Genomic DNA, 288,358 nt, shown 5'->3' with positions numbered 1-288,358 from the left:
TTCATCTAATACCTGTCAGAATGGCTCAAATCAATAAATCAAGTGACTGCTTCTGCTGGCAACGGTTTGGAATCAGGGGAACAGTTGTCCATTGTTGGTAGGAGTGCATGAAAATCAGTGTGGCAGCCAGGCTGAGGTGGTGCCCACTAGAAAGATGGGAATCAATCTGCCTCAAGATTCAGCTACAGCACTCAAGCATATAAAGGATGCTTCATCCTACCACAAAGATACCTGATGAACATGTTGAGTAAAAATTGAAAACAACCTAGATGTCCCTCAATGGAAAAAAAAGGATAAGGAAAGGTACATTAATAGAATGGAGTATCACATAAACATTTTAATAGGTGATATAAATCTTTCATGCAAATGGAAAACTTATCTCCAAGGAGGTGTCTCAGATCTGGAAATACGGTATATATTAAGTGATATGCAGAGAGCCTGGCTGTTAAATCAATGATAACTAAGCTGTAATCTATAGAACACAGAGGTTAGGTATAAAGGGTCTAGATGGAAAAAGTAGATCTTGTTAGGACAATTAATAGAACAGATAATAATGGTTGAAAGGCATAGGGCTAGAAATGGATGATCAGTGGGGGAGGGCAGAGTGAGTGAAGGAAGTCAGGGGAAAAAAGGCAAAAATCAAGAGGCATCTGAGGGGTGGTATGAAAACCTAAAATATGCACATATATGAAGGCAATCTAAATTAAATCACTAAATAATGGGAGATATAGAGTCCCAACTGGCCATCTCTGTCACCAAATAAAGTCTCTAGTACTTGAATTGGATTGGACACCACAGGGGACCCATGAGAATCTCCAAACAACAAAGTTTGTTGCTAAGACTGGGGGTTGCTCTCCACAACTGAGGACAAGATCCATTACTGAAAACAGCCTCTACACAGCTCACTGAACATGAAGAAGTCAAGCAGGTACCGATGTAGAGCCTTCACCCCTATGTTCCAGAGCCTTGGTACAAGACTGAACTCTGCATATTTCAAAAAGAGAAACATAAACATCAGTCAGGCCACACACCGTTTAATGTACTGCTTACAAGATATGCTAGGGCAAAGGTAGCACAAAATTTATGTGAGCCACCAACCAATAACTGATTTGACTTAAGGCCCTCTGGCCAAGATAAAGACAGTATTCAGTACTGCTTGGGTGGTCACAAAGCAGAGATTAGATACCCCAGGGACCTAGGATAAAAGCAAACATATCTGGTCTTTTTAAAAAAACATAGTTGTAATAAAATAAATCCTAGTGTGATTCTGCTATGCTCATAGAGCAGTGCCTTTTTCAGCCATCACGAGACAAGCCTCGTCCGGCAGCAGAGGTAAGCTAATGCACTAACCCACAGGCAATGTTCAGGGGGTGAGACTTTGGAACACTCAGCTCTGCATGAGAAGTCCCAACAAATCCTTCCCCTCACAATGCAAGAATCCCCAAGGATGATGAAGTAGAAAGAGGTCAAATGTAAATTATAAATTATAGGCAGTATAAAAAACTATTTTTCCCATCATATTTGTGAGGAGTTGATAGTTTTATTCATATTATTGGCTAATTTTTTTCTTATTTATTTCTGAATGGCCAGTGCACAAAACAAGTCAATATATGTTCAATCTAGAAATATATACACTGGAAAAACAAAAAATAACATTTATAACACAAGTTGTCTGTAGAAAGACACCTAATAAAATATGAATAGGACCCTTTCTGTAGACATTAAGGCAGCAGAATTAGATATGGAAGTGTTACTACCCATTACTTATCTAAATATATTGAAAGGTGTGAGCAGGTGGTAATAAATGCCATTGTCAGTCATGTAAGTGTATTTTCAGACCACAGTCATCATAATTTAACACCTCCAAGACATCTTTCCCTTACCATAAAGCTAAATATTTCTTTATAGTAGTTTAATATTTTTCTTCAGTAAAAAGAAAATTAAACTGTGTGGTTAGATATGAAATTATAGTCAACCAGATACTTACATTGAAAACGTTTTTCATTCTTGTAACATTTTAGTAAATTTGTAAATGATGTTAACTACATAGGTAGATATGAGCAATTATAATTAATTCATTCTGCAAACATTTTCTAACGTATTTCTTATTGAAAGAATGTTATTAACTAAATGTAAATATTCTCAACGTACTTCCTTATGTTAAAAATATAAAATATGATCTAAATAAAGATGACTAGATAATTTCAGTGATATACTCTCTTATATTTATATATTTCTCTAACATATTTGTATATAACTATCAAATAATTGTTATTCTGGGTATGCTTAAATATATAATTTTACTTGTCTTTCAGATAATTCACAATTATTTCTTAAACAATTCTTTGAGTATTTATCCTACCTGAAAAGTAGAAATTTCTGGTTTCTCCGGAGACTCAGTTGTGTCATGTGAGGTTTTCTGGAAACTATATTCTGAGTGGATATTCTTGCTGAAGCAGACGTGTGGGAGGATGTTTTTCTGAGAACAGACACATGGTGTTTTTCTGGAAGCTGCCTAGAAAACAGGCTTGTGACGTTTTACTAGAGTGGATGCTTAAAAGAACACATGATTATTGGAAAGGGTTAAAGTATATACAAAAGATACTATAACATACAACAAAAACACATATTCTACTATGTTCATAGCAGCCTTACTTATAATAGCCAGAAGCTGGAAAGAACCCAGATGCCCTTCAACAGAGGAATGGATACAGAAAATGTGGTACATCTACACAATGGAATATTACTCAGCTATCAAAAACAATGACTTTATGAAATTCGTAGGCAAATGGTCGGAACTGGAAAATATCATCCTGAGTGAGGTAACCCAATCACAGAAAAACACACATGGTATTCACTCACTGATAAGTGGCTATTAGCCCAAATGCTTGAATTACCCTAAATGCCTAGAACAAATGAAACTCAAGATGGATGATCAAAATGTGAATGCTTCACTCCTTCTTTAAAAGGGAACAAGAATACCCTTGGCAGGGAATAGAGAGGCAAAGATTAAAGCAGACACAGAAGGAACACCCATTCAGAGCCTGCCCCACATGTGGCCCATGCATATACAGCCATCCAATTAGACAAGATGGATGAAGCAAAGAAGTGCAGGCCGACAGGAGCCGGATGTAGATCTCTCCTGAGAGACACAGCCAGAATACAGCAAACACAGAGGCGTATGCCAGCAGCAAACCACTGAATTGAGAATAGGACCCCCGTTGAAGGAATCAAAGAAAGAACTGGAAGAGCTTGAAGGGGCTCGAGACCCCATATGAACAACAATGCCAAGCAACCAGAGCTTCCAGGGACTAAGCCACTACCTAAAGACTATACATGGACTGACCCTGGACTCTGACCTCATAGGTAGCAATGAATATCCTAGTAAGAGCACCAGTGGAAGGGGAAGCCCTGGGTCCTGCTAAAACTGAACCCCCAGTGAACGTGATTGTTGGGGGGAGGGCAGCAAGGGGGGAAGGATGGGGAGGGGAACACCCATAAAGAAGGGGACGGGGGAGGGGGATGTTTGCCCGGAAACCGGGAAAGGGAATAACACTCGAAATGTATATAAGAAATACTCAAGTTAATAAAAAAAATTATAGTTCAAAAAAAAAGTATAACCCAATGGACAATGGACGATGCTGTGTGGCATTGCTTCACCTATGCTGGTCTTAATTGGGCTTTGCTCTCCCTAGTCTTTAATAATGACGCTGTGGCATTGGTTTACCTTGACTTCTTTGCTGATCATTATTTTGATGTGTTTGTCATGATTTTCTGGAGAGAAACGTACTAAAGAGCTTCTGGTGGTGCTCTGGCAGCTTCATGTTGCTTCTGCAGACTCTGGCTGGCTGGCAGAGCCTCTCAGTTCTTTTGTATTAAGCTGTCACTGCTGATTTGTGACTAGAGTTTGCCAATGGATGGGGCTACTGCTGCTGATCCATGTGAACTGAATTGCTGCTATCCTGACAACAAAGACTGGAATTGCCCCCAATGAACTGTTTTTAAACAGTTCCACATCTTTTTGCCCACTTCTGATGGGCGGTAGACTAGGAGGTACTTAAGGACAGGAGCCTAGAAGCAGGAACAGTTGAAGAAGCCATGGAGGGGTGCTGTTGACTGGCTTGCTCCCCACGGCTTGCTCAGCTGGCTTTCGAATAGAGCCCAGGACCACTATGCCAGAGATATCTCCATCCACAACGGGCTGCTCCCTTTATCCCATCAATCGCTAATTAAGAAAATACCTAGATTCCTGTCTAAAACTCTATCTCATGGAGGAATTCCTCAGTTGAGATTCCCTCCCCTCAGATGACTTCAGCTCGTGTGAAGTTGACGTAAAACAGTCTAGTACACTGATTACACAGAGATGACCGACATTTGATGAATACTGTTGTACTTTTAAGGAAAAGGGACTGATTCTTGCTCATTCTAGGTAATACGATTCTATGTGCACCACCGTTAGTAATTCACCTACCTCCTGATTTAAAGTCGATGGCTGCTCACATTGATAAAAAACAGCTCCACCTGACTCTCCAAAAGCCTATACGTCTGCCTTTCTGGATTTCTGACCTGCCAACAAACACCTAAGAAGTAGTTCATACTGAAATTTCAGACAGCCAAGACAGACTTGGAGGTTATTTGCCCCCATGGGAACTGCAGGAAAGGTAGAACATCTTCATGTCTTCAGGAAGACCACCAATTTCCCTTGAATGGGCACTGCCCTCTCATTGATCACAGCATAGGAAAATCTCTAAGTTCCTGCATATATCTAAGTCCTCAGCACAGAATGCCATGGAGGCAGGCTTTGATGATCCAATATTGCCTATGGTGAAGAGATTAAAGAATCAGCTTACTTCTTTGTCTGTAAAGAATGAGTGTCTGTTTTTATCAGCTACAGTTCCTTTTAAAATTAAGATCAAAATGCAGAATATAAGACATCTTGTGGTGCCAAGTTCCAACTAATACATCTACAAAGTAGTTTCTGCACTTAAGGTTTTAGGATTACCAGGCAAAGGTAGTGGAAAGTAGGATCATGAAATTTGCTGTGAGGCTATGTCTCCTAAAAATTTCAGAGGACACACCCATGAAGTCTCAACAACATGGCTACCTAAACATGACCTGAACAACTAAGGCCCCTGTTGACACGCTAATGTGGAAAGGGGAAATCTCTGGGTGTAATCTCCAGTGGCAACTGGAGAATTCAAAGGTAAGAGAAATGATCTTCTCCAGTGAAGAATTGGTCATCTAATATCAAGTGGTCAGTCCTAGGGTTATATTCATAAAACTAATGTTATATGGGCTGAACAGGTTTTATATATGTCAACAATTTAAAAAGAGAGAGAGAGAGGGAGTTGGAGAGAATAGGGAAATTATATAATTATAATTTCACAAAATTAAAACTGTATTATAAAATTAAAACAAAAATTCTGTGAAAATTTTATGGACCAAAACTTCACTGTAAGTGGGTTTAAATTTGATAAAATGTCTGCATTAGCCTCTGAGCAAACCACTTGTCAACATCCAAACATAAACTCATCATGAGCACTATTGTTTAACTGGCTAATAATAATCTGTCCCTTTGATATTGTCAGAAATAGACAAATAAGTCAAGTCCTAGTAACATAATTTTCTCACTCTGTTTTAAAAATTCAAGCCAGGCATGGGGGTACACACTGTTAATTCCATCACTCAGAAGTCAAAGATAGGTAAAGGGCCAGAACAATAGTGATATATCCTATTTCAAACAAATAATACTTGAGTTGATTTTTTTAGATATAAAGATTATTGGATGTCCTCCCTATATTAATTAAGCAATTAACATAGATTATCAACATTTTATTGTGCTGATACTGTAAAAATTATTGGTTTCCCTATATTAATCAAGCAATTAAGATACAAGATCTTACTGTGCCAAGGTTCATAATAATTGAAGAGTCACGTTTTCCAGATATTTTTCATTTTGGCCAAAATGACTTGTAGAAAGAATTATTTACCTGCATGTTTTATTTCTGAAATCGGACTGTAAAAACCAACTCATGTGAGTGGGTTTTTGTTTCTACATTTTAGATGCACACTGTTCATATAGTTGAAACTCTCTAGTAAAGGACATGCGATTCTTCCCTTGTGCACTTCCTCTGCCTTAGTATCCTTAGCAGGAAATCTTTCCTCTGTGCAGACTGCATGTTGTTGATGTTATCTCTCTTAATGAGCTTGTCCTACATGCCTAGATTAAAGCAATCCCCATTGAAATGTTCTGAGTCATTGGCAGGGAATCAGGCTCAGTGTGCATCAATGGCCTTGTGAATTTATTGGCTTTTATCAAATGGATTTATCACATACATGTAGGCATCAAAAGCATCAGAAGCCAAGGATTCTTTGTGAGACAGTACCAGTACCCTCTGGCTGAGGAAAACTGTCCAGGATAGTTTTGCCTGCTAGTGCCCTGAGGCAGCAGTTTGCCCTGGGATTCATGCTGTGGAGAATGCTGTGCTAAAGGACTAAAGACATCTCATTTGTGATGGGAGCTGTAACAGACCCCAGACTGCCCTGTCTAGCTCTTCTTCATCTCAGACAACTGTTCATCATGCTGGAACTACTGTCAAGAAAATGTGGATGTCTTCAAGTTAATGGAATATAAACTTTCATTACTGTATTAGTGAGGCAAAGAGGACTTAATTCTTTTATAAGAAAATAAAGTCTTCAATCCCAACATCCTCTGCTAATGGCTGTAGTAATTTAATGGGCTTCATTATTGCTCATTATTGCTGCCATTGTTGCATGCAGTATGCCAGTAACAGACCAAGGAAATACTGTCATATGAGATCACAATCTTCAGCATAAATCAATCCAGTTGACAAAGATTGGGAAGGAATGCAAAGAGTACTTTTGGAAGCTGTTCAAAATCCAGTCAGATCTGTAACATTCTGGCTCACTGTGTCCCCTGTCTGCTACTCTCATTTAAATGACCTGTGCTTCATTTCGAAAGCCAATGCTGGAAATATTTCAACATCAGATGACATTGAACAGGAAGGAAGACATAAACAAAACCCAAATGGGTATTTGACATCCTTAATGCCCAAGTACTGGGGTCAAAGTTCACAGAGTTATTTAATCCAGCCTTGCAAATTAAATTATGTTATGTCTGACATAAATCAGACTGAGCCTAGTAAGAACTGGACAGTACCTCTTAAGAAAACCTCTTTGAATGTTCTCTCTCTCTCTCTCTCTCTCTCTCTCTCTCTCTCTCTCTCTCTCTCTCCCTCTCTCTCTCTCTCTCCCCTCTCTCTCTATCTCCCTCTGTCTCTCCCCCTTTCTCTCCCTCTCTCTTTCTTCTCCATGAAACATTTATTTGCTAATGTTAGAGACAGTTTAAATACAAATGTTAACTTTCATTCTAAATCATGTATACAACCTGAAACTAGAAACAGAAGGGAATTATGTGATAGCTAATTGGTTGGTTGAATACCATGAATGAGATCCATCAGAAAATGTCCAGGAGAAAGGAGAGCCCACCCCAAGAACAGCAGATAACACTGCTGCTTTCGCAGACAGAAGTAAATTAGAAAACAAACCTAAGGAGAAAATCATATTAGCATAGGTAGGTTCTGATGTCAAAACTTCAGCTAGACATTCAAACATGAGGAGTTCTAAGTCATGTTTCAAAAATAGATCGATGCCTTTAGGGGCTTTTGAACTTCAGTCACTGGAAAGGGAGAATAGGCTTGACTCAAGGTTCTCTCCATTGGAAAGAACTCAAGACAGGTCATAATAAGTCTCATTTGCATTCCATTAAAAGGGCAGGAGTTCTTCCAAATGACAGGCTTTCCTCACAGTTCTGGTGCCTTGGAACTAGTGACCAAGGATTTGTATGAGAGGTTTTCACCATGTGAGAATTTAGCTCTACAATTCTTCTCTATCTTTGTCATAGTTAATTACAAACCCTAAGATAAATTACAGGCCACAAGGTTTGACCCAAAGTCCAACCTTCTGGGGCCACTCAACTTTTCCGTCTATCACTGAACAGTCAGTAGCCCAATAAAAGCTGAATTCAGATACAAGTCCACCATAGAGTTTTACATAATATCATTTCATAAACCTTCAAGCTCTCTAAAAATAAACCAAGCTGTAGTTTGTAGGAGACATTTAACAAAGTTTTGTGTAAACAAGGTTTTGTTTTTCACCTCTTCATTTTCATATTCATAGTCAGTTCACTCTTTCTACATTAAATCCCTTTTATTTTCACAAAATAAAATGCATGAAAAGAAAACTTCACTAATGAAAGGTACCACACACTCAGAAAAGACAGACAAACCTTTAAGCATTCTGTTATAACATGATGTGAATGAACACTAGTGACCAACTTCCCACAGCAAAAGCACAGCACAAAACAACAGGAGCAAACAGGAGCAATTCTAGGTATTGATATGCTCAAAAAATGTAGGAATTGGGGTTGGAAGAAATGGGTAAAGCACCCAGTGAAAGAGATTGAAAACCTGAGTTCAGATCCTCAGCACCCTTTTAAAACCTGCACAACACTACAAATTAATGCAAAGCATTGTTAGACAGAAACAGGCAATCTAACTGAGACTGTGAGCTCCAAATTCAGGGAGAGATCCTGTCTCAAAGAATAAAGTGAAGAGTCATCAGGTTTAATTTTCATTTTCATGATAATAACTGATTCCCAGAATGTCCTCACGAACTTGGAGGCAGTGATGTAATATATTTCAAGAAATGGCTGTTCAGAACATTTGCCCGGTTTGCCATCAGAATGTTTGGATTTTTCTATCCAGTCATCCGGGTTCCTTCTATATCCGGAATATTAATACTATGTCAGCTATATGGTTTGTAAATATATTATTTCACTCCACAGCTTTCTCCACCTTGGAGATTGTTTCTTTTTCCATGTAGAAACTTTGTAGCTTGATGCTATACCATTTTTCTGGTTATTCATATTGTTCACAGTGCTTTGCAGATCACTCCCCAAAATTATCACCCTGCCCAATATCAGGAAACTTCTTGTCTCATGTTTCCTCTGTCTTTACATTTTCAAGAGCTTGGCTGCTTAAACAATTTTAGTTTATTTTTATTCATGGTGCAGGATAAAAGTCCATTTTATATAAAATATTTCTTCTTTGTGTATTCATTTTTGAGGGTTGAGAATAGACGCATTCACATATTTAGCCACCTTTCTTCTATTCTATTCCCATGTGCCTGTCCTTATGCTGAGACCTTGCTGGTGTGTTCACTAGAGTTCTGTACTGTAGTAGGTATACACCGAAGTCAGATTACAGTGCTTGTAATTTGACTCCTTTTCCTGCTTAATATTGTTTTAATACTCTCCAGAAATTTGTGATTCCTTCTGAATTGTCAGTTTATTTTCCTCTTTCTGTTGGGAGCATCATTCATACTGAAGGGATTGCATTGAACCTGCAGATGACTTTGAGGAACATGGGCTTTTTTCAACACTATTCACCCACTCAGTTCATGAACATGGGATGTTGTTTAAATCCCATTGTCTTTAGTTGTACATTCTGTTTCTTTCATCAACATTTTATAGTTCTTCATGCTAGACCTTCTACCTCCTTAATTAAATTCATTCCTATTTTTCTATGTTGTGGTAAAATTTTCTTGATTTCATATCCACTCTGTTGCTCATGTAGGGGAAATGATATTGTTTTTTATATGCTGGTAAGTATGGAATTTACTTTAGCAGAGTGGAAGGATGGCTGAATTTACAGTGCAGGCCTAGAGTGTGGGCCAGAAAAGCTAGCCTGACACCAAAGGTTACTGGGCGCATTTGTCCTGGCATCTTTGGCAAAGAGCAGGTTCCTTTCTTCCCACAAGAAGCAGAGGGCATCGCCCTTTCTGCTGCTGGGGTTGGGTCAGGATGACAGTTAACACCTAACTGTCCTTCTTAGCCTTCTAGTTCACCTTTGACTTTCTGTGCTCCATGAAATATCTATTAAGATTGTACCGTGAATTTTATAAACGTTATTATTTAAAAATCTTACACAAAAAAATAATCATATACTAAAATTAACCAGACCACAAGGCAAGAAATGCTTTGGAAAGGGGAGGTAATTAATGGTTACAGTGTAATAATTGTTCTAGTTGATGTTTTTGTCCCAGAATAAAAACTGGACACACTTATCTAATCATCTTGCAGTCACACTCTTTTGCTACCTTCTTAAAATTATTGTGCTCATTCATTGAGAATGCTAGACTCAGTAAAATACTAAGAAGCTGCATATCCTGAATTCCAAGATTAGGCTAAACATAATAACAGCTATATTGAAGCTTATTCAATTACCCACAGGAAGCTTGATATTTCATCTAAGTCTTCTCTCTTGCCTAAGGCAGTATAGTATAGTGGTTAGTTATATGAACACTGTAGGCAATAATGAGTTTGTCTTTGCTGCTAAAATTGCATAGTGCTTACTTTATGATTGGGCATGGTGTATATTGTTATGGAATAAAATTTTTGAAGTGTTTAGGACATTTTGGACATATTAAAACCACACTATGATATTAATGCCTATTACTAAAATGTAGAGAAAACGTATTTTACATAGGAACCACAGAGAATTTTTAAAATAATATGTGGATAAAATTCAGATTTTATATGTGTACAAATCAGCAAAATAATGCTGAATCTATGTCTTTACTCCACTTAAAATTCAGATGGTTATATATTACTGAAAAGGGAGTTGACCGCTTTACATTTCTCAGATGAGGACGAGTCGTGGAATGTGGACTACCTCCTGCTCTAAGGCCATGCAAAGGCTGTGCCATGATAAATGGCAAAACCCAGCTCACACTGGAATTGTTTTGTTTAAATACCTGGCAGTTCAATGGACTAAAATGAGCTTTTTATTTATTTATTTTTCAAATTTCTAATTCTTCTTTTTCTTTTTTTTATTCTTTCCATTATTGGATATTTTATTTACATTTTAAATGTTATCCCCTTTCCTGGTTTTCCCTTCAGAAACCCCTTATCCTATCTCCCATCCCCGTGCTTCTCTGAGGGTGCTCCCCCACCCACCCACCTACCCCTTCCCTCCTCCACACCATGAATTCCCTAACACTGGGGCATCCAGCCTTCAGAGGACCAAGGACCTCACCTTCTACTGATTACCAACAATGCCACCCTGTGCTACCTATGTGACTGGAGCCATGGGTCCATCCATGTGTATTCTTTGGTTGGTAGTTTAGTCCACAGGAGCTCTGGGGCATCTGATTGATTGATATTGTTGTTCTTCCTATAGAGTTGCAAACCCCTTCAGTTCTTTCAGTTCTTTCTCTAATTCCACAATTGCTGTCCTTGTGTTAGTCCAATGGTTAGCTGCAAGCATCCTCATCTATATTAGTAAGGCTCTGGCACAGCCTCTCAGGAGAAATTTATATCAGGCTCCTGTCAGCTAGCACTTCTTGTCATCAGCAATAGTTTTGGTTTTGGTGGCTGCATATGGGATGGATCCGCAGGTGGGGCAGTCTCTGGATGACCTTTCCTTCAGTCCTTGCTCCATTCTTTGTGACTGTATTTCCTCCTGTGAACATTTTGTTCTCCCTTTTAAGGACTGAAGCATCCACATTCTGATCTTCCTTCCCCCACCCCCACAGTGACACAATTCCTCCAATAAGGCCATACCTTCTAACAGTGCCATTCCCTAGGCCAAGCACATGCAAGCCATAATACACCCAGTACAAAGCTCAAGTCCAAGTGGATCAAGGACTTCCACATAAAACCAGACACACTCAAACTAATAGAAGGAAAAAATGGAGAAGAGCCTCAAACACATGGGCATGGGGAAATTTTCTGAATGCTCTAAGATCAAGAATAGACAAATGTCATGTAATAAAATTGCAAGGCTTCTATAAAGCAAAGGACACTGTCCACAGAACAAAATGGCAACCAACAGATTGGGAAAAGGTATTCCCCAATCTAATGACCGATAGAGGGTTAATATCCAATATATACAAATAACTCAAGAAGTTAGCCTCCAGAGAATCTAATAAGCCTATTAAAGAATGGTGTACAGAGCTAAACAAAGAATTCTTAGCTAAGGAATATCAAATGGCTTAGAAGCACCTAAAGATATCTTCAGCATCCTTAGTCATCAGGGAAATGCAAATCAAAATAACCTTGAGATTCCACCTCATACCAGTCAGAATGGCTAAAATCAAAAACTCAGGTGACAACAGATGTCAAGTTTGTGGAGAAAGAGGAACCCTCCTCCACTGGGATTCCAAGCTGGTATAACCACTCTGGAAATCAGTCTGGAGTTTCCTCAGAAATTTAGACATAGTACTACCTCAGGACCCAGCTATACCACTCCTGGCCATATACCCAAAAATGTTCCAACATATAACAGGGACACATGCTCCACTATGTTCATTTCAGCCTTATTTATAATAGCCAGAATCTGGAAAGAACCCAGATGCCCTTCAACAGAGGAATAGATTCCGAAAATGTGTTATATCTACACAATTAGATTTTAAAAACTCAGCTATTAAAAACAATGACTTCATGAAAATCATAGGCAAATGGATGGAACTAGAAAATATTATCCTGAGTTAGGTAACCCAATCACAAAAACATCACAGAAAGTATGCACTCACTGATAAGTGGACATTAGTCCAAAAGCTCAAATTCCTCAAGATACACAAAGTGTGGATGCTCCAGTCCTTCTTAAAAGGGGGAACAAAAATATTCATAGGATGAAATATGGAGACAAAGTTTGGAACAGAGATGGAACAAATGGCCATTCAGAGCCTGCTCCACCTGGGGATCCAGCCCATATACATAAACCAAACCCAGACAATATTGCTCATTCCAAGAAGTGCATGCTGACAGGAACCTGATATAGCTGTCTCCTGAGAGGCTCTGCCAAAGCCTGTAAAATACAGAGGTGGATGCTCGCAGCCAACCATTGAAATGAGATCAGGGTCCCCATTGGTGGAGTTAGAGAAAGGATTGCAGGAGCTGAAGGGACTTATAACCACATAAGAACAACAATACTACCCAACCAGAGCTCCCAGGCATTAAACCATCCTCCAAAGAGTACACATGGACAGACCACTGGTTCCAGCTGCATATGTAGCAGAGGATTGCCTTGTTGGGCACCAATGTGAGGAGAAGCCTTTGGTCCTGCCAAGGTTGGACCCCCTAGTGTTGGGGAATATCAGGGCGGGAGGCTGAAAGGGAAGGTTGGTGAGTGAAACACCCTCATTGAAGGGGGAAGGGAGATGGAGTAGATGGTTTATGGATAAGAAAACAGGAAAGGGGATAACATTTGAGATGTAAATTTAAAAAATCCAATTAAAAAAAGAAAACAGGATAATCCTGAGGAAACCCCAAGCATAGCCAGTGACAATTGAGGCTGATGACACCCTACGGTCACAAACAAACATTATTTCATCTCCCACAGCTCAGATCCCCAGGACTAACTTCAAATAACATGGAAATATTTTTAAAAGATGTAACAATGGTATAAATACACAGAAATAGTAATGAGCTCAACTTTTCATATATCTATTTGACTTTCATATCAGAAAGGAACGTATGAATGGGTGTCTGTGCCCTGTGTGTGTCTGATGCCTGCAGAGATCAGGGAAGGTGGTCGGATCCCTTAGAATTGGAATTAGAAATGGTTGTAAACTTCCACTTTGATGGTGGGAACTGAGCCCTGGTTCTCTGGAAAAGTAACAAGTGCTCTTAACCACTGAAACATCCCCAACAAAAAATAATTTACATGAGGCTCCAAGTAAATTAGTTTCTTCCTTATAATGCTTTGTTTATAATGCTTTCCTAAGTAAACATGCACATTTTATGATAAAAGTCATTCTCACTAATGTTAAGGTTTTTACATCAACTTTACAAGTAAACAAAGGCAGTGTTTATTTAAAATTTTTCTTATGTTTGGAAAGTTGTGCTCTCAGATGTGACTTCCTTTCTTCCCTTGATATTCATACCTACATCTTATACTTTATGATAGGTAATTTTGTGCCAGCTTCACCAGGCCATGAGATAACCAGAGTTTTAGCTAAGCATTAATGTGGATGTCTCTGTGTGGCTGTGTCTGGGTAAATTAACATTTTTAATCTATATACAAAGTTTGTCCTTTTGTAGGTGAGCATTAAACCATTTATTGAAGAAACCAAACATAATGAATAGATAGGTGATAGATAGATAGATAGATAGATAGATAGATAGATAGATAGATAGATAATAAATAGATGATAGATAGAGATAACCTGTCCATGGAAGAATGTGCTTCCTTAGCTTGTCTCCTGTCTGCCACCAAAAACTGACATGGTCAGCTCTCTGTAGTGCCAGGAGAAGAGCTCTGGTCTTTTAAGTTCTCTCCATTGTTTGAGATGAGGTGGAGAAGAGACAAGAATGAGAAAAGAGAGGAAAAGGAACAAGAGAATGTCAACACTTTTGAAATAAGAAAAATTCCAAAACAAGAAAAACAAAGATTCATTCTTCTGTAATTTGTGTGAATGTTCCTTGATACCTGACTGGGGATTCTGCTGTCAGAAAAAAATATGAAGCAGGAAATAGCAGTTCTCCAGGAAGGCCGGCAAAGTGGGCAGTAAGGTGAGCAACTAGAAAACACAAGTGAGCACAGAACATCACACAGATAGAAGTAGGTCTAGAAAAGAAAGAAGCAGAAAGGAGAACAAGAAATCTCAGAGGTATCTGGAGGTTCCTCAGGTGAACTAAGTAGTGGGGAAGTGTGTGTGGGTTAGAAAGTCTGTCCCTGCAGAGAACAGGTGCAATGGTTATCTTTCTTTTACTACTGGTTCTAGTAATAAGATCTGTTTGCCAAAGGACTAGAAGTAAAATTATAGAAATGTTTGATGAGCACGTAACTAAGAATTTACATCATCACTGATGAGTAAAAGAAGATCAGTTGGGCAGTGAATGAAAGTTTATTCAATCAGGAGCCATGTAAGTGTGTGTTGTGCATGTGCATATGTGTGTGTGTCTGTGAACAGAGGGAACGTGGGTAAAAATGGTCAGTGCAAGTCATTAAAAAATAAAATTGAGGCAAAAGATAGTGGCAATCAGCAAAGAAAACCAGCAGTACAGAGGATCAATGTGCAGGAAGGGGAATGTGAACCTCAGTAGGATGGAGGAGAGGCAAGTAAATTTACAGGAGTTTAAGAGACAAAAAGAGTGAGCAGTACTAATGCAAATGAAGCAGAGAGGCTAAAATGGAGCCAGCATCCCCAATTCAAGCTCAGCAGCTGCTGCTGACTTCAAGATACTGGGCTGAATCCTCCGAGCTCTGCTTTCCTGTTCAGAGAGTGGAAACTACAGGGGTTATTAAAATCCACAGATGTAGAAATTGCAAAAAACATATTTTTGGATTTTCAACATGTGAAAATATTCTGAAAGAAAGGATGTTATATTTAAACATCTGACAACATAATGTCAAGTTCAAACTCAAAGGTGTTATTTTCCAATCCTGGCTGCTCATTTTTCAACTGTATGTCATTTCCAAAGCTCTCTTCTTTCAGCTTTCCCTTTTTAGAGTAGCAACAGTAAGATCTTTTAATGTAACAACTGTGTCCACTGCAGTAGCACAATGTCCTACATTTTAAGGTGAAAAAAAGTAGAATAATTGTTTTCATGACCCACCCACAACAAGAAATGTTAAATGTTAGGGCACTATTATGGTAGTCATGCCAGCCATTGTGTTACACATAGGAATTAATTTCATGGGCCCAAGGAACGATACAGACCTCTGCTCCTTTGAGTTCCCTGTTGAGCTTACAAATCTTTAGTCATACTAAGCTTCAGCATAATATCCGCTGACCCTGTTAGTAACAACTACCACTGGAGTCTGTGAGTTAAATGCAAATGTATTGTGCTGAACTTGAGATCCCCCTGCTTCCTCCTAGCCCTTCCATTTTAGAGCCAAAAGTTGCTCTCTGGCATTACGTGATGCTCTGAGGCTTCATGACCTCACAATAAGATCTCCTTCCCTCCTCTTTAAAGATCATACTCATGGAGGATAAATTATTTCTGAGGAAATATGAAGCTGTTTCAGTGAATTCTCAGAACACCTTAAAGGCCATGCATCTGTTGATGGACCTCAAGGATGGCTCTATTTCTAAGCAGTTGCAGAACAGTGCAGCAGTAAACCTTTATATGGAATTATGTAGTCTCAGAGTTCTTTCGATGGGTACAGTTGGGAAAGGTGGTCATTTAGCTCTTGGATTTTAAGGACTATTCCTACTGATTTTCATAGTGGCGTCAGCAGTTTACACTCCCATCATGAGCCATTCTAGCAAAATGGAATCTCAAAACAGTTTAAATGTATATTTCCCTAATGGATAAGGATGTTGAAAACTTTTTGAGATTTATTGGCCAGTGTGTTTCTCCTTTCTTTTGAGAAACATACATTCAGAGCACTAACCACTTTTTGATTAAATTTTATTTTTGATGTTTCATCTCTTCAGTTCTTTATATGTGACTGATTTTAAGCCACCTGATTTATACTTTGCAAAGATTATTTTCCTGTTCTCTTTACTCTCTCTTCAAACTAGCACAGAAATTTTTAACTTCATGTGGCCCCATCTGTGAATTCTTGGGACCAATTCCAGAACCTTTGGAGTCCTTTGCAGGAAGTTCCTGCCTGTTGTCTTGAAGTGTTTTTCAATAGCTCACTGCTTTTTTTAAATTGTAAATTCATTCAGTGTTGTGATTTGGCCACCTCTGGTATAGGATTTAGTTAGAAATCTTAGTTGTGTGACTAAAGGAATAAAGATTACATTAAATGGCTTCTAAAATCTTGAGCAAAAAGGAATATAGATTACAAATAACCAATCTGATGAGTTTTCACAAAATAAACACACTTTCCTTATGAAAAACTCAGGTCAAGAAAGAACACACTTTGTTATGGTTTGAATAGAGATGGCCCCCATAGATTCACGAGTTTGTGCTTGGCCCTAGGGAGTAGCATTGTTAGGAGGTCTGGCCCCGTTGGAATAGATGTGGCCTTGTTGGAGGAAGTATGTGACTTTGGAGACAGGCTTTGAGATATTATATTCTCAAACTAACCCCAGTTTGCCACATAGTCCCCTTCTGTTGCTTATAGATCAAGATGTAGAGCTCCTAGCTCCCCTCCAGCACCATGCCTACCTGCATGCTCCCTTGTCTCCCGTCATGGCAAATGGGAAACCTGTGAAACCTTAAGCCAGTCTGAATTAAATGTATTCTTTATAAGAGTTGCCGTGGTTGTGGTGTCTCTTTACAGCACTAAAACCCCAAACTAAGACTCATTTTCTCACTAGAAATGACTAGAAGTCATTGATTATCTATTTTAGTCAAGAAAACCCCCAAGAATGAAAACTGCCCTGATTTTAAATTCTAAACTTTGTTTGCCTATTGTAGTTATGTATAAAGTAGGTGAATTCTAAAATGATGATTATATTTATAGAACAAGGCCTACTTTTGTCAATCAGTTTTTTCTCTTTTATTTATTGGATATTTTATGTATTTACATTTCAAATCTTATCTCTTTCCCCCCCTCCCATACCCTCTCCCCCCCCCGTTTCTATGAGGATACTCCCACTCCCACCTCAACACCCTGGCATTACCCTACACTGGGAAAATGAGCCTTCACGGGACCAAGGGTTTCTCCTCCTATTGATGCTAGACAATTCCATCCTGTGCTATATATGCGGCTGGAGCCGTAGGTCTCTTGATGTGTGCTCATTTGTTGGTGATTTAGTTCCTGGGAGCTCTGGGGTGTCTGGTTGGTTGATATTGTTGTTCTTCCTATGGGGTTCAAACCCTTTCAGCTCCTTCAGTCCTTTCTCTAACTCCTCCATTGGGGTCCCCTTGTTCAGTCCAATGGTTAGCTACAAGCATCCTCATCTGTATCAGTAGGGCTCTGGCAGAGCCTCTCAGGAGACATCCATATCTGGCTCGTGTCAGCAAGTATTTCTTGGCATCAGCAATAGTGACTGGGTTTGGTGTCTGCATATGGGATGGATCCCCAGGTGGCACAATATCTGGATGACCTTTTCTTCAGTCCCTGCTACATTCTTTGTCCCTGTATTTCCTCCCATGAGTATTTTGTTCTACCTTCTAAGAAGGACTGAAGCATCCACATTTTGGTTTTCCTTCTTCTTGAGCTTCATAAGATCTGTGAATTTTTTCTTCGGTATTCCAAGCTTTTAGGTTAACATCCACTTGCCAGTGAGTGCATGCGCTAACTGATAAACCCACTGCTTTATTCAGACCACAGGATCCAGCAGAGCACAGTTTACATGGCCACTCTTTAAGGCGCCCTGTCTTTGAGACTAGACAAGAACAGGAAGAGCAATTCAGTCCATGGATAAAAAGCAGTTTCCCTAGGTCCTGTGCTGAGGGCTCCACACTGAAGCATTCTGAGGGAGGGATACCTGGTGGGAAAGGAAAATCCTTTACCTTGAAGACAAAAGAAGTAAGCATATGGGATACTTTCCTATAGTTACTAATCATAATATACCAGTTAAACTCCCAATATTGAAAGGGACTGTCATGAAACAACATATAAAATATGGAAAGATGTGTCAGGACTAATAATCAGCATGGTATTCCATCAACATTTCTATCAGAGAAAGGTCTATATCTTTTCAATCTAATATCCATCTATGTCAACAGGTATTATAGAAACTCTTTTCACATAAGGTCAAGGACAAAGCTTTCACTGCAGCATTGTGACCCTGAACTAAGAAGTGAGTTATTTTTATTAGAATAAAAGTTATATAAGCAAAGAATATTGATAATCTAGGACAATTAAAATAATAACTAAAATACTTTCAGTATAATAATATGGTTTGACAATAGTAAAATCATAATTATTAAAATTGTGTTGTTAATCATGACGTAAAAAAATACATAAGTAGATACACATGTGGGCATACGCATACAAACAAATTTTTATATATACTACAGTATGATCTCAGCTACAGAAATTCATTGTAGAAGAGAATTAAATGTAACATATATTAGTCACATTGTATATCTTACTTCTGATGGAGAAGATACTGGTCTTTTTTTTTTCAAACTTATTTTGCTAAATCTCTTTTTCGTGGGTACAAAGTCTTAGGGTAATGATAATGATCGAGGGGCATTCTCCAGGCAAAGTCACCAGGACTGTTCAGCTCCTAGACCAACTATGAAGGTACCAAGAAAGTACATATCTGCAATTTTCTTTTCTCTGGTTTTTCTACAAATGTACTTGAGTCAAGGCAACTCTTTCTCCTCCAGGCAGGAAAAGCAGTAATGAACCATTGATGCCTAGAAACTCCCTAACAGTATGAATAAATACTGATTAGCTAGTTCTTGGTTAGTATCACAAAGTCCTTCCAACATCTTCCCCAACCATTTCTTCATAGTAGGGCTAATGGACTATTGTAACTCCAAGACTGTTTGCACTTTATATAAACTAACATGGGGAGAAATAGCTTACTACTGAGATGAGCTGGGGCATGCCCAGTTTCTGCTAAAGAGTTATTCGTAGAAACAGCACTCACTAAACATACCAGGCTACGTTCCTTACTTCGTATCCCCTAAGGTCTGGAAGACCTAGGAGATATTCCTGGATATTTTTCCCCAATCCTTTTTATTTCTAGTCACTGCATTTTATGCCTTCACCACCTCCCATGATTTATTTTTAATTAAATATCTAAAGCCTTGTTCATTCTGACTGAAAAGTTTTGGATACACATAGAGTAGAGGAATGAAACTGAGGTGTACACACTTGGATGATGACAGAATAAACAGAAACAAAAAATTGTCTTGATTTGTTCATTTTACCTACATGTCTACTAAGTGTGTGAGTGTGTGTGTGTGCGTGTGCATGTGCATGTGTCTGCACATGTGTGTGCATACATTCATGCGTATGCATGTATGTGTATATGTATAGTGCATGTATGTATCTGTGATTATACAGTTGCAAGTGTGTGGGTACATTATGTGTATTTAAACATTTATATGTATACATGTGTTTAATGCCAGAAGTTGATGCCATGTGTCTTCCTCAATCCCTCTTCCACCTTACATATTTTGCTTTTTTATGATAAATTTATTCATTCGCATCATTTCTATATAGAATTTTAGGTAGATGAATGCTGGAGAGATGGCCTAGTAGTTAAGAGTGTATAGTACTCTTGCAGATGACTGGAGTTCAGTTTCCAGAACTCACAATTAGGTGGTTCCCAACTGCCTGCAAATTCAGCTACATGAGAGCGCCAGAACCTTCTCTGGCCCCCTTGAGCACATGTGCATATGTTCACACATCCCCCGGTCCCAAAGTTCACATAATTAAAAATAAAATAAACCTTTTAAAAATTAATTTAAATAGATGATTCAAAAGTAGTCCATCTAAGCTTTGGGTGGTCTGCAATTCTTTCCCTGGCTGTATTGGTCAATATGTTCAATACCCACATACATGTGCCTACAGGAGCTTCCCAAGAATCATAGACAGGACTCATAAACTTTGAATCTTCAGTCAGTCTGAATCCTCTGGAGATTTTACAGTGAGGTAGATGTACGCTCTAGTTGCTTTGCAGGAGTTTAAAAGCATATCACTCACTAAACTAAACAACTCTTGAAATTCTTACATGTTTATCAGGAAATAAATTCACTGTACTGAGACAAATATCAGGTAACACCTTCTATTTAGCATTCTAAAAATGCTCAGAGACATAAAGTTCTATAGAACAGCTATAGTATACTGCCTATTATAGAAGAGTTTGAAAACTAATTACATTTTTATGCATGCTTAGTTATTGAGCCATAGAAACACCTAAATAAGCAATTTGTAGCTATCCAGTGTGAAATAGTTGTTCTATTACCATGTAATTTGAAACATAGGGACATCTTTCTTTGAATCAAATGCAAAATAAAGCCAATACTTGTCTTGATAGCTAAAGGAACTGAGTGCAGTTAAGCTATTACTGCATGTTCTCAGCTGGCTCGTTTACTTGCTCACTTAAAGATTATGTATAAAATTACCTAAATAACTGTCAGCAATTAAAGAGCCACCTACTTTTATTTCAAATATTTTTCCTTCCATTTTCATATTTTCCATCATTATATTGAAACATACATGTTTTTATTATACCATTCAGAAACTTAGAATCAACACACTTATGGATTTTAATTTTATACTTCTTATTCTATTGGATGATGGTTGGGGATTTTCATGCACCTAAAAATATCTGTAATAGAATACTGCTATACTGCTGTTGATATTGTTCATATCAACCATAGAGGTCTCTTCCCTTGGTATCTTATGAAACATTTTAAAATAATATGTCATAGTCTAAAACCAAAGAACATGTCTTAGGGGTTAAATCTTGGCCCAAGCTTGGACAGAACACACCCAGATAAAATGGTTGGTTCCACGGAAAGGACAGTCATGGGCACTTGGAGGGGGGACGGGGAAGGGGACAAGAGCAGAGAAAAACAAAGAGCAAGTGGGGGTAAGAGTGGAGGAAGAGAGGAGTAAGAGAGGAGAAGGGGACAAGCAGCCCCTTTTATAGTTAGCACAGCTGGCTGTTGTTAGGCATCTGTGGGCAGAGCATACCTGGCTCTTGTCAGGTAGCTGTGCAGGTGGAGCTCAGACAGAACACCAACATTCCCCCATTTTGGTTTAATTGAAAAGAAAAGTTAGAGGCGATGGTGAAACAGGAATAGGGTGATCGTGATCTCTGACTACTTTCTGCTTGTTCTCAAAGGAACCTAGAAAAGTGGGTGTGGGATGTTTGTCCAGTGTTAGGAGTTGGCTATTTCCTTCTTGTTCAGGGTCTGCGGAACCATCTGAGGACAGGTCAGAAGGAACAGGTCAGAAGCATCTGTGTCTGTGAGAAGAGACTGAAACATCTGGAGGTGGCTTCTCTGGAGCTGTCCTGGGTGTAGTAAGTGCCTGGACTTGACAAGATGCTGGAACACACACATGTATTTATTATAGGCAGAGAATAAGATTAAGTGCATTTGGAAGAAAAGACAATTTTTTTCTTAATTGTACATTTGAAACCCAGAGGAATCCCACCCTTTGGAATAGGTAGTTAAGTGTGAACTTTAGGCAGATGTACTTATCTGGGTGGTGTCTATTTGGTCCATGAGAGGTAGGTCTAAGTGGGTTTCCTGTAGCTTATACGTTTACAAAAGAGATAACAACATGAGTCAAGAACATGAATATTTTTCATGTTCTGCAGAGCAAGGGAGAGGCTCAAGCACTGAGAGCTCACTTGTGCAAGGCTCTTAGATGTCGCACGTGTGTGGGAAAGCAGGCCTCACAGACAGGGTTCCTGCTGAATGGGGTCACACCTGCTTTTCACTGGCACAAGCCAGGAGCTACAACAACCAGGAAGGGAGAAGGGCGAGGCCTGGGGATGGGGCCAGACAGAGATATTCTTTTCTGCTTAGTGAAAATTAGACCAAAACATCCCAGGAAATGGGAACAGGTGGCGAAGATCAATAGACTCGTGGGTGAGAATAGGGATTATTAATTGCCCCTACCACTGCTGGGGCTACATTTAGAGCCGGTGCTCCTGAGCCAGAGAGCAGCTTATCCAGGCCTGGCCTGACATTTTAAACTGTCTTAAAAAGAGAGGGAGGAAAAGTCTCACCCAAGGGAAAAGGTCCTAGAACAAGGGTCAGTGAAAGGATCTATCCCCAGAGGCAGCACAGGCAGCTCCAAGCTCAAGAATGCACTACTGAGAACCACGTGTATACCATGGAAAGTCAATCTCTGAGGTAAAGAAAGCACACAGAGGTCGAGTAGGTCATCGACCACCAGCACATGCTTGAAGAGGGTGCTCTCCTTGGCAGGCAGCTGTAACCAGGGCATCATGGCAATGGGGAAGCCTGCTGCAGTGGTGGAAGTCGTGGATCCTACAGCAGTCAGCAGGTGGTGGTGGTCAGATGGTGTAGATGGTGATGAATCCCTGAGATGGGCGCAGAAGCAGCAGCAGATGTAATGGCAGGGCTCAACAGCAGGACTCGCGGGGAGGCTATCTTGGGTCATGTGTGCAGAAGTAGCATGCATCTGTAGTCTTCCTCGCCACAGCCAGCAAAAGTGTGCAGTCCGTGGCGAGCTGCTGCAACTGTGCCCCAGGCCAGGGTGGGTGGAGTGTGAGCGATGCTGCAGGAGTGCGCGGCTCCTCCATCCCTCCTCACCACTGTTCCATGAGAGTATGAAGAGCCACTGTAACCCCACTGGCCCAACGCCAGTGGACGATGCTGGGCACCAGGAGATGATGCTGGACACGTGGAGGGGGAGGATGGGGAAGGGGACAAGAGCAGCAAAGAACAAAGCAAGAGGGAGTAAAAGAGGAGTAAGAGGAGAGTAAGAAAGGGAGAAGGGGTCAAGCAGCCCTTTTTATAGTCAGGCACAGCTAGCTGTTACTAGACATCTGTAGGGTAGAGCATACCTGGCTGTTCCCAGGGAGCTGTGGGGGTGTGGAACTTAGAATACCAACAACACGCCCATCATTACCAATTGCTAGATGGAATATGTTACTTTAATTATTGTTTAGTATCTAGGTATTGATGCTGGTTCAAATGTTTCACCCCTCAAACATTTCTGCTTTCCTAAGACTACAAGAAATATCAACAGTGCCTTTGATACTGTGGCTATGGAAAAAAGAGGGGAAATGCAGGCAATACAGACAAATCATTTGAGTTTATGCCCCAGTATCATCATTTGCCAACCTCACTGCACATGCCCGTGATTGTGATCCTCAAACAAGGACCTTCTTTAGCCTTGGGGACACATTTATATTTTAAGTACTGATGTTCCTTTAGAAAACAATGAAAGGTCAGCTGTTACTATTTCCAGACCACAGTTGCATTTTCTCCATCATGGCTTCTTTGAGGCACCTGGTTGTGTTCAGTCGACTGAGTACCTAGCAGTGGTGAGCAGCTAATGTCTAGCACATGGAAAAAATAGGAACACACTTTCCTAGTAGAAATCCTGTGGCTCTCAGTTCCCTAAAGAGAAAAGTGATGGTAGTGGGGAATTTGTTGAAGGAAAAGAGTTCCATCTATATTCTTTACACAGTCTTCACTATTGTCTGCTTCATCCTCACCTCATGCTGACCACTAAATGGAGAGAAAGAGGAGTAGTCGGCAAAACGCATCAAGGTTGGAAACAGATTTACATTGTCATGCACCAACAGCTATCCTTCAATTTGTGAGACCACTGTTATCTTTGTCAAGTGTATCCAAACCTGGGATAGTAGAAAAATGGCTAATTTAATCTTTCTAAACATCTCAGCATATGTATGAGATGTAGACTTCAGGCCCACCAACATGCACAAATCCAGGAAGGCTCAAGTGCCTCGCTTATGATGATAGACTACTTACATGGAACCTCTGCCGACTCCTCCACACTGCAAAGCACATCTTGATTGCTTATGATACCAGCACAACATAAATGCTATGTGTCATCATGCTGTGTTATGGGAGATAATGACAAGAACAAGTCTAACGTGTTCAGCTCAGGTACCCTTTTCACATATTCCCATCTGTAATTGGTTGAATTCATGAAGGCAGAGCCCATATATATGAAGACGCAATTACATTGGCCTGATAAAATAGTTTAAATAGGACTTTTACAGAAAATATTCAAGTTCCCTGATTTTATTTTTCCTTTTATCTTATGAAGGTCTGTAGTTACTGTAACCTCATGGCAAAAATGAAATAAATAAATAAAAATGAAATAAATCTTGAAACCAAGTATTGTCCTCTAAGAGTCTGGTTTCCATAGTGATGTTCATTGTTCTCCAGGTTGCAGCTCAACCTGCTGGAATAATTCTGCCAGCCTGCATGCTTCTTTCCCCATGTTTTCTTGTCTTCATTAGAATCTAATAGTTTCACCCAACTAGATTTCACCCATCTGCACTGCAAACCCCAGGTTTTATTTTAATCCCCATGTATCTTGTTTCTCAGCAAGTCTGAATAAATCAACATTTTTTACATTTATAAGTGTTATCTAGTCTTAGGCTACTTTGAGAATTCCAACATGTATAAAAAATACTTATATTCTGATGAACATATCTTTGTGTTAACAAAGTACATATTTTCTTCATGTATAAATGGCTTTTAAGTCTATTACAATTTAGGTTTTTAATGCTTTTCATAACCAGGTTTGGTAACACAGGGCTGTATCTCAGCATTGGACAATTTGAAGGAGGAAAACATCAAGTCCAAAGCAAGCCTGTATGTACAGCTAGACCTGGTTCATAAAATCAAAGGCTGGAGAAATAGCCTAGTGGTTGTGTACTTGCCAATCATGGAGAAAGTTCTTGACTCCATTGATACAAGAAGAAAACAAAAACTGTTTAAAATTTATTTTAATAATGTATTCCAGTCGTATGCCCACCTTGTCCCATTAAACAATGGGTATTATCCGCAAACTGTGGAAAATGTGAAGATAAGGATAAAAGAAATTCTTTTATTTAAAATATAAAATAGATTGAATATCTAAAATCAATGCAATCTAGTTCACTGAGTAGCTCACTGAGGAGAGTGAAGAATGAATACAGGGAGCTGTACAATCCCCTGACACTAAATGAATGAGACAAAGCAACTTCTGGAGGTAGGCACTGCCACATGGTCTCATCAAACCAGAGAGGAGAGTCTTGAAGCCATACAATGTCTTGTTTATTATAAAATATACACAAGCCTTACTACATTCCTAATTTTTCTAATTACTATATTTCCTAATATTTGTGAACTCATTATCTCTGAATCAGAAAAACATGCTTTACATCAAGCAGCCAACCTGAGCTGTGTAAGTGTTCACAGTGATCAGAATGAAAACTGCTTTCCCGTGTCTCCAATTTGAATGCACCTGCAGCTGAATCTTTCTTCCCTTCAGGTTCTTTCCCTTTAGTAGTTGAAGAGATTGCAAGTTGAACACTTGAGACTCCTAGTAGCTACGAATATAGTCTGAAATGACCACCTCCTGTAGCCAGGCAGGACTTTCAGTGGAGGAAGGAGGACACCAAGCTATCAACAAAACCTTCAGTCCCAAATTGGGCCTGCCTACAAGATGTGCAGTGAAAGAAAAGAAGAAGAAGAAGAAAAAGAAGAAGAAGAAGAAGAAGAAGAAGAAGAAGAAGAAGAAGAAGAAGAAGAAGAAGAAGAAGAAGAAGAGGAAGAGGAAGAGGAAGAGGAAGAGGAAGAAGAGGAAGAAGAGGAAGAAGAGGAAGAAGAGGAAGAAGAGGAAGAAGAGGAAGAAGAGGAAGAAGAGGAAGAAGAGGAAGAAGAGGAAGAAGAAGGAGGAGGAGGAAGAGGAAGAGGAGGAGGAGGAAGAGGAGGAGGAGGAAGAGGAGGAGGAGGAAGAGGAGAAGAAGGAGAAGAACGGAGATTGAGGAAATGGCCAACTAATGATTGGCCCAGCTTGAAACCCATCACATGGGAGAGAGCCAAACCCTGACACTATTAATGATATTCTGCTACACTTGCAGACAGGAGCCTAGTATAACTCTCTTCTGTGAGCCTTCATCCAGCAGCTGATGACAACAGGTGCAGAGACCCACAAACAAACATTAGGCAGAGCTCAGAGAGTCTTGTGGAAGAGTGGATGATAGGATTGAGAGAGCTGGAGGATTTGAGGACACCACATGAAGATCTACAGGTCAACTAGCCTGGGCCCATGAGGGAATCACAGCAACTGAACCACTAGCCAAAGAGCATGCCTGGGCTGGACCCTACACATCTGTAGCAGATATGCGGCTTGGTCTTGATATGGGTCCCCTAATAATTGGACTGGGAGCTGTCTCTGACACTGTTTCCTGCCTTTGGATCCCCTTCCCCTTGCTGAGCTGCCTCAGTGGTACAGAATTTGCCTAGTTTTGCAGTGACTTAATGTGCCAGGGTAGTTTGGTACCAATGGGAGCTTCCCTTTCTCTGAGGAGATGAGGGGCTTGTGAGGGTGGAACTGGGAAAAGAGGGAGGGGACTACAATCAGAATGTAAAGTGAAGAAAGAAAGAAAGAAAGAAAGGAAGGAAGGAAGGAAGGAAAGAAGAAAGAAAGAAAGAAAGAAAGAAAGAAAGAAAGAAAGAAAGAAAGAAAGGAGGAAAGAGAGAAAGGAGAAAAGAAAGAACAAAGAAAGAAGAAAGAAAGAAGATAGAAAAGAAGGAAGAATATAGACTTTGTTTCTCATAAAATATATCCTGATTACAGCTTCCCTTCTGTTCTTCCCAGTTCCTGCCACCTCCCATCACATCGGGTCCACTGTAGGTCTATCTGTAGGTCTCTGAACTTGTTCCTAACTCCTGAAGAAAGAAATCTCTCTGATGATGGCTGAGTAAGGCACTGACCTATGAGTATAGCAGAATGTAATTACAAGTCATTTTATTGTTTTGTGGGTTTTTTGTTGTTGCTGCTGCTGTTGTTGTTGTTGTTGTTGTAACTGTTGCTGTTTTGTCTTGTTTTTTGTTTGTTTGTTTGTTTGCTTTTTTAGATGACTAGATCTGGTTTTACTCTAGGTCCCTGGATTTTGGTCATCTAAGAAGTTTTGTATATAGGTTCCTTCTTATGTAGTGGACATTATGTCCAATCAGATAATAGTTTGGAATTCCCACTAGTTTGTGCCAACATTGCCCTAGGTTTTGTGGCTGGCTTGTTGTATTTCTAATTCTTCTTTGGTAACTGCAGAATACTTTCCTGGACCGAAGACAATATAGGTGTGAAAGTTTTATGTAGGCACCAGAAGATACCTGGTGATATCTTAGGTGATACCTTTAGCAATGGGTATTGAGATCAGTTTGTGAAGAGCAACCTATAGTCTTGGGAATAGTCAGGTGTTTAGTGGTTTCTGTGAGGACCCTTTGGCCAAAAATCCATATAGATCTAACCCAATCCCAGTTCTGGAACCTATATTTGATGATGAGAGACAACCAGTTGTCTCAGTCTCTCCCATCATTTGTCCTTTTCATTTAGATCGCCTTCCTGAACATATACATTTTAAGAAGCATCTATTGAATTAGATTTCCATACTACTCCTCAATGCCAGTTAATTTTAATTATCTCTCTCTGTCTTCCCTATGTGATCCCCCTTGCCCTCCCAGTCTCCACTTGATTCTCCCATTCCACTCTTCTCGAATCCTTCCATAACTATGGATCCTATTTCTATTTCCTAGGGAGATCCATCTCCCACACACACCCTATGCTTATTCTATACCTAACCTCTTTGGTTCTTCAAATTTTTAGTTTTGTTACTAGAGACATAAAAGCTAATATCCACCTACAAACAAATACATGTCTTTCTGGGTTACCTCACTTAGGATAATATTTTTCCTAGTTCCATCCATTTACCCTAAATTTCAAGATTTTATTTCTTTAATGGTTGAGTAATACTCCAGTATGTAAATATACCATTTTAGTGTATAACTCCCTTCATTTTTCATACTATGCCTTCTCTGTTTTATAATGTATTCTCTTTATTCATATTACATTCTAGTTGCAGCCACTCTCCCTCGACTGCCCCAAGTCCCACCTTCAGAAACCCCTCCTTGCACTGCCCTTCCCCTTCTCAGAGAAATGGAAGCCCCTGGTGGGTAGCACCCTACCCTGGGTCATCTAGTCCCAACAGGACTAAGAATCTTCTCTCAACTGAGTCCCAACTAAGCAGTTCAGGCAGGGGAAGGGGATCCAATGCCAGTCAACAGCCAAAGACGGTCCCTGCTCCAATTTTGAGGGGACCCACATGAAGATTAAGCATCTGCTACAAAGTGTGTAGGGCCTACATCCAGCCTCTGAATGTTCTTTGGTTGGTGGTTCTTTAAGAAAATCAACAAAATAGACAAACCCTTAGACAAACTAACTAAAAGACAGAGACAGTATCCAAATTAACAAAATCAGAAATGAAAAAGGAGGCATAACAACATAAACTGAGGATATCCATAGAATTGGGTTTATTTTATTGATGTATAGTTTCTCAAGTTCTTTATATATTTGGGAAATTAGACCTCTGTCAGATATGAAGTTGGTGAAAGTCTTTTCCCATTCGGTAGACTGTCATTTTGTCCTAATGACTATTTGGGGTTTCAAGAGATCTCATTTATTATTGTTCTTGAGGCCTGTACTCTCAGTACACTGTTCAGGAAGTCGCCTCCTGTGCTAATGAGATCAAGGCTGTTCCCCATTTTATCTTCTATTAGGTTCAATTATCTGGTTTTATGTTGTGATCTCTTATTCATTTACATTTGCATTTGGTACAGGGTAATAGATACGGATCAACTTGCATTCTTCTTTACGCAGACATCCAGTTAGACCTATACCATTTGTAGAAGATGCTTTCTTTATTCATAGGCTCTCTTGTTTTAGTTGTTGTTGAAGACAAGTTTTAAGTTGTGATGTTCTGATAAGATGCAGAGGTTTATTTCAATTTTTAGGCATCCATTGAGACTTGCTTTGTGATCAACTAGGTAGCAAATTTTGGAGAATGTTCTGTAAGATGCTGAGAAGAAGGCATATTCTTTTGTGTTTGGGTAAAATATACATTTGCTATAGATATTTACTATTTACTATATATTTACAATGATTTATATATTATAAATATATATTATAAATGTATTATATATTATACAGTTATATATTATATTTATATTTGACTATAGATATGTCAGGTCCATTTCATTCAGCTTTTATCTGTTTAGCTTTTGGTTGGATGAACTGCCTATTGGTGAGAGTGAAATTTTGAAGTCTCTCACTACCAGTGTGTGAGGGTCAATGTATGATTTAAGCTTTAATAGTCTTGCCTTTACATCTTGATGAATCTTTACATTGATAAAGTGTCCTTCCCTGTCTTTTATGATTAATTTTGTTTGAAGTTCTTTTGTTAGATATTATCATGGCTACTGCAGCTTGCTTTTTTTAAATTTTTTCCATCTTGATTAAATTGGGTATTTCTTATTTACTTTTCAAATGTTATTCCCTTTCCCGGTTTCCAGTTTCCATGCCAACATTCCCTTAACCCCTCCCCTCCCATTCTACATGGGTGATCCCTTCCCAATCCTCCTCCCATTACCGTCCTGCCCCCAAGAATTCCATTCACTGGGGATTCAGTCTTGGCAGGACCAAGGGCTTCCCCTTCCGCTGGTGCCCTTACTAGGCTACTCATTGCTGCAGCTTGTTTCTTATGTTAATTTGCTTAGAAAATCTTTCCAAAGCCCTTTACTCTGAGATAATGTCTATCTTTGATATTGATGTATGTTTCTTATATGCAGCAGAAGAGTGGATCCTGTTTTCACATACAATCTGTTAGTATGTTAGTATGTGTCTTCTTATTGGGGAATTTAGTCCTTTGATATTGAGAGATATCAATGACTAATAATTTCTATTGCATTACTTTTTTGGTGGTGGTAGTGGTGGGTTTGTGTGTATGTGTGTGTTTGTGTTTGTGAGTGCATGTGTGTATTTATGTGTTTCCCTTCTTTGGGTTTTGCTGGAGAGATTATGTATTTCCTTTGTTTTCGTGGATTTTTTTCCAGTACCTTCTGTAGGGCTGGGTAAATATGGTTTAAATTTGATTTTATAAATTTGATTTATGGTTTTCTCTATCCATGGTGATTAAAACCTTTTCTGGGTATAGTAGTCTTTTGTGATATCTGTGGTCTATAAGAGTCTTCAGAACACCAGTACAGGTCCTTCTGGTTTTTAGGGTCCCCATCAAGTAGTCAGGTGTAATTTCAATAGGTCTGCTTTTATGTTACTTGGTCTTCTCCCCTTGCAACTTTTCTTCGAACTGTATGTCTTGCATTTTGATTATTATGTGTCTAATCTAATCTGTTTGGTGTTCTGTGTACTTCCAGCATATTTATAGGCATTTCTTTCTTCAGATTAAAAAATTTCTGTTGTGTGTATGTATTTTTTATTCACTCTGTTGTTGAACATCTGGACTGATTCTACCACCTAGCTATGAAGAGAATAACGGCAAAGCTGTTACGTGGATATACAAGTATACTATAGTAGGATATAAAGTGCCTTCAGTATAAGCCAAGACCTGGTATAACTGGGTCATACAGCAGTTTTATTTCTAGCTCTTTGTGAAATTTCCTAATTAATGTCAAGAATGGTTACACTAAATTACACTTATACCAAGAGGGTACCATCCAAATCAGAATTGGTCATTTGAATTCCTGATAATGACCATTCTGACTGAAGCAAAATAGAACTTAAAGTATTTTAATCTGAGATTCTTTTCTTTCTTCCTTCCTTCCTTCCTTCCTTCCTTCCTCCCTTCCTTCCTTCTTTCTTTCTTTACTTATTTATTTTATTTTGGTTTTCTTACACTCCAGATAGTATTCCCTTCCCATTCCACCCTCCTACTGTTCCACATTCCACACCTCCTCCAAGCTGCCCACCCTGTCTCCACGAAGTTGTCCCCACTATACCCACCCCACCAGACCTCTAAACACCCTAAGGCCTCCAGTCTCTTGAAGGTTAGGTGCATATTCTCTCACTGAACCCAGACCAGGAGTCCTCTGCTGTATATGTATTGGGGGCCTCATATCAGCTGGTGTGTGCTGCCTCATTGGTGATCCAGTATCTAAGAGATCTCAGTTAATTGAGACTGCTGGTCCTCCCACAGGGTCACCCTCCTCCTCAGCTTCTTCCAGCTTTTCCCTAATTCAACCACATTGGTCCGCAACCTCTGTCCATTGTTTGGGTGCAAATATCAGCATCTGACCCTTTCAGCTGCTTTTTGGGTTTTTGAAGGGCAGTCATGATAGTTCTCTTTTTGTGAGCATTCCATAGCCTCAGTAATAGTGTCAGGCCTGTGTCTTTCCCTTAAGCTAGAAACCGTTTTGGGCCTGTTGCTGGACCTTCTTTTCCTCAGGTTCTTCTTCATTTCTGCCCCCACAGTTCTTTCAGACAAGAAGTATTATGAGTCAGAGTTTTGACTGTAAGATAGCAACCCCATTCCTCACTTGATGCCCTATCTTATTGGTGAAGGTGGGCTCTACAAGTTCACTCTCCCCACTGTAGGGTATTTTGTCTAGGGTCTCTCTCTTTGAGTCCTGAAAGGCTTTCTCTTCCCGAGTCTCTGGTACATTTTGGAGGATCCTCCTAAACTTTTTCTCTGCGAAGTTGCTGGTTTCCATTCTTTCTGCTGGCTCTCAGGACTTCAGTTCCCCACCCAATACCAAATCATGTTCCCCTCTCCCCTACCCCAACCTCTTTCCCTCCCAGCTCCCACCCCTCTCTGTCTGTCTCTCTCTCTCTCTCTTCTGTTATGGTTGCTTTCTTCTCCCTCCCAAGTGCGGCAGCATCACTTGGGCCCTTCAGCTTGTTAACCTTTTTGAGTTCTGTGAACTGCATCTTAGGTATTCTGCACTTTTTTTGGAGGGGGGTTAATGTCCATTTATTAGAGAGTACATACTATGCATGTCCTTTTGGGTCTGAGTTACCTTGTGTCTCGAGATGATATTTTCTACTTTTATCCATTTGCCTGAAAGCTTCAGGATGTCCTCATCCTTAAAAGCTGAGTAGTATTCCATTGTGTAAATGAACCACAATTTCTGAATCCATTTTTCTGTCTTGGAACATGTGAGTGGTTTCCAGTTTCTGGCTATCACAAACAAGGCTACTGTGAACATAATGAAACACATGCCCCTTGGGTCTATACCCAAGATTGGTATAGCTGGGTTATTTGTTTTTGTAGGTGGTTTTATGTGCTTATGGTTCTCCCCATTTTGCTTTGTTGTGATATGCTTAATATCTTGTCTTTTCTTTGGTGTAGGTACCTTCCTTGTGTTGGCATATTCTTTCTAGGAACCTCTGTAGGGCTGGATTGGTAGATACTGTTTAAATGTGGTTTTGTCCTGGAATATTTTGGTTTCTCTATCTATGTTGATTGAGAGTTTTTCTTGGTATAGTAGTTTGGGATGGCATTTGTGTTCTCTTAGAGTCTGTATGACCTCTCAGCAGGCTCTTCTGGGTTTTACACTCTCTGTTGAGAAGTCTGGTATAATTCTGATAGGTCTACATTTGTATGTTAGCCGTTTTCCCTTGTAGCTTTTAATTTTCTTTCTTTGTTCTGTGCATTTAGTGTTTTGATTATTATTATTTGATTATTATTTGATGAAAGGGTTTTCTTTTTCTGGTCCTATTTGTTTGGTGTCCCATAGGCTTCTTGTACCATCTTGTACTTAAGCCACCTCTTTCTTTAGGTTAGGAAAGTTTTCTTTTATGATTTTTGTTGAAGATATTTTCTGATCCTTTGAGCTGGGAATCTTCATTCTTCTCTATTCCAATTATTCGTAGCTTTGGTCTTTTCATTGTGTCCTGAATTTCCTGGATGTTTTGGATAGGAGTGTTTTATATTTTGAATTTCCTTTGACAGTTGTATCAATGTCTTCTATGGTATCTTCTACACCTGTGATTCTCTCTTCTATCTCTTCTATTCTGTGGGTGATACATCTGTAATTTCTTACCTCTTTTTTCCATTTCCTGGTTTGCCTCCCTTTGTGTTTTCTTTATTGTTTCTACTTTCACTTTAGGTCTTGGACTGCTTTATGCAACTCCTTCACCTGCTCGATTGTGTTTTCCTGTATTTCTTTAAGGGATTTATTAGTTTCCTCTTTAAGGGCTTCTACCTGTTTACCTGTATTTTCCTGTATTTCTTTCAGTGAGTTATTTTATCCTCCTTAAAGGACTCTATTACCTTCATGAGGTAGGATTTTACATCAGCTTCCTGATTTTCAGGTGTGTTGGTGTATTTGGGGCTTGCTGTTTTGGTAGAACTGGGTTCTGATGATGCCCATGTATATTGGCTTATGTTGCTTATGGTCTTGCTATTGCCTCTCATCATCTGGTTATCTCTGGTGTTTGTTGGTCTGGGTGACTCTGTAGTCTACCTCTTTTGTCCCTGGGTTGCTTCAGGTCTCCTGGTAGGCCTGCAGCACTGGCTATAGCAGACCTCCTATAGGGGTGTTCCAATTGGAAGATCTTCAGAGGGGCAAAGAAGCTCTGGCTGCAGTAGATATCTTAGGAAGTCTTCAGACTGTTGGGTCTTCAGAGGAGCAGTCAAGCTGTTGTCCTGTGTGAAGCTGTTTTCTGTGGGGAGCAGGATACTATGGACTGTGGTTTCTGTTTCCCTGTGTGCAGCAGAACTCCAGGAAGGTTTTCAGTCTTTTGAGTCAGTTGCCCTACATGCCACAGAGCCCTTTGGTGGTCTTCAGACTGCAGTGTCTGCTCCCCAGTTGCCCTGTGTAGAGAGAAACTTCTGGGATGCCTTCAAGTTGTGGTGTCCTGGGCACAGTGGATCTCCTGGGATGTCTCTGGCTGTGGTGCCAGAAACCCTGAGTGCAGCAGAGCTCCTAGGTTGCCTCAGGGTGTGGTATCGAATGCTCTGAGTGCAGTGGTTCTTCAGGTATGCCTCAAGATATGGGGTCTTCTAGGGAGCAGACTAGCTGATAAGTGTCCCAGAAGAAAGGACCAGGCAGAAGGGGAGTGGTATTCGGCGGGTGGGAGTTTTGGGTGGTGATGGGTCCCTGAGTCCACTGGGCTCCCAGAGGCAGCTTTGGGACTTCAGAAGGGTTTATACCAAATGCTCTGAGTGCACCAGACCTTCTGGTATGGCTCAGGATATGAATCTTCCAGGGAGCAGACTAGCTAGCAGTCTGAGCCAGCAGAAAGGCTCTGCGATTCTTTAATGACTAAAGGTATTAACTACTTTTGAGAGTTTCCTAGCAATTTATATTTCTTCTTTTGAAAATTTTCTGTTCAGTTCCACGTCCTTTAAAAAAAATTGAGCTATTTAACTTTTTAGTGTTAATTTTAAAAGCTCCTTGTATAGTCTAAACACTAATCCTCTGTTTGGTAAGGTGCAAGTAAAGATTTTTCTCCCAATCTATGCACTGCCAATTCATTCATTTCACTCCTTCCATTGATGGACTTTATAAAAACGTTTTAAGTTTCATGACACCCTGATTGTTGATAGTTTGGCTTACTTTTTGTTTTACTGGATTTTTGTCCAGAAAATCCTTACCTGTAGCTATAAAATGAAACATACTCCTTATTTTATTTTTTACCTATGTTGGTATTAAGTCTTTTGAGAACCTTGATTTACTTGCAGCTCATGAACGTACAAAGTAAGAGATAAAACTCTAGTTCCATTTTACTTACATGCTGAATTCCAGTTTCTGTAGTATCATTTGTTGAAGAGTCTGTCTTTCTCTAATTTTATTTTTTACCTCTATAGAAGTATCAGGTAACTGTGATTGCATGGACTTATATCTATCTGGGTTATCAATTCTATTCCATTGGTCTATGTTGTTTTTGTACCAGTACTATGCTTTTCTTATGACTATGACTCTGCATTTTCTTTTAAATGTATGTGTCGATCCCGCCCAAGATATTCTTTTCGTTCAGACTGGATTTGGCTATCATTAGTACTTTGAACAGCCAAAATAAATTTTGGGATTTTTCTATATCTGTGGAGAAAAATGGCTAAGTTATTTTTGATTGTCGTGATAAGGCACTATGATCAAGACAACGTATCAAAAAAGAGTTGTTTAATTTGAGGCCTTATAGTTTTAGAGATTTAGAGCCCATGATCAACAAGACCATAGCATCAGGCAGGCAATAATGGCTCTCGACTGACAACTGAACTCTCCTATCCTAATCTACAAGCATGAAGCACAGAAAGCAAACAAGGAACAGCATAGGCTTTGAAACCTCAAAGCCTGATCCCAGTGACACACTTCCTCTAACAAACCACACCCCCTAACCATCCTTATGTAGTAGTTCTACCAACTGGAAACCAAATATTCAAACATATAAGCCTATGGAGCCCAGGCACATTGAAACTACCATGCATATCTTGCTGTTTTTGTGTTGTGTGCAGCTGTTGCTGTTTTATCGCTATGTCTCTATAGTATACTTCTAAATTTAGTGTAATGGTATACCTCAAGTATACCATTTGGTTCAATGCAATGGTATCCAAGGTATATGCATCCAAATACCTTTTCAGCAGGAGATACATATATGGTGAATGGCCTTGCAACTCTTAATTGTGACTAAATCATTGAATTCTTGGGTTGCAATTAGTAGGATTGATATTTTCATAAGATTAATTCTTATTAATACCTAAACATGCAAATTCTTTCCAACTTCTATGTCTTCCTCAAATTCCTTATTCATTGTTCAAAGATTTTTACTGCAGTGTTAGTTCCTTCCCTTGGTTAGGTTTATTCCCTTGTGGGGTGTGTGTGTGTGTGTGTGTGTGTGTGTGTGTGTGTGTGTGTGTGTGTGTGTGTGTGTGATGAATGTGATTGTTTCACTGACTTCTTTTTGGTATGTTTGTAATTAGTATATATGAAAGATACTCATTTTCAGTGTTAATTTTTGTAGCTGTCCATTTTGTTAAATATGTTATCTGCTCTAAGAGATTTGGTTCTTTAGGATCTTTTGTGTATAGAACCATATCATCTGTAAAGGGGAATAGTTTGACTGCTTCCTTTCCTATTTGTTTCACGTTTATTTCTTCACTGTGTTACATTGCTCTAGTTAAGACTTCATGTATTATATTGTGCTAGAAATGGAGAGAATGGTTATCTTCACAGGTTCCTGATCTCAGTCGGAACACTACGTTTTCCTCCATTCAGTGTGATGTTAAATATAAGCTTGAAAAATGCCTTCTTGATGGGTGTTTATTTTATTGTTCATGGATTGACATGGTTTCTTAGAATCTTTTTTGTGACAAAACTTATGTTATTCCTCCCAGAGATAGGGTAATTCACAGAAGAATGAACAGAGCCCACTTATGTGAGACCCAGGGATGCTGTCATTTGCAGCCCAAGGCCTGAGATTATTAAGATCACTGTACTGATTGAGTAAGAGAGCTAACTGACTACTGCATCTAACTTGAGTGAATGCTCACACACTGCACTTCATAAAATTCCAGAGATTACAGAGAGCAGAGATCCATGTTCAAGAGACCTACCTTGCCAAGATGAAATTTTTGAGGAGCCACTCTATGGTCACTTCAGCCTTACTTAGATGCTTTTTTCATTTTAATAAATAGTCTTAAGATGCAGAAAGGCTTAAACTGGTTGATTTCCTTACTCTTAGTGTTAAGATCTGTTCTTCTTTGTTTCTCAATTGTCTGTATAGATGATGTTATACCACCAGAATGTGATGTGTATCATTTTGGACAGTGTTAATGATTTCACTTTCTACCATATCTTTCTTTAATATAAGAGATATATAGATAAGCTTTCTATAGAGCCTAATCTCATCCACATGTGTTAATTCTTTGTATATGTCTATATGTCAACATCATCTTAGGTCACCTAGGCCATCTGCAAAAAAAAATTTAATTTGAAAGCAGCTCACTATATTCCAGTGCTTAAGTTCATATTTCCAACCACCAAAGTAAGCAGCATGTCTTTTTCAGTGCATTTAGGGCCTTTGCTTATTGATAAATTTAAATTAGGGAAACGACACCCTTCATAATAGACCCAAATAATATAAAGTACCTCGGTGTGACTTTAACCAAGCAAGTAAAAGATCTGTACAATAAGAACTTCAAGACACTGAGGAAAGAAATTGATGAAGACCTCAGAAGATGGAAAGATCTCCCATGCTCATGGATTGGCAGGATTAATATGGTAAAAATGGCCATTTTACCAAAAGCAATCTACAGATTCAATGCAATCCCCATCAAAATACCAATCCAATTCTTCAAAGAGTTAGACAGAACAATTTGCAAATTCATCTGGAATAACAAACAACCCAGGATAACTAAAGCTATCCTCAACAATAAAAGGACTTCAGGGGGAATCACTATCCCTGAACTCAAGCAGTATTACAGAGCAATAGTGATAAAAACTGCATGGTATTGGTACAGAGACAGACAGATAGACCAATGGAATAGAATTGAAGACCCAGAAATGAACCCACACACCTATGGTCACTTGATTTTTGACAAAGGAGCCAAAACCATCCAATGGAAAAAAGATAGTATTTTCAGCAAATGGTGCTGGTTCAACTGGAGGGCAACATGTAGAAGAATGCAGATCGATCCATCCTTATCACCCTGTACAAAGCTTAAGTCCAAGTGGATCAAGGACCTCCACATCAAACCAGACACACTCAAACTAATAGAAGAAAAACTAGGGAAGCATCTGGAACACATGGGCACTGGAAAAAATTTCCTGAACAAAACACCAATGGCTTACGCTCTAAGATCAAGAATCGACAAATGGGATCTCATAAAACTGCAAAGCTTCTGTAAGGCAAAGGACACTGTGGTTAGGACAAAACGGCAACCAACAGATTGGGAAAAGATCTTTACCAATCCTACAACAGATAGAGGCCTTATTTCCAAAATATACAAAGAACTCAAGAAGTTAGACCGCAGGGAAACAAATAACCCTATTAAAAAATGGGGTTCAGAGCTAAACAAAGAATTCACAGCTGAGGAATGCCGAATGGCTGAGAAACACCTAAAGAAATGTTCAACATCTTTAGTCATAAGGGAAATGCAAATCAAAACAACCCTGAGATTTCACCTCACACCAGTGCGATTGGCTAAGATCAAAAACTCAGGTGACAGCAGATGCTGGCGAGGATGTGGAGAAAGAGGAACACTCCTCCATTGTTGGTGGGATTGCAGACTGGTAAAACCATTCTGGAAATCAGTCTGGAGGTTCCTCAGAAAATTGGACATTGAACTGCCTGATGATCCAGCTATACCTCTCTTGGGCATATACCCAAAAGATGCCTCAACATATAAAAGAGACACGTGCTCCACTATGTTCATCGCAGCCTTATTTATAATAGCCAGAAGCTGGAAAGAACCCAGATGCCCTTCAACAGAGGAATGGATACAGAAAATGTGGTACATCTACACAATGGAATATTACTCAGCTATCAAAAACAACGACTTTATGAAATTCGTAGGCAAATGGTTGGAACTGGAAAATATCATCCTGAGTGAGCTAACCCAATCACAGAAAGACATACATGGTATGCACTCATTGATAAGTGGCTATTAGCCCAAATGCTTGAATTACCCTAGATCCCTAGAACAAACGAAACTCAAGACGGATGATCAAAATGTGAATGCTTCACTCCTTCTTTAAATGAGGAAAAAGAATACCCTTGGCAGGGAAGGGAGAGGCAAAGATTAAAACAGAGACTGAAGGAACACCCATTCAGAGCCTGCCCCACATGTGGCCCATACATATACAGCCACCCAATTAGACAAGATGGATGAAGCAAAGAAGTGCAGACCGACAGGAGCCGGATGTAGATCGCTCCTGAGAGACACAGCCAGAATACAGCAAATATAGAGGCGAATGCCAGCAGCAAACCACTGAACTGAGAATAGGTCCCCTATTGAAGGAATCAGAGAAAGAACTGGAAGAGCTTGAAGGGGCTCGAGACCCCAAAAGTACAACAATGCCAAGCAACCAGAGCTTCCAGGGACTAAGCCACTACCTAAAGACTATACATGGACTGACCCTGGACTCTGACCCCATAGGTAGCAATGAATATCCTAGTAAGAGCACCAGTGGAAGGGGAAGCCCTGGGTCCTGCTAAGACTGAACCCACAGTGAACTAGTCTATGGGGGGAGGGCGGCCATGGGGGGAGGGTTGGGAGGGGAACACCCATAAGGAAGGGGAGGGGGGAGGGGGATGTTTGCCCGGAAACCGGGAAAGGGAATAACACTCGAAATGTATATAAGAAATACTCAAGTTAATAAAAAAAAAAAAACAAAAAAAAATTTAATTTTCAAAAGAACCTCACATTAGTTACCATTATTATCAAAACCTGTACAAGGTTAGCTCTATATCTCAGAAAACATGAAGAAATTTCATTTGGCTGTTCTTAAATACTAACCTAATTATTTAATTCAATTTACTGGACTTTATATTTGATGCTTACATTATGTTTAGGGTGCTATATCCCATATGTAGAGGAAGGTGAATTTTAGAGGAAAGGGTACTTATAAAGAAAATCAACACAGTTATGCCAGGTAAGCAGCCATTTTTATATTGTACTTGCACCCTGAGAAATCACCTCTTTGCCTGATCTTCAATCAGATCTTTAAATTGAAGGGTTAAAACTTCTAAAAGTTAGTCATGAACAAAGTCCAGACATGCCTGAGAGAATTTGAGATAGGGCTCACTGGCCCGACTATCAACTCCCAAGGACACTGGCCATCTGGAGCCACCCCCTCCCCTTCCTTCACTCCCTGAGGATGGGTCATCCCCCTGCTGCAGTGAGATGAGTTGCCCTGCCCACATTGCTGAGATGCTAGATTACACGTATGCTTTGTTGATGTAACTCCGTGCCAAAAGTAACTGTGCACCCTTTGTATTAGCCAATTATGTGTATTCAAACGAAACCCCTGGTTTTCCCTATATAAGCTCCTGCCTAGAGAGGCTCGGGGCTTGACTCAATCTCCTGTGTGAGATACGTGTCAGCCCGAGATCTCGTAAATAAAACTGCCTCTTGTTGATTACATCAAGACCGGCTTCTCGTGTTTCCTGGGGGTACCTCAACCCGTGACTGGAGCGAGAGTCTCCCCAAGTCTGGGGGTCTTTCAAAAGCTCCCTTCCTTTAATGAGAATTTTGCCTAGGTGAATATGTACTTCATAATGGTGACAGAGAACAAGATTCAGCATTCTGATTCATGTCTTTTGTATTGGGAGTCCTCAAAGATCATGACACTGTGTCCTTTCTTTCTATGTCTCCATGGTGATGAGAACCCTGCATCTCCAGTCTGTCTAAAATGTGCTATTGTCTAGGTCCTATAACCAAGCTTTTCTCCTATGCTGAGGCCAATTAGCAGGGACCTGGAACTGAACGCTGTAGAAAAGTTTCAGCAAATGTTTTGATTGATTTCTTGCTGTCTAAGCTGTGTCAATGATTTTCCGACTATAATTAAGAGGCTTTGACTTTGTACCCTTTAAAACAGAGAAATGCTCTATGTGATAATTAAAAGAATTGCCATATATGCATTAGATAAGCACCAGCAGGTTCTAATTTAGAAAGCATTACCCTATTCTCACAAATCTTCAGTTTCTGGAAATTTTCTTTCGAGCTTAACTAACTGAAAGCTCCCTGAGAGAAATGGAAATTGTGTATTGGAAAATATTGAATACAAAGTAGGGAAGATTCCAACTGAGTGGAAATGGATGTCTGCAACACTTACATGGGAAGTGCTGGGTAAGGCATTGCTGTGGGAGAGGGACAGCTGAACACACGATGACAGAAAAGGGAGATCTTATCCCTAATGGGAAGAGCATCACCAAAGAGTCATACCTAATTCATTTAAGAAGGTGATTCAAACATTCCCACATTTTATACTTTTCCTTAGAAGCTGCTGTGCCTTTCTGGGTGCCACTGAATGCTTGGTGAAATTATTTTACCCTCTAACACTGGCAGCAGAGCATTTTCAATAATTTCCTTCCATGACTAATGCAGAGAGAATAATTGTTTCGCAAAATGTATCAAAACATTGACTATAGCTATATCATTTTCACATCTTTTTCTTCAAAAAAGGAAAATGCATAATTATCTCACAGCCCTCCAAAAGGAACACACCATCAATGAGCTCGTTGCTGTTCCCGTGGGGCTTGCCATCCTGTTTCTACTTGACACCGTGTAATTTCCCCCAGTGTTTGTCCATAAGAAGAAAGCAAGATGAGCCTGCAATATATGTGCAGCCACAATGTATAATAGAGTCTAATGTCTAAAAGTCTATATTTCTAAATGTCATAAGGACGCAAGAAATGTGGTCCATGAATAGGAACAAGACAATTAAAATTGAATTTTTTCCCTACTTTTAGTTACTAAGTCACCTTAGGCCTCCAATTAATATCCAAGGTCTGGCTTTCTAGCCTTACTTTTGATGCCAAATCTTATAGGAAGCATGTGGCTTTCCTGCAGTCCTTTGATGTGGCGATGGGGTATTCATTTGTTTCTATGGTCATGTGATACAATTTGAGTTTCTGGCTGATGTCAATCACTGCTCCTTGATCATTACTCCCTGGTATCTCAGAATCATTTGGAAAGTCATGCTGTCCAGTGCTGGCAAGCCCTCTCCTTTCTTTGGTATGTTCATCTGAGAGCCTCTCACTCAGTCATTGTTCCTCTTCTGAAGCAGACCCACATACTTGCTGCTAGCCTTAATCTCCTTCAAGTTCTCCCATCATTCTGAGAGCCTTCAGCACTCGGGGGGATGACGATCAGACAGCCTGGCCTGACAGTTGATAATCAGTTTTGTACACAATGGCATATTCCTTTGATCTTCTTTCTTTTCTGTGTCTGCACTGTTTGTCACTTCTCCAGGTACATTTGCTTTCCCATACAACTCTGACTCCAAAACATTGTTTTCTGAACATAAAATTTTAACGTCAGCTTTATTTTCTGTATGTTTTCTAGAATTCAACTTTCTCTCAATATAGGAAGCACATATTGGCTATTATTTGAACAACTGAATAAACACTATTATCAAATAAAAATAGAAGTACCAGTAGCCCTAGTAAAAGATGGCACAGTGTTACAATAACTTGTTTTCCTCTATTGAATTGAGGCCTCAGATCTTGCTGTGAATCTGGTTTTGAGATGCTGTGCTGTCCAGCTGTCTTGAGATAAGGACCCACTAACCCATCACCACAGAACACCTTGAAATCCAGGAGTGGAAGCCCACAGTAGGGACAGTGGGCTAAAACAGAATGAGAAAGAGATCCCTGATAGTTCACTAGCTACAATCAAACTTTTACAGGAAACATTTTAAGAATCATGTCCGTCAAATGTGACATTTTAGCACCAAGGAGACCAAAAAGAAGTATCAAGACACAGTACACCACTATACAGTTAACAAGCACGCACCTTCCCTTGACCAGCTGATTTATGAATAACTATAAATGCAGGTTGATCTGAACCAGGGCTGCAGGAGAAATGCAGCTTGGTGGTGTTTGGAGGCTTTCTAGCTGGGTGAAGCACATATGTTGGTAGTGAACTTCAGTCTCTCCTGAAAGTCTCTACAATGTCCATTAATTGGTCAGCTTGGGCTTCTGGTCATGTGCACAATTCATAAGCATGATTCTTTTCTCTTCATTTCAGAAAAATATGTTATCTCTTCATCTCACAAAATTGTTAAAGGATTAAAAGCTAGATAAAGCCATTTCCAATATGAAGTATCTTACTTGAATACACACGAATCTGTTATAATCTTCAAACCACATTAAAGGAATCTCTGGTGACACTGTTTCCTTAAGAATTCATAATGAACTTTTTCAAGGAGAATTAATATGTCTTATCTCTAAATTGCAATGACTTAAAGCAAAATTGTGCTCAATAATTGTTTATAAACATCTGTATGAATGAATGATTAGGGCTTTGGCGATATGAGCTGCAGCTAATTATTTCAATGAATATTTATGAAGCTCTCACTATATGCCACTTATTATTCTAAGTGCTGCCAATATATCCAGGTAGTAATCACTGCCCCCTGGAGTTTATAAATTTTACATCATAAAAGAGGGAAATTTATCAGCCACAGTGGAATGCCAATCAAATGCCCCTTCAAAGACTGCACACCACAAATATCTGCCAACGGGAGAAAAAATAAACCTGCTGTATCCATGGGAGACATATTGAAACCAGATATGGACAATTCCAGCATATGAAAACCTCGCCAAATGACTAATTGTTGTTCTGGGTTTTTTTCTTGTTCTTTTTTTCCAGAAAGCTCATGGCCAGTGCATTCACAGAACTACGCTGTCATCCGAGGCTCTTTCTGTTTGTTTCCTTCCTATGCTCTCACTTCTGTTACCTGCAGAAACCAGTTCTGTGGTGTGGCTAGTGACTCTCTCTGCCTTTTCTATTTTTTTTTTACTTTAACTGTGTTACCACCTTTGCACTTTAAGTTCCATCTTGGGTTGTTCTTACTAGAGGCATGAAGTAGTCCACATTTCCTCTGTCCAATGCTTCAAACATAAAATGGACTTTTGTCCATTGTGTTTTGTGCACTCCCTTGTCTCCACTCCAGGAACTTCAGAAGCTTAGAGAATGAAAGAAAAAAGTGTTTCCAGGGTGATCTAACTATTCTACAAACAAGTGCCAAAAAGCAAAATCATCAGTACCTCAGAAAACAGTGCTGGTGCTGACTGGAGAAAACTCTACAGTTCTCTTCTAAATCCTGCAATTGATTGAATCACTCTGGTAGCCGGAAATAAGCTTTGGTGATCATTTTTTACCATATAAGTTGAACAACAGCGCAAATCTCAGTAGTTGTTGATGTTGATGTTGTTGTTGTTGTTGTTGTTGGTGGTGGTGGTGGTGGTGGTGGTGGTGGTGGTGGTGGTGGTGGTGGTGTATGCATGGTTTACTAGAGAGTTACTTTCTATACTCCATTATTATCATGGACATTGTATCACTCTAACCAGCAGTGTCAAGAGGAACTATTTTTAAAAGAAAAGAAGGAAAATAATTAAATAACACTGCCAAGAATGTTGTTGAAAGTAAAGGCACACTTGGTGTGGTAGTATATGCCTGGAATCCTGTCCTAGCAAAGGCTGAGGCAGAAAGATCGGGAGTTCAAGACCCACCTCAGATTCTCTTCAAATAAAGGCCAGTGTGGGTTATACGAAACCCTGTCTCAAAAATAATTCAAGTCTGGGTAAGTGCAGTTTGATGATTTTTCAAACATCTCTTCCCTCATCACCTTCATTAGTACTAAAGCATCCTTCCAGGGTATTTTGCAGGAAGATTCTTACTGTTATTTTAGTTCTTTTATCTTGAACTAATACTAAAACTCCATTGTATAAGCCTACAAACATACTGCAGGAATAAACACTTTATTCATTCTTTGCAAATAAATGCACTCTACTACTTCTAGTTTGTACATTAGCAGAATTCAATTTAAAAGTACATAAGCCATTTTCATAAATACTCAAACTACCCATGTAATTAAAGAATATTAATTAGCTAACATTGGTCATTCTTCAAATTTTATGTCCTACCTTATGTTAATTGTTCTTGTTATTCCCTGGCTGTCCATGACAGAGTTCTCCTTTACCATGCTTATCTGCCATTAAATACATCTTGTTGATGCTACAACACGATATGCTCATTTTCCTCCCATTTGTCTTCTTCCTCTTTGTGTCTGCTATTTAACTAATTGAGTGACTGTGCATGAACTTGTCTACAGTGTACACACACGCCTGTCTATGCCTGGGCATAGACGAACATTGGTATCCTATTCTATCACTTTCTATTCCATTTATTTGAGAAAGGGACTCTCACTGACTCTGGAGTAAGACTGGAGGTCAGCAAGCCCAGCATCCCCTTTTCTCATCCTGACACACATGGAGTTTCAGGGTTATATGGGTTACAGTTTTGGCCATGTTTGGTTTTTCTGTTGGTTTTGGATTTAAACTCAGGTCTTCACATCTAGGCAACAAGTGTTCTTATTCAGTGAGCTATCTCCCAAACTCTTGTTTTAGATTTTAATCATTTGTCATGTGCCATTCTAGCTCCAGAACAGAAAAAGCACCAGTTTTCTCATTTCTGTGGTCCTAATAAAATAATCACATAGATAGTAATAAAGAAAAGTAATCTACATAGTTTATGATATTTGAAATGGTATCTAGGAACCCACCATTTGCAGGATATCCTCAATGTCCTGAACAGAAAAACAGAACTCATTGAATTTAACTTTTTATTTGTAAAGGGGTTGACATGAAGAAGACACATATTGTCACGTTTATTTGTCAGAGGATGACTTTTGGGAGTCAGTTCTCTCATTTTGCTTTAATTGGATTCCAGGGATTTAACTGGATCACCAATCTCACAAGACAAGAGCCTTTACCCAATAAGCCAGTGACTTCATAGGTCAATAACTTATTTTCTCATTTCTTCCCCTTTTAGTGGTTCTAAAAAAATGGGAACACAGTTTCCATAATTTCTTTGACAAAAATCTAGATGTTTTATGTTTGAAAATTTAGAATACTGAAACAGAAGGTAAGCTGTAGGCATCATGTTTTGTGCACTGTTTAAAGAGTATCCTTGTGCTATTCAAATGCTGGTTTCTATCTTGCCCTCCTATCTTGTTGAAATCTGGAGATGGCATTGTAATACTTATTCCAAATAGCTTCGTTTTCTAGTTTATGTAAACAATGTTTACAATTTATTTTCTATCATATCAATAAAAGCTGATCAGTCAATGGCTGAGCAGAAGAGATATAGGGCAGGACTGCTATCTGCTTTAGGAGTCAGAGAGAGAGAAGAGTAAGAGAAATTCAGCAATGAGGATAGTGAGAGGGGACATCATGGGGAAACATATCTGAAACCCAGAAAGCCAGACCAATACTAAAATGTGAGTATCTCAAGGATTTTGGTTGGGCAGTAAAGTGATTAACTTAAAGGACTAAATTAAATCTATGACTGCCCAGGTAATAAGTAGTAAATCTTGATTAAACAAATCTAGTAGTCTCAATCTCGTTCATTTTGGGAGCTAGCTGGGGAGAGAAAAACTATACACCTTTTAAAATTACTGTTACAGTAAGTAACTGGAGAGATATGTCCAGTGTTATTCTAACAACTCCAGTTGCTTGCTCCTGCAGCCAGGGCAGACCTCAGGCACCGCCATCATCCTTTCTATTGGACACAGAAAAGGCGCAGGATTTCTTCCTTCATACTAAAATTTTTGATGAGTTGAATATGTCTCCTTACAAATGTCTTAGTTCTTTAAATATACTGTGTGATGCTTTTTTTTAATTACTATATATGCATGAAATCCCTCTTTAAATGACTCTCAGGGCTAAAACAGTCTCTACTTCCTCCACATTTTACAGACACTAGAGTACTCTGTATTTCATTGATGTCATATAGGTCTACTCTTTCCGGATGCTTTCCTCTAACTCAGTATATATAAATTAATTAAAATAGAGTTGCTCTTTCTAGGTATTTGACCACAACAAAAGTAATGAATATATGTGACATAGAGCTTTGTAGATGTGCTTACAGATGTTAAGATTGGAGAGTAGTCTTATTTATCCAGGGTAGTCTAGTGTGTCCACTTGAGCATTTAAACCTCAAAGAGAAAGGCAGCTGAGTCAGAAAGAAACTTGAAAAGGAAACACTGCTAATTTTGACAATGGTGGTAGAGGTCAATAAGCCAATGAGGTAAAAGGGAGAATAAAAGATTTCTTTCCCCCAAAAGATTTCTGAAGGAAGAGATAACAATGGAGTCTTAGCCTGTGATGCCTACTTCAGATGTCTGATTTGTAGAAATATAAAACCACAGAGTTGTGAGTTCTTACATTGTCAGTACTGAGAACCCATTCCGGAGGCCTGTCGGTTAAGCGTACGTGTTGTGATAGTTTGTCATAAAGAGTCTTGCTGCAGCAGCAATAGGAAATCGATCTGTTTTGTTGTGTATTCCAAGGGAAATAAAGCCAGAGGCATTAAATTCATCTACTCTTTCTTTGAGCATATAAACCCTAGCCCTATAAAGTAGTTTGGGTTATGTGGAACAAAAAATTAAATTTGAAAATCATGGATTTTTTTTTAAAGAAAAGGTACTTCTTTTATTTTCTGAGATTGAAATATCATTACATCATTTCTCCATTCCCTTTCCTCCCTCTAAGCTCTTCCATATTCCCTCCTTGCTGTCTTTCAAATACATAGATCTTTCTTTTTTAAATTTTTCATTATATATTTCTTTACGTACATTTTAAATGTTATTCCCCTTCCTGGTTTCCTGTCCATAAGCCCACATTCCCTCCCCTTCCCTTCCCCCATAGAGGTATTCTCCCCATACCACCCCCTTAGTGCCCCCCATATTCCCCTGTACTGGGGGTCCAACCTTGGCAAGACCAAGAGCTTCCCCTTCCACTGGTGCCCCAACAAGGCTATTCTCTGCTACATATGCAGTTGGAGCCCTGGGTCAGTTCATGTATAGTCTTTCGGTAGTGGTTTAGTCCCTGGAAGCTCTGGTTGTTTGGCATCGTTGTTTTTATGGGGTTGCAAGCTCCTTCAACTCTTTCAATCCTTCCTCTAATTCCCCCCAAGGGGGTCCTGTTCTCAGTTCGGTGGTTTGCTGCTAGCATTGACCTCTGTACTGGACATGCTCCGGATGTGTCTCTCAGGAGAGATCTATATCCGGTCCCTTTCAGCATGCATTTTTTAACTTCATCAATCTTATCTAGTATTGGTGGCTGTATATATATGGGCCACATGTGGAGCAGGCTCTGAATGGCCATTCCTTGAGTCACTATTCTAAACTTTGCTTCCATATCCCATCCAGTGGATATTTCTTCAATAGTGTTGTCACATATGTGATCAGAACAAGGACAAAAAGAATCCTGAACTTGTAAAATTGTCTGGAGATGCTGCTGCAGTAAGCAGTGTTCCCTTTATTCACTGTTTTCAAAACACGCAATCTTCTCATTAACTCAAAACACATTTTTCATAGAAGTTAGAAATCAGTGCTTTGAAATTATCTCATTAATGTGACAAAATAAAATCTAAGAGCTAAGTTTCCAAGGTCAAAATTAATAGTACCTTTCTCTGCTTTATTTAAGCACTGGCTCTAGCTATATTTTCACAGCTTGGGGGTGCTCTCTAACTCAAAGGTAAGGTGACCCACATCAGTTCCTAAACATGGCATGCTGCCATGAGCCAATAAGACCATTCCTCAGTTGACTGCAATCAGGAAATTTATGCTACAAATAAATGCAAACAGTGTGAAAAGTGAAGATGCTCCTGGTCTACTAATAATAACCTAAACATAAACTAGTGCCGTGCATTTAAGAATTAAACAATGTTGTGCTCCTGGACTCCTCTGAGTAAGATTTGAACTGTGTGTAAAACTCTCATACCTCTCCATGTCACTCCACCAATGTAAGTGCACCCTAAAGATGCATGAAAGAAGATGCTAATTCAACACTGTGTTGCCAACCTAACTATTGAAAAGAAAAATAACTTTATTGGTACATTTACTTACTGACACAAGCATTATTGAGAAGAAATGGTATTAGTTACTTTGCATTGGTGTGACCAAAATACCTGACAGAGGGGACTTTGGAAGGCATGCCTGGCAGAGTAGCTCAGTTCATGGATGTTGGGAGATGTTCTCATCATGACCCAAAAGGAAGTAGAGAAAGCATGACAGGAACTAACGACCAACTGAAACTAGGCCCAAAGCCCTCTAAAATAGTGCTACCAGCTGCAGAACACACATTCAGAACATGAGTCCATGGGGGACACTCAGCTTCAAATCACGACATATACTTAAAACAAGATACACAGGGATGAGAAGCCACAAGTTCTGGCTAAACATCGGGTTTAACTCAGTTAACATATAATCTTTTGCCTTGATTTTTTTTCATTCATGAGTAGGGATGAAATTTACCTTATGTAGGAAGTAATATCAGCATGGTTAAAAGACAAATCTGTGTATATTGTTCAGGTTGAAATCCTTCCTTAGTCACTCACTTTACAATCATAGGCAAGGATTTCAGGGAATTTGGCCAATACATTATCTTTGTTTTATCATCTACATATGACATAACAAGTAGATAAAGCAATTGGTAAGATTACATATTTCACCTACAATAGTAAAGCTAGATAAGGAGAGCTGAAATCATGTGTGAAAAACAAAACACTAGGTATCATTCAAATATAATTTGTTTGAATATGCAGGGTGCATATATTTTTATGTGTGTATTATATATGTATATATATATGTATATATATATACAAAAGTCACCCAATGTGAGAACACACTTTAGATGATTACATGTCAAATACTATAATGTGTACAATAATTGAATTTTATGCTTAATATAGTGCTTATTCCCACAAAAATGAATAAACATTTATCATATAATTGAAAAACTAAAAGGCTAGGGTGCATCTGCTGAGCATTTATTGGCCAAGAAATTCAAATAATTTTTTTAATCTTTCACAGTAAGCTCAGTGTAGATGCTATAATTTGCTTAGTATTACAGTTTGATGACTTTCCAGTGTCCCTAGATTTTACATGGATCCCAGTTTTCCCTTCTCTTCCCCTTTCTTGTCTAACTTGTCTAACCAAGGTTACTTTTGCTTAGATGTTTTGTCCCAAGAAAAATTAGCCTGTACCCTTTGTCTTTCTCTCTTACTTACACATATATCTCACCAGATTTGAAATGTTTTCTCTTTAAAAACCCAGAAGGTTGTTGGTCCACCACCTCTGAGGCCCCTGCAATTCATCACTTTGCAATTTCCGTTAGGAAGACCAGTAGCTACGTCAAAGCGTCAGCATTCCTGTCAAACTATCTCTCCTTCCCTGGCTCCTTTACAGCACAGACACTGGGAGTCTAGTGGTGAACATGAGCTGAGGAGTGGCCTTTGAGACAATGTGGCTGGGCATTTGTGGAGCTTTCTTGTGCATTTCTCTGTGTTAGAGGTTTAAAAGCATCCTAGTAATATAAATGAGAAGCTGACTAATAGATCTAAAGCCAAAGTTTATTAGGTCATATTCTATTGTATGTGGTTCACCCCAATCATTTCCTCTGAAAATTCTTCAAGCAGTTATTACCTGCCTGTGGTTTAGTCTACCTTTCCACAGCATGATCAATCTTCTGTAACCTGTGCCTTTAGGGCATAGTGAAGAGTCATTCTTGCAGTGTAATGCTGTGAAGTTGAATAATTAAACTGGACTAAGTCACAAATTACTCGTGCATTTGCTCAACATTTATTAAAAAATTATGAACTAGTTCACAATTCGTGGAAAAGAAAAATGAGCCAGATAAACATGTTTACTGCCAAAGCCTTTTCTATACTCTGGATACTATTTGACACTTCATACAACCTGAATCTGAACATGGTAGGAAAGAAAACCAACTCTTACAAATTATCTTCTGAAATGCATGCGCGCGCGCGCACACACACACACACACACACACACACACACACACGCACGCACTCTGTGAAATTATGTTTTGAGATGAGTAAGATTCCTGACACAGAAAGGCTTATACATAGTGTAGGGGAGATCCATTAACTAACAATTACATCATTAGCAATAAGAAGTCACTCTAACATATTTTATGTATGAAAGGTTCTGAAAGCATGTGTGATATATGCTGATTCACAAGCTCTTCTTGGGAGAGTGGAGGAGTTGAGCTATGACAATGTATTAAAAGGATTTGAGCTGAGAGAGGGAAATAATAATTCCATAGAAGGAGAAATAAGAATATTTAACTACTAATATTTAACACACATGTATCACAGGAAATATCAATTCTGTTATAAGCCATATACACATTTAATGTGTATGAAACCCTATAAGATTGATACTAAGAATCCAAATGTTACAACTTCTATAAATGAAAGCTGAAGCCCTGGACTGTTCTTTAACAAAATTAAAATCCACGTAGGTAAAGGGAAGATTTGAACCCTAGCTGCCATACTCAATAACACTACACAAGAAGACGCCCATAAACTGGCAATGGCCATTTGGGGCAGAATTGAATAAAGGCTTTGCAAGAGCCAGGCTAAATGTCAGAATCCGCAGCTATGGAGCCAGAAAGGAGACTATAGTAGCTGGATGATTGTTTACCATATCTACATGTGGGTACCATGAATCAGAGAGGGATGCCGATGTTGAGGAAAACATACTTTAACAGTATCTCCGAAGAAAAAGTGACAGATGAGTTAGCGGAGAAAGCTGGTGAGCCCTTGTGAGGTAGTGTCTGCAAGTTTACTCAAGCAGTAGCTGGCGGCTCCTAACTACTGGTTTTTGTTTGCTTTGTTTGTTTTGTAGGTGAAATAAAAGAACAGAAGAAAAACTTCACATACCTGATATGCTTGCTTGGCTACTTTTTGACAGTCATGTGCTCGTGTGAAATTATCTTCTCTCACTGAACAAGTGAGGAAGAAGAAATGACTCGGTGGGGACAGCACAGACTGTAGAGGAGCTGTGTTCTGTCCCCAGCTACCACAGCAGGCAGTTCACAATCTCCCTGCCTCCAGGTTCAAAGGCCCTTCTAGCACTGACAAACATCTGTGTTCATGAACACATAACCACATCCAGACATGTACATTTTGAACATAATTAAAAATAAAACAAAATCTTTGAAGCACACTAGATAGCTAAAACCTTTATAAACCAGAAAGTTTGATATAGTCCTTTCTGTCTGGTCTGCCTCCTGGACATTGTCTACTCTTTCAGCATAACTTGCCTCTGTCCATATTTGTGTTGTGTTTTCAAAATACTCTGGAGCTTTTATATCTAGCTTATTTAACATAAATCATTTGAGATATCTGTTCATGTAAATTATTTATTTTTAGTCTTTTCATTATTATTGTATATTTTTTCCATTTATTAAAGTTTTTTCTCATATAATACATCCTGATTATGATTTCCCCTCCTCCCAGTTTCTCCCCACCTCTCCTTCTATCCATATCTACTCTTTTTCTATCTCCCATTAGAAAATCAACAGTTTTCTAAGAGATTATAATACTATAATATAATACAATTACTATAATATAATGATAAAACAAAAATTAACACAAAGGCATTGGTCAAAACAAACAGAAAGAAATTAACCCGTGAGAAGGATGAAGAAATAGAGACCACCCTTGTTCCCACACTAACAAATCCTACAAAAACACTCCCTGGAAGCTATAATATATATGCAGAGGACCTGATACAGACTTGAACAGACCCTTTCTCTGCATGTGGCCTTAATCCCTCTGAGTTTATATAAGCTTTGTGCATGTTGATTTAGAAGGCCTTGCTTTCCTGGTGTTCTCCATCCCCTGTGGCTCAGATATTTTTGTTGCCTCCTCTTCCCCATGATTCACTGAACCCTAGAAGGAGAAATTTGATGATTCATCCCATTTGGGGATGAGTTTTCTAAAGTCTCTAATTCTCCATAATGTCTGACTAAGGGCCTCGGTATTTGTTCACAACTACTGCAGTATGAAGCCTCGCTAATGATGGCTGAATAAGGTACTAATCTGTAGGTGTGGCAGAATGTCATTTAGAGTCACTTTATTTATATTTTTATTTCTATTTTTTAAGGCCAGTGGTATTTGATTTTTCCCAGGTACCTGGACTATCTAGTGTCAGGTTCTTGGTCACCTGAGGAGTATCAGGTATGGGTTCCATCTCATATAGATATCGGTTGGTGCATGGGAAAGGCGGAAAGTGGATAACATTTGAAATGTAAATATATAAAATATCCTATAGATATTGTTTGGACACCTATAACATTGCACTAGGGCTTGCAGGCAGGACATCATTGTAGATCAGAGGGTCTGTGTTTGAGTTGGTGTTTTATATATATATATATATATATATATATATATATATATATATATATATATGTAACATGCAGAGTATCATCCTGTACCAAAGTTGCTAGGATGCTCTAGAACTAGCTTCTTGTTCAAAGAGTTGTCAAATTTTTCACTGATGCCGTCAAATTTTCTTAATCTGGTTTTAAGAAGCAGTTATTGCAAATGTAGATTTTCCTTGAACAAAGGTCCCTGTAAACTGAAACACCCCTGCCTGAAAGCCCCATGTGCCTCCATTCCCATCTGACGTGCTCTTAGTACATCAGTCCTTTTTAGTTGGTTTCTGCTCAGGGTGCTTCCAAACTCTTGGCATTTCCAACATAATAACTTGGGATTCAGGGATAGCACTGATTCTGAGATGTACATAAGCTAGAAATGTCCAGCTGAAATAGAGGATGGGATTATCATGTGATGATCCAGACTTCAATGGTCACCCTTCTGCTGTATTTCTTGAACATTTTCATGAAAAATTGGTAAAATCTTTAGAAATGAGTCATTTCTATATTAGAATCAGAGAAAGGCCAGAAGTTGTTATTTTTTCACCCCAGAAAGTCCTCTCTCCGTTATGACAACTTTGGTCATTTTGCTGACTGACATTTCACATCCTGAATCCTGTAACTATAGTCATTTCAGCATTAAACTAGCTGGTTACAGTTTAGGCTCCACTCATGCCATACACAGCCCCATCTCATATTCAGTGGCACCTCCAGATGACAGGAAGATACTATAAGAAAAGAGATGAATCAAGAAGACCCCTTTCTTTCAAACTAGTTACTTGTTACTGGGGTATAGTTGGTCTGCTGAAATACTGTCTTCTTTGCTTGGGGAATGTTTGTTTGTTTGGATTTTTATTTTCAAGACAGGTGTCCTCTGTGTAGCCTTAGCTATCCTGGAATTCTCTATGTAGACCAGGCTTTCCTCTAACTCACAGAGATCTCACAGAGAGCCTCTGCTTCTTGAATGCTGGGATTAAAGGCATGCATTACCATGCCCAGCTGAAAAAAATCTCTCATTTCTTAAATTTGAAAATAAATCCTTAATCAACTTTCTACTATGTGAGCATCCGAGCTGTTAAAACAATTACCACTTGTTAAGAATGGAAAACCTGACTGATCACCCAGGAAAGTGTTCATGAAGTTAATGAAGTGTTAACCTAGTTAGATGACCACTGCATTGGTTAGTGGCTTTCATAACAGGTTGCCTGGATTCTTGTGTGTCACTGGTAAATCAGGACCATTGGCCTCTGGGATTCTGTAACAAGAGCTATGGCCTGGGTCGATGTCATTTGAAAGGCAGCACATTACCAAGTCATCAAGGGAAATATGTGCTACTCTGGCCCTGGAGGCATTCATTGATTTTGCAAATCATTGATTGAGCAACGGCGAATGCTACTTGTGCTTCATCAAAGTTGACAGGAAGGTAGACTTCCTATGTATTATATATTATATATTAGAGCAAAATGATTGTCTAGCTCACAGAGGTGCAGCACATATGTAGAGAGGAACATATGGGGTCTTCAGCCACATGGGGGCAGGGGGTCATACTTCATCTACAATATAAAATTTGATAGCTATTTTTCCATATGGCTATATGTTTTTATTAAATTAATGCTTCACAGCTTGGAACAAAATGCTGGCCTGGTGTCAGGATGCTTCTGGCTCTTTATAATAAAAGCTTTAATAAGAAGACTGTAGAATAATTGTAAAATCAAAGCTATACATCTACTTATATTGGGAAAGAATACAAGTTTAACTGGAAAGAGAAATAAAAGTTAATATTAAAGCATTAATTCATAAAACTAGGTCAAATGTACTTGAATGCGAAGGTCTATGAACTTAAGTGGCACGTAAATGAACAGAATTAGAAAAATTATTCTAATTGATGTGATACAGACCCAGAAAGACAAAGTTAACCTATGATGATCTTGGAATGTGTCAATTTCACTCCAGTTTGCTTACCCTGGGAACTGAAAATACTGCTCACCATATATGTCTGCTTGTTGTTGTTTTGTTGTTGTTGTTGTTGTTGTTGTTATTGTTGTTGTTGATTTCTGTATTGAGATACCAGAGTCGGGCCACTCTCAGGTTTATTTGGGCTTCTGGTTCTGTACAAGGGGTATGGAGGGCTGGAGAGATGGCTCAGCCGTTAAAGGCTAGGCTCACCACCAAAAATATAAGGGGTATGGAACTCACCTGTAAGTACTGTCTTGAAGTTTGAGTACTGAAGTAATGGGGAATGTGGTTTGCACTTTGGGACTCTGCCTGTAGCTCCTTGTCCTCTGCTTTCTCCCTCTTACTGTGTCCAAATGCTAGGGCCCGCCAGGCTGGAAGGATGAAGCAGAGTCTGTAACCTGTGGGGTACTGCAGGACCCTGGTCTGGCCAGAACTGAGTGTCAATGGAAAGGGTGAGAGCTTGTCTGAGGATCTTAGTGCTGCAGGATCTTAGTGCTTAAATGAAGGCTTTCTCCAGAAGTCTTCAATGAAACAGCTCCCTTAGACAATCTTAGCTTATGTGAGTACTTTACGGAAGTGGGGTTGTATACATACACTTTATTGGGGTGAATCTGTGTTATATATGGACCCTGGAGATTGGGAAGGAGTTTTCAGGGTAATGAAAATAATTGGCTAGAATTAAAGTTTCTGTAGATGCCTCATTTGCATGGAGAGTTGGTCCACGACTCCTAGGTACTTGCTGGACAGGTTCTTTGGGAAAGGAAAGGAAGCTGAACTTATAGGCCTTGGTTGTTTTGTTTTGTCTTATTTTGTTTTGTTGGTTGAGTGACTTTTCATGACTGTTTGTATTTCTTTAAAGGTTATAGATTTGTTTAAATTGATCTTGATTTAATCTCAATAAGTGGTATATTAAGAAAACGTCCATTTCTTTTACATTTTTCCAATTTACTGGCATCCTCAAAACTATCTCACCTCTTCCAAGCTAAATAAAGTAGGTACAGTAAAAAAGAAAATCCAGTTATCTCCAAAGGAATGAGCAAGGTCAGTTTCTGTGTGGCAAACTACACCAGGATGGGAAAAGTCTACATATAACAATATTCCACTTCAGCTAATACTTTAATCATGAGTCAGATTACTTCACATTTTTCTCAAATTTCCTTCACAAGAATAACGAATAGTGAATTATTTTAAAGATATTTTATTTTACAGGTATCTAGACATAAAAAGCATTGTGCATTTTAAATAAGTAGAAAATTAAGATAAATACAAATCATCTTTATAAAAGCATATTATAAGAAATTATAAAACAATAATATAGGTGGGTAATTTTAATAATACAGATATCAAAAACATTTGAGGAGGATGCCTATCAATCTTTACAAATCTTTGTAAATTTGTAATATTTCTTATCCAAATTCTTGACAAATGTCTCCATAATTGTTCTAAAGTAAGTTCTTTGAGATATGCCAAAATGCTACCAAATGCCAGATGGGTAGACTCTAATAAGTAATTTTTAAGCATAAAACCTACTCAAAAAATGGAGGCTCAATGCCCCAGTATAGGGGAGTCCCAGAGCAGGGAGGCAGTGAGGGAATGGGTGGGCAGGTGGGGCAGCACCCTCATAGAAGCAGGGAGAAGGGGGATGGGATAGGGGGTTCTGAAGGGGAAGAAAGGGATAACATTTGAAATGTAAATAATAAAATATCCAATAAAAACATAAAAATAGATTTTGTTGACTTACACATTATTTATAATCTACTTCCATATAAATAATAAAATATTACTATGAAGCATTAATAATGATCATTTTTATTATCATACAATATTTCAATAAAGAGCTATTTCTTTTTTCTTCCAATAATTTTTTCTTTTATTTTTTTTTTTACTTTATGTCCCAATCATAGCTCCCACTCCCACCTCTCTTCCCAGTCCCATCCTTTCAAAGCCCTTCTGCCCGTTGTCTGCTTTGCTTGGGTAGCACCCTACCTTGGGACATCTAATACCAGAAGGACAAGGTACATCCTCTCCCACTAAGATTCAACCAGGCAGTCCAGGGAAGGGGAAGGAGACCCAACGGCAGACAACAGAGACCACAACAGTCCCCTCTCCAGCTCCACTTATTTAGGGGACCCGCATGAAAATCAAGCTGCACATTTGCTACAGTGTGTAGGGGGTTTAGGTCCAGCTCCTGCTTGTTCCTGTTGGCGAGCCAGGTTCTACAGGTTAGTTAACTCTCTAGGTCTTCTTGTGGTGTCCTTGACCCCTCAGGCTTGTTCACTTCTCTTCCACAAGACCCTCCAAGCTCTGCCTGAAGTTTTGCTGTAGGTCTCTGCATCTGCCTCCATTAGTGTTGGATGAAGCCTCTCAGGAGATAGCTATGCTAGGTTCCTGTCTTCAAGCATAGCAGAGTATCATTAACACTGTCAGGTTGGCTCTCTCCCTTGGAATGGCTCTCAAGTTGGGGTAGTCATTGGTTGGCTGTTCTCTCAGTCTCTGCTCCATCTTTAAGCCTGCACCTCTTACAATCAAGACAAATTTTAGTTGAATGGATTTGATGTGGTCCTCTCCCCTCTGGAAGTCTTGTCTGGCTATAGGAAGCAGCCATTTCAGTCTCTATATCTCTCTTTGCTAGGAATCTCCACTAGAGTCACTCCATAGACTGCCCCTATCCCAGACCTCCAGGTAGTAACCAAAGTTCCCCCCACCTGCCTGCCCACCGACTTCAGTTCATCCCCTCTCTTGGAGTTTCCTCTCTCCCTCCACTTCTGAGGGAGATTCACACATCCTCCCTTGGAACCTCCTTATTACCCAGTTTCTTTGGATCTGTGGAATGTGAGGTATTTCTTTATTGTTATTAGTCACTTACATTTCCATTGTACTATGGAGATAAACATGTTTAATGTAATATTTTATGAGGAAGGCCAACTTCAGAGCTCTAGTTTTCTTTTGAAGGTAGCTGGAGGGGAAAGAGCAAATGGTGGGGACAAGTCTTGACCTCGAAAGAGATTAGGATTGCTTTGTATAACAAAGCATACCTATCTTGACTTTAAGTTACTTCAGGCCAGAACCTGAAGACTTCTGAACCTATTGACACTTATTGCTAATGGGAGGGCAGGGGTAGGGTAGAGATTAGGTAAAGGATTTATTGCTAAATCTCCTATCTCTGGCCAGGCATCCAGGAGCCCCTTACTCACTTGGCTGGTTAATTCTTTGTAAACTAGAAAAGAAAGGACTCACACAGAAAAAACACCCAGTGCACGAAGCAGAAAATGGATATATCACCTTTTATTTATTGCTTTTAGCTTTTTATAGCTTTTAGAAATACATGTATACACACACACACACACACACACACACACACACACACACACACACACTCTGGCCAAAGCATCTATCTCATCAGCTACAGAAGTGTTCATACAGGCTTACATTCATACACATGTACGTTCATAATATATATAAACAGACATATAGATTTGGATGGATAGATGGATGGATGGATGGATGGATGGATGGATGGATGGATGGATGGATGGATGGGGCAGAGCTTCCACAAGCCACCAACTTCCTTTATATAGCTTTGGCCTTTACATACCTTCTTAGACAAAAGTTCTTAGAAAATTACCCCAGATATTAAATGTTAAAAAAATGGGAATTGCAGAAGGATGCTGATATTAAGTTCAAAGCAGTTTTTCATTCTGCATGCTTGTTATAAGTTCAAAGCAACAGATTTTACATGGCCTTGCCTTGTCATGGTACACACCTGTAACTTTAGCCTTAGACCTAAATGTTTTACTTTGAACACAAATTTGACCCAAGTCTATTTCTCCTTTTAGTGTGATTATGAAGTCTCATTATATTTCTTATTATGCAGTTTTTACTTATTATATGAGTGTGCACATTCTATTCTTGATTCTAACTGCATTGTGTCTTTCTAACAAAGGAACTAAGACCATCTCTTAAAACTTTCTTCCTAAAATTATTTGAATCAAATCAGGAATCCTATAAAATCATTAATCCATCTAAACAGCATTTAGTAATGAAAGATCATCTTCATGTTGATCTGCAGGAAATCTCATCAATATGGTCAGCTAATGCCAAGGGATTATTATATTAATTTAATAATGACAGGAAAGGCATATCAACTTCAAGAAGCAATCCTGAGAAGAAGTCTCTTCAGGACCTTGCTTCATAGAGTTCACCCATCGAAGACCATGTAAAAAAAATGGTGGTTCACCTCCAGGAAGATAACTTGCTAGCTTTAGCCTATCCTAGGTGGCTCCTGGACAATTTAAACATAAATCTTAAACATCTTTGAACATAATATTTATCTAAATATGGAAGAAAAGTACAGATCATAGACTCAAGCAAATACAAATGCCTCTATTCTTTTGAAATTGTATTGATTAGTTAGACTTTGCATCATGTTACAATCTCACTGTCATAAACAGCTTAAGAGAAAGAAAGACTATTTTAGGTCCTGATTTCAAAGGTTTCAATCCACAACTGGCCATCTCCATTGTTTCTGGATCATGACAGTGGGAACAGATGCTAGAAGTTCCACAGCTCTTGGTGGTCAGGAAGCAGAATAAGGTAATTCCTGAGCAGATTTGTCTGTCTGCATATGTCTACAGCTGTGAGATGAGAGAACCTGCATGTGGGTTCTCCCAGTTCATTCTATCTGGAAAAGCAAAGGTGTGCTTTACTAATTACCTATGCACTTCTCCATTCAATAAAGTTATCATGACTAGCCATCACAAGTATTTTACCTGGGACAAGCTACTTTAACTTGTAAAATCTAAGGCTGTTCACATTTTAACTTGGTTTAATGAATTTTTCAAGCTCTTATGATATTTCAATGAGATATGTTTTCTAAAATATCCAGCACAATTCCTGAATTTAATTATTTAAATTATTTAAATTATTTATTGATATAATTTTGTCATATTCATATTAGAACCCTAGTATAGATTTATATAGGAACATTATGAAATAAATGTTTTGGAGCTTATAATTCTACTATAGCCTTAGAAATTTTCAGTTAACTTACTCCATAATAATAATTTCTCTTTTCATTTCCACTGAACATCACTTTATAAATGTTTTTATAATACATATATCATTTTCTAAATTATTTGGCATGCTAGTATTAACTTTGTTACAGCTTCACAGAGGATTATCAGTTCACATAAAATATCCCATGTAATTTTTAGCTGAAAGAATGTGCTTGAGGGATGAGATGTAGCTCAGTTGCTGGAATATATGCCTAGCATGTATATATTCATGATATGAAAAAACTTGTGTGATAACATATGCCGGTAACCCTCATGGATGAGGTAGAAGAATCAGGAATTTAAGCCTGGTCAAGTCCAGTTTACCCTATTTAAACCTGACTTTAGAAAACAGAAAATAAAACAGAAAGAAATATGTCTCATATATTATGAGTGTTCATCCTGATTTCTATGAGTATTTTGAAAAATGTATTTTTACCTACTTACTTCATACCTTCAATCATAGTCTACTATACAGTTTAAATATTCACACAGATGACTAAAATGTACTCCTTAACTCAGCTGCTCTCTCCAGCAGCTCGACTGATGCAAAGAAGAAATCAATATGAGTCAGATACCAAGAGTGAGGTTGAGGTTGATGAAGAGATGGGGAGAAGTCGAAGATGCTGTCTTTTTTCCATTGTATAATTTTGGCTTCTTGTCAAAAATCAAGAGTCCACAGGTGTGTGTGTGTTTATTTCTGGGTCTTTCATTCAAATCTATTGATCAACCTGTCTGTTTCTATACGAATACCATGCAATTTTTATTACTATTGCTTTTTAGTACACCTTGAGATCAGGGATGGTAATACCTCCAGAAGTTCTTTTACTGTTCAAGATTGTTTTAGCTATCCTCAGTTTTTCCATAGGAAGTTGAGAATTGCTCTTTCAAGGTTTGTTAAGAATTGTGTTGGCGTTTGATGGGAATTGCATTGAGTCTGTAGATTGCTTTTGGTAATATGGCCGTTTATACTGTTATCCCTACCTATCCATGAGCATGGGGTATCTTTCCGTCTTCTGATATTCTTTCAACTTCTTTCTTTTCCATCTTCTGATATTCCTTCAATTTCTTTCTTCAGGGACTTGAAATTCTTCTCATATAGATTTTTACATACTTGATTAGAGTTACACTAAGATATTTTATATTATCTGTGGCTATTGTGAAGGATGTTATTTCCTTGATTTCTTTCTCAGCACATTTATAAAGAGGGCTACTAGTTTCTTTGAGTTAAGTTTATATCCAGTCACTTTGCTGAAGTTATCAGTTTTCTGGTAGAATTTTGGGGATAATTTAGTATACTACCATATCATATCATCATCCACAAATAGTGAGACCTTGACTTCTTCCTTTCTAATTTGTATCACTTTCATCTCTTTTTGTTCTCTTATTGCTCTAGCTATAACTTCAAATATTCCAAGACTTTTCACGTGAAGGGTTGCTGATTTTTGACAAGGGCTTTTCAACCTCACAAATGTGATTTGTGATCATGTGATCTAATGTGATCATGTGATTTTATTTCTTTCATAGGTGAAATAGGTCCACAATACTAATTCTTCATTGAGTCTTTGGGTGGTTTAGGTATCAGGGTGACTGTGGCCTCCTAGAATGAATTATATGGTGTTTCCTCTATTTCTATTTTGTGGTATAATTTGAGGAGTGTTGGTATTAGATCTTCTTTGAAATTCTGGTACAATTTGCTCTAATTCCAACTGGCCCAGGGCTTACTTGGTTTGGGAGACTTTTAATGACTGCTTCTATTTCCTTAGGGGTTATGAGACAGTTTAGATAATTTGTCTAATCTCTATTTACCTTTGGTAAGTGGTATCTGTCTAGAAAATCATCTATTTCACTTAGATTTTCCTGTTTTGTGGAGTACAGGCTTTTATAGTAAAACCTGATGATTTTTTTTAATTTCCTCAGTTTTTTGTTGCTTTGTCTCCCTTTTCATTCTGATTTTGTTAATTGGTATGCTATATTTCTGCATTTTTGTTAGTATAGCTAAGGGTTTGTCTATCTTGTTGATTTGAAGACCCAGCTCTTGGTTTTGTTGATTCTTGGTATTGTTCTCTTTGTTTCTAGTTGACTGATTTCAGGCCTGGGGAGAATAGATCCATATTTATCATGCTACACAAAAATCCAAGTTTTGTAGTAATAGAAGAAAAATGGGAAATAAGCTTAAATGCATTGGTAAAGGAGATACGTTCTTGAATAAAACTCCAATGGTTCAGGCTCTAAGATCAATGACTGACAAATGAAACCTCAGGAAAATGAAAAGCTTCTTTAAGACAAAGGACACTGTCAATAAGACAAACCTCAGCCTACATATTGGGAAAGGACATTCACTAACACTACATCTGATAAAGGGCTAATATCCAAAACATATAAAGAACTCAAGAAGCTAGACTCCAAAAATCCAAATAACACAATTAGAAGGTAAGGTACAAAAGTTTGGAGTAGAGACTGAAGGAATGACCATTCAGAGCCTGGGCATACAACCCACTTATATACAGTCACTAAAAATAGATAATATTGAGGAAGTCAAGAAGTGCATGCTGACAAGAGTCTGATATAACTGTCTTCTGAGGGGATCAGCCAGAGCATGTCAAATACAGAGGCAAATGCTAGTAACAAACCATTGAACTGAGAATGGAGTCTCAGTTGGAGAAAGGATTGAAGAAGCTGAAGGGGCTTTCAACCCCATAGGAACAGCAATACCAACCAATCAGAGCTCCCAGGAATTAAACCACTACCCAAAGAGTACACATGGACAGACCCATGGCTCCAGCTGCATATGTAACAGAGGATCACCTTGTTGGGCACCAATGTGAGAAGCCCTTATTCCTGCAAAGGCTAGACCCCCAGTGCAGGGGACTGTCAGGAGGGGTAGGGAGCACCCTCATAGAAGAAGGGGAGGGAGATGGGCTTATGACCAGGAAACCCAGAAAGGGAATAACATTTGAAATGTAAATAAAAATATCCAATAAAAAAGATAAAAATAATAATAATGATCTACTAAGTACAAGTTTTAGTTACAACTTGAGTATGGAAGAATCACGAGGACGTGAAAGAGAGAAGAAAAGAAGAAACAAGACAAAATGAAAATCAAAACCAATTTCCTTGCCCTCTGAGTATGTTACATATTAAACATTCTAGCATTTGCACTAAAAAGAAAGGAAGGAAGGAAGGAAGGAAGGAAGGAAGGAAGGAAGGAAGGAAGAAGGGAACAGAGCTAAACTCTCAACAGAGGAAACGCCAATAGTAAAGAAGCAGTTAAAGAAACGTTCAATGTTCTAACTCATCAGGGAAATACAAATTGAAACAACCCTGTGATTCTACCTTTCATCAACTGGAATGGCTAAGATCAAAAATTCAAAAGACAGCACACTTGAGAGAATGTGGAGACTGTAGAGAATGTGAAGAAAGGGGACTATTCCTTCTTTGCTAGTGGGATTACAAATTTGTACAACTACTCTAGAAATCAGTCAGGTGGTTTCTTGGAAAACTGGATAGTTCTACCTGAAGACCCAGCTATACTGCTCCTGAGCATATACCCAAAAGATGCTTCATCATACCAAAAGGGCACATGCTCCACTATGTAACTAGAGCCTTATTCATAATAGCCAGAAACTGAAAACAACCCAGATATCAATCAAAGAACGGATACAGAAAACAATGTGGTTCATTTATACAACAGAATACTATTTAGCTATCAAAAACAAGGACATCATGAATTTTGCAGGCAAACAGATGGAACTAGAATGTGTCAAAGCAAGGTAACCCAGACAAAAAGGACATACATGGCATGTACTTACTAATAAATGGATATCAGTCATTAAGTATAGAATACCCATGATACACCCCACAGACCCAAAGAAGTTAAACAAAAAGGAAGAGCCAAATGAGGACTCTTGAATATCATTTAGAAGGGTAAATAAAATAGTAATAGGATATGGGTTGGTGGACTGTGAGAGGAAGCCTGGTTAGGTTGAGCTAAGGCTTGAAGCCCTGGGGACCCTGAAGGGACAGTAGGAGCAGACAAGACAATTTTAAGACAACAAGAGTTCCCATGTGAATGGCAACTGGTGCCTGGGCCCCAGCTACTAGGCATAGAGGTACCTCTCACACATTCATCACCAAACAGGCCTACAGGTGGGAGGACCCTGATGAAGCTACCAGCCTCACATGCTTCCTGGTAGCTCAGGTTGCCACCAATTCTCTAGGAAGAGATATCTTACAAGTCTTAGAGATAGCGCTTACTACCCAATCAGAAAGAAACCACATCAGGATAGAGCTCAAGTATCCACCAATCCTCTAGATAGAGATATCTTACAAGTCTTAGAGGTAGAGCTTACCACCCAATCAAAAGAGACCACATCAAGATAGAGAACATTACCTATAATGAAAGTTATACCAAGAAGACCCTAAAAACCTTGTTCCAAATCACCCCTAATTCTGGAGGCCACTGTAAGATTTGATACTCCCTGCCTTGATTCTCTCTCCAATATAGCCATCCACAGTGGCCTCTATAAAGGGAGAAGCTTATAGCCCTCATACAGTTGGTAAAAGAGCTTCTGTTACAACATATTTATCCCTCCTGCAGTCCATGAAACACCCTGTGTTCACTATAAAAATGAGCCCCCCCATGGGAGGAGACTATTACATGATTTAGGGGCACTTAACTAAACCATGCAAGTCTGGGGGTCTCTGCAAAGGGGGCTCCCCACATCTCAACCATCCCTGCCAATGTCCCCCTATTAGCAATAGATGTAAAAGTCTGCTTCTTTTCCTATCCCTCTCCACCCCTAAGACTATAAATGCTTTGTGCTCTCAGTACCCCTCATTAACAACTCTGGCCCAGCCTCACTGTATGAATGAACTCTCACCCCACAGGGAATGGCTAACAGTCCAACCATTTGTCAGGAGGCTGTAGCCATTGCATTATAACCTTATTTAGATAAAGGACTCAAAGTATACCCTATATGGATGATATATTAATATTGGGAGACTTTTCCACCTTTCCTCCCAACTTAAGGACCATCTAATACCTTCCTATATGCTCTAGGATTAAAAAAATCAAAAATGAAAAATCAAACAAAATTCAACTTATTTTGCCCATTGCAACAGAGATCTCCCTTACCTCAACACACCCCCTAAAACCCACCCTTTCCATGCCTTAAAAATTAACTTTTGCCTCCCTCCAGACCTTTTTGTGTAACTTTATTTGGTTTCAACCCTGGCTTTCCCTTCAACCCCTCTTTAACCTCCTAAAAGGAGAAAAAAAAAGGCCATCCTCCCCAAGAACATGGTTCCATGAAGCAATCCAAGCTCTAAATTCTATCAATACCACCCTAAAAGATATGGCTCTTGCCAGATATGACCCAACAATGCTGTTACAGTTCCTTCTGTACACTCATGGAGCCCTATGCCAACCCCAGGGGTGCTGACTCCATGACCTGATGGGTGGTGCACCCAGAATTTTAAATGGAATGGAGTAAAAGGGTCCCCTAACCTCCTTTCAGACAATGTCTATGCTATTAATTTGCTCCACTTTGTCAAACTAGACACAAACCCACTCTCCCCTCTACTCACACAGGTTACCACCCTCCTACAGGAAAGAGCCTGCCCCATCTACCTCCAGCATGTCAGATCTCACAGTCCCCTGCCATGTCCTACATCTGAGGGAAATACACTCAGTGACCAAACCGCCTCAACAGGAACATTGATAACCTCCATGAGCAGGCAGACCAATCACACACACACACACACACACACACACACACACACACACAGAGAGAGAGAGAGAGAGAGAGAGAGAGAGAGAGAGAGAGATGTAAAGGGGTTTCATGCAAGCTTTCCCTTCACCCTTGCTTAACTCCAAAAAATAATAAAAATATGTTCTTCTTGTGCATCCCTTATTACCACCCAGCTTTACAAATGATGGGCACCAATCCCCAAGACCTCAAATCCAATGCCTTATGGCAAATTACTGTCACCTATATTCCCCAATTCAGTAGGCATAAATATGTTTTTCTTACCATATATACATACTCCCACTTTATGTGGGCTACAGCTCAGACAGGTGAAAACTCAAAAAGGCTATTCACCATATGCTCTCCCCCTTTGTCATCATGGGCATTCCTCAACAGATAAAAGCTGATAATGGCTCTGCCTTCACTAGCTCTCAATTCAAAACCTTCTGCACACATTAGGAAATTGCCCACCATACAAGGATTCCCCACATCCCTTAAGGCCAAGGAGTAATAGAAAGGACAAGTCAAATCCTAAAAGTCCTACTTCTAAAACAAAAGACAACCACCTACCCTCCTAATGTACAACTAATGATGGCTCTGACTACACTAAACGTGTTTAACATCTGTAGAAACTCCAAACACCCTCCTTTCTCCCTCCATTGGCACACACTAAAGTTAAACCTCCTGTCCTAGTGTAATGGTGTGGTTCCTTGGATGGAATTAGAAAGGGACCAGACCCTCTCCTTACAACCAGGATGCGTTTTATTTGTGTTTTTCCATAGGACCAGCCTAAGTCTATCTGGATTCCTTCCAGAAATGTCAGACACCACCCCACCAATCAAGAAGATGGCCCACCTCTCACTGGCAGAGCAAGAGGCAGAGCCCACAAGTCCCTCCTCATGTAGGTGAGGCATCGCAGACCGAGCCAATAAGGAAGAACCTGTTTCCAGACCCACCCCATCCCATCCTATCCAGAAAGAATAAAAGTGTGTGAGAATTATTCTGTCTTCTGACAGCATTTGTCACAGAGTTGTAACTCTGTCGGAAAAGAGCTCTCTCCCAAAGCTTTCTCCAACAGAAGCTCCCCTGCACTCTGCTTGCTAAACAGCTACCTTCCCCCCACTCCCCACCTCCTCAGCTTCCACCCCCTACCCCCCACCCCACCCCTGCAGCTCAGCTCAGCTCAGCTCAGCTCAGCTCAGCTCAGCTCAGCTCAGCTCAGCTCAGCTCAGCTCAGCTCAGCTCAGCTCGGCTTGGCTCAGAACAGCCAATGCAGCATCTAGGAGCAACAGTAGCTGCCTGGTAAATGGCACCAAAGCAGCAGCAGTGGTGGCACCCCCCCCACCCTCGGTCATGCCCTTTCTGCTCATGCCAGAGGTCTCCACAATTCCCTCCAGTACACAGACAAGAGGAGGCAAAGGAAGAAAGGAAACTGGGTGGAAGAGAGGTTGAGGGTTCAGAATCAGGTGTGAGGAGAAACAGGGGAGAGAGCCAGCGAGACAGGAGAATGAATGGAAACCTGTACCTGCTGAGGAGTGGGCGTGGGCGGTATAGACAGAATCTCTAGGAAAATCCCAGACCTGAGAAAGGGGAGGGATCCCAGAAGTTAATTCGTTAATTCGAGTGACCTAATTTCATGTCCCCTAACAGTGGGGACATGCAACCATAAGAGATTACCTTCTGTAGCCAGGCAGGACCCCCAGTGGAGGAATGGGGACACTAACACACAAAACTTTTGACCCCCAATTTGTCTTGTCTAAAAGCAAGGTAGGGTCAAAAATGGAGTAGATAACTGAAGAAATGGCTGACCAGTGACAAACCTGACCTCAAACAGATCCCATGGGCAAGCATCCATCTCTGACACTAATGATACTCTGTTGTACTTCAGACAGTAACCTAGCATAACTGTCTTCCGAAAGACTCCACTCAGCAGGTCACTGAAACAGATGCAGATACCCTCAGCCAAACTTTGGATGGAAGTCGGGGACTCTTATGAAAGACTTGGGGGAAAGAGTAAAGGTCCTGAAGGGGCTAGGAACTCCACGGGAAAACCAACAGAGTCAACTAATCTGGACTCTTGGCAGCTCTCAGAGACTGAGCCATCAACTACAGAACATACATGTGCGGACCAGGGCTGGCTTGTCCGGCCACAGTGAGAGAGGATACACCAACCCTGCAGACCCTTGATGTGCCAGGGTGGGGGAAAACATAGAGAGTGGGCCAACACTCCAGAGAAGAGATGAGGAACTCTGAGCAGTGGATGGGGGAGAGGGGCAGCATTTGGGATATTAATTAATTAATTTTTAAAAATGAACAGGAAGTACCAAAGGTCATACAAAATGATCAGGCTGCACTTTGTTTTAGAACTAAATCAAATTTTATAAAATATTCTCACTTCATATTACTTTTCATATTTAATTTGAAAATCAATTAAGTGTAAGTGACACATTTTTCATTGTATACTATTGTCTTTCTGCCGTGTATTATTTTATTTCAAAACTTTCTGAGCTGGGTATAGTAGCACACATGTGGAATCCCAGAAAGCAGTACACTGAAGCAAGAGATCACCAGCACTTCACAAACCACAAGATTCTGTCCCTGAAAACAAAAGAAGTTTTTGTTTTGTTTTACATTTCTATTCTATTTTAGTTTCGGCTATGCAAGTTAAATTTATTTTTCTATAAGTTCCATAGGAACTTAGGTGGCATATATTTAAATTTTTAACTTTATTTGTGATCCTAAACACTCAATTATCTGTTATTTAAAAATAATACAATAAGTAGCGTTTTTGGTTTTAGTTACTTAAAGAGAGTAACTGCTTCATTTTCATAACTACATGTTTACAATTTCTCATTTTCCCACAATATTACTAGCTTCTGTAGTATAATCTAACCAATAAAGGTTTGTACCTTTTAAAAACTTATTCCACCATACAGACTCTTTTCAATATAATTTTACATGTTTGTTTGTTTGTTTGTTTGTTTTACAGTTTCAGTAGCCTTTAATAATATGAAAAGGTTGTACAGGAAAATGATCAATTTTTAAAAAGCTGCAGTAACTTAGAGCCATCTGTCTATAATGCCATCCCTGAGCCTGGTGACAGTCCTCTACATTCTCTGTTTTCCTGTTAGTTCAAATCTTAGCCTTTCCCGTGGACATGAATGCTATCAGCCTCTCAAGTGGATCCGTTCTCTGCGCAGCCAGCAAGTTAACCTTTCCTGTTTGAAAGGTCTTTGACCTTTTTTTATTTTTTTAACCCTTTAATTTCTTGAAGTACAAACAATGCACCAATACATCAGCCTTAAAATACATCCACAATGGCTTTGACAGTTCTGCTTTCTGAAAGTGCAGATTAATACCCCTCCTCTTGCATGTGGGTTGGGCTTTGTATTACCCTTCCGACACAGAATCCAGGGGAGCAGTGTGCTTGGCTTCTATCCCGTGGTTGTGAAAGTCTATCTTCTTCTGGTTGCCGCATCATCAAAACACTTGGGTAGATCTGTAGAAAGAGCCAGGTGTGAAGAAATTGAAGCCTCCTAACATAGCAAAGAACTGAAGACCGGTCTCATGGCCATTGGTGCGCCATCTTGTAAGTGGAACCTTAGCTCCCAGCAAGGCTTCAGACAGGGGTACTCTTAGTTTGACCTCTCAAGAGACTCTGAGACAGAATCACCTGCTCTGGAATTCCTACCCAACCAGGTGAAACAAGTATTTGTTTGTCATAAGCCGCTAAGGGCTGGGCTGACCTGATTAGTTTTAACACCAAATTTTCGTTACTATTTAAGTAATTCTAGTGGCTGGGGATATTAAATATGTATCAAAGCTGCCTTTATCTGTAATTCCTATAATATAAAGTTATTGGTTTTCTTTTTCACTTATATTTTTAGATTATAAACTTTCTATTGCACTGTGATTTTTAAAAGAACATCTAAGGCAGTTTTTGGTATGTTATTATAATCATCATCTTCATTGTAAAACTCTAGGGTAGATTCTGTATTGAAGCATTGCTGAAGGAAATTTCAGTAAATGAAGCGTCTTAAATGCAAATATTTTGGAGGATTTTATTTCCACACTCCTCTTAAAACTTCACAAAAATCACTTTGGCTATTTAAAGATAGCGGCAAATAGTAAATTTTATTCTATTGTTTTCTAGAAACTAGTCTTGTCTAGAGGTCTAACATAAATTGGACTTATTTTTAATTCACATTGATGCTTACACATTATATAATTGCCTGCTGAATATAGCTATATAGGAAAACTTTTCACATATTTCTTTAGCTACAATATCTTTATCTCAGAAATATTGTGCTATTATCATTTATTATGGATTGTGCTCCTAATTTATATAGCTGTTATATTTGATTCATTTCCCCCAACAGTTATTCAGTTTTGTATACTTTGTGTGTGTGTGTTTGTGTATGTGTGTGTGTCTACCTATGCCAGTAAATCTTCTGTGTCATAAATTTGAATACTTGAATCTAACACTTCTGATTTACTACACCTGAAATGCTATCTATTCATGAACTCTGCTTGAATTCCCCTGATCTTATGATCCACTACTATTTTGTGTCATTATTTATATTAATTTGTTCAAATAAAAATGCTGAAGGTTTTTCTTGTAGTAAATTCACTTGTGAGGAATAATACTTTTGGCATTAAACAATGGCTCTTTTTGCTTCTGTTATATTCCTACCATTTTCTGCCATCTCTACATTTTGTTGTTTTACTTAAAGAGATCCTTCTACTTCATCAAAGTTTTGTCATATGGGCAGCCTCAGATGGCGAAAATCGTCTTGATTTTACCACAGCATTATATAAATTGTTCAGCTATCACACTGTGGGATCAGAAATAAAGTATTAAGGAGATGTTGTGAGACTACAAATTCAAGCTACATTTCATCAATGATACCTTTGGTTTGGGTTTTAATAAAGTGTCAGAAAACAACTCACAAGCAAAACCCGGCCTAGTGTCTGTTCCTCTCTGTGTGTCTTTTGGTTTTGTTTTCTCTGCCATACAGCCATGTTTACTCATATGAATTGTCTAGGGCATACTTCAAGACATAGCAACAGAAATAATATTTGCAACAGAAGCTATGTTTGTAAAAAATCTTTACTATCTGCCCCTTTATAGCAAAAGTTTACTATACATAATCGAAATTTCCCAAACCCAATATAAGCAGGAGTATTAAGGAAACTATCTTCTTTTCCACTTTTACTGTTATCCATAAATAATGTGCCCTTTTCCAGTGAGATAACAGAGGAGCACAGAGCATCAAAAACTATTCATTTATACTTTGAGCCATCTATGTGAGGGTTGATAGATAAAACCATGGATATTGAGTTAAATTTAATTTTGGTATGAATAGTAAGAAATTGAAATTAACTTATATCCTGGATGTTTCTCAGCTGAATTGGTTAATATTACTTCCAAAGTACAAATTGTCATACACAACTATTTACAGATTATATAAAACACTAGGTCACATGCAGTAAGAGAGTCAAAACAGCCCAGCCATGGAGAAACATATGCCAACAATTTTTTCTTCTCAAAGCAAGCAAGCCTTCAGCTCAAATTGCATTGTATGATGATGAAACGTCTATTTTATGATATGTGTCCCAAGCCAGAAGATGCTCTGGCTGCATCCATTGCAACTGTGCATTTCTATCATTCCTGCCTACTGGGCTTCCTCTCTGAGATACATTGATTCCCCAAGGCATAGAGAGTTTAGAGTCTCAACCATTATAACCAAAACTACAACTTCCAGACTTGAGTTATATCATATCATCCTTTATACCAATGAGTCACCATCATCCAGAAGTAATCCCTGGGAATGAAGTTATGTCATACTTTCCTTTACTGCAGTCAGCCCCATCATCCAGAAGTAATCCCCGGGAATGGAGTTATGTCTTACCATCCTTTACAGCAGTCAGCTTCATCATCCAGAAGTAGTCCCTACCATTGTCTTGCCTGCACTTGACCAAGGATATGAAAGGGATGATTGTCTTGACCTGTGAGAAAATAAAAACAGCCATGAAGACTTCCAATGTCCATCTTCTTGCTAAAATAATATCTATACTTATATCAGAAAACATGGGCATCAACATTGTCAGATTCATTCTGAAAAAACTGTAAAAGAAAACTTTTCAGTACCCAGATTTGAGTGTCAAGCTTCTGACTTACTTGACATCCTTTCCATTAGGAAACAATATGACTCCCAAAGACTCATGGCTAATCAGAAATAACTGATAAGGGAAAGTAAATGATAGTACAATTCCCAACTCAAAAAAAAAAAAAAAAGAGAGAGGGAGAATGAGAAATTGACCATGATTTGGTATTCTAAACCATGTACATGTATATGCATGTGTATATGCTCATATATAGTCAGTCAGTTAGTTAAAGCAATAAGAATAAAACAAAATTAAAAAACAAACCACATGACTTCCAGTTTCTAGCTGGCACCCGAACCTCATTGATCCCGGCCCACAGCTCTCTGCCCCTAAACCCTGTGGGAGAGAGAGCACATCATCCAGACCTGTGGGCACTTCTGAGAGTGCAGGGCAGGAGAGACTTCCACAGCTGCCCACCTTTGCCCACATCCCCGGCCCAAGAGCAAACTATATAGGGCCTCTGGGAACAGGAAGATAGGGGCACTCAAGCTGCAGGAGCCCTGCGGTCAGACTGCTCCCAGATCTGAAGGAACCCAGTCAAAGATCTCCCTGCACCATAACCCATGGGAGGAAAAGCTAGACCTTCAAAGTGGCAGATACTCCTGGGAAATCAGAGGAGAATACACTCTACCCACATTTCTAACTCTAGAGGAAAATACCTAGCGCCATCAGGGCCCCGTGCACACAGGGACCCAGAAGTAGGGGCAGGCCCTTCTGGTTGCTGCCCTCACGAAGAGCTGAAACAGAGCCCTGAGGAGCGATTTCAGGTCCGAGACAAGAGGTAAGAACAACTTTTCTACTCTAAGTGACCAGCCTGGTGGACTCAAGACACACACCCACAGGAACAGATGAAAGCCAGTAGACAGGAATGACTACACGCCTGAAAGCAGAACACTCTGTTCACATAACTGGCTGAAAGAAAAAAGGAAAACAGGTCTACAGCACTCCTGACACACAGGCCTATAGGACGGTGAAGCCACTGCTAGAAATAGCTGAAAAAGGTACCACCAGAGACAAAATGATGGCAAGAGGCAAGTGCAGACACACAAGCAACAGAAACCAAGACTACATTGCATCATCAGAGACCAATTCTCTGACCAAATCAAACAATGAATATCCAAGCACACCAAAAAAGCAAGATATACCTTTAAAAGCACATTTGATCATGATGATGGAGGACTTTAAGAGAGACATAAAGAACTCCTACAGGGAAATGCAGAAAAGCACAAGTACATAAGTAAAAGCCCTTAGAGAGAAAAGACAAAAATCCCTGAAAGAATTACAGGACAACATAAACAAACAAGTGAAGGAATTGAAAATGGAAATGGAAATGGAAATAATAAAGAAAGCACAAAGGAAGACAACCCTGGATATAGAAAACCAAAGCAAGAGACAAGGAGCCATAGGTACAACAATCACCAACAGAATACAAGAGGTAGAAGAGAGATATCAGGAGCAGAAGATTCCATAGAAATCATTGACACAACTGTCAAAGATAATGTAAAACAGACAAAGCTACTGGCCCAAAATATACAGGAAATCCAGGACACAATGAGAAGATCAAACCTAAAGAAAATAGGTATAGAAGAGAGTGAAAACTCCCAACTCAAAGGACCAGTAAATATCTTCAAAAAAATCATAGAAGAAAAATTCCTTAACCTAAAGAAAGAGATGCAAATAAACATACAAGAAGCCTCAGAACTCCAAATAGATTGGACCAGAAAAGAAACTCCCCTGGTCACATAATACTCAAAACACCAAGGGCACAAAACAAAGAAAGAATATTAAAAGAAGTAAGGGAAGACAGTCAAGTAACATATTAAGACAGAAATACAGAAGACTTCTCACCAGAGACTATGAAAGCCAGAAGATCCTGGACAGATGTCATACAGACCCTAAGAGAACACACATGCCAGCCCAGGTTACAGTACCAGCAAAACTCTCAATTAACATAGAGGGTGAAACCAAGATATTCCAGGACAAAATCAAATTTACCCAATATCTTTCTACATATGCAGCCCAAAAAAGGCTAATAATTGGTAAAGCCCAACACAAGGAGGCAAGCTACACACTAGAAAAAGCAAGAAAATAATCATTTTGCAACAAAACAAAGAGAAGACAAACACACAAACATAAGTTCACCTCAAAGATAAAGATAACAGGAAGCAACAATCACTCTTCCTTAATATCTCTAAACATCAATGGATGCAATTCCCCAATAAAAAGACACAGATTAACAAACTGGATATGCAATGAGGACCCAGCATTTTGCTGCCTACAGGAAACACAACACAAAGGAAAAAACAGGCACTACCTCAGAGTAAAAGGCTAGAAAACAACTGTCCAAGCAAATGGTCCAAAGAAACAAGCTGGAGTTGCCATTCTAATATCAAATAAAATTGACTTTCAACCAAAAGTCATAAAAAAGATAAGGAAGGACATTTCATATTCATCAAAGGAAAAATCCAGCAAGATGAATTCTCAATCATAAATATCTATGCTCCAAATACAAGGGCACCTACATACATAAAAGAAACCTACTAAAGCTCAAAGCACACATTGCACCTCACACAATAATAGTAGCAGATTTCAACACCCCACTCTCATCAATGGACAGAACATGGAAACAGAAATAAAACTGAGACTTAGACAGACTAACAGAAGTCATGAACCAAATGGACTTAACAGATATTTATAGAACATTCTCTCCTAAAAGAAAAGATATACTTTCTTCTCACCACCTCATGGTACTTTCTCCAAAATTGACCATATAATCAGGCAAAAATCAGGCCTCAACAGATATAGAAAGATAGGAATAATCCCATGCATCCTATCAAACCACTGCCTTTAAAGTTGGTCTTCAATAACAATGAGGAAAGAACATCCATATATTCATGGACGTTGAACAATGCTCTACTCAATGACAACTTGGTCAAGGAAGATATAAAGAAATAATTTAAAGACTTCTTAGAATTTAATGAAAATGAAGATACAACATTCCCAAACTTATGGGACACAATGAAAGCTGTGCTAAGAGGAAAACTCATAGCGCTGTGTGCCTGCAAAAAGAAACAGGAAAGAGCATATGTCAGCAGCTTGACAGCACACCTAAAAGCTCTAGAACTTAAAGAGCAAATACACCCAGGAGGAGTAGAAGGCAGGAAATAATCAAACTCAGACCTGAAATCAGCCAAATAGAAAGAAGAGGGACTATACTAAGATTGAACAGAACCAAAAGCTGGTTCTTTGAGAAAATCAGCAAGATAGATAAACCCTTAGCCAGACTAACGAGACGACACAGAGACTGTGTCCAAATGAACAAAATCAGAAATGAAAAGGGAGACATAACAACAGAATAAGAGGAAATTGAAAAAATTCATCAGATCCTACTACTAAAGCCTATATTCAACAAAACTTGAAAATCGGGTGGAAATGGACAATTTCCTACATAGACACCAGGTATCGAAGTTAAATCAGGAACAGATAAACCAGTTAAACAACCCCATAACTTCTAAGGAAATAGAAGCAGTCATTAAAGGTCTCCCAACCAAAAAGAGCCCAGGTCCAGACGGGTTTAGTGCAGAATTCTATCAGACCATCATAGAAGACCTTGTACCAACATTATCCAAACTATTCCACAAAATTGAAACAGATGGAGCACTACCGAATTCCTTCTATGAAGCCACAATTACTCATACCTAAACCACACAAAGACCCAACAAAGAAAGAGAACTTCAGACCAATTTCCCTTATGAATATCGACGCAAAAATACTCAATAAAATTCTGGCAAACCGAATTCAAGAGCACATCAAAACAATCATCCACCATGATCAAGTAGGCTTCATCCCAGGCATGCAGGGATGGTTTAATATACGGAAAACCATCACCGTGATCCATTATATAAACAAACTGAAAGAACAGAACCACATGATCATTTCATTAGATGCTGAGAAAGCATTTGACAAAATTCAACACCCCTTCATGATAAAAGTCCTGGAAAGAATAGGAATTCAAGGCCCATACCTAAACATAGTAAAAGCCATATACAGCAAACCAGTTGCTAACATTAAACTAAATGGAGAGAAACTTGAAGCAATCCCACTAAAATCAGGGACTAGACAAGGCTGCCCACTCTCTCCCTACTTATTCAATATAGTTCTTGAAGTTCTAGCCAGAGCAATCAGACAACAAAAGGAGGTCAAGGGGATACAGATCGGAAAAGAAGAAGTCAAAATATCACTATTTGCAGATGATATGATAGTATATTTAAGTGATCCACCAGAGAACTACTAAAGTTCCGCCAGAGAACTACTAAAGCTGATAAACAACTTCAGCAAAGTGGCTGGGTATAAAATTAACTCAAATAAATCAGTAGCCTTCCTCTACACAAAAGAGAAACAAGCTGAGAAAGAAATTAGGGAAACGACACCCTTCATAATAGACCCAAATGATATAAAATACCATGGTGTGACTTTACCCAAGCAAGTAAAAGATCTGTACAATAAGAACTTCAAGCCTCTGAAGAACGAAATTGAAGAAGACCTCAGAAGAAGGAAATATCTCCCATGCTCATGGATTGGCAGGATTAATATAGTAAAAATGGCCATTTTAGCAAAAGCGATCTACAGATTCAATGCAATCCCCATCAAAATTCCAATCCAACTCTTCAACGAGTTAGACAGAAGAATTTACAAATTCATCTGGAATAACAAAAAACCCAGGATAGCTAAAACTATCCTCAACAATAAAAGGACTTGTGAGGGAATGACTATCTCTGAACTCAAGCAGTATTACAGAGCAATAGTGCTAAAAACTGTATGGTATTGGTACAGAGACACACAGATAGACCAGTGGAATAAAATTGAAGACCCAGAATTGAACCCACACACCTATGGTCACTTGATTTTTGACAAAGGAGCCAAAACCATCCAATGGAAAAAAGATAGCATTTTCAGCAAATGGTGCTGGTTAAACTGGAGGTCAGCATGTAGAAGATTGTAGATCATTCCATTTTTATCACCCTGTAAAAAGCTTAAGTCAAGTCAATCAAGGACCTCTATATTAAACCAGATACACTCCAACTAATAGAAGTAAAATTGGGAAGAATCTTGAACCCATTGGCACTGGAAAAATTTCCTGATCAAAGCACTTATGCTCTGAGATCAAGAATCAACAAATGGGAGCTCATAAAACTACAAAGCTTCTGTACGGCAAAGGACACTGTTGTTAGGACAAAATGGCAACCAACAGATTGGGAAAAGTTCTTTACCAATCCTGCAACTGATAGAGGGCTTATATCCAAAATATACAAAGAACTCAAGAAGTTAGACTACAGGGAGACAAATAACCCTATTAGAAAATGGGGTTCAGAGCTAAACAAAGAATTCACAGCTGAGGAATGTGTATTGGCTGAGAAGCACCTAAAGAAATGTTCAACATCTTTAGTCATAAGGGAAATGCAAATCAAAACAACACTGAAATTCCACCTCACTCCAGTCAGAATGACTAAGATCAAAAACTCTGGCGACTGCAGATGCTGGTGAGGATGTAGAGAAAGAGGAATACTCCTCCACTGTTGGTGGGATTGCAGACTGGTACAACCATTCTGGAAATCAGTCTGATTCCAGAATTTCTGAGGTTCCTCAGAAAATTTGGCATTGCATTACCTGAGGACCCAGCTATACCTCTCTTGGGCATATACCCAAAAGATGCCCCAACATATAACAAAGACACATGCTCCACTATGTTCATAGCAGTCTTATTTATAATAGCCAGAAGCTGGAAAGAGCCCAGATGCTCTTCAACAGAGGAATGGATACAGAAAATGTGGTACATCTACACAACGGAATACTACTCAGCTATCAAAAGCAATGACTTTATGAAATTCATAGGTAAATGGATGAAACTGGAAAATATCACCCTGAGGGAGGTAACCCAATCACAGAAAAACACACATGGTATGCACTCATTGATAAGTGGATATTAGCCCAAATGTTCAAATTACCCTCGATGCACAGAACACATGTAACTCAAGAAGTATGACCAAAATGTGGATGCTTCACTCCTTCTTTAAAAGGGGAAAAATAATATCTTTGGTAGGGCATAGGGAGGCAAAGTTTAGAACACTGGCTGAAGGAACACACACTCAGAGCCTGCCCTACATGTGGTCCATACATATACAGCCACCAAACTAGATAAGATGGATGAAGCAAAGAAGTGCAGGCTGACACCAACCAGATGTAGATCTCTCCTGAGAGACACAGCCAGAATACAGCAAATACAGAGGCGAATGCCAGCAGCAAACCACTAAACTGAGAACGATACCCCCATTGAAGGGATCAGAGAAAGGACTGAAAGAGCTTGAAGGGGCTTGAGACCCCATATGAACAACCAACCAGAGCTTCCAGTGACTAAGCCACTACTCAAAGACTATACATGGACTGACTCTGGGCTCCAACTGCATAGGTAGCAATGAATAGCCTAGTAAGGGCACCAGTGGAAGGGGAAGCCCTTGGTCCTGCCAAGGCTGGACCCCCAGTGAACAGCATTCTTGGGGGGAGAGCAGTCATGGGGGGAGGATTAGGAAGGGAACACCCATATAGAATGGGAGGGGGAGGGGTTAGGAGATGTTGTCATGGACATCATGAAAGGGAATAACATTTGAAATGTAAATAATAAATACCCAATTTAATAAAGATGGGGAAAAAAAGCAAACCATATGCCTCCCCCTGACATAAGTATATTTCTTAATGCTCCCTTCTTACTGCATTGTTCTGACCTGCACAAAATGAAATAAAATAAAATAAAATAAAAAATAAAAACCTGCTTTCTTTTCTGAATATCAGGCTCGACATGAGTGGTATACAGGCAGGCCATGTAGAGAAATAATTTAGCTGATTACTTTAGGTTACTTAAGTTTTTACCACTATATTTTCAGAGGAATGCAATGTTCTCTTAACAATCTATCAGGCTTAGAGTACTTGTCTTCTAATACACAATTAAGGTTTTGATTATTTGAGTTCTTTAAATATAAAAGTATACATTCCTAGTGATAAACTTCTGATTTTCCCCTCCCTGTTGGTCACAAATTGGTCATTTCTACCTTGAAAACAATTACCTTCCATGGGAGGCATCATAAATAATCTGATCTTTTCTCCAGAACTGGCTGGTTCCCAGACAGAATGACTAAGGCCCTTGAATGAATCCCAATGTTGTGACCTGAGAATTTTCTGCTTGACCCTATTTGAATCAGCTTGAGTTACAAAGAGAATTTGACTTTTATAATTGTCAGTGAATTTGATTAGAATTCAAAGACAAAAAATAATTTTGTTTAAAGTAGCTATGTTTCATTTTTGTATAAACAGTTTATACCAGCAATAACTTTTTAAAGATTTGTTATTATTTATTCATGTATATGTTTGTATCTATCTGTATTTACCCATGGAGATCAGAAGGGTGTGTCAGACTTCTTAGAACCAGAGCTGCAAGATGCAAGTTGCCATGTAAGTTTTGGGAACTGAATCTGGGTCTTCTAAGGTGGCAGTGACCACTGCTGACTGCTGAGCAGTCGTCTCTCCAGTCCAGTTACAACTTTTCAAATTTTCCCCTCAACCTCTTTTCATCTAAGAAATGATAATAAGCATCTAAAATAAAGTTACAAGTCCAACATTTTAGAATAATAAATCATGAAGATGTTCATTGTAAGATGATATTGTTATACATCTTACACATTTTGAACATTTATATAGTTACAAGATGGGTGCACTTGTTTATTTTTACATAAAAAACTGAATCTTGTCTATTATTTGATACTTCAGATACAGAATATCTTCTTTGTTTTCAGAATTGATTGATATTTACATTTTATAATCATCAATATGGAGAACATTGCTTGGAATAACTACATCATACAAAACAGCAGAAATATGTTTAGTTTTTTTTTTCAAAAATCCTTGGAAAAGTTCTATCCTAATTGCAAGTCAAAATCATTTTAAACTTTTAAATTAAACTCAAGCCAACATCTCAAAGAACATTTTTTAAATATAATCTTATAACACAATCCAAAGATATATAAATTTGATAGTTACAGGCTAAGTTATAGTAAGAAAATATTGAGTATTTTCTGTAATTAAAACATTGTGTTCCTGTAAGAGCAGAACCTTTCTTAAGTACAGTGAAAAATGGAAACATAATATCAGGAACATCAAATCTGAGTTGAGGTCTTTCCAGGTCTTTGTTAGCACCTCATGCCATGGTGAAATGTATGGTGCAGTATACATATTTTGTAAAGGTGTTAGATACAGTATGGGCAAACACTATCAAAAACTCCTCAGATTCATTGTGTTTCTGATTTTGAATTATTGTTTTGTCATTGGGCATTCAGAAACTTCTATGCCATTTGTCCTGTGAACCCACATTTAATTACATGGTCCCATGTGCAGTAATAACTCATAGTGTCATAAACCACCATCAGCTAAATCTTACCACTTTTCACTTACGAACTTAGCAAGAATACCAGGAAGAATCAACTCATCCTAACATTTCAGAATTGCTCTGTGATTGAATCATAGTAGCAGCTGAATAGGAATTGGTATAATTGCCAATAGAAAACAAATAAAAGTTTGAATGAATGTTTGCAGCAACTCACTGTAGTCACTCACTTCTTGGACCAGCAGTAGCAGAGTCATAGGAGGCAGAGGAAGGAAGAGAATTGGGTTGCTAGAGAGGATGGGGAGGGGAATTAAAGGTTCAGGATCTGGTGTGAGGATAAATGGCCAGAGAGCCATGAGAATGAGTGGAAATCTGCAGCATGAGGTGGGGTGAATCTCCAGGATGAGACAGTCCTGGGATAAAAGAGATGCCCAAGAATCAGTGGGAGTGTCCTTAGCTATGTGACTCACAGCACTGGGGATATGGAACCTGAAGAGGTCACATTCTGTAGCTAGGCAGGAACCCCGTTGGAGAAATAGGGACACCAACCCACCCACAAAACTTTCAATGTCCAAATTTTCCTGTCTACAAGAAATACAGGGACTGGGGATGGAGCAGAAATTGGGAAAATGTACAACCAATCAGCCCAATTTGAGACCCATCCATGGGCAAGCACCAATTCCTATTTATGATACTCTGTTATGCTTGCAGGAAGGAGCCTAGCATAACTGTCTCCCGAGAGGCTCCACCCAGCAGCTGACTGAAACAGATGCCGAGACCCACAGCCAAACATTGGATGGAACTCAGGAAGTCTTATGGAAGAGCTGGCAGAAGAATTGAGGGCCCTGAAGGGAGTAGGGGCTCCGCAGGAAGTCCAAAAGAGTCAACTATCCGGGACATTTGCCAGCTCTCAAAGACAGGGCCACCAACCAAATAGCATGCATGGGCTGGACCTGCCTCCTGCCCCCACACATATGTAGCAGATGTCCAGCTCGGTCTTCATGTGGGTCCTGAGCAACTGGAGCACGAGCTATCCCAAAAGCTGTTGCTGATGTGTGGAATACTGGTCCCCTAACTGAGCTGCCTCATCTGGCCTCAGTGAGGGAAGATGTACCTATCCCTGCAGAGACTTGATGTGCCCCACCATCCTCCGTATCCCTTACTGCAACAGACTGCATTTTGTGCCCCATTTAAATCAGTTCATATTACTAAATTTCTAATTCCTAATTTCATGACACTAAAAAGAGGCTATTAGACGGCTAACTAGGTCATGATGCAGATAGAGCCTTCAAGAATAAGAGTGGGCTCTTACAAAGGGACACAGAGTGGGCTCTTACTTTTCTGCATTGTGGGGGACACAGTGAAAAACTGTCTCTCTGCAACCTAGAAAAGAGCCTGCTCCAAAATCAATTATGGCATTAGGACCTTGGCTCTCAAGACTCCAGTGCTGTAAAAAAATACTATTTCTATACAAATTACACAATGTATTATATACATGCTAGCAACTTATACTGCATAAGACTTTAAGAAAGCTTTAATATCAAGTAACAGAAATGCTAACATAATGAGTTAACAAAGGAAGCCTATCACACTAGCCCTAAGTGTACACAGGGCAGCATGGAGTTTGGATGCCTGTAGCAGCTACTCTTCCAAGTCATGCTCTTCACTACACGGTCTGTTGGCAATGGAAGCTCTGCACACGGGTTTCTTTTAATAGCTTTAAGCATTTCTTCCAGAAACCACAATGTTCTCCTAACGAAGAAAGCAGTTTGTTTTCTGTTTCTTCTATAAGGATAAGTGGAATACCCAGGAAAAGTAACAGCCTTTTCTTTTCTCACGGGTTAGGATTTGACACACATCTTTATCAAAATCCATTAAGCAATCTGAAGGAGAACAGGAGAAGCAAGTTTCCTTGAGAAGTCTCTTGATGATATTCATATAGGGCATCAACGTGCTGGACTGTGATCCCACAACAAACTGCTCTCTGTAGAGAGATGGGACAAGCTGAGTGCCGCTGTACCCAATAGCAGTATCAAAATTATTAGCCTCTTAAAGGATTTTGGAATATGTTATTCATCCCATAACTTCAATCCCAGGAAACATGACATCTTCTTCTGACTTCTTCAGACATACATGCAAGCAAAACTTTCATTTTTTTTTTTTGAGCTGGGGACCGAACCCAGGGCCTTGTGCTTGCTAGGCAAGCCCTCTACCGCTGAGCTAAATCCCCAACCCAAAACATTCATATATATTAAAAATAAAATTAAAATTAAATGTATACCTAAAGGCGTTTCCAACAGCTTTTTCACTTTAAAAGAATCACATTTTCACTCCTATAACTTTCTATCCTGATCTGTTCAGTAGAATTTGGGGACGGGATCAGGTGTTCACACTGCTTTCTAACTAGTCTTTTCAATTTAAAAAGAAAAATCTTATTCAGAAGCATGTTTTTGGTGGCAAGATAATGCATTGAACTACTTAAGTAGTATTCACAAAAATCTGTCTTTGTGGATTTAGAAAAAGATAAATAAATGTTAACCTTCAGAAGTTAATATTTCCAGTGGTAAAGAAAGAGCAGAGGGAGCTTTAGAAGATGTTCTAACTGTGAGACTAATTATGTTCCCTAGTAAACAAAAGCTTTGGTGAGGTATGTGAGACGCTTCCCTTAAATTTTGTTCCAGAATTTTCTGGTTGGCAATTGGCTTCACAAGCCCTCTCATATTGCATATGGCTTAGGACCATCCAGGACTTGTGGCCTTAATATGGCATGGCCAAGGGCCTCAACCTGTGAAGCAAAAGATCAAAGGTGGCATATGCTTGCAGAGAGACAGGTTTCCACAGGTTATGAACATTTTTGATGAAGACTAGGAACTTCACAATTCGTGCATCTATATTCCCTTTTAACAAAGCAGCATAAAATGAATGGGCATACCATACAATGCATGGAGTAGGGTGATTGCTGTGTTTTGTGAACACAGTATTATTAATGACATAGCCAAAGGGCTGTAGAGATGGTTCAGTGGCTAAGAACATACAGAGGAATCATGGTCAACTTCCAGCACCCACATGGTGGCTTAGAACATGAGTAACTTTAGTCCTGGGGGACATGCCATCCTCTTCTGGCTTCCACAGACATACATGCAAGCAAAACATTCATATATATTAAAAATAAAATAAAATTGAATATATACCTAAAGGTCCTCATCCCTGCTTTGTAAACAGAAATCTTTCCATGTAACTCCTGCCTTACGTAAGTTAATTTCTGTAACTAAACACATTCTGTGAATATTTCATAAGTGAATATTTCACAAAGCATATTTCACAATATGGCAAAAGTACATGATGAAGTTCCAGGAATGGAAGCATGGAAGAGAAGTGCAGTCTGGTTCTCAAAGATTTCACTCACCGTGTGATAGAGAAAAGCACAAAAGACAAAAGGCCAAAAAGCCTCTGGGAGACAGCAGTTGGAACTGTTCTGTTCCAGTTATTCCTGAGCTGAGTATTGAAGGATGATACAAGAGTTTCCCTCACCTCTTTAATCCCCTAGAAAGCTAAGCCCCGCCCAACACATATGCCTTCATGAGCATGTCTGTGCTCAAGTCTTCATGGGCAACATATCAAAGGCTGAGAACACAGCTTACCTGACTTATGCACAGAGGTTGTTCTGATGCTAGATCCCTGAACAATGTCTGCTCAATCTATTGACTTGGCTCTTGGATCCCAGCTGTATTTTTAGCCATCCTAAAATGAGAGTGAGAGCAGTCTCCTGTCTATCCAATTGGCCAGTGTCTATCAATAATTTACTATCTCCTTGATCACTTTCACAAGTGCCTGTGCTGTCACTGAATCCTTCTTCATCTGGTCTTTCTTGTTGATACCCAGTTGCTGAAGACAGTCTATTGATGTCTGTCCAGGGCATCTGTCACCATGGAGGCAGAACCCAACTCGAGCTCACTCCTGATGCAGTGCTTGCTTGGGTGAATTAGATTCCTAAAGCAATGATAAAGATATTCAGAAGTGATAAAATTGAATATAATATGTAGTATATAGTAAACAAGACAATATATGAGTATGGTACATTATAAAAAAATACGGTGACTATTACCTACACAGAGATCTTGTTATAGGTTGCAGTTCTTTTTTTCCCTCATAATTATGATGCTTATGATATGCTTGGATAGTAAAGGATGCAGGAATTACTTGAGTTTTATTATATTTTATATATTATCTTTAATAGTAATTTCATGTTCTAATCTGAATATTAGGTTCCTATTTGGGCTAATAATATGCTGAATATGTTACGAGTTTAGCAACTTCACTCTGGCAAAGGTTCTCTCCCAAGACAGTAGTAACATTTGCCTAATTTATGAATAAACCTCCAAAATTTAGTTAGGACTTGGGCCTCATGCTATACTTTTTTCTTTATATCTACTAGACATAACAAGTATGATGGTCAAGGAACAGCCTCAGCTTGGCCAGGAGATCTGAGAAAAGGGGTATCTAGGAGTGGCAAAAACAAGTGGCTAGAAGTCAAATTGTGGGTCCAAGATGGCAGCCTATGCTCTGCTGGAGACAGTTTTCCACTCTGATTCTCTCTACTCTGCTTTCTTTCTCTTTGCTCTCTCTCTCTCTCTCTCTCTCTCTCTCTCTCTCTCTCTCTGTGTGTGTGTGTGTGTGTGTGTGTGTGTGTGTGTGTGTGTGTGTGTGTATGCATTCTGTTGAGACACTTCTCCAAGTTGTTTTTCCTTGCTATTCTAAAAATTTCTTTGGATAGCTCATGTCTTGTGATTCATTAGCCCAGTCCTTTTTTTTTTTTTTTTTCATCTTTATTAAGTTGGGTATTTCTTATTTACATTTCAAATGTCATTCCCTTTCTCGGTTTCCAGGCCAACATCCCCCTAACCTTTCCCCCTCCCCTTTAATATGGGTGTTCCCCTCCCCACCCTCCCCCCATTACTGCCCTCCCCCCAACAATCCCATTCACTGGGAGTCCAGCCTTGTATAATCCCAGTTTTAATCCAGTCATTTACTACACATTCCCTTTTGATTATCCTATGAGTCAGCATCCCATGCCCCTTAATTCATAAGAGACAGCAAGCACACGTTTTCTTTTAACATTGCAAAAACATTCAGTGATCTGCCAGCCTCAGATAAGCATAGACTATAAACTAGTTGTGTGGGACCCTGTCCTGAAGTTACCATTTCTACCACATCTGTGTGTACATATCTGGACTCACTATGTCCCAGGATGACCTTGAACTCAGGAATCTGCCTGCCTTTGTGTCTTTTTGATACCAAGTGTAGCTGGCTTATAGCATAGCTACCTCTGTTCCTTTAGATTGGTGACGCCTCTCATAATTCATATTGCATTCTTATATTTTGAATAGATGATAAATTATATATTTTGAACTCATACTTTTATAGTTCTTTTCCACAGCTGTAAGGACTATTCTAAAGGTTCTAGTATTTACAACTTTACTAAGACATTAGTGACAGCTTCACCTCCTGGACTTTTGCTGTCTCATTACCATGGAGTTATTAATGAAAACAGGGAGGACATTCCTTAAAGTAGGAAAGTAAAATATGTACATAATTATGCAAACAATCCTTAAACCCAGGGCAATCATCAACATTCTTGGAGGGGTATGTCCACTGGTCCTGTCTCAGGGGCAGGAACCATGTCATTCTGTTCCCACCAAGGCCAAATATATGATGTAATTCAATAACTTAATATATTTTTGGTTCTTCAATACAATGAACAAAGTAATTAATTTTGAAATTTTCTTATATTGTAGGATTACATTCTATAATGATTGAAATTCCTTGCCCCCAAAGCTATAAATAAAGCCCCTGCAGAGCAACATAGAAACTGCCAATTTTAGAACACTCCAACTGAAATATTTGATAAATCAAAAATATATGTACATAGTTTATGAAAGAAAACAGGTTTCACATATTTGTTTATGTGTTTAGAAAGAGAGAATTGTATTTTAGGGGACAAAAGACTGAAACCAGTTCTGTCTTTTGTGTTTGGATAACCCCAAGTAAATACAGTCAAACTGTTTGGGATCCATTCTATTATTTTACTAAGCACACTGGTCTAAGACATATTAAATTTCCAATGTTTGCTTGTTTGTTTTAATTTTAAAAAAGAACAATAATTTCAAGCATTTCAGTAATGTCAACTTCACAATGCTTTACCTGTCAACATGCATTAATTTGGAAATGAATACCATATACAAAATGGTATCATTACAATCATAAAATATAGAAATCTATGGAAAAATACACAGAATATTCTAAACCAAAACAAGATTGTGCTTCAGAAAATATCCGCTCATTTTTAATAGCTTTGATGGAATTCTAAATTATAAAAAATAAAACCAGGGAAAGGAGAGTGCTGCTAGGACAGCTGGAGGCAGTGGAGAATGGGAAGAAGAAAGGGAAAAAAATATTTCTTAAAGAATGAAGGGCTTCCGGATGTAGATCTCTCCTGAGAGACACAGCCAGAATACAGCAAATACAGAGGCGAATGCCAGCAGCAAACCACTGAACTGAGAACAGGACTCCCATTGAAGGAATCAGAGAAAGAACTGGAAGAGCTTGAAGGGGCTTGAGACCCCATATGAACAACAATGCCAAGCAACCAGAGCTTCCAGGGACTAAGCCACTACCCAAAGACTATACATGGACTGACCCTGGACTCTGACCTCATAGGTAGCATTGAATATTCTAGTAAGATCATCAGAGGAAGGGGCAGCCCTTGATCCTGCTAAGACTGAACCCCCAGTGAGCGTGATTGTTGGGGGGAGGGTGGAAATGGGGGAAGGATGGGGAGGGGAACACACATAAAGAAGGGGAGGGGGAGGGGCTAAGGGGATGTTGGCCCGGGAAACCGGGAAAGGGAATAACACTCGAAATGTAAATAAGAAATACTCAAATTAATAAAGAAAAAAAAGAGAGAGAAAAAAAAATGAAGGGCTCCATCTGTGCCCAGAGGTGGGGCTGTTCCACAACCCTTAGACACAAGACCTGCCTGAAGAGAGCTGGTATACCAGGAGTACTTTCCCTCCTAAGCCCATAGCCCAAAGGTAGGTTCCCACTTTCTCTCAACTGACTGTCCAAAGAGAGACCTGCCAAGAGGTCTCCGGAGCAGACAGGTAGCCTTCCTGTCTCCATCTGCATCCACAGTTGGGGTTGTCCACAGCTCTCAGACCCAAAAACCTGCTGGCAGAGAGCTGGTCTGCCAGAAGTGTCCTCATTCTAAAGATCACAGGCTCACAGGTTGACAGGCCCACAGGAAGAACAAGCTTCAGTCAGAGACAAGACCAACTAACATCAGAGATAACCAGATGGCAAGAGACAAGTGTAAGAAGCTGAGCAACAGAAACCAAGACTACTTGGCATCATCAGAGCCCAGTTCTCCCACCAACGCAAATACTGGATATCCAAACACACTGGAAAAGCAAGATTTGGATTTAAAATCATATCTCATGATGATGATAGAGGATTTTAGGTAGGACATAAATAACTCCCTTAAAGAAAGACAGGATAGCAAAGGTAACCAAGTAGAAGCCCTTAAAGAGGAAACATAAAAATCTCTTAAAGAATTACAGGAAAACACAACCAAAGAGGAAAAGGAATTGAACAAAATCATCCAGGACATAAAAATGGAAATAGAAACAATAAAGAAATCACAAAGGGAGACCACCCTGCAGATAGAAAAGCTAGGAAAGAGATCAGGAGACATAGACCAAAGAATCACCAACAGAATACAAGAGATCGAAGAGAGAATCTGAAAGGGCAGAAGATACCATAGAAAACATTGACATGATCATCAAAGATAAACTAAAATGCAAAAAGCTCCTAGCACAAAACCTTCAGGAAATGCAGAACACAATGAGAAGATCAAACCTAAGGATAATAAAGAAAAGAACCAAGATTCCCAACTTAAATGACCAGTAAATATCATCAACAAAATTATAGAAAAAAAAACTTTCTTAACCTAAAGAAAGAGATGCCCATAAATATACAAAAAGTCTCCAGAACTTGAAACAGATTGGACCAGAAAAGAAATTCCTACTGTCACATAATAGTCAAAACACAAAATACACAAAACAAAGAATATTAAAAGCAGTAAGGGAAAAATGTCAAGTGGCATATAAAGGAAGACCTATCAGAATTACACCATATTTCTCACCAGAGACTATGAAAGATAGAAAATCCTAGACAGATGTCATACAGTTCCTAAGAGAACAAAAATGCCAGCACAGGCTACTATGTCCAGCAAAACTCTCAATTAAAATAGATGGAGTAAACAAGGTATTCCACTACAAAACCTACCTCACACCAGTCAGAATGGCTAAGATCAAAACTAATACAATGACAGTCGATGTTGATGAGGATATGGAGAAAGTAGAACAGTCTTGCATTGTTGGTGGAATTGCTAGCTGGTACAAGCACTGTTGAAATCAGTCTGGTGGTTCCTTAGAGCATTGGACATAGTACTACCTGAGGACCCAGCTACACCACTCCTGGGCATACACCCAAGAGATGCTCCAACATACAGCAAGGACACATGCTCCACTATATTCATAGAAGCCTTATTTATAATAGCCAGAAGCTGGAAAGAACCCAGATGTCCTTCCACAGGGGAATGGATTCAGAAAATATGGTCCATTTATACCATGGAGTATACTCAGCTATTAAAAGCAATGAATACAAGAAATTCTTAGGCAAATGATGAAACTAGAAAATATCATCCTGAGTGAGGTAACCTAGTCACAAAAGTACACACTCACTGATAAGTGGGCATTACCCCAATATTTTGGAATACATAAGAAAAATTTACAGATCATATGAAGCCCAAGAGGAAGGAAGACCAAAATGTGGATGATTCATTCCTTCTTAGAAGGGATAACAAAATACTCTCAGGAGGAAATACAGGAACAAAGAGTAGGACAGGGACTAAAGAGAAAGCCATCCAGACTGTACCCCCTGGGGATCCATGCTATATGCAGCCTTCAAAGGCAGTCACTATTAATGATGCCAAGAAGAGCCAGATATGGGTGTCTCCTGAGAGGCTCTGCCAGAAACCTACTAACACAGATGAGGATACTTGCAGCTACCCATTGGAATGAACAAGAGGACCCCAATGGAGGAGTTAGAGAAAAGACTGAAAGAGCTGAAGGGGTTTGCCACACCATAGGAAGAACAATAGCAACCAACTAGACCTCACCAGAGCTCCCAGTGACTAAACCACCAACCAATGAGTACAGATGGAGGATCCATGACTCCAGCCACATATGAAGCAGAGGACGGCATTGTCTACGATCAAAGGGGGAAAAGCCCTTGGTCCTGAGAATGCTCATTTCCACGATGTACGGTAATGCCAGGGAGTTGAGGTTGTAGTGGAAGGGGGAGCGTCCTCATAGAATATGAATACATACAATCTCCAAGAAAAATAAAATTTAAAAATAAATAAAATTTAAAAGATTTAAAAAAAGAAGCAAAGGAGGGAGGGAGGAAGGAAAGAACAACACAGAGCAAACAATTAAAATTGGAATCTATTACACAGAAGTATTCCTGTGGGTGGAGACATATATGTTATTATTTTCTAACTAAAGCAATCAAATCCTTCTTAGGAGACAACAAAAGATTAACATATTTTCTTGAAAGATGAGCAATAAATGAGTCATACTGTGGCGTGGCGTGACTTTCCTAAAAAGAGGTTTAAAACAGAATGAGGGATTAGCAAGAGACTATGAGCACTGGCTTTTTTTTTCTTTTTTTGAATTCCTCTTTAATTATATGAGAAGATGGCTCAGCTCTGAGTCAGTTGGCTAGTGTGTGCTATTTTATGATGGTTTTAAAGAGACTAAAATAAACAATATATTTATTTAAACAAAGGAAAGACTAAACACTCCTATGCTTAGGTTTGAAACTACAATTATTAGTCAATTACTAGACTTATTTCTCAAAAATAAAGCCAAGCCAAACCCCACCCTATTTGATAAAGTTATAATCTGGCCTTAAGGTTGAAGAATATAGGATTCTCTGGAAGCTTTATAAGTTATTCCTGTCATTTAAGTCTGAAAAACTGGTCATACTCTTACCTTATTGTTCTTTTTCTCATACACAGAAAAATATACATCTTTTAATATTTTTTTACACAGCAGAACTAGGGTCTTTATAAAATTCTTTTTCCATGTTGACAATTTTCTCATACAATATACTGTGATCACATTCTTTCCCCTTTCCATCTCTACACAGCTCCACCCAACTTTGTGTTCTTCCACTCTTTTAAACAAAACAAAACCAAAAGAGCATATGTATATACATACACACCATAAAATCTGTTTGGCCAACCCAGGAGTGCAGACATCCTGAGACCGCAGGACAGACTGCCACCTCTGCACACCTCTGCCCACATCCCTGCTCCAAGGGGAAACTGCACAGTGAGTGCCTCTGGACATAGGGATATAAGAAGAGACAGCCGCTGGTACCCATGGTTCTGGTCTGTGCCTAGGCCTGAACTGAACTGGCCAAAGAGGTTACGGCACCCAAATCCCGTGGGGAAGAGAGCTGGACCCTCAGAAGTGTGGACACTCCTGAGAAGTCAGAGGGGATTACCCTCTGCCCACAGTCTAGACCCAAGAGGGAATCACCTAGTGCCTATTGTGCCTGCTGGGTGCAAGGACCTACAAGATATCAGGGGCAGGACCCTTTGATTCCTGCCCACACCTAGAGCAGGAAGACAGTCTCTAGTGGTGCCCACACACCTGAAATCAGAGCACCTGTTCTCAGAAAAAGCTGACAGAAAACAGGAAAACAGTTCTACAGGAGTGCTGACACAGAGGCCTACAGCAGGGTCAAGAAATTCTCAGATACAGCAAGACAAGCAAATACCAGAGACAACCCAATGGCTAAAAGCAAGCACAGAAAACCAAGACTACTACGCAACATCAGAGCCCAGTTCTCCCACCAAAGAAAATACTGGATATCAAAACACGGCAGTAAAGCAAGATTAAATTTAAAATCACATTTTTTTACAATAATGGAGGACTTTAAGAAAGACATAAAGAACTCCCTTAAAGAAATGCTGGGAAACACAAGTAAACAAGTAGAAGTCATTAGAGAGGAAACACAAAAATCCCTGAAAGAATTATAGGAAAACAGAACCAAACAGGTAAATGAATTGAAAATGGAAATAGAAACAATAAAGAAAGCACAAAAGGAGACAACCCTAGATATAGAAAACCAAAGTAAGAGACAAGGAGCCATAGACACAAGCATCACTAACAGAATATAAGTGGTAGCAGAGAGAATCTCAGGGGCAGAAGATACCACAGAAAACATCCACACAACTGTCAAAGATAATGTAAAGCATGAAAAGCTCTTAGCCCAAAACATACTGGAAATTCAGGACACAATGAGAAGATCAAACATAAGGATAATAGATAAAGAAGAAAGTGAAGACTCTCAACTTAAATGGACAGTAAATATATTCAACAAAATTATAGAAGAAAACTTCCCTAACCTAAGGAAAGAGATGCCCATAAACATACAAGAAGCCTACAGAATTCCAAATAGATTGGACCAGAAGAGAAATTCCTCCTGTCACATAATAGTTAAAACACCAAATGCACAAAACAAGGAAATAATATTAGAAGCAGTAAGAGGAAAATGTCAAGTGGCATATAAAGGCAGACCTATAAGAATTACACCAGACTTCTCACCAGAGACTATGAAAGCCAGAAAATCCTGGATAGATGTCATACAGATCCTAAGAGAACACAAATGCCAACCCAGGCTACTGTATTCAGCAAAGCTCTCAATTAACATAGATGGAGAAACCAAGATATTCCATGACAAAACCAAATTTACATGATATCTTTCTACAAATCCAGCCCTACAAAGGTAATAGATGGAAAACTCCAACACAAGGAGAGAAGCTACACCATACAGAGAGCAAGAATATAATTTCCTTGCAATGAAACCAAAAGAAAGACAAAGGAACATAATTCCACCTCTAACAACGAGAATAACTGGAAGTGACAATCACTATTCCTTAATATCTTTCAATATCAAAGGACTCAATTCCCTAATAAAAAGACATAGAGTAACAGAATGGATATGTAAAGAGGACCTAGCATTTTGCTGCATGCAGGAAACAAACCTCAGAGGCAAAGACAGACACCACCTCAGAATAAATGGCTGGAAAACAACTTTCCAAGCAAATGGTCTGAAGAAAAAAGCTGGAGTTGCCATTTTAATATCAAATAACATTGACTTTCAACCAAAAGTCATTAAAAAAGATATGGAAGGACACTTCATACTCATCAAAGGAAAAATCCACCACGATGAACTCTCAATACTAAATATCTAAATATCTAAGCTCCAAATGCAAGGGCACCTACATTCATAAGAGAAACCTTACTAAAGCTCAAAGCACACATTGAACCTCACACAAAAACAATACGACATTTCAACACCACACTCTTATCAACAGACAGATCATGGAAACAGAAATTAATCAGAGACATAGAGAAACTAACAGAAGTTATGAACCAAATGGATTTAACAGATACTTATAGAACATTTCATCCTAATTCAAAAGGATATACTTTTGGAACTCATGAAACCTTCTCCAAAATTGACTATATAATCGGTCACAAAACATGCCTCAACAGATATAGCAAGATAGAAATAATTCCATGCATCCTATCATATCACCATGCACTAAGACTGGTTTTCAATAAAAATATGACAGAAAGCCCACATATACATGGAAGTTGAAAAATGCTCTACTCGATGAGAACCTGGTCAAGAAAGAAATGAAAAAAAATGAAAGACTTCTTAGAATTTAATGAAAATGAAGATACAACATTCCCAAACATATGGGACACAATGAAAGCCGTACAAAGAGGAAAACTCATAGTTCTGAATGCCTGCAAAAGGAAACAGGAGAGAGCATATGTTGGCAGCTTGACAGCATACTTAAAAGTTCTAGAACAAAAAGAAATAAATAAACCCAAGAGGAGTAGAAGGCAGGAAATAATCAAACTCAGGGCTGAAATCAACCAAGTAGAAACGGAAAGGACTATCCAAAGAATCAACAAAACAAGGAGCTGATTATTTGGGAAAATCAACAAGATAAATAAACCCTTAGCCAGACTAATGAGAGGTCACAGAGAGTGTGTCCAAATGAACAAAATCAGAAATGAAAAGGGAGACATAACTACAGAATCTGAAGAAATTAAAAAAAAAATCATCAGATCCTACTACCAAAGTCTATATTCAAGAAAACTGGAAAATCTGGAGGAAATGGACAATTTTCTAGACAGATACCAGGTACCAAAGTTAAATCAGGAACAAATAACCATCTAAACAACCCCATAACTGCTAAAGAAATAGAAGCAGTTATTAAAAGTCTCCCAACCAAAAAGAGCCCAGGACCAGATGGCTTTAGTGCAGAATTCTATCAAACCTTCATAGAAGATCTCATATCAATTCAGTCCAAACTAGTCCACAAAATAGAAACAGACGGAGCACTATCAAATTCCTTCTATGGAGCCACAATTACTCTTATACCAACTCAACAAAGAAAGAGACCTTCAGACCAAATTCCCTTATGAATATTGACGCAAAAATACTCAATAAAATACTGGCAAACCGAATCCAAGGACATATCAAAAGGACCATCCATCATGATCAAGTAGGCTTCATCCCAGGTATGCAGGGATGGTTTAATATATAAAAATCCATCAATGTAATCCACTATATAAATAAACTGAAAGATAAGAACCACATGATCATTTCATTAGATGCTGAGAAAGCATTTGACAAAATTCAACACCCTTTCATGGTAAAAATCCTGGAAAGATCAGGAATTCAAGGCCCATATCTAAACAGAGTAAAAGCAATATACTGCAAACCAGTAACTAACATCAAACTAAACGGAGAGAAACTTGAAGCAATCCCACTAAATCAGGGACTAGACAAGGCTGCCCACTCTCTCCCTACTTATTCAATATAGTACTCAAAGTCTTAGACAGAGCAGTCAGACAACAAAAAGAGGTCAAAGGGATATAAATTGGAAAGGAAGAATTTAAAATATCACTATTTGCAAATGACATGATAGTGTACTTAAGTGACCCCAGAAGTTCCACCAGAGAACTACTTAACCTGATAAACACCTTCAGCAATGTGTTGGTATATAAAATTAACTCAAACAAATCAGTAGCCTTCCTCTACTCAAAGGATAAACAGACTGAGAAAGAAATCTGGGAAACGACACCCTTCACAATAGTCCCAAATAATATAAAATACCTTGGTGTGACTTTAACCAAGCAAATGAAAGATCTGTATAAGAACTTCAAGTCCCTGAAGAAAGAAATTGAGAAAGAGCTCAGAAGATGGAAAGAACTTCCATGCTCATGGATTGGCAGGATTAATATAGTAAAGATGGCCAGTTTGCCAAAAGCAATCTACAGATTCAATGCAATCCCCCTCAAAATTCTTACTCAATTCTTCATAGACATCGAAAATCAATTTGCAAATTCATTTGGAATAACAAAAAAAAAGGATAGCGAAAACTATAAAAAGTTTCTCAACAATAAAAGATCTTCTGGGGAAATGACCATCCCTGACTTTAAGCAGAATTACAGAGCAATAGTCATAAAACCTGTATGGTATTGGTACAGAAACAGGCAGATAGATCAGTGGTACAGAATTGAAGACCCAGAAATGAACCCACACCCCTATAGTCCCTTGATTTATGACAAAGGAGCTAAAACTATCCAATGGAAAAAAAGATAGCATTTTCAAAAAGTGGGGCTGGTTCAACTAAGGTCAGCATATAGAAGATTGAGATCAATGCATTCTTATCACCCTGTACAAAGCTTAAGTCCAAGTGGATCAAGGACCTCCACATCAAACCAGATACACTCAAACTAATAGAAGAAAAAGCTGGGAAGAGTCTCGAACACATGGGCACTGGGGAAAATTTCCTGAACAAAACACCAATGGCTCATGCTCTAAGATTTAGAATTGACAAATGGGACCTTATAAAACTGCAAAGCAAAACTGTAAGGCAAAAGACACTGTCATTAGGACTAAACAACAAGGAACAGACTTGGCAAAGGTCTTTACCAATCCTACATCTGATAGAAGGCTAATACCCAAAATGTACAAAGAACTCAAGAAGTTAGGGGTTGGGGATTTAGCTCAGTGGTAGAGTGCTTGCCTAGCAGGCGCAAGGCCCTGGGTTCAGTCCCCAGCTCCGAAAAAAAAAAAAAAAGAAAAAAGAAAAAGAAAAAAAAAAGAAGTTAAATTCTGGAGAGCCAAATAACCCTATTTAAAAATGGGGTACAGAGCCAGACCCCGTGAGAGAGAGAACCAACTGCCTGGTCAGGTGGGCACTCCTGAGGCTGCAGAGCGGAGGAGACCACCAACACTGCCAACCCCTGCCCACATCCCTGGCACAAGAGGAAACTGTATAAGGCCTCTGGGCTCCCATGGGGGAGGGCCCAGGAGAGGCAGGAACCCTGCCTGAGACACCGCCGGAACCTGAAGGAAACAGACCAGATAAACAGTTCTCTGCACCCAAATCCCGTGGGAGGGAGAGCTAAGACTTCAGAGAGGCAGACAAGCCTGGGAAACCAGAAGAGACTGCTCTCTGCACATACATCTCGGACGCCAGAGGAAAACACCAAAGGCCATCTGGAACCCTGATGCACTGAAGCTCCCGGAAAGGGCGACGCAGATCTTCCTGGTTGCTGCTGCCACAGAGAGCCCGAGGGCAGCACCCCACAAGCGAACTTGAGCCTCAGGACCACAGGTAAGACCAACTTTTCTGCTGCAAGTGACCTGCCTGGTGAACTCAAGACACAGGCCCACAGGAACAGCTGAAGACCTGTAGAGAGGAAAAACTACACGCCCGAAAGCAGAACACTCTGTCCCCATAACTGACTGAAAGAGAGGAAAACAGGTCTACAGCACTCCTGACACACAGGCTTATAGGACAGTCTAGCCACTGTCAGAAATAGCAGAACAAAGTAACACTAGAGATAATCTGATGGCGAGAGGCAAGCGCAGGAACCCAAGCAACAGAAACCAAGACTACATGGCATCATCAGAGCCCAATTCTCCCACCAAAACAAACATGGAATATCCAAACACACCAGAAAAGCAAGATCTAGTTTCAAAATCATATTTGATCATGATGCTGGAGGACTTCAAGAAAGACATGAAGAACTCCCTTAGAGAAACACAGGAAAACATTAATAAACAAGTAGAAGCCTACAGAAAGGAATCACAGAAATCCCTGAAAGAATTCCAGGAAAATATAAACAAGTAGAAGCCCATAGAGAGGAGACACAAAAATCCCTGAAAGAATTCCAGGAAAACACAATCAAACAGTTGAAGGAATTAAAAATGGAAATAGAAGCAATCAAGAAAGAACACATGGAAACAACCCTGGATATAGGAAACCAAAAGAAGAGACAAGGAGCTGTAGATACAAGCTTCACCAACAGAATACAAGAGATGGAAGAGAGAATCTCAGGAGCAGAAGATTCCATAGAAATCATTGACTCAACTGTCAAAGATAATGTAAAGCGGAAAAAGCTACTGGTCCAAAACATACAGGAAATCCAGGACTCAATGAGAAGATCAAACCTAAGGATAATAGGTATAGAAGAGAGTGAAGACTCCCAGCTCAAAGGACCAGTAAATATCTTCAACAAAATCATAGAAGAAAACTTCCCTAACCTAAAAAAAGAGATACCCATAGACATACAAGAAGCCTACAGAACTCCAAATAGATTGGACCAGAAAAGAAACACCTCCTGTCACATAATTGTCAAAACACCAAACGCACAAAATAAAGAAAGAATATTAAAAGCAGTAAGGGAAAAAGGTCAAGTAACATATAAAGGCAGACCTAGCAGAATCACACCAGACTTCTCGCCAGAAACTATGTAGGCCAGAAGACCCTGGACTGATGTCATACAGACCCTAAAAGAACACAAATGCCAGCCCAGGTTACTGTATCCTGCAAAACTCTCAATTAACATAGATGGAGAAACCAAGATATTCCATGACAAAACCAAATTTACACAATATCTTTCTACAAATCCAGCACTACAAAGGATAATAAATGGTAAAGCCCAACATAAGGAGGCAAGCTATACCCTAGAAGAAGCAAGAAACTAATCGTCTTGGCAACAAAACAAAGAGAATGAAAGCACACAAACATAACCTCACATCCAAATATGAATATAACGGGAAGCAATAATCACTATTCCTTAATATCTCTCAACATCAATGGCCTCAACTCCCCAATAAAAAGAAATAGATTAACAAACTGGATACGCAACGAGGACCCTGCATTCTGCTGCCTACAGGAAACACACCTCAGAGACAAAGACAGACACTACCTCAGAGTGAAAGGCTGGAAAACAACTTTCCAAGCAAATGGTCAGAAGAAGCAAGCTGGAGTAGCCATTCTAATATCAAATAAAATCAATTTTCAACTAAAAGTCATCAAAAAAAGATAAGGAAGGACACTTCATATTCATCAAAGGAAAAATCCACCAAGATGAACTCTCAATCCTAAATACCTATGCCCCAAATACAAGGGCACCTACATATGTAAAAGAAACCTTACTAAAGCTCAAAACACACATTGCACCTCACACAATAATAGTGGGAGATTTCAACACCCCACTCTCATCAATGGAGAGATCATGGAAAAAGAAATTAAACAGAGACGTAGACAGACTAAGAGAAGTCATGAGCCAAATGGACTTAACGGATATTTATAGAACATTCTATCCTAAAGTAAAAGGATATATCTTCTTCTCAGCTCCTCATGGTACTTTCTCCAAAATTGACCATATAATTGGTCAAAAAACGGGCCTCAACAGGTACAGAAAGATAGAAATAATCCCATGCGTGCTATCAGACCACCACGGCCTAAAACTGGTCTTCAATAATGATAAGGGAAGAATGCCCACATATACGTGGAAATTGAACAATGCTCTACTCAATGGTAACCTGGTCAAGGAAGAAATAAAGAAAGAAATTAAAAACTTTTTAGAATTTAATGAAAATGAAGGTACAACATACCCAAACTTATGGGACACAATGAAAGCTGTGCTAAGAGGAAAACTCATAGCGCTGAGTGCCTGCAGAAAGAAACAGGAAAGAGCATATGTCAGCAGCTTGACAGCACACCTAAAAGCTCTAGAACAAAAAGAAGCAAATACACCCAGGAGGAGTAGAAGGCAGGAAATAATCAAACTCAGAGCTGAAATCAACCAAGTAGAAACAAAAAGGACCATAGAAAGAATCAACAGAACCAAAAGTTGGTTCTTTGAGAAAATCAACAAGATAGATAAACCCTTAGCCAGACTAACGAGAGGACACAGAGAGTGCGTCCAAATTAACAAAATCAGAAATGAAAAGGGAGACATAACAACAGATTCAGAGGAAATTCAAAAAATCATCAGATCTTACTATAAAAACCTATATTCAACAAAACTTGAAAATCTTCAGGAAATGGACAATTTCCTAGACAGATATCAGGTACCGAAGTTAAATCAGGAACAGATAAACCAGTTAAACAACCCCATAACTCCTAAGGAAGTAGAAGCAGTCATTAAAGGTCTCCCAACCAAAAAGAGCCCAGGTCCAGACAGGTTTAGTGCAGAATTCTATCAAACCTTCATAGAAGACCTCACACCAATATTATCCAAACTATTGCACAAAATTGAAAAAGATGGATCACTACCGAATACCTTCTACGAAGCCACAATTACTCTTATACCTAAACCACACAAAGACACAACAAAGAAAGAGAATTTCAGACCAATTTCCCTTATGAATATCGACGCAAAAATACTCAACAAAATTCTGGCAAACCAAATTTAAGAGCACATCAAAACAATCATCCACCATGACCAAGTATGCTTCATCCCAGGCATGCAGGGATGGTTTAATATACGGAAAACCATCACCGTGATCCATTATATAAACAAACTGAAAGAACAAAACCACATGATCATTTCATTAGACGCTGAGAAAGCATTTGACAAAATTCAACACCCCTTCATGATAAAAGTCCTGGAAAGAATAGGAATTCAAGGCCCATACCTGAACATAGTAAAAGCCATATACAGCAAACCAGTTGCTAACATTAAACTAAATGGAGAGAAACTTGAAGCAATCCCACTAAAATCAGGGACTAGACAAGGCTGCCCACTCTCTCCCTACTTATTCAATATAGTTCTTGAAGTTCTAGCCAGAGCAATCAGACAACAAAAAGGTCAAGGGGATACAGATAAGAAAAGAAGAAGTCAAAATATCACTATTTGCAGATGATATGATAGTATATTTAAGTGATCCCAAAAGTTCCTCCAGAGAACTACTAAAGCTGATAAACAACTTCAGCAAAGTGGCTGGGTATAAAATTAACTCAAATAAATCAGTTGCCTTGCTCTATACAAAAGAGAAATAAGCCGAGAAAGCAATTAGGGAGACGACACCCTTCATAATAGACCCAAATAATATAAAGTACCTCGGAGTGACTTTAACAAAGCAAGTAAAAGATCTGTACAATAAGAACTTCAAGACACTGAAGAAGGAAATTGAAGAAGACCTCAGAAGATGGAAAGATCTCCCATGCTCCTGGATTGGCAGGATTAATATAGTAAAAATGGCCATTTTACCAAAAGATATCTACAGATTCAATGCAATCCCCATCAAAATACCAATCCAATTCTTCAAAGAGTTAGACAGAACAATTTGCAAATTCATCTGGAATAACAAAAAACCCAGGATAGCTAAAGCTATCCTCAACAATAAAAGGACTTCAGGGGGAATCACTATCCCTGAACTCAAGCAGTATTACAGAGCAATAGTGATAAAAACTGCATGGTATTGGTACAGAGACAGACAGATAGACCAATGGAATAGAATTGAAGACCCAGAAATGAACCCACACACCTATGGTCACTTGATTTTTGACAAAGGAGCCAAAACCATCCAATGGAAAAAAGATAGCATTTTCAGCAAATGGTGCTGTTTCAACTGGGGGCAACATGTAGAAGAATGCAGATCGATCCATGCTTATCACCCTGTACAAAGCTTAAGTGCAAGTGGATCAAGGACCTCCACATCAAACCAGACACACTCAAACTAATAGAAGAAAAACTAGGGAAGCATCTGGAACACATGGGCACTGGAAAAAATTTCCTGAACAAAACACCAATGGCTTACGCTCTAAGATCAAGAATCGACAAATGGGATCTCATAAAACTGCAAAGCTTCTGTAAGGCAAAGGAAACTGTGGTTAGGACAAAACGGCAACCAACAGATTGGGAAAAGATCTTTACCAATCGTACAACAGATAGAGGCCTTATATCCAAAATATACAAGGAACTCAAGAAGTTAGACCGCAGGGAAACAAATAACCCTATTAAAAAATGGGGCTCAGAGCTAAACAAAGAATTCACAGCTGAGGAATGCTGAACGGCTGAGAAACACCTAAAGAAATGTTCAACATCTTTAGTCATAAGGGAAATGCAAATCAAAACAACCCTGAGATTTCACCTCACGCCAGTGAGAATGGCTAAGATCAAAAACTCAGGGGACAACAGATGCTGGCGAGGATGTGGAGAAAGAGGAACACTCATCCATTGTTGGTGGGATTGCAAACTGGTACAACCACTCTGGAAATCAGTCTGGAGGTTCCTCAGAAAATTGGAAATTGAACTGCCTGAGGATCCAGCTATACCTCTCTTGGGCATATACCCAAGAGATGCCCCAACATATAAAAAAGTGGAGACACGTGCTCCACTATGTTCATTGCAGCCCTATTTATAATAGCCAGAAGCTGGAAAGAACCCAGATGCCCTTCAACAGAGGAATGGATACAGAAAATGTGGTACATCTACACAATGGAATATTACTCAGCTATCAAAAACAACGACTTTATGAAATTCGTAGGCAAATGGTTGGATCTGGAAAATGTCATCCTGAGTGAGCTAACCCAAACACAGAAAGACATACATGGTATGCACTCACTGATGAGTGGCTATTAGCCCAAATGCTTGAATTACCCTAGATGCCTAGAACAAATGAAACTCAAGACAGATGATCAAAATGTGAATGCTTCACTCCTTCTTTAAAAGGGGAACAAGAATACCCTTGGCAGGGAATAGAGAGGCAAAGATTAAAACAGACACAGAAGGAACACCATTCAGAGCCTGCCCCACATGTGGCCCATACATATACAGCCATCCAATTAGACAAGATGAATGCAGCAAAGAAGTGCAGGCCGACAGGAGCCGGATGTATATCGTTCCTGAGAGACACAGCCAGAATACAGCAAATAGAGAGGCGAATGGCAGCCGCAGACCACTGAACTGAGAATAGGACCCCCGTTGAAGGAATCAGAGAAAGACCTGGAAGAGCTTGAAGGGGCTCGAGACCCCATATGTACAACAATGCCAAGCAACCAGAGCTTCCAGGGACTAAGCCACTACCTAAAGACTATACATGGACTGACTCTGGACTCTGACCTCATAGGTAGCAATGAATATTCTAGTAAGATCACCAGTGGAAGGGGAAGCCCTTGGTCCTGCTAAGACTGAACCCCCAGTGAACGTGATTGTTGGGGGGAGGGCAGTAATGGGGGGAGGGTGGGGAGGGGAACACCCATAAAGAAGGGGAGGGGAGGGATTAGGGGGATGTTTGCCTGGAAACCCGGAAGGGGAATAACACTCGAAATGTAAATAAGAAACACTCAAGTTAATAAAAAAAAAGAAAAGAAAAAAAAACTTTTTAGAATTTAATGAAAATGAAGGTACAACATACCCAAACTTATGGGACACAATGAAAGCTGTGCTAAGAGGAAAACTCATAGCGCTGTGTGCCTGCAGAAAGAAACAGGAAAGAGCATATGTCAGCAGCTTGACAGCACACCGAAAAGCTCTAGAACAAAAAGAAGCAAATACACCCAGGAGGAGTAGAAGGCAGGAAATAATCAAACTCAGAGCTGAAATCAACCAAGTAGAAACAAAAAGGACCATAGAAAGAATCAACAGAACCAAAAGTTGGTTCTTTGAGAAAAACAACAAGACAGATAAACCCTTAGCCAGACTAAGGAGAGGACACACAGAGTGCATCCAAATTAACAAAATTAGAAATGAAAAGGGAGACATAACAACAGATTCAGAGGAAATTCAAAAAATCATCAGATCTTACTATTAAAAACCTATATTCAACAAAATTTGAAAATCTTCAGGAAATGGACAATTTCCTAGACAGATACCAGGTACCAAAGTTAAATCAGGAACAGATAAACCAGTTAAACAACCCCATAACTCCTAAGGAAATAGAAGCAATCATTAAAGGTCTCCCAACCAAAAAGAGCCCAGGTCCAGACGGGTTTAGTACAGAATTCTATCAGACCTTCATAGAAGACCTCATACCAATATTATCCAAACTATTCCACAAAATTGAAACAGATGGAGCACTACCGAATTCCTTCTACGAAGCCACAATTACTCTTATACCTAAACCACACAGAGACACAACAAAGAAAGAGAACTTCAGACCAATTTCCCTTATGAATATCGACGCAAAAATACTCAACAAAATTCTGGCAAACCGAATCCAAGAGCACATCAAAACAATCATCCACCGTGACCAAGTAGGCTTCCCCCCAGGCATGCAGGGATGGTTTAATATACAGAAAACCATCAACGTGATCCATTATATAAACAAACTGAAAGAACAAAACCACATGATCATTTCATTAGACGCTGAGAAAGCATTTGACAAAATTCAACACCCCTTCATGATAAAAGTCCTGGAAAGAATAGGAATTCAAGGCCCATACCTGAACATAGTAAAAGCCATATACAGCAAACCAGTTGCTAACATTAAACTAAATGGAGAGAAACTTGAAGCAATCCCACTAAAATCAGGGACTAGACAAGACTGCCCACTCTCTCCCTACTTATTCAATATAGTTCTTGAAGTTCTAGCCAGAGCAATCAGACAACAAAAGGAGATCAAGGGGATACAGATCGGAAAAGAAGAGGTCAAAATATCACTATTTGCAGATGACATGATAGTATATTTAAGTGATCCCAAAAGTTCCACCAGAGAACTACTAAAGCTGATAAACAACTTCAGCGAAGTGGCTGGGTATAAAATTAACTCAAATAAATCGGTTGCCTTCCTCTGTACAAAAGAGAAACAAGCCGAAAAAGAAATTAGGAAAACGACACCCTTCATAATAGACCCAAATAATATAAAGTACCTCGGAGTGACTTTAACCAAGCAAGTAAAAGATCTGTACAATAAGAACTTCAAGACACTGAAGAAGGAAATTGAAGAAGACCTCAGAAGATGGAAAGATCTCCCATGCTCCTGGATTGGCAGGATTAATATAGTAAAAATGGCCATTTTACCAAAAGCTATCTACAGATTCAATGCAATCCCCATCAAAATACCAATCCAATTCTTCAAAGAGTTAGACAGAACAATTTGTAAATTCATCTGGAATAACAAAAAAACCAGGAGAGCTAAAGCTATCCTCAACAATAAAAGGACTTCAGGGGGAATCACTATCCCTGAACTCAAGCAGTATTACAGAGCAATAGTCATAAAAACTGCATGGTATTGGTACAGAGACACACAGATAGACCAATGGAATGGAATTGAAGACCCAGAAATGAACCCACATACCTATGGTCACTTGATTTTTGACAAAGGAGTCAAAACCATCCAATGGAAAAAAGATAGCATTTTCAGCAAATGGTGCTGGTTCAACTGGAGGTCAACATGTAGAAGAATGCAGATCGATCCATGCTTATCACCCTGTACTAAGCTTAAGTCCAAGTGGATCAAGGACCTCCACATCAAACCAGACACACTCAAACTAATAGAAGAAAAACTAGGGAAGCATCTGGAACACATGGGCACTGGAAAAAATTTCCTGAACAAAACACCAATGGCTTACGCTCTAAGATCAAGAATCGACAAATGGGATCTCATAAAACTGCAAAGCTTCTGTAAGGCAAAGGACACAGTGGTTAGGACAAAACGGCAACCAACAGATTGGGAAAAGATCTTTACCAATCCTACAACAGATAGAGGCCTTATATCCAAAATATACAAAGAACTCAAGAAGTTAGACCGCAGGGAAACAAATAACCCTATTAAAAAATGGGGCTCAGAGCTAAACAAAGTATTCAAAGCTGAGGAATGCTGAATGGCTGAGAAACACCTAAAGAAATGTTCAACATCTTTAGTCATAAGGGAAATGCGTATCAAAACAACCCTGAGATTTCACCTCACACCAGTGAGAATGGCTAAGATCAAAACTCAGGGGACAACAGATGCTGGCGAGGATGTGGAGAAAGAGGAACACTCCTCCACTGTTGGTGGGATTGCAAACTGGTACAACCACGCTGGAAATCAGTCTGGAGGATCCTCAGAAAATTGGACATTGAACTGCCTGAGGATCCAGCTATACCTCTCTTGGGCATATACCCAAGAGATGCCCCAACATATAAAAAAGACACGTGTTCCACTATGTTCATTGCAGCCCTATTTATAATAGCCAGAAGCTGGAAAGAACCCAGATGCCCTTCAACAGAGGAATGGATACAGAAAATGTGGTACATCTACACAATGGAATATTACTCAGCTCTCAAAAACAACGACTTTGTGAAATTCGTAGGCAAATGGCTGGAACTGGAAAATATCATCCTGAGTGAGCTAACCCAAACACAGAAAGACATACATGGTATGCACTCACTGATAAGTGGCTATTAGCCCAAATGCTTGAATTACCCTAGATGCCTAGAACAAATGAAACTCAAGACAGATGATCAAAATGTGAATGCTTCACTCCTTCTTTAAAAGGGGAACAAGAATACCCTTGGCAGGGAATAGAGAGGCAAAGATTAAAACAGACACAGAAGGAACACCATTCAGAGCCTGCCCCACATGTGGCCCATACATATACAGCCATCCAATTAGACAAGATGAATGCAGCAAAGAAGTGCAGGCCGACAGGAGCCGTATGTATATCGCTCCTGAGAGACACAGCCAGAATACAGCAAATACAGAGGCAAATGGCAGCAGCAGACTACTGAACTGAGAATAGGACCCCCGTTGAAGGAATCAGAGAAAGAACTGGAAGAGCTTGAAGGGGCTCGAGACCCCATATGTACAACAATGCCAAGCAACCAGAGCTTCCAGGGACTAAGCCACTACCTAAAGACTATACATGGACTGACTCTGGACTCTGACCTCATAGGTAGCAATGAATATTCTAGTAAGATCACCAGTGGAAGGGGAAGCCCTTGGTCCTGCTAAGACTGAACCCCCAGTGAACGTGATTGTTGGGGGGAGGGCAGTAATGGGGGGAGGGTGGGGAGGGGAACACTCATAAAGAAGGGGAGGGGGAGGGATTAGGGGGATGTTTTCCTAGAAACCCGGAAAGGGAATAACACTCGAAATGTAAATAAGAAACACTCAAGTTAATAAAAAAAAAGAAAAGAAAAAAAAACTTTTTAGAATTTAATGAAAATGAAGGTACAACATACCCAAACTTATGGGACACAATGAAAGCTGTGCTAAGAGGAAAACTCATAGCGCTGAGTGCCTGCAGAAAGAAACAGGAAAGAGCATATGTCAGCAGCTTGACAGCACACCTAAAAGCTCTAGAACAAAAAGAAGCAAATACACCCAGGAGGAGTAGAAGGCAGGAAATAATCAAACTCAGAGCTGAAATCAACCAAGTAGAAACAAAAAGGACCATAGAAAGAATCAACAGAACCAAAAGTTGGTTCTTTGAGAAAAACAACAAGACAGATAAACCCTTAGCCAGACTAACGAGAGGACACACAGAGTGCATCCAAATTAACAAAATTAGAAATGAAAAGGGAGACATAACAACAGATTCAGAGGAAATTCAAAAAATCATCAGATCTTACTATTAAAAACCTATATTCAACAAAATTTGAAAATCTTCAGGAAATGGACAATTTGCTAGACAGATACCAGGTACCAAAGTTAAATCAGGAACAGATAAACCAGTTAAACAACCCCATAACTCCTAAGGAAATAGAAGCAATCATTAAAGGTCTCCCAACCAAAAAGAGCCCAGGTCCAGACGGGTTTAGTGCAGAATTCTATCAGACCTTCATAGAAGACCTCATACCAATATTATCCAAAGTATTCCACAAAATTGAAACAGATGGAGCACTACCGAATTCCTTCTACGAAGCCACAATTACTCTTATACCTAAACCACACAGAGACACAACAAAGAAAGAGAACTTCAGACCAATTTCCCTTATGAATATCGACGCAAAAATACTCAACAAAATTCTGGCAAACCGAATCCAAGAGCACATCAAAACAATCATCCACCGTGACCAAGTAGGCTTCCCCCCAGGCATGCAGGGATGGTTTAATATACAGAAAACCATCAACGTGATCCATTATATAAACAAACTGAAAGAACAAAACCACATGATCATTTCATTAGACGCTGAGAAAGCATTTGACAAAATTCAACACCCCTTCATGATAAAAGTCCTGGAAAGAATAGGAATTCAAGGCCCATACCTGAACATAGTAAAAGCCATATACAGCAAACCAGTTGCTAACATTAAACTAAATGGAGAGAAACTTGAAGCAATCCCACTAAAATCAGGGACTAGACAAGGCTGCCCACTCTCTCCCTACTTATTCAATATAGTTCTTGAAGTTCTAGCCAGAGCAATCAGACAACAAAAGGAGATCAAGGGGATACAGATCGGAAAAGAAGAGGTCAAAATATCACTATTTGCAGATGACATGATAGTATATTTAAGTGATCCCAAAAGTTCCACCAGAGAACTACTAAAGCTGATAAACAACTTCAGCAAAGTGGCTGGGTATAAAATTAACTCAAATAAATCAGTTGCCTTCCTCTGTACAAAAGAGAAACAAGCCGAAAAAGAAATTAGGAAAACGACACCATTCATAATAGTCCCAAATAATATAAAGTACCTCGGAGTGACTTTAACCAAGCAAGTAAAAGATCTGTACAATAAGAACTTCAAGACACTGAAGAAGGAAATTGAAGAAGACCTCAGAAAATGGAAAGATCTCCCATGCTCCTGGATTGGCAGGATTAATATAGTAAAAATGGCCATTTTACCAAAAGCGATCTACAGATTCAATGCAATCCCCATCAAAATACCAATCCAATTCTTCAAAGAGTTAGACAGAACAATTTGCAAATTCATCTGGAATAACAAAAAACCCAGGATAGCTAAAGCTATCCTCAACAATAAAAGGACTTCAGGGGGAATCACTATCCCTGAACTCAAGCAGTATTACAGAGCAATGGTCATAAAAACTGCAAGGTATTGGTACAGAGACAGACAGATAGACCAATGGAATAGAATTGAAGACCCAGAAATGAACCCACACACCTATGGTCACTTGATTTTTGACAAAGGAGCCAAAACCATCCAATGGAAAAAAGATAGCATTTTCAGCAAATGGTGCTGGTTCAACTGGAGGGCAACATGTAGAAGAATGCAGATCGATCCATGCTTATCACCCTGTACAAAGCTTAAGTCCAAGTGGATCAAGGACCTCCACATCAAAGCAGACACACTCAAACTAAAAGAAGAAAAACTAGGGAAGCATCTGGAACACATGGGCACTGGAAAAAATTTCCAAAAAAAAACACCAATGGCTTACGCTCTAAGATCAAGAATCGACAAATGGGATCTCATAAAACTGCAAAGCTTCTGTAAGGCAAAGGACACTGTGGTTAGGACAAAACGGCAACCAAGAGATTGGGAAAAGATCTTTACCAATCCTACAACAGATAGAGGCCTTATATCCAAAATATACAAAGAACTCAAGAAGTTAGACCGCAGGGAAACAAATAACCCTATTAAAAAATGGGGTTCAGAGCTAAACAAAGAATTCACAGCTGAGGAATGCCGAATGGCTGAGAAACACCTAAAAAATGTTCAGCATCTTTAGTCATAAGGGAAATGCAAATCGAAACAACCCTGAGATTTCACCTCACACCACTGAGAATGGCTAAGATCAAAAACTCAGGTGACATCAGATGCTGGTGAGGATGTGGAGAAAGAGGAACACTCCTCCATTGTTGGTGGGATTGCAGACTGGTAAAACCATTCTGGAAATCAGTCTGGAGGTTCCTCAGAAAATTGGACATTGAACTGCCTGAGGATCCAGCTATACCTCTCTTGGGCATATACCCAAAATATGCCTCAACATATAAAAGAGACACGTGCTCCACTATGTTCATCGCAGCCTTATTTATAATAGCCAGAAGCTGGAAAGAACCCAGATGCCCTTCAACAGAGGAATGGATACAGAAAATGTGGTACATCTACACAATGGAATATTACTCAGCTATCAAAAACAACGACTTTATGAAATTCGTAGGCAAATGGTTGGATCTGGAAAATATCATCCTGAGTGAGCTAACCCAATCACAGAAACACATACATGGTATGCACTCATTGATAAGTGGCTATTAGCCCAAATGCTTGAATTACCCTAGATGACTAGAACAAATTAAACTCAAGTCATATGATCAAAATGTGAATGCTTCACTCCTTCTTTAAAAGGGGAACAAGAATACCCTTGGCAGGGAAGGGAAAGGCAAAGATTAAAACAGAGACTGAAGGAACACCCATTCAGAGCCTGCCCCACATGTGGCCCATACATATACAGCCACCCAATTTGACATGATGGATGAAGCAAAGAAGTGCAGACCGACAGGAGCCGGATGTAGATCGCTCCTGAGAGACACAGCCAGAATACAGCAAATACAGAAGCGAATGCCAGCAGCAAACCACTGAACTGAGAATAGGTCCCCTGTTGAAGGAATCAGAGAAAGAACTGGAAGAGCTTGAAGGGGCTCGAGACCCCAAAAGTACAACAATGCCAAGCAACCAGAGCTTGCAGGGACTAAGCCACTACCTAAAGACTATACATGGACTGACCTTGGACTCTGACCCCATATGTAGCAATGAATATCCTAGTAAGAACACCAGTGGAAGGGGAAGCCCTGAGTCCTGCTAAGACTGAACCCCCAGTGAACTAGTCTATGGGGGGAGGGCGGCAATGGGGGGAGGGTTGGGAGGGGAACACCCATAAGGAAGGGGAGGGGGGAGGGGGATGTTTGCCCGGAAACCGGGAAAGGGAATAACATTCGAAATGTATATAAGAAATACTCAAGTTAATAAAAAAAATAAAAAAAAAAACTAAATGGAGAGAAACTTGAAGCAATCCCACTAAAATCAGGGACTAGAGAAGGCTGCCCACTCTCTCCCTACTTATTCAATATAGTTCTTGAAGTTCTAGCCAGAGCAATCAGACAACAAAAGGAGGTCAAGGGGATATAGATCGGAAAAGAAGAAGTCAAAATATCACTATTTGCAGATGATATGATAACATATTTAAGTGATCCCAAAAGTTCCACCAGAGAACTACTAAAGCTGATAAATAACTTCAACAAAGTGGCTGGGTATAAAATTAACTCAAATAAATCAGTTGCCTTCCTCTATACAAAAGAGAAACAAGCCGAGAAAGAAATTAGGGAAACGACACCCTTCATAATAGACCCAAATAATATAAAGTACCTCGGTGTGACTTTAACAAAGCAAGTAAAAGATCTGTACAATAAGAACTTCAAGACAATGAAGAAGGAAATTGAAGAAGACCTCAGAAAATGGAAAGATCTCCCATACTCATGGATTGGCAGGATTAATATAGTAAAAATGGCCATTTTACCAAAAGCGATCTACAGATTCAATGCAATCCCCATCAAAATACCAATCCATTTCTTCAAAGAGTTAGACAGAACAATTTGCAAATTCATCTGGAATAACAAAAAACCCAGGATAGCTAAAGCTATCCTCAACAATAAAAGGACTTCAGGGGGAATCACTATCCCTGAACTCAAGCAGTATTACAGAGCAATAGTGATAAAAACTGCATGGTATTGGTACAGAGACAGACAGATAGACCAATGGAATAGAATTGAAGACCCAGAAATGAACCCACACACCTATGGTCACTTGATTTTTGACAAAGGAGTCAAAACCATCCAATGGAAAAAAGACAGCATTTTCAGCAAATGGTGCTGGTTCAACTGGAGGGCAACATGTAGAAGAATGCAGATCGATCCATGCTTATCACCCTGTACAAAGCTTAAGTCCAAGTGGGTCAAGGACCTCCACATCAAAGCAGACACACTCAAACTAATAGAAGAAAAACTAGGGAAGCATCTGGAACACATGGGCACTGGAAAAAATTTCCTGAACAAAACACCAATGGCTTACGCTCTAAGATCAAGAATCGACAAATGGGATCTCATAAAACTGCAAAGCTTCTGTAAGGCAAAGGACACTGTGGTTAGGACAAAACGGCAACCAACAGATTGGGAAAAGATCTTTACCAATCCTACAACAGATAGAGGCCTTATATCCAAAATATACAAAGAACTCAAGAAGTTAGACCGCAGGGAAACAAATAACCCTATTAAAAAATGGGGTTCAGAGCTAAACAAAGAATTCACAGCTGAGGAATGCCGAATGGCGGAGAAACACCTAAAGAAATGTTCAACATCTTTAGTCATCAGGGAAATGCAAATCAAAACAACCCTGAGATTTCACCTCACACCAGTGAGAATGGCTAAGATCAAAAACTCAGGGGACAACAGATGCTGGCGAGGATGTGGAGAAAGAGGAACACTCCTCCATTGTTGGTGGGATTGCAAACTGGTACAACCATTCTGGAAATCAATCTGGAGGATCCTCAGAAAATTGGACATTGAACTCCTGAGGATCCAGCTATACCTCTATTGGGCATATACCCAAAAGATGTCCCAACATATAACAAAGACACGTGCTCCACTATGTTCATTGCAGCCTTATTTATAATAGCCAGAAGCTGGAAAGAACCCAGATGCCCTTCAACAGAGGAATGGATACAGAAAATGTGGTACATCTACACAATGGAATATTACTCAGCTATCAAAAACGACGACTTTATGAAATTTGTAGGCAAATGGTTGGAACTGGAAAACATCATCCTGAGTGAGCTAACCCAAACACAGAAAGACATACATGGTATGCACTCATCGATAAGTGGCTATTAGCCCAAATGCTTGAATTACCCTAGATGCCTAGAACAAATGAAACTCAAGTCGTATGATCAAAATGTGAATGCTTCACTCCTTCTTTAAAAGGGGAACAAGAATACCCTTGGCAGGGAATAGAGAGGCAAAGATTAAAACAGAGACTGAAGGAACACCCATTCAGAGCCTGCCCCACATGTGGCCCATACATATATAGCCACCCAATTAGACAAGATGGATGAAGCAAAGAAGTGCAGACCGACAGGAGCCGGATGTAGATCGCTCCTGAGAGACACAGCCAGAATACAGCAAATACAGAGGCAAATGCCAGCAGCAAACCACTGAACTGAGAATAGGACCCCCTTTGAAGGAATCAGAGAAAGAACTGGAAGAGCTTGAAGGGGCTCGAGACCCCATATGTACAACAATGCCAAGCAACCAGAGCTTCCAGGGACTAAGCCCCTACCCAAAGACTATACATGGACTGACCCTGGACTCTGACCTCATAGGTAGCAATGCATATCCTAGTAAGAGCACCAGTGGAAGGGGAAGCCCTGGGTCCTGCTAAGACTGAACCCCCAGTGAACTAGACTGGTGGGGGGAGGGCGGCAATGGGGGGAGGGTTGGGAGGGGAACACCCATAAGGAAGGGGAGGGGGGAGGGGGATGTTTGCCCGGATACCGGGAAAGGGAATAACACTTGAAATGTATATAAGAAATACTCAAGTTAATAAAATAATATATTAAAAAAAATAAAGGGTCACCGAAGACAAAGAATAATATAGGCGTTGCTAAAATTAAGGATTCCGCTCGATTCTGACGAAAATGGGAAGAAGGTGGCCGTATTTATGTTGATAATATGGATGGCATCCAGGAATCACGAAGAGCGCGTGCTTTAATAATATAAATACAAATAAACCGGATTTAAGAGAAAAAAAAGAAATACTCAAGTTAATAAAAAATAAATAAAAAAATTAAATAATTTTAAAAAATGGGGTACAGAGCTTAACAAAACATTCACAGCTGAGGATTATCGAATGGCCAAAAAGCATCTAAAGAAATGTTCAACATCCTTAGTCACCAGGGAGGTGCAAATCAAAACAACCCTGAGATTTCACCTCACATCAGTCAGAATGGCTAAGACCAAAAACTCAGGTGACAGCAAATGCTGGCAAGGATGTAAAGAAAGAGGAATACTCCTCCATTGTTGGTGGGACTGCAAACTGGTACAACCACTCTGGAAATCAGTTTGGAGGTTCCTTAGATAATTGGACATTGCACTACCTGAAGACCCAGCTATACCTCTCTTGGGCATATACCCAAAGGATACTCCAACATACAACAAAGACACATGCTCCACTATGTTCATAGCAGCCTTATTTATAATAGCCAGAAACTGGAAAGAGCCCAGGTGCCCTTCAACAGAGGAATGGATACAGAAAATGTGGTACATCTTCACAATGGAGTACTACTAAGCTATCAAAAACAATGATTTCATGAAATTCAGAGGCAAACGGAATGAACTAGAAAATATCATCCTGAGTGAAGTAACCCAATCACAGAAAAACACACTTGATATGCACTCATTGATAAGTGGACATTCGCCCAAAAACTCGAATTACCCAAAATGTAATCCACAGACCACAGGAAACTCAAGAAGAATGATGACCAAAGTGCAGATGCTCCCACTCCTCCTTAAAAGGGAAAAATATCCATAAAGGGGATATGGAAGCAAAGTTTAGTGCAGTAACTGAAGGAATGGCCATTCAGGGCCTGCTCTACATGTGGCCCATATATATACAGCCACCAAAACTAGATAAGATTGATGAAGCTAAAAAATGCGTGCTGAAAGTGAGTGGATATAGATCTCTCCTGAGAGGCACATCAGAGCATGTCCAATACAGAGGTCAATGCTAGCAGCAAACCACTGAACTGAGAACAGGACCCCCTTGGGTGGAAGTAGAGGAAGAATTGAAAGAGTTAATGGAGCTGCAACCCAATAAGAACAACAATGCCAACCAACCAGAGCTTCCAGGGACTAAACCACTACAAAAAGACTATACATGGACTGACCCAGGGGTCCAACTGTATATGTAGCAGAGAATAGCCTTGTTGGGGCACCAGGGGAAGGGGAAGCCCTTGGTCCTGCCAAGGTTGGACCCCCAGAGCGGGAGAATATCGGGGGGGCAGTAAGGGCGATGTATGGGGGAATATCCACATGGGGTTTGCGCAGGGGAGGGGATGGGGCTTATGGACAAGAAACTGGGAAGGGGAATAACATTTGAAATGTATGTAAAGAAATATATATAATGAAAAATTTTTTAAAAAAGGAGAAAAAACCCTGTTTCGCCTATTTTGTTTTGGCCAGCTACTCCTGAGCAGAAGGCCATGTGGTATGGCTGATATACCCAGTGTCACTCCATTGAAGAAAAATGATTTTCACTCTCTCAGAAGCTATCAATTACAAAGAGCTTCTTAGGGGTAGAAGTATGTGCCCACTTCCCTTTCCCCATCCTGGGACTTTTGACCTGTCTTGAACTTTCAAGTCTCATCCATGTTGTCTCATGCTCTGTGAATTCACAAGCACATTAGCCTAGTTGAGTCTGGTTTGGTTTTTTCTTTTTTTAGTTATTTACCACCTTTTATCTCTTCTTTCCACATCTTCTTCTACATAGATCCCTGAGCTTTGAAGTGGAAAGTGTGATAATAAATCACATTTAGGTCAGATTGTTCCAAAGTCACTCACTCTGTCCACATTATCCAGTTGCAAGCTTCTGTGTTAATTAACATCTAATACAAGAAATTCCTCTGATAAAAGTTGAGCAATGTGTTAATATGTGAACATAAAATATGTAATTAGAAGTTGTTTACTATCATTTCACCTAGTAGAATAATAGGTTTTCCTCTAGGGTCCATGACATACCTAATCTCCAGCTCTTGGCCTCTTAAACACTGTCAGGTATGAATTTCATTTCGTATCTTAACTCCAATCAAAAGTTAGTTATTTACATAGAGAACAATTCTGCCACTATTGTACCAATGAGTATATATTGCAGGGAGATGGCTATTGCAACTCACAGGGTTTGCAGTTGGGTGTGATTGATGATCATTTCTCCCTCTGATGATTCACATAGCACCTTCCAGTGTCATAGTTAAGGTTTCCATTGGTGAGAAGAGACGTTATGACCAAGGCAACTCTTATAAAGGACAATCCTACAGAAACACACTTCTTTCTACAAGGCCACACCCCCTAATGGTGCTACTCCTTGAACCAAGAGTTTTCAAACCTCCCTAGCCCTCATAGGATTGTTCAAACACATGAGTCAAGGGAGGCCTTACCTAGCCACAGAATAACATAAAACAGACTTATTCCAACCTTAAAAGTCCTATAGTCTATAATAACAGTCTCAATAATGTAAAAGTCCAAAGTTCAGAATCTCTTCTGCGATTCATAAAATCTCTTAACTGTAATCCCCTAAGAAATCACAATCAAAAAACAGATCATAGGTCTCCAACATGATGAAGATATACATTACCATTCCAAAATACGGTGAGGAAATACTGGACCAAGGCAAGACAGAAAACCAGCTGGGCAAACTCCAAACTCTGCATTTCCATGTCCTATGCTCATCAGATCTCCAAATCCTTTCAGCTTTGTTGACTATAACACAATTCTTTCTCTTTGGCTGCTTCCACTGTGTTAGCAGCTTTCCTAGGCATGTATCCCACAGCTCTGGCATCTCTAACATTTTGGGGAATACAAGGCAACTTCAATGTTACAGCTTCTTGTTTCAATGTCTGGAATCCACATGTGATCTTCTGCGATTCTCCAAAGAACTTGGGTCACTTCTCCAGCTCTACCCTTTGTAGCACTCTAAGATCTGGTTGAGTCTACCCCACTGCTGCTGCTATTCTTGGTGACCAAGCCATGTTATGGCATCTCTGATTTCCTATAATCTTCTACTGCCACTAGGCATCACCAATACCAATAGCCTCTCATAGGCTTCCTTCATGGTGCCAAGTCTCAACTTCTCTACATGACCTCTTCAGTACTGGGCTGTGAACCACAATTGAGGCTGCACCTTCATCCATGGCTTCCCCTGGCCTTATACAGTGCAAAGCTACAGCTGCTCTCATTGATCCTTTCATGCCTTAAAAACCAGTACCACCTGAGTGATTCTTGCACATTACTAAATCCAGCTGCAGTATGAGGTACAGCCTCATCTATCTCTAGAACAAAGCTTCTTTGTGCTCTCAGAAAATACTTCCCAGAAGATTTTACCTCAGTGATGCTGGTTTCTTCTTAATCACAACTAATTTCTTAGCTCTAGTTAACCAGTAGCAACTGTCCCAGTAATTCCTTTTATCCTTGACTCTAAAGCCATATGGTCGAAGCTGCTAAGTTCTGCCACTTACTGGGGCTGCATATGGCCCACCTTGTTCTATTACATCCTTCATTACCTAAGCTTGGCTGTCCTGGAACTTGCTCTGTAAACTGACCTTGAACTCTGACATCTGCATGCCGCTGTCTCCTGACTTCTGGGATTAAGACATGTACTCCCATGCCTGGACCTAAGCCTTTATTTACCTGGAACTCAATCTGTACCAGGCTGGCTTGAACTCAGAGATCTAGCCTTTTCTCCTGGAATTAAAGATATGTACCATCATGACTAAGCCGAAGCTTTTCATGGCTACTATGCCTCAAGATCTGCATCAAAAGCCTATGTCTTCCTGCTTCAAGATCTAGATCACAGAGGCGACTTCCATTTTCTGAATTCAGATTAAAAGTCCAAATGAAAACAAAAATGAGGTAACAATGCCTTGCATGCTGTAACTATCCCCTTTTCAACTGCAAGCACATACACAATAAGCTTAACTAGGTGTGGTCATGCCTCAAGGTCATCACTCCCTTAATCTGATTACCTCCTGGAACATAGGATTCAGCTCCATTCTACTTCTTAGTGCCCCTTTATTCTTTGAACCATACCTTCTATACTTTTCCTTTTGAAGCTTGCTTTGCTTAATCAAAATGTTCTTCATGAGACTAAATCAGAGAGCAGAATCTCTAATGGGTTTTTTGGGGGGACTTCCTTTGTCAATGGAATTAATGTAAATCTCTTTACCCTAGCCTCAGGTAGACTCCTCAGACAAGGGCAAACAACAGCCACATTCTTCACCAATATAACACAAAACAGTCTCTAAGCCACATACTGAAATCTGTGTCCACTGAAATCTCTAGAGTCAAGCTTTCACAGTTCAAATCACTCTCAGCAACAAAGTCTTCCACATTCCTACTAGGATAGCCCATTAAACCCCACCTAAAGCATTCTGCTGCTTTCCAAATTCAAAGTCACAAAATCAACATTTCTCCAAATAAAAGCATGGTCAGGCCTTTCACAGCAGTACCTGAGTCTCTGGTAACTTTTGTCTTAGTTAGGATTTGCATTGCTGTGAAGGGACACCATGACCAAGGCAATGTTTATAAAGGACATTTAATTGGGATTAGCTTACAGGTCCTGAGGTTCAATCCATTTTCATCAAGGCAGGAAGCATGACAGCATCCAGGCAGGCATTGCACTGGAAGATCTGAGAGTTCTACATCTTGTTCCAAAGGCAAAAGGGGAGACTGTCTTTGAGTCAGCTAGGAGAAAGATCTCTCAAAGCACGCCCTCACAGTGGCACACTTCCTCCAACAAGGCTATACCTCCTAATAGTGCCACTCTCTAGGCCAAGCATATTCAAACCACCACAACTAGTCAATAGGGGTGAAGCTTCTAACTGAGAAACAGCTCAATTTCTCCACATTGGATTATATATGCATATGCTTTCCTTAGCAATAGGGTCTTATTGTCAGTTTGTAGATGGTAGTCAATAGTATCATCAATAGCTTGAAATATCGGATAGGTATATAGAACCCCTTTGGCCAAAATAAGAAAAATGTAACTTATTTATGCTTCTGAGTGTTTTATTCTTTAGTATATGATGTCTCCTTCGGGCAATGTGTTGTATCCCCTATTTCATGGTAACTATATTTAAATTCTTTTTTCTCAATATGTATACATTTGAGGAATCTCTATGTAGTAAATTTTGATATGGAATCTCAGTAGGCCATTAGCATGAGTTATCCTTCCCCATATTCTCTGTTATTCCCTAACTTTTTACCCTCTTCTCCATCTAATGCCTACTTTTTCATTAGTTAATGTTTCTATTGGTGTGAAGAGACACCATGGTAACTCCTATAAAGAAAAACATTTCACTGGAGCTGACTTACAGTACAGAGGTTTAGTCCATCATCATCACAGCAGAAAACATGGCAGCACATGGGCAGACATGGGCAGACATGGGCAGACATGGTGCTGGAGAAGGAATTGAGAGTTTTCAGGAGAAAGAGAGTGAGACACTGAGTCTGACTTGAGCATTTGAAAACTCCAAGTCCACCTGCAGTGACACAAAGAAATTCATGAAAGAGGCACCTGGGAAGACGGGGCTGGAGATATAGCTTGGCGGGAAGAATGCTTGCTCAGCATGCATGAGGCCCATGCATAGTATCATGTATGCTAGGCAGCAGTGCATTTAAGAAATCCCAGAGCCCTGAAGATAAAGATAGAAGGATCAACACTTCAATGCCAGTTTAGGACACATGAGATCCTGACAAAAACAAAGCTAAGCCATAAAACTTAAAGGTCCGAGAACATGACTTCGCTATTATATGCAGTGCACCATGAGAAACATGTTGAGAACAGTCTACCTGGCAAGACAGCTTACCAAAAAATATACCTGTGAAAAGGTAATCTGTGTCTCTGAAAGGGGGACAGAGAAGTGTGAAAGAAACAACAACACACACTACAAAAAATTTATGAAGTAATTTTATATGATATGGCACAAAGGAGTGGAAACCAGGAAAATCCACCATCCATCCTGGTGTCAGAATGAGCCTTTGTGACATCAACATGTGGGAGTCTAATTAATGTCCTGAAGCCAGAGAGTAGAGAACTCTGATGAAAAAGGGGCAGGTTTCAGCCATTAGGGTCAGCCACTGTCTAGAGTGGCAGGATGGTGGGTTCTCATTTCAATAATCCCTGGCATGAGATTCACAAGAACAAAGAGAAACACAATCATTTTATATCCTTAGGGTCAGCCCAGGCCACAGGACACTGATAGGTGGTCTTGGCCATGAATTAGTTGCAATCTTGGGAATAAGAAGGGGGAATAAGACACTAGAGACAAAAATAGCCCTAAATGAAAATTCAGTTAAGGAATATTTATCATGATGAGAGACTTTCAAATAAAGCTAATTTCTTTTTAAGTGGCCAAACTGACATTTACTTGATTTGGGTAGAGAACAAGCCGGTCAGATATGGAGAATAAGAAAGCTCATCCATTTGTTCATTTAATAATTGAATAGAAAACAATTATTTTGAAAATCAAGAAAGTGATCACTGAAACTAAGAAGTCTAATTTTTGAAGAATAAACTTTCTTCTAATTTTATGATAGCATCATACATCTCAGTCTTTTTTAAAAGAGACTTTTTAAAAGTTTCCCATAGATTTGTTGTAAAGTCTTTAGAATAACAAAGTAACAGAAAGCGCTCAATTAAAAATATGCTACCATTACTACTACAATTTCCTGGTGCTTATTCATTGATCTGATATAATTTAGTCAAAACAGCTTAGAGGAAGGAAAATAAAGTGAGCTACAGAGGTGTGGGTCCTTGGATTTGATTTTGTAGTGAATGGTGTGGAGTTCAATGAGTGTCATAAGCAAAGGATGAAATCCCCATTAGCATTCTGATGGAATATAGTGTTATTGACAAGATCAGTAAATGAAACCAGTCAATCTCATGTTACAGGTGTTGACATTAGAAACAGCTTTACGGTTGCCTCCGAATCCAGTGACGATGGCGACAAGGACCCTCCTGTGTAACCACCACACATTCCTGGCATGCATCTCACCTGTGTGTGGTGGTGCACGCGATTACATCACAGCCCAGATAAAAGACAGAGACCCCAATCCCCTTGCCCCTTTTGTCCCCTTCTTCTTACTCTTCTCTTCCTGCTTTCCCCCAAATAAACTTCTTGCGGGCCTGGTGTGATCTGTCCAGATAGGAGCCTCCTTCTAACACATTTGGTGCTGAGACTCAGGAATCGCTAGCGATACCCAGGTGTGCCGCTGCAGCCATAGTCACCACCGGTGGTGACCACAACCAACTGAACACCACCACCACCGCCGCCGCCATCGCCGCCGCCTCTCCCGCCTCCACCAACACCACCACACCGCTTTTCTACCACCGCTGCCACAGACCACTACAGCAGCCACCACCACTGCAGGGCACACAGACCTCCACCACTTGGGCTAGCTGCTGCCACATGGGTTAATCCCCACAGGCTGAACCTCATTTAGACAGGTCCACCAGCCTCACAAAACCACTATTCCTGCTACCAGGACTTTCTCCCACAAGCATCAGCAGAATGGTAAGGTTTACCCTCCAGTCGGCAAACTGTCCCATCCCCCAGGGAGGTTCAGCCAACCTCTGTGGGTTTAGGGGTTGGCAGTTCACGGTCCATATGACCAGCTTCCTAGCCAACATACAAAATAGGACTTCGACCCTTCGGTGACTCCCCACTAGAAAGTGGTTTTCATAACCCCTCCTCAGGCTCTAGCAGTCATGCAGCAAAACCTAAGCTCAGGTCATCCATGTGATGACCTGGACATCTAGCCTGGCTATGCGTTTATAATTTGTTATTGAACTGCTTCTTGTACACTGGTACAAATAGTTCGATAACATCCTCATCACCCAATGGGTACCTTGTTGTCGTCTTAGTCCGTGCCTCCAGGTTCCACTCTGGGATGTCTCCTGGAAAATCTCTAAAGCTAACCCCCGGCATGAGGGCATCACAGCTGGTATACCTCTACAATAAGGTCTGGATTCAGTGCCCATTAAGCAATGGCTCTAAATGGCCTGTTAATGGCACACTAGTTCTTAAAATGCTGAGAAACAAACCCCTCCTCAAAAGACACCTTTTCCACAGCCAACCTTAGAAACAGTAGAAGAGGACCTCAACAAACAGAATCTATGTCCAGAAGACAGAATCAGGAGCTAAGGAAGGCAAAGCTTCTCCAAAGGTACTTGCTATGGACTGTGCTTGGTACCTACCTTGATCTCTTTTTCCAGGGCCTAAAGCTGCATTCTTGGCTGCTACCAGCTCACAGATGTGACCTTCACCAGGGAATTGCTTTCTGTGATCCACAGAGAGCAAAACAATTACATAGAACTCTGTGGCCACCAACACGGAAAGACCAGGAATATAAGTAACCATTCAAGCCTCACCCCCTCACTATTCAGCTTTAAGATAAGGTAGTTCCAGCTTGCTGTTCATACTCCCAAGTGCCCAGGCTACTATTAAATAGACTTCCTCTTTCTTTTGCTGCCTTCCTGCTGCTCCCTACTTTGTTCCTTACAGGTTTCTCTGGAGGTTAGCTTCTACTAAGTTGTATAAAATTTACCATCTACAACTATTTCTAGAGGAACAAACTTGAAATTCTTCCGTAGAGAGCTTAAATCACAGACAGATAGACAGACAGACAGACAGACAATGCAACAATGGTACATACCAATATCCCCTTTTCTGAACTAGAATTATAACTATATGATAATCATGGAAATTTGAGTGCTGTATATTGGACATACCGAAGACCATACCTTTATGGGTCAATGGACCATGGGAAGTATCAAACGAAACACTGCCTTCAAAGAAGGACAATGTATACTGTCTTTGGAAAAAGGCATAGTGTTATTGGATAAGTATTAGGTATACAGTTGATATTTTTGTTGCCTATGTGAATTAAAGAAACAGGATTGAAAGGAAAAATGGGACAGGAGTTAGAAGACTGTGAGAAAAGATTAAGGGGATATGGGTGGTTTCAGAAGAACTAGGGGGTGGGAGAAAGTGAATGCAACAATTTACATGAACGTTTCAAAGAATTAACAAAATATTATATTATTTAAAAACAATTAAAAATAATCTAAGGTACAGATACTTTATATCTACATAAGCATAGACATAGGGTAACTATTAGAATCTACTTTCCCATTTCTTGATCTTGAAAAGTGTCTTAATTAGCAAGTGGCTCAGGTAAGATACTATTCATAGTCTTTCATTGTCTTACTCAGTGTTCTATTGCTGAAAAGTGAAACCACTACTACAGTAATTTAAGCAAAGGAAAACATTTACCTGTGACTTGGTTATAGTATCAGAGGTTTGGTACATTACTAGAATGGCAAGAAGCAGCATTCAAGCAGATATGATGCCAGAGCAGTATCTGAGCGTTCTATAAATAGGTCTGCAAACATCAAGAAGAGAGAGACATTAGTCCTTGGTAGACCTTTTAAAACTCCAAAGTCTACCCTCAGTGACACTCTCCCTTCAACAAGGCACCTCCTAATTCCTCTCAAGTAGCACCATGTCCTAATGACCAGGAATTCCAGCATGAGCCTATGGGGGCATTCCTACTAAAACTGTGATAAAAAGTGTTCATTAAATTCAAATGAAGTAAAAAAGTCAAATTACAAAAGAATTCATATAATTTTTCTGAGAGTTTAGAAAAGAAAAATTAGTTTTTTTATACATATTGTGAGCAACAATGTAGAAAATGTTCTCAGAAGTAAACGGAAACACTGTGCAACAATTTCCCAACTAGAACAGACATGAAGTGCAGACTGGTAGAGACAGTAGCTTTGAGCTTACTAAATGAGCACTGCTCCTGATTAGTTGTTTGTATTAAGATGGGAGTTCATTTTTTGGTAACTTGAAGTTTTCATTAGTAAAGTAATAAGGCTGTACTAATAAACCCTCATAAGTTAGATTCTATATTGACAATAGTCGCAGGATCAATACTGTCAACATCCATCAGTTTTTATGAATGTGGGAGATGTCTTAATTAATGGAGATGTATACCCCAATCTAGTATATTCATGAAATATGAACACTGAGGTATACACAGGTGAAGCATAATTTTAAAGCATCTAAAATATTCAGGTAAATCAAGAACTTCCAGTAGTTTCTTGTTTAAAATACACATAATTGGCTTACTCTACTAAGATACACACTAAACCACCAGTACTGCATTTATAGTACGAAGATGCAACTCATCTTCATGCCTTGTCACCACCTGTCTCAGATTTGATTGACACAGCAACAACTCTCCTATTCCCGCATTTTTGCTGCTGTACCTTTCTCCTGATGATGAATTTTCATTATTCTATAATTTAAAATGAAACAGGAAAAATGACTAGAAATATTAAGTGGTTTTAAAAGGCCTTACAGTTGTGTGATTTTGTGAATGTATGAAAGTATGAGCATTGACCTCAAACCTATCTTCTTAATCAATTACTGCAGGGGCTCTTCTCACCAGTCATTTAATTACTGTCTCCTATTAATTAACACTTTCCATTTTCACGTGACACTTAATACAGAAGTTGGCTGAATATTCCTTCCTCTCCTATGCCTGAAGACTTCCTCTTATCACTGAGGCTTTTATGACATTCAGTCTCAAAACATTCTGCAACTGTTGTATGTGAATAATAATCACATTAGTCAAGGAAATATAATGTAAAGTATAAAGATGAAAATGGTAATCCTAGAAAAATCCTTTAAAATTGACTATGCTCAGTGAGTTATGCTGCATTCCTTATGAATGGAGTCAGTTCTCTGATACATGAAGCTTATAGAAATTCCTTGTCCCTTCTACCATGTGAAGAAATGATGAGAAAACCTCATCCAGGTGCCAAGAAGCAGATGTCCACCAGACACCAAGTCTGCCAGTGTTTTTAACTTATACTTCCACAACTTTCAAATTATGACACTTTATGTTCTATTGTATATAAGAAACCAGTCAGTTGTACATTTTTATATCAGTTCAAATGGGTTTGAAATTTTGACTGACTTGTACTATTGCAATATAGATTGCATTGTTATATTGAAAGATAACAGGTAAGTTCAATGAGTGAACTCTACATAAAATACCACCCAATATGAGCTAGGTAGCTTTGTCTTTCTAATTTCAGAGATAAAACTTTCACTTAAAATATATGTTCACCAGTAACAATGTTAAGGTTATAACTACATTAGCAAATAATCTCCCTTTTAGTTACTTAATATAACAATTTACACATTTTTATATACCTAACATAATATACCCAGAAAAAGACAGGTTGGAACATTCATGACTATCTCTAAGGAATATGTGATTTCTATTTGGTTCACTACAAAGTCTGAGGGAATACAGTCTGTGTGCTCATATTCTCATTACTGACAGTAATTACTATATAAAAGTATTAGTTGGTGGATGGTTTCAAAAAACACCCTAAGATTCAGTATTTCAAGAGAGAAACATAGAACTCACTAAATGTTGTATTGTTCATGGTTAGTTTTTACTTGGTAAAAAACATACATTAGAATCAGCCATAGGGAGAATACAGAAGTAAGACTAGAAGAAGAGTCTAGAAAAGATACGAAAACCCGAGAATCTGTTACCCCAACAATAGCAGATGTGTTGCTTCACTAGTACTGTATACAACAAATATGTGAATTAGAAATACCAATTCAAGCTTTTGGAGCCCAGAGCTGTAATTGATATTCGGTTAATCCTGTTCATGTAGCTGTCCCATCTCCCAGAAGTAAGCTCTTTATCACAGGTAAATAAAGTCACTCCTATCAGACAGAATATCCATGGAGACTACAGATCCTCCAGCAAACAATCTTTGCAGACTACACCTCTCTTAATGAGCTATTGCATAACACTGGTTTTGATTTACATTTCCTGAATATTTGTCAATTGACCAAATGCATAACACAAATCCCTAGAACAATTTCTACCAACTCACATTAAGATCAGATGCATAATATTTACCCAGATTATATGCTGTCCAAACAAGATAAGTATAAAATATGCTTCTCCACTGACCATAGGAATGCACTCTTTAATAATGGGGTGTGCTCTTTGATGAGGAGAGTAACTTCTGCAGAGTGAGAAACGTTGTCTAGGTTGCACTCAGTCAACCTTGGGAATAAGACCTTGCAGAAAAGTATGCCATTTCTACCAAGACAAAAATTCAAGCTATATCTGGATATCTGAAAGAAATGTAATGGATCTCTTGGAGGTAAAGAGAGAATCCCAAGTATGGTAGCAAAAGAAATCTTAGGGTTGGCACTGCAGAAGGTTAACAGAAAGTCTGAATGTTTCTCTGTAAACTAAAGAAAGATTTCAATATGCATGAAATTAAGTGTTTTTACTACTATTTATTCAAACCCCAAAATTGATTAAAAAAAAACAGGCTACAAACCAAAAGAGCATCTCCCTCCTCTTTAAGACACTGTCAGCCTCTATGCTATATGGTGTCTTGTACACACACCTGTAGCATATTTGAATTGCAAAGACCTAAAACTCTAAAATCTAATTTTTTATTTTCCTTCACCACATGGTCTCCATTGTCAGTCTCTATCACAGTGTTGGGGAAACATTTCATCTCAGGAACTGTTCACTCTGTTATTTCAGACATGAAATTTTCCAAATCATCATTGCCTTGCTCTCTTCCTCTTCACACAAGTGAAGTCCTGACTGGAAGAAAGGACAACACTAACCCCATACGGCCTCTTATCCTTACAAAGTGTTGTGCTTGTCAATGGCAGTTGTCCTTTCTGATGTTCTGGTCACTACATGAAGTTGGGCTTCTGTAGTTAATACACGCACACTTATCGATGGCATTGTTTCTCTGCTACAAAAAAAGAATCTGTAACATTTCCTGGCACAATTATTTGGTCTTTGGATCATAATTAGAAATGTTTCCACTGCCATGTGTCTCTTTGAGATAAAGATGGCCCACAATGAGGAGCGCAGGGGTCCAGATAACAGGCGTTAACTCAGCAACAATCAGTTAAAACTCTGCTTTGCTGTCCTAAGCTAATAAAAACTTACCATGGTAGATGAAATCCAGATTTAAACAATTCTAAGATACCCTAAACCCATCAAAGGTTTCTATCTCCATATGTCCTACCTAAAATCACCTCCTTCTAGCTGTTCATTTTATTAATTTTCCAGGGCAATAAAAATTATCCTTTATATAATTATATAATTGGTTTTTTAAATACCACGGAATTTTTCAACAATTTTTTGATAGTATAAACTTTACTTTCTGAGGGAATAAGAACTCTTTAAAATTCTTTCCAAAAAAGTGTTCTACTAGGAAACTTAGTCTAATTGAAAATTCTGGAAGTCCATCAGGGTGGTTAGAAAAGTCAATTTAGGAATCTGTCTTCTAATAACTGAAACCTGACTCTCATTTCTGTTACAAATTTGTATAAAATGCCTTTCGCTATAAAATATCAATCATATCTACACATCTTCATTGATTAACTTTTGTACAAAACTGTTACTGGTACTGTACATGCATATGGTACATATGTTGGGATACAGATATTTTTTTTCTAAATCTACGCATTCCTGCCTTTAATGAGACTTATAAAACTCAGGAAGTAAAACTGGAAGGAATGACCATTCAGAGCCTGCCCACCAGGGATCCAGCCTATATATATCTCCACCAAACCTAGACAATAAGTCAAGAAGCACATGCTGACAGGAGCCTGATATAGCTGTTTCCTGAGAGGCTCAGCCAGAGCATGATGAATACAGAAGTGAATGCTAGTAGCAAACCATTGAACTGAGAACAGGGTCCCTATTGGAGGAGTCAGAAGATTGAAGGAGCTCAAGGAACTTGCAACTCCATAAGAACCATAATACCAACCAACCAGAGATCCCAGGGACTAAACCACTACCCAAAGAGTATACATGGACAGACCCATGGCTCTAGCTACCTATGTAGCAGAGGATGGCCTTGTTGGGCACTGATGAGAGAAGTCATTGGTCCTGCCATGGCTGGACCCTGCAGTGTAGGAGAATGTCAGGCCGGGAAGGTGAGAAGAGGGGGTGGTTTGGGAAGGGGAACACCCTTACAGAAGAATGAGGAGGGAGATGGGATAGGGGGCTTATGGATGGAGAACCTGGAAAGGGAATAACATTTGAAAAGTAAATAAAAAATCCAATAAAAAAAAAGACTCAAGAAGTAAATGAAGCTTGCAAAACTCAGGAAAATTTACTCCCAGGAGCCATCATAAGAAAAGCTAAAAACTAGCAGGAAATTTTCCTGAGATGGTCTTCCTTGGATCTAAAATCAATGACGGACCTCTAATAAGTAAGACCTAGGAGAAATTCACTTTAGGAACGATTCCTGCTATTAATATACTTTTCCTGTTATTACTACACATATAGAATAATCACTAGGTATTAGCCCACTCTTTTGAGCAGATCTATACAGAACAACAAAGATGCACTGTCTTGTAATGATACTGTAAACACAAATAGATGACTTCTTAATTCTTAACAAGGATCCTATAAGAATTCCCAAAATTGTAACAGTATTTATTAAGTTCTTTTATAATGGGACTGTTATTAGTTTCTCTCTGATAATCAAAACTGCATTGAGAACTCTGCTAGTCTTTAGTGTCATGAGTTAATTGCTTCTGAGATAGTAAGCAGGCATTCTGCAACTTAAAGCACATTATTCCAAAAGGTTGTAAAATCATTAAACAAAGCTCATAAAAGGGGAACTAATGATTTATTATAGATAATAGGACAGAAAATGAAATATTGACTGGGTTTATCTACACAAATCTTCATTAATACCTTGGTTATAAGAGTTTTTTTAACTCTGTGAATCTGCAGAGCTGGTAATAGGTGGTAAATGTTTAGGCAGATAATTACTCTTAATAGCTATGCATGTAAACATTCTCTGTTTTAAACTTCTTATTCAATTTATGGTTTGGATTTATGTGTAAACTTGTGGCAAAACTTTTACCATGTGATCATGTATCCTGAAAGATGTATAAATGCTGAGGACAAAGAAAGAAATCAGAACAGAGCTAAGGACACTGTTTTTAGACACAGCACCTTTTAGACAGAACTGAGCTGAGAAGAACGTTTTAGACAGAACAGAACTCAAGAAGATCTCAGAAGTAAAGGCATAGCATTGGTAGTAATGATATTGAGTAAGGGCATTATTGTGACATCAGAGCAGGAGGAGAGAGCAAGATTAAAAGGAAAATTCAGAGTGGAATAACCTAGAAATTATAAGGCAACTTAAAAAAACTAAGAGAGCAATATACAGAATGCAGAAGGAAAGAAGAAAAGAGAAGAAGCTGTGGAGAGCAGAAGGAGCAAAAAGGCTTCTCCTTACCATGGGACAAAGCAGGTGTTTTCTTAATAACAAGGCTTTAGTCTTATTAAAGAAAACAAAGCTTTCTCCTTACAGACCTGTGTTTAATTCATCTAGCAATAAAGGGATAGAAGCTTTTTCTTTCTCTACGCAATAAAGATTGGAGCTCATTTTACATCCGGAATGAATGAGTTGTTCTTTCTCCACTGGTTCTTGGTCTTTTGCTCCATATACATATTTATGTGTGGATGTGGGGGGTATGTAATTATGAGATAGTATGAAAGGTAGGCACAGCTGGTTCGAATGGAGATTTAAGAAATTATATGCATGAACCTATATATAAATTTATGTACGTTTAATCCATATTTTCTTGTGTAAAAGTATTTCCTTCTGTAAGCATGAGTCTCTTCTGATTCAGTAGTTTACTGCCCCAAATTTCTCTCTAGCCTGACAAGTGAAAGGTATCTGGATAAAAGGCTCTAGCAATTAATCCTTTACTTAATACTCTGATGTTTTAGGATGGGATGATCAATGCTAGGGTCTGCAGTTTCAGGCCTCAAAGGGACTCAGGCAGATCAGCAAAGTAACTTAGACTTAGATAGGTAAATGTTTTTATTATTATACAGCAACCCTCACTATCTTATAAGACCAAGTCTTATCTCTACCAATGCACTTCCCCCTCCACTGCCTCAAGAAGAGCTAAGAACAAGAAAGAAGACCCATCGGGACTGGCTCCTGGCAATTTACAATTTCCTGGAAGCTCCAGAAGTTCACAGGATCAAAAAATCCCTTGTCAAGAAAAATCATGCAGTAACAGTTGCTAGGGAAAGAAAGGGTAGCATCAGCTGGGAAGTTATACAGAGAGCTCCAGGGTTGTAGCTTCCATGAGCCGTGATTTTTGGTGATGTAGCTACTTTGAGTCACTCATGGCCTTGCAAGTAATGGCAGTAACCTTACTGGTTCACTGAATTTTAATGAAATCATTCCTTTGGTCCATCACTGATACACTAATTGATTGTTTGCTCACTTCTTCCCCAGAACTCGTAAAGGGGAAATTGAGCTAAATAATTTTTTTTTCACTTAAAATCTCTTTTTAAAATCAAGCATGATAAAATTCTCTAAACAGAGCAAGTGGTGGGAAAATCAGTCCATGATATGAACAGACTATACTGTTCGGACATGTGATGTTAATGTACTAGTTTGGCTCTACTTAAAAATTAACTGCTATAAAAGTTAGTGTTCTTTAAAGTGTATTAGTCACATGATATAATTAATTCAACTTTTTTTAAAGCATTTGCATATTTAATAAATTACTTCAAACATTTTCCCCTCTAGGTATGTTCTTTACCAATATAACAAGAACTCTTAATAAAGTCAGGGTCTTATATATTAATGTGCATACAATGGTACTAGTTTTTTTTTTTTTTTTTTGTTTAACTCCTTTTAGGTCTTTGTGGATTTTTTTTTCTTTTCTTTTTTTTTTTTTTTTTATTAACTTGAGTATTTCTTATATACATTTCAAGTGTTATTCCCTTTCCCGGTTTCCGGACAAACATCACCCTCCCCCCTCCCCTTCCTTATGGGTGTTCCCCTCCCAAACCTCCCCCCATTGCCACCCTCCCCGCATAGTCTAGTTCACTGGGGGTTCAGTCTTAGCAGGACCCAGGGCTTCCCCTTCCACTGGTTGAGCTAAATAATTTAAAGAGTGTAGTTTTAACTGCAAATTCTTCAAAAATCTCTAAACTGAACCTTCTTAATCTTCCCATCACTGTGGTCCAGAATAATGCAATCCTTTGTTGTGGATAACATGGTTAGCGTCATCCTTGGCCTATACACACTGATGACAAAGCAACGTGAACCTCAAGCAACAGCAGAAGCATCTACAGACAGGACTGAACATCCCCTTCTGAGCTAAATCACCCTCACTGAGAACTACTGTACTAGACGGTTGTTAAAAGCTAAGGATTTTAATCTCCCTTTTTCTACTTTTAGGCTTTCTTTTTTATGATAAGCCTTAGATTTGCAGATTTTAGTAAATGGCTTGAGATCTGTAATAAATGTATTGAAAATCCTAATTTATAGTCTGATATTATACTATACCATTTCCTTTCATACATAAGCCTACTGCAAGACAGCAGACAAGGTGACACCTTAACTTATTCTATGTTTGCCTTATTTTGTTTCCCACAACACAAAATTAATCCTATTTCTGTTAGAGCAAGCAGTTGAAAAGGATGAAGATGGATGCCACTTAAAATGCAGCATTATAAGGCTCTGGCAGTTTTTTTTATCTTTAAATTCATTGTAGTGACCACCCTCTGCTTAATTAGAAAGGTTATCTACCTGCATACTATTAAACCACCCGTCCACATTTCATGGCTGAACAAGACCTCTGCTTAATAATCTAATCTGTACCGCAATAAAAATAAAATCGGTTTCTGAATGGCACTGGTAGTTTACAATTTAATTCACCAGTAATGTTTCTCCTAATGTAACGTAAGGCTCGCTGCTCCCTGCAGTATTTTAATGCAGCTCTCATTCGTAGGTTTGTTCATTGTATGACTCGTTAAGGTTTAAAATCTGATTTTCTTCAAAATAGGATTGTGAACTGATTTATGTAAATATGGCTTTTTAGTCTAATCTTTACATATTTTTCCTTTGAAGAGTTCTGTTTTAAGTTAATCATCATACTATCATTTAAAATAGATGTTATCGCCACATATATATAATGAAATGTTGAAAAATAAAGAAAAGCCAAGAACAAGGAAAGAATAATTTTGTTTCTGTAGCTTGTAGTCTAGTCCTTAGTCTGTTTCATTTTCCTCAGATCTATGAAATGGGAGAAAGGCAACGATTACTACAACATTGTTCTGAGAATTCATCACAGGATTAGTAAATGTAACATGATTAGAGGAATGCCTGGTTCATAAAGTGTGTGGAGCTTTGTACTTACTTAAAGTATGGAAATAAACAGTTAAAGCCATTCATTAACTGCACTGAATTGCTGAAACATTAAAGCTAAATTCAAACTAATCAGAAGAAATGGCATCTACCAGCTTCTCACACTACCTGAAGGACCAGTAGGCAGACAGTCAAAGGCAGTTTCCTTCTCGTACTTTTATACACATAAGTAATTGTATACATTTCATAATACTCTTTCACATTTGTTCTGTCTATAAATAATACATTTTATATTACTCTTTCATGTTTATTTTACGTTTTAAAAGAATTCCAAAATGGTTAATGAGATGGCTCCAAATAAAAGTAGTTCCTGTAGGCTGAGGACCAGAGTCTCCTTTGAAACCACAAAAAGACAGACGCAGTGGTGTGCATATGCAGCCTCGGGACTTCCACTGAGACAGCAGGAAGATATAAAAGACTTACCTGGAAGTTCAAGAGCCAGCTAGCATGGATGACACAGGGCAAAAGAAAAAAAGAGAGAACTGCCTCAAAAATGTGAAGAAAATGGACTCTACAAGTTGTTTCCTGTCTTTCACACGTACGCTTCGGTCTGGCACAGATCCACACGCACTTAAAACATGTACAGCAAAAATAAAGGATAATTTAAAAGTAGGACTGAGCTATGTCTTAAATAAGGCATTCAGAAATGGTTAAGGAAAACATTTTAATTACACTGCTCTCACAGAAGAACCAAAGTAAACCCTGAGGCTATACTACTTACTCATATGGGTTTCCCACCCAAGTTCCTGGTAAAGATGCTACTGAAGCAAAATAAAAGTTTTTCCATAGATGTTGAATACATGAAATGATAAAAGAAACACAATGAAAAAATAGAACCTTACTACTTAATAAAGGAGTCATAAGACTTCATAGTTTAATGGATTGATTTTTTTCCAAATTTTAAGCATAACACCATATTTGCCATTAGTCAAAAATCTTGATATCACATAGATGACCTAAGAGAGAAGCTTCTGAACTTTTCACAAATGCAAATGTTATCCAACTCACTGAATTATACTCTTATCTCCATTGTCTCATTAGCATCTCCCAAAACTAACAATAAAGTATATTCACCCAAGAAAAAAAGTCAGAGTGAGGAGAGGGGGTAACACTAAACTGAGAGTCCATATGGTTCATTTTCAGTAAAAATAGTAAAGCTAAGCTTTTAGCCTGCAATAACTAAACATTTTTTCTCTTTATTAACTTGAGTATTTCTTATTTACATTTCAATTGTTATTCCCTTTCCCGGTTTCCGTGTCAACATCCCCCTAACCCCTCCCCCTCTCCTTCTATATGGGTGTTCCCCTCCCCATTCTCCCCCCATTACCGCCCTCCCCCCAACAATCACGTTCACTGGGGGTTCATCTTAGCAGGACCAAGGACTTCCCTTTCCACTGGTGCTCTTACTAGGCTATTCAATGCTACCTATGAGGTCAGAGTCCAAGGTCAGTCCATGTATAGTCTTTAGGTAGTGGCTTAGTCGCTGGAAGCTCTGGTTGGTTGGCATTGTTGTACATATGGGGTCTCAAGCCCCTTCAAGCTCTTTCAGTCCTTTCACTGATTCCTACAACAGGGGTCCCATTCTCAGTTCAGTGGTTTGCTACTGGCATCCGTCTATGTATTTGCCGTATTCTGGTGTGTCTCTCAGGACAGATCCACATCTGGTTCCTGTCGGCCTGCACTTCTTTGCTTCATCCATCTTATCTAGTTTGATGGCTGTATATGTATTGGCCACATGTGGGGCAGGCTCTGAATGGGTGTTCCTTCTGTCTCTGTTTTAATCTTTGCCTCTCTATTCCCTGCCAAGGGTATTCTTGTTCCCCTTTTAAAGAAGGAGTGAAATATTCACATTTTGATTATCCATCTTGAGTTTCATGTGTTCTGTGCATCAGGGCAATTCAAGCATTTGGACTAATAACCACTTATCAATGAGTGCATACCATGTGTGTTTTTCTGTGATTGGGTTACCTCACTCAGGATGATATTTTCCAGTTCCCTCCCTTTGCCTATGATTTTCATAAAGTCATTGTTTTTGATAGCTGAGTAATATTCCATTGTGTAAATGTACCACATTTTCTGTATCCATTCCTCTGTTGAAGGGCATCTGGGTTCTTTCCAGCTTCTGGCTATTATAAATAAGGCTACTATGAACATAGTGGAGCACGTGTCTTTGTTATATGTTGGGGCATCTTTTGGGTATATGCCCAAGAGAGGTTCAGCTGGGTCCTCAGGTAGTTCAGTATCCAATTTTCTGAGGAACTTCCAGACTGATTTCCAGAATGGTTGTACCAGTCTGCAATCCCACCAACAATGGAGGAGTGTTCCTCTTTCTCCACATCCTGGCCAGCATTTGCTGTCACCTAAGTTTTTGATCTTAGCCATTCTCACTGGTGTGAGGTGAAATCTCAGGGTTGCTTTGATTTGCATTTCCCTTATGATTAAAGATGTTGAACATTTCTTTAGGTGTTTCTCAGCCATTCGGCATTCCTCAGCTGTAAATTCTTTGTTTAGCTCCGAAGCCGTTTTTTAATAGGATAACTAAACATTTAATGTTGTTTTTCTTTTCAGCACCCTCACTGAATACTCTGTAACAACTACTCAGAAAACATTGGTATAAACAAGACCTGTGTTATCCTTCCTTGTCATTTGACAATATTTATAATCATCCAAGGTTTTTAGATCGAGATAATACCAGATGTCAGTCATAGAGTTGAAGCACTTGATAGTCTCACTCTTGGGTTTGTCTTGGTATTAATTGTCTTGCTATATCCCCATTCCTCATTTGTGGATTAAGAGTGTATTCCTTACCATTGAATATTGAAAATATGTTAATTCGAATGGTTTGACTTAAGGGACTCTTATAACCAAACACTAAGTTATGCATTAGCCTTTTGAGAAACCAAGACTAAAGTGTTGGGGTTCACAGTGATCTTCATTGTCCATTTGGTTTGTGGCTTAGCATCACCCAAGAGGTATAAATGAGTTTCCAGAGAGGCTAAACTGAGGAGGGAAGACTCACCTTGTGTGTGTTGGCACCAGCCCATGGTCTGATGTCCCAGACTGCATCAGAAGTGTAACTAAGTATGAGCAGACATCGCTATCTGCTGCCTACCTGTGGAGGTGCTGAGACTAGCTGCCTTCATGTTCTTCCTTTCACGCTTAGACCTATTTTCCCATATACCTTCTCTGCTGGGGTGCTTTATGATCTTAAACTGTTAGCCAAAATCAATCATTGTTTTCTTAAGTTATCTTTGTCAGTTATTTTGGTTATTTTGTCAGAGGAATGTAAAAGTGACTAATATAGCAGAGGAAGTACAGACTTTAGTAAAATATTATTATAATATATTATAATATATTAAATATTATTATATATGTTTTTATAACATCTAATGTACTTTTATTTCATTTTATTTTATTTTGAAACAGGTTATTACTATACAGCTCTGGCTGGCCTAGAACTCACTACATAGACCAGGCTGGCCTTGAACTCAGAGATCAGTCTGCCTCTGCCACCTGAGTACTAGGATTAAATGCATCTACCACCACATTTGACTAATATCAAATAATTTATATCACTGTATTGGCATATTTTTGCATGACTGATAACTCAGTATATTGATTTAAATCCATATCCACTTGGACACATGAGCAATGCCCTACATCAGAGCTTCACAGGACCACCATCACATACACAACCTACTGTTGGTCCATATGTCAGTATGTGGCACATAGCTATATATGAGTCTTCCTTTTTTTCTTCTTCTTTTTTTAAAGGTGCTAAAGAAATGTTGGAGTGCAACAGCTTTTGAAACTTCCTAAATAATTCTACATTATTTTTAGCAGATCAAAAGCAATTTTAGGTCGCTTTCATACACCTAAGAAGTCATAAGTATTTATGCTACTAGCAAGGCCTTCTTGGTGTGCAACATTAATTGAAATTATGTGATGATTTTCAGTACCGGCTTATGTTTGCTTGAGACATGTAAAAATGGAGCTATTGGGAATTTACTTTGAAATGCTCTTTTGTGCACCAAACACATCTAGCAGTTGAAAGGTCATAGAGAGGACAAATAGGAAGAGGGTCAAGAGTATGTGACCTCTGTGGTTTGGAAGACATTTATTAAGGCACAGAAACCCCACTGAGAAAGTGGAAGGATACGCAAAAGCATGTCCTAGGCAGAAGTTTAGAAGCAAATAAATTCCAAAGGGAAAGTTCTGAGAATTGCTAACAATGATGGATATCCTGTCAAATCTGGGGCTGTTCCCAGACTCCAGCACAAATCCTGACAAAAGCTGCCCCGTCTTCAATGGGGCATAGTGTCAACACTCCATTGCTGGCCTGGAGCAAAGAGCAACATAACATACTGTCTGTGTTCAATCACGCACACATCACCCAGCAGTTATTATTTCCACAAATTTGAACAAAAACCTTGTTCCTATCATTTTTATTTGTTAGTTTTGTTTTGTTGTTTTCATTCTCTTTACAGGATAAAGAGTTGTGGATGTCCAATAATAGTCAGATGACTAAGGGTCCAAAGGGAGAAAGATCATTTCTTTGTGCACTAACTGGTATGATGAGTATTGTAACTACTGGTCAAATCAAGTTAAGGAAAACTTAATGTGTTTTTTCCAGAGAAAATTAGGAGAGAATCAGCTGTCCCATCTGTGGGTGTTACTACTCTCTGGGATGTTGTCCTAACCTGAACAAAAAGAGAAAAAGAAAGCCAGCTGAGTGGCGCCATTTTCCTTTCTTCACTTCCAGTTCCACCTAGAGGCAAGGTGTTCAGCAACACCAGCCTGCTGCAGAGGCATCTCTCACTACCACAGCCTCTGCCCTTAGTGGACTTAATTGCCACATGCCGTAAGCCAAAATAGACCCTTTCTCCTTTGAGCAGATTTTGTCAGGGTTTTGAAAAAGATAATGATGAAAGTTACTGATGTAACAGGTCTAAAAGCCACAATAAGCTAAAGCAGGAGGGTGAGTCCTGTCTTGACAATTACCCAATCACACACGGTCTCTTTATTCATAGTCTTTACTTCTGAAAAAAAGAATTGCTCTCTTTTTAAATTAGTTCTTTCAAAGCTCTTGCTAAACGTGATGGCTTTCATTATAGTGTTTCCATCCTCCCTCTGCTCTGGCTGGTCCGTCATCATACACTCACTGCCTTCCACTGCCCCGCCTCATTCTTCTGCTGTGCTTTGGCCTCCCAATAGTGCAGGGTTGGCCCCCTTCTGACTGAGTCCCTGCCACCGTAACTGGCTGGACAGATAGAATAGCAAATAGAGGTGGGAAGGTGATACCTGCTGTCTTCCTTCAGGCAGCATTCAATACTATAAAAGGGGGTCCAAGACTGACTGAAAAGTGACCCTGTGAACAAATCCATGCAATCATCAAGCTCTGGTTATATGTACAAACTGCTATATTACAATCCTTTTCCATCTTTCTGTGCAGAGAGCAACAGCAGGGGAAAGGTCAGCCCTCACTCGGTATTTGTTCATTTCTACACACATGCAACACTTCCCACTGCAGGCTTGTGCATGCCTAGGAAAATGAACAGTAACTTACCACTGAGAAACCTGAGAGTCTATGGTGCACGCTTTACAGGAAACCTGCTTATGGTGACACAGCTCGCTAGCTGACAGGAAGGTTGTGATACCTGGTGATATGTATCTACGGAAGACCAGAGGAGTATACTCTCCCCTGTGGGCTTCCGTTACAGTGTTGGACAAAACCTGAGGTGACTCAGATGTTGTGTAAGCTTAAAAGATATGAGATCTCTGCCAAGTATTGCTGAATTATAAACACGCAAAGTAACCACAAAGGGGAAACCCGCTTGTATATTGGGAGTCACTTAGTGCTTGATACAATAACGAGTTCACATGGCCAAACACTAAACTGCATCCAACAGTACAAAATATTTATAAATAACAGTAGCCTAACCCCTGAATAAAAGGAGGGCATTGCATTGCTATTACAAGATGCACTTAGAGGTGATCCAAGACCATGCTGTTCCTTCTGAAAGAGTAACTTAGCAACCACTGCAGCATCAGGGGTTTTTACCCGCAATATACTGGGAAAGGGAGGAGTTTAACTCAATATAAAGACCTATAAATCATCTTCCCCCAAATAAAATGCAGCAAAGCGAATTGACCCTAGCTGCCTGCCAAAGCAGAATGACTAGCAACAACAAAACGTCAAGCAAACAGACAAACTTACAAAGGAAAATTTCCAAGTGAAAAATACGGATACAGCATAGTTCCAGCAGAGCATGAGGAAAGCATCCACAATCAATGGAAAGAGATCATTAAAGCATGCTTTCAAGTCATCAACAATGTCAGCAAACACCTCCTAGACTCATTAGCAAACCTCAAGGTGCAGCCCAGTTAATGGAAGCCACTGGCAGCCTCAGTAATAATATTCCATTTCTGACAGCTCTCCTGGAGGGAAGGCTTTAGGGAAGAAAAATGAAAAGAAATGCTTAATCAATCTCATTTAAAGACCCTTGCTGCTTACAAGATTACAAATCAGACATTCATGTGTTAAGAGTCTAAAACAATAGAAACAGGCAAGGGAATATTATTTTTCTAAGTCACACTACTGTTATTGACTTAAAAACAACAGATCATCAAGGCAGTATGGACCACTGCGGCCAGCTGTCTTAACGTTGAGCTCAGTCATACACAATCCAGTCCTCATGACCTTAACAATTTTCATTCTCTCCTTGTATTTCAAACATCTTCTTTGAAGGTTAAATAAGAGCTGAAATGATTCTGAAGGAGGTGGAATGTTTGTACATTTTGACAGAAGGATATCTACCAAAAAAGAAAATATGCTACAGGGTGGAGGTGCTTAATTCCCTGAACACTCTTTATCAAGGTAGCAGTCGATTAGAGCAAGAGCAAGGTCACCCGAGGTGACCACTCCCTGACGATAGTACGAAAAGGCTAAAATCGAAGTCATGGTAACACATAGTTTACATTCGGGGAGCTTTTATTGGCTCTCTAGTATGTTTTCTTTCTGAATCACCACACAAAGTTTATATTCATGTTTTCTTCTGGAAAAGGCACACAATATAAAACCCAGCCTCTAGATGGTAAACCATGACAACCACAATAGCTCATAAAACACAAATAACAGCAACAAAGGGCAGAGCATGACAGAGCAAAATGCTTCAAAGACAAGTCAGCATAGTCCAGCATAATTAATTTTACTGCTTGTAATGCCCTTTTGAAAATACCTGTAGTCTAGTTCAAAATAGGAGTGTGCTGTTATGCACACTTTAGGAAGAACTATGCATGCTATCCTTTCTAGCCTCCAACGACTCTGATTTATACAGCATTAGTGAATAAAAGGAACACCAACCAAACATTTCTCTTTTTAGTATTTCCATTAGTGTGCAGAGTAATGGGTTTCATTGTGATATCTTCGTAACTGCCTATTCTTCTTGACCATCCTTCCCCACTCCCCCACACCTCTGCTACCTCACCACTTCTCCAACAGGAAAAGTTGCATATTGTCTATTGCCCTCTTATTCCCCTTAAAGACTCCTTTCCATTAGACAGTCCTCTTTCTAGTTTCATGGCCTACATCCCAACACAGTTGTGCATATATATATACTCTACTCATGCACATGTGCATAAAACACACATGAGATTAAATTATATAGAATGTAAATATTGTATTTAAATAATATGTAGAATGTAAATATATATATATGTATACGTATGTATATATATATATATATATATATAATCCAGTTTCCTCATATGTGGTATTTGTTTGCATGAGTCTGACTTATTTTGTGTAACACAATAGTTTCCATTTCAATCAATGTCAATGACACAAATTCATTCTTCTTTATGACTGAATGAAATCCCACTGTGGGTATACCTGACTGTCTTTATCTATAATCTGTTGACGGGCATCTAAATTGGTCTGATTTTGTAGCTGTTGTGAGTGGTGCAGCCTTAAACACAGGTGGCAAGTATTGCTGTGGTAGAACTTACTGTCTGCCCTGTATTTACCCTGGAGTAGTATAACTGGGTCATATAATAATTATAATTTTTGTTTTTGGAGAAGCTTCTGTAGTGATTTGCTCAGTGGCTGCATCAGGTTATATGACTGCCAGCAGTATATAAGAATTCCTCTTGTCACACATTCTTACCAGCATTTGCTGGTTGTATTCCTGATATTAATCTTGTGGCTATGGTGAAATATAATCTAAAAGTAAATTTAATTTTCATCTCTTTGATGAGTAAGGATGTTAAACATTTAAAATAGTTATTGGTTATTTATGTTTCTTCTTTGGGGAACTTTCTATATAGTTCAAATAGGCTCATTATTGTTGCAAGACTGAGGAGGTTGTTGTTGATATTTGTTTGTTTGTTTGTTTGTTTTTACTGCTCTTTATATAGTGTAGTATGATCCTTTGATCTGAAACATAGCTGGGAAATATATTCTCTCATTCTGTCCATGCTGGTGATAGTTTCTTGTTCTGAACTGAAACTCTTTGATTTAATATACTTCATGTGTCATTCCTAGGATTATTTCTTATGCTATTGGGGTCATAAAATTTGTTACTAATATTCTGAAATGAAAAATAAAATGTCACAGAATTATCATGTAGTTTATAGTATACATAAAACATAGGGTCTACAAAGACAATTTTATCACAAGCTTTGCATCAAAAGCTTTCAAAGAATAGAGTTTAAATAAGCCTCAAAAATCACTTAAGTAATTCACATATATTTTAAAAAATAACACAGATGTAGCCATCCTCAGGTTTCATCCTAATTTTAATTGAAATAATGTGATCACATATGAAATGTAAAATAATCTCATTAAATGTCTTAACCTTGATTAATTTGATCAAAATAATATATATGATGCAAAATACTTACATTCAGTTTCAAATACCACTATACTTAAAATTTATTATAAAACTTGTGTAAGAGAAAGTTAGTTTTCAGTGCTATGTGGTGAGTAATTGATTATAGCTTACAGCATCCCCCACTCAACCTCTGCCACAGTGTGTTCTTGGCCTTCATAGCTGGATGGTGGGTAAATGAATTAGAGCCTCCTCTTCTTCAATATCCTTCCCTAATCAAGTCAAGCTATCCCCAACAGTTGGTTCATTGTAATTGCAGGACAGGGGTTCACATTTTCTTATGGACTGTCAACTCCAGGCTAGTGTCTGACATACGACTATTTGTACAAAATGGCAGTCTGCTCTTTCAAGGGCAGAAGAAGGAGGATCTTATGTTAAATAGGAATTGTTTAAGAGAAGTCTGTCTTACCACCACCACCACCACCACCAAGAAACAAACAAGCAAACCTGTTTTTGAGTAATTCAAGTCAAGTGATAAAAAGCCTTTTGGTGACACATAGGGCATATACATGGTGTGTGTGCCATGTTAAATTACAATTGTAATAGATGCTCATAAAAATAACAGTCATAATGTACTTCTGCAAATTTTATGCAGGATTGTACTGTTTTTGCTTTTTGAAGCAACTAGGCTATTTTAACAGAATTTATTTTCACAAATCAACATTTAATATTCCAGACCTTTACCCTAAGTCTTAAGATGGAACATAATTTGGTCAAACTTGCAGCATCTTTCTATGAAAATGGTTTTGTTAAAGCACACGATGCAGACAAGAAAAAATAAATCAGCTGTGTTTAGGTCAGCAATTCCTCCTGGTCCACCGGTCAGTGTGCAGCCTCACTTCCGTACTGCCTCTTACCTTGACTTTTTAATTTTTAATCTCTGGACTAGAACCTTCTTGAATGGAAATGGCAATTAGAATAGCAAGCAAGCAGGGATTTATACACATCTACCACAACAGAGAGACTCGACTACATAGTGCAGATTCACATAAGACATATTTACAGTTCTATGTATTCTGTGCATGCAGGTGTGTGTGTGTGTGTGTGTGTGTGTGTGTGTGTGTGTGTGTGTGTGTGTGTGAGCCAGAGAACAATCTTGACTGATATTCTTCATGAGCGCTGTCTACTTTATTTTTGGCACAGGATCCTGGAGTTACCCATTGGACTTGGCTTGTTGGTCAATGAGTCCCACATACCCATTTGGCTTTACCTCCTCAGTGCAGGAATTACAAATGTTCAACACCACACCTGGCTTCTTAAAATACTGGTTTTGGGAATTAAACTCAAAGCAGTTAACCAATGGATCCCTTTCTCCAGCCCCACTTCTTATAGAAATTCTTATTCTCCATTTTGCGGATAATAAAATACTGCAGCCCAAAGAAGTTTCTCATTTATACCATAGAAATCAAGAAGACTTTAACTAAAATCTTCTCAAGTAAAGCTACTCAAAGTTCTGAGCATACTGATAAGCACAAAGGTTTTCATGATGTTTATAAAGAATGAAAAATAGAAACACATGCATTGCTTTATTGGCTAATCTCATATATGTAACATTACACAGGCTGTTTTTCTCTCTACATTCAGACATAGAATAAATCTTGCTCCATTTTAAGTCTTCTATTACTAAACAAAAATGAGAGGAAATGGGGCTTTGGGACAAGTAATACATAGAAAAGGTTCTGGACAGTAGAAATAAACTGACCTCAGGTAACATGACCTCCCTAGATCCAGTTTCCTGCAATCCCATAATTACATTGATGATTTGTTTCAGTTTCCTTGGTCATTATGTAATTTTCCAAAAGTATTCCATGTATTCTCTAATCCTTTGAGATTTACTTTTAGATAATGTAGAGTTTCATAGATAAATAGCAATATTATAGGAGATAATGCTTTGTCTGGCTTTCTTAGAAACACACAATGACATTTCTAAGAGACCTTGATTTTGCAGGTACTTTCAATTTTTGCAGAGAGAGAGAGAGAGAGAGAGAGAGAGAGAGTATGTTTGAGCTAGACATTGATAGAGAGAATGTTTGAGTGTGATGCATTTAATGTCTGATATATGTACACATGTATGTACTAGTGTGTACACTTATGTCATACATACACAGAGGGTAATGAAGGAAGAAAATTGTCCTGCTTTATCACTTTCTACATCATTGTTTTGAGGCAGGGTCTTTTACTGAACCTGGATCTAAATTGTCACAAGCCCTAGAGATCCCCCTGTGTCCATCCATATAGTTCTAGGCTTGTAGGCATGTGTGACCACATTCAGCTTTTTTTAATGTCAATATTGTGGTCTAAAACAAGTTCTTTCCACTGAGCTATCTCCCCAACTCTACTGATAAAATTTCAAACTTCTTGTGGGATAAATGTAAGTTCCTTAACAATATTTTTATTGACTTAATATTTCAGCCATTGAGCAAAAATAGGATGCCTAAATTATAGCCATAGACTCTATCAAAACTGTAAATCTTCCATGCGACTTTTCATCTGACTGTGGTTAAAATTCTTCCAGTGGAGAAAAAAACTATTGAAATAAGTTGGGGAAATACTATTCTCGTCATTACTTCTATCACTGTTCTGTCATTGTCGCTTGAAAGCTCTTTAGAAGACTAGTAAAAAACAAACCAAAATAATTTGCCCATAGAAACACACACCCAGAAAATATCTTCAGTGATCTTTTGATATTGCATTTCCATAGATCTGCTTGGGGAAACACTTTCCTGAATGACAGGAAATCTTGGACTTGGCTACAGTGTGTAGTTGTGTGAACAAATGAAATGACATTCAAAGAGACAGAAAACTGGGAGAACTGAACACAAACTTCCGAAGAAGGGAGTCTGGAACACAAGCTGAGTAAGGAGCAGATAACTAACCTGAAAATACACTTACATTAAAAATGATAAAGGAAAGATTTCATATCCATGAAAGTATTTCCCTGCTCCTTTAGAAATTTGTGTCCACAACTAAATTGTTTTAATATATACTCCCTATTCTCTGGAAATAGAGACTCTAGTGTCCTGCATGAATGTCTCTAGTTCATTAGAAGTGACACAGGAAAAGTTCCTTAAGCACCCATGGGGAGGTTAAAGATCAGCATTATAGTAGGAGCAATGTCAAGCAGAGCCATGTAGAGAAGTCTGCTCTCCCTAGAACACAACTGTATCCACATTCAGTGATGGTGGTATGGCAAATGGGTTAACAAAGGACAACTTAGATGACCTCGGTGTTAACAAATCCATTTCTATCAACTCAGAAATTCAGGACTTTCTTCTAACACATTGAAGACCTTATATCTGATTTCTGAAATGTCAATAGCATCTCTTCAACTGAAAAACTTGGACGATTTCTGCCCACTGACAAATGTGCCAGGGAGCAACTCCCATCCCTGGCTGGAATAGAGGAAAGGTGTGAGCCCATCTCTCAGTAACTTTCATGCAAAACTAAAACAGCCTGTTCATACCAATGATCACGAGAAGAAAGCGTGAGGCTGACAACTATAAAAAGGTGATGGTCTGAAGTCTTCATAGTCACTAGCACTATGTCAGGCATTGACTATATTGGAAGAAGTTGTTCCCATCTTTATGGTGCTTTATATTATGTATTATTCTTTGCTATAACAACAATAATACAGTGGCCTTTGGTGTATAACCTTTTACTCTGAAGATTTCGAACTCACAAATGTGGGAAAAATCACTCAAGCTAAATAACGAATGTATATAGGTTCTATGCACTTCCATCCACATTTCATTAAATTGTAATTTTCACAACACAACTAATTTTTAAAGAAAAACTCAATTAACAGTAATTTACAGAAACTAGGTATTCTGAATTAGCAGAGTATAATATCTACACAGTTAAGGAAGAATGGGTTTTATTGCTTACAAGACCAAAGTGAGATTTCAAATGATCCTTTTCAAAATAATGCAAAGTTCTTATGACATTAAAAGAACTGAGCTATTCAAATTATACCTTAAGATCATAGTCATAAATTTCCAAAGAAATTATACTGCTTTTGCATGCAATACATTAAGAATTTGAGACCTTTCATTTTATTAAAATGCAAAGTAACTATGCAATCTTGCTCTTTATAAAAATTCAATTACACTGAAAATCAACTAGAGAATATTGCCTTTGAGTTTAAGGTGAATCAGAAAACCACAAACATATGAAGATTATTAAGAAAGAAATTAGACAGAATAATAACAGCAGTTCTGTTTGGTCTTCCCAATAGACTTTACAAATCACTCTCATGTATTTGAGCTTATTTTTTCTCTCCAGTGTTCCACCTCACTGGACCTTAAACTCCCAACCTCCCAAAGAAGATTTTACCATTCTGCAAGTAGAATCAGGAAAAATTATTTAAATTACTTACCACCTTATACATTCTTATAGTCCTTGACCATTTAATTCACATGAAGACTGTTGTAGATTATTCTTTTTCCTGACTCCTATCCTCCTACACAATCAATCAAGGTCAGTTCAGAACCAAAAGACTATTGTTTGGGATGGCTAACATAGGAGTGCTGGGTCCGACTTACCTTCTCTCACTTTTTGCCTCACAGCAGGACGACACCATCAGAAACTCACAGAAATGGATACATCATCTCTCAACTCTACTGGCTTCTTGCTCTAAAAGACATGTGAAGGAACCAGGGTAAGTTAAACTACAGGATTCAGACAAATACTCACACTCAAAATAAAATTGCTCTTGGTCCCTTTAAGATTCCCTAATGCCCTCATGGATTCCTAGGTTGTGATGCCCTCTGAGGCATTTCAGTGTTGCAAAAAAAGGTCTACTACACAAATAGAATAGCTTATATATTCTTCTGGTAGAATGTCTAAACATCCTAAATGGAGCCTCATCAGATTGATTTGAAATACAGCCCACTTACTTATAGAGAAAATAATCGTATGTTCACTGTTCTAATAATCATTGACTAAATTATATTCAAGAACCTAGAAAATGTGGAATGCAATCAGAAATATTGAAGCCTTTTGCATATTATTAAAGATATAATGACGAGATAAAATGTGCGCCCACATGAGCCAAATGGATGTGTGCGTTAGGTGAATTTTCAGAAGCTGTACTATTGGTTTTTCTCTGCAAGCTGGACGGGTGAGTTCAAATTCAAATAAATCAAAGTAGTACTTTATGGTATGGACCATAAATAGCAAGCTACTTTATAAACAAAATCAGAGCATGAATATGAACTCAGTTCACCTTGAGAAAAGGCTCCGAGTGACAAATTAACTCAATATAATTAGTAAGGAAACATCAACTATTTAAACAGAAGATTAATTGCAAGGAAGAACTAGACTTTAACAAGACACTGATCTCATGCTTCCATTTGTGCATGCAGGATAACATATCGGTGTGCTCCTGTCAAGTAAACCCACAATCTCCAAGCAGTGTCATACATAATTACATGATACACATAACAGATGTGGCTTACTATCAGGAAAGCAAAACAGCAGCAAAGAGAGACTGAGAAATGTGCTGGCCTAAGTGCTCACAAATGAGGGACTAATAGAATTGAAAATAAGGTCACATACCCAATCTCTGGTGAGAAGTATGAAGTAAACAGAAAGCTGCCTAATGAAATTCTAACAGCTTGCAAAAAAAGTAGTCTAATTTTGTCATCTAATATTCTATTTGGGGATATGTGGAGCATCATTTAAGGGTATCACATATGCTATAATTTAAACGGAAGCAGATAGATGATACTTGCTTCCAACTCCTTGAAAAGAAATAGCAAGACAAATTCTGGTTTGCACTATTGCACTGGCCTCTTTGGGTAGAAAGCCTGTGAGATGAGTGTGGCACACATAGGCTTCAACACGCTTTTCTGTAGTCTTTGTCCCTTTTCCCTGAAGGAGCAAACCAGAATCCATCACTGCATATCAGCAACCTCATCTTTTAAGACAAAGCTGTTGAAGGGACATGGCTCACTCTGGTATTTTTCCCTCTGCTGAGTAATCCAGAGACCAAGAGGCCCTGAAACCTCACTTTTCTGGCTTCTTGGTAGTTCCCTTTCACACCTGAGGACTGATTTTGCACTCCAATAGAAGCATAAATAACCTTTTATGAAAGGTCAGGTGAGTATATCAGTCAGGGTTCTCTAGATGAACACAAGCCAACAACATAGAGAGATGGTAGTTGACAGATAGATAGATAGATAGATAGATAGATAGATAGATAGATAGATAGACAGACAGACAGACAAACAGATGATAGATATAGGTGATACCATTATAGATAGAAATAGATGGTTTAGATGTACATATGCATACAGCTATACATAGAGTTATACATACAAATATAGATAACGAAGGGGGCTTGTTGGATTAGTAGCTGCAACAATGGCCATGGGCATGTGGAAGAAGTGGCAAAAGTGGTGGCTGCTCAATTCAAGAAGAAGGAAGCTTCAGCAGGCCCAGTCTGATGTTTTGAGCTTAGAAAATCCATGGGGATTCACTGGTATGGAGTTCACATTAATAAGCAGAACAAGTTGCAACTGAATTTCAGCAGACATGGAAGCAATCACATGCACACTCCCGCAGTAAGAAAGGGGTTAGTATTCCCATGCTGCCTTCCTCGCTGCCATTTGCATCCAGATTCCCACATTCAGAGCAGGCCTTTCCCCTCCAGTCACTGTCTACATATCATTCTTCCTTAAAAGCATCCTTACAGGCACATAAAGGTATGTTTCACTAGCATCAAGTATGTCTTCTTCTAGTCAGGTGACAACCAATCTCAGCCATCACAGCATCCTAAAGGAGAACTAAGTAGTCCAGGAGTAGACATGACCAATGTGTTACATGCTGGTATAGAAAAGTCACGATAAAACCCACTATTTTATGTAGTTAATATGCACTAATAAATAAACAAGCAAAACAATATAAAATACTTTAAAGGGTTGTCCTTTTATGTAATCAACTTGCTTCCTTAAACTATAAAAAGGCATCAGGTAATTGTTCTCTACACTTTTGGAAGAAACTTTCTACCTGGGAATTTTCGGCCCTGACCCTGCCTTCCCAGCACAACACGTTCTCTTGGAGAGATGGATGGAACACAGGGTACCCACATGTTCAGCACATCCTCCACCATTAGGCTTCACTCTCAGATCCCTGTGGGGAGCTTAGCTTCCCCAGATCCTTTCTTTCTTTTCTGCAAAACTCTTTTCCTCCTGTATGGGAAAACATCAACTGATGCTGTCATCTCTTCTTGCACACTTCAAGCCCGGCCTGCCACCCCATGCCAGGTGGAAAGCATATAGGAGTATTTCTTTGACCAGGCTTTGGCTGGGTGTAAATGGAGGTCATGGGCTGTGTACTCTAGTTTGGAGAACCTTAATGACTGATAGGAGCTCCCGGAGCTCCAATTCAAGGAGTACCAGCTCCCATGAAATCACTTTGCTCCCTTCTCGGAACTGGCTTTATCATCCAAGCAATAAGAGCTCAACCTCATTATGTTCTAGACCTTGCTTCCTTCCTGGACTATTTCCATGTAGTGCTCTCCTTACTGAAGGAACATGGTTCTGCCAAGGCCATCAGATCATGCATAGGGAACAAACCAAGTACCTTCACTCAGATCCTGTATGTGGACCCCTGTACCAAGGAGAGAGCATCAGTTGTATCTCAATGCATAGTGTACACTTTAGACATCCTTTTTCTTCAGCAAGTGAGTGCATTCCTAGAAACTCTCAATTCTGTAGGACAGAATTGTGGACGCTTACATATTTTATGGGAGAAGTTTGTGATGGGCCATCATGGATGTGTTATTAATAAAATATTGATATTAATTAATAACAAAATAATTTTAATAACTAATAATACAAAAACAATACATCTGAGAAAAGGGGAGAAAAACCAAATCAACTAGTGCCCTATGTTAATGCTATTCAGCTTGTTATTAAAGCGATTTTATATCGAATCAACTGTTTCTTCCTGAATATTTACTCATGCACATGAAAAATATTTAATGGACAGCAACAGCATGGGAAACGACAGGTAAAGAGGAAGAAAAGCAAATGCTGCAGACAGAGGGCTGCTGCAGCCCCAGCCCCTGTGCTCCTTTGTGTTGGCTGCTGCCACACCCTAGGCTCTCTGCTCATTCCAGTCTATTTTACTGCTCTCCCAACTGAGGAGCTAATCGCCAGGGCTTGAGTGCTGACTGGGCTCCTTCCTGCAGACTTGCTGCCTGGACACACATCCCCAGGGACACACATCCCCCTCCCCCCACCCCGTTCCCAGTACTTACTATCGACTGCTCTAAATTGTTCTAAGGAGTGCTGTGGTGTTGGTTTGCAGACAGGCAGCTACCTGAGACAAACAAACCAGGGCTGATTTCCCCTGTGGCTGTGAGTAGTGAGGAAGGCTGTCCACAGGTCTCCATTTCAGTTTGGCCACAGCACAAGCAGTTTCCACTTAAGTTGACAGGGAGAGTAGCAGGCAGTCCCCAGAGAGAACACACCTGCTGGGGTTTCTGAGTGAGGTTGCAAAGGCTTGTCACTGAGGGCTTTCCTCAACAATAAAAAAATAGTAGGGCGGATAAGGAATCGAATGACGACAGAATGTTTCTTGCTGTCATCCAAATAATTACTTCAGTTGCTCTGGGTATAGAAATGGTGACCTTGCACTGCTCTCTGCCTGCCACTTAACAAAGGTGGCTAAGCAGCCAGCAAACAGCTCAGAACAAGAAGAACAGGGGTTCCGGGGGGGTGCACTTAACTTGGCAAAGGAAAAAAAGCTTCTAAAAACAAATCCAATTCTCAATTCCCCAGACAATACTGTGCTTCTGCATCTGCACCAAAGTATCTACAAGAAACATAGATTTGACTCAGTTCCACATGAAAAAAACAATCCCTCCCACCCCCCACCCCTCCCCTGGCGCCCAGGAGGAGAGGGCAGGTTAGTGAAATGGAAGTATAGTTTTGCCTTCTTCCTAACTGAAACCTCGAGCCTTGTATCCCTGCTTGTATCTCTCCCTTCTTTCTGTGCCTTTCCTGTGCTTTCGATTTGTTTCCTGACTGATAAAGATTGTGAATCCTATCAGCAAAACAGCTGGAACATCACAAAGGAAGCACATTCAGAACCTGGTAGAATTGTCCCAATTCGCATCTTCTGTAAAATGGGAGTTACCCAAGGATGATAGTATCCTCAGACAGTTTCTAGGTTTAATTCAGCCGTCACGGTTGTTTTTGAACACAATGGCAAGCAATAACAGATGTCAGTGGACAGTGTTAGGTAAGCCAAGAGAATGCCCAGGGTCAAAGGCCTCCTACTATAAGGATCACAGCTTACAAAGGTAGGAAGAACGTCAGGGACAATGACCTCTCACTCCTTAAAACATATTTTACCTCAAACGCCACTCCTGTGCACACATAAAGAAAGCTACCATGGTAAGTGCAAACTTTAGGCCAAAACTTTATTAGAAAGAAATATTTTATTTTCCTAAAAGCAGAATTCAATTTCTACTTTCAGCTCCATTCTACTGAAGGGTGAAAATCCAATTTAATCAGCAATCTTCTTCCTGTCCTTAGGTGACATATAAATTCCAAAGGGATTATGCAGCACCACAGCGCTGTGTATAGCCTGGGGAAACGTATGAAGCATCCATTGGCAGTCTTTAATCTCATTAGATCACAGACTATTGTTCTACCAAACATGTCTCAAACACACTTCCCGATGGCAGGAGCCCTTAGATCCAACCCACTCTCAAGAATTCTGTGTTCTTATGGCCCTGCAGGCTCAGCCTATAGCTTCTCCCCAACATTAGGGCAGTGGAAATTAAGCTACCTGCAGCCCCCCTTTGGTGACTAGAACTTTTCGTACTATATTATCTTGACGTGTTCTTTGTCATACCAAAGTGGATTTTCCTATAGCCACTGAGAATATGTCCTATCTCTGGCTTCATTGGCTCTACCTATTTCCTTTCTCACTGTGCCTCTTAGGGAAAAGGCTCTTCATTCGACCTACTTCTCGGGTGAGCCACTTGTGCTCTCCTTACTAGAGGCATACACAAGCCATATTCTTCCCTTTTTGCCTCTCAAGTACAGGCAAGAATTTCAAAGTTCAAAATCTAGAGTAAGGCTTGAGTTGGTAGTTTTTCTCTTAGAGATATTTTATCACTTCTCTGAGAAGGCCATAAACTTGGGGTAACAGAACAATCACTAAGTAAAAGGAAGCACCAGAAAAAATCACAATGTACATATCATTAATGAAATATAAGACATGGTGTGTTACAATAAATCATATATATTAATATATTATGCATGCATATAAAATTTCCTACAATCTGATGTTTCTGGTATAAAATCATAACATTCTTACTAAAATCAAAATCAACAAACACAATAGCCTTGCAAAACCCCTTTCCCCCATCTTAGGCAAATAGCAGCAGGATACACTAAACGATAAAGAAAATTTTGTCTGCAATGTTCTTATTTCTTCAAATAAAAAAAGCTTAGAAATCTGAAAAAAGAAAAAGAAAAAGAAAAATCTGGTTCCAGCTCCATGCCCCAAGCAAAATAAATAGAGCTCAACTAACAGCTTAGAAAATGATGTCTCAAGAAATTGGTGTTATATCTGAATCAAGATTTCCAAATGCCAGTTCGTAAATGGCCTTTGATTCTACCTGATATTTATGCCTGTCTGAATAGAGAACAAAAAAAAAGCTTTTTTAAATGTGTTGCATCTTATTATTTAAAGGTGAAGTTTCTCTTCCTCCTCTCCACTGTCTCTCCTATCTGCATGCACTGTAGGATTCTACACATGAAGCTAACCATCAGATGTTACTCTTGGTCTTTAGAAGCAGATTCTGATATTTCAGGTGCTTCTATGATCCAAGCTTCATGGTTCTGGTTGATTAACCGATTACTTTCCAGGGGCTCTGCTCAGCTAACTCACTGGACAACAATGCTGTGGGACATCGGCCTCCCCTGAGCGAGTTCCCATAGGCAAAGCCTGGAGCTGTGCTGTTTATCACGATCTCCTGGGCTCTGGCAGAGCAGGTGGCATATGTAAGCCATGAGTAAACATGTTCAATGAGTGAATGGCCCTCTTTAAAGCTGGTGCTCATAGCCTCAGGGTTATGAATTCTCCAGGGTAGCACCTCTGAATCACCACCTTTCCAGAAGCTATGGTTTAAACAGAGGGTGTCCCAATGTGGCCTCAATGTGTTCAAGACTTGAACGTTGGTTGGGCATTGCATTGGGAAGTGATGGAAACCCCGTGAAACAGATTCTTTCTGGAGGAAGTAGGTCTTTAGGGTGAACTTTTGACCTTACCATTTTCTCTATTTCCTGCCCACTCTGAGATGAGCACCCTCTGTCACATGGTCTTACCACCATGATGTTCTACTTTGCTATAGCCCAGAATCATCAAAACCAGTGGTCATGGCAGAAACTTCTCAAACTGTGTGTAGACATTATGCTTGGTTTTTTCTCCTAGCCCCATGCTCCCAGAAATAAAACTCAGAATTAAAATATATTTACAAATAACTTGGCCATATGCTAGGCTCTTATCTGACTAGAATCATAATTTAAGACAGCTCATTTATTTTAATCTATATTCTGTCACATGACTGGTTATTTGTGTTCAGGTACCACGAGTCCGTCTCCTCATAACTTCCCAGGCAGATCTTCCCACACCTGTCTCTATCCCAGAATTCTTTCTACTCCCAGATGCCCCACCTTCTATTTCCTGCCTAAACTGTTGACCACGTTGACCACAGATTTTCAACTGACAGCTGACGTATCCATATAATACACAAGATCATCTCTCAGACATGATCCCATCCTCCTCTGAGTTGTCTCAGCTATATGTCAGAGCTATAAAAAAATAATCAATACACTCTCTGAGAGACTATTTTAGACTTTCTTTTTTCTCACAAAGCACATATTCTCCAGTCTAGAATGGAAGAGAAAAATGATTGAGGAAATATCATCCCAGATTGCCTTAATCAGGATTTTTTTCCTGGAAGGAAATTGGATTGTGTTCAAGGGGAAAGGTGTCTCCTGGTAGCTTGCCAGTCCTGAGTTCTGCTGTGCTCATCATGTTGAGTCTGCCTTGTCCTGGGTCCTTGGGGAAAGCTGATCTCACTCTAGGAAGCCGAGAAGTTTACAACTGATGGTACTGCCAACTGACTCATCTTTTCTCTATTGTTGGGAGTCTCTCCTTTTATGTGGGTCCTTATGACTAGAAAACTAGAAAAATTTTACCCATTTTCAAGACACTAATCCACAAAATTTCTCTTTTGTTCAAAAGAAATAACCTTAAGAGGTATGCCGTTAGCTCCAGTACTGTACTAAACAACAGGGAGATAAAGAGAGCCTAAAACTGTAGCTAAGCAGAGGCCATGTGTCACTTTCCAGAACTCATGGCTCCCTCCAACAGGAAACCCTTTCTCTGATGTCTCCTCCTCTCCAGTAATCTATAACAGAGATTGCTCAGAGCAGTTGTGACTGGAATACACAGATCATTCTGAGAATCTACCTCTTGTCACTTCACCCCATGTCTATTCAAAATTCTGAATCTAAGTTCCCAGGTCTGAGAAATCTATCATTTAAACAGTGAGAGATTGTGTGTTCAATTTCTCTAATTTGAAATAATCAATGAGACACAGAAACCATTCCCAAGCATAACTGGGACTCATTAAACCATAAATTGTTGAAAGCAAAAATAATTTCAGTAATCACTTATGATAATAAAATATGTCCTTTCAATTAAATTGCAAAGACCCAGTCATATTTGCTTTTTGGTCCACATCATTTGTTTATAAGCAAACTTAAACTTCCTGAAAACACTAACTTTCTTTCCATTTCATATAGCTTTTATTCATATCCACCCTTCTTTTCATGTCTGTTCCTTTATCTGTATTGAACTGTGTTAACCTTAAACATTTTATTCCTGATCTTTCTGTGGCTGATGGTTCTCTAGCAGCTATGAAAAGCAAGACTTCTGTCTCTATTCACACTCCTTTCCTTTTAGTTTCTGCCTAGGAAACTCCCAAATTATTTTTCTTAATTCCAAAGTATCAAAGCTCCTGTTTCCATAAAAAAATTCATAAATGCAGACTGAGTTATAGCATTAATATAGTATGCTTCTGAAATACATTAACTCACGGTGAGTTGTAAGTTTCTCTAAACCACAAACAAAAAAGGTTTTCCACTCTCTTTTCAACTTGTTTTAGCAGCTACTTAAGACCCTTCCTTCTGTGTAGACTTCTGCTTCCTTTCCTCACATGAGAAATATCTCTTGGTTCTCAGTGTTTCTGTTTTGGTCTTCCACATAATGGCCCTGAAGTCACTAAAATCTATGTTCTGACTATTGCCATATAAAATGTACAGCTTTTTATTTTCATATATTTGATTGCTAAACATAGTATCTAAATATAGGCTGTGCATTCAAGTATGACATACTGACAAATTCTTAATCTCTCCAACCACATTTTAATTCATTTTTTCTCTCATGAGTTAGTTAGATCTCCTGGTAGAGACAAATGTGGTAAGACCATGAGAATGTAGATAATAGCTTAAGAATGACATTACTTCAAATCTAAGCTGTACCTCATTTATGAGCTTGCACAGTATGTTTGCCCCTCTGAGACTCATGTGCCCACTGAGATTGTTAAGTAGCAGTAGATCATTAGCCCCCATTGGAAACAGCTTCCTGCTAGTTGCTGGGTGGCTTCATAACTGCTATGGCCAGGATATGTCCCCCAGATGTATATAGTTGGAAACTGATTCCTCAAATTTATATGTTAAATGTAATTGGATGTGAATACTATGGAATAATCAGGATTAGATACAATTATGAGAGTGGAGCCCCCTCAGTAAACATCATATAAAGGACAGAGCTCAAGTTAGCATGCTTATGGTGTCTCACCAGGTGACATGGTGCCCTCCACCATGTTATATTGTAGCAAACTATCCATATCAGATGTCTGCACCACTCACCTGGACTTTTCAGGCTCTAGAATATAGGCTAAATCACCTTCTGTTCTTTATAAGTTTCTCAGTGGGTAGCATCCAGTTATAGCAACAGCAAGTAAGTAAGGTAATAAAATCCTGATGGGATGTTTAAGCAGTATTTACTCGCTCTCTTTTTATTACCACAACCATTTCCTCAGTTAGTTTCCTTGGGTGTCTTCTACTCAATGCGCAAGCACATATAAAACCCTCCAAGACATCTTTTAGGGCAGTTCTAAATTTATCTTTGGGCATGTGCAAATAGTAAAAATACCAAGTACCAGGGCAGAGGAGCAGATGGAACGATGGAAATCATGTGCAAGAGGTTAAACAGGAACATTTCCAAGATGGAAAAGAATTAAAATCACCCTTTAAGAAAAATGAATTTTAGCACTGAAGGTGATTCTTTCTTAACATAGTGAAATTTTGAAATAGCGACTTCTTGTCTGTGCATACCCTGTGTAATTAAATAAAGTAACAATTCCCAAACCACTTTCCAGGGAAAATTTGCTTTTCTGGTTTGGAAAAGATCATTCACATTTCTGACTGTTACAATGAACCAAGCTAGAACCAAGCTAGAATCATAGCGCATTGCCTCCTAAAGTAGTCTATTAACTGGCTGGGATCCCTAGCATCACTCCAAAACCAAGAACACATCTTTTCAGGAACTTAAAGCAGCCAGGACAATTAACATGATATAAAAGAGGTACATAGACAAGTATAGTCCATTTAAATAAACAGCAGTAGTCATAAATACATTAGTAATTGTTTATCTTGGTCTGTTGTGTCCAGTATAATTGTCATGAACTAGTCCACATAATTCTTTAGCATTTGACCTGTGGCTTGTCTAAGTTGAGATATGTTTTTGAATATAAAGTATTAGATTCCAAATATTTGGTGAGAAAAAAATTCCAAATAAAGTTAATAATTCATTATGATTAATTACTGCATTAATAATTCAGTTACCAGTTACTCAATGTTTATGTTAGTGTTAACACTCATTATTAATAATTGTTCTGTTGGGGTTGGGGATTTAGCTCAGTGGTAGAGCGCTTGCCTAGGAAGCGCAAGGCCCTGGGTTCGGTCCCCAGCTCCGAAAAAAAGAACCAAAAAAAAAAAAATAATTGTTCTGTTGACTACATGTCAAAATGTTTTTTTTTCAAATTTAAGTTAAATAAATATATTAATGAAATTAAGTGTACAAATTTCTTTTTCCCTTTCCCCAATGTGGCTATTAAAACTTTTTAATTACATATGTGCTTGTACTGGTGGTTTTACTTACATTTTTTTTACAGCAGTAATCTAATGCCATTTCCGATGTTAATCATTCCTAGTGAAAAGAAACTTAAGGACCCTGGTCATCTCAAAATCCCCTGATGGTCATCTCTCCTTTCTATTTCTTCAGCCTTGTCTTAGAGAAAGCCCCAATCAAGACACCACTAAAGGAAATAACAGGTATCTGGGGAATCCTGCCTTTCCCTGGCTGCCCAATTCATGCTCTCTACCACTTTCTGAGTTGGTTTTCTCAAGCCATGCAATTTTAACCATACCCCACTAGAGGAAGGTCACACAACATCTTAATACCTCATTCCTAAACTACTATCTATAAACATCTAATAGCCTTATGCTGCCCCCAGGTCCAGGTCATTACTCATGTCTCTTGAATCTCTTCTCCTCTGCCCCTGGGCTTTCATTCCATTTTCCCCCAAGTCCTCTCCATCTCTGCAGGCATTTTCACACTGTCCTTTGAAGCACCTCACTATGTGTACTCTTTGTAGCTCCTCAAGACTAACAACACCTTTATGGGAGTCACCTCTTTAAGCTCAAGATTTTAATTTGCCTAAAATTGCTTGAAGCAAGTGGAGTGAAATTTTGAAAGTGCAAGATTTTCTATGGTGAAAGGTGTCTTCTGCCTGCGATGCAAAGTCTAGGCAGAGAGCAGAACTATGGGAAGTAATTTCTAGGCAGCAGCACTCTCAGTGATATATGGCACTGCAGCTTGAGAGAACTGTACAGAGCATTCATTTCTCATCTTGACTTTTCACTTAAAAAGATTCATAGGTTGAAAACAAGCAATAGAGATCATGACTGGTAAGGCCATCCCAGCATCTTTCAATACCTACTTGTTTACTGGAACGGATTATGTCACACTTCAAGAACAGACTCGTTTGATACATACAGAAATCAACTGCAGCAAAGAAAAGATGCTTACAAAGTCCCCAAGAAACATCAAACAACAGTAAACTTTAAAAAAGACATCTTGGGTAATCGCGCTAGCTTTGCCATGGAGCCAGATTGATTATGTCTGTGCATGTGATATTTTCAGTGGTATGATGTACTCCGGGATGCCACACGCCCTGCTTCATGTGTTCTTTGATTAGGTATCCCTCTCACTGATGGAATATGCTAGAGCACACTACTTATGGTATAGAAAAAGTGTAGTGGTTTAAGCTACTGATTTTCTGAGATCAATCAAGGGAACTCACATAAGAATGGCTAAGGAGATGACTTTTTAAAATATATTATCCTGGTGTTGGGGATTTAGCTCAGTGGTAGAGCCCTTGCCTAGGAAGCGCAAGGCCCTGGGTTCGGTCCCCAGCTCCGAAAAAAAGAACCAAATATATATATATATATATATATATATATATATATATATATATATATATATATTCCTTAGTGGAGTTTTGAAAAATAAGGTACTAGGGCCCCATCAGTTAAAAGAGAAATGCAATAGTGTTTTAAGTATTCCTGCAAGGGTGTTTTTGAATTAGATTAGCATTCCTTTGGTGGACCAAGAAAGGTGGATTGTTCACCAAAATGTAGGTGGATCTCATTCAATCAGTTAAAAGCCTGAATTAAACAAAAAAGGGTAGCCCTCTTCAGTTAAGGATGAATCTTTTCTTTCTTAAATGCATTAGGGCTGGGACATTGCCTTTATTCGGAGACTTGAACTAAGACTTTTGTACTGTCTAGGCTTTGAGCTAGGAATCTCATCCCTAGTTCTTAGGCTTTCGGACATGGATGAGACTATATCCTCCAACTTCGCCGGCTCTCCAGCATGCTGACTCATCCCATTGAAATTTGGGGATAACAACCTCCATTTCTTGATAATAAATCCCTTTAGGGACAAAAATGTAGATTCTGGATATATCTCCTACTGATTCCGTTCCCCTGGATGACATTTACTCTTCTATTCCACCAAATTCTCTGATCATAGAAAGTAAATACAAGTCCTATTGACATTTTGCAGAAATTTAATTAAGTAGATTGCTCAAGTTTATGTGGTTAGAAAGGCTACTCAGAAATTAAGCCAAATGACTCCAAAGGACTAGTTCTTCAGTTCATATGTTCTGTCTTCCAAAGAGTAATTCTGTGTACAATAAATACATTTAGTCATACAAACATAGAAATGTGATAAATATTATAATAAAAATGTGATTAAACCACTGTGAGTCAAGGTTCTCCGGAGGAACATAACTAATAGAATAAATCTATGTGATTATAAAGAAAGGGGGTTTATTGGAGTGGCTTACACATGTGGACCAGCTAGTTCAACAATTTACCAATGGAAAGCAAAAGAATAGAGTAGTTATTCAGATGACAAGAATGGATGTCTCATCTGGTCTTCAGTATATTCTGGAATCCAGAAGTATATACTAATGTTAGTGGACTTGCCAGTGAGATGGAGGGCAAGCAGGCAAAGAGCAAAGGCTTCTTTCTTCCATGCCCTTTATACAGGCTGCCACCGGAAGGTGTGGTTCAAACTAAAGGTAGATCTTCCCACCTCAAGAGATCTGGATTAAGGTGTGTCTTCCCATTTCAAATAATTCAATTAAGAAAAAAATTCCCTCACAGGTGCACCCAGTAACTTGCAGTATTTTTATACTGTTATTAGTTAATTCTAGTTTACTCAAGTTGACAACAAGAATAGCCATTGCAACCACTTAGGGCAATTTCTGTTGCTTTAATGAACTAAGCGAGGTTTAGTTCTTCCTAAAGCAATGTTGTTCATTTGACTCAGAACACTGGTGTGAGACAGTCCAGGTAGCATGTTGTTGGTCTGAGGGTACTGTCTGAGTTTCACCATAGCAGAAAGATGAGAATGGAGATAGAAAGCTATGCACAGATGTGTAGTTGGACTGGATCACATTTAACCATCTAGTCTCAGTCCTATGAGAATGGCATTAATCTCCACTGACAATTATGGCTCCAGTGATTTAAATACTTTACGCTGGAATCGAACTTCTAAAGATTCCTCTACCTCAGTGTGCCGTGGTAGCAAACACATTTCCAGACATACTCGAGCCATGTCTAAACCATAGCATCACTAAGGAAGAGAATGACAAGCAGATAATTCAAGGATAGGTGAGCCACTACCAAGATTGGATAGCACCAGCTGGAGAGAGAAGGCATTGTGTCACAAATCTGAAGTCTTGGGAGAGAGTCCACTTGTGACAGAAGGGAAATCCATGAAGACACATGGGGTAATTGACACAAGATGTTCAGTTGGACCAGGGTAAGGTAAAAATAGAACACAAGTACATGTCTGCAAACCAACCATTAAACTGAGGATCATTGCTACCAAGGAAGCAAGACCAGGAAATATGAATGACAGGCATTCACAATGGAGAAAGTGCTAAAGATGGATGCATGGTGCTTCTAGAATGACATAGGAAAGGGCTGTAATGAAGGAGGGAGGAGACAACAACAGGTTTTCAACTGTAGCAGCCACTTTTCTCCTGTGTTGGTGAATAGCATCATGCTGTATATCTTAAATACAAATAGTGCTGGAAGATGTTGTGAGCTGAATTAGGAGTGAGCCAAATGTGCCCTGAGCATATTTAACTGTCCTTAAAGACGATTAAGAGCAACAATACAGATTCTGGAAACTGGGGTAAAACCAAATAGGGTATAAAAACACATAGCAATGATGCCAAAGATCAGAGCTCACAATAAAACAACAACAGAACAACAAAAGGGAAAGGTCCAGTGAGGAACGTTTTATCAAATTGTACCAAAATTAACAAAAGATGGGTCTTAAACAAGCCTGTCTCTATTTTCTAGCGCTTCAATAACAAAGGACCACAGCTTAAATGGCTTAAACAACACAATGTATTTCCTCCAGAAGCCAGAAGCTCTTATTCTGGCAGAGAACACTGCAGGTTTCTCTCCTTAACTTGCAGGAGTCTTCCCTTTGGTGTCCTCAGCCGTCTTCCTTCTTTGTGTGTTTGTCCTAATTACCCTGCATAAGAACCTACCCCAAAAGAATTCATCTAAATCTAGTGACTGCATTAAAGACCCAGTCTCCCAGTGAAGTCAAATTGTAAGTCATTGTTCATTAGGATCTTGGTTTGTGAGTAGGGAACCTAATTCATCCCATTAAAAAGAAGCCCCATGTTTCAAGTGCCTGCATCTTTAATATTGTCCTGTTTTCATTCATTTTGCTGTAGAAATAAGATGAAGGTCAAGTAAAGTACAATCCAGAGGTGACTTCATAAAGTAAAAAATATGTGGTAGGTGCCACATAGAATGTGTCTTTTTTTTTTTACCTTAACTATCCAGAAAACTTTTATGTAAAATGTTTACCATTCATTCTAAGTTTCATGATACACATTTTGTTTTTTCTTATTCAATCTTAGCTTTTTATTTTTTGATTATATTGTACATTATTTTCTTTCTTTTTTTATTATTTTCTTTTTTTTAATTAACTTGAGTATTTCTTATATACATTTTGAGAGTTATTCCCTCTCCCGGTTTCCGGGCAAACATCCCCCTCCCCCTTCCCCCTCCCCTTCCTTATGGGTGTTCCCCTCCCCATCCTCCCCCCATTGCTGCCCTCCCCCCAATAGTCTAGTTCACTGGGGGTTCAGTCTTAGCAGGACCCAGGGCTTCCCCTTCCACTGGTGCTCTTACTAGGATATTCATTGCTACCTATGAGGTCAGAGTCCAGGGTCAGTCCATGTATAGTCTTTAGGTAGTGGCTTAGTCCCTGGAAGCTCTGGTTGCTTGGCATTGTTGTACATATGGGGTCTCGAGCCCCTTCAAGCTCTTCCAGTTCTTTCTCTGATTCGTTCAACGGGGGTCCTATTCTCAGTTCAGTGGTTTGCTGCTGGCATTCGCCTCTGTGTTTGCTGTATTCTGGCTGTGTCTCTCAGGAGCGATCTACATCCGGCTCCTGTCGGCCTGCACTTCTTTGCTTCATCCATCTTGTCTAATTGGGTGGCTGTATATGTATGGGCCACATGTGGGGCAGGCTCTGAATGGGTGTTCCTTCAGTCTCTGTTTTAATCTTTGCCTCTCTATTCCCTGCCAAGGGTATTCTTGTTCCCCTTTTAAAGAAGGAGTGAAGCATTCACATTTTGATCATCCGTCTTGAGTTTCATTTGTTCTAGGCATCTAGGGTAATTCAAGCATTTGGGCTAATAGCCACTTATCAATGAGTGCATACCATGTGTGTTTTTCTGTGATTGGGTTACCTCACTCAGATCTTAGCTTTTTAAATCACTCGCTTTAACCCACTAAATTGGTTTTATGAGTCACTTAAGAGTTCAGAACTACCAGTTAAAGCAACTTTATAGATGATAGGTTAATGAAGGCCATAAATCCAGAGATACAAATACACCCTATTATTGTAATGTAGCTAATATTGTCAACTTGACAGAGAATAGTATCACTTTGGAAGTAAACTTCTGGGCATGCACAGAGGGATTATCTAGATAGGTTGCTGAAGTAGGAAGACCATCTAGCTGTAGGTAGCACTATTCCGTAGACTGGGGTTCTGAACATAATACAAAGGAGAAAGAAAGCGAGCACTAGGGAACATCATATATATATTTGTGTGTGTGTGTCTGTGTCTGTGTGTCTATTTATATTTACAAATATATTACTTTTCCTGTGGTTAAGATGTAAATTGTCCAGAGCTTTTCTATATTCCCCAGGTTCCTGAATAATCACACAGAGGTTTACTTGTTTATGAATTTATGCCTAGGCCTTTAGCTAGGCTTGATCCTGGTTCTTAACTTATATATAAAAATATGTACTATTCTATATCTGCCACATGACTGGCTAGTTACCTCTCCTCACTTTCATATGTCCAACTTCCTCCAAGTCTGGGTGGTGAATCCTCTCACCTGACTATTTCCCAGAGTTCCTCTTTCTTCAGGATGCCCCACCTTCTAATCATGCCTCATTTTATTGGCCATCAGATATTTATTGACAGGTGAAGATTTTACACAGAGCACAAGAGATTACCTCTACAGAAAGTTATAACTAATTCTGTGGGGATTGTTTTCTCTTAGTTAATTCTTTAATCAACTGTCTAAAAAGCTTTGTAAAGGTCTCCAATTTTATATTTTCTTTTCATTCCTCTGGTTAGACAAGAGAAACATCCTCTATTAACTGTTGCAATTAACTAGTTGCAACTAATTCTTTTTTTACTAATCATTTTATTCTAAAAGTTAAAACATAATTATGTAATTTCCACCATTTCCTTTTACCTGCCCCCAATCCTTCCATTTGTCCTTGCTCTCTCTTGAAATTATAGCCTCATTTTTATTGATGTTTATGTGTGATTAAATACAATCTGCTCAGTAAAGTATATGCTTTATGGGCTGACCACTTGTGGTGTTGGATAGCTAACTAGGGAGGTCATCTGTGGGGAAAGCTATTTGTCTTAGTCAGTGTTCTATTGCTGTGAAGAGACAGCATGACCATGGCAACTCTCATAATGGAAAACATTTAATTGGGGCCTGTTTACAACTTCAGAGGTTTACTCCATTATCAGCATGGTAGTAAGCATGACAGCATGCAGGCAAACATGGTGCTAAAGGCAGCAGGGAGAGAGGCCACTGGGCCTGTCTTGAACTATTGAAACTTCTTCCAAAAAGGCTACACCCTCTAATCCTTCTCAAGTAGTGTCATTCTCTGATGACTAAGCATATTCAAACATATGAGTCTATGGGTTCCATTCTTATTCAAACCATCACATTACTTCTCTGTCTCTCAATAATCATCAAGTGTCTATAGTTCTTTGTCTAGGGGTAAGGCCATGTGAGATTTCTCCTTTTACATGACTATTTGTGGTATATGTATTTGTGACTAATTCAGGCAGTGTGTTGCTGAGGTATGATGAATGAGGCCTCCATGTAATTTCTTGGAACCATACGCTTTCAGAATATTCAGTAGTCCTCTGGACTTTACAATATTTCTGTCCCTCTTTTACCTTGTCCCCTGAGCCTTAAGTTCAGAGGCTGTGTTGTACATGTATCAGTTGCCCCATTATCATTTGTGCTCTGCATTCTGACTGGTTATAGTTTTCTGCTATTATCTCCATATATAAAGAAAATTTTCTCTGTGGATGGGCAAAAACTGTACCTACATACAGGTAATATATATATATATATATATATATATATATATATATATATACATACATACTGTACAGGGATAAATATTTAGAAGACAGTTAGAAATTATTCTGGCTCAGTAAAGTGGTGAAAAGTAGGTTCCCATTTATGATCGATGACCTCATCAGCATGATTAAGTGAGCCTTAAGCTCAATAAGAGAGCTCTTAATTATATCCATGTTAGCACCTCACTATTAAACCTTTAGAGATATCCTGTTGTATTGTTCATCATTGTGATGCATAGCTGGGTAGGATTATTGTCCCCCTTCCCACCTTGGAAGCTTGTATAGCCCCTTCTAGTATTACAGATGTTAGTCCTCAAGACTGAATTTTTTAGGTCAAATTCAGCTTGGATCCTCTGGGTCTTATGTCCTGAGTTTTTTCATCAATAGGACATATTTTCAATCTCTACGAGGCCATCAAATGCAACAGCAACAGTTCTTATTGTTCTGAGAGTCTTTTGGACAAGAAAGGAGGTTTCTCATAATAGGTATTTAGTTGTTGTTGTTCTTGTAATTGTTGCTGTTGTTGTTAGTCTACACTCTTTAGGCAAGCATAGTCAGCCCAACATTATTTAGAATGTGTGTGTGTGTGTGTGTGTGTGTGTGTGTATTTTTGCATTCATCGTTGCTAAATAAATAGTAATGTGCTTCTTCTTTTTTACTTTTTCCAGACATCCTTGGTGTTATTTTACCCACCTCCCTCTTCCCTGGGACTTAAGACTTCATAGTTGTAGTACAGGAGAGTATAAGTTACCTTCAAAAGGCAAACATATAGTTATAACAAAAATAATGCGTTCAAACTAGTAGGAGACTAAAGCTAACCCAAAACCAATGCTATTCTCATCCTAGAGGAAACAATTGACTGCTCACAAGAGCATAGTCAATGCTCTAAAGCACTGTGTGCTGACTTAGTGGGTTAGGTGCTTGTTTTTATAATATTTTCAACTTACTATGTGTTTTACAGGATGTAATGTCCAGAAATGGGACTATTAAGTCTGTGTTTCTCCAATGGGAAAGGGAGAATGAAAGATTCAAAGAGGAATTTAATGGTGTATCTCACTCAAAAGACTGAAGAATTTTCACCTTGAGACTTTCAATATAGAAAATAAGCACTTGAGAAAAATGTAATATTGTTTTACTTACTGCTCATCAATTATAGCTCATGTCTCCTTATAACAAACTCTGAACCCTGGGGACTGATTCATCTTATAACTTTCATTCTGAGTCATTGTTTTTGCCTCCTTTCTTACTCCATGATGTTCTTTGTCCTGAGGTGAACCTTACTGCCTATATCACTGAGTCAGGGAAGCTTTGTTTCTGGCAAAATAGTTTTGCTTTCTCTTTAATTATTACTCATATTAACTGTGTGTCTTGGTCCTCATTTCTCCACTCATATTGAGACCTGCAAGCACATCATCATATTGCACATACTCTTTAGTAAGGTCTCATACTGAATGCTGCAATGTATGTTGCTTAAGAAAAGTACCTACATTGTGGGGGGAAAATTTCTGCTTAGACTCTGTCTAAGCAACCTTTGCTCATCATCAAATTTATGTTACCTTGTTGTTTTAAATTCTCATTGATTCTTAGTCAATATTGCCATTACTATTATCACTACTACTGTTACTACTACTACTACTACTACTACTACTATTAGTAGTACTGGAGATTTTGGCACAAGAGAATTTTTTGGAAAGTCATTCTAGAAAATAATTTTAGTTGTTTACTTTTTGATAATAGTGCTGCACCAGCTAATCAATTAATTCATCTTAAATCAGGAGCTTTTGCAATGCTTTACGACTCTCCTTTCACTTAATCCACATAACTTTGGACATAACAATTGTATAGCATCCTTTCTAAAATGAAAATCTAGAGAACAAGCAGGTTAAATAGATTTTTCTAAACAAGCCAAACTTCATACATTGATTAGTTGATCCCGAAGCCTTGTCTCTTAGGTGATTGCATGTAAGTGCTTGCAGAGGTGGCCTGCAAAACTTGCACACTGTAGTAAAACAACCCACCACACACAAAAAAATATACGTAAACATTTACACATATACACATGTGCTTGAATACATAACACACACATGCATATACATACAGACACACATAGGCACACATACACATATACAAATGGGCAGACACATACACACATACATATATACACATAAATGGAAACATACAAACACACATACATACTCATACACACATATATACTCGTACACACATATAAACACATATACACATAAATACATATACATATACACAATCTACTCAAATGCACATATACATGCACACATGCATATACACATATACACACAAAAAAAACACTGACTTTAACAATCTTGTTGTCAATGGTTAGAAATTAATGACACCCATGTCTTTGTAGACAATTCCCATCTCTTACCAAACCATTTTCTGCACAAATCTAAAGAAACAAAATTAACAAAGACAAGGCTGTCTTGTATTTGTGTATTCCTTGTTGTGTTAAAGGCTGGCATTCCTCCTTTTTTTCTCACTTCAAATATTCCATAGAAATATTTACCATTGTTAGAGAACATCCTTATTATTGTAGCCTTTGTGGTCAGCATATGATATACAGTTGTTCATGAATTAAAATATAAGCCTGACTCTAACGAGGGATAGAGGTCAAATGAAAGGGAAATGCTGTGTGCAGGAGTCAGAGATGGATGACGACTGTAGTCTTAATCAGAGTTCCAGAAGAGATTTTGTGTAACTCTGAACTCAGACAGTCAGGAAGAGCAATTTACATTTCATGTCTGAGACAGAACAATCGTCACTTGGAAATATTTGGGTCAGTAATATTAGCTCAGAATAAAATCATGATGAGTATGTGAAAATAGTCTTAAATAAATTCAATAAACAGGAGGATTCTCAGAGCAAAACCACCCCTTCATTTTCCTTTGATCCTGTATCTGAAATATACCTCTATGAGACTAGCTAATGATCATGTGTTATAAATGTTTCCCTTATAACAAATTAAGAACTTGTAAAACCATTTGGCAATGATGGAAGCAATTATGGAGGTGGAGGAAGCTACAATGATTTTGGCAATTACAACAACCACTCATCAAGTTTTGGAGGAAACTTTGGAGGCAGGAGCTCTGGCCCTTGTGGTGGTGGAGGCCAGTACTTGCTAAACCACGAAACCAAGGTGGCTATGGAGGTTCCAGCAGCAGCAGTAGCTATGGCAGTGGCAGGAGGTTCTAATTACAGCCAGGAAACAAAGCTTAGCAGGAGAGGAGAGCCAGAGAAGTGACAGGGAAGCTACAGGTTGCAACAGATTTGTGAACTCAGCCAAGCACAGTGCTGGCAGGGCCTAGCTGCTACAAAGAAGACATGTTTTAGACAATACTCATCTGTGTGGGCAAAAACTCCAGGACTGTATCTGTGACTAATTGTGTAACAGGTTATTTTAGTTTCTGTTCTGTGGAAAGAGGAAAGCATTCCAACGAAGGGTTTTACTGTAGACCTTTTCACCCATGCTGTTGATTGCTAAATGTAAAAGTCTGATCATGATGCTGAATAAATGTGTCTTTTTTTTTTAATGTGCTGTGTAAAGTTAGTCTACTCTGAAGCCATCTTGGTAAACTTCACCAACAATGTGAAGTTAGAATTCCTTCAGGGTGGAATTTATTTATGGTTGCTTGGGTGGAGAAGCCATTGTCTTCAAAAACCTTGGTGTTGCTAAACTGCCAGTTACTGTTGTAACTTAATGTGTTTCACCATTGAAAGGGTCATCCAAGCAAGATCACAACTTGGTTATACAACGGTTGTTGGCACACCCTACGCAATATCAAAATTGAATAACGGTATCAGATAAAATAACAGATGGGAATGAAGCTTGTGTATCATCCATTATCATGTGTACTCAATAAACGATTTAATTCTCTTGAAAAAAAAAGAACTTGTAAAACAATTTTTGCATAAATTTATGAAAATATATGTATCTTTGTGTTCACATAATGGTTATTGTTACAAATGAACAAAAATTAATTATTAAAATCATATACATGTAAATATTTGTGGGAAACTGAGGCTACTGGCAGCAGCTTTGTCTCTCTTTGCTGTAGAAAATCTTCCAAATCCATTTGCTCTACAAAACGTAGCATGGGAGCTGGGGAGATGGCTGAGTGGGCAAAGTGATGGCCACACAAACACAAGGACCTGGGGTTCAGATCCCCAGCTCCCACCTGAAAAGCCAGTTGTATTACACTCCTGTAATCCGGGTACTGAGGAGGAACAAACAGAGAGATCTCTGGAGTTCAGTGGCAAGCTAGTTTTGCCAAATTGGTAAGCTCCTAGTTCACTGAGAGATCTTGACTCAAAAGGTAGACTGAAGGGTACTTAAGGAAAACCTAACATTTTCCTCTGGCCTCCACATGTGCAGACAGATACTTATATGCATGCACATATAATCATGTCTCACACACACATACACACACACACACACACACACACACACACACAAGAATTGTTTTTAAAGGATATCATATTTTGGTGTATACTGCAGAGATTTTTAGACCACACCCTAAACACTGCATTCTGTTAAGTGTTGCTTAGCTGTATCTCAAAGGGCTCCCTTTGGCAGAAAAGACTGAACTGCCTCACAATGGCTCCTCTTAAAACTGCTTGCTGCCCTGCAGTTATCCATTTACACTCTACAGCAGGAGAGGTTGCTAAGCAGCAAGCCATGCCTCCCTGCTCAAAGGCCTGCTGTGTTTTGAGAGCTCCTCGTTCTGGATTTTGTTTCATGTTAATGAGATTTGAGAAAACAATTTTAGCCAAGCTTTTATTTTAATGTGGCCAATGCCGCTGACATTGAAATCATTTGAGCAGAACCTCACTCGTCTTAAGGCCATAGGATATTTAAGATTTCTAATGTGGGATATAGTCCAACATCCCCATTTTATACGTGAAGCATCTGTTACTAAAAGAAATGTAGTAAATATCTGACTTCTGAGCACATACATGTTCTGTATTCCTCAAAACCCACACCCTGGGTAGAAAGCTCAATCTAAGAAGATTGTCAGACAGTAAGTCACTGTCTGTGAGTCACCTTAAGCACACCCAATCAAAGACCAGGATTCCAGAGCCCTGCCCTCTGTGTTGCCTATATCTCCTCTTGAGCCACTTCCATGAAATTAATGTTGAACTTTAGCCTAAACATCCATCTTTCTCAGAGTCATCTGTGCCTAGAAAGGTCTTTGAAGAAAACCTTCAACTGTGTGGAAGAATCTAAATATGAGAAAGTTCACATTCCACCATCACTGGTCACAGTAAAGTGAAATTCATTTCCTAAGGTCTTAAGCAAATCATTCAAGGACTTTCTCATTTTATTTCATTAACTGTTAGTACTAGACCTGCCCCAGGTTACCTATTGCCTTGATCTTTCTAGAAACTTTGCCAATGTTTTTTCCAGACATGGTGGCACAGACTTACAGTTCCAGCACTTGGGGCTGAGGTGAAGAGATTGCCCAGAGTTCAAAGCCTGACTAGTCTACATAGCAAAACTCTGGCTCAAAAAACTAAATAGAACAAATAAAATAAAGTAGAAGGAAGAAGATAGGTATTTCTGACCTTCTCTGAGACCCAGGATCATCACCTGAACAATAAGCATGGTGCACCATCCACTTACGGTAAAAATTACATTAACATACAAAGTTCTAAGGCTGCCTGGCTCAAAGTACGAATATGGTTATTACCATTATTATTATTTTCATTTATTTCCACAGCACACAACTGATCACTATTGTTTTACACATAAGAAATGAATGAGGAAGGAAGGAAGGAAGGAAGGAAGGAAGGAAGGAAGGAAGGAAGGAAGGAAGGAAGGAAGGAAGGAAAAATGAAATAGAGCAAGTACTTCATTTGACATCTGTATGTTAAATGTTACTGTCTTAAACTGGGCTTCTGAGGAAAAGAAGATGTCAACCAGAAGAACACAGACTGAAGCTTGACGGAGACAAAGTGATACTCAAGGACCAATTCCTCCAGAGAAACGGATCCACAGAAAAAAAGCTTACCTTGGCACTTGTGGGTATTAAGTCATTTGGCTCAAAACATGACCTGTGTGTATGATGAGTTCATATTACATGTTTAGAATATTCACTTCATTCCAAAGGTATAATTTAACCTAACAGTAATTTCCACTTGTCATGCCATGAAAACAAAATGTCTCCACAGGCTCCTGTCTCAAATGCTTGCTCCCAAGTTGGTGGTAGTGCTTTGTGAGGCTGAGGAACATTTTCACGTTAAAGGTAGCTGTCACTCTCAGGTGACTGGAGAGAGGCCCTTGGAAGTGGCACACAGCCCCTGGGTCCTTCACTGTTCTCTGACTCATGGTTTACCATGCTGTGAACAACTGTCTTCTGTCACACATATCTAATGCCAGATGCTCTGCTCATACATGGAATCACATGACTGTGGACTGAGTCCTCTAAAACTGTGAGTTAAATGCTTTCTTCAAGTTGTTCATCTCAGATATGATGTCATATCAGGGCAGAAGGAACTAACAGACCACATGAGGGATTAAATAAGTTCACTGTCTTCTTTGGAGCTTCAAAGAACAAGTTTATGTATTGTGATTTCACTGTGGAAACAGCAGAACTCCAGACAAGGGGATATGCCAGCAGCAGCTTTCTGTGGCCACAAGATTATTAAGTACCATCTCTAGTGCCAAGCATGATTTCTCTACTATTAATCATGCTTTAAAAACAATTAGAGAGCTATTGGTTACTGCCAAGGTATGCCTGCCACTAGCGCACCCTTAGGGTTTCAATGCTACCTTGATCATTGCACATTTTTCCACTAGCTTCTTATCCAGCAATGATACTTTTCACTGCCTTTCCAGTCTCCAAATGCTCCTATGTGCTTGTCCAAACCCCTTTGCTCTCTTTCAGATTCATGGCCACTTTTTTTCTTTAAACACATGTATTTATAATGTTACTTGTTACTTGTGCACAGGCATCACAGCTGATAGGACTATTGACTGATTCCTTTCTTCGGAAGCTTTGTATGATGCTTCTGGCACCATGAAAACAAGCCCCCTGGGAAGGAGATTTTCAGGTCAAATCCAGCTCAGGAACCTATGGGCTCTTTCTGCAAAGTGCCAGGAAGAGTAGAACATTGCATATCCAATACCAAGTGGTCAACTCCGCAAACATATGCAGACAATTAACATTATATAACATTATATAAACTGAACAAATTGTATTTAGAAATTTAGGTCATTCATATATATATATATACATATATATGTATATATATATGTATATATATATATATGAGAGAGAGACAATTAAAGAAAAAGGAGGCCATTAATCTGAAATAGAGTGAGTTAGGGGGTAGTACAGGATGGTTTGAAGGGAAAAAGGGGTAGGGGCTGGGGAGAAGTACACCTTCCAGATAAGAAGCTACTGGAAAGATAGACGATTCAAGTTGGTATATGTCCTTTTCTTCTAAGTAACTTTGTTTAAACTGTCCTAGTTTTGAACTGTGGCTGTCAGCAGTTCTTGCTTCTTCAATCCTTCATTTTTTATTATCTCCAGCTTCTGAAAACTGATATTTGCCTGAGCTGAGACGAGTTCCCCTCATATTGCACATTTGAATTGCCTTCTTGAATTATAGAGTGATTCAGAATGTAGGTCATTTCTCTGACATACCGCATAGGCTAGAAGAATCTGAAGCAAAATGCTGGATAGCTGAGTCATACAACATCAGTCTTTTCATTTCCGGGGGCTCTTTCCAGGAAGCCCCCTCATGATTCCTAGGCCAAAGGTAGTGGGTGAAATACTCTACTACATCCAATCTAAGGAGGTAGCAACCTCAGAAACATCAGTGCATTTTCTAAGTGCTATGGCACGTGTATCAGGCTATAGATACAGGATGGACGGATAAGAAATGCTCCTTTAGATAAAGAACATAGCTCAATAAATGTTTCAATTTTTAAAAACTCTCTTGTAAAAAAATGAGTTTGGTGTCTAGACCACTCTGGGAAGATGTATAGGCTATCAGAGGAGTCTTCCCCATGTCCAAGAAAAGCAAGAGCAAAAAGAAAATAAAAAGAAAAACAGGCAAAAAGTCCAGGTAATAAGAAACAGGAGGATATTATGTCGAAGCAGAATGCCAATTTTTTCTTGAATTTGACAATTTGGAAGCTGGCAGGCACTTACAAACTGAAATCTCATGCTAATAGAGGCCAAATTGTAATGAGTTACCAAGGGAATGGCAGGGGACTGAGACAATGACTGTAGAAAATACAACTGAGAAAATACTGTCTGAAACCAACTTTAAATTCTATAAAGAGACAAAGGATGGGAGGAGGATGATTAAGAATGTGCAAGATGAAATGAGACATCTGGCATGTTTTAGTTCATCAGCCTCACTGTCTTACAAATTTCCTTTCTTTAAATACTGAAAGCTTGGTACCACAGATTATCACAAATTCCCAACATTTCTTATTTTCTAGGCTGTCAGAATCATTTCTGGTACTGCTTGGTGACTCACCTACCTCAAACTTCACAGCCAAGGAGCCTAAGAACCCCTAGCAGGCTTGGTTCTGGTTCCTGCTGTGACAGATGCTGCTGTATTCTAGGAGAACAGCAAGAAAAATGGTAGGTCATCTAGAGTAACTATCCAAGCAAGTTTCCTCTAGCAAGAAGACATCAGGTCCCCATAAAATTTTGCCATTATCCTGTCTTCCACCCATGCCCATTTGACAGTTGCCTTGTGGAAACTTTCCTTGAATCATGGCTTAAACTCAGCAGGATTCCTTTGCATTGGCCTCTAACCATTGTAACTGCTTCTAAATAGGTGTAGTACTTTAAAACTCACCTTCAGATTTCTGGATGAGAAAAGCTATTTATAATTCTGTGTCTTGACTGCATCTCATCTCCCTGGATTTTATTGTTCTATTTTTTATTTCAGCCTATCTCCAAGCACTAGGGAACCTGAAGTATTGACTTTGGAAATCTATGAAGAAGTTGGGAAATTGCCCACTGTGACTCAAGACCCTGACACAATAAATGAGATCTTGTTAATAAGGCAAATTCTTAATTAGCTCATTGTTTGTTTTCTAACAGATCAACAAGTTCCTAACACTATTTTTAGCTATTGATGTGGCCGACATCAATTATTTTGAACTGAAATTAGCAAATCAAGATGTGTATTGGTGAACACTAGGGCTGTGTATTATGCTTCACATTGTGACACTCAATACTTAAAGCCTTGAGAAAGAGTAATGGAGGCTGAACATGGATGATCAAAGTAGAACATGTATGTATATGAAAATGTCATATTGAAACCCATTGTTTTGATTAAATAACATAGCCTAACAAAATGTCAAAATGACAAAATGTCAGAAAAAAGGCATAGCATGTATGTTTACAATCAGTGAATAATCTAAAATTTCATAGATTATTCACCCAGGGACTCACCCAGGTAGCATAATTTCAGATGACTGGCATAAATAGCAACAATTCTTACTTGTGCATGTGAACTGTAGAAGAGAAGGTTACCTAATTTTGTTAGGGCTTTTTGGTTTTATTGGTTATTTTATTTATTTACATTCAAATGTTGTTCGCCTTCCTGGTTTCCCCTCCAAAAACTCCCTATTCTACACCCTTCCCCCTAACTTCTATGAAGGTCCTCCCCCACCCACCCATCCACCCACCTATTTTTGCCTCACTGCCCTAGCATTCCCCTATGCTGAGGCATCAAGCCTTCACAGGATCAAGGACCTCTCCTCCCATTGATGTCAGATAAGGTCGTCTGCTACATTTGCAGCTAGAGCCATGAGTCCCTCCATGTGTATTCTTTGGTTGGTGGTTTAGTCCCTAGGATCTCTGGATGGAAAGTCCCAGACACCAGGAAAGCAAGAGGTTCCCAGGACCCAGTGAGGATGAAATTAACTAAAATTTCCAACAAAGGGGAGAGAGAACCTGTAAAGACCATATCCAGAGGTTAGGCACAGCCCCTAGTTGAGGGATGGGGCCACCTACTCTTCTCAAAATTTTAACCCAGAATTGCTCTGCCTAAAGGAAACATAGGGACAAAGTGTGAAGCAGAGACTGAAGGAAAGGCCATCCAGAAACTGCCCCACCTGGGGATTGATCCCATATGTAGCCACCAAACCCAGTCACTATTGCTGATGCCAAGAAGTACTTGTTTGGGCTCTTTAATGGCAATGCCAAACAACAAGTTAGTGGTGATTATCAAGAGAGTTGTATAAGTATAAAATGCAGGTGTGCAAAGTTTAACTGAATTACAAAGCTTATTTGACCCCTGAAATTCTATTGCTAGAGTTTAAGGGTGAGACATTAGAGTTAAGGTTCCAGACATGAGGATTAAACCAGATTGATTATTTGACATATGTGTCCCCTGGCCCAGACACTACAGCCATCTCTTTGACTAGATCAGTCTTTCACACCATCAAGAGTTATCAATTCTGCAGAGAAAGAACTGGAAGAGCTTGAATGGGCTCGAGACCCTTTATGAACAACAATGCCAACGAACCAGAGCTTCCAGGGACTAAGCCACTACCTAAAGACTATACATGGACTGACCCTGGACTCTGACCTCATAGGTAGCAATGAATATCCTAGTAAGATCTCCAGTGGAAGGGGAAGCCCTGGGTCCTGCTAAGACTGAACTCCCAGTGAACTAGATTGTTGGGGGGAAGGCGGCAATGGGGGTAGGATGGGGAGGGGAATACCCATAAAGAAGGGGAGAGGGAGGGGTTGGGGGATGTTTGCCAGGAAACCGGAAAAGGGAATAACACTCGAAATGTAAATAAGAAATACTCAAGTTAATAAAAAAAATTAAAAAAAAAAGAGTTATCAATTCTGTTTCTTTCTTTTTCAATGGCCTTTCCTGTTCCTCTCCCTACATACATGCAATGAGTATAGGCCCTTTCCTGATTCTTGTGTCACAATCATTTGTGGCCCCTTTGAGCTCATTTTTTTCTCTCCACTGAGACTGGGAAGATTGGCATCTGAAATCAAAGACTCTGTATGACCTGCATGAGACCCTCCAAAACTCCAGTCAATTAAGATGCCACATACAAGGAGTGGTAAAAGACTCATCAGTCTCTCCCTTCAGATAATAGTCACTCACTCTCATCTTTGTCCTCCCCAGGTGAAATGTAATCCCGCCGCCATCTGCATATGTTCTCAGGGGGCTCTAGAGCAGTAGTTCCCAACCTGGAAGTCACAACCAGATATCTTACATATCACATATTTGCATGACAATTCATAACAGTAGTAAAATTACAGTTTTGATGTAGTAAAAAAATAATTTTATGGTTGAGGGTCACCACAATATGAGGAGCTGTATTAAAGGGTCACAGCATTAGGAAGGCTGAAAACTATGACTGTGCAGTATATAAGAGATGGGAGGTTAGCTGAAAGAGAGACTCTATCTACACAGTTTTAAGGAGTTGTCTCACACACAAGCATGATAAACTTCAGTTGATCAGCTGTTTGGGCATCACCCATATGCTAGTAAATAATCCTTCACCTATGCTCTTATAATAAAGCTAACAAATCCACTGATTCATTAATCTGGATGTCATTGGAACCATTTATTTGTTCTGTCATTCCTATCTCTTCAGGAAAAGCACCACAAGAGATTCCTGTATTAAAACACAAAACCAGTGACTGGGAAGATGGATGCATGGGTAACATTGCCAGATCCATAGGTATGAGAACCTGAGTTTGGATCCCCAGAATCCATGTAAATATCCAGATGTGGCCATAAACATTTGCAACACCAGTGCTGGGCAAGAGGAGCATCCGTTGGTTTACTGTGTAGCTAGTCCAAGAAGAAAACAGAAAGAGTGAGCTCCAGGTTCTGTGAGGTGCTATCTGAAGGGAATAAGATGTAAAATGATTGAGAACAAACTTGATGCCCTCCTCTGGCCTCCACATGAGAGTACAAAGGAACATTCACCCACATCCATGTACAGGCACATCCACCATACATTTATATACCATATGTGTTCAAAAGAAAGAACCACAAAGTTTTGTACTATATTTTACATTGATCTGGTTTAGTTTACTGATTTGGACTGGATTGTGTGTGTGTGTGTGTGTGTGTGTGTGTGTGTGTGTGTGTGTGTGTGTGTGAGTGTGTGTATGTGCTCGCACACACTTCTCTTCATAAAACTTCTTTTCAAAGGAACTTAGTAGTAGACTTCACAAAGAAAATGCAAAGCAATACTTGAATCATACATTACTATGTAAATAGTAGTCATGAATTAAAGTTTACTCAGCAACTGAATATTTTCTGAAGAATTCCTAAACTTCAAAAGCAATCCAGTATTGGGTGGAGCTCAAGTCTAGTATTCATAGTGAAAGAATTACTAGTTAAGAAAGAATTCTTTATGAGCCTTTCTGCTTTAATTCCAAGGAAAAGAGGTAGATTATAGGTAATATCTGTACTTAAAAGTCCACTAACCTCTTTATGCTTCTAAGCTGTCCTGAGTGGGGAAACTCACAAATGACCTTTGGCACCACTGTATTTGATAATAGAGGAACCTAGGTTCTTGACTATTTCTTTGAAGATAGACACACAATGAACAATTCCTTAACTATACTGCTGTGTGAAAAAGTATCAGTGCTCAGTTATTAATGTGGTTGTAAGTGTGATCGCAGCTAGTATTACTTTAACATAATACTATAAGGAGACTTACAGAATTGTAAATGCATGTGAAATACAAACATAAACCATCCATATGTGGACTAGGATAGTTGCAATCATTGCCAAAGATAAAAATTAGAAAAAAATCCAACAGATCTGCAGCACATGGCAGGGAAGATGATTCCTGATGGACAAACTAATGAACTTGACTCTTCTCCAGGAAACAAAGAAAAGAAAAGTTCTAAGCAAATTAAAGAAATTTAATATTTTTATGGTCAAATTTAGAGGCATTGCTGAAATGTCCTCTGTACAGAGAACATGCATAGGGTAAGGGTTCATAAGACCTACATCACAGCTACCAAGAGTGACTTTTAAAACTGAATATTCTGGAATCAGAAAGCAGATTCTTAATTTTAGCCATAACAGATATTTTGTCTTACTGGGAAATTCTCTGCATAGTCACTATTTTAGCTGCCCAAGCTATGGCATTAATATAATTATTGTCTCATCTACTTTAGTGGAATAGACAAGACAGAATAAATGAATTCAAAAACTCAAGAGCAATGAATTCTATTCAGATAGGTTCATCTTAAAACATAATGGTAGTAGTGATGTGTGTGTGTGCGTGTGTGTTTGTGTGTGTGTGTGTGTGTTTATGCGTGTGTGTGTGTGTGTGTACATGAAGATGGATAAAATCTTCTAAGTCTATGGGGATTTAAGGTTTTTAGAGCTACAAAAATGTAACCATAAGCCAAGTTAATTCTGTCACTTGTTCAATGTCTGTCTCATGAGGACACACTCAATGCCCTTTTGCAGAGCTAGACATAGTAAGAAACACCAGATAAGTGTGGTTCACATAATCCAAATCTCTGCCACAGAATGCCTAGGAGAGGTGATATCAAGGTAAACATGGAGATAAGGGATATAATAACATTCAATTGAAGAAAGCAAGTGCAGTTATAAAATTCTAAATCTGGAAGAATATTCTGTGAAGAGAATTCCCCTTGGCCCAAAAATGAATAGTTGCTATCTCGAATACCTGGTTTCAAAATACTGTCTCATTAGACTATTAAGAGTTCTTCAAAGCGGCAACCAACAGATTGGGAAAAGATCTTTACCAATCCTACAACTGATAGAGGGCTTATATCCAAAATATACAAAGAACTCAAGAAGTTAGACTGCAGGGAGACAAATAACCCTACTAAAAATGGGGTTCAGAGCTAAACAAAGAATTCACAGCTAAGGTATGCTGAATGGCTGAGAAACACCTAAAGAAATGTTCAACATCTTTAGTCATAGGAAAATGCAAATCAAAACAACCCTGAGATTTCACCTCACACCAGTCAGAACGGCTAAGATCAAAAACTCAGGTGACAGCAGATGCTGGCAAGGATGTGGAGAAAAGGAACACTCCTCAATTGTTGGTGGGATTGCAGACTGGTACAACCATTCTGAAAATCAGTCTGGAGGTTCCTCAGAAAATTGGACATTGAACAACCTGAGGACTCAACTATACCCCTCTTGGGCATACACCCAAAAGATGCCCCAAAACATAACAAAGACACATGCTCCACTATGTTCAGAGCAGCCTTATTTATAATATCCAGAAGCTGGAAAGAAACCAGATGCCCTTCAACATAGGAATGGATACAGAAAATGTGGTACATCTACACAATGGAATATTACTCAGCTATCAAAAACAATGACTTTATGAAATTCATAGGCAAATGGATGGAACTGGAAAATATCATCCTGAGTGAGCTAACCCAATCACAGAAAAACAAACATGATATGCACTCATTGATAAGTGGCTATTAGCCCAAATGCTTGAATTACCCCAGATCCACAGAACACATGAAACTCAAAAAGGATGACCAAAATGCGAATGCCTCACTCCTTCTTTAAAAGGGGAACAAGAATACCCTTGGGAGGGAATAGGGAGGCAAAGTGTAGAACAGACGCAGAAGAAATACCCATTCAGAGTCTGCCCCACATGTGGCCAATACATATACAGCCATCAAACTACATAAGATGGATGAAGCAAAGAAGTGCAGGCCAACAGGAACCAGATGTAGATCTGTCCTGAGAGACACAACCAGAATATGGCAAATACATAGGCGAATGCCAGTAGCAAACCACTGAACTGAGAACGGGACCCCTGTTGAAGGAATCAGTGAAAGGACTGAAAGAGCTTGAAGGGGCTTGAGACCCCCATATGAACAACAATGCCAATCAACCAGAGCTTCCAGGGACTAAGCCACTACCCAAAGACTATACATGGACTGACCCTGTGCTCCAACCTCATAGGTAGCAATGAATAGCCTAGTAAGAGCACCACTGGAAGGGGAAGCCCTTGGTCCTCCCAAGACTGAACCCCCAGTGAATGGGATTGTTGTGGTGAGGGTGGTGCTGTGGGGAGAATGGGAAGTGGAACACCCATATAGAGGGGGAGAGGGAAACCAGGAAAGGGAATAACATTCAAAATGTAAATAAGAAATACCCAAGTTAGTAAAGATGAAAAAAAAAAACACTCCTTAACCAGGATGCAAACTTGGTGTGTATATGGACGTGTGCACTTTTTAATGTGGAAAATGACTTTCTTAATATTCTTATAATAGTCATTGACCCTTAAAAAACCTAGAAAATAAACATCGGTCCAGATTATCTATCTATGCATCTCCTTTATATGCCAAGCACTAAATTCTCCTGTTGAATCAAGGGGGACTCTGTGTACAATATGTTATCAAGGTCATAGTGGAGATTTAATTTTGTTAACCTCTGTAGAGAATTTAACATCCTGAATTTGTCTTCAGAACCACTTTTCTATTAAGGGAATCATCTAACTGTAAGTTGTATTTACTAGATTTGATTGTCATCTTGGAGGCTTACTGTTGAATAAGATCACCCTTTCTAGTTATTTCTGAACTCTGGCTGGCTGTTTCAAATCAGCAGTTCTGACCCAAATTCATCTCCAAGCTTATTGATTCAAAACACTGGCTTGTTGTCTTAGCTTCTAACTGTGTTACTCTGCTTGGCCTTCAACTAACTCTGTTCTAGTCTGTTCTTCTGACTCTTTCTCATTCTATGCCTCAGTCAGTCTTCACTTGTAACCTGTTTCTATTAAACAAAAATCAAAACAAACAAACAAACCTACCTCACTTTGTACTGTTCTCTTATGTAGCCTTTCCCTTGTGTCCCTTCTTTGAGATTTAGAGTTGAATGTATCCTATCTCTGATTCATTCTGTCAAATCTTTCTCTGATTCATCACTTTGTCTGCCCCTCAATTAGAAGTAACTTTCAATAACAACTGCATTCTTCTATAAGTTAGCCTTACTTACATCGTTTGGGATACAAAGTATATAGTAAGAGTATGTCCATATTCTAGCCTTATCATACTTTAATCCAGAGTGTGTCAGTATTTCAGCCAGATCACATAGACATAGGTCTTTGGATGTGATCCCTTGCCAGAGCAGCCATGTTGCTGGATTAAAATTCCTCTACAAATGTACCTTGACCTTTTTTTCTTTTTGAAGGAAAACATTCTTTAATTTTGAAAATCATTTCACTTAATTCTAAATTTATTCCTTTATCTATGTAAAATGTAGTATAATCCAGATTAAAAACTCTTCTGTGTAAATGTAGCACATTTTCTGTATCTATTATTCTGTTGTGGGACATCTGTGTTGTTTCCCGCTTCTGGCAATCATAAATAAGGCTGTTATGAACATAGTGAACACTTGCTCCTGTGGCGTTGTAGGGCATATTTTGGCTATATGCCAAAGAGTGATATAGCTGTGTCTTCTGGTAGATCTAGTTCCAATTTTCTGAGGAATCTCCACACTGATTTCCAGAGTGGTTGTACCAGCTTGCAATCCCACCAGCAACGGAAGAGTGTTCTCTGTCCACATCCTCACCAATATGTGCTGTCAACTGAGGTTTTGATCTTAGCCATTCTGATAGGTCTAAGGTAGAATCTCAGGGTCATTTTGATTTGCATTACCCTGATCACTAAGGACTTACTCAGCTATTAAGAACAAGGACATCATGAGTTTTGCAGGAAAATGGATGGAACCAGAAAATATCATCCTGAGTGAGGTAACTCAGACCCAAAAGGACAGGCATGGTATGTACTTGTAATAGATCCAGTGACAGGCCCAAATTGGGATCCAGCTCAGGGGGATGCCCCAAGGCCTGACATTTACTGATGCTCTGATATGCTCACAAACTGTGGCCTATCACGACTGCCCTCTGAAAGACCCAACAGGCAGCTGCAAGGGTCAGATGCAGATATTTACACCCAACCAATGGACAGAAGCTGCTGACCCCGGTGGTTGAATTAGGGAAAGGCTGGAAGAAGCTGAGAAGGATGGTGAACCTATAGGAAGACCAGCAGTCACAGTTAACCTGGACCCCCAAGATATCTCAGATACTGTGCTACAAACCATGAAGTATACACCAGCTGATATGAGGCCTTAAATATATATGCAGTAGAGGACTGCTGGTTCTGAACTCAGGCAGAGAAGATGTATCTAACTCCCATGAGACTTGAGGACCCAGGATGTGGGGAAGTCTGATGGGGTGGAGGTAAGGGAGTGGGATGGAACAATCAGATGTGAAGGAGGGATATGGAGACAGGGGCTGGGGGAGGACTAATGGATGTGGAACAGTCAGAAGGTGGACTGGGATGGGGATAAAGTCTAGATTGTAAAAAATTATTAAAGAATAAATTTAAAAATTCTTCTGTGAATATCAGTTGCAATTCCTGTACTATTTTAGTGCTACCAACAAATTCACTTTTTTTTCATAGCATAACACATTTTCTTACTTGGAGTCAGATAAGAGCTGAGTCTTAGTTACTTTTCTACTACTAGGATAAAACACTGTGACCAAGGACACTGTAAAAGAAAGCATTTAATTTACTTTAATTTCAGAGGTCTGGAGTCTGTGATGGTGGAGAGAAAAAACACATTTCAATACACAAGGACAAGACAGAGACACACTTCCTCCAAGAAAGCTATCCAGTTCCACTAACCCTTCCCAGTTTCACCATCTGGGAACCAAGTATTCAAACATATGAGGCCGTAAGTCTCATTTTCATTCAAACCACAACAGGCTGGAATTCAGAAATGGCCAGGAGTAAAATCATGTAGGACATTAAGCCGTGAATAAAGTTAAAAATCAAAGGATGGCTAGCCTTAGAGAATTAAAGTATAACCACCTACAGGGATAAGGTTAAATATTAGGTAAAGTTCAGATGGATGTCCCTGAATGTGGATATGTCTATTGCAATATAATACTTAGTAAAATATCAAGGTAAAATTTTATTAATCAATTTTGGACAAGAAATAAGATAGAAAAGCCCTTGTTGTTAAACCATCTATTATAGCCACATTACTATTACTATAGTAGATACCTGAAATAATCAAATTATAAAAAGAAAAGTTCTATTTTGGCTCCATTTAATCTCACTGATTTTGAGCTCATAGTAAAACACCAAAGCATGGTAGAAGAATGTGGCAGACTAAAGTTACTCACCTCTGGGCCAAGGAGCAAAAGGGTGGGAAAGCAAGTGGCTGTGTCTCTCTCACACTTTGAAGGCACGCCTCCAGTGACCAGAGGACCTTGCCCTACTTTTTAAAGGCTTCGCAGCTTTCCAATAGAAACAAGCTGGGAGTCAAACCTTTACTAAATGGCCTTTGGAAGGATCCAGTGCCTTCAATGGATAAGATCCAAACTATTTTCAGAGGGACAGTCTAAGGTGGTAGTGGTAATAGGTAACACAAATACAAACATATAAACTGAAATGACATTTAAAAAATAAACCTGAACTTACTTTGAGAGTACAAAGATTTTCATACTAAAATAAGACAGGAGGAGGAGGAGGCAGAGGAGGGGAAAGGTGAAAGGGGAGGGGAAGAGGGAGAGGAGAAAGAGGGAGAGGATGAGGGAGCAGAGGGGAGAGAAAAGAAAGGGGAGAAGGATGCAGTAAGAGGAAGGCAATGATGACTGGAAGATAGAAAGTATTGGGTAATAAAGTGTCTGGTGTCCTGAAGATTGTTATCATCATGTAAAAATAGCAGATCCAGAGAAATGTTCCTTATCTTCCAAATCGAAGAGTTTGTACCCCCTGGGAAATTAAACTGGATGGTGGAAGTGGTTAATCTCATATCTCCTTATATGTGGTAGGATGTGCCAGCATCATAGAGGCCCTGTGGGACCCAGATGCCTTCTCAGCACCATAGCTGCCTTTAGAACAGTTGCTGACTGAGATGAGGCTGAAGTCCTTTGTCTTCAGTCATAATTCTGCTCATTCTCAGTACCACAGGAGTCTACTTCCACCACTGACTTACAGACTGGCAGCCCAATTCCCAGAGCCAATCCTCACAGAGTGTTTAATTGAAAAATAGTTATCTAAATATTTATGCTGAGTATTTAAGCATAAATACTTAAGGTATTGTCACTGATTCCTTCAGAGTTTTTCCTTACTGGAGTCAATTTTAAGGTATAAACCTCAGGTTACTGGAATAGACCAGTTTTTCTCTATTGCGCTAGAATAAGACAAAGAACAAGTAAGTGTGGGTATGGATTGGGACAATTACCAAAGCACAGAATTTGAAGGACAGAACAGAAAAGTCTCATAGAAAAAGTCCAGCTTTGCTGATGAAAGAAAGAAGGAAGACACACAAGTACCCCATGTTAGGTATAAAATGGTGGGGGGGTTACCTCAAACATAAGAAAACAATGTTTTAGTTTCATGTATTCAACCAATATTCAACATATCATATTGTAGAAGTGGTTCTACTAGCTACATTAGGAAACAAGAGACAATATTCCCCTACTCTCCAAGACACCCCCACAGTACCAATAACCATTATTAAGGAACACCACAGAGAAAAAGTCTCCATGTATGCAAAGATACCCAAAGCTTGTACAAAAAAATATGACATTGCTCGAAATTCTTCATGCATTAAGCTAACTGAAAACAAATTATTAACTCGTCCATTTATGTCTTGGGGTCTATGTTCTCTCTTTGTCCACCCTATTGTCTACTGTGGGCAGCTGACTCTCATGGAATCTATTAAGAGGTACCTGTTTCTATGGGCTTGCTGTTGATTCAAATGGTAGCAAACTGGAAGTAAATAAGGAAGGAAGGAGGGATGCAGGGAGAAAGGAAGGAAGAAAGGAAGGTAGGAAGGAAAGAAGAAAGAAGATATTGATGTCACAGTATTTATTTGACTAGCTCCATCCTTTCAATCTACCTCAAGCTAGTAGTGTCTCTTTTTTAAATTTTTTATTATATATTTCTTTACTTATATTTCAAAGGTTATTCCCCTTCCCAGTTTTCTGTCCATAAGCCCCCATTCCCTCACCTCCCCCTCCCCTATAAGGGTATTCCCCCTATACATCCCCCATATTGCCCTCCCCCATATTCCCCTGCACTTGGGGTCCGACTTTGGCAAGACCAAGGGCTTACCCTTCCACTGGTGCCACAACAAGGCTATTCTCTGCTACATATGCAGTTGGAGCCCTGGGTCAGTCCGTGTATAGTCTTTCGGTAGTGGTTTAGTCCCTGGAAGCTCTGGTGGGTTGGCATTGTTGTTTCTATGAGTTTGCAAGCTCCTTCCACTCTTTCAATACTTCCTCTAATTCCCCCCAAGGGGTCCTATTCTCAATTCGGTGGATTGCTGCTAGCATTGACCTCTGTATCGGACATGCACTGGATGTGTCTCTCAGGAGAGATCTATATCCAGTCCCTTTCCTCATGCATTGTTTAGCTTCATCAATCTTATCTAGTTTTGGTAGCTGTATATATATGGGCAACATGTGGGTCAGGTTCTGAACGGCCATTCCTTGAGTCACTGCTCTAAACGTTGCTTCCACATCCCCTCCTATGGATTTTTTCCCTTTTAAGAAGGAGTGGGAACATCCACATTTTGGTCATCCTTCTTCTTGAGCTTCTTGTGGTCTGTAGATTGCATCTTGGGTAATTTGAACTTTTCGGGTAATATTCACTTATCAATGAGTGCATACCAAGTGTGTTTTTCTGTGATTGAGTAACCACACTCAGGATGATATTTTCTAGTTCATTCCATTTGCCTTTGAATTTCATGAAGTCATTGTTTTTGATAGCTGAGTAGTACTCCATTGTGTAGATGTACCACAATTTTTTTAATCCATTCCTCTGTTGAAGGGCATCTGAGTTCTTTTCAGCTTCTGGATATTATAAGTAAGGCTGCTATGAACATAGTGGAGCATGTGTCTTTGTTGTGTGTTAGAACATCTTTTGAGTATATGCCCAAGAAAGATATAGCTGGGTCCTCAGGTAGTGTAATGTCCAAATTTCTGAGGAACCTCCAGACGATTTCCAGAGTGGTTGTACCAGTTTGCAATCCCACCAACAAAGGAGGAGTATTCCTCTTTCTCCACATCCTCACCAGCATCTGCTGTAACTGGAGTTTTTGATCTTAGCCATTCTGACTTATGTGAGGTGGAATCTCAGGGTTGTTTTGATTTGCATTTCCCTGATGACTAAGGATGTTGAACATTTCTTTAGGTGCTTTCTGAACATTCGATAATCCTCAGCTGAGAATGTTTTGTACCCCATTTTTAATAGGGTAATATGGCTCTCTGGAGTCTAACTTCTTGAGTTCTTTCTATATTTTGGCTATTCACGCTCTATCAGATGTAGGATTGGTAAAGATCTTTTCCCAATCTGTTGGTTGCCATTTTGTCCTAATGACAGTGTCTTTTGCTTTACAAAAGCTTTGCAGTTTTATGAGGTCCCATATGTTGGTTCTTGATCTTAGAACATAAGTCATTGGTGTTTTGTTCAGGAAATTTTCTCCAGTGCCCATGTGTTCGAGACTTTTCCCCACTTTTTCTTCTATTAGTTTGAGTGTATCTGGTTTAATGTAGAGGTCCTTGATCCACTTAGACTTAAGGTTTGTACATGGGGATAAGAATGGATCGATTTGCATTCTTCTACAGGCTGACCTCCAGTTGAACCAGCAACTTTTGTTGAAAATGCTATCTTCAATTGGATGGTTTTAGATCCTTTGTCAAAGATCAAGTGGCTATAAGTGTGTAGGTTCATTTCTGGGTCTTCAATTCTGTTCCACTGATCTATCTGCCTGTCTCTGTACCAATACAGGTTTTTATCACTAATAGTTCTGTAATACTGCTTGAGTTCAGGGATGGTGATTTCCCCCAGAAGTTCTTCTATTGTTGATTATATTTTTTGCTATCCTGGGTTTTTTGTTATTCCAAATGAATTTTCAAATTGCTCTTTATATCTCTATAAAGAATTGAGTAGGAATTTTGATGGGGATTGCATTGAATCTGTAGATTGCTTATGGCAAAATGGCCATCTTTACTATATTAATTCTGCCAATCCATGAGCATGGAAGATCTTTCCATCTTCTGAGATCTTCCTCAATTTCTTTCTTCAGAGATTTGAAGTTCTTGTCATACAGATCTCTCACTTGCTTGCTTAAAGTCACACCAAGATATTTATGTTATTTGGAACTATTGTGAAGAGTGTCATTTCCTTAATTTCTTTCTCAGCCTGTTTATCCTTTGAGTAGAGGAAGGCTACTGATTTGTTTGAGTTAATCTTATACCCCGACACTTTGCTGAAGTTGTTTATCAGGTTAAGTAGTTCTCTGGTAGAACTTTTGGAATCACTAGTTAAGTATACTATCATATGATCTGCAAATAGTTATATTTTTATTTTTTCCCTTCCAATTTATGTCCCTTTGACCGACCTCCTTTCATTGTTTGATTGCTTTGGCTAGAACTTTGAGTACTGTATTGAATAAGTAAGGAGAGAGTGGGCAGCCTTGTCTAGAAGCCAACAAAATAAATAATCCAATTTTAAAATGGAAAATAGACCTAAAAAGAATATTCTCAACAGAAGAGTCTCTAATTACTGAGAAGCACCTAAAGAAATGTTCAACATCCTTAGCCATCAAGGAAATGCAAATGAAAACTACTTTGAATTCCATCAGAATGACTAAGATCAAAAACACAAGTGACAGCTCATACTGGCCAGGATGTGGAGTAAGGGGACCACTTCTCCACTGCATGTGGGAGTGCAAACTTGTATAACCACTTGGAAATCAATTTGGAGTTTTCTCAGAAATTTGAGAATTATCTACCTCAAGACCCAGCTATACCACTGCTGGACATATACCCAAAGGATTCTCCATCCTACCACAAGGATACATCCTCAACTATGTTCACAGCAGCTTTATTTGTTATAGCTAGAAACTAAAAACAACCCAGAAGTCTCTCCACCAAAGAATGGATAAAGAAAATGTGGTTCCAGTTGAAGGAATCAGAGAAAGAACTGGAAGAGCTTGAAGGGGCTCGAGACCCCATATGTACAACAATGCCAAGCAACCAGAGCTTCCAGGGACTAAGCCACTACCTAAAGACTATACATGGACTGACCCTGGACTCTGACCTCATAGGTAGCAATGAATATCCTAGTAAGAGCACCAGTGGAAGGGGAAGCCCTGGGTCCTGCTAAGACTGAACCCCCAGTGAACTAGATTGTTGGGGGGAGGGCGACAAGGGGGGGGAGGATGGGGAGGGGAACACCCATAAAGAAGGGGAGGGGGAGAGGGATGTTTGCCCGGAAACCGGGAAAGGGACTAACACTCGAAATGTATATAAGAAATACTCAAGTTAATAAAAAAAAGAAAGAAAGACAGAAAGAAAATGTGGTTCATTTACTTAATGGAGTATTATTCAATTGTTTTTTAAATAACATTATGAAATGTGTAGGCAAATAGATGGAACTAGATAAAATCATTCTGTGTGAGGTAATCCAGACCTAGAAATACAATCCAATCACTTACATGTGGATATTAGCTCTATAGTAAATGGGAATCATACTGCAAACCATAGACCCAGAGAGGATAAGTAGCAAGGAGAGCTCAAGAGTGGATGCATGACTCTTCCTGGGAAGGGAAATAGAATAGATTTCAAGGACACACTGGTGGTGGGTGGGAACAGGACCAGGGAAGAGTCTGGAGAAGTTGGAAGGGGAGAGTATTGAGAAAGACACCTGGAGTATGGGGCATCCCTGTGATGAGCTAGAAATGTAAAGCAATGGAAACTCCCAGGAATCTATCAGGTGACCCTAGATAAGACTCCTAGCAACAGGGAGGACTAGTCACCAGGAAAGACTTCCAGCAGAGGGATTGGGAGAGCAACCCAGGCATAAAAGCCTTATACTTAAAATTTGTTTTGCCTATAACATGTTGCTTGGTCCAGAAATTATGGGAGTGGCTAACCAGTGATTGGTCCAACTTGAGATCTACAAGAGTCAGCCCACCCCTGACACTGCCTAGAGTGCCAGGAAACAGAGGCTGGGTAACCCAGACACCTAAGATAGAACTAGACAGTACTGGAAGAAGAGTCATTGAAATGATTCTTAATGAAACTCTGTTACACTTGTAGGTGGGAGCTTAGCATAATCATCATCCAAGAAGCTTCACCCATCTCCTTATGGATACAGAGACCCAAAGTCAAATATTATGTGGAGCTCAGGAGTCCTGCAAAAGAAGCAAAGGAGGGAGCCAGAGAGCTCCAGGACACTCAAGAAAATCCACAAAATCAACTAATCTGAGTTTATAGAGACTCACAGAACCTGAGCCAACAATAAGGAGCCTTCATGGGTCTAACATAGGCCCTCTGCATATGTGTTATTGCTGTGTAGCTTGGTCTTCATGTGGGACTCCTTACAGCGGGAACAGAGTCTGTCTCTGACACTTTTGTCAGATTTGGACCCTTTTCCTCCTACTGGGTTGCCTCATTCAAGCTTAATATGAATGGAGATGCTTAATTCTGTTGCAATTTGATATGCCATGTCTGAGTGATATCCCATTTTTGATTGGTAGCCCTCTTTTAAAGGAAAAGAGATAGGTAGAAGTAGATGGGGGTTGGCTATTGGGAGGAGAGGAGGGAGAGGAAACTGCAGTCAGGATATAATATATGACAGAAGAATAAATTAATTTAATTTTAAAAAGTCTTAATGTAATAGATACTTTGAAATACTATGCTGGACAAAATAAATACATACAATTTTGTCAGTTTCACAAATAAAATTACCATAAGGCAAAGAATATATATTATTTATTATACATTATATGTTATATAATATATAGTATATATATATATGTTATATGCATATTATACATCATAGATTATTCATTATACATTATATGTTACATACTATATATTATGCATACAAATGAGTAAATAAGTAAATAAAAAAGTGCAAAACCTCTTGGTTTTGAGTCTATTCACTTGTTGGGAAACAGGAATCAGAATAGTTGAAACATTGTGTACCTACTGCAAGTACGGACAACATTGTCAACAAAGCCCAAGATAAGATGACAAAGACATATAGGTACAAAGGGTGGGACAGAAATGAAGATGAGAGGAAGATAGGCAGGGAGCAGGCACAACCTGAGAGCATATGTGAGGAAGGAGGGGAAACAGTCTCCTGCTGGCAAGCTGGAGCTCTATGCCAACTCAGTGACAGGCTCGCTTTAAGACTACACAGTAGCAGCTATTGTTTATCCTCATAGAGCTTGAGCTAAAACTATTGCTATAAACAAGGTGGATCCTGTTAGCAGTTAAAACTATATCCAAGGAACATTTAGCTATATTATTTTGTCAAGTAATACATAAAATGAATTTCAAAAAAGTTAACAAAAATGTCACTAAGTCCAGCTCATTATTTTTCTTAAAAAGTAAATAAAATAAAACTAGCTATAATGATCAAAATCATACAAAGAACAAACAATTCACATATGGTGAAAAAGACTTTTTCAAGGAAATTATTACTTTGCTGGAACAAAGAAATGAGAGCCTCAAGAACACAGTTTAATGAAATGGAAACACTAGCACTGTGATGCCCTGAAGATTTTAACTTCCTTTGTATCCATTGAAAGTAACACTGATAATGGCCCTGAGGATTTTAACCCCCTATGTATCCATCAACCATAGCACTGATACAATGTAGTGAGAATGTAATAAACAGAAACCTGAAAAAAATAATTCTCAATAAACACTGGTCTTTTGATAAAACTTTTATATTAATGTAAATGCTGCTCAAAAATAGTGAATTCAGTACTTAAATTCTATAAAGGAAGGACTCTTGGCAATTTTTCTTTTCATTTTGAGGGTGACTGGAAACTTTGAAATTTTTAAAATTGTATTATTTATTTTATATTCCACGTGTTGCCTCCTTTCCTGGTCAAAAGAATATATTAATGTAAGCCTTCTTAGTCAAATCCCCAGAAAACTTTTGTGTAGATTGGCAAATCATGTATAAAATTTATATAAAATTTCAAAGTACTGGAAAATTGAAAATAATCTTGTAAAAGAAATTTAACTGGTGGAATTTGGTGATCAAATTCTAAGAAATAAATATAAAAGTAAAATAATCAATCCAGTGTTGTATTTTATTAGATAGAGACAAATTAGTGTAATTAAACAGCGGTTCCAGAAATGGGCACATACACAAATGTTCAATTGTTTTAATAGCAGAGTTCAATGGTGCTAATTACGTAGAAAAACAAATGAGGAAAAACAAGTGCCCTGAGTAATGCAAATAATTAATATAAAAGTAACTATTTGATACAAATGTAAGTATCAAACCCAACCTTGTGAGTATATAGTTAATTTATCAACCACAGTAACTGCATTTCAAGTGCTTAGTTACTGTCTTAGTCAGGGTTTCTATTCCTGCACAAACATCATGACCAAGAAGCCAGTAGGGGAGGAAAGGGTTTATTCAGCTTACACATTCACATTGCTGTTCATTACCAAAGGAAGTCAGGACTAAACTCACCCAGGGCAGGAAGCAGGAGCTGATTCAGAGGCCTTAGAGGGATGTTACGTACTGACTTGTTTCCCCTGGCTTGCCCAGCTTGCTCTCTTAGAGAACCCAAGACTACAAACCCAGGGACCGCACTACCCCCAATGGACTTGGTCCTCCTGCCTTGATCACTAGTTGAGAAAATGCCTTATAGCTGGGTCTCATGGAGGCATTACCTCAACTGAGGCTCTTTCTCTGTGATAACTTCAGCTTATGGGAAATTGACACACAAAAACAGCCAGTACAGTAACTAAAAGAACTACATCTGAATATTTGACTGGGTGAAATGAAAGTCCTGTTATTAGGGCTGCTCTAAAAGACACATCATTCTGTTTTCACAAGCATGGACTACCAAAATATTTACCACCAGTAACTGTAAAACTGAAAAGTTGGGGTTTCTCAAAATTAACATAACTGCTCATTAAAATGCTGCACAGAGGGTCAATGGACCACACTTAGACTCAAGTACAGTAACTACACACACACACTAGGAAAAACTTTTGTAAAGTAAAGGACTCTTCTGTAAAGCATAGCAACCAAGTCTATAAATGTTGAGGGAATGTTTGAACACAGTCACTAAGGAAGTTATAAAAGTGAGAAAAATACTCAACAAACACAAAAACTACTATGACCAATCATTGGGAATGGGAATATGAAAAACAAAAAGACCTTGGGGAAGAAATGAAGATGAATGATAAAGCCTGAAGCTGATGAGAGAGTGCAGCACCCAGAGTGGCAGGTAAAAGGTGTTGAGAGCACAAAATGGCAGTCACCCTGGAAGACTGTTTAGAGACATCTTATTTGGTGAACTTATCAGGATATGTTATTTCTATGAAATCACTGTGGACCTACAGTTTCAATCCATAGTTTGACTGTTTCATTAGCCAAACAAAATCATAGTGCCACATGAATAGTAGTAAAGAACCATTCTCAACAACTTTATTAATGTTAACCTAATGGCATCTAAACAACCTAAATACCACTGAATGAAAGAATAAATTAAATTTGCTATATTTGTGCAGTGAAATACTACTGAGAAACAAAGGGAGACCAATTGTTCATATACTGAGCAGCATAGATAACTTTAAAAACTGTGTGGAGAATAAAGAGCCCATCCCCAAAGACCAAACATTTCCTCTTTGTCAATTATAGTTGAGGTAAAATTTGCCTATGGAAATAAATTTTTATTGGTTATTTATTAAAATTTACTAAATAAATTTATTAAATAAATTTTAATAAATTGGTTATTTATTATAATTTATTAAAATAAATTTTTATTGGTGAAGTAATCTCTGGATGACCTTTCCTTCAGGCTCTGCTCCATTTTTTGTCTCTGTATTTCCTTTAAATAGGAACAATTCTGGGTTAAAAAATTTTGAGGTGAGTGGGTGGCCCCATCCCTCAACTGGGGGCCATGCCTACCTACTAGAGATGGTCTCTACAAGCTCTATCTCCCCTTTGTTGGGTATTTTAGCTAATGTCAAATTAATAGAATAGAATTGAAAACCCAGAAATAACCCCAAAGCCTATGGTCAGCTGACCTTTGAAAAAGAAACTAAAACCATCCAGTGGAAAAGAGACAGCATATTCAACAAATAGTGCTGGTTTAAGTGGCAGTCAACATGTAGAAGAATGCAAATTGATCCACTTTTATCTCCTTGTACAAACCTCAAGTCCAAGTGGATCAAGGACTGCCCCATAAAACCAGATATGATGAATCTAATAGAAGAAAAAGTGGGAAAGAGCCTTGAATACATCAGCACAGGGAAAAATTTCCTAAACAGAACATCCATGACTCAGGCTATTAAGACCAACTATGGACATATGGGACCTCATAAAATTGAAACACTTCTGTAAGGCAAAGGACATTGTCAATAGGAAAAAACAGCAACCAACAGATTCGGAAAAGATCATTTCCAATCTTATATCAGACAGAGGACTAATTTCCAATATATGCAAAGAACCCAAAAAGTTAGACTCCAGAGAATCAAATAACCTTATTAAAAAGTGGAGAGCAGTGCTAAACACGGAATTTGCAACTGAGAAAACTCGAATGGCCAAGAAACACCTAAAGAAATGTACATCCTTTGTCATCAGGGAAATGCAAATCAAAACAATCCTGAGATTCCACCTCACAGCAGTCAGAATGGCTATGATCAAAAAATCAGGTGACAACAGATGCTGGTGAGGATGCAGAGAAAGAGGAACACTCCTACATTGCTGGTGGGATTGAAAGCTGGTACAACCACTCTGGAAATCCATCTGGTGGTTCCTTAGAAAATTAAAAAACAGTTCTACCTGAAGATCCAGCTATAGCATTCATGGGCATATACCCAAAAGTTGCTTCAACGTGTAACAAGAACACATGCTCCACTATGATCATAGCAGTCTTATTTATAAAAGCCAGAGGCTGGAAACAATCCAGAAGTTCCTCAACAGAAGAATGTGGTACATTTACACAATAGAGTATTATTCAGCTAATAAAAACAATAACCTTGTGAAATACATAGGCAAAGGGATAAAACTAGAAAATTATCATCCTGAGTGAGGTAAGCCAGACACAAAAGAACACACATACCATGTACTCACTGATAAGTGGATATTAACCAAGAAGCTCAGAATACCCACAATACAACTCACAGACTATATGAAACTTAAGAAGAAGAAAGAGCAAAGTGTGGATGCTTCAATCCTAGTTAGAAGGAGGAAAAAAACAGGAACAGCTGAAAGCCAGTGGACAGGAATGACTACACACCTGAAAGCAGAACACTCTGTTCCCATAACTGGCTGAAAGAAAACAGAAAAACAGGTCTACAGCACTCCTGACATACAGGTCTATAGGACAGTCAAACCACTGTCAGAAATAGCAGAACAAGGTAACACCAGAGACAACCTGGTGGTGAGAGGCAAGCACAAGAACCCAAGCAACAGAAACCAATACTACATGGCATTATCAGAGCCCAATTCTCCCACCAAAGCAAACACTGAATATCCAAACACACCAGTAAAGCAAGATCTAGATTTAAAATCACATTTGATCATGATGATGGAGGACTTTAAGAAAGACATAAAGAACTCCCTTAGGGAAGAACAGGAAAACACAAAAAACAAGTAGAAGCCCTTAGAGAGGAAACACAAAATCCACTTAAAAAATTACAGGAAAACACAATCAAAACTATTTCTTAATATCTCTCAATATCAATGGACTCAATATCCCACAAAGAAGACGCAGATTAACAAACCGGATAGGGGAGACACCGCCGGAACCTGAAGGAACAGACCGGAAAAACAGTTCTCTGCACCCAAATCCCGTGGGAGAGAGAGCTAAACCTTCAGAGAGGCAGACATGCCTGGGAAACCAGAAGAGACTGCACTCTGCACACATCTTGGACACCAGAGAAAAACACAAAACGCCATCTGGAACCCTGGTGCACTGAAGCTCCCGAAAAAGGCTGCACAGATCTTCCTGGCTGCTGCCACCGCAGAGAGCTCGTGGGCAGCACCCCGCGAGCAAAATTGAGCCTCGGGACCACAGGTAAGACCAACTTTTCTGCTGCAAGAGACCTGCCTGGTGAACTCGGGACACACGGAGGCAGAATTCCTCTAGGACCGGGCACGTCCTGTGTTTACCAGGAGTCCCACACCGACGGATCCCGGCCCGCAGCAGCTCTCTGCTCCCAAACCCCGTGGGAGAGAAACCTCACCGCCTGGTCAGGTGGGCACTCCTGAGGCTGCAGAGCTGAAGAGACCACCAATACTGCCCACCCCTGCACACTTCCCTGGCCCAAGAGGAAACTGTATAAGGCCTCTGGGTTCCTGTGGGGGAGGGCCCAGGAGCAGCAGGACCCCTGCGCCTGAGACACCGCCAAAACCTGAAGGAACAGACCGGAAAAACAGTTCTCTACACCCAAATCCCGTGGGAGGGAGAGCTAAAACTTCAGAGAGGCAGACACGCCTGGGAAACCAGAAGAGACTGCACTCAGCACACATCTCGGACACCAGAGAAAAACACCAAACACCATCTGGAACCCTGGTTCACTGAAGCTCCCGAAAAAGGCTGTGCAGATTTCCTGGTTGCTGCTGCCGCAGAGAACTCGTGGACAGCACCCCGCGAGCGAACTTGAGCCTCGGGACCACAGGTAAGACCATCTTTTCTGCTGCAAGTGACCTGCCAGATGAACTCAAGACACAGGCCCACAGGAACAGCTAAAGACCTGTAGGGAGGAAAAACTACACGCCCGAAAGCAGAACACTCTGTCCCCGTAACTGGCTGAAAGAAAACAGGAAAACAGGTCTACAGCACTCCTGACACACAGGCTTATAGGACAGTCTAGCCACTGTCAGAAATAGCAGAACAAAGTAACACTAGAGATAATCTGATGGCGAGAGGCAAGCGCAGGAACCCAAGCAACAGAAACCAAGACTACATGGCATCATTGGAGCCCAATTCTCCCACCAAAACAAACATGGAATATCCAAACACATCAGAAAAGCAAGATCGAGTTTCAAAATCATATTTGATCATGATGCTGGAGGACTTCAAGAAAGACATGAAGAACTCCCTTAGAGAAACACAGGAAAACATTAATAAACAAGTAGAAGCCTACAGAGAGGAATCGCAAAAATCCATGAAAGAATTCCAGGAAAACACAATCAAACAGTTGAAGGAATTAAAAATGGAAATAGAAGCAATCAAGAAAGAACACATGGAAACAACCCTGGATATAGAAAACCAAGAGAAGAGACAAGGAGCTGTAGATACAAGCTTCACCAACAGAATACAAGAGATGGAAGAGAGAATCTCAAGAGCAGAAGATTCCATAGAAATCATTGACTCAACTGTCAAAGATAATGTAAAGCATAAAAAGCTACTGGCCCAAAACATACAGGAAATCCATGAAACAATGAGGAGATCAAACCTAAGGATAATAGGTATAGAAGAGAGTGAAGACTCCCAGCTCAAAGGACCAGTAAATATCTTCAACAAAATCATAGAAGAAAACTTCCCTACCTAAAAAAAAGAGATACCCATAGACATACAAGAAGCCTACAGAACTCCAAATAGATTGGACCAGAAAAGAAACACCTCCCGTCACATAATAGTCAAAACACAAAACGCACAAATAAAGAAAGAATATTAAAAAGAGTAAGGGAAAAAGGTCAAGTAACATATAAAGGCAGACCTATCAGAATCACACCAGACTTTTCGCCAGAAACTATGAAGGCCAGAAGATCCTGGACTGATGTCATACAGACCCTAAAAGAACACAAATGCCAGCCCAGGTTACTGTATCCTGCAAAACTCTCAACTAACATAGATGGAGAAACCAAGATATTCCATGACAAAACCAAATTTACACAATATCTTTCTACAAATCCAGCACTACAAAGGATAATAAATGGTAAAGCCCAACATAAGGAGGCAAGCTATACCCTAGAAGAAGCAAGAAACTAATCGTCTTGGCAACAAAACAAAGAGAAGAAAAGCAGACAAACATAGCCTCACATCCAAATATGAATATAACAGGAAGCAATAATCACTATTCCTTAATATCTCTCAACATCAATGGCCTCAACTCCCCAATACAAAGACATAGATTAACAAACTGGATACTCAATGAGGACCCTGCATTCTGCTGCCTACAGGAAACACACCTCAGAGACAAAGACAGACACTACCTCAGAGTGAAAGGCTGGAAAACAACTTTCCAAGCAAATGGTCAGAAGAAGCAAGCTGGAGTAGCCATTCTAATATCAAATAAAATCAATTTTCAACTAAAAGTCATCGAAAAAGATAAGGAAGGACACTTCCTATTCATCAAAGGAAAAATCCACCAAGATGAACTCTCAATCCTAAATATCTATGCCCCAAATACAAGGGCACCTACGTACATAAAAGAAACCTTACTAAAGCTCAAAACACACATTGCTCCTCACACAATAATAGTGGGAGATTTCAACACCCCACTCCCATCAATGGACAGGACATGGAAACAGAAATTAAACAGAGACATAGAGAGACTAAGAGAAGTCATGAGCCAAATGGACTTAATGGATATTTATAGAACATTCTATCCTAAAGCAAAAGGATATACCTTCTTCTCAGCTCCTCATGGTACTTTCTCCAAAATTGACCATATAATTGGTGAAAAACGGGCCTCAACAGGTACAGAAAGATAGAAATAATCCCATGCGTGCTATCAGGCCACCACGGCCTAAAACTGGTCTTCAATAACAATAAGGGAAGAATGCCCACATATACGTGGAAATTGAACAATGCTCTACTCAATGATAACCTGGTCAAGGAAGAAATAAAGAAAGAAATTAAAAACTTTTTAGAATTTAATGAAAATGAAGGTACAACATAGCCAAACTTATGGGACACAATGAAAGCTGTGCTAAGAGGAAAACTCATAGGTCCCAGTGCCTGCAGAAAGAAACAGGAAAGAGCATATGTCACCAGCTTGACAGCACACCTAAAAGCCCTAGAACAAAAAGAAGCAAACACACCCAGGAGGAGTAGAAGGCAGGAAATAATCAAACTCAGAGCTGAAATCAACCAAGGAGAAACAAAAAGGACCATAGAAAGAATCAACAGAACCAAAAGTTGGTTCTTTGAGAAAATCAACAAGATAGATAAACCCTTAGCCAGACTAACGAGAGGACACAGAGAGTGTTTCCAAATTAAAAAAATCAGAAATTAAAAGGGAGACATAACTACAGATTCAGAGGAAATTCAAAAAATCATCAGATCTTACTATAAAAGCCTATATTCAACAAAACTTGAAAATCTACAGGAAATCGACAATTTCGGAGACAGATACCAGGTACCGAAGTTAAATCAGGAACAGATAAACCAGTTAAACAACTCCATAACTCCTAAGGAAATAGAAGCAGTCATTAAAGGTCTACCAACCAAAAAGAGCCCAGGTCCAGACGGGTTTAGTGCAGAATTCTATCAAAACTTCATAGAGGACCTCATACCAATATTATCCAAACTATTCCACAAAATTGAAACAGATGGAGCACTCCCAAATTCCTTCTATGAAGCCACAATTACTCTTATACCTAAACCACACAAAGACCCAACAAAGAAAGAGAACTTCAGACCAATTTCCCTTATGAATATTGACGCAAAAATACTCAATAAAATTCTGGCAAACCGAATCCAAGAGCACATCAAAACAATCATCCTCCATGATCAATTAGGCTTCATCCCAGGCATGCAGGGATGGTTTAATATACGGAAAACCATCAACGTGATCCATTGTATAAACAAACTGAAAGAACAGAACCACATGATCATTTCATTAGATGCTGAGAAAGCATTTGACAAAATTCAACACCCCTTCATGATAAAAGTCCTGGAAAGAATAGGAATTCAAGGCCCATACCTAAACATAGTAAAAGCCATATACAGCAAACCAGTTGCTAACATTAAACTAAGTGGAGAGAAATTTGAAGCAATCCCACTAAAATCAAGGACTAGACAAGGCTGCCCACTCTCTCCCTACTTATTCAATATAGTTCTTGAAGTTCTAGCCAGAGCAATCAGACAACAAAAGGAAGTCAAGGGGATACAGATCGGAAAAGAAGAAGTCAAAATATCACTATTTGCAGATGACATGATAGTTTATTTAAGTGATCCCAAAAGTTCCACCAGAGAACTACTAAAGCTGATAAACAACTTCAGCAAAGTGGATGGGTATAAAATTAACTCAAATATATCAGTAGCCTTCCTCTACACAAAAGAGAAACAAGCCGAGAAAGGAATTAGGGAAACGACACCCTTCATAATAGACCCAAATAATATAAAGTACCTCGGTGTGACTTTAACCAAGCAAGTAAAAGATCTGTACAATATGAACTTCATGCCTTTGAAGAAAGAAATTGAAGAAGACCTCAGAAGATGGAAAGATCTCCCATGCTCATGGATTGGCAGGATTAATATAGTAAAAATGGCCATTTTACCAAAAGCGATCTACAGATTCAGTGCAATCCCCATAAAAATACCACTCCAATTCTTCAAAGAGTTAGACAGAACAATTTGCAAATTCATCTGGAATAACAAAAAACCGAGGATAGCTAAAACTATCCTCAACAATAAAAGGACTTCAGAGGGAATCACTGTCCCTGAACTCAAGCAGTATTACAGAGCAATAGTGATAAAAACTGCATGGTATTGGTACAGAGACAGACAGATAGACCAATGGAATAGAATTGAAGACCCAGAAATGAACCCACACACCTATGGTCACTTGATTTTTGACAAAGGAGCCAAAACCATCCAATGGAAAAAAGATAGCATTTTCAGCAAATGGTGCTGGTTCAACTGGAGGGCAACATGTAGAAGAATGCAGATCGATTCATGCTTATCACCCTGTACAAAGCTTAAGTCCAAGTGGATCAAGGACCTCCACATCAAACCAGACACACTCAAACTAATAAAAGAAAAACTAGGGAAGCATCTGGAACACATGGGCACTGGAAAAAATTTCCTGCACAAAACACCAATGGCTTATGCTCTAAGATCAAGAATCAACAAATGCAATCTCAAAAAACTGCAAAGCTTCTGTAAGGCAAAGGACACTGTGGTTACGACAAAACGGCAACCAACAGATTGGGAAAAGATCTTTACCAATCCTACAACAGATAGAGGCCTTATTTCCAAAATATACAAAGAACTCAAGAAGTTAGACCGCAGGGAGACAAATAACCCTATTAAAAAATGGGGTTCAGAGCTAAACAAACAATTCACAGCTGAGGAATGCTGAATGGCTGAGAAACACCTAAAGAAATGTTCAACATCTTTAGTCATAAGGGAAATGCAAATCAAAACAACCCTGAGATTTCACCTCACACCAGTGAGAATGGCTATGATCAAAAACTCAGGTGACAGCAGATGCTGGCAAGGATGCAGAGAAAGAGAACATTACTCCATTGTTGATGGGGTTGCAGACTGGTACAACCATTCTGGAAATCATTCTGGAGGTTCCTCAGAAAATTGGACATTGAACTGCCTGAGCATCCAGCTATACCTCTCTTGGGCATATACCCAAAAGATGCCCCAACATATAAAAAAGACACGTGCTCCACTATGTTCATCGCAGCCTTATTTATAGTAGCCAGAAGCTGGAAAGAACCCAGATGCCCTTCAACAGAGGAATGGATACAGAAAATGTGGTATATCTACACAATGGAATATTACTCAGCTATCAAAAACAACGACTTTATGAAATTCGTAGGCAAATGGTTGGAACTGGAAAATATCATCCTGAGTGAGCTAACCCAATCACAGAAGACATACATGGTATGCACTCATTGATAAGTGGCTATTAGCCCAAATGCTTGAATTACCCTCGATGCCTAGAACAAATGAAACTCAAGACGGATGATCAAAATGTGAATGCTTCACTCCTTCTTTAAAAGGGGAACAAGAATACCCTTGGCAGGGAAGAGAGAGGCAAAGATTAAAACAGAGACTGAAGAAACACCCATTCAGAGTCTGCCCCACATGTGGCCCATACATATACAGCCACCCAATTAGACAAGATGGATGAAGCAAAGAAGTGCAGACCGACAGGAGCCGGATGTAGATCGCTCCTGAGAGACACAGCCAGAATACAGCAAATACAGAGGCGAATGCCAGCAGCAAACCACTGAACTGAGTATAGGACCCCCGTTGAAGGAATCAGAGAAAGAACTGGAAGAGCTTGAAGGGGCTCGAGACCCCATATGTACAACAATGCCAAGCAACCAGAGCTTCCAGGGACTAAGCCAATACCTAAAGACTATACATGGACTGACCCTGGAGTCTGACCTCATAGATAGCAATTAATATCCTAGTAAGAGCACCAGTGGAAGGGGAAGCCCTGGGTCCTGCTAAGACTGAACCCCCAGTGAACTAGACTGTTAGGGGGAGGGCGGCAATGGGGGAAGGTTTGGGAGGGGAACACCCATAAGGAAGGGGAGGGGGGAGGGGGATGTTTGCCCGGAAACCGGGAAAGGGAATAACACTCGAAATGTATATAAGAAATACTCAAGTTAATAAAAAAATAATAAAAACAACAAAAAAACGGATAGGAAATAAGAACCCAACATTATGCTGCCTACAATAAACACACCGCAGACACAAAGACAGATTTTACCTCAGAGTAAAAGGCTAGAAAACAACTTTCCAAACAAATGTTCTCAAGAAGCAAACTGGAGTAGCCATTTTAATATCGAATAAAATTGATTTTCTACCAAAAGTCATCAAAAAAGATAAGGAAGGACACTTCATATTCATCAAATGAAAAATCCACCAAGATGAAGTCTCAATCATAAATATTTATTTTCCAAATAAAAGGGCAACTACATACATTAAAGAAATCTTACTAAAGCTCAAAGCACACACATTACACCTCACACAATAATAGTAGGAGATGTCAACACCCCTCATCTCTCATCAATGGATAGATCATGGAAACAGAAATTAAAGAGACATAGACAGACTACCAGAAGTCATCATGAACCCAGTAGACTTAACAGATATTTATAGAACGTTCTATTCTAAAACAAAAGGATGTACCTTCTTCTCATCACCTCATGGTACTTTCTCCAAAATTGACCATTGGTCACAAAACAAGGCCTCAACAGATACAGAAAGATAGAAATAATCCCATGTGTCCTATCAGACCACTATGGGCTAAACATGGTCTTGAATAACAATAAGGAAAGAACACCCACATAAACATGGAAGTTGAACAATGCTCTACTCAATGATAACCTGGTCAAGGAAGAAATAAAGAAAGAAATTAAAGACTTCTTCGAATTTAATGAAAATGAAGGTACAACATACCCAAACTTATGGGACACAATGAAAGTTGTGCTAAGGGGGAAATTCATAGCTCTGAGTGCCTGCAGAAAGAAACTGGAGAGAGCATATATCAACAGCTTGACAGCACACCTAAAAGCTATAGGACAAAAAGAAGCAAATACACCCAGGAGGAGTAGAAGGCAGGAAATAATCAAACTCAGAGCTGAAATCAACCAAGTAAAAACAAAAAGGACATACAAAGAGTCAACAGCACCAAAAGCTGGTTCTTTGAGAACATCACCAAGATAGTTAAACCCTTATCAAGACTTATCAGAGGACACAGAGAGTATACCCAAATTAAAAAAAAATCAGAAATGAAAAGGGAGACATAACAACAGATTCAGAGGAAATTTGAGAAATCATCAGATCCTACTACAAAAGAGTATATTCAACAAAACGTGAAAATCTGGAGGAAATAGACAATTTCCTAGACAGATACCAGGTACCGAAGTTAAATCACAAACAGATAAACCATTTAAACAACACCATAATTCCTAAAGTAATAGAGGTAGTCATTAAAAGTCTCCCAACCAAAAAGAGCCCAGGTACAGAAGATTCAGTGCAGAATTCTATCAGACCTTCATAGAAGACCTCATACCAATACTATCCAAACTATTCCAAAAAATTGAAACAGATGGAGCACTACCAAATTCCTTCTATGAAGCCACAATTACTCTTATACCTAAACCACACAAAGACCCAACAAAGAAAGAGAGCTTCAGACCAATTTCCCTTACAAATATCGACGCAAAAATACTCAATAAAATTCTTGCAAATCAAATCCAAGATCACAACAAAACAGTCATCCATCATGATCAAGTAGGTTTCACCCCAGGTATGCACGGATGGTTTAATGTAGGAAAGTCCATAAATGTCATCCACTATATAAACAAACTTAAAGATAAGAACCACATGATCATTTCATTAGATGCTGAGAAAACATTTGACAAAATTCAACATCCCTTCATGATAAAGATCCTGGAAAGAATAGGAATTGAAGACCCATACATAAACATAGTAAAAGCCATATACAGCAAACCAGTAGCTAATATTAAACTAAATGGAGAGAAACTTGAAGCAATCCCACTAAAATCAGGGACTAGACAAGGCTGCTCACGCTCTCCCTACTTATTCAATATAGTTCTCAAAGTTCTAGCCAGAGCAATCAGACAACAAAAGGAGTTCAAAGGGATACAGATTGGAAAGGAAGAAGTCCAAATATCACTATTTGCAGATGATATGATAGTATATTTAAGTGATCGCAAAAGTTCCACCAGAAAACTACTAAACCTGATAAACAAAGTGGCTGGATATAAAATTAACTCAAATAAATCAATAGCCTTCCTCTACACAAATGAGAAACAAGCCGAGAAAGAAATTAGGGAAAGAACACCCTTCATAATAGTCCCAAATAATATAAAATACCTCGGTGTGACTTTAACCAAGCAAGTAAAAGATCTGTATGATAAGAACATCAAGCCTCTGAAGAAAAAAATTGAAGATCTCAGAAGATGGAAAGATCTCCCATGCTCATGGATTGGCAGGATTAATAGAGTAAAAATGGCCATTTTACCAAAAGCAATGTACAGATTCAACACAATCCCCATTGAAATTCCAATCCAATTCTTCAGAGAGTTAGAACAATTTGCAAATTTATCTGGAATAACAAAAAACCCAGGATATCTAAAACTATCTTCAACAATAAAAGGACTTCCAGAAGAATCACTATCCCTGAACTCAAGCAGTATTACAGAGCAATAGTGATAAAAACTCTATGGTATTGGTACAGAGACAGGAAGATAGACCAGTGGAATAGAATTGAAACCCAGAAATGAACCCACACACATATGGTCACTTGATTTTTGACAAAAGAGCCAAAACCATCCAATTAAAAAAGATAACCTTTCAGTAAATGGTGATGGTTCAACTGGGGGTAAGCATGTAAAAGAATGCAGATCGATCTATTCTTATCACCCTGTACAAATCTTAAGTCCAAGTGGATCAAGGACCTCCACATCAAACCAGATACTCTCAAACTAATAAAAGAAAAATTGATGAAGAATCTCTAACACATGGGCACTGGAGAAAATTTCCTGCACAAAACACGAATGGCTTATGCTCTAAGATCAAGAATCGGCCGGAAGGGGCGGCACAGGTCTTCCTGGTTGCTGCCGCTGCAGAGAGCCCCTGGGCAGCACCCCACGAGCGAACCTGAGCCTCGGGACCACAGGTAAGACCAAATTTTCTGCTGCAAGAAAGCTGCCTGGTGAGCTTGGGACACACGGAAGCAGAATTTCTCTAGGACCAGGCACGTTCTGTGTTTACCGGAAGTCCCACACCCGCGGACCCCGGCCCGCAGCAGCTCTCTGCCCCCAGACACGGTGAGAGAGAGACCCAACCGCCTGGTCAGGTGGGCACTCTTGAGGCTGCAGAGCGGAAGAGACCACCAACACTGCTCACCCCTGCCCACATCCCTGGCCCAAGAGGAAACTGTATAAGGCCTCTGGGCTCCCGTGGGGGAGGGCCCAGGAGCGGCAGGACCCTTGCCTGAGACACCGCTGGAACCTGAAAGAAACAGACCGGATAAACAGTTCCCTGCACCCAAATCCCGTGGGAGGGAGAGCTAAACCTTCAGAGAGGCAGACAAGCCTGGGAAACCAGAAGAGACTGCTCCCTGCACACACATCTCGGACGCCAGAGGAAAACGCCAAAGACCATCTGGAACCCTGGTGCACTGAAGCTCCCGGAAGGGGTGGCACAGGTCTTCCTGGTTGCTTCCGCTGCAGAGAGCCCGTGGGCAGCACCCCACGAGCGAACTTGAGCCTCAGGACCACAGGTAAGACCAAATTTTCTGCTGCAAGAAAGCTGCCTGGTGAACTCAAGACACAGGCCCACAGGAACAACTGAAGACCTGTAGAGAAGAAAAACTACACGCCCGAAAGCAGAACACTGTCCCCATAACTGACTGAAAGAGAGGAAAACAGGTCTACAGCACTCCTGACACACAGGCTTGTAGGACAGTCTAGCCACTGTCAGAAATAGCAGAACAAAGTAACACTAGAGATAATCTGATGGCGAGAGGCAAGCGCAGGAACCTAAGCAACAGAAACCAAGACTACATGGCACCATCGGAGCCCAATTCTCCCATCAAAACAAACATGGAATATCCAAACACACCAGAAAAGCAAGATCTAGTTTCAAAATCATTTTTGATCATGATGCTGGAGGACTTCAAGAAAGACATGAAGAACTCCCTTAGAGAACAAGTAGAAGCCTACAGAGAGGAATCGCAAAAATGCCTGAAAGAATCGCAAAAATCCCTGAAAGAATTCCAGGAAAACATAAATAAACAAGTAGAAGCCCATAGAGAGGAGACACAAAAATCCCTAAAAGAATTCCAGGAAAACACAATCAAACAGTTGAAGGAATTAAAAATGGAAATAGAAGCAATCAAGAAAGAACAAATGGAAACAACCCTGGATATAGAAAACCAAAAGAAGAGACAAGGAGCTGTAGATAAAAGCTTCACCAACAGAATACAAGAGATGGAAGAGAGAATCTCAGGAGCAGAAGATTCCATAGAAATCATTGACTCAACTGTCAAAGATAATGTAAAGCGGGAAAAAGCTACTGGTCCAAAACATACAGGAAATCCAGGAATCAATGAGAAGACCAAACCTAAGGATAATAGGTATAGAAGAGAGTGAAGACTCCCAGCTCAAAGGACCAGGAAATATCTTCAACAAAATCATAGAAGAAAACTTCCCTAACCTAAAAAAAGTGATACCCATAGACATACAAGAAGCCTACAGAACTCCAAATAGATTGGACCAGAAAAGAAACACCTCCCGTCACATAATTGTCAAAACACCAAACGCACAAAATAAAAAAAGAATATTAAAAGCAGTAAGGGAAAAAGGTCAAGTAACATATAAAGGCAGACCTATCAGAATCACACCAGACTTCTCGCCAGAAACTATGAAGGCCAGAAGATCCTGGACTGATGTCATACAGACCCTAAGAGAACACAAATGCCAGCCCAGGTTACTGTATCCAGCAAAACTCTCAATTAACATTGATGGAGAAACCAAGATATTCCATGACAAAACCAAATGTACACAATATCTTTCTACAAATCCAGCACTACAAAGGATAATAAATGGTAAAGCCCAACATAAGGAGGCAAGCTATACCCTAGAAGAAGCAAGAAACTAATCGTCTTGGCAACAAAACAAAGAGAATGAAAGCACACAAACATAACCTCACATCCAAATATGAATATAACGGGAAGCAATAACCACTATTCCTTAATATCTATCAATATCAATGGCCTCAACTCCCCAATAAAAAGACATAGATTAACAAACTGGATACGCAACGAGGACCCTGCATTCTGCTGCCTACAGGAAACACACCTCAGAGACAAAGACAGACACTACCTCAGAGTGAAAGGCTGGAAAACAACTTTCCAAGCAAATGGTCAGAAGAAGCAAGCTGGAGTAGCCATTCTAATATCAAATAAAATCAATTTCCAACTAAAAGTCATCAAAAAAGATAAGGAAGGACACTTCATATTCATCAAAGGAAAAATCCACCAAGATGAACTCTCAATCCTAAATATCTATGCCCCAAATACAAGGGCACCTACATACCTAAAAGAAACCTTACTAAAGCTCAAAACACACATTGCACCTCACACAATAATAGTGGGAGATTTCAACACCCCACTCTCATCAATGGACAGATCATGGAAACAGAAATTAAACAGTGATGTCGACAGACTAAGAGAAGTCATGAGCCAAATGGACTTAACGGATATTTATAGAACATTCTATCCTAAAGCAAAAGGATATACCTTCTTCTCAGCTCCTCATGGTACTTTCTCCAAAATTGACCATATAATTGGTGAAAAACGGGCCTCAACAGGTACAGAAAGATAGAAATAATCCCATGCGTGCTATCGGACCACCACGGCCTAAAACTGGTCTTCAATAACAATAAGGGAAGAATGCCCACATATACGTGGAAATTGAACAATGCTCTACTCAATGATAACCTGGTCAAGGAAGAAATAAAGAAAGAAATTAAAAACTTTTTAGAATTTAATGAAAATGAAGGTACAACATACCCAAACTTATGGGACACAATGAAAGCTGTGCTAAGAGGAAAACTCATAGTGCTGAGTGCCTGCAGAAAGAAACAGGAAAGAGCATATGTCAGCAGCTTGACAGCACACCTAAAAGCTCTAGAACAAAAAGAAGCAAATACACCCAGGAGGAGTAGAAGGCAGGAAATAATCAAACTCAGAGCTGAAATCAACCAAGTAGAAACAAAAAGGACCATAGAAAGAATCAACAGAACCAAAAGTTGGTTCTTTGAGAAAATCAACAAGATAGATAAACCCTTAGCCAGACTAACGAGAGGACACAGAGAGTGCGTCCAAATTAACAAAATAAGAAATGAAAAGGGAGAAATAACTACAGATTCAGAGGAAATTCAAAAAATCATCAGATCTTACTATAAAAGCCTATATTCAACAAAATTTGAAAATCTTCAGGAAATGGACAATTTCCTAGACAGATACCAGGTATCGAAGTTAAATCAGGAACAGATAAACCAGTTAAACAACCCCATAACTCCTAAGGAAATAGAAGCAGTCATTAAAGGTCTCCCAACCAAAAAGAGCCCAGGTCCAGATGGGTTTAGTGCAGAATTCTATCAAACCTTCATAGAAGACCTCATACCAATATTATCCAAACTATTCCACAAAATTGAAACAGATGGAGCCCTACCGAATTCCTTCTACGAAGCCACAATTACTCTTATACCTAAACCACACAAAGACACAACAAAGAAAGAGAACTTCAGACCAATTTCCCTTACGAATATCGACGCAAAAATACTCAATAAAATTCTGGCAAACCGAAGTCAAGAGCACATCAAAACAATCATCCACCATGATCAAGTAGGCTTCATCCCAGGCATGCAGGGATGGTTTAATATACGGAAAACCATCAACGTGATCCATTATATAAACAAACTGAAAGAACAGAACCACATGATCATTTCATTAGATGCTGAGAAAGCATTTGACAAAATTCAACACCCCTTCATGATAAAAGTCCTGGAAAGAATAGGAATTCAAGGCCCATACCTAAACATAGTAAAAGCCATATACAGCAAACCAGTTGCTAACATTAAACTAAATGGAGAGAAACTTGAAGCAATCCCACTAAAATCAGGGACTAGACAAGGCTGCCCACTCTCTCCCTACTTATTCAATATAGTTCTTGAAGTTCTAGCCAGAGCAATCAGACAAAAGGAGATCAAGGGGATAAAGATCGGAAAAGAAGAGGTCAAAATATCACTATTTGCAGATGACATGATAGTATATTTAAGTGATCCCAAATGTTCCACCAGAGAACTACTAAAGCTGATAAACAACTTCAGCAAAGTGGCTGGGTATAAAATTAACTCAAATCAGTTGCCTTCCTCTATACAAAAGAGAAACAAGCCGAGAAAGAAATTAGGGAAACAACACCCTTCATAATACTACCAAATAATATAAAGTACCTCGGTGTGACTTTAACCAAGCAAGTAAAAGATCTGTACAATAAGAACTTCAAGACACTGAGGAAAGAAATTGAAGAAGACCTCAGAAGATGGAAAGATCTCCCATGCTCATGGATTGGCAGGATTAATATAGTAAAAATGGCCATTTTACCAAAAGCAATCTACAGATTCAATGCAATCCCCATCAAAATACCAATCCAATTCTTCAAAGAGTTAGACAGAACAATTTGCAAATTCATCTGGAATAACAAAAAACCCAGGATAGCTAAAGCTATCCTCAACAATAAAAGGACTTCAGGGGGAATCACTATCCCTGAACTCAAGCAGTATTACAGAGCAATAGTCATAAAAACTGCATGGTATTGGTACAGAGACAGACAGATAGACCAATGGAATAGAATTGAAGACCCAGAAATGAACCCACACACCTATGGTCATTTGATTTTTGACAAAGGAGCCAAAACCATCCAATGGAAAAAAGATAGCATTTTCAGCAAATGGTGCTGGTTCAACTGGAGGGCAACATGTAGAAGAATGCAGATCGATCCATGCTTATCACCCTGTACAAAGCTTAAGTCCAAGTGGATCAAGGACCTCCACATCAAACCAGACACACTCAAACTAATAGAAGAAAAACTAGGGAAGCATCTGGAACACATAGGCACTGGAAAAAATTTCCTGAACAAAACACCAATGGCTTATGATCTAAGATCAAGAATCGACAAATGGGATCTCATAAAACTGCAAAGCTTCTGTAAGGCAAAGGACACTGTGGTTAGGACAAAACGGCAACCAACAGATTGGGAAAAGATCTTTACCAATCCTACAACAGATAGAGGCCTTATATCCAAAATATACAAAGAACTCAAGAAGTTAGACCGAAGGGAAACAAATAACCCTATTAAAAAATGGGGTTCAGAGCTAAACAAAGAATTCACAGCTGAGGAATGCCAAATGGCTGAGAAACACCTAAAGAAATGTTCAACATCTTTAGTCATAAGGGAAATGCAAATCAAAACAACCCTGAGATTTCACCTCACACCAGTGAGAATGGCTAAGATCAAAAACTCAGGTGACAGCAGATGCTGGCGAGGATGTGGAGAAAGAGGAACACTCCTCCATTGTTGGTGGGATTGCAGACTGGTAAAACCATTCTGGAAATCAGTCTGGAGGTTCCTCAGAAAATTGGACATTGAACTGCCTGAGGATCCAGCTATACCTCTCTTGGGCATATACCCAAAAGATGCCTCAACATATAAAAGAGACACGTGCTCCACTATGTTCATCGCAGCCTTATTTATAATAGCCAGAACCTGGAAAGAACCCAGATGCCCTTCAACAGAGGAATGGATACAGAAAATGTGGTACATCTACACAATGGAATATTACTCAGCTATCAAAACCAACGAGTTTATGAAATTCGTAGGCAAATGGTTGGAACTGGAAAATATCATCCTGAGTGAGCTAACCCAATCACAGAAAGACATACATGGTATGCACTCATTGATAAGTGGCTATTAGCCCAAATGCTTGAATTACCCTAGATCCCTAGAACAAACGAAACTCAAGACGGATGATCAAAATGTGAATGCTTCACTCCTTCTTTAAATGAGTGGCAGGGAAGGGAGAGGCAAAGATTAAAACAGAGACTGAAGGAACACCCATTCAGAGCCTGCCCCATATGTGGCCCATACATATACAGCCACCCAATTAGACAAGATGGATGAAGCAAAGAAGTGCAGACCGACAGGAGCCGGATGTAGATCGCTCCTGAGAGACACAGCCAGAATACAGCAAATACAGAGGCGAATGCCAGCAGCAAACCACTGAACTGAGAATAGGTCCCCTATTGAACGAATCAGAGAAAGAACTGGAAGAGCTTGAAGGGGCTCGAGACCCCAAAAGTACAACAATGCCAAGCAACCAGAGCTTCCAGGGACTAAGCCACTACCTAAAGACTATACATGGACTGACCCTGGACTCTGACCCCATAGGTAGCAATGAATATCCTAGTAAGAGCACCAGTGGAAGGGGAAGCCCTGGGTCCTGCTAAGACTGAACCCCCAGTGAACTAGTCTATGGGGGGAGGGCGGCAATGGGGGGAGGGTTGGGAGAGGAACACCCATAAGGAAGGGGAGGGGGGAGGGGGATGTTTGCCCAGAAACCGGGAAATGGAAGAACACTCGAAATGTATATAAGAAATACTCAAGTTAATAAAAAAAAAAGTAAATCTAAAATCTACATATAAAAAAAATTTTGTACAAAAAAAAAAAGAATCGACAAATGGGATCTCATAAAAGTACAAAGCTTCTGCAAGGCAAAGGACACTGTTTTTAAGGACAAAATGACAACCAACAGATTGGGAAAAGATCTTTACCAATCGTACAACTGATCGATGGCTTATAAATATATAAAGAACTCATGAATTTAGACTGCAGGGAGACCAATAATCCTATTTAAAAAATGGGTTTCAGAGCTAAACAAATAATTCACAGCTGAGGAATGCCTAATGGCTGAGAAGCACCTAAGGAAATGTTAAACATCTTTAGTCATAAGGGAAATGCAAATCAAAATAACCCTGAGATTCCACCTCACACCAGTCAGAATGGCTAAGATCAAAAACTCCGGCGACAGCAGATGCTGGTGAGGATGTGGAGAAAGAAGAACACTCCTCCATTGTTGGTGGGATTGCAGACTGGTAAAACCATTCTGGAAATCAGTCTGGAGGTTCCTCAGAAAATTGGACATTGAAGTACTTGAGGACCCAGCTATACCTCTCTTGGGCATATACCCAAAAGATGCTCCAACATATAACAAACACACATGCACCACTCTGTTCATAGCAGCTTTATTTATAATAGCCAGAAGCTGGAAAGAACCCAGATGCCCTTCAACAGCGGAATGGATACAGAAAATTTGGTACATCTACACAATGGAATTCTACTCAGCTATCAAAAACAATGACTTTATGAAATTCATAGGCAAATGGATGGAACTGGAAAATATCATCCCAAGTGAGGTAACCCAGTCACAGAAAAATACAGGTTATACATTCATTGATAAGTGGATGTTAGCCCAAATGCTTGAATTACCCTAGATGCACAGAGCACATGAAACTCAAGAAGGATGACCAAAATGCAATTGCTTCACTCCTTCTTTAAAAGGGGAACAAGAATACCCTTGGCAGGGAATAGGGAAGCAAAGTTTAGAACAGAGGCTGTAGGAATACTCATTCAGAGTCTGCCCCACTTGTGGCCCATACATATATAGTCACCAAACTAGATAAGATGAATGAAGCAAAGAAGTGCAGGCCAACAGGAACCGGATGTAGATCTCTCCTGAGAGACACAGCCAGAATACAGCAAATACATAGGCGAATGCCAGCAGCAAACCACTGAACTGAGAACAGGACCCCCGTTGAAGGAATCAGAGAAAGGACTGGAAGAGCCTGAAGAGGCTTGAGACTCCATATGAACAACAATGCCAAGCAACCAGAGCTTCCAGGGACTAAGCCACTACCCAAACACTACGTGGACTGACCCTGGGCTCCAACCTCATAGGTAGCAATGAATAGCCTAGTAAGAGCACCAGTGGAAGGGGAAGCCCTTGGTCCTGCTAAGACTGAACCCCCAGTGAATGGGATTGTTGTGGTGAGGGTGGTGCTGTGGGGAGAATGGGAAGGGGAACACCCATATAGAAGGGTAGAGAGAGGGGTTAGGGGGATGTTGGCCTGGAGACCGGGAAAAGGAATAAATTTGAAATGTAAATAAGAAATACCCAATTTAATATGATGGAAAAATTAATGATGAAACATGTAAAAAGAGGAGGAATAAAATAATGATGGGAGATAAAGAGAGGGAGGGACCTTTGTGCAAGATTGAGGGGGGAGGGAAAACAGGGAGGGAACAGGATTAGGTATGGGAAGAGACAGGAGAGAAATACAGAGGATCAGGAAATTGAATGGAGTTGGGTAGCAATAGGGGATGGAGAACTGGGGATTGGTACTACAAAGTCCCAGATATCAGAGAAACAAGAGGCTCCCAGCTCCCAACAGGGATGACATTAGCTATAAATTATTTTTAAATGGTTGCCTATGATTGGAGGTAGATATTGACCAGAGAGAGAACTTTTTTTTCCAGAGCTGGGGACCGAACCCAGGGCCTTGCACTTGCTAGGCAAATGCTCTACCACTGAGCTAAATCCCCAACCCCAGAGAGAGAACTTGTAGTTACTATTAAAGGACAGAAATAATATTTTATGTCTTATTTGAGGTAATAATTTCATGGTTCAAATGTATTAAAACAATGCGTATGGTTTACTGCACAGAAATCAACCCTAAATAAAATCATTTGGGTCTGTGTGGTTAAAGGTGTTTTCTAAGTGTCATCAAAGATTACTCTTTGCCTCCTACTCCCTCAGAATCCCGCATCCTAATGGGGAGTGTCCCATTGTCAAGTTCCATGGTAGAACCTCCCTGATCTCCCAATATTTTGCTAGACCACCTCAGCCTGAGACATAACTCATCTACCTTTGGTTTTCAGATATTCAATTACAACAAAGAATCTGCAAACCCACCATGTCTTACAAATACAATTGGAGCATTCCTTAGTTCAACAGCAGCCAGCTCTGCAGTATGTCACCACTCTGCAGTAGTCAACTAAAAATACTTTCTTATTCTAGGTTTGTACACCTATGTCCAGACCTCAGCAGACATCTTAAATGCTGTTGTCAATAGATTTGTTCTCTTTTATATTATAGAAATCTAATAGTAGATATATAATCATGCTTGAACATCCACTTTGCTTTTCTTTTATTTACTGTTTCATGGCTAGGAATTTCTTTCTCTTTCTCTGTGTCCTGGATATGCTCAAACCAAGGATGTTGCTATGGAGACCAAAGGGAACTGCACTGAGAGCTGCAGTCAGGTAATTTAAAAAATCCTGAAGGAAGGGATGAGTGCTTGCTCGAATCCTAGTCACACTGAGGCCTAATAATTAAATACAGCACTAAGTCTTGAAATGCAGAGTAGTTACCACACTGTATAGCTGGAGGAATAAAGCATTTTTCGTTAAAGATCTGATTGTCAGAATATGGAGTATAGTGTTTCTTTGATATTAAAGAATCAAGCCTGAATTTGCCATGTTTAATCAGTGATGTAGTACATCAAAGAACTGCATAGTTACAAAAAGAGTCTTCATTAACTCAGTTATCCCCAAAATAGTCACTGTTGAATATTATATTATATTATACTGGTGTTACTTTATAACTTATTCATGAAAAATTTCCTAAATACTCTTAACCTAATTTTTTAATTACCCTCAAGCCAAGTATTTATGCATTGCTCTTTAAATCAACTTGTTATTTAAAAATACTGTCATGTCCTATCACAGATTACTGTCATGCTATTTAATTTGTAAATAACTTTAAAGTATTATGAACAGAATGCACCTGTATAAAAGCAGCAATATTTTAATTATGGGCTAAAGCAGTTAACTTGAAATAGAAAACCCTAAGATTCTAAATACATTACTAGACTGTTTCACAATAGGAATGGAAAATGAATCTTTTTTTTTCTCTGTGAACATTATGACTATTATTTGACTAGCAATTTCAACTGGAAAGTCAAGGCAAAAATAAAAAACACTATAGTTTTCCTATTAACATGTTATAGATTATCTTCTGTATGAGTAGCTGTTGTACATTAAGAAAAAACATAATCACTGTACTGCACACCCACAAACGTTAATTATTCCGGTCCTAAAATGGTCCTCATCCTCTGTTACAGCATCTTTCTCCTCACCTCATTTGCTGTTATGAAAACCTTCCTCCTCCTCCCCTCCTTCCCTCCTCCTCCTCCTGTAAGTCCTCCTCCACTACCTCAACCTCGTCATCCACCTCCACTTCCTGCCTCATCCCAAATTTCTTGTTTAACTATGAATGAACCACTTCCTCCTCTTTCTGAAGTTTGAGATGAATGCATCTCCAACCTTCCTTTTTCATTCTTCATATCTTTTAAGTGGTCCAACCCGTGTCCTGCTAAGCACTACCTATATTATATTTAATAAGACATTTATCATCTCTACACCTGAATTCTTTCCTTTATAATGTGGCCATGTGTAACTTATAAGATTGTTGATTATATTTTTTGCATAATGTACAATGTTTTGAAACTGAAAACTACTACCTGTTCCCGTTGTTTACTCGCTGAGAGTGAACACAAAGCTTGGGCAGCAGAGCAGTCCCATAGAAATAAAGATTGCAGTGCAATGATGGCAGAAGGCTGTGCAGGTCGCATACTCACGTAATAATAATGACCCCAAATGCCAACAAGTCTATTAACACCTCTTAATCCTGCCAATAGCCCTGTGAAAGAGGCTTCACCTCCATTCTAGATATATCAATGTAAACATCGGGAGTTATAGTTTTTTTATCTACCAGCATCCCATCCCTGAGAAAGCTCCATTTCCTGTCCCATGGTGTTCTAGATTCCTTTTCATTAAGCTGCTTGACTTTCTGTAAATAGTCCTACAAGAAAATATAATTGACCCAGATATTTCAAAAGAAATAATTTAATCAAGGAGACACATGGAAAGACAGCTCTTCATAGTGTTTAGGAGACAAGAGGAAAAAAAAACAGTGTTGTTAACAATCAAGGAACACCAAGCATTGTGCTTGTAGGGATGGACTCTAGGTAAGATGCATGATAAGAAGAATCACTCAGTGATTCAGGGAGGGGACAGCAAAAGAAAACTCCTGTCACAACCTCCAATAGCCTCAGGATTTCCTTCTGGTGCTAAACCTAACTAGAATCACACTGATGAAGGAGCCTGGGTGAGTAGTCCATAGCATCAGTCTCATATGACAAAGAGTACACATCACCTGGGGAATAAGAGTTTGCAGAGACACAATGGCACTCTTAGGTTTCTTTGAAATTAAAGGAACTATTGACTAGTTCCTTGGAAGAATGCCTCACTGCTCACAACAGGACTCAATCCTGTTACACATGAAAGTCAATGGTCTTTCCACCATGTTTCAAAGATATGATACTCTGATCTGTGTACATTCTTCTACATTTTGGTGACAGTTCATGTCTCAAACCCTGCATGGCTCATGATATGTGTGTTGATCTGTGCTACCCAAAACCCTTTGTGATGGTCTATCATTCTGACTTTGTCTTTGAGATGACAATGAGTAGTCATTAGTGCAGCAGGAGGAGCCGGCTTGACCCTACCAGTCAGTCTTCTCCCTACCACATCAAAGTAGCAATATTTGTATGACGTTCCACCTTCCTTAAGATTGACACAAAGGATGCACTGAATCCTCAAGTAGTTTGTCATTGTTTAGAGATGAAGAAAAGTAACGATATATATGCAATGTTAACAGCAGAAACTCTTATACTGTGTACTGAATATCAAATTAAATAGAAAATGTAATTATAAAAGGCTCAAATAAAAAACTGGAGCTATAGAAATGCATTTTAGCTTATGGTCTCCAATAAAGAACTTTACATCATGGGCACCAGATAATGCACCAACATATCACAAGATAGACTTGCACGTAAAGTTAAATATCTTCAAAGAAATAAAATGTGGCCACATTCATTAATTCATACAGAAATTGTCTGCTGAGTACGTTCTTTCTTCCAGTCATTCTTTCAGGAAAAACTTAGCCCTCAATCAGTTACTGCTCCAAAAATGGAATTTGGAACAAAAATTACACAGTTATCAATCGTGATAAAGAAACATGAGGTAGAAAAACTGAGGAAATCATTGCTACTTGAGAAACACTGATCAATAAAGACCTCACGAGGACAATGACAAAATGTAGTCAAGAGACTGGATCATGCTAATTGCAATACCAAAGTCATGCAAGCAGAAAAATAGCAAGCGACAACACTTGGAGTTGTACAAAGAGCTATAAGAAAACTTTAGAAATGTTTCATGATTTAAAATTAATATATTCTCCAAACAGTAAATAATGTCTCCATTTTATAAAGAAAGATGATAGAGATAGAGATGATATAGACAGAGATGATATAGATATAAATACAGATACAGATATAAATATAGATATTTATTTAGATATAGATGTAGATATATAGATAGGTAATAGTGTAGATATAGGAAAAGATAGATTCTATATGTAATTTATTATAGAACAAGCAAAGTATAATTGAATGCATACTTCTACTCACATGCACAAATACTTGTATAAAAAGTGGACAATATAAATACATTTGTATTTTATCCAGTAGACAAACAAAAACTCTATAGGTATCACATAATGAAAATCTAACTAAAACAAGGACAATAGAGAATTTGCACGTTTGCTTTCTGGGTTCATTACTATGCTGCTCTGTGACTCAAAGTACTGTTAACTAATACATACCCTTTGTTTCTTTGTGAGTCTTCACTCAAATCTTATGCTGATATCCTCATGGAAATTCCATTAACATATACTAAAGGTACAGAATACAGTTGCGCAGAATTCTAAAATGTGTTAGCATGTACTTTAAAAATCTTTATAGTACACTTGAACTATCAGTTGAGGAAAACAATTTTAGTCCAGAAGTAAGAAATAAATTTAACAAGTATAAGCTGGTCCTAGAGACAGGCACAGGCCTTAGTAACATCAGACAAAGCTTTCTCACATAGAGCCTATATTTTAAAAGCTATGAAAGAAAAACAAGAGGGGAGTAAAAGCCTAGAGCAGTGTAAGACCCCGCATGACGCTGAGTTCTGAAGGATGAGACATTGCCGAGTGGAGTCCAAATTACCCACCCCATAAGGATTTGTCTGCCTTGATTACAGCTGTCAGAAAATAAAGAAGAAAAGTGACAAAATGACTCTCCTCTGAAAGTCTATAAATACAATTCTACAGTCACATTTCATGCAACCTGAGAAGAATCCTACTTAAAAACTGAGAAGTGACCTTAGATTGTTGTACATCTTCAACATCCATTAGTAAGAAGGGACATTATTTCTTGGAGTTTTGTCAAATCACAAAGAATTTCCACTTTATATAATCCAAAAGAATTCAGGTTTACTACCAAAACTCACCAATTAAACACACACACACACACACACACACACACACACACACAGAGAGAGAGAGAGAGAGAGAGAGAGAGAGAGAGAGAGAGAGAGAGAGAGAGACCCCCCACAGGCATATACCATGCATATCCACTGGGAGAGATAGTAACCACAATATCAAACCTGCAAAAGACCTGCAAAGGCCATATGGCTTGGCTTTAGTAGATATCAAATAGAAAGTAAATATGTTTACAGAAATAAAAGAGAAGATTAAAGGCTTAAAAATGACTATTGACATTAATCAGGAAATCTGAAAAAGAACCAACTTGACCATATAAGAGCAAAATGCAAGGACAGAAATGAAAAGTAGCAAACAAGTAAAACAGTAGTTCAAAGGCCCATAACAGAATTTCTGAATCAGAAAATATTTTGTGCAAATTTCATAATATACTTAGTAATAATTTTAGTATTTATATGGATTTATTTAGTATCTATATTTAGAATTTGTATCCATTATAGCACAGTGTGTTCTAAATGTGCCAGTTCAGCTCTCTGGAGAACCCTGAGGCTATTGGTCCGACAAAAGGTGACAAAGGAGAACCAAGAAAATGAAAATTGAACCATCTTCTAAAACAGATCTGTTCTAAAAAGGGTAATGGCTTGTTTAATATGAGAGATACTAAATTTACAGGATTCAAGAAGGCAAAATTGCATTGAATGGCATCGAGTTTATATGTTTGAGGTAAACCTTTCTGATCTCCAAAGGAGAGACATTTAGAAAAATTCAAGCTAATTAGTCAAGCTACTTACTATGAAACCTATCTTCCAAGACATCATTCTTACATGTGGCAGAATGTGTTCTACAGCCAAAATAATGGCAGATGTAATAAGAAACCTCTGTCAATAGCAAGATTGCTGGGGTGTTGAGGACATAGGTTAGCCAGTAAAGTGTTTATCCAAGCACGAGGATCTGCATTCGATCCCCAGCATCCACATAAAAGAGAAGCATGATGACTGACATGTGTTTGTGATCTTAGCGCTGAGCAGATGGAGACACCTGGGTACCGGGGTTTTCTAGCTCACAGCATTGTCCACCTAGCTCAAATAGGAATTCTGTCTCATAACACAAGGCAGACAGATATAGAACCTGAAGATGACCTTGGGTACAAACACACAGACACACAGACACACAAACACACAGACACACACACACAACACTCTACTGGTGGCTATTAAATTAATCAGTTTATTGTTATTATTCTTAAGCACAATCATATGGGTAAGGTCTTCTATGCTCAGCACCATCAGATGCAACCACATCTTGAAGATAATCAAATTCATAACCTGAGAGATGAAAAGTACATCAGCAAGTTGGTATATAAGACAGCAGAGCTTGGTGTGAAACTAGGAGGTGGGATCTGAGAAATAAAAACATCGAGCCATCCACAAAATCTTTGATCTACAATCTGCCCTACCAGCAAAAAATGCCAGGACAATGGTGGCACAAACCAACAATGTCTGATTTGAACTGACCTAAATGCCACTCCATGAGGTGGAACCCCTACCTGACACTGCTTGAGTAACCAAGAACCAAGAGACGAGATAGCCCAAAGACCTAGGGTAACACCCCCAAAAAAGTAACAATAAAATTAGGAGTCATCCTAATGACATTCTGCTCTGCTCAGATCAATTCCTTATTCAGCCATCATCAGAGAAGTTTCCCCCATAACAGATGAGGACAAATACAGCCAGTCATTTCTCAGAGAAACATTACTTTGGAACATGCAGCTCAGAATAGGATGTCTGCATGAACACTCTCCCCTAAGAACTTAGGGAACACCTTGGAAGAGGAGGCATAAAGACTGTGGATCCAGAGAGAATAAAGGAAGAGAACAAGTTTCACTAAGTCAACTGAGTAAATCTCACATAAACTCACAGAGAGTAAAGCAGAGTGCACAAGACTCCTCTGAGTATATATTGTAGCTTTCAACTTAGGATTTTGTGGAGGGGACTCCTGAACGTGCGATTAAATGGGTCCTTAATGCCTGTGCTTCTCTTGGGGTTGGTTTGCTTCTGTTGGTTTTACTTGTCCAACTTCAATGTGATTTTTTTTTGTTTTCATCTTTTATTTTATTTTGTTGTGTTTGGTTATTGTCTCTTAGAAGCCTGTTCTTTTCTAATGAAAGAAATAGATTGCATCTAGGTGGGAGAGGAGGTGGAAAGGAACTGGGAGAAATAGGGAGGGGGAACTATATTCAGAATATATTCTATAAGAAAGAATATACTTTTAATGAAAGGGGAAAAGGAAAAATTACTTTTGTAAAAAAAATATCAGAAAGCTCTGGAAAACACACAGAAAAGAACACAGAAGTCCATTCATCTACTTCATGATACGAACCACTTAAAGTTTAAATGTTGGGCAAGTCCACAGGTTAGAATTGGGAAAACTCATGAACTTTATGGGAAAAGTCATGGATCTGGAGAAGCTGAGAGTAAGGCAGGCACTAAAGTCAAAAGAGCTGATGGATGTGAGTCAGTGATCCAAGAAACTGTTTAAATTGTGAATTCTTCATGTCAGCAAATAAGAGGCCATATTAAAAAAAAATCTCAAGAGATGGAAATTTCTCAGCAACCAAAGCTGATATAAGAAGATTATAAACAAGAGAGAAAGGAGAAGATAGACAGGCCAAACACAACATCAGTTTCATGGTGGACAACTCAGAACAGTGAGAAGGAAATAATATAAGAAATAACAAGGAGAAGTTCCTAGACCTGGTTACAGATACCGTTGCTAAGAGATCAGAAGTCCCAGAAATCATTAATTGGATAGTTTGAAAGTTCACTGTAGTATTTTCCTAATACCGAACACCAAAGACAGGGAAAGAATGTTTCCTAGACTCTGAAGAGAAGAGGAGAGGAACAAGGAATGAAAAGCTGAACTCTGGCCATTAAAGCTGTAAGAATGAGTCTGTGGAGAGGGCACAGTGGGAGAAGTGCTTGGTGCACAAGATTGAAGACCTGTGTAGAAACTGCACACAACACTCCACTGCAGGGGACTCAGCTAGTGTATTGTCCTATAGCTATAAAAATGACTTTAAAGAAAAAGGCAACAAATAACAGAAAAATAATGAAAAATGAATCTTCCATAACAGTAACTTTTTTAACTCAGTTATTATATCAGTGTCTAGTAAGCTGTGCAAAGAAATATACATAAGACTAATGAAGGCTGAGGGGATGGCTTAGTGGGTAAGGAAGGGTATTTGTTGTGTGGTCATGAGGACCTCAAAGCCTGTGTGAAAAGCCAGGCATGGCCATAGGGAGGCCTACAGCCACAGTACTGTGGGACGGACACAGAATGAGCACTGGAGCTTACTGGTACCAACCTAGCTGCAGGTTCATTGTGACGCCCTGCCTCAAGGATGTAAAGCAGCAGATAACATAGAGGACATGCAATGTCTGCCTTCATGCTCATACACAGGCATTCACAGGGAAGCACATATGCTTACATACAACATATGGACATGCAGAGAAAGAGAAAGAGCGAGAAAGGGGGCAGGGGCAGGGGGAGAGGGGGGTAGAATGAGAGAGAATCTGTTCCCATTGGGGGGAGTCTCAAAATGTAGCTTGAATTGATCTTAGATTCAGTGAGTCACCTCCCCCCCACCAGACAGTGCTGGGATTATAGGAACACAAGTTACAAATTTTAATAAAATCTTCACATAGATATACATAAACTAAGAATCCATTAGGTAACAGTTGATAGTGTATTAGGACCACAAAATAATAATACAAAGTAAACTAATTACAACTGCAATTACAAACTAATGCAACAAAAGGAATAATTCTGAAAGAGGAAAAAACAAAATAATTTTAAAGTAATTCTAGAAAGATAAACACAATGTTTCCATATATAAAGTTCAAAATTAGATGCAATGAATAATATATTAAGCACAAAACATTTGCATTACAATAAAGGATAAAATAAGCAGAGAGGAGATTTTTGCATGAATCTAGGACAGCAAGTTATTCACTGTGAGAGGAAGAGCCCACACAGTGTCTCCTAGCTATCTCTAAATTCAGTCTAGTTGACACTAAAGACTGATCATCATTGTGGTTGTTATCACTGATGATATTAAACTAGCCGCAACAAAAAAACATACTCTTATGTCTCAGATACCTCACATTAAAGCATATTAAAGCCAATGTGCAGAAAGAGTCTAACATTAAAACAGTCCTTAAAAGGCACAAGATTCTGGGAACTTTGTAGTCAGAATTCAATCCCACATGCCAAGCTCTGCTGCTCACTGCAGCCAAATCTACCTCAAGTTACCCTGTGGCTCTTTAGTGTACTGCCAGACAGTCTGACTTTGCACAAGAATATCAGTCATAACTGTCAGGACCAAGAATCTAATAATTTCAATTATTTTTTCCCTTTTCCTCGATTCTGGAATAATATGCAGAATTGAACAAGTGGTCCTGATAATAAATCTGACCCTTCTCCATCAAAAATTACATTATGAAAACGTGTGTAACTTCAGGTGTTCTATACAAGACTTTCCCAAAAGTGATGTTTGAAGTGTTTGCAAAGCAAATACAGATCTGAACCAAGAGTGGAATCTACTACAAATACCTTGCAGGTTTTGGGGAGGGGAGAGGGGAGGAAGAAGCCCAAATCATTAATACATGCAAGGATTTCTGTTTAAAAAACATTTTGGATCCTCAAGCCCGCAGAAGCCGGTCTCTATTTAGATTTATTCCATAGAAAAAGAAATGTCTATTACAATATATTAGAAATCCTTTGACTGTGCAATAAAATATTTATCCTTCAGCATTTTAACATGAGTAAGAATCACTGAGCTGCAAAGCATGCGTTTCAAGCATTAAACATTTAGTGTGCTATTTTTATGCACACATTTTTGTCCTAATTTCTAAGTATAGTTGAGAAATTCTGCTTAATTATCTGTGTGCTTCTGTCTTTCATCCTGAAGTGTAAAACTGATAATGAAAAGAAAGCTGATGAGCCACATGGGAACCTGAGGTGAAATCAAAGGCAAGGTGTTCAGCTGGCTTCAAGAATTAAATAGCAATGTCATCCCACAGAGAACCAAAGAACCGGCCTTGTCAAGGTCTAAAGACAAACCTGTCCTCCTTGCGGAGTCCCCAGCATCAGAGCTCAACCACAGGAGCTGAGATCTTGCATTTCTCAGAAGTTTTGCCACCCCTACAGCATGCACTACACTGATTCTTGCTAAAATAGCTAGGGAACATGTGCTCTGTCATACAAATTTTCTGGACTACTTTTCAACCACCAATAAATAAATAAATAAATAAATAAACAAACAAACAAGCATTGTGTTTATACCAAATTTATGGTTTCTCACTAAACATGGTTATTTTCAATTTCTGCCTTAAGTCAAGATTTTTATTGACAGTGTTAGGGGTGGAACCATGTGCCTCACTCAGGCTAAATCAAGATCTTAAGAATTAACATTATAACTAAATTATAGCAGGCTGGATTCTACCACTATGGCATTCTATAAGAAGCTATCTTAGAAGAGAACAGTGTTACAGGAATGTGTGCCAGAGCATACACACACACACACACACACACACACACACACACACACACACACACACACATATATATATATATATATATATATATATATATATATATATATATATATCCTTCCTATTTAAAAGCCTCATCAGTCTAAGAAAATTCTCTTGAATCTTTAAGCACTCCTTTACTCCATCGACTTTCAAGAAGTTGGGCTATTTAACCTGTGGTTGCATCAAAAGAGAAGTATGAAGGATTTCCTTGGCATTTACTTCAAGTGGAAAATGGAATCTATCAGTAAATATTTAGGGAAACTAAAGACTAGAGAGATAGTCACCCATGGTCAACTCTAGTGGTACAAACTGGTGGGCAAAATCTGAAGAGGGTAAGGTAGAAGTATACAAGTTCCCAGCGAACCTAGGCCATACCACTGCACTGAGAATGTAGTTGGGTCGGTACCGTACTTGGCCCACATGCAGGAAGCTTGCTTCACTCTCTTGTACCATATAAAGTCTTATCTGATGGCTTATTGTGTAACCCCAGCACTAAGGATGTTGGGGGTAGGAATATTAGAAACTTGAGATCATCCTGTGTAACATAGGAAATTCTTTTCATATTTTAATATTTTATTCAAATTTGTTTTAGATTTCTGTAAAGCATTCTTCAATCCATTATTTTAACATCATAAATTCAACTTGAAGTAGCTGAAAAACCAACAAAATAAGTAGTGCTACTGACTATAAGCAATATATCTTTTTTAAAAAACTTTTTATTGATTCTTCGCTTCGTGAATTTCTCATCATGTACCCCAATCCTGCTCATCTCCCTATCCTGTCATATCTGTCCTTCACCCTTGCAACCTCCTACCCCCAAATAACACACACACACACACACACACACACACACACACACACACACACACACACACTACAGAAAAACTTTTCATGGAAGCTGTAGTACGCAACAGTATGTCTCAGCATATTCTTCTGTCCACACATCTTTACCTGCAAACGTTCATTGCAATGAGTCATTGGTCTGGTTCAAGGCCTCTGGTTTCTGTGATGGTATGAATATTGAACCCTCAGCAGACTCCTCCCAATTATCCTATTGTTGCCCTGTGTTGTGGAGATCCTGTAGCACTGGATCAGCAGGACGGGCCCTTCCATGAATCTCAATCATTCGCAGATGACATAGATTTTGGAGTGAGCCAACTCGGACGGAGCCCTGGATCTGGATCTGGGTGGTATCAGAGCTGGTGAGCATGCAGGTCTCCCTGTTCCGTGCCCCAGGACAAGCTCTCAGGCACTGCTCCGGTACCAGCTCTTCCATTCTCACATCCTCAGGGTGGGCTCACCCATACTTTCCTCCTGAAGGCCAGCTTCACACAAAGGCAAGGTGCAGGGCCCACTTCCCTTAGTGCTGCAGCCAGTAAGGGACAGGGACAGCTCACTCACTCCCATGAGCCTGGGGTAAGCTCCCCTGACTGCTGTAGGTGGCGAAGGGCAAGGGCATCACCCCCACTCATGCCACCTCACAGCATTCAAACAGCGGGGCCAGTTCCCCAGTGCTCTCGCTCTGGGGCCAGCTCACCTGCACCTCCACCACCAGGGTCAGCTCTGCTGCACTGTCCAGGCTAAGCATAGGGCCTGCTTTCCTGAGTGCTGCCCCGTGAGAGGTGGTGGTGGAGCGCCTCTCCAGCCAGTAAGGAGTATGGCCAGTTCTGCAGTAGCTCAGGATATCCAGCTAATTCCCAGAGGCTGCCCCAACCAGAGAAGTCCCCATGTTCTGTACTGGTAATATGAACCTGGACAGTAACACTGGCCCCAACCACTGTGTAGTCACAGAGACTTGACATGTCCCTCGGCATCAGCTCAGGCTGAGACATCACCATAGCACCAGGTGGCAGGCCTGGCCCCTCCTCTCCACACTCTAGTCTCCCGTCCCATCTCTCTTCACAATGCTGTAGCTGCCCCACATCTCTTTCTCTCCCATTTGTCTGCCACATATTCACACATTGTGGTGGCTCCTGGTGTAGGCTGGCCACATGACTAATAGACCCCTGGGTGACATCTTTCATCCTCACTGTGTGACATGACAGCAAGCAGTCTTACAGCCTATAGCAATCCCTATAGTCTGCCTGTGCTGTGTGCCAGAGGACAGATCTGTGGGTGGCATGGCAGTACATACGACTTTGTCTGCCTAATGGTAGGCAGGACTCTGTGCGTCCAAACCCCATCGGTGCCATGGAACTGAAGGCGGGTCTGTTGGCAATCTTTCCTCACTCACACTGCTTAGCATGATGAAACACGGGTCTCTGTCTTCCTCTTCCCCTGCTGCAACACTTGGATTTCATTTGACTTGACTTGACTTGATTTGATTTGATTTGATTTTTATGTGTCCCAAATATGAAATAGCTTTGGAAACCAAGCCTGGCATCAAGCTAGGGTGAGCAAAGGACTGCCTTCTGCTCTGCAACTAGCCAAAAAAAAGAAAGAAAGAAACACCTGTAACAGTGTCTCTTTGCCTGTCACAGGGTATGTAGCATAGGAAATTTAAGGCCTGGAAGCTTCTAGCCTCTATACAATACAACCTTCTGTAAGCCCAGACCTTGAAGACTTCAGCTTCCAGCCTTTGTCTTCTATCCTAGGCCTAGAATGTTTTCAGCCTCCAAGACTTACTGCTGAATAAGCTCACTCTTTCTAGTTCTTTCTGAACTCTGGCTGGCTGGTTCAACTCAATTGTTCTGGTACAAACTCCTCTCCAAACAGACTGATTGAATCTGACTTCTCTCAGCTTCTCATTGAATTGTTCTGCTTGGCCTCAAACTCACTCTGGTAGTCTGTTCTAATCTTCTGGCTCCTTCTCATATTCTTGGCTTCAACTGTCTCAACTCCACTTCCCTGCATTCACTGCACTGACTCCTAACAAACTCATTCTCCCTGAGCTGCTCTTAAATATCTTCTCTTTCCTGTGCTGTTCTCATGAGAGTTGGGAGTATCATATGCTAACTTTGTCTGTCCCTCATGGTTTGGAATTAACATTGTGTACTAAGGGTGTGACTATATTCCAGCCAGAGGGGTTAAACGTGTGTGTTCTGCCTGAATTCCAGCCAGATTGCACAGACCTAAAAGGTCTTTGGATGTGCTCCCTTGCCAAAGCAACTATGTTGCTGGATTAAAATTCCACTACAACACTCACTTACACTACTTCTCTTTGGATCAGCTGAGTAAAGGAAAATAAAATGCAAGGACAACTAACACCTGCAGTGCTTAGTAATATACAAACGCTTCTTACTCAAAAACCTTGTGGGATGAACAGGCTAAGTCCCACTGTTACCACAATTTGTATAAACAGAGATAAAGAGACTGAGACATATAGAGATAGATGATAGAGGACAGACGATAGAAAGATGATATATACATAGACGCACAGATACATGTATAATACATATGAACATATATATATATATACACATGATAGATTATAGACAGATCCATACATACAGATAAATGATAGATTTATATATGTATGTTCACATAAATACTGATTATATAGATGGAGATATGTTATAGATTTACTGGTACATGAAAGATTATTTTTTAATTAACATACAAACTAATGGCTTTTATTGTGTCATTTAATTCATGCATGCTTTGTTTTTATTGTCTTGTGCCCACCCCTCTCCCCCATACCCCTGGTCCTTCCCTGCTGCTTTCTCTCTTATCTCTGACAGGTCCCCTTTTGTTTTAATGTTACATGTATTCTATTACCCTCTGTCGATTTCTCTCCCCCACTTAAGTCTTTCTTTTTCCCTCTTGTGGTCCCTTTTACAGTTTCATGACCTATATAAATACACACAGTGCTATCTCAATCTTGAGATGAATTGGAAGGAGCTCCCAAGTGACTGTGCAGTTTACTAAATAGTTCAAGCCCACAGGAGATGACACAGGGCTCAGCTGGTGCCAGCACATCCATTCTTCCTGAGGCTGCACTCGCTTCCTTCTGTGTTTACCCTGCATAGAGGGACAATAGGTGTCACCAGTGGTTTGTGAGACACCAATAACTTGCCCATTCAAAGTATTTCCCTGAAGACCATCCCCAGGAACAGAACACCCTGCTTGGCAGCCATGCCTCTAAGTGACAGCAGTGTCTACAGGACTCATTGTTAAAACAACACGATCAAGAGCCCATTTCAACACAGGCTTCTTGGGATAAGCTCTCCACAGCTGCTTGAATGAGTGTGAAATGTTAGTGTCAGAAAAGGGCCAACCGTGGGTTTGGGACTAAATTACTACATGTCAAAACTTTTGTGGTTCTTTTGCCATGCTGGAGATTGGACCCAGCACTCTAAGAACATGTCCTACTACTTAACTATATCCATTTACTACTTATCTACATCTATAGACTGCAATTGTTTCCTTCACTGAAAACTTCTTTAACCCTATGTAACTCTAGAGAACCCTCATGATTCTCTAGAGGAGCAGAATTTATAGAATGAATTTATTAGAATGACTCTTGTCCAAGTAATTTATCAATGGCTGGCTATGAATGGAAAAGTTGAAGAATCAAAAAGGTCCTTAGTCCACAGGGCTGGATGTCTCAGCTGCTCTTCAGTAGGTGCTAGAATCCCAAGGAAGTAGATTCTAAAGCCAGTGTGAGGAAAGGGCTTGCTGGCAAGGCAAGAGCAACCAGGCAAAGGGCAAAAGCTTCCTTTTTCCATGTCCTTATGTAAACTTCCAGCAGAAGGTGTGGCTTGGATTGAAGGCATGTCTTTGTGCCTCAAAGGTCTGTACTAGAAGTGGAACCATCGGTTAATCCCATCAAGCAGAGTAAGGACCACCAACTCATGTTTTGACAACTTTAGCAAGCTTTGTTTTCTGTTAGACTCCGCTATCTCCCTAAAGCAGGGTTTGAAAATAGCACTGAACATTGAAGAAAGCAGGGCTTATATATCCAAAAACTGCAAAGCTAAGAGGTTTCCAAGATGTTCTCTCTCTCTCTCTCTCTCTCTCTCTCTCTCTCTCTCTCTCTCTCTCTCTCTCTCTCATTACATGGAAAGTTGGTGAAACATCTCAGAATTATTTAGTGGAATATCTTATTGAGGTGGAGACCAAGTGATAGAATGTGAATCATGTCAAATTCCAGAAAGTGGGTCAAAACATGGTCAAATTTAAGATTTACAGAAAACAGGAATAAACTATTTTGACCTTGTAATAAAATGGCTTCTAATCTGAAAATGGATTCAGGTTGCTCCATTACACCCAATGTAAACCAAGCAAAAAGAAAAAAAATCTCACAAGTGTCCCCTCCATTTGTGGATCGTAGTTCATTCCAGACAAAGTCAAATTGATAACCAAGAATATCCATCATACCCCATAACATAATCACTTTGATTTTTTTAAAATAAATAACACATTCAAAATATAATTTCTTGCAAATCTCCAGTGTTCAAACAAGATTTCAGGAAAACCATTAATCCCAATATAGCTGAGACTTTCTGAAAATAAAAAATCTATATACAGTATCATAAAGAAAAATGAGTTGGTAAATTCAAACCTGCTCTCAGTAGAAAAATAGGAAAGATATTTTTGCTAAGATTAACAAATTTACCAGGGTCCCTAACCTGGTGGAATATATGAATAAAGAACATCCCAGCAGTTTGTCGAATCCTCACTGAATATTCAGTGAATAGCAGAGAATCAACAGGATGTTTTTGCATTGCTGTCCCTAAAGACAAAGATGAGCAGTAAGCAAGAGGCAGGCATGAATCAAACCAATGAATGCATGCATTGGGTTCTGCAATACCAACAGGGCTTTTAAAAATGTCAAAAGAAAAGTATACTTTAATAAAACTACATAAAAACTGTGCTGAAAAATTAATGTAGTACACCATGTGCAAATAAACTCCACATGAATAGAAAATTGAGATTAACTTCACGCATCAGTAGACTTCTGGTGGGAAATCACAATGACAATTTTTCTTCTCCTGTCAAATACAAATAGAGATCCTTCGGGATACTCGATACATAATAGAGGTTAAAAATTTTTAACTCTAGCAATTTGCCCAGAATATTCTATATATTTATGTGGTTATTTACATTTTTCCTCATGAGCCCCTGTCTTCTGGTTAGAGTGAGCACATTTAAATGAATCCATAACCTGGATTAACATAGTCTGATTTGATAATTTAATAACTTCTTCAGGCTATAGTCTGCCTGGTATCCAAAGAGCCACGTTTCTCTTCTCTAAAAGATAACTAAGTATCTGGGTGAGGAGAGAAGAGTGTGAGGTGAGGAGACCCAGGAAATGTGAGCATGCTACAGCATTCTTCTGGTCTCCTGTGCATTGGCCACTGCTTGTCTTGCTGTGGTGCTTAGAAGCTGGGGTATCTCTCCTCTATCCTCTCCTTTTGCTCTTCCCTTCTTTCCCTCTATTCCTTTTGTTCACCTTTCATTCTATGTAAAATTAGTCACACTCTATTCAACCTGGTTCTCCATGACTACAAAACTCTGGGGTTCCCTTCTGTCCTCTGCCATTAAAAGTAGATTCTATACCAGACTGGGGGATTCAAGGGGACACAAAAATACACTCAAAATATAACTTCTTGTAGATTTCCAATGTTAAGACTAAATTTCAGGAACATCATTAATCCCAGAGGATTAGCTGAAGAAAGCCAATCCTCTAGGCCTTTGACCCATTAACATCACTGCACTGTAAATGAAATGGGGCCATAAAAGCTTAGCTGTTTAGTTTAGTTTTCTGCAGAACCCCAAAAGGGAATAAAGTGCTGGAGCCTCATTTATTTGTCTTTCTCACAGCTAGGATTGTGAAGCTAACATCTTCAGTCAAGAAAGGGGAATGCATGCAACCACTCAATGGCCACCTTCCTGTCACCACCCCAGGCTTGGGAAAGGCATGGGCTTTGCTGCCATGTCATGGCTTTGTTCTGATGAATGGAGTGATTACAGTGATTACCTCTCAGCTATAGGATCCTCCAGATAGAGTAGCCTGTGTGTTAGAGGTGAAAAATGAAGAGGCTGGAAAACCATCTCTCAATCATAGTCTGGTTTTTATATTACTTTTATTTTTCTTTAATCTTCTTGTTCATGTCAGAAGTGATATAATAGGTCCTTCCCTTTCTCGTCATCATTCTTTGTAATAAATTTTCCTCCTCTCCCAAGCAGAAGACGACTGTCTCCAGTTAACTAGAGCAGAGTTCCTAAGGCACTAGAAGATAAAGCCAGGTTAGTAATTTAAGAATCATACTCCTTATCACTGGTCATCCATCCCCAAGGTAAATATCAATGTAGACAACTGTGCAGGCTATGATTGCCTAGACAATTTCTGCTACACACAAGTAAAATGGAGCTGGTGCTGTGTTGATTCTCAATATGTGAAGTGTACATAAATGTACAATGTATAATGTACATAATTATATAATCTCTTCTCTGGCACTACTGCAAAGAAAATAAGTCTTTAGCTATATAGCAAACGTAATAATTGTGTGTCAACAAAAATTGTTTTGTGCAATGGACTAAATGGAAAAGTTTACTTAAAATATATTTGGGATAGGAAGAGTTTTTCAAGGGACAACGTAGCTGTCTTTGAAATTATAAAATATTTAGAAGCAGAAACAAAGTTTGTTCCTTCTGTTTCCATGGAACAGAATGTAGACTAGGTAAAGAGTGAATCGAATGATATAGTTTTAAGAATCAAGCTGTCTACACTGAATGAATGCCCTGAATGCATTTGGAGTCAATGTTTGCATCGTAAGTAGTGTTATTCAAACTGGGCTAGGAGACCACATTGCAGCAGTGGTCCTCTGAGCACTCGAAGCCTGGGCTTTGTGCTTCTTAGACTATTAAAAGCTGAAAGCTACCAAACCAAAGGAATACTAACAACATGGACAGAAACCAACAGCCAAGGCCAATCTTGGACAATAACAGAGCCAGTGAATAGAGGAAAAGGGGAAACTACGTATTATGACAGAAATGGAGATTAAATTACAGTTTTAAACAGCTGGTATGAGTAAACCCTAAAAAGAAGACCCATCATATTTCAGCAAAAACATACTAAAATGAAAAGACTGAAAATCAAGGCTTACCTAGTTTGGTAACACAGAAAAAGTATTCTCAATATGAATTCTGCAACCGTGGAAGGAAAAGCTGCAAGGCGTAAAATTATCATGGTGCTTCTGTGTTCCAGTGATGTCATTTTTGAAAACCTGCTTCACTGCATTAAATCTCAAGCAATATCAGATTATATGTTGCTATGTGTCCTCTCCTTCCAGAAGTGCTAACAGCTGCTGAGACAGGCAAGTTATTGGTACCTGTTAATAGGTGGCTCACGGCTAAGGACGGATAGACATAGGAAAGAAGTATGAGCAGAGATGATAAAGTAATGAGGCAGAAAGTGTTCTACATCACTGGCTATCTGTACCTTAATGTTGAACAAGCCAACATGTTCAAGGAGAAACCAGGAAAAGGTCTGGTGCATAACAGCAAGAAACAGATCCCCTAGAGCCTAGAAAGTCAATGAGGTTAAGCAGAGTGAAGCTAGTGAACAGCTGAGAGTCAGGAAGACGGTGGTTATGGACACTGAGCAAACACAAGGTGCTGACCATTGTGATAAGCACCTATCTGGCTAGCTAGTCATGTCAACTTCTCCCACTAGATTCAGTTCTAAACAAAGAACCTCACTTGAGAAAATCCTTCCATCGAAACAACCAATAGGCAAGCAATTTTGTGAGGCATGTTCTCGATTAGTGATTGATGTAGAAGGGCTCAGACTACTGTTCATGGTGGCACCCTGGCCAGATAGCCCTGGGTCATAAAAAAAAAGCCAATAAGAAGAGCTTCTCCAGTCTCTACTTCGTTCCCTGCCTCCACGTTTTGGCTTTGAACTCCTGCCTTGACTTTCACTCATGACTGTAACCTGTAATCCATACAAACACTTGCCTACCCAAGCAGCCTTTGGTCATAGTATTTTGTCACAGCAATAAAACCCTAAGTAAGATACTTTTATACCATTCATTCATCAATCCCTCACATATTCCTAATATAAAAGTATGAATACCTAGTTAATGAGAATTCCAACAGCCCAAAAAGATGGTTGCAGGTCAGAAAGCTAATAACTGCTTCCAGGATTTTGAACATCATGGGTCAGAGATTTCCATCTCATCGCACCAGTGAAAGCATGGGCAGAGAGAGAAGAAATCTAGCAGAGGCGGGAGGCAGGTAGAAAGAATAAGTGAATCTAGAATTGATAAGTAACGACGTGCAGATTGGAAAGACGCTTAAGCATGGTCAGGGCTATCTAGTATCACAGCCAGATCATCTGCTTACACTAAGACAGAAATTCAAGAGCCAAAAGTACAACAGATACAGTGGAAGACAGCAGTTCAAGAAAAAAAAGGCAATAGTTAATAAGTATAATATTATATAGTATAAGAACCTCGAGCAAACTGTCCTTGACATGGCAATGCTAACACAGTGGTCTTATTTTTAACTAAGAGTTTTTCATCTTCCAAGTTGACTGGAAGAGGGGGCCTTTGCCTCCTTCAATTGTTCATTTTTTTCTTCATCTGCACTAGCGTACTTGCTCATGAGCTCCTGGATATCATGCTGCATCAAGACACATGACAGTTAATTAAAATTGTCTTGAAGCACCTCGCAGAAAAACCTCTGGGCTTATCATTAAGGACATCTACAGAGAGATGAAAATAAGATAGAAAGAACCACACAGAATATGGGTGGCACCATTCCATGGACTGCTGTCCTAGATGGAAGAAGAAGAAAAAAAAAGAAAGAAAGAAAAATTGGGTTGAGCTCCAGCATTCATCTGTTTCCTGACTGTGCATGCAATGTGACCACCTGTTTTCGGCTTCCTCCTCCTCCTCCTCCTCCTCCTCCTCCTCCTCCTCCTCCTCCTCCTCCTCCTCCTCCTCCTCCTCCTGCTGCTGCTGCTGCTGCTGCTGCTGCTGCTGCTGCTCCTCCTCCATGACGTATTTCACTTTCAACATGACCTAAAACAAACCCTCCCTTCCTTAAATTGCTTTTGCTAGGCATTTTTCATTGCACCCCCCCCCCAAAATAACTAATACAAGAAGTAGGAGCTGTAGTGAAAATATCCTGGATGTTTTAGGAAGCAGCCATTTGATCCTAAATAATTTATGGTTCATTTTCATAAACAATCGGCAAGCTTCTTCACAGTGAGAGACCCCCATGTCATTTAAACAAAACTAAAGGATATAAGACAGAGTAGAGCAAGAGAAGATGGCCATTTCCCTTATCTTCACAAAAGCTAAGACCAACAGGAGTGGGGTGGGAGCCTGGAAGACTAGCTCACTTTTCTACAGAGGATCAAAATATATATAAAGCCATTTGCAGAAACCCATGGTGCCATGGTACCATGGCCTACATATTCTAAGACCAGTGAATCTGGAGTTCTGAGGTCCCTGGACAGAGAATAGGGTATTTCAAGTCCAAAAGAGAGCGCTCCCCTTTTCTTTGCCTTATTTATTCTATCTGTCCTGCTCACTCCCTAGCTCCTCTAATCAGGTCTTCCCATTCAGCTTCCTTACTCAGTCTACCACCTCCCACACCAGCAGTCTCCTCTAGAAATACAACACACACACACACACACACACACACACACACACACACACACACACACACACACCACCTTGGTGAACCTAATCAAAAAGCAAAAGTACCTGGCTTTCCTTACCTAGAGAAGACAGATGCACTCAGTGTTTACTGAAGCATTTGGAATAAACAGAGCTTTGCCAGCTATGAGTCTTGCTTAATCCAGTCAGGGTGACACAGAATCAATCACTGCAGCCTTTCACAGGCCGCAGCACTACATGGTAAGGTTTAGAAGTTTTTGTCAGCAGAAAGCTTTTTCTGCATTTAGACAAAAGACCTACCTTGTTTTCCGAGAGAAAACATGGGAAGCTATCTTCAAAGGAAACAAGTAAAAAGATATTCTCTGTAAGATTCTCTCAAAGAATATGATAATTAGCACAAATATGCTATAATTATAGTCTCAGGAACAGGTCTATTCAAAGCAGTCATTCACAGATGTGATTATTCATGGCAGCTAAGTACAGCAGGCATAAGCAAGATTGTCAGTATGCAAATGTAATTCCTACCAGGCCATACAATTTATCAAATGGGATTAATCTACTGAAAGGAAACACAGTTCCCCCAAAATATAGCAAGCAGCACTTCCCCCACACTCCTGACAGTCTTTTCATTCGTTACAATGCATTGTCCCAAATAATTAAAATGATTGTTTTTAAAGGTGAGTTTCTTGATAAGTACTTTTCCTTGTTATCATGTGGATAAAAATCATTTAAAATACATGTATTACTGGGGGGAATGGAGGTTACTATAGCTTTGCTTCTCCAGGGAGTCAAAACATAGTGTTATCTTCAGGCATGCACAGAACCTGTTCCTTGCCCTTTTTAAGACAAGATTAATGCTTACTAAAGCAAGAGTGTGCACGACCATGTACAGATACACATGCATTTTCTCTCTCTCGGTGGGAATGCTGATAGTCATCACTCACTCTGCATTCTACTTTAATGGCCTGTGATTGAAATATAAATGGATCCTTCTTAAAGACTTTGTTCAGACAACATGTTAAGCATCAAGAGAAAGGGCCTGTGGCTCATCCAGCAAGAGTTTACCTCTGCTGACTCCTCACAAATGACTCTGTCAAAACATAACTTGTGGCTTCCATAATTAAATATTATTTACATCAGAAAGAAAAGAGCCTGAAACTCATATTTTCTGCACTACTGACTAAAGGAAAATTGGTCTGTTTCAGGGAAATCATTCTCTGCCTTGCCCCACACTGGACTAAACAGACCTGAGTGAGGAGCATCTAACCAGCCCAAACAGGTCAGTGCTGAAAAAAAGAGGAGGAGGAGGCTTCAGTCTCAGCCTTCACAGTATCGTTTTCTACTCCCAGGAGGCGGGACTCTCGCTGTAAATCCTCACCAGAATAAAAGCCCTGAGACCCTGACCTGGAGGGAGACTGCACAGCTTGAAGTGTAGAGCAGAGCTTCTGCTTTGACACAGTGATCACTTCCAAGTAAGCACAGATCTCATGTCAAGGCTGCTTCCATATTTCCAGGCTCACTTGGCTCACTTAAGCACACACAGGGCTACACACAAAAAGAGAGCTAATTTTTCAGCAAACCAAATAGTCTTGAAAAATAGAAATAACTGATGCTACTAGATGCCTGGTACCTTCTAACAAGAACACATGTGGCTAGGTTTGTTGTTTTAAAAACAAAATCCCAAATGTTTGATTTTCCAAATGAAGACACAGGAGCCAGATGCCATCTCTGGTGAAAGCTGTTAGCTCAGAGAGACAAAGAAAGCACCCAGCTGACCTTCCTACTCCACCCACCACCCAGGAGGAGCCCTTTCTCCTTCACTCTTCTTAAACACTCTTCAACTCAAAGACCCTCCTTCTTTCCTGGGGTTTCAAATGCTCACTCCCTGTTAAGTGGTTACTTGCTCTCTTTAAAAATAAATGTCTCGGGGTTGGGGATTTAGCTCAGTGGTAGAGCGCTTGCCTAGCAAGCGCAAGGCCCTGGGTTCGGTCCCCAGCTCCGAAAAAAAAAAAGAGAAAAGAAAAAAAAATAAATATCTTGGTGACTGCACTGGGTTCTACTATTAGGAGAATTATCTCTCTTACTAAGTGGCCCATTCATTGATGCTCAAGACTAGATTTTATTTATCAGGTGTTCATATAATGCTCAGTGCAGACACATACACATAGAACTTATTTAATAAACACTCACTGAGTTAATAAGTAGACAGAGACCCATAGACAATGAAAGGCCGTGAACTACTGTTGACTTTATTTAGGTCTTGTTACAGAAAGCTCTTGGATTAAAGGTATGAGCTAGGGCTGAGTTACACCACAACTACTTGGTTATTGTAATGAGTTGGTCTGATGCTGCTTGTATTCTAATGCTAAATACTGGTTCCTCAAGATATGGTTGACCCCACTAACAGATCCTCAAGTGATGCCATGTGAACCTTCTCCCTAATTTAACTGGTCAATAAGATGCTAGAGCCTGTGATTGGTCAAGGGAAGGAGAAAGACAGGATTGGAGATTAGACAGAGGGGAGAGAGAGGAGAGGAGGACCTCCATGGATCAGAACTATGTGGCCAAGAGAAACAGCAAGTAACAAGGGTCATTATAGCTGTGGAATAAGTTAGTATAGCCTTAGATCAGCCCAATCTGAGCCTATGGCCTTTAAATAAAATATCTGGATTGTGTGTCTTTTATATGGGCTTATTAGGATTATAAATTCTTAACTACAGTTTACAGTAAATACAAAGCTCTTGGTTTAAAGGTGTGTTTTACGGCTGAGTCACACCACAACAAGGTTTCTTCAGTTCACAGTCCTGGGGTTCAAAATGTGATCAAATATCCTGCAACACAGAATTTGGGTGTGATGTTTAGTTTTAGTTGTGAACCTAGTTCCATTCATAACTATATAGAATTTTAGATACCTTTGGTTGTGTTTACTAGGATGAATCTAGAGATGTTTAACTATAAAAAAAAAGAGACACCCTACATATGGTTAGCACCCATGAGCCAGAATCACAAGGAGAAAAGAAAGAGAAAGGAAAATGCGGTTGAACACTAGCATTCTCTTGTCTCTGCTTCCTAATCTGACCAGATACTAGAAGCAGCCTCTCACTCCAGCTGGGATGCCTGTTCACCCTGTCAGGCTGAACCTCCAATCCACCAGCCGGAATTAGGATTTACTTTCAGTTCCTTCTTCTAGGTTATCAAAGTCACAGCAATAGAAAAAGTAGTTCATGCATGGAAGTATTACTCAAAGATACAGAACTATCTGACAGGATACCATAGCATAGTAAATGCCTTTGTTTCAGAATGTCATTGGAGCATCCTGTTTTGCACCGTCTATGGATCTCTGTCCACTTCTTTTTAATTCTGTGAGTGTTCATTAAGCAAATTCTATGTGAATGTGTCTGTGGTGAACAATATAAGAACACCTGATGAATAAAATCTAGTCTCAAGCGTCAAAGAATGGGCCACTTAGTAGGAGAGACAATTCTCTCAACAGTATAACCCACTGTAATCATTAAGAGATTTCTTTCTATAAAGGTAGTTGACTGAAAAATCTTTCACATAGGAAAAGAAGTGAACTGGAAAGACATCAAACTCCAGGCTTAGTAACAGTTCAAACCCTGGTGCATTATTGGGGTAAGCATGAATTCCTTTGGATTCAGTCTATTTTCTCCAGAAAAGAATGACCAATATTCCATTTCTCCTTACCAGTTTTGCCTTAGATCAAATGTAAGGCTTTCAATGTGCTCAGAGACAGAATGGCTATGGTGATTAATTTTATGTGTTAACTTGAGTAGATCAAGGCTCAAGCCTAAGAAGGCTATATCCGGAATACATTTTCTAGAAAAAAAGTAACATTTGATTTAGTAGACTAGGTAAGGAAGACTGCTCTTGCCTATGCTGTGTGAACATTAGCCAATACACTGAGAACCTTAAAGGATAAAACCTCTATCATTTTTTCTGCCTTGCTATTGACTAGAATAGCTCATCTTGTCTTGTTCTGCCCTCAGACTAGGATTTCCAGTACCAATCAGCTCCCCTGGCTCCCAATCTTTATGGCAGGTTGTGGGCATGCTCAGCCTCTGTAGTTATCTAAGCCAGTTCCTGAAAATAAAAACGTGGATGAGTCAATAGATGGTTGAAGGGTGGGTGGGTGGATGGGTAGCTGGATGAATGGATGGATGGATAGGTAGGTGGATGAATAAGTAGGAGGATGGACGAATGGATGGATGATGGATAGGTAATGAATGAATGGAGTGCTACATATGAAATAGATATGGATACAAATTGTGAGATGCATTCAGGCACAGAATTTCCTCTTACTTGTTCAGATTTTTCTGATGGACCCTGACTGATGCAATCATAATTCTAAAGACCTAAAGCTCAAAATAGCTAATATTAATCAGGTAGGCTATATCAAGTATTTTGTTAAGAAATTTAAACATTTTTAAATCTTCACACAATAGCGAAGAAAACATTCTTCCTTGTGTAGAAGAGGAAACTACAGGGCATGGATTTAGGAAACAAGCTTGAATTTCCTAAAGCCACAGTTTCTAAGCCGCTCCATGATGCTGTTTATTCTCTGACACTTATATAAGCCGGCTGACAATGGACAATCTTCAACCCTTCTAGTCTTCAGCACATCAATAGAAAGATAAGATAAAATTTAAAAGTCCTCAAGAACATGTCTAATCCCAAACACTACTAAATGATACAATAAAGGAAAGAGTGTTTGTGAGGCACAGGAGAGGAAGTTGCTAATTATTATTCATCAGCATTTGTTCATATGTCATAAACCCTAACTCTTTTTATGTGCTTATATGCATGAAGTGCTAATGCATTCTTTAGTGGATTTTTAGACCCACCAGAACTTAATCATGTTCATCTTCCCTAAGCCTTTATAATGTTTGTTGTTAAGATTGGGTGGACAAATGAATCTTATCTGTTAATCTAAGCTGCTTTATTTTGACTCTTTGTTCTTCTGATCACTTCTTTGTCCTTCCAAGCATCTGGAAAACATTAAAGTCCCTTTGTTATAAATGCCCAATAATTTGTGTGCATTACTATGATTGTGCATAGATGTTTGCCTTCCTTACCAGGCTTTAAGTTCTGCCTTGCTTACCACCAGCTCTCCAATTCCACCTCACAGAAAGTAATTATAAAACATTTGAATAATAAGTACTAGCACATTTTCTAAGCCCTGTCTCTTCAAGTACTTACTACCAAGCCATCCAAAAGTAATTTTGGCTCCTAAAGATAACACCTAGTATTACTGATCTGTTTAAGATCACTCTGAATTCTTTAATCCAATGCTTGTGAATACCAGAAGACTGGTGTGTGTTATTCTTGTAAGGTATAATTTCATCATATTGAAAAGCTAAGAAGGGGATGGTTTCTTAAAAATTGCACCGAAGTTGTATACTAAATCTGAATCATCTAATGTCTAGACTATGTTTCAATGTCAGGAGCCTGAGAAATACTACAAAAATCTAAAAACAGCAAAAAAGCCATGCACTGTGGTGCTTCCTGCAGCCCCAGTTAATTCACTTGAGTCCATGAGTTCAAAGCCAACCTAAGAAAGATAGTCAGACCATCTGAAGAATAAAAGCATCAAAGAAAATAAGAATATGAGAATAAATAATAAGCAAAACTCGGTCTTGCTCACTAAAGCAGAAGAAGAAATAACATCATAAACTTTTGGAAGGCTTTAAAATGTTCTGATTAGGCTTGAGGTCAGTACCCTGATTCAGAACACACTTCATAAATTGCCCCAGATTCATACTTTCACAAGACAAGGCCAAACCACAAAGAATGCAGCTATGACTTAGTTTCAGGTGGACATAGCATATGTTGGGAATATTTCAGTCACAAATACATCCACTGTACCTAGTGTACTTTCAGCAGCACAAACTGAAGAAAAGGAAGGCCCACCCCCTGCTCAAGTGTTTAGCTGATGCCATGCTGGCTCTGTCCTCGGCAGCATATCACCTGCCCAAGGAAATTCCACAATTAGAAGGAGGCTTTCCGCTGAATACTTTTATATCCTCATAAAGTTGCAAATTATAGAGTATCTCTTTTTAAATCACATAATCATATAATGAAGTTCTCTTTACCCTATTAACTGTCTAGTACATCGAGGTTTTTGTCAATCCTTTTACGTTTTTGAGGTTATAACATAATTACAACACTTCTTCTTTTCCTCTCATTCTCCAAACCCTACCACGCATACCTCTCCTTACTCTCAAATTCATAGCCTATATTTTCATTAATGGTTATTGAATGCATATATGACTACCATTAAGTTTTAACTGAAAATGGGAAATATCACAAAATGTTTAAAATGCAAATTGTTCAATGCATGCCTTTTTTCACATGGGAGTTGTAACAACTGAGGAGTTACAGGTAAGCCCAGAGATCACTGAGGCCACAAACATCCCAGGATTAGGGGAAGAAAGAGGACAGCATGTGGAGCTGTGTATAGACAGGCTTCCTGAGAAGCTGGAACCAGGCAAGATTCCCAGTCACCATCAAAACAGACACCTGAAAACAGACACCTGAAGACTGATACAAAGGAAACAAGTCTTGTCTGTCTTTCCTCTAACCAAACAAACATATGTGGTGGAAGTCAACTCTTCTGTGACACCAAAAAGCAGGGGAAACCATGGAAGCAGGGAGGAGGCATTTAAAGAAGCCCGTAGTTACCATGATCTACCCAACCACTTACATGTATTCTCCTGGGTCCCGGAAGCAAATATCTGATCATTTTTAAAAAACTGACTCACAGTGGAGACCAAAAGATTCCCATTATAATATAAAATATTTTGCTACTAAGAAATTTTTTTCTCAAGCCATCATTTTTAAATTCCTGTGTTTTATATTCATTTCACATTGAAAGTTCTCTTCCAAAGGCCATCACAGATGAGTGCATTGTTGTAAAAGATGTCATTTTAAACTCCACTCTGCAGTGAGGATTGTGCTTAATAGGCATGAGGAGGAAACCTTTCCAGTTTGTTTTTCAAAGTGGAAACTGTAGGGAAAACTAAGATCTAAGGAGGGGAAAAATAAAAAAGCAGAGAAGATGATGACATTCAAAGGGACAGAACACCACCAAGCCTTCTGACGGTTGCTGGTAGTAAGTAATAATCATTTCGGAAATAAAAAACCTTTTCCAAAGCATATCTAAAATCACTGTTGTCAAAAGGTCTTTCAGGAATTTAAATTACTCAGTATCTAAGAAGAGATATCTTGGAATATTCATAACACACAAGACCTGCTGAGATCCCATGAAATATTCATTTTGATTGACTAGTTCAATCACTTCACTCTAAGGCCCTGATTGCTCATGGCCATATTTCTTTGACCCATGACCTCATGAGATTGTACAAATCAAATAACTCCTAAGTGCAGTCATCATTGCTTGTATGAGATCCTTCCTGTCTGTTGGTAAATCATTCTGTGCAATCACCTCAGAATAGCCTGAGACGTGAGGGGATGTGGATCCAGGCCTTTGTTCTCCTCCAAATAGTGTGAATCTCAGAAGCCATTTTCCTTTCTTTTTTTTTTTTTTTTTTTGGAGCTGGGGACCGAACCCAGGGCGCCATTTTCCTTTCAAGAGACCAGAGACAATGTTATTAAAATCACCAGTAAGCTGGCTCAGACATGCTTGGAGGTCCTATCTGCGAAGGCAGGCTCTGCCTTGTGAGGGATGTGAAATTCAAAATCCAGACCCACTAATGCCCATTAAGGATCCTCTGACAATTTCCTCAGAATTAGGAATGGCCTGGCTACAACTGGGGAAAGTATAATCTTATTTCCTCCACTGCTCTTGGAGTTTTTAATGCTTTTGTTTTCTTTTTTCTACTTTAAAATGGCCACCACCAAGCTCTGCTAAAACACATCTGGATCTGGTGAAGAAAAATGTTAATTCAGTACCTTCTTTCGATATTAACTTGACAAACTAAGAAACGATGGTCACCTCCTCAGGAATCCTGGAAGTACTTTTGAAAACTTGGACCCAGTCAGGGACAGTCAGACTCGTACCTAAAATACCGCAGTAATATAATTTGGTGTTTGATTTAGTTTTAAATGGAACCAAGATTGGAATGTCAATACCATAGGGAAAAGAAAATAGACACTACTGAGAGACTGTTCAAAATGACACCTGGTCAGTTGAGAAAGAGAAAACAGAGTCCCAAGAGCAAACAAATACTTTGCCATAAAAGTAACAACTCACACAGCTCTCAGATGTCTTTATTTTAGAATAATTATTAAAGATCTCCATGAAACTCCCATTTTCCTACTTCGGGAAAAAAAATAAAATATGTCTTTGCTTCATGGTTGCTGTTTGATATCTCAGGGTGAGCAGATAGCACAGACTTGCCCTAACCTATGTAATGTCAAGAAAGTAAAAGAAAATCTTGTTTTATAATTAATTTCTCAAGTCACCAAAATTGTCATTGGCCAGCGATGCCTTGCCTTGACTTCTTACTTTTGAGTCTAAACTCTGTTTACATTTTGAATGCTTCTTTCCCCAGTTAGTGGTTCTCTTTGGGACCATTGTAGAAACTGTGGAAGGGAAAGTCTCATTGGAGATATGGACAATCGTGCTAAATAACATGAGCCATACTCAAAAAAATAAATGTCATGTTTCTTGAATATGAGGAATCTAGACTATTTAAAGTCTTGAAAGTAACTGGGGTATCTGAGAAGAGGAATGGTTCCAAGAGAAGGGACTGGACAAGAGACGGTGAACAGAAGCCATGAACATTACATGCATTCATGGAACTAGCATAAAGGAACCTCATTGTTCTGTACAATTAGTATACACTAATTAAAATGACACAAGAAAATGTCATTTTTTGTAACATTTCCTGGCCTAGCTAAATATATGTATATAGCTACACTGCTTAAATTTGTAGTCTCTTAATACAGTACTGTGACACAGCCATTTGCTATAGTTTCAATGTGTTCTTTTGAAAACCCAAGTTCCAGCAAAATGATGGGGTTGAGAAGTACGGTTTTCACAGGGTCGGGTGTTTGCAGCTTTTCTCTGCAATGACAAGATTCCTGAGATAACCAGCTTATGAAGAGGAAAGACTGTTAGAGCTCATATGTTCAGATGTTTCAACCCATTGTCATTGCTAGGATAGTGGTATGCACATCACGACACAGGGTACAAACGTGCACATGGGCCGTGGCATGTGCATGGAGCTCATAGAACAGCGTCTCAGAGTTGGTTCTCTTCCTCCACCACATGGGTCTAGGACTCCAGGGCATCAAGGAGCACCTTTACCTGCTGTGCTCCGTCACAAGCCTGTAGACTCAATGGATTTTTAATGATCACTATGGACTTCTTAGGGTAGAGTAGATATGCTTGTCCATCAGTGTGTCTTCTTTATCACTGATGTGTGTTTTAGACATCTGCCACCATGAGGTCCTACACACTGATTTGTGTTCTGATAGCGCCTAATTCACCTTCACTGCTTCCAAATATGTGAGAGACAGCTGCAAAAGAAACCATTTTGAAAATCTAACAATTCATTTAAAGTTTGGGTTAAGTAATTTAAATGAATTCAAATAAAGTTACCTAAACAGTGGCATTCTTTTTATTACTTGATAATCCAACTGAATCAAACTACAAAACAATTAATGAATCAAATGCCCACGGGTACACACGTGTTCAGAGAGGTAGAAAGGGGAGGGGTTAACTAATCCACTCCATAAGAATCAAGGAGTAGTAAGTGACTAAGTATTGCCTTTCTGTTTTCTTTTCACAAATACATAAGTGTAACAGGGAAAATATTCAGCTTAGAAATTCCAATCTCACCCTCCTAGGAAGACTTAAAACACAGAATCTGTACTGTACAGAAATAAGAGGGAGAAACATGTGGTCCATACATATACAGCCACCCAATTAGACAAGATGGATGAAGCAAAGAAGTGCAGACCAACAGGAGCCGGATGTAGATCTCTCCTGAGAGACACAGACAGAATACAGCAAATACAGAGGGGAACACCAGCAGCAAACCACTGAATTGAGAATAGGACCCCCGTTGAAGGAATCAGAGAAAGAACTGGAAGAGCTTGAAGGGGCTCGAGACCCCTTATGAACAACAATGCCAAGCAACTAGAGCTTCCAGGGACTAAACCACTACCCAAAGACTATACATGGACTGACCCTGGACTCTGACCTCATAGGTAGCATTGAATATCCTAGTAAGAGCACCAGTGGAAGGGGAAGTCCTGGGTCCTGCTAAGACTGAACCCCCAGTGAACGTGATTGTTGGGGGGAGGGTGGCAATGGGGGGGAGGATGGGGAGGGGAACACCCATAAAGGGGGATGTTTGCCCGGAAACCGGGAAAGGGAATAACATTCGAAATGTAAATAAGAAATACTCAAGTTAATAAAAAAAATTTAAAAAATATACATCATGAAAAAAAAAGAGGGAGAAATACTAAAGAAGAATATTAAGCGAAACTAATCTGGCAGGACCAGAAAGATTAAGAACTGATATGTTTGCAATTCTAGAATATTTGAATTATTCATCTGCTCCTTGAAAATATGTCAGCTGTCATAAGCTTTGCCCAATCTTTTCATACTAAAATAATTAATGGAGAACTATACAAAGACTGAATAATAAAATAATGTCTATAACCACTCTGTTTTACTTAAATTTCACTTTAAGTAGAAGCACTAGTCTTAAATTAATTTCTAACATCTTGAGCAAGCAGAAGAGCTCATCAGGTACAGGTGTTTGGAGCCCAAGGCTGGTAACCAGAGAGCAATCCTAGAACTTACATGGAAGTGGTCAGAGAGAAGCAGCTGCACACATTTGTCCACTTATTCCACAGATGTGCATGGTACAGTCACTCACATTAACACCATTAACACACTCATTCATACCACATTTCAAATAAAATAATAATTCTAGCACTTTACACACTTTGACACAAACAGCCATAAGATTAAGCCAACCAGAGACTGTTTTTACCCATCTTTATTAAACTGGGTATTTCTTATTTACACTTCAAATGTTATTCCCCTTCCACCAGAGACTCTTAAATACAAACATGTAGGTCAGTGTGGTATCTGATATCAGAAGAACATGAATCTACATGCAAAAGCAGGTGCTGGACTTCAAATGAACAACGTAAATCTGTAAGGGTCCCGTGAATAGTACAGAAGCTGGACAAATCCTCGTGTAAGTAACCATGCTTGGTTTTTCTTGTCTGAAAAAATGCATGATGGATGAGCCTCCTAGAACACACAGCAGGCTGGGTTGGGAAGGGCAGGAGGCTGCCTGTTTTGCTAGGCAGCCACACTTCCTTCCTCATTACCACAGAACTAGCAGTGGGTCCTGCAGAGTTGCCTGCTTCAACCCTCATAGTGCCCTCTGCCTTGGGAAGGGACAGGGTAAAGAGAGAACCTGAACAGACCACTTGCAACTCTAAGAGACCCAACATTACCCATTTCTAGGCACTGGGCACATTGCTGGTATTGAAGAGGCCAGGAAACAAGCTTGTCTGCTTACTTGAGCTATCCTAATTGATAAAGCAAAACACCTTCCATCCCCCCATCTTACCGGCAAGGAGGAAATAAAGTCTCCCAACTTTCCGTTACCAAATTGAGTTTTTAGTGACTAAAATACTTGTTTATGCCCTTGGCTGATGTATTAAAGAAGTTGCTTCATTAATGCATAACATAAAAAATAAACCTGTTAAGAGGACTTATCCAACATTATCATTTAATTACCAACGCATCCCTATACTCAATTATAGTGCTACTTCATTAGACACATGCACTGAGACTTTCTAATTAAACCCTCCCAGGTAGATGGGTGCTCAGCAGATTTGATTAGCAATTTTATCTTTCTTTTTTCTCATCAAACGTAAAGTAACCTACCTTTGTGCTTAAGTCAAAAAAAAATAGTAGTCTCCTCCTCTGGTCTTCTTTGCACAGTGGTAAGCAGGTTGCCTCTGGGGAATCCTTCATTTCAAACAATCTATTAGAGAACACTACTGCATGGATTTGAACATAATACAAAGTCTAGCTGCATTCATGTAGTTTAGGGATTACAGGGCTTTAGAGTCAGATTAACCCAGTTTCAAGCCCCACTCCCACTGCTAACTAGTTGTGCTACTAGCAAATGACTTAATTTCTATGTCACTGTGAGGAATAGAAGTGTGGATGACTAGTGTTTGGTACCCAGTGGGAGCTGGTTTTCATTGTTACTTTTAGTTTGCTGTTCTTTCTGTCAGGATGTGAACAAGTGAAATTGGAAACTTGTTAGATACACATTTCCTCCAAGAAGGTAATTTTAAACTTCTTTGTTTGCTTTTATGTGATTCTTGTTTTAGAGACAGGATCTCACTGTGTAGCCACAGCTGAACTGGAGCTTTCCATAGACAAGGATGTCATGTGCTACCACACCCCAACTTAATTTCCAACTACTCGCTACAATATTCACACAGTTTCCTGGGACTCAAGAGACTGCCACTCATCACTTAACTCTAGGTCTGACCTTGAGAGTTGTAGCAGTTGCTCTATGGCCACGAGCCCACTCCATTCTCTGCTTTTCCTTGGTCTGTCCTGGACTCCAAATATCCTTTGTCCCTCCTTGCTTCTGGCTAGTGTTATCCAGCCAGTGAGAAGCACCAACACGAAATCTGCAGGTTGGAGAAGAGAGATCAGGCATGTTACATGCCCCTAATATGAGTCATCACCCAGGCCTCTCCACAGGTCACCTTCTGGTCTCTCCTTGCTCTTTGCCTCCTTGCTCTTTGCCTTCTCAGGCACTACCGGCTTGTTCTTACTACTTCCTAACACCTCACCACGCAGCACTGGTTTGCTTAGCCACATCTGTAAATAATCCTTTGCAAATTCCAAATGAGTCTGCCTTTCTTTCCTGTCAGAACCATACACACCCTGCTCCATCAGTTCAGCCTCCTCCTCCACAGCCAACTAGGATGGATATAAAATTGCTTTATTATTATTTATTGAATATTTACAACACAGCAATTATTGGGTTCAGTGCAAAGAAAAAAATCTAGTATGTCCATGTCCTTACATGTGACTTGTGTGACCTCATGTTAATTTTTCTTTCTGTCCTCAGAAGAAATGAGAGCCATGGTCCATAAGCCAGAATTCAGTGTAATAATCGGGTGACATGTGTGCACAGAGTGCATGGAAGCTTATACACTATCTTCTGAGTGAGAACAGAGAGCAGGCGGGAGCGCAGAGGGTTACAGGAAAATCTGTTAGTGTGTCCTAAAACAAAAGTGAGAATTTAAAGGTCTGAATAACAAGAAAGTTTCATTTTAGGAGCAGAACAAACTTCAATGTGACAATGACCTGAAGATCCATAATACAGCAAAGTGGTTAGGAGTTGGAAATGCTATGGGGTGGGTGAAGCCATAGTGGAGTTCAAAGCGGGCTGCAAATACAGCCAGGTGTTAAAGTTGTCACTGAACCCTATGGAAACATATTCAAATCATGGATTAATTTGGTCCAAAAAAACTTAAAGCAGTAAAGGCAAAGTGGCAAGTTCACAAGATTGACTAATAAAGATGAAATGTGGGAATCTAAGCTCTCAAACGGGCACAGAGGTAGGAATCTAGAAAGCAGTCTGATGCTATGTCCACTTAGCAAAATCATAGAAGTAGGTTTTCCCTTGAGAACTGAGAGATCCTCAACCCCTCCCTGAATCCATGTTTGCTCATTTGGAAAAGAATGATACAGGTGTCTTAGACCCTGTAGTCATGTGTCCTCAGCTTTGAACAGATAGGCATCTCCATATGAACTGTGATCCACTCCAAAAGAAGTTTCTTATAAATGCAAGTAAAATAACTGGTAGATAAAACTGCCAGACTTCAAAATCTCCACACACTTTAAGTGTGCTCCTCCCCTCATTTCAAAGTATCATTGGATTTTTAAACAGACAACAGGATCATCATACCCTATTGTATTTTATTGAATACTTTGGTAGAATATACACACACTTGCATGAACACACACACACACACACACACACACACACACAGGTACTCCTTAACATCCCAGTATAGCAACTCTATAACCACCTTATGATAACTATCCAAGATTTCAGTGCCATGTTGTTGAAAATATGTCACCAGCTAGCCATAACTCTCGAGTGTTTTCACATGACAGGTTTCTCTGTGTATTATAGCAGAGTCAAGTCAGTAATATGATAGAAACTACAACTCCCTGGCCAGGACAATCCAAGGACCTGAGATCAGATCTTGCAGGTGAAAAACTAGACACAGAGGAATACAAATGTAATTCTAGTGCTGGGGAGCAGAGATAAGAAGATACTGGCCCACACCCGCGGATCCCGGCCCACAGCAGCTCTCTGCTCCCAGACCCTGTGGGAAAGAGACCTCACCGCCTGGTCAGGTGGGCACTCCTAAGGCTGCAGAGCGGAAGAGACCACCAACACTGCCCACCCCTGCCCACATCCCTGGCCCAAGAGGAAACTGTATAAGGCCTCTGGGCTCCCGTGGGGGAGGGCCCAGGAGCGGCAGGACCCCTGCCTGAGAAACCGCCGGAACCTGAAGGAAACAGACCAGATAAACAGTTCTCTGCACCCAAATCCCGTGGGAGGGAGAGCTAAACCCTCAGAGAGGCAGACACACCTGGGAAACCAGAAGAGACTGCACTCTGCATACACATCTCAGACGCCAGAGGAAAAAGCCAAAGACCATCTGGAACCCTGGTGCACTGAAGCTCCCGGAAACGGCGGCACAGGTCTTCCTGGTTGCTGCCGCTGCAGAGAGCCCGTGGGCAGCACCCCGCGAACGAACTTGAGCCTCGGGACCACAGGTAAGACCAACCTTTCTGCTGCAAGAAAGCTGCCTGGTGAACTCAAGACACAGGCCCACAGGAACAGCTGAAGACCTGTAGAGAGGAAAAACTACACGCCCGAAAGCAGAACACTCTGTCCCCATAACTGACTGAAAGAGAGGAAAACAGGTCTACAGCACTCCTGACACACAGGCTTATAAGACAGTCTAGCCACTGTCAGAAATAGCAGAACAAAGTAACACTAGAGATAATCTGATGGCGAGAGGCAAGCGCAGGAACCCAAGCAACAGAAACCAAGACTACATGGCATCATCGGAGCCCAATTCTCCCACCAAAACAAACATGGAATATCCAAACACACCAGAAAAGCAAGATCTAGTTTCAAAATCATATTTGATCATGATGCTGGAGGACTTCAAGAAAGACATGAAGAACTCCCTTAGGGAAACACAGGAAAACATTAATAAACAAGTAGAAGCCTACAGAGAGGAATCGCAAAAATCCCTGAAAGAATCACAAAAATCCCTGAAAGAATACCAGGAAAACACAATCAAACAGTTGAAGGAACTAAAAATGGAAATAGAAGCAATCAAGAAAGAACACATGGAAACAACCCTGGATATAGAAAAGCAAAAGAAGAGACAAGGAGCTGTAGATACAAGCCTCACCAACAGAATACAAGAGATGGAAGAGAGAATCTCAGGAGCAGAAGATTCCATAGAAATCATGACTCAACTGTCAAAGATAATGTAAAGCGGAAAAAGCTACTGGTCCAAAACATACAGGAAATCCAGGACTCAATGAGAAGATCAAACCTAAGGATAATAGGTATGGAAGAGAGTGAAGACTCCCAGCTCAAAGGACCAGGAAATATCTTCAACAAAATCATAGAAGAAAACTTCCCTAACCTAAAAAAAGAGATACCCATAGGCATACAAGAAGCCTACAGAACTCCAAATAGATTGGACCAGAAAAGAAACACCTCCTGTCACATAATAGTCAAAACACCAAGCGCACAAAATAAAGAAAGAATATTAAAAGCAGTAAGGGAAAAAGGTCAAGTAACATATAAAGGCAGACCTATCAGAATCACACCAGATTTCTCGCCAGAAACTATGAAGGCCAGAAGATACTGGACTGATGTCATACAGACCCTAAGAGAACACAAATGCCAGCCCAGGTTACTGTATCCTGCAAAACTCTCAATTAACATAGATGGAGAAACCAAGATATTCCATGACAAAACCAAATTTACACAATATCTTTCTACAAATCCAGCACTACAAAGGATAATAAATGGTAAAGCCCAACATAAAGAGGCAAGCTATACCCTAGAAGAAGCAAGAAACTAATCGTCTTGGCAACAAAACAAAGAGAATGAAAGCACACAAACATAACCTCACATCCAAATATGAATATAACGGGAAGCAATAATCACTATTCATTAATATCTCTCAACATCAATGGCCTCAACTCCCCAATAAAAAGACATAGATTAACAAACTGGATACGCAATGAGGACCCTGCATTCTGCTGCCTACAGGAAACACACCTCAGAGACAAAGACAGACATTACCTCAGAGTGAAAGGCTGGAAAACAATTTTCCAAGCAAATAGTCAGAAGAAGCAAGCTGGAGTAGCCATTCTAATATCAAATAAAATCAATTTTCAACTAAAAGTCATCAAAAAAGATAAGGAAGGACACTTCATATTCATCAAAGGAAAAATCCACCACGATGAACTCTCAATCCTAAATATCTATGCCCCAAATACAAGGGCACCTACATATGTAAAAGAAACCTTACTAAAGCTCAAAACACACATTGCACCTCACACAATAATAGTGGGAGATTTCAACACCCCACTCTCATCAATGGACAGATCATGGAAACAGAAATTAAACAGAGATGTAGACAGACTAAGAGAAGTCATGAGCCAAATGGACTTAACAGATATTTATAGAACATTCTATCCTAAAGCAAAAGGATATACCTTCTTCTCAGCTCCTCAGGGTACTTTCTCCAAAATTGACCATATAATTGGTCAAAAAACGGGCCTCAACAGGTACAGAAAGATAGAAATAATCCCATGCGTGCTATCGGACCACCACGGCCTAAAACTGGTCTTCAATAACAATCAAGGAAGAATGCCCACATATACTTGGAAATTGAACAATGCTCTACTCAATGATAACCTGGTCAAGGAAGAAATAAAGAAAGAAATTAAAAACTTTTTAGAATTTAATGAAAATGATGGTACAACATACCCAAACTTATGGGACACAATGAAAGCTGTGCTAAGAGGAAAACTCATAGCGCTGAGTGCCTGCAGAAAGAAACAGGAAAGAGTATATGTCAGCAGCTTGACAGCACACCTAAAAGCTCTAGAACAAAAAGAAGCAAATACACCCAGGAGGAGTAGAAGGCAGGAAATAATCAAACTCAGAGCTGAAATCAACCAAGTAGAAACAAAAAGGACCATAGAAAGAATCAACAGAACCAAAAGTTGGTTCTTTGAGAAAATCAACAAGATAGATAAACCCTTAGCCAGACTAACAAGAGGACACAGAGAGTGCGTCCAAATTAACAAAATCAGAAATGAAAAGGGAGACATAACAACAGATTCAGAGGAAATTCAAAAAATCATCAGATCTTACTATAAAAACCTATATTCAACAAAACTTGAAAATCTTCAGGAAATGGACAATTTCCTAGACAGATACCAGGTACCGAAGTTAAATCAGGAACAGATAAACCAGTTAAACAACCCCATAACTCCTAAGGAAATAGAAGCAGTCATTAAAGGTCTCCCAACCAAAAAGAGCCCAGGTCCAGACCGGTTTAGTGCAGAATTCTATCAAACCTTCATAGAAGACCTCATACCAATATTATCCAAACTATTCCACAAAATTGAAACAGATGGAGCACTACCGAATACCTTCTACGAAGCGACAATTACACTTATACCTAAACCACACAAAGACACAACAAAGAAAGAGAACTTCAGACCAATTTCCCTTATGAATATCGACGCAAAAATACTCAACAAAATTCTGGCAAACCGAATTCAAGAGCACATCAAAACAATCATCCACCATTACCAAGTAGGCTTCATCCCAGGCATGCAGGGACGGTTTACTATACGGAAAACCATCAACGTGATCCATTATATAAACAAACTGAAAGAACAAAACCACATGATGATTTCATTAGATGCTGAGAAAGTATTTGACAAAATTCAACACCCCTTCATGATAAAAGTCCTGGAAAGACTAGGAATTCAAGGCCCATACCTGAACATAGTAAAAGCCATATACAGCAAACCAGTTGCTAACTTTAAACAAAATGGAGAGAAAGTTGAAGCAATCCCACTAAAATCAGGGACTAGACAAGGCTGCCCACTCTCTCCCTACTTATTCAATATAGTTCTTGAAGTTCTAGCCAGAGCAATCAGACGACAAAAGGAGGTCAAGGGGATACAGATCGAAAAAGAAGAAGTCAAAATATCACTATTTGCAGATGATATGATAGTATATTTAAGTGATCCCAAAAGTTCCACCAGAGAACTACCAAAGCTGATAAACAACTTCAGCAAAGTGGCTGGGTATAAAATTAACTCAAATAAATCAGTTGCCTTCCTCTATACAAAAGAGAAACAAGCCGAGAAAGAAATTAGGGAAACGACACCCTTCATAAAGACCCAAATAATATAAAGTACCTCGGTGTGACTTTAACCAAGCAAGTAAAAGATCTGTACAATAAGAACTTCAAGACACTGAGGAAAGAAATTGAAGAAGACCTCAGAAGATGGAAAGATCTCCCATGCTCATGGATTGGCAGGATTAATATAGTAAAAATGGCCATTTTACCAAAAGCGATCTACAGATTCAATGCAATCCCCATCAAAATACCAATCCAATTCTTCAAAGAGTTAGACAGAACAATTTGCAAATTCATCTGGAATAACAAAAAACCCAGGATAGCTAAAGCTATCCTCAACAATAAAAGGACTTCAGGGGGAATCACTATCCCTGAACTCAAGCAGTATTACAGAGCAATAGTGATAAAAACTGCATGGTATTGGTACAGAGACAGACAGATAGACCAATGGAATAGAATTGAAGACCCAGAAATGAACCCACATACCTATGGTCACTTGATTGTTGACAAAGGAGCCATAACCATCCAATGGAAAAAAGATAGCATTTTCAGCAAATGGTGCTGGTTCAACTGGAGGGCAACATGTAGAAGAATGCAGATCGATCCATGCTTATCACCCTGTACAAAGCTTAAGTCCAAGTGGATCAAGGACCTCCACATCAAACCAGACACACTCAAACTAATAGAAGAAAAACTAGGGAAGCATCTGGAACACATGGGCACTGGAAAAAATTTCCTGAACAAAACACCAATGGCTTATGCTCTAAGATCAAGAATCGACAAATGGGATCTCATAAAACTGCAAAGCTTCTGTAAGGCAAACGACACTGTGGTTAGGACAAAACGGCAACCAACAGATTGGGAAAAGATCTTTACCAATCCTACAACAGATAGAGGCCTTATATCCAAAATATACAAAGAACTCAAGAAGTTAGACCGCAGGGAAACAAATAACCCTATTAAAAAATGGGGCTCAGAGCTAAACAAAGAATTCACAGCTGAGGAATGCCGAATGGCCGAGAAACACCTAAAGAAATGTTCAACATCTTTAGTCATAAGGGAAATGCAAATCAAAACAACCCTGAGATTTCACCTCACACCAGTGAGAATGGCTAAGATCAAAAACTCAGGGGACAGCAGATGCTGGCAAGGATGCGGAGAAAGAGGAACACTCCTCCATTGTTGGTGGGATTGCAAACTGGTACAACCATTCTGGAAATCAGTCTGGAGGATCCTCAGAAAATTGGACATTGAACTGCCTGAGGATCCAGCTATACCTCTCTTGGGCATATACCCAAAAGATGCCCCAACATATAAAAAAGACACGTGCTCCACTATGTTCATTGCAGCCTTATTTATAATAGCCAGAAGCTGGAAAGAACCCAGATGCCCTTCAACAGAGGAATGGATACAGAAAATGTGGTACATCTACACAATGGAATATTACTCAGCTATCAAAAACAACGACTTTATGAAATTCGTAGGCAAATGGTTGGAACTGGAAAACATCATCCTGAGTGAGCTAACCCAATCACAGAAAGACATACATGGTATGCACTCATTGATAAGTGGCTATTAGCCCAAATGCTTGAATTACCCTAGATGCCTAGAATAAATGAAACTCAAGACGGATGATCAAAACGTGAATGCTTCACTCCTTCTTTAAAAGGGGGACAAGAATACCCTTGGCAGGGAAGAGAGAGGCAAAGATTAAAACAGAGACTGAAGGAACACCCATTCAGAGCCTGCCCCACATGTGGCCCATACATATACAGCCACCCAATTAGACAAGATGGATGAAGCAAAGAAGTGCAGACCGACAGGAGCCGGATGTAGATCGCTCCTGAGAGACACAGCCAGAATACAGCAAATACAGAGGCGAATACCAGCCGCATACCACTGAACTGAGAATAGAACCCCCGTTGAAGGAATCAGAGAAAGAACTGGAAGAGCTTGAAGGGGCTCGAGACCCCATATGTACAACAATGCCAAGCAACCAGAGCTTCCAGGGACTAGGCCACTAACTAAAGACTATACATGGACTGACCCTGGACTCTGACCTCATAGGTAGCAATGAATATCCTAGTAAGAGCACCAGTGGAAGGGGAAGCCCTGGGTCCTGCTAAGACTGAACCCCCAGTGAACTAGACTGGTGGGGGGAGGGCAGCAATGGGGGGAGGGTTGGGAGGGGAACACCCATAAGGAAGGGGAGGGGGAGGGGGATGTTTGCCCGGATACCGGGAAAGGGAATAACACTCGAAATGTATATAAGAAATGCTCAAGTTAATAAAAAAAATATTAAAAAATTTAAAAAAAGAAGATACTGGGGTGAGCTGGCCACTCAGCTGACCCAATTGGAGAGTTTCTGCTTTAGAGAGAGATCCTGTCTCAAAAAATAAGGTACAGAGGAATCGAGGAAAACAGCTGACCTCTGGCCTTCACTAGGCATGCACAGTTCATGCACACACAAGGTCAGCACACACACACATACACACACACACATGCACATGCACACACACATACACACATATACACACATACACACACATACACACACATATACACATATACACATGCACACACACGCGCGCATCAAAATACATTTTAAAACAAAGCTAAGAGGGCTGGGAGGGATGTATGTGTTCTTGCACTTTAATTCCAGCAAAAACTAAATAGAAAATTATTTTCTGCTGTGTTCTGCCATCTAATCGCTACACAATTTCAGGTTCTTCTTATCCTTTTAAAAGCATTTAAATGTCCTGTTTTGGAAAGATCCTATTAAAAGAGGTTAACTCTGTGGGAAACCATTGCGTTTCGTGTTTTAAGGCCTAGATTCACCTGGCAATCTATAGCGACAGTAGGGAAAGGGGACTGTAGCTCAAGCAGCCACCAACCACACCGTATGTCCTCTGTAATTAACACAGTGTGCTGCTGGCCTACTGAATAGACAAGTTTGACATCAGGGGGAACAGAGAGTCCAGAAATAAACACAATTGCTCAGAGTACAATGCTAAGTCAAAGTGTTGCCACAAATTAAGTGGGAAATGTAAGCCTACATTTAATGGTACTCGGAGAACTAGTTAGCAGTATGAAAATTGATTAAAGCTCCATTCCTTTCTCAAAACAGGAGAAAGCACAACATAATTAGAAACTTAAATGGACTATACAAGCATTTGTGAAGTTTTCTGTAACCTAGACATGTAAACGTAGTAGTGCATACCTATGATCTATTACTGTTTACCTAAGAAATGAAGGGGGTGGTGTGTGTCAGTGTGCGGGTCAACAAAATGCCAGGCATAGGCCCTATTTGGGCCATTATTTATACAAAAATTTCCACACAAAAAATAAAAACATGGATAGCATTCTGATTATTTGATGGCATGGAGAAAGTTTTGTCTGACTCCAGCTTCGTTTGCAGCGAGCCCCACAGTACAGCTGCATTCTTTAAAAGAAGCGCAGTTTGAAGCAATCCCACTAAAATCAGGGACTAGACAAGGCTGCCCACTCTCTCCCTACTTATTCAATATAGTTCTTGAAGTTCTAGCCAGAGCAATCAGACAACAAAAGGAGATCAAGGGGATACAGATCGGAAAAGAAGAGGTCAAAATATCACTATTTGCAGATGACATGATAGTATATTTAAGTGATCCCAAAAGTTCCACCAGAGAACTACTAAAGCTGATAAACAACTTCAGCAAAGTGGCTGGGTATAAAATTAACTCAAATAAATCAGTTGCCTTCCTCTACACAAAAGAGAAACAAGCCGAGAAAGAAATTAGGGAAACGACACCCTTCATAATAGACCCAAATAATATAAAGTACCTCGGTGTGACTTTAACCAAGCAAGTAAAAGATCTGTACAATAAGAACTTCAAGACACTGAGGAAAGAAATTGAAGAAGACCTCAGAAGATGGAAAGATCTCCCATGCTCATGGATTGGCAGGATTAATATAGTAAAAATGGCCATTTTACCAAAAGCAATCTACAGATTCAATGCAATCCCCATCAAAATACCAATCCAATTCTTCAAAGAGTTAGACAGAACAATTTGCAAATTCATCTGGAATAACAAAAAACCCAGGATAGCTAAAGCTATCCTCAACAATAAAAGGACTTCAGGGGGAATCACTATCCCTGAACTCAAGCAGTATTACAGAGCAATAGTGATAAAAACTGCATGGTATTGGTACAGAGACAGACAGATAGACCAATGAAATAGAATTGAAGACCCAGAAATGAACCCACACACCTATGGTCACTTGATCTTTGACAAAGGAGCCAAAACCATCCAATGGAAAAAAGATAGCATTTTCAGCAAATGGTGCTGGTTCAACTGGAGGGCAACATGTAGAAGAATGCAGATCGATCCATGCTTATCACCCTGTACAAAGCTTAAGTCCAAGTGGATCAAGGACCTCCACATCAAACCAGACACACTCAAACTAATAGAAGAAAAACTAGGGAAGCATCTGGAACACATGGGCACTGGAAAAAATTTCCTGAACAAAACACCAATGGCTTATGCTCTAAGATCAAGAATCGACAAATGGGATCTCATAAAACTGCAAAGCTTCTGTAAGGCAAACGACACTGTGGTTAGGACAAAACGGCAACCAACAGATTGGGAAAAGATCTTTACCAATCCTACAACAGATAGAGGCCTTATAGCCAAAATATACAAAGAACTCAAGAAGTTAGACCGCAGGGAAACAAATAACCCTATTAAAAAATGGGGTTCAGAGCTAAACAAAGAATTCACAGCTGAGGAATGCCGAATGGCCGAGAAACACCTAAAGAAATGTTCAACATCTTTAGTCATAAGGGAAATGCAAATCAAAACAACCCTGAGATTTCACCTCACACCAGTGAGAATGGCTAAGATCAAAAACTCAGGTGACAGCAGATGCTGGCGAGGATGTGGAGAAAGAGGAACACTCCTCCATTGTTGGTGGGATTGCAAACTGGTAAAACCATTCTGGAAATCAGTCTGGAGGTTCCTCAGAAAATTGGACATTGAACTGCCTGAGGATCCAGCTATACCTCTCTTGGGCATATACCCAAAAGATGCCTCAACATATAAAAGAGACACGTGCTCCACTATGTTCATCGCAGCCTTATTTATAATAGCCAGAAACTGGAAAGAACCCAGATGCCCTTCAACAGAGGAATGGATACAGAAAATGTGGTACATCTACACAATGGAATATTACTCAGCTATCAAAAACAACGAGTTTATGAAATTCGTAGGCAAATGGTTGGAACTGGAAAATATCATCCTGAGTGAGCTAACCCAATCACAGAAAGACATACATAGTATGCACTCATTGATAAGTGGCTATTAGCCCAAATGCTTGAATTACCCTAGATCCCTAGAACAAACGAAACTCAAAACGGATGATCAAAATGTGAATGCTTCACTCCTTCTTTAAATGAGGAAAAAGAATACCCTTGGCAGGGAAGGGAGAGGCAAAGATTAAAACAGAGACTGAAGGAACACCCATTCAGAGCCTGCCCCACATGTGGCCCATACATATACAGCCACCCAATTAGACAAGATGGATGAAGCAAAGAAGTGCAGACCGACAGGAGCCGGATGTAGATCTCTCCTGAGAGACACAGCCAGAATACAGCAAATACAGAGGCGAATGCCAGCAGCAAACCACTGAACTGAGAATAGGTCCCCTATTGAAGGAATCAGAGAAAGAACTGGAAGAGCTTGAAGGGGCTCGAGAACCCCAAAAGTACAACAATGCCAAGCAACCAGAGCTTCCAGGGACTAAGCCACTACCTAAAGACTATACATGGACTGACCCTGGACTCTGACCCCATAGGTAGCAATGAATATCCTAGTAAGAGCACCAGTGGAAGGGGAAGCCCTGGGTCCTGCTAAGACTGAACCCCCAGGAACTAGTCTATGGGGGGAGGGCGGCAATGGGGGGAGGGTTGGGAGGGGAACACCCATAAGGAAGGGGAGGGGGGAGGGGGATGTTTGCCCGGAAACCGGGAAAGGGAATAACACTCGAAATGTATATAAGAAATACTCAAGTTAAAAAAAAAATAAAAGATTTACACGTAAAAAAAAAAAAAAAGAAGCGCAGTTTGGCAGACACATAATCAACTAAGGGTAGAAAGTATAACATTTGTTTCTAAACGCTTCCTTCAGGGGTGAGTGTAGTAAGGAGGGTGGTTACTGCACCGCAGTGCCTGTGAGCATTGTGCTGAGGTGAACCGTAGTATCCTTCTCTCTGCTGGGAATTACCCATACAAGGGTTTTCACAGACACCCGCAAAAGCCCTGTGTAGTGACACATGCCTGTGATCTCAGAACTCAGGAAAGGAAAGCAGGATTGTGGACTTCAAAGCCAGCGTGAGCTGCATCTCACTCATCCTTCCCCTCCAAAGAGTTGCATGCGATGCTTAGATCCACCATCCAAGGGATTTTATCAAACAGGGCACTCAGACTAAGTCCCTCCGCTTGTCCAGGAAGAACATAATAAAAATTAGGCTGAGTGGCTTACCATCTCGACTTCTGGATCTTGATAATGGTTCATTGAAAGAAACTAAAGGTTTCAAAATCTAAATAGACACCCATTCAAAAGTCTGCCATGTTTTGGGTTTGTTGCTGTTATTGTTGTTGTTGTTGTTATTATTGTTGTTGTGGTGGTTTTGTTTTGTTTTGTTTTGTTTTGTGGCATTAGACAAGTGCTCAAATTCCCTGAGCCCCTTTTTCTTTACCATTCATTAGAATGTGCCACTGCCTTGAAGATTCCTTGATGCTTCCCTGGACATTAGCATTCTGAAGCCATTTTAGAGTTAAGTTGGAAATATTCAATCTTCTCATGGACTTACTTGGGTCACTTCAATATTAATTGTATTCCTAGAATTATCATTTAACTACTTTTGTATAATAAGTATCTGAACCCTAAAAATGAATTATTCTCTGTATCACCCACTCTCAATAGGCATATCTCACCTTGTCAGAAATTAATAAATGTTGATTAATTAAATTTTATGAAGTGATTGAATGGTATCTCCAAAGGCTGATCAATCTAAATTTACTGTCCGTGATTTGTTCCCATATGTTATATAAATATTAAAAATATGCATAATATCTCCAAGAATTTTCATAGTTGATCCATAGCAAAACCACAAATGTGTTTAAAAGCAGGGTGTTGTAGGGCAAAAGGCTGTGAAAAGTTACCTGATTCCTGGTTGAGATAGGTAGAATTCCTGGGACTCTAAAAGGGACGGCAGGAGCATTCCCAGTCTCCCAAGAGATCAGGAGGCCCTTCTCAAGTAGCTGCAGCCATCCCACCCCACCCCTGCCAACTCCCTGTAGAGAGATTTGAGACAAATCAGTCATGTAGGCGAAGGCCCCAAATTCCTCCTCCACAAGTGAGTATGTGACCACAGGTTACATAGGCTCAAGACAGATCAGTCATAGAAGCAGGACCACACTCTCAAATATGTAGATGAGGTCTTCCCAAGATCTCAGGCCAAACCAATAGGAAGCATCTGCTATCAAAGTGACCCACTCAAAAACTGTATCCTGTTCAGAAGGATTAACGGTATGCAGGAATTATTCCATCATACGAGAGCTTCTGTCATAAGAGCTGTAACACCACTGCTTGGAGAAGAGATATGCTCTCCTAAAATCGCTGCCAGAAGCTCCCCTGCTCCCCTCACCAGCTAGTCAGTCTCCTGCTGGCTCAGCCTGACCCAAGCAACTGTGGTGGAACCCTCCCTGCCCAAGTTCTCTCCCCTTTGCCTGAACCTGAACACCTAGCTGGACCAGAGATCTCTGTGGAAAGCCCCCTGCACAAAGCCCCACAGGGTGTGACCAACTTAAAATGGCCACTAAGCAATTTCTTGCTGTGACCTAAGCTATAATAACAGGGTTTCAGTTGCTATATGTGACAAGTATGTAACATACTACTCTTAACTCCTCATTAAGAAACTGGTTTTATCATAGTTTCAGTTTGATCTCTACAGATTACATGGAGCTGTGAAGAACCACCTTGCTTATGCTGGTCCTCCAATGAGAGCAATGGTCTAGTGTGGCAGGTTCTTATATAGGTGACACTCACCTGCATTAACTATGGCAAGGCTGACTAGCTGCACAAGGAGTTGTATGACGTATTTCAATGGTGTGTTCTTAAAATTATCTACAAAATAATGAAAAAGAAAAACAAATAAGGTTGAGAAGACAATGGACTTGTTAAGACCCTATGTGCCCCAACAAACACCCAGAGTTGAAGTGTAGTTAAAAACATGCCCACTCAAGAGAGAAACTCAGCTGCTGGGTCACAGTGACAGCATGGGTTTGCGTTCTGGGAATTGTAAGGCCCTCTTCTCACAGAACCTAGAGAAAGCCAAAAGCAGTTCAATTAGAGCGTGTAACTGTGGTCATCTGTTATCCACAGATCAGTGGAATGGCTCAGCTGAGCCCTGGGGAGCTTTGCTGTGTATTCTTCCCAGAATATTTCCTGAAGTATCTCCAAGGCTATGATTTGTACAAATCACTAGAATAAAACTCCTTTTTCAGTGCTCTTTCCTGACTTCACCAAGCAAACACTAGAGTGCAGTACAGAGTAGAAGGAGGCACTCACTTTAATTAAAAAGAAGTTGGTGATCTGTAATTTGAAAGGCCATCAAGCAGAGTCCTATAAAAATGCACAGGCTATGCACAAGGCTATTGGGACTATGACCAAGAAGGACAGTAAAACTAACTGAAGCTCGGTTTATGTCTCTGATAGTGAGACATTTAAAGAGAGATCATCACAGCCCCATCAGACCACTGTAAAGTGATACATTCCTTTTTGCAAAAGGGCTGGGCCTTAAAGTTTCTATGTGGTTGTCTATTCCAGGGTGTATTCAATGGTATAATTCACAACATTACTGATATTCCCAGTTTCCATTAAATTCTTTACATAGTGAGATGTGGGGATTTTATTTCATCTCTTAGAAAAGTCAATGGTTAGAAAGGGATATGAAGCAATTTAATTTGTCTGGTGTTTATTTCTAATTATTTTGTGCTTTCAAATAAGAGTGAAGGATCTATCCACAGGAGAACAAAATATAAATTCACTGCGGACATAAATTTGCTATGAACATTTCCCATTGAAACTGATTTAAAGAAACAGAAAGTAAGTACATAAGTTAAAGAGAAGCCAGAATCACTGAAGCATACTACAGCTTCATTCTCCTTAAAAATAAAAACATATATTAGAAGCCATGTCATGGAAGGCTTCTTTATGCATGAAATGAGAATCATCTACCCTGTAACACATACACAAAGGGCCTAATACAGGGTAGAACTTTCTGCAAAGAAGGGAACGTTAAAACCTGACAGCCAAGAAACTAACTGATCACTACCTGCTCCTGACCAAAAACAGAATGTCACACCCAGAAAAGAACAAAGTAAATAGCTCATAATATGCATTTCCTGTTTTTGATAAAAGTTGCCGTGTCTTACCAAATGTCCTGGGTTAAACAAAATGAAACATGAAATAGACTAGAAGCATCTTATACTCCCAGAACACAAATACACAAAGCACCCACAGTCATAATAACAATGGCTGAGTATCACAGAAAGGCAGGAGGTGGTTGAAAGAGTTCACGGTGACAAAGCTGGGACTGTCTCAACATTAGGCTAAATGAAGTCGTTTTGACATGTTACCCTCAGTGCGGAACAAATATATGAGCCCACAGTCACGAAAACAATGATTGAATAAGTAAGTCAATAATCAAGAGAGCAAAAATAATGTCTATATAAAGGAATGTCAAGTAATCCAGGAAGGTGCCCCACCCTTCAGGGCAGGAGATATCTTTCCTGACTCTCTCAGCATGGGCTGTGGACCCTGAGCTTCTTCCAAGGGCACAGGATGGAAAAGTAGCCACTGAGCAGTGAAAATGTCTGACAAGCACCTCTAAGCCACAAGAGCAACTTCTTAACATTGGTGGTTTGTTCCCTTGGTGTGATGAGAACAAGAACCGAATTTTGTTTATATGATCTTTTTATCTAACATCCCTAGTCTAATCTTGGGGACCAAATTTGTTATTTCTCAAATCATGCTTTACACTGTGCATGGAAATAACCAAAGTATTCTTGGCCCTATCTTATTAAGTACAAAGAAAATATGAGATACTATGCAGAGGTACCCAAGGGACTTGACAGTTTACTTGACAGTTTGTGTGGAATTCTAGAACAAAACAGCACATTCAGTTAAAAGCTAAGAAATTCTGAATAACATTGGGATTTCAGTTACAATAATGTGTTAATAGTGATTCATCCAGTAAGAGTGAATGGGTCACACTAAATGATGATGTTAATACAGAGGAAATGGTGTAAGGATAGGAAACATTATACAAGATTCTGTCCTATTAGCTCTCCATGAATCTGAAACTTCCGGTTAAAAAGAAGTTAAGTGAGTTTAATTGGGCCCCTTTTCCTTTTGTAGGTGGTACCTGCCATAGTAGTCTGTCCTCTGCCTAAAAGGCAACCTGACCCCTGATCATTGGAAGCCCAGAAACTACAGTATGGAGGCAGACTATGGAAGTTTTTGGGTTTTCTCTCTCATCCTCTGTTTCACATGTGTCTTGCTAAAACAAAAAGAATACCTTACTACTTCCTGTTCTCTATATCCAATCAGCACAGTGTTCTCAAGCCACAAGTGTTTGTCTCAAATTAGGGCAATTGTGACGTTTGCAGACTGTTCTGTGGAGAACACGGGGGAATTGATGCCGGCAGGCAAAACAGCAAAGGGGCAGCAGTAGCCGTGCCAAGTGAAAGCAGACATTTCCAAGGATCCCTACAAATTGCATTAAGAAAGAAAAGTTAACCAGGTCAGTGACTGCACATCAATTAGCAGGCACTATGCCCATTTTCTTCACTAAGGGATAGCACATCTTAAAGTGTTGAATACTCTACACCTTATAACCTTAGAGCAATGGTAATCAGTCCCTCAGAACCACCCGACTTCTGCATAGGGGATGCAGCCAAGGATAACGGAGACGGGATTAATAATCCCAACCCTTATTTTTCAAAACTATGACATTAATAAATGAAAATCCTCTTAGATGCATTTTGCTTTAGACTTAGCCTCTTTGTAGAGAACAAGAAAATTTAGACATTTTCATTAGACTTTCTATATAGCCCTATCCACTGAGGCAAAGGAAATGGGATGTTTCTTCCAGATACCAACAACTTTGTAATCCACATCTACATTCAGAAACTACTGAACTGACAGCAGGGGGTCTTCAGGTAGTACTTTCTGAGGAACTTCCAGACTGTGCTGGCCGTTTTAACATGGTTAATTCCAGGAGCTGAAGAGAGTATTTGTAGGGGAGAGAATGATAACAGTAAACAAGAAAGAAGCATGTGAATTCCAGTTCTACTACTTTGAAAGTAGTCAAGGACTGGTAGCTCAGTTGAATAAATATCTTAGCAGGCCTGAAACACTGAATTTAACCCTGCTTTCAAGCCATGGTGGTACATATCTAGAATGCCAGAACTTGATGCATGAATGCACGGAAAACAATTTGGGGCCATCCCCAGGGACATCATATGATATGTGATGTCTACTTGGCCTATTTCTTGTACACACACACACACACACACACACACACACACACACACACACACACACACATATATATATATATATATATATATATATATATATATATATATATATATATATCTCAAGCAGAAAAGAAACAGAAATGACTTTTATAAATCTGAACCACAGTCCAAGTGAGTTCAGCATGCCCCTACTCTATGGTTCTGGCAGGGTTTTCTGCAGTCCTCTGAGGCAAAAGCGCTCTTTCTTCCCCTTATATCCAGGCCCAAACTTGAGTGCTCTCTATTCATAGACCAAGGCTGCCAGCATTCTATCCTATATAAAGGGTTAAACATTGGAAGAACTCCCTGGGAGATATGGAGAGAGAAAAATATTTAATCAGCCTCTGAAGGTATCTGCTTTTGTCTGTATAAAAGACAATGGAGGGTTGGGGATTTAGCTCAGTGGTAGAGCACTTGCCTAGCAAGCGCAAGGCCTTGGGTTCGGTCCCCAGCTCCGGAAAAAAAAAAAAAGAAAAGAAAAAAAAAGACAATGGGATGGCAAAAAGTATGAACACACAACAGTCAGAGAAGAAAGGAGGGAAAGGGAACATTATTAGATCACATGATACTCCAGTCAGGCATTGGGATAGGCTGATAGACAAATCTCTGCCAGCCTAGAAGCTTCCTGTTCTTAGTGTAAGCAGGGATCTGTATGAGCTATTATTGTGAGCTTGTGCCCTATTGCTATTGTGACCACTCATTCCCAAGTCGATCTGTGGAGGCTTCCTCCCTGGTGTGTGGACATCTTGGCCCAGCACAGGCCAGAAGAAAACAGAAGTCCATTAGCAGAGCAAAACTCAGGACCCTTAATCACCTCAGGCAGAGACAGTAATGTGTTAGAAGTGCAATCCTAACCCCATTTTGCCACACAAATTGTCTTGTCTTTGCCAACTGGCCACATGGCCTGACATGCTCCAGTATTCCGTCATTTCTACTGAGACCAAAGAATTCACATTGGTTATGGTATAACTCACACCCATATCTAGAGAGAATCAAATGGGCCGTTATGAGGATGCATGTTGTAATCTGGAAGCTAACACATCAATTCGGGACTTTTAGGAATTGGTCCTACATCAATACATTTCTTATGGTCTTTCTACTGTTATTTGCATCCTCCTTGATATGCAACAAGCTCCACATATATTCCTCTAGTATATCAATATATACATACATGTGTATATATGTATGTATCAGCAAAGATTTTATTTATCTTTTCTCTTATACCATATTCTGTTTTTGTCACCTGAAGACACAGACTAGTTATCCAAATCCCATCTTGGAAGACCTTTGTTCTAAGACTGTTCCTAGCATCAACTCTATTTTTTATATCCGTTCTAGAGAATGAAATGGGTAACTCTCTGTTTTAAGGTAACTAAAGCAGAGAAATTTTGACATTAAATAATTGTTAATTAGTAAATGGTAATTATTTTAAGAGAGAAAGAAGATTATACACACAGAGCACCAATCAATACAAAAGGCCACAGCTTCTGTCCTTGACAAAACATTCCAGGAAGCAAGGGTTTGAGCTGACCTATAGAAACAGAAGAGCAAGGCCTGATGCTTCATACACATGGATGAAGATTTAAGAATGTAATTAGATGTGCAAAGTTGTGTGTAGAATTACAAATAACAGATGTAAAAGACAACATGCATTAAAAGCATACAATATGCAAATGATCTATGAACAGTCATTATATGTGATATAAAAGCCTGCATCCTTTATATGGCTGTTTGAAGTCCTCAGAAGTGGGCTATACCCTCTCTACCTCTATTACTATTCACATATCCCTGACTAGTTCCTTATTCTGGAATATAATAGCCTAGAATCCATCAGGGTGCACAGCAAGCCCTGATACCCACTGATACTGTTACAACATATGTAATTCCATCAATTTGCACTTTTTTTGAATGTTGCAGATGGTTGCAGAGATATTTACTTTCCTTGCACACACAATTCCCTTCAGAAGTGATAGGTAAAGGAAATTCACTTAAATAGAAAGGAATTCTTCTGAGTAAAATGCATTCCTTCTTTAGGACCTTAAGATTTGTAAGACACTACTTGGTTCAATATTTTAATTTTTACTTAGGGTATTTTATAAGCTAATTGTATTGTTTCCTGGAATCATATACTTGCAAGGTCAGCCATTTGCTACTCAAGCCAGCATCATTTGAATTTTAAATATGAAACTTTGCTCTTAGGAAAAATTCAATAAAGAAAGAATTGCACAAGTTCTATATACCTTTGCCAAATGATAAAGTATGGATTAGGGCAAGAATTACAAATATTGAAAATAATGTAAAAATGCATATCTCTATCCTTGGAGGGGGAAAAAAGTAAGTGCTAAGTTAACTTCAGCAAGATAAGCCTTCTAGAAAAGACTGACTTGAAAATACATTTCAACATCATGGGAAATTCTGGAAAATCTATTACACATAGTTTAATGCTTGGAAAATACAATTTGCATGCTGTGTCTCTTTTGGATCATTTGTATTCTCATGAAAAGTTGTTGCTAAGAACAAAATATCAAAAGGGCAAATGTGGCGAAAAAGAAAAGAGGGATGAAGGGCAAAGTCACCACGGCTAGCAATCAGGACACATGATGGTATGTCTGGGGAACTGTTGGTAGTGCCTCTCATGAGAAGAACAAAAATGTTCATTTTCTGTTTCAGTGATCCCACTACTGAGGGATTCAGCCTAAAAAATTATATTAAAAGCATAAAATGCTAAAAGTATGAAGATTAAAATTCAAAAAAAATTTTAGCCATAATGAAACCCATTACTTTCATTTGAATAGTAAATTATAAAGTAAAATAACAGGAAAGGGAAAATGAATAAACATAAACATAAATGGAGACTGGAAGAAAAAACAAACATAACTTGTTTTTATGAAGACATTGAGAGCATTTTCAGTTCATTTTTCTTATTTTTAAAATCTCAATTCTTTTACTCTAGACAAGAACTGATACCAAAATAACCAACTTTTACCAAGCCATAACTGGCTGAAAGAAAACAGGAAAACAGGTCTACAGCACTCCTGACACACAGGCTTATAGGACAGTCTAGCCACTGTCAAAAATAGCAAAACAAAGTAACCCCAGAGATACTCTGATGGCGAGAGGCAAGCACAGGAACCCAAGGAAGAGAAACCAAGACTACATGGCATCATTGGAGCCCAATTCTCCCACCAAAGCAAACACTGAATATCCAAACACACCAGAAAAGCAAGATCTAGATTTAAAATCATATTTGATCATGATGCTGGGGACTTCAAGAAAGACATGAAGAACTCCCTTAGAGAAACACAGGAAAGCATAAATAAACAAGTAGAAGCCCACAGAAAGAATTCCAGGAAAACACAATCAAACAGTTGAAGGAATTAAAAATGGAAATAGAAGCAATCAAGAAAGAACACAGGGAAACAACCCTGGATATAGAAAACCAAAGGAAGAGACAGGGAGCCGTAGATACAAGCATCACCAACAGAATACAAGAGATAGAGGAGCAGAAGATTCCATAGAAATCATCAAAACAACTATCAAAGATAATGTAAAACGGAAAAAGCTACTGGTCCAAAACATACAGGAAATCCAGGACTCAATGAGAAGATCAAACCTAAGGATAATAGGTATAGAAGAGAGTGAAGACTCCCAGCTCAAAGGACCGGTAAATATCTTCAACAAAATCATAGAAGAAAACTCCCCTAACCCAAAGAAATAGATGCCCATAAGCATACAAGAAGCCTACAGAACTCCAAATAGATTGGACCAGAAAAGAAACTCATCCTGTCACAAAATAGTCAAAACACCAAATGCACAAAATAAAGAAAGAATGTTAAAAGCAGTAAGGGAAAAATGTCAAGTAACATATAAAGGCAGACCTACAAGAATCACACCAGACTTCTTGGCAGAGACTATGAAGCCAGAAGATCCTGGACAGATGTTATACAGACCACAAATGCCAGCCCAGGTTACTGTATCCTGCAAAACTCTCAATTAACATAGATGGAAAAGCCAAGATATTCCATGACAAAACGAAATTTACACAACATCTTTCTACAAATCCAGCACTAAAAAGGATAATAAATGGTAAAGCCCAACATAAGGAAGCAAGCTACCCCCTAGAAAAAGCAAGAAACTAATCGTCTTGGCAACAAAACAAAGAGAAGAAAAGCACACAAAAATAACCTCACATCCAAATATGAATATAACAGGAAGCAATAATCACTGTTCCTTAATATCTCTCAACATCAATGGACTCAACTCCCCAATAAAAATACATAGATTAACAAACTGGTTGTACAATGAGGACCCTGCATTCTGCTGCCTACAAGAAACACACCTCAGAGACAAAGACAGACACTACCTCAGGGTGAAAGGCTGGAAAACAACTTTCCAAGCAAATGATCGGAAGAAGCAAGCTGGAGTAGCCATTCTAATATCAAATAAAATCAATTTTCAACTAAAAGTCATCAAAAAAGATAAGGAAGGACACTTCATATTCATCAAAGGAAAAATCCACCAAGATGAACTCTCATTCCTAAATATCTATGCCCCAAATACAAGGGCACCTACATACATAAAAGAAACCTTACTAAAGGTCAAAACACACATTGCACCTCACACAATAATAGTAGGAGACTTCAACACCCCACTCTCATCAATGGACAGATCATGGACAGAAATTAAACAGAGACGTAGACAGACTAAGAGAAGTCATGAACGAAATGGACTTAACAGATATTTATAGAACATTCTATCCTAAAGCAAAAGGATATACCTTCTTCTCAGCTCCTCATGGTACTTTCTCCAAAATTGACCATATGATTGGTCAAAAAACGGGCCTCAACAGGTACATAAAGATAGAAATAATACCATGTGTGCTATCAGACCACCACGGCCTAAAGCTGGTCTTCAATAACAATAAGGGAAGAACGCCCACATATACATGGAAGTTGAACAATGCTCTACTCAATGATAACCTGGTCAAGGAAGAAATAAAGAAAGAAATTAAAGACTTTTTAGAACTTAATGAAAATGAAGGTACAACATACCCAAACTTATGGGACACAATGAAAGCTGTGCTAAGAGGAAAACTCATAGCTCTCAGTGCCTGCAGAAAGAAACAAGAAAGAGCATATGTCACCAGCTTGACAGCACATCTAAAAGCTCTAGAACAAAAAGAAGCAAATACACCCAGGAGGAGTAGAAGGCAGGAAATAATCAAACTTAGAGCTGAAATCAACCAAGTAGAAACAAAAAGGACGATAGAAAGAATCAATAGAACCAAAAGTTGGTTCTTTGAGAAAATCAACAAGATAGATAAACCCTTAGCCAGACTAACGAGAGGACACAGAGAGTGTGTCCAAATTAACAAAATCAGAAATGAAAAGGGAGACATAACTACAGAATCAGAGGAAATTCAAAAAATCATCAGATCCTACTACAAAAGTCTATATTCAACAAAACTTGAAAATCTGCAGGAAATGGACAATTTCCTAGAGAGATACCAGGTACCAAAGTTAAATCAGGAACAGATAAACCAGTTAAACAACCCCATAACTCCTAACAAAATAGAAGCAGTCTTTAAAGGTCTCCCAACCAAAAAGAGACCAGGTCCAGATAGGTTTAATGCAGAATTCTATCAGACCTTCATAGAAGACCTGATACCAATACTATCGAAACTATTCCACAAAATTGAAACAGAGGAAGCACTACCAAATTCCTTCTATGAAGCCACAATTACATTTATACCTAAACCACACAAAGACATAACAAAGGAAGAGAACTTCAGACCAATTTCCCATATGAATATTGAAGCAAAAATACTCAACAAAATTCTGGCAAACCTAATCCAAGACCACATCAAAACAATCATCTAACATGATTGTTGGAGTAGGCTTCATCCCAGGCATGCAGGGATGGTTTAATATACAGAAAACTATCAATGTGATTCATTATATAAACTGAAAGAACAAAACCACATGATCATTTTATTAGATGCTGAGAAAGCATTTGACAAAATTCAACACCCCTTCATGATAAAAGTCCTGAAAGAATAGGAATTCAAGGCCCATACCTAAACATAGTAAAAGCCATATACAGCAAACCAGTTGCTAACATTAAACTAAATGAAGAGAAACTTGAAGCAATCCCACTAAAATTAGGGACTAGACAAGCCTGCCCACTCTCTCCCTACTTATTCAATATAGTTCTTGAAGTTCTAGCCAGAGCAATCAGACAACAAAAGGAGGTCAAGGGGATACAGATTGGAAAAGAAGAAGTAAAAATATCACTATTTGCAGATGATATGATAGTATATTTACGTGATCCCAAAAGTTCCACCAGAGAGCTACTAATCCTGATAAACACCTTCAGCAAAGTGGAGGGGTATAAAATTAACTCAAATAAATCAGTATCCTTCCTCTACACAAAAGAGAAACAAGCTGAGAAAGATATTAGGGAAACGACATCCTTCATAATACTCCCAAATAATATAAAGTACCTTGGTGTGACTTTAACCAAGCAAGTAAAAGACCTGTACAATAAGAACTTCAGGCCTCTGAAGAAAGAAATTGAAGATCTCAGAAGATGGAAAGATCTCCCATGCTCATGGATTGGCAGGATTAATATAGTAAAAATGGCCATTTTACCAAAAGCGATCTACAGATTCAATGCAATCCCCATCAAAATACCAATCCAATTCTTCAAAGAATTAGACAAAACAATTTGCAAATTCATCTGGAATAACAAAAAACCGAGGATAGCTAAAACTATCCTCAACAATAAAAGGACCTCAGAGGGAATCACTATCCCTGAATTCAAGCAGTATTACAGAGCAATATCGATAAAAAAAAAAAAAACTGCATGGTATTGGTACAGAGACAGACAGATAGACCAATGGAACAGGATTGAAGACCCAGAAATGAACCCACACACCTATGGTCACTTGATTGTTGACACAGGAGCCAAAACCATTCAATGAAAAAAAGATAGCATTTTCAGCAAATGGTGCTGGTTCAACTGGAGGTCAACATGTAGAAGAATGCAAATCGATCCATGCTTATCACCCTGTACAAAGCTTAAGTCCAAGTGGATCAAGGACCTCCACATCAAACCAGATACACTCAGACTAATAGACGAGAAAGTGCGGAAGCGTCTCGAACACATGGACACTGGAGAAAATTTCCTGAACAAAACACCAATGGCTTATGCTCTAAGATCAAGAATCGACAAATGGCATCCATAAAGCAGGGGAGGTGGGAGGGGGATATTTGCCCGGAAATCGGGAAAGGGAATAACACTTGAAATGTATATAAGAAATACTCAAGTTAATAAAAAAAAAAAAAGAATCGACAAATGGGATCTCATAAAACTGCTAAGCTTCTGTAAGGCAAAGGACACTGTGGTTAGGACAAAATGGCAACCAACAGATTGGGAAAAGATCTTTACCAATCCTACAACAGATAGAGGCCTTATATCCAAAATATACAAAGAACTCAAGAAGTTAGACCGCAGGGAGACAAATAACCCATTTAAAAAATGGGGTTCAGAGCTAAACAAAGAATTCGCAGCTGAGGAATGCTGAATGGCTGAGAAACACCTAAAGAAATGTTCAACATCTTTAATCATAAGGGAAATGCAAATCAAAACAACCCTAAGATTTTACCTCACACCAATGAGAATGGCTAAGATCAAAAACTCAGGTGACAGCAAATGCTGGCGAGGATGTGGAGAAAGAGGAACACTCTTCCATTGTTCGTGGGATTGCAGACTGGTACAACCATTCTGGAAATCAGTCTGGGGTTCCTCAGAAAATTGGACATTGAACTACCTGAGGACCCAGCTATACCTCTCTTGGGCATATACCCAAAATATGCCCCAACATATAAAAAAGACACATGCTCCACTATGTTCATAGCAGCCTTATTTATATATAATAGCCAGAAGCTGGAAAGAACCCAGATGCCCTTCAACAGAGGAATGGATACAGAAAATGTGGTACATCTACACAATGGAATATTATTCAGCTATCAAAAACAATGACTTTATGAAATCCATAGGCAAATGGAGGGAACTGGAAAATATCATCCTGAGTGAGGTAACCCAATCACAGAAAAACACACATGGTATGCACTCATTGATAAGTGGCTATTAGCCCAAATGCTTGAATTACCCTAGATGCACAGAACACATAAAACTCAAGACGGATGATCAAAATGTGAATGCTTCACTCCTTCTTCAAAAGGGGAGCAAGAATACCCTTGGCAGAGAATAGGGAGGCAAAATTAAAACAGACAGAAGGAACACCCATTCAGAGCCTGCCCCACATGTGGCCCATACATATACAGCCATCCAATTAGACAAGATGGATGAAGCAAAGAAGTGCAGGCTGACAGGAGCCGGATGTAGATCTCTCCTGAGAGACACAGCCAGAATACAGCAAATACAGAGGCGAATGCCAGCAGCAAACCACTGAACTGAGAATGGGACCCCCGTTGAAGGAATCAGAGAAAGGACTGGAAGAACTTGAAGGGGCTCAAGACCCCATATGAACAACAATGCCAAGCAACCAGAGCTTCCAGTGACTAAGCCACTACCCAAAGACTATACATGGACTGACCCTGGGCTCCAACCTCATAGGTAGCAATGAATATCCTAGTAAGAGCACCAGTGGAAGGGGAAGCCCTTGGTCCTGCTAAGACTGAACCCCCAGTGAACGTGATTGTTGGGGTGAGGGCGGCAATAGGGGGAGGATGTGGAGGGGAACACCCATATAGAAGGGGAGGGGGAGGGATTAGGGGGATGTTGGCCAGGAAAACGGGAAGGGGAATAACAATCAAAATGTAAATAAGAAATACTCAAGTTAATAAAGATGAATAAAAGAAATATAGGAAATCCTCCTAGTAGCATATAACTCATTGAAGCTAAGTTGAGAAGGAGACCCAGCCTGGTACAGAATCCTGTAGAGCTTCTACAGGTTTGCATTCTAAGTTGCTTTTAGACTCACACCCCCAGGTTATACTTTGAGCAGTTAAACACTTTTTCTGAGCCATAAGCTGTGAGTTTTGATTATCTTGGACAAATGAGTTATTTACGAAGCAGGCATTGTTACAGTTATCTTAAAACAGATCAGAGCTGTTCTTCAGGGCATCTGTGAATGCCTGGTAGAATGTTGCTCTTTCCTATAAGTACAATAAGGCTTAACGAGTGGCTGTTAAGGAGGGTCTTCTCTGGAGTGCCAGACAGAGGTGAGCTCCTTTTGACATGGGAGGAGGGCTCACTGAGCAGCTGTCTTAGGGAACAAAATTTTAACAGAAGCATATCTATATTCAATCTAAATTTTGGTTATGTTTGAAGTTCAACTCTACATTTCAAATGTTTCTATTGTTTTCTAAGGGTCTAATTCAGTGTGCTATTTACCTGGAATTGTCTAATGCAGTGGTGATTCAGCTGAATTCTCTTTCTGTGTAATTTGATCTTGTTAAATCTTTTATCAGATCATCTAAATCTTTATGAGATTATTTTACCCTTTTTTTTTCAGTGCTACTTAGTGACTTTCTTTAGGATAAGCCCGTTGATGAATACCTTCAGGTTTAGATCTTCATGGTGCAATGTGCCCACCAGCACACAGCATACTTAGCTGTGTCCAGCTGTTAGCTGGGAGCCTACATTTAAATAATATTGCACACTATGTAAGTGTGCCAGCCATCTGATGACAAATGGCTTGGGCTAATAATATTAATAACAACAACAATAATAATAATAATAATAATAATAATAATAATAATAGCAACAACATCATAGTTAAAGAAATACATCCTTTAAAAATCCCTATGAGGGGCTAGCAAGATGTTTCATCAAGTAAATGCATTTGCTGAACAAACCCAATGACCTGAGTTCAACCCCCAGTTACTCATTGCCAAGTTGGAGGGAACAAACCAACTCCATGAAGCTGTCCTCTAATGTCCATTCTTGTGTAATCATGAGTAGTCACAACACACACACACACACACACACACACACAGAGAGTACATACAATAACAAATAAATCAACATTTAAAATCCATGTTTATCAAGCAAAGCCAAACTAACTCCTGTGAGCCTTGGGCATGTGTGTCTTCTCTCCGCCCACTCCATTCTCCATGACATCTCTGCATGGGGAACTCTGAACATATTTGATACCCAAAATGCAGCGATAGGCTTAAAATGCTTTCTTCTGGCATTCAGTTGGGGCTTGTCAATGTCCAGAGTCATTAGAGGCCTAGTACATAAAAGGCAACAAATGATAAACGGTAGGTACATAGAAGATACATAGATAGATAGATAGATAGATAGATAGATAGATAGATAGATAGATACATACATACATACATACATACATACATACATATATGATGGTAGACTTATACATACATACATGAAAATAATCATACAGACTTACTTATATGCATACATGTATATGTACATGTTATGTGTATTTCCCAGGCATGGTGGCATATAATGTAAACCAAGCATTCCAGAGGCTTAAACAGGACACTTAAAAGTTCAAGGCCAGCATGAGCTGCATAGCAAGCTACAGGCTCGGCTGAACTACAAAGTGGGATCACGTCTGAAAGAGAAATAAAAGAAAGAATTAAAACGCTACACTTGACATAGAAGTGAAAGCAAGTCTGGCAAGCCTGGGCATGTACACAGTATCTTGTGAGACTGTAATCAGAAGCTTATTTGTCTGTGTTTTCACCATCCAACATCCTTAAACCTAAAAGTACCAAAATGGGCTTTGTCGAGCCAGCCTGTGATCTGGGGTCAGGAAGGGCAGGGAATTGTCATCCACTCACTTTATCTCCCACTGGCTTTCAGACTTTTTCACATCTTCACTAATTACAGACATATGCAGAGCACTCAGCCTGTGGCAATTACACACAAATTGGGGCAATTTGATAAAACCCTAGTGTTAAAAATTCATTTACCTTTTCATGTCTTTTCCTTCACTAGAATTGTAACTCACTCCATTGCCTGCCAGGATGCTCCATCTATTTGTAAGGAATCCAGGGTGGAAAGTGTTTGCCAATGGTTCCATTTCCATACTGTTTCTTATCGTTCCATTTATTTGCAAAATAAAACCCCAAGCTCCTGAGATTAGTACTTGAAGTCTCCTTCACTTTATGTTAGCAAAAGTTGTTCTTTAGACAGTTTCTTTAGAATTCTCTGAGCCTCAGTCTATAATTGTGGGAGGGGGTCATTTAAATTTCTAGATATAATGTTTGGTCAGAATGTGGGCATTATGGTATTGTTGGTACTCACTGAGCAGTACTGGGGTGGAGATGAATAGTGTGCTCATTTTAGTGAGATAAGACAGATATACAAGCTAAACTCTCAGAAGTGCAAGCAATCCTGAGAGCTCAGGGGAGACTGCCACTTCTGCTAGCATTCCAGGCCCAAGAGGAACCTGCCTAGTGCCCTTTGGATACAGGAATGTAGGAGCAGACAGGGGCAGAACCCTTCCCATTTCTGCCTGCACCTGGAGTCGAAAGCCAGTCACCATGAATGCCAACATACCTGAGAGAAGAAGTAAGACTAAATCTTCTGCTCCAACCAACCCACCTGTTGGCCTTAGGACACATAAAGGCAAAAGTCATCTTGGACAGTACACTTTGGGTTTCAGCCTGCACCCAGAAATGAACCGCTCCCACAGCTCCCTGCAACCAAATCTGAAGGAGCTGGACTTTCAGAAGTGTGGACACTCCTGAGAACTCAGGGGAAACAACTACTTTCTGCTCACATCCCTGACCCAAGAGGAACCTGCCTGGTGCCATCTGTGTCTTCTGGGCACAGGGACCTAGGAGAAGTCAGGGGCAGGACACTTCGGGTTTCTGGTTGTGCCAAGAGCCAAAAGTCAGTTGCCTGGAGCACCTACACACCTAAGAGTAAAGGTAAGACCAACTCTTCTGCTCCAATCGACCCGCTTGAAGCCTTCAAGTCTCACCTACCCAGAAGCAGCTCTCTGTTCCCAAACACAGCTGAAAGAAAACAGGTCTGCAGGAGTGCTGATGCACAGGCTTACAAGAGAGTCAAGCTCCTGTCAGAGACAGCAAGACAAGCTAACACCAGAGATAACCTGATGGCAAGAGGCAAGAGCAGGAACCTAAGCAACAGAAACCAAGACTACTTGGCATCATCAGAGAACAGTTCTCCTACCAAAGCAAATACTGGATATCCAAATATAGGGGAAAAGCAAGATTTGGATTTAAAATCACATCTCAGGATGAGGATAGAGGACTTTAAGAAGGACATAACTAACACCCTTAACGAAGTGCAGGACAGCACAGGTAACCAAGTAGAAGTCCTTAAAGAAGAAACACAAAAACCCCTCAAAGAATTACAGGAAAACACAACCAAAATCATCTAGGATTCAAAAATAAAAATAGAAACAATAAAGAAAGCACAAAGGGAGACAACCCTGGAGATAGGAAACATAGAAAAGAGATCAGGAGTCATAGACCAACAGAATACAAGAGATAGAAGAGAGAAGCTCAGGGGCAGAAGATACCACAGAAAACATTGACACAACCATCAAAGATAATGTAAAACATAAAAAATCTCCTAACCCAAAACATCCAAGAAATCCAGGGCACAATGAGAAGACCAAACCTAAGGATAACAGGTATAGAAGAAAGTGAAGACTCCCAACTGAAAGGGCCAGCAAATATCTTCAACAAAATTATAGAAAACTTCCCTATCCCAAAGAAAGAGTTGTCCCTAATCGTACAAGAAGCCTAAAGAACTCCAAATAGAATGAACCAGAAAAGAAATTCCTCCCATTACAGAGTAGTCAAAACTCCAAATGCACAAAACAAAGAAAGAATATTAAAATCAGGAAGAGGAAAAGGTCAAGTAACAAAAAAAGGCATAACAACAGAATCTGAGGAAATTCAGAAAATCATCAGATCCTACTACAAAGGCATATATTCAACAACACTGGAAAATCTGGGTGAAATGGATAATTTTCTAGACAGATACCAGGGACCAAAGTAAAATCAGAATCAGATAAACCATCAAAACAGTCCCATTGTGTGGCTCTAGATGGGAGAGGAGGCAGGAGAGGACATGGAGGAGTCTCCGAGGCAGAGGAAACTGCAATCAGAATATATGATATGAAAAAAGTCTATTTTCAATTTCAAACAATAAGGTGGATAACAATTGATACCAACCTCTGAGCTTCACATATGCACACGAACAGTGTGAATGTGTGTGTGTGCGCGCGTGTGCATGTGCACATGTCCATGCATAAGCACAGCATGCACACATGCACACTGGTACTTTCACATATTTAACTTGCACACACACCTATAACATATACACACAAGAAAAATGCAAGTAAAAATTATAATAAAAGTTCTCTGGCAAAAAAAAAAAATAGTCCCATTAACTCCTAAAGAAATAGAAGCAGTTATTAAATATCTCTCAACCAAAAAAAGGACCAGAATCAGATGGATTTACTGCAGAATTCTATCAGACCTTTAGAGAAGACCTCATACCAATACAGTCCAAACTATTCCACAAAATAGAAACAGAAGGAGCACTACACATTTCCTTCTGAGAAGCCACAGTTATGCTTAAACTTAAACCACACAAAGACCCAACAAAGAAAGAGAACATCAGACCAATTTCCCTAATGGATATCTACACAAAATACTCAATAAAATTCTTATAAACCAAATCCAAGAACACATCAAAATGATCATTCATCATGATCAAGTAGGCTTCATCCCAGGAATTCAGGGATAGTGCAATATAACAAAATTCACCAAAGTAATCTACTATGTAAACAAACTCAAAAAAAAAAAAAACCCCACATGATCATTTTCATTAGATGCTGAGAAAGCATTTGACAAAATTCAATGTTAAAATCTTGGAAATATCAGGAATTCAAGGCCCATACCTAAACATAGTAAAAGCAATATACAGCAAACTAGTAGCCAACATAAAACTTAATGGAGACAAACTTGAAACAATCCCACCAGGGACTAGACAAGGCAGCCCACTCTCTCCCTACTTATTCAACATAGCACTTGAAGTCCTACCCAGAGCAATTAAAAAACAAAAGGACATGAAAGGGATAGAAATAGGAAAGGAAGAAGTAAAAATATCACTATTTGCAGATGATATAATAGTATACTTAGGTAACCCCAAAAGTTCCACCAGAGAACTACTAAACCTTATAAACAACTTCAGCAATGTGATTGGGTATAAAATTAACTCAAATAATCAGTAGCCTTCCTCTACTCAAAGAATAAGCAGGTTGAGAAAGAAATTATGGAAATGACCCTTACAATAGTCCCAAATAACATAAAATATGTCAGTATGACTGTAAGCAAGCAAGTGAAAGATCTGTATGACAAGAACTTCAAGTCTCTGAAGAAAGAAATTGAAGATCTCAGAAGATGGAAAGGCCTCTCATCCTCATGGATTGGCAGAATTAATATAGTAAAAATGGCCAACTTGCTGAAAGCAATCTACAGGTTTAATGCAATCCTCCTGAAAATTCCAACTCGATTCTTCATAGAGTTAGAAAGAGCAAGTTAAAAATTCATTTGGAATAACAAAAAATCCAGGATAGTGAAAACTATCCTCAACAATAAAAGAACTTCTGGAGGAATCACTATCCCTGAACTCAAGCAGTATTACAGAGCAATAGTGATAAAAATTGTATAGTTTAAGACAAGCAGGTAGACCAATGGAATAGAATTGAAGACCCAGAAATAAACCCGTACACCTATGGTCACTTGATCTTTGACAAAGAAGCTAAAACCATTCAGTGAAAAAAAGATAGCATTTTCAACGAATGATGCTGGTTCAACTGGTAGAACATGTCAACATGTAGAAGAATGCAAATCAATCCATTTGTATTGCCTTTTATAAAGTTTTAATCCAGGTGGATCAAGGACATCAACATAAAACCAAATACACTCAAACTATTAGAAGAAAAGGTGGGGAAGAGCCTCAAACACATGGGCCCTGGGGAAAATCACCTGAACAAACCACCAATGGTTTATGCTCTAAGATCAAGAATCAACAAATGGGACCTCATAAAACTGCAAAGCTTCTGTAAGGTAAAGGACACTGTCATTAGAACAAAATGGCAATCAACAAATTGAGAAAAGATTTTTACCAATTCTACATCTGATAGAGGGCTAATATCAAATATATACAAGGAACTCAAGAAGTTAGACTTCAGAGAGCCAAATAATGCTATTAAAAAATGGAGTACGGAGCTAAACAAAGAATTCTCATGTGAGGAATATCAAATGGCTGAGAAGTACCTAAAGAAATGTTCAGCATCCTTAGTTACCAAGGAAATGCAAATCAAAACAACCCTGAGATTCCACCTCACACCAGTCAGAATGACTAAGATAAAAAAAGCTCAGGTGACAACAGATGCTGATAAGGATGTGGAGAAAGATGAACACTCCTCCATTTTTGGCGAGATTGAAAGCTGGTACAACCATTCTGGAAATCAGTCTGGAGGTTCTTCAGTAAATTTGACATTGCACTACCCGAGAACCCAGCTATACCACTCCTGGGCATTTACCCAAATGATGCTCCATCATACAACAAAGATACATGCTCCACTATGTTCATAGCAGCCTTATTTATATAATAGCCGAAGCTGGGAAGAACACAGATGCCTTTCAACAAAGGAATGGATACAGAAAATGTGGTACATCTACACAATGGAGTACTACTCACCTATCAAAAACAATGACATCATGAAATTCATAGGCAAATGGATGGAACTTGAAAATGTCATCCTGAGTGAGGTAACCCAATCACAGAAAACCACACATGGTATTCACTCACTGATAAGTGGATATTAGCCTAAAGCTCGAATTACTTTAGATATAATCTGCAGACCACATGAAGCTCAAGAAGAAGGATGGCCAAAGAACAGATTCTTTAGTCCTCCTTTAAAGGGGGAATAAAAATACTCATAGGAGGGGATATGGAGACAAAATTTGGAGCAAAGACTGAAGGAGTGGCCATCCAAAGCCTGCCCCACCTGGAGATCCAGTCCATATATACACAGTTACCAAAACTAGACAATATTGATGAAGTCAAGAAGTGCATGCTGACAGGAGCTGTATATAGCTGTCTCCAAGAGGCTAAGCCAGAGCATGACAAATACAGAGGCGAATGCTAGCAGCAAACCATTGACCTGAGAATGGAGTTCCCATTGGAGGAATTAGAGAAAGGATTGAAAGAGCTGAAGGGGCTTGTAACCCCAAAAGAACAACAATACCAACCAACCAGAACTCCCAGGACCTAAACCACTACCCAAAAGAGTACTAAAGGACAGACCCATGGTTCCAGCTACATATGTAACAGAGGATGGCCTTGTTGGGCGCCAATGGGAGGGGAAGTCCTTGGTCCTGCCAAAGCTGGACCCCCCAGTGTAGGGGAATGTCAGGGTTAGGGAGGTGGGAAGTGGGGGTGGCTGGGGAGGGGGAACACCCTTATAGAAGAAAAGGAGAGGTTGGGATAGGGGGCTTACGGACAGGAAACTGGGAAAGGGAGTAAGATTTGAAATATAAATAAAATATCCAATAAAAATAAAGACAGATATACAATGTCTGTGACATGGTGCAAAATCTCTTGTTGGCCTCCTGACAGTACTTCCCTGAAGAAACTTCTGGTTCTGAATCTTCAGAAATTGTCACCAGGAGCCCCTTAAAACTCAATGTGAATCCATCAATATTTTATTGGCTATGCAAAATGTTTCTTTTAGGTTTCCTTCCAGATCCCTATAGATCTTTCAATAAGGTATACGGTGTGTGTGTGTGTGTGTGTGTGTGTGTGTGTGTGTGTGTGTGTGTGTGTGTGTGTGTGTGTGTGTGTGTTGTGCCTACCCATGATTACACAAAATGGGATTTAGAGTACAGCTTCATGGAGTTGGTTCACTCCCTCCAACCTTCTTATATTTCCCAACTCTATAAATCAACTAGAGTAGCTTTTGAGTGTGGCTCTCTACACTGCTGTAACTAGTGCTATGTTTTTTGTTTGTTTGTTTGTTTGTTTTGTTTTGTTGGATGGAACTTTTTTTTATTAACTTGAGTATTTCTTATTTACATTTCAAATGTTATTCCATTTCCCGGTTTCCAGGCAAACATCCCCCTAATCCCTCCCCCTCCCCTTCTTTATGGGTGTTCCCCTCCCCACCCTCCCCCCATTGCCACCTACATCCTAGTGCTATGTTTTAACATGGCTGTTTGTTTGTTTGTTTTTGGACTGGATATCAAATAACCAGTTAATACACAGGGTATTCACAAGCTGCTGAGGTGAGCCAATGCCATGTGAGTGGCCTTCCCTGAATGGTCCTGACCCTGGTCTTGGTGCTGCATAGAGCAGCTGTCTCTCCCTACAAACGTCTGTTATCCATAATGTAATCCATCCATGTACCCAACCTTTCCTTTCCCACTTCCACTGTCCAACCCACCCCCTTTTCTCTTTCTTCTGTAACTTCCCTTCTTAACTCGTTTTAATAACTGTTCCACCTCAGACCATCTGTGATTCATCTCCCACTCTCTTTCAAACCCACCATTTCAGCAGCAGTGCTGGAAAACTTTCAGTTAAACAGAAAATCTGGATTTGGTATGTTCTTGTACGATATTTATATTTTTAATGATGGTTAAAATGATGAATTTTAATGAATTAATTAGATGAAGAGCAAGGTATTAACATATGTGTTTTAGATGTGCTAAACTTAAAGGTTAGTCCATTAACATTTGGCTAATGTGTTGATTCAGTTCTACCCTGATATGTCCTGAGAGTTCCTGGTTTCATTATTTAATTTCTGTGTGCTTCAAGTTCATTGTGAATTAAGTGGACATTGTTTCTCATGGGTCCTGTTGGGGTTTAATGAGCTGATACATGCAGAAAACTCAACCCATTGAATGAGAACTGTGCAGTTCTCAATAGTTGTGAAATGCTGACCTCAGCATTTTAACTGGATCAATCGAGATTACAAATGTGTGCTTATGAAATAACATTAAGCAGAAGGGGCAGCACAGGTCTTCCTGGTTGCTGCCGCTGCAGAGAGCCCGTGGGCAGCACCCCACGAGCGAACCTGAGCCTCGGGACCACAGGTAAGACCAAATTTTCTGCTGCAAGAAAGCTGCCTGGTGAGCATGGGACACACGGAAGCAGAATTTCTCTAGGACCGGGCACGTTCTGTGTTTACCGGAAGTCCCACACCCGCGGATCCCGGCACGCAGCAGCTCTCTGCTCCCAGACCCGGTGAGAGAGAGACCTCACCGCCTGGTCAGGTGGGCACTCCTGAGGCTGCAGAGCAGAGGAGACCACCAACTCTGCTCACCCCTGCCCACATCCCTGGCCCAAGAGAAAACTGTATAAGGCCTCTGGGCTCCCGTGGGGGAGGGCCCAGGAGCGGCAGGACCCCTGCCTGAGACAACGCCGGAACCTGAAAGAAACAGACCAGATAAACAGTTCTCAGCACCCAAATCCCGTGGGAGGGAGAGCTAAACATTCAGAGAGGCAGACAAGCCTGGGAAACCAGAAGAGACTGCTCCCTGCACACACATCTCGGACGCCAGAGGAAAAAGCCAAAGACCATCTGGAACCCTGGTGCACTGAAGCTCGCGGAAGGGGCGGCACAGGTCTTCCTGGTTGCTGCTGCTGCAGAGAGCCCGTGGGCAGCACCCCACGAGCGAACTTGAGCCTCAGGACCACAGGTAAGACCAAATTTTCTGCTGCAAGAAAGCTGCCTGGTGAACTCAAGGCACAGGCCCACAGGAACAGCTGAAGACCTGTAGAGAGGAAAAACTACACGCCCGAAAGCAGAACACTCTGTCCCCAGAACTGACTGAAAGAGAGGAAAACAGGTCTACAGCACTCCTGACACACAGGCTTATAGGACAGTCTAGCCACTGTCAGAAATAACAGAACAAAATAACACTAGAGATAATCTGATGGCGAGAGGCAAGCGCAGGAACCCAAGCAACAGAAACCAAGACTACATGGCACCATCGGAGCCCAAATCTCCCATCAAAACAAACATGGAATATCCAAACACACCAGAAAAGCAAGATCTACTTTCAAAATCATATTTGATCATGATGCTGGAGGACTTCAAGAAAGACATGAAGAACTCCCTTAGAGAACAAGTAGAAGCCTACAGAGAGGAATCGCAAAAATGCCTGAAAGAATCGCAAAAATCCCTGAAAGAATTCCAGGAAAACATAAATAAACAAGTAGAAGCCCATAGAGAGGAGACACAAAAATCCCTGAAAGAATTCCAGGAAAACATAAATAAACAAGTAGAAGCCCATAGAGAGGAGACACAGAAATCCCTGAAAGAATTCCAGGAAAACACAATCAAACAGTTGAAGGAATTAAAAATGAAAATAGAAGCAATCAAGAAAGAACACATGGAAACAACCCTGGATATAGAAAACCAAAAGAAGAGACAAGGAGCTGTAGATACAAGCTTCACCAACAGAATACAAGAGATGGAAGAGAGAATCTCAGGAGCAGAAGATTCCATAGAAATCATTGACTCAACTGTCAAAGATAATGTAAAGCGGAAAAAGCTACTGGTCCAAAACATACAGGAAATCCAGGACTCAATGAGAAGATCAAACCTAAGGATAATAGGTATAGAAGAGAGTGAAGACTCCCAGCTCAAAGGACCAGTAAATATCTCCACAAAATCATAGAAGAAAACTTCCCTAACCTAAAAAAAGAGATACCCATAGACATACAAGAAGCCTACAGAACTCCAAATAGATTGGACCAGAAAAGAAACACCTCCCGTCACATAACTGTCAAAACACCAAACGCACAAAATAAAGAAAAAATATTAAAAGCAGTAAGGGAAAAAGGTCAAGTAACATATAAAGGGAGACCTATCAGAATCACACCAGACATCTCGCCAGAAACTATGAAGGCCAGAAGATCCTGGACTGATGTCATACAGACCCTAAGAGAACACAAATGCCAGCCCAGGTTACTGTATCCTGCAAAACTCTCAATTAACATTGATGGAGAAACCAAGATATTCCATGACAAAACCAAATTTACACAATATCTTTCTACAAATCCAGCACTACAAAGGATAATAAATGGTAAAGCCCAACATAAGGAGGCAAGCTATACCCTAGAAGAAGCAAGAAACTAATCGTCTTGGCAACAAAACAAAGAGAATGAAAGCACACAAACATAACCTCACATCCAAATATGAATATAAAGGGAAGCAATAATCACTATTCCTTAATATCTCTCAATATCAATGGCCTCAACTCCCCAATAAAAAGACATAGATTAACAAACTGGATACGCAACGAGGACCCTGCATTCTGCTGCCTACAGGAAACACACCTCAGAGACAAAGACAGACACTACCTCAGAGTAAAGGCTGGAAAACAACTTTCCAAGCAAATGGTCAGAAGAAGCAAGCTGGAGTAGCCATTCTAATATCAAATAACATCAATTTCCAACTAAAAGTCATCAAAAAAGATAAGGAAGGACACTTCATATTCATCAAAGGAAAAATCCACCACGATGAACTCTCAATCCTAAATATCTATGCCCCAAATACAAGGGCACCTACATATGTAAAAGAAACCTTACTAAAGCTCAAAACACACATTGCACCTCACACAATAATAGTGGGAGATTTCAACACACCACTCTCATCAATGGACAGATCATGGAAACAGAAATTAAACAGAGATGTAGACAGACTAAGAGAAGTCATGAGCCAAATGGACTTAACGGATATTTATAGAACATTCTATCCTAAAGCAAAAGGATATACCTTCTTCTCAGCTCCTCATGGTACTTTCTCCAAAATTGACCATATAATTGGTCAAAAAACGGGCCTCAACAGGTACAGAAAGATAGAAATAATCCCATGCGTGCTATCGGACCACCACGGCCTAAAACTGGTCTTCAATAACAATAAGGGAAGAATGCCCACATATACGTGGAAATTGAACAATGCTCTACTCAATGATAACCTGGTCAAGGAAGAAATAAAGAAAGAAATTAAAAACTTTTTAGAATTTAATGAAAATGAAGGTACAACATACCCAAACTTATGGGACACAATGAAAGCTGTGCTAAGAGGAAAACTCATAGCGCTGAGTGCCTGCAGAAAGAAACAGGAAAGAGCATATGTCAGCAGCTTGACAGCACACCTAAAAGCTCTAGAACAAAAAGAAGCAAATACACCCAGGAGGAGTAGAAGGCAGGAAATAATCAAACTCAGAGCTGAAATCAACCAAGTAGAAACAAAAAGGACAATAGAAAGAATCAACAGAACCAAAAGTTGGTTCTTTGAGAAAATCAACAAAATAGATAAACCCTTAGCCAGACTAACAAGAGGACACAGAGAGTGCATCCAAATTAACAAAATCAGAAATGAAAAGGGAGACATAACTACAAATTCAGAGGAAATTCAAAAAATCATCAGATCTTACTATAAAACCCTATATTCAACAAAATTTGAAAATCTTCAGGAAATGGACAATTTCCTAGACAGATACCAGGTATCGAAGTTAAATCAGGAACAGATAAACCAGTTAAACAACCCCATAACTCCTAAGGAAATAGAAGCAGTCATTAAAGGTCTCCCAACCAAAAAGAGCCCAGGTCCAGACGGGTTTAGTGCAGAATTCTATCAAACCTTCATAGAAGACCTCATACCAATATTATCCAAACTATTCCACAAAATTGAAACAGATGGAGCACTACCGAATTCCTTCTATGAAGCCACAATTACTCTTATACCTAAACCACACAAAGACACAACAAAGAAAGAGAACTTCAGACCAATTTCCCTTATGAATATCGACGCAAAAATACTCAATAAAATTCTGGCAAACCGAATTCAAGAGCACATCAAAACAATCATCCACCATGATCAAGTAGGCTTGATACCAGGCATGCAGGGATGGTTTACTATACGGAAAACCATCAACGTGATCCATTATATAAACAAACTGAAAGAACAAAACCACATGATCATTTCATTATATGCTGAGAAAGCATTTGACAAAATTCAACACCCCTTCATGATAAAAGTCCTGGAAAGAACAGGAATTCAAGGCCCATACCTAAACATAGTAAAATCCATATACAGCAAACCAGTTGCTAACATTAAACTAAATGGAGAGAAACTTGAAGCAATCCCACTAAAATCAGGGACTAGACAAGGCTGCCCACTCTCTCCCTACTTATTCAATATAGTTCTTGAAGTTCTAGCCAGAGCAATCAGACAACAAAAGGAGATCAAAGGGATACAGATCGGAAAAGAAGAGGTCAAAATATCACTATTTGCAGATGACATGATAGTATATTTAAGTGATCCCAAAAGTTCCACCAGAGAACTACTAAAGCTGATAAACAACTTCAGCAAAGTGGCTGGGTATAAAATTAACTCAAATAAATCAGTTGCCTTCCTCTATACAAAAGAGAAACAAGCCGAGAAAGAAATTAGGGAAACGACACCCCTCATAATAGACCCAAATAATATAAAGTACCTCGGTGTGACTTTAACCAAGCAAGTTAAACATCTGTACAATAAGAACTTCAAGACACTGAGGAAAGAAATTGAAGAAGACCTCAGAAGATGGAAAGATCTCCCATGCTCATGGATTGGCAGGATTAATATAGTAAAAATGGCCATTTTACAAAAAGCAATCTACAGATTCAATGCAATCCCCATCAAAATATCAATCCAATTCTTCAAAGAGTTAGACAGAACAATTTGAAAATTCATCTGGAATAACAAAAAACCCAGGATAGCTAAAACTATCCTCAACAATAAAAGGACTTCAGGGGGAATCACTATCCCTGAACTCAAGCAGTATTACAGAGCAATAGTGATAAAAACTGCATGGTATTGGTACAGAGACAGACAGATAAACCAATGGAATAGAATTGAAGACCCAGAAATGAACCCACACACCTATGGTCACTTGATTGTTGACAAAGGAGCCAAAACCATCCAATGGAAAAAAGATAGCATTTTCAGCAAATGGTGCTGGTTCAACTGGAGGGCAACATGTAGAAGAACGCAGATCGATCCATGCTTATCACCCTGTACAAAGCTTAAGTCCAAGTGGATCAAGGACCTTTACATCAAACCAGACACACTCAAACTAATAGAAGAAAAACTAGGGAAGCATCTGGAACACATAGGCACTGGAAAAAATTTCCTGAACAAAACACTAATGGCTTATGCTCTAAGATCAAGAATCGACAAATGGGATCTCATAAAACTGCAAAGCTTCTGTAAGGCAAACGACACTGTGGTTAGGACAAAACGGCAACCAACAGATTGGGAAAAGATCTTTACCAATCCTACAACAGATAGAGGCCTTATATCCAAAATATACAAAGAACTCAAGAAGTTAGACCGCAGGGAAACAAATAACCCTATCAAAAAATGGGGTTCAGAGCTAAACAAAGAATGTACAGCTGAGGAATGCCGAATGGCTGAGAAACACCTAAAGAAATGTTCAACATCTTTAGTCATAAGGGAAATGCAAATCAAAACAACCCTGAGATTTCACCTCACACCAGTGCGATTGGCTAAGATCAAAAACTCAGGTGACAGCAGATGCTGGCGAGGATGTGGAGAAAGAGGAACACTCCTCCATTGTTGGTGGGATTGCAGACTGGTAAAACCATTCTGGAAATCAGTCTGGAGGTTCCTCAGAAAATTGGACATTGAACTGCCTGAGGATCCAGCTATACCTCTCTTGGGCATATACCCAAAAGATGCCTCAACATATAAAAGAGACACGTGCTCCACTATGTTCATCGCAGCCTTATTTATAATAGCCAGAAGCTGGAAAGAACCCAGATGTCCTTCAACAGAGGAATGGATACAGAAAATGTGGTACATCTACACAATGGAATATTACTCAGCTATCAAAAACAATGAGTTTATGAAATTCGTAGGCAAATGGTTGGAACTGGAAAATATCATCCTGAGTGAGCTAACCCAATCACAGAAAGACATACATGGTATGCACTCATTGATAAGTGGCTATTAGCCCAAATGCTTGAATTACCCTAGATCCCTAGAACAAACAAAACTCAAGACGGATGATCAAAATGTGAATGCTTCACTCCTTCTTTAAATGAGGAAAAAGAATACCCTTGGCAGGGAAGAGAGAGGCAAAGATTAAAACAGAGACTGAAGGAACACCCATTCAGAGCCTGCCCCACATGTGGCCCATACATATACAGCCACCCAATTAGACAAGATGGATGAAGCAAAGAAGTGCAGACCGACAGGAGCCGGATGTAGATCGCTCCTGAGAGACACAGCCAGAATACAGCAAATACAGAGGCGAATGCCAGCAGCAAACCACTGAACTGAGAATAGGTCCCCTGTTGAAGGAATCAGAGAAAGAACTGGAAGAGCTTGAAGGGGCTCGAGACCCCAAAAGTACAACAATGCCAAGCAACCAGAGCTTCCAGGGACTAAGCCACTACCTAAAGACTATACATGGACTGACCCTGGACTCTGACCCCATAGGTAGCAATGAATATCCTAGTAAGAGCACCAGTGGAAGGGGAAGCCCTGGGTCCTGCTAAGACTGAACCCCCAGTGAACTAGTCTATGGGGGGAGGGCGGCAATGGGGGGAGGGTTGGGAGGGGAACACCCATAAGGAAGGGGAGGGGGGAGGGGGATGTTTGCCCGGAAACCGGGAAAGGGAATAACACTCGAAATGTATATAAGAAATACTCAAGTTAATAAAAAAAAAAAAAAGAAATAACATTAAATAGCATCCATAAAAGATTTAGCACAGTCTGTGTAACATTGCTGCCATTAGAAGCTCCTGCTAACATGTGGAAACCTTTCCTCCTGAGAGACTGTTTATGTGACTAGCCTTTAATGAAACCCTGGTCACCCTTCCACCTATGTTTGTCACTTCATACTAGTTGACCATATTCATAGTGTCTCAACTTGTTACTAGGGAAATTACGCACTTGTGTCACCCCCTAGGAAAAGTCTTATTGCATACTTATTTTTTTCTAAACTTTACCCTATGTCACCCTCCCACTTTTAATTATGTTATATCCTGCCATTCTAGTAAACCTTATCCATAACCATGAAAAATAAAAAGTAAAGTAAAACAAATTTATGGAACCTATATTGATGATGTGGTTTAACTGAATAATCACTTTTACGTAGAATCTCAACCTGGAGTATAATATAAGTCCAATATTTACAATGCTTTCATAGAAATACTGTAATGTTGAGGTATCTTGAAATATTAAAAAAAATTAGGAAGCAATTTAAGAATATAACACTACTTGCTTTTGAGAAGATTAAAACACTACCTTCAGGCATGTTAATCCAATAATTTAGAAGTCTATTTCTTAAATAGACTACTATTATCCTTGCTGCTCTTGGCAAAAGTATTTTGAATATATCTCATTAAACACGGAGCCTCGGAGTTTTTTGGGAATGATCTAGGCTTGGGAGAGGGAGACAGGGCAGGTTTTTGGACTTCCCATGTAGCCCTCTACCCCATGGCCAAAGCTTGCTGACTTTAGAAAGACTTCCTGAGACTGCTATAGGTAGCTCCCTGCAACAGGATCATAACTGAGACATGAACTTAGCCATGGAGCTCAAAGTAATTAACACAACAAACTCCTCCTGAATGTAATATTTTTAAAATCTAAATTTAGGCCAAAGTGGGTCATCCAGTAAAATGTAGCATATCTTCACTTCCGAAGGAAGCATCTTCTAGTGGAGTCCTCAGTTGACTTTTTTCAGTGTGGACCCAGGACCCATGACCTTGGGAATGCTGGGATACAGCACCTAAATGAGTTGAAGCTACACTGATGCACTACCCTCCTCTCCCACTCAAACTTTTTCGTTTATAAATACAATGTCTTGGGTTTTTTTTCTGTCTTTGCAGTATAATTCCATCATGCTCATCAATGAACTTAATGCTTGCCTAAATTGGATTGATTAAAAAAGAGAGTTCACACTCCTCCATTGCTGGTGGGATTGCAGACTGGTAAAACCATTCTGGAAATCAGTCTCAAGGTTCCTCAGAAAATTGGACATTGAACTACCTGAGGATCCAGCTATACCTCTCTTGGGCATATACCCACAAGGTGCTCCAACATATAAAAAAGACACGTGAAAATGTGGTACATCTACACAATGGAATATTACTCAGCTATCAAAAACGAGTTTATGAAATTCGTAGGCAAATGGTTGGAACTGGAAAATATCATCCTGAGTGAGCTAACCCAATCACAGAAAGACATACATGGTATGCACTCACTGATAAGTGGCTATTAGCCCAAATGCTTGAATTACCCTAGATCCCTAGAACAAACAAAACTCAAGACGGATGATCAAAATGTGAATGCTTCACTCCTTCTTTAAATGAGGAAAAAGAATACCCTTGGCAGGGAAGGGAGAGGCAAAGATTAAAACAGAGACTGAAGGAACACCCATTCAGAGCCTGCCCCACATGTGGCCCATACATATACAGTCACCCAATTAGACAAGATGGATGAAGCAAAGAAGTGCAGACCGACAGGAGCCGGATGTAGATCGCTCCTGAGAGACACAGCCAGAATAGAGCAAATACAGAGGCGAA

At 39.4% G+C, this 288,358-nt stretch overlaps 1 long non-coding RNA gene across 2 annotated transcripts; it reads right to left on the bottom strand.

The window, feature by feature from the left end:
* Positions 1–68,444: 68,444 nt before the first annotated feature.
* On the bottom strand, positions 68,445–222,755 carry LOC108349981 (uncharacterized). 2 transcript variants are annotated; one of them, XR_010064183.1, is made up of 5 exons: positions 221,978–222,755; positions 144,557–144,647; positions 122,132–122,240; positions 72,003–72,099; positions 68,445–69,589 (listed from the first exon to the last, which is right to left on the bottom strand). It is a non-coding gene; the product is annotated as an uncharacterized LOC108349981 (long non-coding RNA). The 2 variants fall into 2 exon arrangements; XR_001836634.3 differs by lacking the exon at positions 221,978–222,755 and adding an exon at positions 148,279–148,526.
* Between the last annotated feature and the right edge of the window lie 65,603 nt (positions 222,756–288,358).

This window comes from Rattus norvegicus, chromosome 2, assembly GCF_036323735.1.
Source record: "Rattus norvegicus strain BN/NHsdMcwi chromosome 2, GRCr8, whole genome shotgun sequence".
In the NCBI taxonomy this organism is placed as follows: domain Eukaryota; kingdom Metazoa; phylum Chordata; class Mammalia; order Rodentia; family Muridae; genus Rattus; species Rattus norvegicus.
Note: the sequence above shows the minus strand (reverse complement) of the source record. Positions and strands in the feature narration are given on the sequence as shown.